Below are 222,971 nucleotides of genomic sequence, written 5' to 3'. Positions count from 1 at the left end.
TATGGTCAGGTTGTTTTATGGAGCGAAAAATATGGTACATCAAAATGCACCAGCGCAAAAAAAAACATTGGGGACTCATAATATTTCTTATTGTTCATTGTAGATCTGAAACCTTAGGCAGGTAGCAGAATATTCTTTCCCTAAAAAAAGGCCTTTTCTGTCTAGCATTGCATGCCCTGCCTCTTACATCACAATGCGAGAGTTCTGGTCTCCATGAGGACAAGCAGAAAACAGAAAGGAGGCTGCAGAGCCCTTTAGGCTCACTTTGGAAACAGGACTTGCTGAGTTGTGGCTGAATTCACAGAGGTCTGGCGCCATAATCTGTAACCGCAGCCATGGAGGAAACTGCTAGTCATAACGTCCACCACCAGGTAAGAGATGACCATTGGTCAGAGCCGAAGGGATAGGGATGGAATTGTTTTATGACCTTTAACATAACACGGAGCTTGGGGAGAAACAGAAATGTAGGAGGGCTTCTTAGAACTGATGATGCAGACAAGTATTGCATGTAAAGGGCCTTCCATTTTTATTTTTATTTTTGATAATAATTTTTATTAGTTTTCAATTACAACCCAATAAAGGCTTCATTATAGCAATACCAATTTACAATACAATTACTAATACCAATCGTTCAAATACTGAATTATATAATTTAGATAAAGTGGGCTAGAATTGATGGTTGATGATTTTCTTTGTTTCTGCGTTCCAAAATCTTATTCGTTTCAATTGCATTACGGTCATCCTAATAATGCCATTATACTACAACTGCAATATTAATAACTTCTGTTCGTGTTGACACATTAGATGATTTATAAAACTACAAGTGAGGTACTCAGACTGTAACCTTGTTCTTCCTATGTGTGGCAATTATTCTGTCTGTGGCGTTTCTCCTGTCCTTGTAAACTATTATGTCTATCTTTCCCCCGGTTGTTGCTGTTATGCCTTGGGTGGAGCTGATATCCCACTGTTGCACCAGAAATTTCTCCCTCACTCTGTCCCATGAAGGGTCTTCATCTGATTCCTGAGGCAAGAAATGGGAAATAAGAAGTCTAAGGCAGCTTTTGGAAGGACTGAGGGCACCTCAAATCTTCCAGATTTGTTTATTTTATTTATTTGTTTGATTTCTATACCACCTGAAATATACTCAGCGTCGAGAGTGGATTTCATGCTCTTTATTCAGCTCATAGTGGTGAGGAGGAATGAAAGTCCCCTCAAAGTATCTGCTTTATATACATTATTTACACAATGGGCCGCACGTGATTGGCTAATTCCGGAATTCTCCTGTAGGCCAATCAGGTTGTGGATTCACTTCCATCTGGAGCTGGATTGGGTGGCTCCTGCAGACCAATCATACAGCTGCATTGTTCTAGGACCAATCAGACTGCTGCATTTTTGATCCTATTGTTCTAGGACCAATCAGACTGCTGCATTTTGGATCCTATTCAACTCAGTACATAACACCACCCTTTGTCATAAGATCTCAGGGCGGTTCACAGAATTCAATACAGGATAAAAGCAAGTAAATAGTTAAAAACAAAACAGCAAAACAATAACTCCCTCCTTCCTACAGACACATTTAAAAGGCTGTAGAATATTAATCGGCCAAAGGCCTGGTCGATGAGGAACGTTTTCGCCTGCATGTTGTGACGCCAGGCTGTTTTGTGCAAAGCAGCTCCTTTTTTGCTCGTGAACCTTGAGTGGCAAGTTGTTGGGGGGTTTCTTTTGCCACCCATAACATAACAAGCTGCTGGCACAGCCCTGCTTGCCTTACAAAAGTTTTTAATGGCTTTTCAGTTGGAACGATTTCCATCCGTGGAAGTAAACGCTGTTTCTAAGCGGTACATTTTACTTTCCCAACCCCTTGCCTGCCTGCTCTGCTCTATCATGAGCTGGGGTTCCCCTGCATCGTAAACACCAGCACTGATTTGGCGCTGGAGGAAATTGCTGATTAAAAGTCCATTTCCAAGGGCCAAGGGTGCACTGCTCAGTCAGTCTAGACTCCTAACTTGCCTCAATTAAAAGTTAATTTCTTCACAATGTTAATAGAAGGCCGTAATCCTGTCCACTTTACAACTTGACGTAAATCTGAACTGATGCCTCTACCTCCTGAAGTCATAGCGAGGTCACAGAGATCATTATGCTGGCAGCCGACATTGGCTAATCTTTTAGGCTTTAGTGGGTAATCAGTGGTTAGAATTAAATTTAACAAGAGAGCCTGATGTTGAGGGGTTTCCCTCCCCCTTAACTTTTGCCACCATTATCCATAGCACAGCCTTTTACATATTTACAGAAATACATTCTGTGGAATGAAACACTTTCCCACAGGAATGAGAGAATGGATGGAAAGAAAGCTACACAAGGGAGAGAAGGAATCCAGCAGGGTTCACAAGCACCTGTTTCCACTGTGTGAAGCCCCATGAGGTTTGGGAAACCAGTGCATGAAACCAGGCTGTTTATTTCTGGGTGGAAGGAGACAAAGGTCCAAGGGTGAAAGGAGCGTAGAAATACCAGGATAAAGGATTCAGCTACATTAGTAAAGAAACAGTGATTTGAATGCGCTATAAACATGAAAACCAGATGGCACCAGAGAGCAGGAAATTTAAAAATGCAGTTTTCCATAGATTTTTTTTTCTTTTGTTAAATAGTAATAATAATAATAATAATAATAATAATAATAATAATAATAATAATAATTTATTATTATTAATTATTATTATTTATACCCCGCCCATCTGGCTGGGCTTCCAACAGTCTGGGCGGCTTCCAACAAAATATTAAAATACAGTAATCCATCAAATATTAAAAGCTTCCCTACAGTAATCTAATTTCTTATTCATTTATAGTGTGGTTCCCCCCCCCCCGCCCCGTGTTTAGATCCACTGAAGACTGCAACACATAGGTTCTTGTAGCCTTAACTCCAGGTTTCAAAACTTTTGCTATTTACGTGCAAAGTGGGACCTGTGAACCCCCAGGCCAAATCCAAAACAGAAAATGTGGATTTTCAGGTGCGGTGCAGATGAGCTTGCAAAAGAGGGGTGGCTAAATTATTAAGAGAATTTAATCAGAGGCTTGTTCCTGCCTCCTAGTGGTGCTAGAAGGAAGTGTAGGTAGTTGATTTATAAGGCGAGAAGTGTCATGAGATGTCTCCTCACTGAGTTCTAGTAACTTGGGACCTCAGCCTGGAATTTCCCTCAGCGGGTGGAAATGGAAACATATATCCTGTTCTGCCACAAGAGTACAAAACACAGATAGGCCTAATTTGTTATTACTTGGTGTGATGGAAGGCACTAAAGTCTTTTCATTTTTCAAACTGCATCTGTTTAGCCACCTTAAAGCTTGTTCATTCTTCGGCTTGCAATTTGAATTCCAGCCTTCTGTTATTCTCATTGCTAAAATTAGGCAGCAGTGGATTTAGTCCAGAATTACAACTGGACTTTTATTTCTCAATCTTGCTGTAGTGTGGACATCTCCCTTGGGGAAGGCTCTACGCTTAAAGAGGTAACAAACTATTTTGTTAGGAACCATAGACAATATGTCTGGCTTCTTACATGAATCAAGAAAGGGGAGATTTTAATTGCAGATGTCTTCCAGATGGTGCTAATTTAAACAAAACATGTGCATGGAACAAAAGGACTTTAAAATTTTTTAGAATGAGTGGTTGGTGGTAGTGAGATTTTATGCACTCCTTCAAACACATCAACCTTGCTCTGTATGTGTTATGCAGCACTAAAAACGTCTCTTTTTCTTACCAAATCGTCGTTATTTATATGCACATTCATTTCTGCAAGGTCTTCAATTCACTGATAACCTTTCCTCGGCTTATTACACATATGAATCTGTACTTCAAATTCTGCTTCCTGGAATGCAAAATGAGGGCCAACAAGCCTGGAGGCAGATGCAGTGGCGTAGCGTGGGGGGTGCAGGGGGGGCCGGCTGCACCGGGCGCAACATCTGGAGGTTAGGGTTAGGGGGCGCAAATCCATGGGTTAGGGGGCGCAAATCCACGGGTTAAGGGGCGCAAATTACTTGCCTTGCCCCGGGTGCTGACAACCCACGCTACGCCACTGGGCAGATGAGCAGCTCAAGGAGTGAAAGGAAAGAGAGCTCTGTGTTTATCGAAGTTGATCAAAAAGCAGCAAGCCAGTTCAAAGTTAATCTAATCAGCATGTTATTGAATTAAAGGCTAAACGGGTATTTCAGGGCTTAGCTAGACATGGCAGTAGCATGACCTGTGTCTTAAAATGTGGGTTGCACCACTGTAAAGCCAGGGAAGGGGGCAATTTAAAATGGAGTGGCCAGCTGCTAGACTCTGGCCTTTCTTCTGGTTGGGTTCAAAAAGAAAGTAGGCTACTGGAAAACGGTAGCATTGTGTAATATTTGGGTTTATTTGCAAATACTGTATACAAACAGAGAATAGATGGATGCAAGCAGTTTCATCATCATCATCATTTATTTATTTATACCCTGCCTATCTGGCTGGGCCTCCTCAGCCACTCAGGGTGGCTCCAAGCAGAATATTAAAAACATGATAAAACATCAAACAATAAAAACTTCCCTAAACAGGGCTGCCTTCAGATGTCTTCTAAAAATCGGATAGTTGTTTATTTCCTTGGTATCTGATGGGAGGGTGTTCCACAGGGTGGCGCCACTACCGAGAAGGCCCTCTGTCTTGAGTTCAATGTGGTTTACTCTCAGTTAGCTGTGAATAGCATTGCAGGGCGGCGCCACTACCAAGAAGGCCCTCTGCCTGGATCCCTGTAACTTCACTTCTCGCAGTGAGGGAACCACCAGAAGACCCTCGGTGCTGGACCTCATTGTCCAGGCTGAGTGATGGGGGTGGAGATGCTCCTTCAGGTATACAGGACTGAGGCCGTTTAGGGCTTTAAAGGTCAGCGCCAACACTTTGAATTGTGCTCGGAAACGTACTGGAAGCCAATGTAGGTTTTTCAGGACTGGTGTTATATGGTCTCAGCAGCCACTCCCAGTCACCAGTCTAGCTGCCATATTCTGGATTAGTTGTAGTTTCCGGGTCACCACTGAAGGTAGCCCTTCGTAGAGTGCATTGCAGTAGTCCAAGCGGGAGATAACCAGAGCATGCACCACTCCGGCGAGACAGGCTGCAGGCAGGTAGGGTCTCAGCCTGTGTACCAGATGGAGCTGGTACACAGCTGCCCTGGACACAGAACTGACCTGCGCCTCCATGGACAGCTGTGCGCATACTTGTAACACCAACAAAATCCATTGCCTCACATCAGATTTCCAGAGAAGCACCCCAAACTGCAAATGTCTTTCACTTTCCAAAGTTCAAACCTTATCCTCTGCAGTTGTAGATGAAACAAGAGAGAGGCTGGTTGGTGCTGAAGGATAAACTTTTAAAAATATATCAGAAATGGCAAAAGGCAAACAGTTGCAGTGATTTTCTGGTGTAACGCAATACTTATATTTTCAGCTAGTGAAGTTGGTGCTGAAGCATTAGTCCTAACAGAAGGGAAATGCTGGCAAAACCACCACCATATCAGGATGGAAAGAGCACAGCTTCTTTCTGTAGGTGGAGTTAATTTTATTATTGTGATTTTTCACTAACAGATTAAACATCTATCCCAAGCCACATACATGTTTATTAAAATTCATCATGCTGATGAATTTTCATGATGATTAAGAAAGAATGCAATTGCAGACTGCTGCAAGATGTGGAGAGAATTCAACATTGAGAAAATTAGAGGCCAAAAGAACAGTAGTGGAGAGATTCTTCCATCCCTATTAGCAGGGCTGCGAAGGACCTTTGTCTGTGAGAGAGGCTTCAAGATCTTCCCTGCCAGTCAGAGAGTACTAGGTTAAATAGATTTGACTGAAAAGAAAGCTTCATGTGCAGTTCTGGAGTTTGAGATCAAAAACAGTTTTATTCCAAAACACTCCAGGGCTCCTGTCTGATCGCTATGAGCGCTGTTATGGGAACTCATAGTACATTCCTTATGCTTTGTGAATTATACAATTCAAAAGTGTAATGAAGAAATATATAATATATATATATATTAAAAATAATGGAGAGAGGGAGTTTTCTAGCAATCCCATAGGGATTCCTAGTTAGGGAAGTTCCATAATTGTACAACAGCCCCATGACTATATTTCAACATACCCTTTGCTTTTCAAACATGGAACTCAGTTGGGTTTTGAGGTATTTCAAAATGTGGTGGGAAGGTTTATAGGAGACAAGAGTGTCACATTTTGAACAGCTCTTAGCTATGTGTTTGTGTTGGCTTAAAATGCAGTGTTACATTTTACAGTGGCAATATCTGCTCAGTTTTATGGTACGTTATAAAGGCAGAGTTAACCACGATAAATCTAGATAAGGCTATAAAATTCAATGTGACTGTAACTTAAAGACATGAAATGGGAGGAAGCATAACATTTGACACATGGTCTCTTCCTAATGCATGTTTGCACTGGGAACTGAGTATGAACAGTCAGAGAATACTCTGCTCATATGCAATGGTGATTCATTCTAGTACCGACGAGCTCCTGTGATGTTGTTGCCAGTCAGACTAGCTTTGGACAGAACATCCCCATCTTGGCTGGGGATGATGCACACCACAGTTCAACTACAGCCTTAGGTGTGCTCTCTAAAAAATGGTTTGCAGGTATAGAAATTGAGAAGCAGGAAAGGGACCCAAACAAGCCATTGTTTACTGCAACCTGCATTGCTGTGTTCCTGGCTAAGATGGATCAGCTGCCTGCACTGTTCCTGGTGGTCCAGCTACCAGGAACAGAGACATCACCACCACCACCACCACCACCACCACCACCACCACCACCATATTTATACCCTGCCCATCTGGCTGGGTTTCCCCAGCCACCCTGCCCGGCTCCCAAAAGAATATTAAAAACACAATAAAACATCAAACATTAAAAACTTCCCTAAACAGGGCTGCCTTCAGAAGTCTTCTAAAAGTCAGATGTTAATTTCTTTGACATCTGGTAGGAGGGCGTTCCACAGGGTGGGCCCCACTACCGAGAAGGCCCTCTGCTTGGTTCCCTGTAACCTCACTTCTTGCAGTGAGGGAACCGCCAGAAGGCCCTTGAAGCTGGACCTCAGTGTCTGGGCTGAACGATGGGGGTGGAGACACTCCTTCAGGTATACTGACAAGACCCCCTCTTGGCCTCACTGATGTTCTCCAAAGGAAAGCCATGCAATACATTTGGCACCTGTTCGTGCAGGAGTTGCTGGAAGGAGGCGTACAAGGTGCTATCCAACTGTCTTCGGGACTCTTGGTTTGTGTGGATTTACTCCTTAGCCTTTCCTTCTCCTGAAGATATTCTTGCAAAGCAGTGGAGGTTTAGGGTCAGAGTTTTCCTTCTCCTTGATGGAAGACCTTCGCAGGTTGGTGAGCCTCATCTGCCTCTCACTTCTCTCTACGGCACATGCAGAAACCACCTTCTTCACCGTTGGACCCACTATTAGTCTCATCCACGCAATCTGTCAGAGCCCGTTTTTGCAGCAAGGGAAGTCCCTAACTCACTACAGGTTTGCTTGAGATCCATCGGCTACATTCACCTGGTTTAACTGGCAGGTTGAATCCATTCCCAGGGTGTGGCTGCTGTCACATGCTGACAGCTTATCTGGGAGCCACAGGTGAGAGCTGAGTGCAGGGTGGGGGACCAAAGGTGGACAAACAACCCCAGAAGGAGCATGACATGTCCCCCACCAGAGGAACTATCTCTCCTCAAAAGATTCCATCAATGGTGTCTCTGAAAAATTGTACACATCACTTGGGAAAACAGGCAAACTAATGCAAAGTTCACCAGTGTCAAAGCGATGATTCTTCATATAAAATCTTATGAAATTAAGTGTTGATTACCAAAAAGAAAGGTGAGAGCCAGTGTGGTGTAGTGGTTAAGAGCAGTGGACTCGTAAACTGGTGAACCGGGTTTGCTTCCCCGCTCCTCCACATGCAGCTGCTGGGTGACCTTGGGCTAGTCACACTTCTCTGAAGTCTCTCAGCTTCACTCACCTCACAGAGTGTTTGTTGTGGGGGAAGAAGGGAAAGGAGATTGTTAGATACTTTGAGACTCCTTTGGATAGTGATAAAGCGGGATATCAAATCCAAACTCCTCCTCCTCCTCCTCCTCCTCCTTCTTCTTCAACATCAACTTCGTCGGATTGGTCATGTTGTGTGGATGCCTGGTTATCGTCTTCCAAAGCACCTACTCTATTCTGAACTTAAAAATGGAAAGCATGATGCTGGCAGTCAACAAAAGAGGTTTAAAGACTCTCTCAAGGCAAATCTAAAAAAAAGTAGTATAAACACCAACAACTGGGAAACACTGGCCTGCGAGCGCTCCAGTTGGAGAACAGTCTTTACCAAAGGTGTCATGGGCTTTGAAGACGCCCGAACTCAGGACAAAAGGGAGAAACGCACCAAGAGGAAGGCACATTTGGCAAACCCTCACCACAATCAACTCCCACCCAGAAACCTATGTCCCCACTGTGGAAGGACGTGTGGATCCAGAATTGGCCTCCACAGTCACTTATGGACTCACTGTTAGAACCGTGTTTATGGAAGACAATCTTACTTGGCTACGAGTAATCACCAAAGAAGAAGATGAAGACTATCTCTCCCCTAACACCCCATACATGTCTACTGAAAAATAAATCTGACTTGTGGGTATAGCAGGGGTGGGGAACACATAGCCCTCCAGATGTTATTGGACTGAGGTTACCATGAGCTCTAGCCAGCATGGCCACTGGTCAGGGATGTCTTTCTCCCTGGGGTACAGGATACCAGCTAGAATCCACTCCATTTCCCCCCCTCCTAAACCTGTTTTGGATGCCTGCTTTCTCAGTAGAGACCAGAGCTTCAGGTTCACCCCTCTTTCCCCAAAAGAGCCAAGAGGACAATCTCAAACCCCAGACGCCCTGCTCCTCTGATTGCAGGCAAGGTGGTGTCAGCTGTGCCTATAGCTGAGGATCAAGGTGCTCTGCAGGGGCTCAACAGCAACGGAAGAGGATAATCCACAGAAGATAATCTACACGCACATTTTAACAGGGCTCAATTTATATGAAGTCATTAGGAAACTACTGAAGCAACCTGATTGCGGGCAACAGCTGTCAGATTTATGTAGACACAGCTGTACGTCTCTGCGAACTGAACGAGCACAAAATTGTTCTTGCAAGATAAACCAGATTATCTTTAAGTGAGGAGAAAGCTGTTAAGCGAATGATATATAAATGGATGGGAATCATTTGGCAGCCGCCAAGATGAACACCTGACATACCCTCTAGGCTGTGGTGTAGCTAATAGCTAAACATGCTTCTGCTATGAACATTGATATCTAGGAGATGTTTCCTACCACCTTCCTCTTGCCCTCGAGTTGAATCAATTAGCATTTGAAGCATGGATTTGTTATTCAGACACTATGTACACACCACACATTTAAAGCATACGCTCCCACAAAGAATTCTGAGAACTGTAGTCTGCCCCTAACAAAGCTACAATTCTTAGCACCCTTAATGTATGGTTACCAGATTTTTTTCAATGAATCTGGGGACACTTTTTTGGGGGGGGAAGCTGAGTAGCAACAGGGAGTCAGTAGTGGGGATGGTGAGCCAAAAGACCCTGGGCCCAAGCACATATGCATATTGTATAAAGCTGCAAAGCCCCTCTTTCACACCCTGTGAAACATAAATATGCAGTTTTTAAAAAACTGGGCAAGGGTGTGCTGCCTGCCCATGACTCCCAAGGCTTTCCTGATCTCCTACCCCTTTCCCCCTTTGTTTTGACAGATCGGGGGAGGCTCGGGAGTCGCGGGCAGGCGGCTGTTGCCCAGTTTTTAAAAAACTCTGAGCATTTATGTTTTGCAGGGTGTGAAAGAAGGGCTTTGCACCTTGCCTGGCAGAGAAACCATGTGCCTTGCACCCCTCCTGGGCAATGGATGCTCGTCCGCGACTCCTGAGCCTCCCCCGATCTGTCAAAACAAAGGGGGAAGGGGGCAGGAGATCTGTCCCGCTGGACGTCCCCAGTTCACCTTTGGCAGTGGCGACGGCAGCAAGCAGCTCCTGAAGCCAGCCAGAGCCAACTGCACTACCAGGTTGGCTCCGGGTGGCTGAGACTGCTACTGCAATGTTTCCCGGGGACAGATTTGCAAATCTGGGGACATTCCAGGGACGGAATTTGTCCGGGGACAGATTCGCAAATCCAAGGACTGTCTCCGGGAACTGGGGACGTCTGGCAACCCTACCTTAATGTCCTGATCCCCTGGCCTACCTAGCAGACAGTGTGCCGAGACAAAGTTCCAAGTCCAGAAGCCAATCCACACAAGCCAAGTCCAAAAATAAGGAAACGCAGTCCAGGGTCAGTCCAGGTAAGCCAAGATAGGAGTTCAGCAGTCAGGGTACGGTCCAGAGTCAGTCTTGAAGCAGAAACCCATGAAGGTCCAAGGAGAATCCCAGGTGAGGTCCCTCAACATGGGCAGTTGGCCAGAGCTCAGCTCTGATGCCTTCTTACACTAGGACTGCCATACATCTGGGTTTTCCCATCTGGGAGTCGGGCTGTCAAAATGGTGTCTGGGCAGATTTTTGCCGAATCAGCAAAATGTCTGGGGAAACCCGGACTTATGGCAACTTGGCCATTATTTTTTTTAAAGAAAAATGCTATAAAAATCCAAAAGAAGCCCAAAGACTTATGTTTTGGGGGGGAGATGTTCAACAACTTTGACCCCCACAAAGGTCAACCAGAGAAAAATGGCAGATGAAGTTAATGGACTATGCTGAAATGGCTAAAATGACTGGAAGAGTCAGAAATCAGGAAGACCAAATTTTAATAAGGAATGGGGAAAATATATAACTTATCTTCAGACCATTGTAAACAGCTAAACTCGTTAGTAGGATTGGAATAGCACTTGCAGTTTAAGGTTGAATTCTGGACATAATGGAAGAGGCAAAGGATTTGGAACATCATAAAAGATGCGGGAGGAAATGATTCATAATAGGACCCACAAAGGGGAGGATGGAAGTCCAGGAGATTCCTTGGAATCTTGTTTTTATGATTTGTGTTTGATTTTTCAACTTGAGGCAAGTTGAAAAACCAAATAAATGGTTAAAAAAAAGGTTAAAAAGGTCAACAACCTTGTCTGGGAATATGGCAACCCTATACTGTGTCTGCTGATTGCAGCATCTGGGCTTGATGTGGCCTGGAACCCTCACCTGCTCTCAGCTTGCCCCAGCTGATGAATCACATGCCTCCTTGCTCACCTGGCCAGCTAGTGATCTAGGCTGCAAGCCCTCTGCTTCCTGGAATGCTCCATCCAATGTTCCCTACATCTTAGGACCTGCCATGTTCATGGACAAGGGAGCCTCTCTGGCGAGGGGTCCCACTCCTCGTCTTCCTGTGCCCTAGCCCCTGTCTCCTCATCATCCTCTGTCACCCCGTGAGTACTATCTCCACCAACCTCTCCTTCCCGCTCCCCAGATTGTTCCTGCATGACCCGCTCTCAGCTGCCCCCCCGCCGGGATCCTCTTCCTCCTCCCTGAAGCCATGACACTTAACAGACGACAGTTTCCAAGATTCTTTTAGGACTCTGTGTGTTTCCCATGCACTTTAAATAATGGTTTGTACACAGCCGTATAATCGTAGGAATGTGTAGCTCAGATTTTGAGAATATACACATTCTCATGTTTTGGACAGTACCGTTTCTTCAAGCACGCCAGATAGCCACAGTTAGCTCATATTGAAAATATTAATCTAAGAGTTGTACATTGTTTCTAATTCCTACCCATTCTTTTCTGAGTAAAAGAAAGATTCCTGGGGCTCACTGCATGGTGTAAGATGGTAACTCTGCCTGCTAGATAAAAGGCACCTACCATATTATTTTTCCCTTTCTTCCCCCATTAATTTTCTTGCTGCCATTAAAAAGTTTACAGCCCCATTCATTTTGGTGGGGTTCTAAAAACATAACAAAAAATGATCTGTGGAGTCATTCGCCAGATCAAGAACTCAAATGCACTATTCTCCTACGTCCCAGGATCCTTAAAAAGGCAAAATGCCAGTTTAAAACGTTCATGCGACTCAGTTTAGACCTGTTTCCCCCCACAACTTAAACCAGCCCAGTAAACACACGTCTTTGTGTAGATGTCAGCCAATATTGTTAAGTCCTGCATGTTTTCGTCTAAAGCTATTGCGTCTAAACACTAAAAGGATCCCTGGCAGGGGGTACATATTAGCAGAGGGTTTTGTTGTTAATTTATGGTTTGAGACAGCTCTTTGTGGAAAGCAACCTACTGGGTTTGCTGCATTTTAAGAAGGCGTCTTATATTTGGTATTAGTGTTAAATTGCCCATTTTCATCTTCGCTGGCACTTCTCAATAGGCAGACATAATTTTTGGCTTCATGATTCCCACATGCAATTCTACTAGGATGGAAATTTTAAAACAGGAGTATTCATTGTCTGTATGGGAATGAAATTCCAAACCTGAGGGATTGTGAGACTCTTCACTCGGATATTTCTTTTGCCTCTTTCCTGCGTTACTCACATTCACAAATGGCAGTACAAGCGAGGTTCAAACATGCTTTTTAGTGCGGATTTAAAGAGTAAAAATGTCAGGCGAACATTCACGAGGCTCTGCTTAAAGGTGTGTAAAGTTATCCCTAAGAGAGAGACCTGCTGATATAGAATCCATAAAAAGACATCCGTAGAATAATTGTGGAATAATACTTTGTTTCTTACAATAAAGGTAAAGGGACCCCTGACCATTAGGTCCAGTCACGGACGACTCTGGGGTTGCGCGCTCATCTTGCTCTGTTGGCCAAGGGAGCCGGCGTTTGTCTGCAGACAGCTTCCGGGTCATGTGGCCAGCATGACTAAACCGCTTCTGGCGAACCAGAGCAGTGCATGGAAACGTCGTTACCTTCCCGCCAGAGTGGTACCTATTTATCTACTTGCACTTGATGTGCTTTCGAACTGCTAGGTGGGCAGGAGCAGGGACCGAGCCACGGGGCGCGGGTGGCGCTGTGACCTTCCGATCAACAAGCCCTGGGCTCTGTGGTTTAGACCACAGCGCCACCCACGCCTCTTATTTCTTACAATAAGCATTTTTAAAATAACAATTTTTAAAAAATTGCCAGGTCCCCAAATTCCAAGACCATGATGATGATGATCCCCTGCTGCATGGTCTTGGCCAAATCTCGTAGTGTTGAGAGGCTCATAAATGCAACCGTTGCTGAAACATTATTTACACAATGGGCTGCACGTGATTGGTTAATTCCGGAATTCTCCTGTAGGCCAATCAGGTTGTGGATTCACTTCTATCTGGAGCTGGATTGGGTGGCTCCTGCGGACCAATCATACTGCTGCATTGTTCTAGGACCAATCAGACTGCTGCATTCTGAATCCTATTGTTATAGGACCAATCAGACTGCTGCAGTTTGGATCCTATTCAACTCAGTACACAACAGTTGCGCTCAAAAGTAGAAGCAGAGCCCGACTCTCTGTAGAAACGGAAAACCTCTGTCGTTACATCCATTATAATATGCCTGCCTTTGTCTGAGCGGGACTCCAGCCCAGCTGTTTTGCAGTGGCTGTAGAAGGAGAAACATAAGAGTGCAGGATAGGACAAGGGCTCAAGAGCAGGGGTACTTTGAGGGTATTTCCAAGGAGGTGATGAAGCGTTAGCTGCCTGAAGGTGAAATAGGAGAGATTCTGGGCAAAAATTAGGAGGTATTTTAATATGACTCGGCAGTGTAAGTATGGGAACTGCACACATTCTACTGTAATATAATTGGTGTGCCTACTGTTCCTGATATTGCCTGTTATTTCAGTGCTTAACATGCCTAACATGCCTAGTTCCCTCCCGCTTTTTCAGTTGCACATCATCAGCTTTCCCCATCAGCGGCGCAATTTGTGTCCAACTGCACACTAAAAAAAAATCCCTGAGAGGTGTGTTCAAGCATTCATAACTGTGTTGTATTCTGGCTGTAATATTCAGACATTACACTATGCCACATCCCATCATCGTCATCATGGCTAATTAACATTTTTAGACCGCTTTCAAGTGTTCAGGGAAGTTTTTAATGTTTAATGCTATACTGTGTTTTTAATATTCGATTGGGAACCGCTCAGAGTGGCTGTGGAGGCCCAGCCAGATGGGTGGGGTATTATTATTATTTTATTTATTTATTTATTTATTTATTTATTTATTTATACCCTGCCCTCCCCAGCCAGAGCCGGGCTCAGGGTGGCTAACACCAGTAAAATTACAGTTAAAACATAATAGGAAAAGAAAAAAGCCAATTTAAAATACAGGTTAAGATCAAAACCATAAGGGGAGGGAAACATAAGGGCCAGACTGAGTCCAAACCAAAGGCCAGGCAGAACAGCTCTGTCTTGCAAGCCCTGCGGAAAGATGTCAAGTCCCGCAGGGCCCTAGTCTCTTGTGACAGAGCGTTCCACCAGGTCGGGGCCAGTACTGAAAAGGCCCTGGCCCTAGTTGAGACCAATCTAACCACCTTGCGACCTGGGAGCTCCAAAATGTTGTCATTTGTGGACCTTAAGGTCCTCTGCGGGGCATACCAGGAGAGGCGGTCCTGTAGGTACGTGGATATAATATATTATTATTATTATTATTATTATTATTATTATTATTATTAATCAAACCACTTCATGCGCATTATCTAGTTGGAATGCTTACAGTAACCCCCATAAGTGAGTCTTATTCAGCATTTTACAGATGGAGGGCTGGGACCTGAGGCGGAAAGAAAGTTTCCAGCTGCTGAGTTCATGGCAAAAGCAAGATTTGAATCAGGGACTTCTTGGTTTGTAGTTCAGTCCCTGAAGCTAAACTAAAAAGTGGGTATTTCTGCCCTGTGTGTTTTACGTTGAAAATGAGAGAATCATAGAATTGTACAGTTGGAAGGTACTGTGAGGGTCACCTAGTCCATCCCCCTGTAATGCAGGAGTATTTTTGCCCAGTATGAGTCTCAAACCCAGTGGCGTAGCGTGGGGGGTGCCAGGGGTGCCGGCCGCACCGGGCGCAACATCTGGGGGGGGGCGCGAGTCCAGAGGGCCCAGCCGCGTCGTGCCCTCGGCCCGCCCCTATTGTCAGAGCGGCCGGCCAGCCTCCGCCTGCTCCTACCTTGCCCACCCGAGGACTGCGGCAGCGCCCGCCCCCGTGGCCACCTACCCCCGCCTCGCCCATTGGCTTGCCTCCCTCGGCCCCGCCTCTCGCCGATGGCCGCGGGGGTGTCCTGCTCGGCGCCGGCGCCTTTTTTCAGGAGGTAGGGAGGCTGGACGGGGAGGTGGGGTCGGAAGCGGGCAGAGAAGGAGGGGAGCTCGTAGCCAAAAGGGCTGCGCCGGCCGGCAAAGGGCCGGGGAAAGTTTGGAGAGGAGAAACACACCGTCATGATTTCCTGGTGGAAGCGGCAGAATTAGGGATGGCGAAGCGTAATTACGCACGAATTTCGCTGGGTGAGAGCTTCGGGGATCGATCGGCGGAAATGGGAATCAATTGGAATATGAGAAAGAGAGAGAGGGACCATCATTCATAGGCATAGATTTGTAGGGTTAGGGGGCGCAAATTACTTGCCTTGCCCCGGGTTAGGGGGCGCAAATTACTTGCCTTGCCCCGGGTGCTGACAACCCACGCTACGCCGCTGCTCAAACCCACAAGCCCGAGATTAAGAGTCTCCTGCTCTACTGACTGAAGGAATTCAGTGATTTAAAATGGTAGATTCCTTTTCATGCATTAGAACATTCTTTGCATTGTTGCAATGCATTAACATGCTGAACAAATAGGCACATTGTTTTGTAAACTATCACCAGATGTGCTTAATAATATCTACTTTTCAATAGGCATTGAGCCTGCATCTACACCGTTCTTGTTAAAGATTGGAAGAGATGCAAATAGACAAGCACTGGGAGAGCATGTATTCTCTATAGGCCTACACATCCCAAAATTCTTTGGAAGAAACTATGGCAGCTTGAGAAAGTAAGGTAGGCAAGCCCTGTGTTCGTGACTGGCCTAGCTCAGGAACGACAAGATGCTAGTTTCGGAAGCAGATTCTGTGTATACGAAGCGGCCTAGGACCCTCGTACCTACGGGACCGCCTCTCCTGGTATGCCTCGTGGAGGACCTTAAGGTCCACAAATAACAACACTTTGGAGGTCCCAAGTCACAAGGTGGTTAGATTGGTCTCAACTAGGGCCAGGGCCTTTTCAGTACTGGCCCCGACTTGGTGGAACGCTCTGTCACAAGAGATTAGGGCCCTGCGGGATTTGACATCTTTCCACAGGACCTGCAAGACAGAGCTGTTCTGCCTGGCCTTTGGTTTGGACTCAGTCTGACCCTTATGTTTCCCTCCCCTTATGGTTTTGATTTATGGGCTACAGTTAAAATGAGGCTGCATTTTAAATTGTATTTTAACCTGTATTTTAATAAATTGGTTGTCACCTCCCCCATTATGTTTTTATTGTAATTTTACTGGTGTTAGCCACCCTGAGCCCAGCTCTGGCCGGGGAGGGTGGGGTATAAATAAAAATTTATAATTATTATTATTAGACATAAATAGAAGCCCAATCCAAAAATCATCTGTTGTACTTAAATCCATTGAAATAAATGGGACAGGTTTTGCGTGGCTTAAATAGGCTCATTAATCTCAACAAGACTTCAGTGCAAACTTTTACTGAATTTAGGTCAGTGTTTGCTCACCCGGTTGGCTTATGAGAACAAAAGAATCAAAATGGAAGCATCCTTTCCGAGGTCAATGAAGAAGACAGCAGCAACAACAACAACATACCAAGGCAGTAAACTTATGCCAGGGATATACCATTCCCTACTCACATAATTGAATATTCCTCCATACAAAATAATTCCCACATAGAAAGGTTCTAGCCTAACTTACTAGGGGCACAATTTTTAATATTTTTATTTCAATGGAAGAGCACTTCACTATGGACTCAGGTATACAGCTGCAAATAAAAGCTGTGTTGTAAAGTGCAATATACAAATGTTGCACTAGATGGCGACAGTGAGCTATGCAAAATTCAATGTATTTTTCAAAATGTTTCCCCAGTGTTTTTTATATGTGTGTAGATTCCACCTATGTGAGTGCTCAATTGTTGACTGAAGTGGTAAAGGTTGTTTGACCCACCAGGTCAGCCATGTTGAGATGGTGTTGTCAGGAATATAGTTCTGTTAAAGCCTTAATCCAGCTGCCTGGTTCTAGATTTAGATCTTCTGGGAGCTCCCCATAACACAAAACAAAATTAATGGGAATATTATACAATATATTGACATTTATTAAAAATTATTGTATGTATGTTTTTATGTATTTATTAAGATTATATACATCCTTTCAAGCTGACTTAAAAGAAACATTAAACTGCATTTTGTAAGAAACCACAGCAAACAATATCAACATATAAAAAGGTGTCAAAAACAGGGCAGACTTTGTGGTTTTTGCCTATATTTCTCTCTCCTCTACAATACTTCCCAGAAGACTGCTGTTGCAAGGAGGGGGATAGTCAAGCTGGAGCAGGTTCTGAGGTGGTCTTTATCTGTATCCATTTCTCTTCTCACAGGATAGTTGGAGGTAAAATGAACATGTAGCAGATATGTTTGCTATATTGATGTCATATCAAAGTTGACTTTTCAGTGGCTTTGAAAGTACTCATGTGAAAATGCTCTATTGTATACCCACGTCACAACTAGGGATGGAATTTCTCGATTTCTCATTTTTCCAGTCTTAAATTCTGCTCTCCACATTTCTGCATCATCTTGAGTTTTTGTAATTATTTTTAAATCCTCATGAAAATTCTCCAGCATTTTTGTGTGAATTTCTCCTAATAAACACATTTTTGAATGCAGTTCTGGCTATGTACACATGGTTGCTAGCAATTTCTCCTAATATAATTCAGTTTTGGATGTTATTTTCACTAATATAATTATTTCGAAGCACATGTGCCCCTAACATATATTTTGGTAAACACTGGTTGAAGGACTACATCACAAAATTCAGATAAGTGCGAATTTCGAAGGCTGGCTATGTTCCATTTGTCTTATTTTTTAAACCAAGTGTGAAAGAATTGGCTTTAAATTCTCCCCACACCTAGTCATGACTTGTCATGTTCTGGTTCAACCCATTTTTCCCAAGCTGTTTTCAAGACACAGCGTGTTGCAACACTCGCCCAGCGTCTCGGAACCTACTGAAAAATATCAGCTAAAGCAAAACAGGCTTTTGCATTACTGAATTGAAATGTAATTCTGTGCCCTTTATCTGTTCCATTAGAAACACATGAATACACATAGGCCAGTAACTGTAAATCTGACTGGGAAGATCTCTTAGAAAATGCAGTTTTTCTTATCACATCTTATTCTTTCTCTTGCCCAGGTTTGCTGCGCACCCGGTATACCTGCTGAACGATGACGACCTGCCATCCTTGCAAGGTACAATTATTGTACCTGACCCAGCCTAACATTTTCAGAATCTAATCTCCTTAGAGCCCAGCAGGCAGTTCCCTTTGTAGGCTGAGCTGTGGCAAGCTGCTGGGCAGCAAAGGTGATTTAAATCACACAATCAAAGGAAAGCATAATCCGCCCCATATGTTGGGGCTGCAATCCATGCAGACAGGAACGTGGGGAGAGAAGCCCTGAATCAGCAGTAGGGAAGACTGAAACCTATCCAAAACAGATTGTCTTAAGAACTGAGGAGAACATCGAAGACTGTGGAGAAAAAGGGGGGGGTGAAGGTGTAGAATTTCGTAGACCAGCAGCCGTACCGTGAGAAAGAGAGACACAATGAGATGGATGCAATCTGGAGCATTTTGCTTTCAATATGTTCTGACAGTTGTAAAGTTTCTCAGAAAGGAAGACAAGAGATTTTGAAGTTGTACCGGGTGCTGGGGGTCCTTTGCTGTGAAAAATGTGACATCCCCTTTTATTCTCTATACAGTTTGCCCCTGCCCCATTAGAACAGATGTTTTAGTTCAATATTTCAGGCTTTTGGTTTGTGTGATCACAGAGAGTGAACTGCAAGTGCCCAAATGTTGTTGTTGTTGTTTAGTCGTTTAGTCATGTCCGACTCTTCGTGACCCCATGGACCAGAGCACGCCAGGCACTCCTGTCTTCCACTGCCTCCTGCAGTTTGGTCAAACTCATGCTGGTAGCTTCGAGAACACTATCCAACCATCTTGTCCTCTGTCGTCCCCTTCTTCTTGTGCCCTCCATCTTTCCCAACATCAGGGTCTTTTCCAGGGAGTCTTCTCTTCTCATGAGGTGGCCAAAGTATTGGAGCCTCAGCTTCAGATTACATATGCTTTAGGTTACAGACTCTGCTAACCCAGAAATAGTGCTTCAGGTTAAGAATTTTGCTTCGGGGTGAGAACAGAATTCATGCTCCGGCGGCGCGGCGGCAGCAGGAGGCCCCATTAGCTAAAGTGGTGCTTCAGGTTAAGAACAGTTTCAGGTTAAGAACACACCTCCGGAATGAATTAAGTACTTAACCCGAGGTACCACTGTACATACATTATCCTATATATAAGACATCATTATCTCTTCCCACTCCACGCACAGATAAAATGTTCTGCTGAATCATTTCACCAAGTTATCAGCATGTTTACTTGAAACTGAAGCAAATCTCATTGAACTCAGTGGGGATTACCTCTGATCTAACATGTATAGATTTGACGGGTGGCATAGACCCCACACCTAACATCATGAAATCAGGTGTAAATAATCACCATAATTTTATTATTCATATGACTGTGTTGCCCCAGCCACTCTGGGTGGCTCCCAACAAAATATTAAAAACATAATTAAATGTAGTTAAACGATTAAAATTAGTTTTTTCCTTTTACTAATTTGGAGACGCGTCTAATAGTTTCTGCGTAAAATGGACACACAATCAACAAAGAACACCAGTTTCCCAGTTGGTAGTATTATATGCTTTATTTTTTCATTTACACTTTCCTCTCTTTTTTTACTATTTGATGCGCACTTGTCATCATTAATAAACCCTCTGTTTCCTGCACAAACAATCTGCAGCATGGTATCTATTTTCCTTCCTGCAAAATTCTGAAATATCTATTTCATTGGTCTATTTAGTACAGTATAGTCTATGCTGATGGACAAACTTCAAGGTCTCAGGCAGAAGTCTCCTTCCCAGGCTGTTGCTTGAGACCCATTTAACTGGAGATGCTGAGAACCAAAATCGGGACAGCCATCAGTCTGTGGCTGTTTGAGCATCCAGCGTGATGAGCGGCTAAAGAAATAACTGATCCTATACAATAGTTGGCATTTCCCAATACTTGAGACAATGGCCACTTGTAGTTAGCTTTACATTTTTTTATTGCTTTCCACATTTATCACATAGAAAGAGAAAAAGAAAAGAAAAAATATTACAAAACACACAACAAGGAGAAAAAAAGAAACACACAAAACAGAATTCTTACTTCAAATCTCTAATTCTCGTTACATTGATAACTGACTTCCTCAAATCCCCTCTAACTGAATTTCATTATAACCCCTGTATAGCAGTCCTCCAAATTCATATTTCTAATAATATTCACTCCTTTCGTTTACTATCCTCATCCCTTTTATTAATATTCAAATCCTTAATATTTACTACCACCTATTCTTATTCTACCCCTAAGCCTATTTGTTACTTCCAAGAATTTTCTAATTATCTTATATCACAATATTTAGCTAAATATTCTTTAAATTTCTTCCAATCCTCTTGTGTCTCCTCTTCCTTCTGGTCCCGGATTCTTCCAGTCAGGTCGGTCAGCTCCCAAAAGTCCAACATCTTCATCTGCCAATCTTCTATTGTTGGTATTTCTTGCGATTTCCAATTTTTGGCTATAGCTTTACATTTTGAAGGGTCATGTTAACGGAACAGCAGTGGAGTTTTTTTTTTAATAAAAAAGTGTGTTAAACTGCCTGATCTTTGCATTTAAAATAACCAGCAACTGAGAGAGCTGTAGTAGAATTGTTCAAGGATGAATGATAACCCAAATTGGTCTCATGGATCTCGCATTGCTCGTGGATAATTCCGTTGTATACATCTCACTCTAGATCTGAAGATTACAAATGTTGTTGGCTCCATTGACCTCCTTTTACCATAAATATTCTATAAACAGTTGTTCCTTTACATTGGAAACGGGAACCATGTCCTGACTCCCATTCTGCCCCAGCAAAGTTCGTTGGAAGCGATGGAGACTGCCGTAATGAAACTAGCACGATAGTGTATTTGTGCTATAGACGGCACATCTGTTATCATTTTAAGACGGATTTTCTGCTTGTCTTCTCAGTTACACCAGGATAGGGGTGGGGAGTAAATGTTGTCCTACTTAAACAAGAACCTATATATAACTCACATGGTGGAACGTTCCATTGCCAAAGTGGTAAATCTTCAAGGTATACTTCATCTAAAGTTACTTTCTCCTTGGTGCCCTCCTTGAGAAGACATCCTAAAAGTAAGTTAATCTGATGTGGAGAATGAACCAAAAGAGTAGCGACAGGGAGTGAGCCACATTTTGCAGAAATGTGTAAAACCTATTCTGGTTCCAGGCTTTTTTGGAAAAGTTTTGTTCTGCTGCAACCAAAGTGATGGAAAGAAGGGTTGGGGATGGGAGATACAGTAGATGATCACGAGGAGCAGTATATTTTGTGGAGAGGGTAGTGAGAACAGCAGGGAGCAAATCGTCGTAGTGGTACCTTGGTTCTCAAACGCTTTGGTACTCAAACAACTTGGGACCCAAACACTGCAAATATGGAAGTAAATGTTCCGGTTTGCAAACTTTTTTCAAAAGCTGAACAGGCTGTGTTTTGAATGTTACGCTTCTGATTTGAGTGCCACACTTCCGTTTTGAGTGCTACACTTCCATTTTGAGTGTTACGCTGAGGTCTGTCTGCTTTTGCTATTTATTTTGCATTTTGTTTTTGCGGCTCTTTTTGTTTCATTTTTGTGACTGTGTGGAACCCAGTTCAGTTACTGGTTGATTGATTGTGTGACTGCAGTACATTGTTTATTGCTTTCTTTATGGATCAATGGTCACGTTAGATAGTAAAATTCATGTTAAATTGCTGTTTTAGGGATTGTTTTTAAAAGTCTGGAATGGATTAATCCATTTTGCATTACTTTCTATGGGAAAGTGCGCCTTGGTTTTGGAACGCTTGGGTTTTGGAACGGACTTCCGGAACAGTTTGAAAACCAAGGTACCACTGTAATTGCATTGGAGGACCATGTGCAGAGAGGTAAGACAAATGTCAAGTATGTTGTCAGGAGTTTCTCCCCTACAGCTTCAAGAGATAGAAATTTGTTCTTCAAAAACACAGAAGGAATATTGATGTGCCCAACATGATTATGATGAAGCTACCAGAAAGCTGGACTCTTCACTCTGCTAAACAGTCCTGGAAATGTAAAGAGACTGAAGGTACATTCTTTCACCATTGGTGGACGTGCCCAAGGATTAAGGCTTTCTGGGAGATGATCTATAATGAAATGAAAAAGGTATTTAAATATACCTTTTTGAAGAAACCAGAGGCTTTTCTCCTGGGCATGGTCGGCCAATCGGTGTTAAAGAAGGATAGAATTTTTTTTATGTATGCTACAGCAGCAGCAAGAATACTTATCGCAAAGTATTGGAAGACACAAGATCTACCCACCCGGGAATAATGGCAGATGAAGGTGATGGACTACATGGAACTGGCGGAAATGACTGGCAGAATCCGAGACCAGGGAGAAGAGTCGGTAGAAGAAGGTTGGAAGAAATTTAAAGACTATTTATAGAAACATTGTAAAATTAAGGAATGTTAGAAGGATGCTGGAATGAAGTTATGTGGTTTTAGCAGTAATGTTACAAAGGAGTATGTAAAAATGGATTGTTAACAGGTGAGAATGTAAAGTTACAATATACTAAGATAAATTATTAACATAAAAACAAAGATGGAAAGGATTTGCTGAATTAACTAATTGAACTAGAACACAAAAAAGGGAGGTGTGAGGAGGTCAAGGAAACAAGCAAATGAAAGATAAGACGTGGAAAAATTGACTTGTTTTTAATTGTTTTATTTTTCTGTATTTTTCTGTATCTTGCATTTTTGTTCTATTTTCTTTTACTTTTGTAATTCTTTGAAATTTTAATAAATATTATTAAAAAATAAAATAAAAAAAATAAACAGTCACGGCCATCAGCATTTGAAAAATCCCAATTTTTAAAAGAGGAATATCAGTTATTTAAATAAATTAATGAAAAGTGTGTGTGTGTACACACACACACACACACACACACACACATTGGAAAAGGGAACTCTGGCAAAAGTTGCATTTTTCTTCTAACAATGAAATCCTGTACAGTGGTACCTCAGTTTACAAACTTAATCTGCTCCGGAAGTCCGTTCTTAAACCAAAGCTGTTCTTAAACTGAGGCGCGCTTTTCCTAATGAGGCCTCCCGCTACCGGTGCCCTTCCACTGTTCGGCTTCTGTTCTTAGACCAAGGTAAAGTTCGCTAACCAGGACACTACTTCCGGTTTTGCGGAGTTCTTATACCAAATAGTTCGTAAACAGGGCTGTTCTTAAACCGAGGTACCACTGTATATAAAATGCCCAAGACTCTGGGTGCTTCCAGTTGTAGGGTGCTCCTTCCAGCTGCAATCCATTGAAATGAATGGGGTTTGGGCAGGAGCACAGAAAATGTTATTTTCCAGAGTGGGTTTCTCAGCTTGTAAATTTGCTGGCTCCTGTTCCAAAGCTGCTTCGTTCGAGTTTGGAGTAGTTGATTTTTTGCCTCACGCACTTCATTTGGGAAAGCTTCAAAGCTTCAGAGTCAGGCACTGATTTATATAGTTGGGTGTATTCTAGAATTATTTGTCAATAGCAGGAAAGACATCCTGCAACCATTTAGCCTCAGGGAGATGTTCTTTTATATCTGCTGATGGCTAATGCGAACATAACAGCATAGAGTTGCATGTGGACTACAATGTTTTGGATATATTGTTGCTCTCTGGTTTTTATTAAGAATTTTCTAACAACTACTTATTTTGGGGCTAATATCTTCTCTGAAAATCAGGAAAGATTACTTTTTGGAAAGAAGACAGTGGTTTGGCAAGGGAAGGTATACCTGATGCCAAAGGCTTGCCGAAATGCAATATTATTGCCAATTAGTGTAGTCTGAGTACCACAACTGTTTGCGTTTTATGAGAAAATGAACCAAGAATGAAACTGATTATGACTGCAAACTCATGCACACTTACTCGTGAGCAAGCACCATTGGTTTGTTTCCCCTAAATTTTAGAACGGGATCCAACATGTGGAAATTTGGGTTACCAAGAGGTTTCAACAAAGTTATTCATACAATGGTTGCCTGCAAACTTCAGGAAGTTATTCTGAAAGAACTGGTTGTATTAGTCAAACCTGAGTACTCTGCTTTCTAAATAATTGGTCTCCATTTTGATTATACCCAGATTTAGTCTTTCACATTATCTGCTGAGCATTTTCCCAAGAGAGTTTTAACCTGGGACCTTCAGCATGAAAAGCATGAGCTGTACCACAATTTCAACCTCAAATTGTATTATTGTCACAGGGGAGGGTTTTCCTCAACTTCTCTTTTCCAGAAGTTCAGAGTTGTTACATTCAATTTTCCTGAGTGAACGCTAAATCCCTCACAGAAAACCACGTTTGTCTGTTAAAGTATTCTATGCAGTAACCCAAAGAGCTACTTCTAACTTGCCTTACTAAGGTTACTAAACAGGGTCCCCAAACATATCAGCTTTACAGGTAGCCATGATAGCTGCTATCATGGCAGCTACACTCCCCTTCCACCTGGATGTGACAAGCCTTCTGTTTTCCTTTCCCCAGTCTAGAATAATGCAATATAGGAAGCGTTTCCCTCACTCTGAGTTGCCTACATTTGCCCTTAAAGACTGGCAAGCCAACAAATCACATCTCATTGGCTTTTTGGAATTGTGATGTCATTCCATTCACAGTGTGATCCCCGATTGGCTGGGATCCCATTGTGATAAGGAAGATACTCCACCAGGCAACAGAAAATAGTATCAAAGCAACTTCCTCCGAGAAGTGACATCCAGCAGGCGAAGAAACATAAAAAGCTCTCTTTCTTCCCCCAGAAGAGGTAGGAGAAATAATAGCTTGGTCCCTCCCACAGCCCACTTTCTATGTTGGGGAACACTTGGTGCAATGCTTCATAGAGAAATAAAAGTACCTGCCCACTGAAATGGGAGCCTCTGGTACTCCAGCACCATCTTCTGGCCATAGAAGAGGCAGCAGATTTTTAAAGAAGGTTTGACCCAGAACCAGGAAGGAAGAGGAGAGGCTGACCTCATCCAGGGCCATCTTTAGCATATGCGGCGCTGAGGTGGAAAAAACTGCCCGGAGCCCCCATTTTCTTTTGTTTTTGGAGGGGGAGGCCAAAGTTGTTGAGCTTTTTTTAGGGGGGCAGCTCAGAGAGTTGTTGAGCACCTATTTGGTGTTTCGCAACTTTCCAACTAGTTGCAGGACCTTAGCCAGACCTAGCAGAAGACCCAGACAGACCCACACAGAATCTATGGAAGCAATTGGTGACTTGGCTGCTGACAGGATAGACGAAGCAGGAACCAGGAACTTGTAGTTAGGTGTTTATTATATACAGTGGACTATTTACAGGAACAGAACACGGATCTTTTGCTAGCTCTGACACAACTCACAACTCCTACACTGACACAGAACAACTGAACTACTGAACTCTGAACACTGAACTAACACATTCCAGTTAATAGGCCATTAAGTATCACTCCCTTGAGAGAGCTTGACCAATCAGGGAGTTGTCTCCATGTCTCTGTTATCACCAGGCAGACTTACTCCTTCAGATTGCCTTCTGGCTGTCTGCCAAACCTTAATTGACTCTGTGTGAGTAGCTGCATATACACAGTTTCCCAACAGGCCACACAATTCTCTCCCATGCCTCTGTGGGTGGAGGGAAGAGAGCAATCCCCACAGAGGCTTGGGAGGGAAGCTATGCGCCTCATGTGAGCAGCATGCATGCGCTGGGCGAGCCTCTTAATGGCCCGCCAATCCCAGTCACGCGGAAGGGCGGAGGCGGCCGGCTGCCTCAGCGCCCACAGCAGAAAAGCCTGCAGCGCTCCAACGGGCTCTGCTCCGCTCGGCAGCAGCTGTTGGCTGGCCTGGGTCTTCAATCCCCAGACTCCAAATCTTGGCCCTGGACTCTCGTCCTGGCACTCCTGAGAGCCCAGTGCCCAGGTGCCCCGCACCCCTGGCGCCTATGGGTAAGACGGCCCTTACTTCATCTCCTCCAATATGAAGATAAAATATACAGGCCTCCATTGATTTCCACGGCCACCACTTTCATGTGCTGCTTCTCGGCATGGAAGGCTTCTAATAACTGGATGCCTGACTAGACAGACCATTAGGCTCAAGTTACATCTTATACCAAGTACTCTCTGTGGTTTTCCCACTGCACTTTTTTTAGAAAGCTTCTTTTTTTAACTACTTTTTTATTCAAATTTAAAACAAAACATATTATCCAAAAACATATCATCCTTATTTCCCCCCATTTTTCCTCCCTCCCCCCACAGAACCCACCCACCCCCACCCCCGACTTCCCTCAGTTCCAGTCTTTGATTTCTCTAAAAATGCTGTTTTCTGCATGCTACACAGTTGTATAGATCCTCAAACTATTTAGCTGATAAATATCAATAAAAAGTTTGTGAATGTTTATTCAAAACCAGCCAAGGAGTCCAGTTTGCTTTGTTGCGTCTTCAAATACTTTGTAAAGGGTTCCCATTCATCTTTAAAGCTTCAATCAGCCTGGGTTAGTTACAAAATGGTTAGAAGAATGGTGGCTAGAGAAAGGCAAAATCCTTTTCCTCCAAGGTGCTTTCAACTCAAAATTACCCTGCCAAAGATGTTTTTTGGCCCACAGGGGAAAGTTAAAGGATCCTCAGATAGTTTATCAAACTCAGCTTGGTGATAAGGTTACGAGCTACAGAACAACCAGGCGCTACAGGATTAAGCAGCCCTTAAAAAAAAATTCAAGGTGTTTCTCTCCCTCTCTCATACTGAGCCTCTTGGGCTTGCCGGTCGGAAGGTCAGCGGTTCGAATCCCCACAATGGGGTGAGCTCCTGTTGCTCTGTCCCAGCTCCTGCCAACCTAGCTGTTCGAAAGAACACCAGTGCAAGTAGATAAATAGGTACCGCTGCAGCGGGAAGGTAAATGGCATTTCTGTGCACTGTGGCTTCCGTCACGGTGTCCCTCAAGTCCTGATGGAGGGCATCTTGTTGGCAACCGTGAGAACAGAGTGCAGAACTCAGTGGGCCTTGGGCCAGATCCAGTACGCTCATCTTATGTTCTTAGTACAATAAAAAGGTTATAAAAGTCCAAGAATAATATATGCAACCAGCAGCTACTAAACCCACCCATTAAAAAGCCTAAGAGAAGTAGAAGGTTTTTCTGGAGAGGAGCTAAGCCAAAAAGACTTTGGGTCTGTTCCCTTAAACCATTATTTATATTGCCCTTTGTAATCCCACTAAACTGGCCCTAGGGTGAACTTGGCTGGTTAGTTTTTGAGCAACTCTTGTCTGCAGCACCGAAATGCTTTGCCTTTCATGAGAATCCCAAAACGTTTCAAGGATTATACTGTATTCAAAATAATACTGCTTTGCTTTATATTTTATTTAATTCTGAATTATAATAACAGTAGCTGTTGGCGGTATGTGGACATCTGTGTTTGAATGTTGACTATCAGTTGCCCTTTTCCAGGTTTCTTTGCAAAAGTAGAGTTCTGATTTCAGTTACAAGGGCATAGTTAGTACCTTGGTGTTTTGAATTTTTTTCTGGCACTGGTGTTTCAGATACAAATGGTAAGCTATTAGTCTGTCAGAGGAACATTCCTTTTAGTCAACCTCAGAGTCAAGAATGAACAGAAAAGTTCAGGTTATTAGCTTTTGCCAAATATGCTTGTACATGTGCTACATGAACTACAGGAACAACATAACTACAATGTTAGCTAAATGATCCAAAGCAAGCAGACTACATTCCTCCTGTTGTAGCTACATTAAATATAAAGTACGGTATGTGTATGATCCAGTGAAGTGGCAATACTTGCAACAGAAAGCTGATGTTCTAGGACTGTTGGGAAATCTCGTACCAGTGGATAGCTCCATTCACCTTAAGTTAGGAAGGGGAGAAACTGTGGCTCTTTCAGATAATGGATTCCTACTCCCACAGCTATCAGCTGACCTCCACGATGGAAATTAACCCATTAACATTTGGGTGGCAATAGGTTCCCCATCTTTGACATAAGCGATGGACTCCAAAACAATTCCTTGCTCTAGTTGAATGTTCATTGATCTGAATCAGAATTAGAAGAATCTTTATTTGCATCAGCCACTAACCATAGCAATAAAATAAAATGTCCTGAAGATAGAGGTAAAAACGTAACTATAGAAAATACATTTGGGGGTTTTACATCAAGAATCAAATAGTAGATCTTATTCTAATTGCCCCCACTAAAAACCTTGCAGTTTTTGCTGTCACCTGATCATCTTGATCTGCTAAAAGATAGGACACAGTAGCAATGGTTGAGCGACCAAGTATGGACCAAGTAGAGGGGTAAGAACCTCACTCCTCGAATCTTTATAAAGAATGCAAGCCAGAAGTACATGAACCACTGACTCAATACTGCCATCTCCACAGGGTCATAACCATTTTTCCTGCGGAAATTTTTGAAATTGACCCTCAAGCACAGCTGAAGGCAGTATATTCAATCCTGCGAAAGTGAAAGTGTGTCTGTATTTTGGAATTGTTAAATTTTGCAAAGAGGGTGCCCAAGTGTCAAATGACTAGGTGGAAAATCATCATACCATGGACAAAATTTCCTTATTGTGGCCAAATTATTCTGTCGCTCGATACTATATAGGCACTGTCTAATTAAATTATTTATTTTACTGAAGCCCAGTGTTAATAACTGTTGTGGTGATTAACCAGAAAAGTAAAGTAATTCTCTGTATTCTCAGCTTCTGTTCAATGCAGAACAGAATGTTTTTTGCTTTTGTATCTCGTCTATCATCCAAGGAGCTTAAGGTGATCTACATGGCTCTCCTCCTTCCCATATTATACTCACAAGGTTGGGATGAGAGATGGTGACTGGCCCAAGGTCACCTAGTGACCTTCATGGCCAAGCGGGGATTTGACCCTTGGCCTCTCCCAGATCACAGTCCAATTCCCTAACCACTCCCCCCCCCCCAAATTTTGTTTATTGCTTATCCAAATTTATAACAAATATAACATACTAAAAAGAAAAAGAAAAACATACAAATAAACACATTTTCCTTCTAGAATCCAATTTAGTTTTCATTGTTAGGTGACTTCCTCGAATCCCCCCTAACTGAATTTCATTGTATCCCCTTGTAACAGTTTTCCAATATCCTCTTTCTAATAAAATTAACTTCTTCAAATTACTATCTTCCTTCCTTTTCATAATATTCTCAAACCATAATGTTATACAATTCATCATACTTTAGTCCTAGGCCAATTTGGTACTTACAAGTAGTTCTGCTTATCTTATATTACAATATCTGGCTAAATAATCTTTAAATTTCTTCCAATCTTCTTGGTGTTCCTCTTCTTTCTGATTGCAGATTCTTCCAGTCAGGTCAGCCAGCTCCAAAAAGTCCAACATCTTCAACTGCCATTCTTCTACTGTTGGTATTTCTTGTTATTTCCAATTTTTAGCCAGTAAGATTCTTGCTGCAGTGGTGGCATACAAAAGCAATCTAACATCCTTTTGGGGCAATTCCAATCCTATTATTCCAAGTAGAAATGTTTCTTAATAAATGTATATTTCAACATTTTTTTCAATTCATTATAAATCTTTTCCCAGAAGTCTTTTACCTTAGGACATGTCCACCACATATGATAAAAGGTACCTTCCTTTTCTTTACACTTCCAACATAAATTATCACTCGCATGATAAATCTTTGCTAATTTTACTGGGGTTAAGTACCATCTATACATCATTTTCATAATGTTTTCCTTTAACACAGTGCAGGCAGTAAACTTAACCCCTTTCTTCCACAACCTTTCCCAATCATCCATCATTATGTTGTTGTTGTTTAGTGATTTAGTCGTGTCCGACTCTTCGTGACCCCATGGACCAGAGCACGCCAGGCACTCCTGTCTTCCACTGCCTCCCGCAGTTTGGTCAGACTCATGCTGGTAGCTTCAGGAACACTGTCCAACCATCTCGTCCTCTGTCGTCCCCTTCTTCTTGTGCCCTCCATCTTTCCCAACATCAGGGTCTTTTCCAGGGAGTCTTCTCTTCTCATGAGATGGCCAAAGTACTGGAGTCTCAGCTTCAGGATCTGTCCTTCCAGTGAGCACTCATGGCTGATTTCCTTAAGAATGGATATGTTTGATCTTCTTGCAGTCCATGGGACTCTCAAGAGTCTCCTCCAGCACCATAATTCAAAAGCATCAATTCTTCGGCGATCAACCTTCTTTATGGTCCAGCTCTCACTTCCATACATCACTACTGGGAAAACCATGGCTTTAACTATACGGACCTTTGTTGGCAAGGTCATGTCTCTGCTTTTTAAGATGCTGTCTAGGTTTGCCATCGCTTTTCTCCCAAGGAGCAGGCATCTTTTAATTTCGTGACTGCTGTCACCAAACTATAATCCATCATTATATTATGTCCAAAATCTCTTGCCCAATCTATCATCACGATTCCCTAACCACTGTACCACACTGGATTCTCACACGGAAAACCCAGGAAAACCCAGCAGCGAAATAGCAGAGCTACTCTGTGTCCTAGAATTCCAATGGCAAGCTGTTCCCACCCACACCAGTCCTGGTTAGACCACTATGAGCTACTGTAGACGGCTCAAGTTAATTCCACCTGAGAGTGGCAATTTTCGTTTTCTAGCCAAGGCCATTCGTGACATACAATACAGAGCAACAGGGGCCCACAACTGGGGTGGAAATGAGGGAGCAGCATCCAAAACCAACAAAGATTGTCGAGATCTGGGACCTGTGTGCTAGGTTGGTCAGTAATGGAAAAGGAAATTAAATTGCTTAACAACACGCTTTGAAAACATCGAGACACCTTGCTTGGTCTCTCTCCTGTTTTGTGCATCTGCAATGAAAGCTTGCAGAATATATACCGAGAAGACCTGAAATCTTTTCCACAATTTGCATGCCTCGTAAGATCAGCTGACGTGAAAAGACTCTGAACAGGGTTCTGTTTTTGCATTGTTTTAAGTCTTACGTAAACCTAGAGGAGGCCCAGAAAGGGCAGACTCTGCTCAGTTTCAGGGCCTGTCCTTCATTTCTCCCACCCTGCTTGGGGTAATGTAGATGAGAAATCCATCTCTAATTAAAAGCAAACAAAAAAAAATTGTAGCTTTCCCCCCACTCACATTCTTTGCATACATTTTAAGCAGAGCTATGTTGTTTTCTTTGAACTCCACCAAACTTTATCCAGAGAGATTCAGCTGAGGAGGAACGCTGAGACGTTAATGAGAAGTAACGTTTAATTTTTCCTCTGTGAAAAGCAAAATGTTGTGCTAAATTTTAACGATTGGAGCGTGAGAAACAAAAAAAGAGCAAAGCCTTGTGTTTTCCTGAGAACACAAAGTCCCTCCCAATAAGTTCAGCTGGCTGCGTTATGATCCACTCTCAAGGTGGTCCCCTTGTTGGGAACACTGGGTGGGGTGTGTTACGTCTGAGTGCATAATTGCTTATTTGTAGCATTGTTTTAGGCCGGGGTGGGAATCCTCCGATCCTGCAGTTCCGGGGGGGAGGAAGCGCATGTTAATAAGAAATACAAGGGAAATACTGTCAGGATATTTGATGGGATGAGTGTCATGAGTCCCAAGGTGACACCAGGCTCAGGACTGAAGTGGTAGGTTGAGATGGAGGAGGAGGATATGGTGATGGGGTACTGAAATTTGGGGGAAGAGGCAGAAGGAAGTGGACTGGATTATTGTAACTCGCTCTACGTGGGGCTGCCCTTGAGACTGACCCAGAAACTCCAGTGGGTGCAGAATGCCACAGCAAGACTCCTTACGGGGTCCTCGCTGCGAGATCACATTCATCCGGTGCTATACCAGCTGCACTGGCTTGGCTCCCGGTGCAGTACAGGATCAGGTTTAAGGTGCTGGTTTTAACCTTTAAAGCCCTATACGGCCTAGGACCCTCGTACCTATGGGACCGCCTCTCCTGGTATGTCCCACAGAGGAACTTACGGTCTTCAAATAAAAACATCTTGATGGTCCCAGGCCACAGAGAGGTTAGGCTGGCCTCAACTAGAGCCTGGGCTTTTTCGGCTGTGGCTCCGATCTGGTGGAATGCCCTGTCACAAGAGACTAGGGCCCTGCGGGACTTGACATCTTTCCGCAGGGCCTGGCCTGCAAGACAGAGCTGTTCCACCAGGCCTTTGTTCAGGGTGCAGCCTGACTCCCTCCTTTGGCAATCTTCACAGAATCTCTAGCCCAATGGTTGCCATCAATTTGATTTTGAATTAATTTTATAATGAATGATTTTAGAATTTTGTACTATTTTATTGTTGTTAGCCGCCCTGAGCCCGGCTTCGGCTGGGGAGGGCGGGATATAAATAAATTATTATTATTATTATTATTATTATTATTATTATTATTATTATTATTATCACCTCCCAGGATGCAGCTGCCCTGGCTGGGTAAGCAGGACTCCCATCTCTGCTCTTCCCTCCTGAATCTGCAGGGGGCATTACTCACAGTTGGTGGAGGAAGAACCAGAATCAGAAAGGGTAAAAACTGTGGTCATCGTCTGAGTGGGGACCATGGCAATGAGACTGTAGAATGCAAGTGGCTGCAGAGACCATATAACACCGGTCCTGAAAGACCTACATTGGCTCCCAGTACGTTTCCGAGCACAATTCAACGTGTTGGTGCTGACCTTTAAAGCCCTAAATGGTCTTGGCCCAGTATACCTAAAGGAGTGTCTCCCCCACCCTTGTTCTGCCCAGACACTGAGGTCCAGCTCCTTCTGGTGGTTCCCTTGCTGCAAAAAGTGAGGTTACAGGGAACCAGGCAGAGAGTCTTCTCAGTAGTGGCGCCCGCCCTGTGGAACGCCCTCCCATCAGATGTCAAGGAAATAAACAACTATCCGACTTTTAGAAGACATGTGAAGGCATCCCTGTTTAGGGAAGTTTTTAATGTTTGACGTTTTATTCTGTTTTTAATCTGTTGGGAGCCACCCAGAGTAGCTGAGGAGGCCTGGCCAGATGGCCGGGGTATAAATAATAAAATGATGATGATGATGATGATGATGATGATGATGATTCATTATTTTTACCCCAGCCACTCTGGGTGGCTTCCAACAGAAGGTTAAAAATACATTGAAACATCAGTCATTATAAACATCCTTGATGTCTTCTAGAAGTCGGATAGTTGTTTCTTTCCTTGACATCTGATGGGCAGGCGTTCCACAGGGCAGGTGCCACTACCGAGAAGGCCCTCTGCCTGGTTCCCTGTAACCTCACTTCTCGCAGTGAGGGAACTGCCAGAAGGCCCTCAGAGCTAGACCTCAGTGTCAAGGTTGAACGAAGGGGGTGGAGACACTTCTTCAGGTATACTGGGCTGAGGCCATTTAGGGCTTTAAAGGTCAGCACCAACACTTTGAATTGTGCTCGGAAACATACTAGGAGCCAATGTAGGTCTTTCAATAATAATAAATTATTATTATTATTATTATTATTATTATTATTATTATTATTATTATTGAGTTTAGCCTTTGACAAGTTCATTCCCATTTATTTGTGCCCTCATAGCTTGTCTCTGTCCATGGTAGTTCATGTGCCCTGTGCCAGAGTAACATCAAGCAATATCCTAAACTGGTGTTTTTATTCAATCTGCTTCTCTGGGACCCTTTCCGCAGTTTTGTGTGGACCTCAAAACACCTATGTGCAGAACCTGCCATTGTTCCAGAAGATTCTCTGGCACGTTCTAGAGCAGGGTTTCCCAAACTAGGGTCTCCAGCTGTTGTTACACTACAATCCCAACAATTCTCCACCTGTTTTTGGATTACAATTATCCCTAGCTAGCAGTCTGCCTGCCTGCCTGCCTGCCTAATCTGTTGTAGCTGTTTTTCTTGCCCTGCCATGATAGACATGATGGCTAGGCTTATTCTGATGCCGTTTTGAATCCCAATCTTGTACTCATCTTTTCACACCCAACATTTATTTTTATTTAAAAAAACTATTTTATTATAAATTTTATGTAAAGATTATACATAAGAATTCCAACCAAAAACAAAACAAAACAAAACAGAAACAGAAAAAAAGGTTCTTTCAGACCTCCCTCCCTCCCTTCCTCCCTGGGTTCCATTTCTAAATTTTATTCCTGCATTTTTTACTGTAATCTATCTATTATATATCCATCAGATCCAAAGTTCATGTTACTTTAGATCCAAAGTTCGTGTTACTTTACAAGTGTCATTGTATTCCTGCCAAAGATTTTAGCTGTTTACAGTGGTCTCTCAGATATGTCAAAAAGTTATTTCAGTCTTTCACAAATACTTGGCCTTCCTGGTTTCTGATCTTTGCCATCAATCTTGCCCTTTTGGCATGTTCCATCAACTTGGTCTGCCACTCTTTCTGGTCGGCACTGTATTTTTCGCTCCATAAGGCGCACCAGACCACACGACACACCTAGTTTTTGGAGGAGGAAAACAAGAAAAAAAAATATTCTGAATCTCAGAAGCCAGAACAGCAAGAGGGATCGCTGCACAGTCAAAGCAGCAATCCCTCTTGCTGTTCTGGCTTCTGGGATAGCTGCACAGCCTGCCTTCGCTCCATAAGACACACACACATTTCCCCTTACTTTTTAGGGGAAAAGTGAGTCTTACAGAGCAAAAAATACGGTACTTTTTCTTCTTTCCATCTCTGGGCTAAGAGCATTTAGCCACTGCTGTGGGGAGCTTACAAAGTGACTGCTATTGTTGTTGACTCATCATTTTGTCATCGAAAAGCTGAAAGGCTTTGTTTGGGTTTTGGCAGCCAAAAACCACGTGACCACATCTGACTCTGAGTAGACATTCAAGGTATGTGGCATCCAGATTTCCACATCATCATTCCCGCACTTGTAGTATAGAATCTATCAGTTCACTGTTTTAGAAGAGAAATCTTCTCCTTTGAGATATGCTGTTAAGTGCACTCCAGTCTCTGAGTGGGGATTACCAAGGACCAGGTCATAGAAAATGTTTTGTTATGGTTATCAGCTTAGTTTAAAGTTATTTCCTGCTTAGATTAAAGTAGCATTCACTGATTTTTGTCAGGAGCAAGCCAGCAGGAAATCACACCGAGTAAGTTGGAGTTAACTCTTTATTAGCCCAAACAGGATCTTCGCAGGAGTATCAGGCCTAATGAGCATAGCTACTCTTCTCTGAAGAAGATCAAACCTCTCCATTCTGAAGGAAATCAGCCATGAGTGCTCACTGGAAGGACAGATCCTGAAGCTGAGGCTCCAATACTTTGGCCACCTCATGAGAAGAGAAGACTTCCTGGAAAAGACCCTGATGTTGGGAAAGATGGAGGGCACAAGGAGAAGGGGACGACAGAGGACGAGATGGTTGGATAGTGTTCTCGAAGTTACCAACATGAGTTTGACCAAACTGCGGGAGGCAGTGGAAGACAGGAGTGCCTGGCGTGCTCTGGTCCATGGGGTCACGAAGAGTCGGACACGACTAAATGACTAAACAACAACAACTCTTCTCCGACAGATCTTGCTCCCATGAAGCAGTTGCTGAGACTGAAAGTCCCCGCCTTCCCACAGCTGCTTAAGTTTTTTCCAAGCAATCTGAGACTGCGCCTGCATGAAGCCAACTTCTCCTCCACCCTCTACATGCCTCTCCTGGTTCTGGGAGACCAAGGTGGAAGGGAGCTCATTGCAGCAGGAGGCGGAGACCCCTGTGCCTCTTCACCTCATCTCTGCCTCTTGGCCTGCCTTCTCTCCTGCTTTAGCTTCTGCCTTTGAGTCTGGACTGCTCTCTGCCACAGACTCCCCCAGCTCACTATACCTTGTTACCTCTTCAGCTTCTGACACCTTCTCCTCCCAGCCTTCTTCCTTTGACCACTCATTTTCATGACTCTACCAATCCTCTGGCTCTGAGCCTTTTTCCCTTGGGGGGGGGGTTTCCCAGCTGGTTCCTCCCACCATTCCTTTGCATCCGAGCAGTCTGTGATACTTCTTTCAACGCTACAAAAGGATGAAATGCCTATGGGTTGTGATATAGAGCCCATCTGCTGTGATGAGTAAAAGAGAGGCTTCTGAGATATGGAGATACAGCTGGGAAGGTGACGAGACTAAGGCACTACTAGAGGAAACCGAATGGAATGCCTGTTAGCAGCTCTGACTTTCTTCAGCATAATTAATTTCATCTGTAATATAAGTAAAGCCTATATTTTTCCATGCCCCTTCCTTTTCACCTCTGCCTCACAATAGGTGGAGCATCCCGTAGTGCAAGGGAGTCTCCTCGATTTCTCAGGAAGAACATATTAGTTGCTCTGCTGAATGTGTACCTTCTCATTTTCCCATGGCGTAGCTCACTTTAGAGCAGAGTGCTTCTTTTGCTCTCCTACTGAGAGAGCCGCATTGAACTTCGCCGCGATGAAAAGATGATTAATGAATCGCTAAAACAGCATGCAACACCCTATTTACTGGGGGGAGGGGAGGGTGGAACCGCACAGGAAAATGTGACATTCAAGAATTGTGGTCAAATGGTGTGTGAAATTGTTAACAAATTGCTTTCATTAAGCTTTCCAAATTGAGCGGTTTCTCCAGGATGTCAGCCCTGCATCCGTACGTGTAGATTCCTGTTAGAAAGGGCTTCTGTGTGTGAGTGGTGTGTGTGTGTGTTTTGGTTGAGTATACAACCACGTACGCTTCCATCCTAAACAGTGTAAGAAGTTGTTACACAACAGATATTACATTTTGTCTATGTCAGTGCCGGGGCATAGCGATATTTGGAAACATTTGAGGAAGCTGGCAAACCTGGTAACATTTGTGAGGGAATTGAGATCAGCAGTGCCAACCTATGCATGTCTTCTCCTCAGAAACAAAATAAAAAAATTCCTTCCAGTAGCACGTTAGAGACCAACTAAGTTTGTTATCGGTATGAGCTTTCGTGTGCATGCACACTTCTTCTCCTCAGAAGTTAGTCCCGTTGGATTCAATGGGAGCTTACTCCCTACTCGCAGGTAGGTGAGAATGAGATCGCAGCCTTGCAGTCTCCTTGGCGATAAATTCTACTGAGACTCTTCCAAGCATATAAGAGTAAGATTGCAGTCTGCGGGAACAACACACCGAGCCAGTGAAAAGGACAACCATGCGTTTTATTCTATCTTCCCCCACTGTGATATCCAGGATACTTTACTTGACTGCCAATTCACATGGTGTGATGTCAAGACATAGGTTAGTTGTCTTGAACGTTATGGGGTGGGGGAAGGAACGAAATTGGTGGCTGCTGTTCTCCACAGCAACCATGCATTTTATGCAATGTGTCGTTTTGACCTTAAACTTCCTGATCCTTATTACTTCCTTTTGGCACTTAGGGCAAGAGGCCGCTTTTCCGCCACTTGAAATCAGCTCAACCTTTCCCCCTGTGCCTTGTATCTTTTCAGATATCATTCTTCCTGCTTCATTTCAGCCTCCTGCTTACGTTTTATTAAATACAACTGGAAAGCCAGCTTTCCATTAGGGAAGCTTAATTGTTGCAAAACAGCAAACTGGTGAACTCCCATCTCTCCCCCACGTAATTTATTAATTCCCCTGTCAATTTAAGTCACAAAAACCCTAGAACGGATTTGCAAAATAAGGGAGGGAGGGGGACATATGCAAGTGATTTTAATGCATATACTGGAGAAAGTTCGTCCGGATGCCAGGAATGAAGCAATGCTGCTATACTGTCCAGAAGCAACAGCCTGATTTTAATTAAGCCAGAAATTAGTCTTCTATTACAGCACTTGTAAACTATGGGAAATTGTTAAACACATACTAATTGGGCTGGCGTTACATCACGCCCCATGTGTAGAATGCCCTTCTGGCGAGTCCCAGAATGAATCACGGGGCATAGAAGATGTCTCAGGCTTGTTGTGGAGGAGAAAACAAAAGGTCGCTTTCCGCTCTGTGCAGATCTGCTGCGCTTACAATGTGCATTGATTGTATCAGCTGCGTTGTCTTGCCAGCTGCTTTCCTCACAGCCCAAAATGATGGCTGTGATCTGCTCCGTCTTGTATACAGAGCAACGGAAAGGTTGATGTGCTATTTTTATACTCCCAGTCGCATACTTGGGAGATTTTAGAATATCTGAGCACATTTCGTCAAACGGGGGCTTTGCAAGTTGGGGGGGGGGAGAGTGGGGAGTGACCATGGGAAAGGAAGCCCAGGTTTGGGGCTAAACCTCAGTTGTGTTTTATTCCCACCCCTCTTTCTTTAAAGGAGAAAATGGCAACTACTAGTTTGCCTGTAGGAGTCAGTTTGACAGAAGCAGCAATTTTCTCCTTTACAGGAGTGCATTAATATGTTGCGGCAACCAATGTTTTGGCACAAATCCTGCCATTAAGAGACTGGGCCCTTTATTGCAACCTGTCACAATCTGGTGAGCTTTTGTTGAATTATGCTGTGATGTTTCCCCATCAGGTATACTCAGTGCTGTTTTTCTAGAAAAAGAGGTGCCAGAACTCACCCTGAACGCCTCACTTGTTCTCTTATCATGGCAATGACTCTCACCAGAGGTGCCGGGACTGAGTTCTGGTGAGTTCTGGCTGAAAAGAAGCCCTGGCTTTACTACTTATCTTTTTTTTTTTAATAAATGTTTATTAGGATTTTACAACACATAAAAATCAAACAAAAACATATCAACACAAAAAATACACACTTAATAAAAAACAAGAAAAAGAATAAGAATCCACTTTTAAATTTCAAGGTTCTATATCCCTCTTTCCTGACCTCCTCACATCTCCCTTTTTTGTGTTCCTCTTTATTCCGTCAAATTCAGCAAATTCTAACCCTCTTTCACATCTCATTTAAAATTGTATACTCCCACTTGTTATATCTCTAATTTCCCCTCTTTTTTAAATCCTTTTTTTTCATACCTCTTTTAAACATTTCCCAAATGCCGTGTTACCTTTACATCCCACATCATTTTATTGGCTTTACTACTTATCAATTTCATTTCTCAAAACTTTATTGCATACCCTCCAACATTTCTCCGACAAAAGTGGGGACATCCTATTGGCATGCATACAAGATTCCAATAAGGTTCAGTCCAATAAAATCACTTGGGGAAAACTGCATCTAACCCTGAAGTTAATGTTCTGTAACGTTCACGAATCTTGCCTATTTAAGAGTTGTGGAGAACTTAACACTTGCCACTATTTCTGACACTTTGGTTTGGCCTAATAAAGATATTGTGAATTTTGGAGGGTTTACAGACAAATGTGACCAACGTTGCTTTTTATGGGTTTTGGATTTTTGTCGTTGTTGTTGTTCAGAAGGAGTGGAGGGAGAAGGAACCCCACCTTGAGTGAGGCTGAAAAAGGAGGAGAATCTGTAACTGATTTGCCTGTTGTGGAATTCTCATAATTTCCCATAATTATTCTTCGGATAGATGTACCGTTTCCAAACAAAGGCTTGTAAAATGCACAGTGTGGACAGAGTTCCTCCCCTTTATGTACGTCAGACATAACCAGCTGTCTGAGAATACGCATCCCTACCTTGTACGTACACCATTCCATGTGTGTGTGCTTGTGTAGGAATTTCCGAGAGGCACAAACTGGCATATGTTGTCTTTTTGTTGCTTTGTGATTTCCCCTCTCACATAGGGTTGCCATATTCCAAAAAGTAAAAACCAGGACACCCCAAACACCCCAAAATTATTCAGCTGTTTTTAAGGAAATCACCAAGATTGCTGAGCTTTTTTAAGGAGAGACCAAAAATTGTTGATCTTTTTTTTTTGAAGAAAACATAAAAACAACCACAACAAAACTGCGATGGCAGCCCAAGAATAGGGGTAACTCTCTCTCTCTCTGTTTCTCTCATGAGTTAGCATGCCCAGGCAGGGCTGGATTTAGCTTTGATGAGGCCCTAAGCTACTGAAGGTACTGGGGCCCTTTATATGTCCAGCTGTCCTTTGTCAACAACAAATTGTCCCTGTTTTTTGTGCTGAATATACGCTAGATGGTAATTTATGGACCTGATAGGTATCTAAAGCCATTTGAACATGTTGCCATGCAACTAGTCCATGCAGAATGTAAGCACCCTATATATAAAGGTAAAGGTACCCCTGACCGTTAGGTCCAGTCGCGGATGACTCTGGGGTTGCGGCGCTCATCTCGCTCCATAGGCCAAGGGAGCCAGCGTTCATCCGCAGACAGTTTCCAGGTCATGTGGCCAGGATGACTAAGCTGCTTCTGGTGAACCAGAACAGTGCGCAGAAACGCCGTTACCTTCCCGCCGGAGCGGTACCTATTTATCTACTTGCACTTTGACGTGCTTTCAAACTGCTAGGTGGGCAGGAGCAGGGACCGAGCAACGGGAGCTCACCCCATCGCAGGGATTCGAACCACCGACCTTCCAATCAGCAAGCCCTAGGCTCAGTGGTTTAGACCACAGCGCCATATATATATATATATATATATATATACACACACACACACACATATATATGTAAATATATATATATATATATATATATATATATATATATATATATATATATTTAGGAAGCTAGCTCAGGTCTAAATAATCAAAACTGCCTGGAGAATGTGCTTACTGTCTGTACACCTGTCACTCATGCTGAGCAAATTTTTAATCAACCTGATTGGGTTGGAGAAAATTTCTCTCCTTTTTTAAAGAATGATTTTACACACAGAGAGGCACGTACACGTACTTAAAAGTTTCTGAAGTACATAACTTTTTCGAAGTGATTCCTGATGGGATCCATGCATAGGTCATTTGGGGAACCCTCCTGCCAAGCTGGGTGAAGATCTCTCCAGAGGTATCTGAATCAGTGCAGTTGGGAACATTTCGGTCCAGGATCTTGATTCAAAATGGCACCTGCCACCCAATCATAGACAAATTAAGCTGGAGTTGAAAAATTCGTTATTTGTTTGCATGTCAAGACCCCGAGCCCTCCCCATTTGTAGAATAATGAAACACGCAGACACCAGTATTTTAGGTTAATGGGATAATTAAGGCCACAACTTTATTGGTTACAGAATGTGAGTTGGCTTAGCCATTGGATTTGAACTGACTATATCTGACTCCTGCCCGCCATGCAAGTAGTCTAGTAAGGGTCAACCACCAGTAGGGGGAGCCCTGTTGATGTACATCAACTGAGAGCTCCCCCAGGGTCCCTGATGGGGTCATGGCATGGCCCTAGCCCATACCCGGGCTTCGGACAAGATCCACACCCCAGGATCCCTTTAACGGAATACCCTTAAAGAGGAGGGGCAGGTGAAGATCACAACCTCCCCTCCCATAAACCAGGTTTTACCAATGCCTAACTGCCAAACCTTACAAAGTTGTGACGATTGCTACGAGGCAGGCGAAAACCACATGGCTGGTGCCCATTTGCCAAGTGGGAAAATTCCTACCTGGCCCCCTCAACAGGTGACCAACCGTGGTCCATAGCAAGGCCAAGATGGTGAATGCATGAAAATAGGGCGGAAAGGCGGGAGAGCCAATGAAAGAGAAGGTAAGGAGAGGGAGCCGGCTGGCCGTGCGGCAGCTTAAATAAGGCAAGCCACACCCCCTAGTCGACCGGATTGGTCGTCCGGGGGTGTGATACTGCCGGGACTCCCTATGACATAGGTGGCATTGCCACGCCCCCCGCTGTACACGGGGAGAGCGCGTGGTCTGTCTGCAACACCGCCCCCCATGGAGGGGGAGCGACTTTATGGGAATACTTTGTAAAATTGGTAAAGGTAAAGGTAAAGGGACGCCTGACCATTAGGTCCAGTCGTGGCCAACTCTGGGGTTGCGGCGCTCATCTCGCTTTATTGGCCGAGGGAGCCGGCGTACAGCTTCCAGGTCATGTGGCCAGCATGACTAAGCCGCTTCTGGCGAACCACAGCAGCGCACGGAAACGCTGTTTACCTTCCCGCCGGAGCGGTACCTATTTATCTACTTGCACTTCATGCTTTCAAACTGCAAGGTTGGCAGGAGCAGGGACCGAGCAACGGGAGCTCACCCCGTCGTGGGGATTCAAACTGCCGACCTTCTGATCGGCAAGTCTTAGGCTCTGTGGTTTAACCCACAGTGCCACCCGCGTCCCTTCTGAAAATTGGTAAATAAATGTAAATACAACTGAAAGGAGAACAAATGCATCAACTAGCAGATTTAATTCAAGTGTAATAATAATATAATAACTTATTATTTCTATCCCGCCCATCTGGCTTGGCATCCCCAGCCACTCTGGGCAGTTTCCAACAAAACACTAAAATACAGTAACCTATTAAACATTAAAAACTTCCCTAAACAGGGCTGCCTTCAGATGTCTTCTAAAAGTCTGGTAGTTGTTGTTCTCTTTGACATCTGGTGGGAGGGCGTTCCACAGGGCGGGTGCCACTACCGAGAAGGCCCTCTGCCTGGTTCCCTGTAACATGGCTTCTCGCAGCAAGGGAACCGCCAGAAGGCCCTCGGTGCTGGACCTCAGTGTCCGGGCAGAACGATGTAGATAATGTAAATAACGGCATGGCTGCATAAAGTATATGTGCCCTTAATGCATAAATGGTTTACTATTCTTTGTGGTGAGTGCCTAGCTGGATGCACTGCAGTCTGGACAATCCAGGTTCTGTAACCTCTGAAAGTCAGCATTTACTATTATACCTAACTCCAGAGACAAAGGTCAATGGAGCAGCTATCAAACACATGCGTTAGAACTTCACTGTTTTCTTTTGGATTCCTTGAGGTATTGCTGTGCCCAAAAGCAATCAACACGCTCATTTGGAATTATGAAATATGAACAGCTATTTGGAAATGTAGTCATCTTGGTAGTGTCCAAAAGAAGAAGTAATCAGAATATTATATTTGGCTTATAGATTGAAAGACGAGGAAAACATAATGGATGGGTAAATCCTCACTGCTGTTCAAATATGAATGAGTGAACATTACACTGACATTACAGTAATTCATCATTCTTTAAGTATTAGAGCAAGATATTGGAAATATTATTAAAAATAACAATCTCATGGACCTTCTACCGTTAAGTGGCAACATACCAAAATACATTCATATCAGGGAATTGTGCAATTGAGACAAGAAGTGATCATGCCATTCTTTCAAGATTTTCAGAATAGACCTTTTAAAGTAATCAATTAAAACTTGAAGGAAGTTATGCCAACTGACAGAATTTGAGGACATCTCTTTAAAATGGTTTGATGAAAATCAAACTTTTTTAAGAACTGGGAAGCTGATCAGCCATTCAACAACTGCTAGGGGAATTTAAAAGATTTTTTCAAAAAATTGAGATAGTGTTGATGGCAATGAGATTTTATTGGTGACTCACTTGGGCCTAAATACATTTTTTAATATTAAAAACCAAGCACACCAGAAGAGTGACATGCATACCTCATAAACTAATTATTCCCATGGAGCTCTTTCTCCTAGCTTACAGTATTTTAATTTTTTATTGGAATCTGAATAGAGTGTATGTGTGTATATTAAACAGGCTGTGTGACCATTTTTTTTTTTTTGGCATGGTAGGTGAGGGGTCATTTAAAGACCTCTTGCAGATTTCCGCAACAGAATCACTGTTTTGGTTAACAATCTTGTTCTAGTTGGTTTACATTATAAATGCATTCACAGAAGTTCATAGTTGGATGGTGAACGATTCTCTTGTAAAATGATGCCTAATTTGCCCCTTGTTCAGTTATACAATTGACTAACAGTAGCAAAGGAGTTTACAGTGGTTCTGAACCCCCCCCCCACTGCCTGAGCCCTTGAGGCAAGGGCTTTCATTAAATAACTCATCACAACTCCATAAATCAACCCGAATCTCATAACTCTTCAGCAACCTTATTTTGTTCTTAGGAGACAATGGAGGAGTGCACCTTTGGCGGTGAAGTCAAACTATTGGAAAGTTGCAGTGCCTGCTGCGGTTGTAGAGACTGATACAGGAGAGAATGTTTTGTTGCAGCTGGGGCAGGTAAAGGCGACCAGTTGTGCTGCTGCAGATGCACCATGGCTTTTCTTCTCTTTGTGCTCCTCCCAGCGGTCATTCCTCCTCTGGTCACTGCTGTGGACACACAGCCTGTCTGTCTGTCTCCAGGCTCTGTGATCATCTGCAAGATATTCCTACATGGCGGGGTTAATGTTGCCAGACTTCATGACATGTTTGCAGACATCTTTGTAATGCAGAAACTGGCCTGGTACCTGCCGCCAGCTTCCTGTAGAGCACATTCTTGGGGATCTCACCATCTTCCATTCTGTGGATGCAACCAAGCCAGAGTAGATGTCGCTGAAACGGAAGTGTGAACATGCTTTTGTTGTCAGCTCTTCTTGGCAGTGTGAAAAAATACAGTGTTCAACTAGGTTTGACTCAAAGTGTTGTTGTTGTCGTTTAGTCGTGTCCAACTCGTGACCCCATGGACCAGAGCACGCCAGGCATTCCTGTCTTCCACTGCCTCCCGCAGTTTGGTCAAACTCATGCTGGTAGCTTCGAGAACACTGTTCAACCATCTCGTCCTCTGTCGTCCCCTTCTCCTTGTGCCCGCCATCTTTCCCAACATCAGGGTCTTTTCCAGGGAGTCTTCTCAAGAGGTGGCCAAAGTATTGGAGCCTCAGCTTCAGAACCTGTCCTTCCAGTGAGCACTCAGGGCTGATTTCCTTAATATTGGATAGGTTTGATCTTCTTACAGTCCATGGGACTCTCAAGAGTCTCCTCCAGCACCATAATTCAAAAGCATCAATTCTTCGGCGATCAGCCTTCTTTATGGTCCAGCTCTCACTTCCATACATCACTACTGGGAAAACCATAGCTTTAACTATACAGACCTTTGTTGGCAAGGTGATGTCTCTGTTTTTTAAGATGCTGTCTAGGTTTGTCATTGCTTTTCTCCCAAGAAGCAGGCGTCTTTTAATTTCGTGGCTGCTGTCACCATCTGCAGTGATTATGGACCCCAAGAAAGTAAAATCTTTCACTGCCTCCATTTCTTCCCCTTCTATTTGCCAGGAGGTGATGGGACCAGTGGCCATGATCTTCATTTTTTTGATGTTGAGCTTCAGACCATATGAACATGCTTTTGTTAGGATATAGTTCCCTGCCACCTTAAAAGGAACAGGCATGACTGTTGTGTGTCACATGCCTGTTTACTTCCAGCACAGGCTTGCTGGGAACTTCTGTTGGTATATTGCTTTTGCTATTGCTGTTTTGCTGGACACGAAGGGAAGCAGACATGTTTTCCTTTGTTCCTGAACTCTGCTAAATAAATGCTGTAAATCATGCTTACACATGTCTCTGCCCGCCACTTCCGTTGTGAAGATTTATTCACTCTGCTGATAAGAGCGTGCTCAAGTCCTCTGAAGACTTCTGAGGCTCAAGTTGCTAATTTGTACTGTACCAGAGTTCGCCCGGCTACCGGCTGGTGGCTGGAGCCAGCCGGGGACCTGCCAAATGCCCCCGTCTCCCTGGCAGTGTCCCAACAGCTAGGAATGTGGGACTGGGAGAACACATCTTTGTTTGAAACTCTGTCCTGACATGTGATAGGCTTGTGGAAGATGTGGAAGCATCGTTCCTGATTGTTGTAAGTTGCCCATAGCTCACTTCCATAAAGCAGCATTCTCAACAAGCAAGCCTGGTGTACCTTCTTCATCTTGGTATTGGATATTAGCATCACGTTATCCTATACCCTTTTGGAGAAAGTTGCCTTGCCAGTACGCTTGTCCAACACGGCGTCAATGGACAAGTCACCAGTTATGGTGGAACCCAGACAGACAAAATCGTCTACCACCTCAACCCTATCTACAACCTAGCTAAGCCATAGTTTGTGGATTCTATCTATCTATCATTTATTTATATATATATACATACATTTCACTAATTTTATACGTTTCACTAATTTTACAACCATTTTGACATTTCAAAACTTGACTTCCTTCCCCCTCTTTCTGTGGTTCCTTAAATTTGTTTTTAATATCTTCTGCATATCCAAGTTAACTTAATTTGCTCATTTACTCATCTTCTTTAAACATATACTCAGGTTATTACAATAATCCTGCCAATGTTTTCATCTGTTTATCTGTAAATATTCAACAAACCATTTCCATTCTTTTATATATATAAAAATTGTTATCTTGATTTCTTACTCTTCCAGTAAGTTTTGCTATTTCTGCATATTCCATAAGTTTTTGTATCCATTCTTCCTTTGCTGGGACTTTGCTTCTTTCCATTTTGGGCCAAGTAACATTCTTGCTGCAATAGTTCGTGGATTCAAGTCAGGTTTCGTTCCCATTCATGCTGTGCTAGAATGCACAATCCCTGGTGGTTGGATACACCAGTTTTTCTCCAGCATGGTGTTGTCAGTTTGGTTCATACAGGCCGTATACAGACTCCTGTTTACTCTGCAGCCAATGCATTTCTGCTGCTGCTGTTTTGGGAATTAGTGTACATAGTTAGTCACGAACCATGCCTATCCTGTTATGAAGTGCTGTATTTTGAGAGTTTTCCCCCAAACCAGCTTCGATCCGAATTCAGGCAAGGAATGACCTCCCTGGCAATGCGTCCACAGCCTCAGTTATAAGGTCCAGGAGGCTCTATAGCACTGAGATTTGCAAAAAGGGGAAAATTCACCGGTTGTGGCTTATCCTGAGTGTGATAGAGAAAGCCCTGCTGAAATTCTCCTCCTTACAGTATGAACCTTGTAGACTGAACCAAGAGTGCTCCCTCCCAATAAAATGCTGTTGGGAAGTATGAACATAGGACTTGGAACCTTCAGTTAACCTTCATAAGAGCACGTTGTGAACAAGTCATCTTATTCCCCCTTTGTGGGGTTGGGAAACTCAAAATTACAGACGTGAACTTTAAAAGGCCTCTCTTTGGGGGAGATCAGCAAACCTGGGTCCTGTAAGATAAGCCAGACATTTATTGTTTCACTGAATTTATTTGATTAAGTGACTGCAGACACAGGTACTAAGCAGGAATTGTGACTTCTGTAGCATCTTCTTTTTATGTTTAAAGAAGTGTCTTGTTGCCAGGGCCTTGGGGAGAGGGACAAGGAGACGATGGAAGCAAAAACGGAACTCAAATATCTAAATTAAAAGCAGAAATTTGTACTGGACCACCAGCTTGGCTATCAAAGCAAATTTTTGTTTAAATTAGTGATTGGGAATTTTGCCCTAAATTGTTATAAACTTGGCTCCTAGGCACCCGCATATTTTTCCTCCAGCTCTCTCCCAAAGAATTTGGCCGTTTAATTTATCAAGGGGCTTATTAATGGAGGTTATTGTGTGCTTGCAATTCCATAGACTGCTCTGAGGATGTTCGGTGCCCCTCTCCCAGGAAAAGATTCAACAAAAGCGGCTAGAAGAAGCTTTAATTAAATGTCTGGTTTCAATGGGATTACTGCCTGATTAATCCAGCCTCTGTCTGCCTGTCAATCATGCCTGTCATTATAATTGTCAACTATATAGCCGCTAACTATGTGAAAACTCAATCTGGCTGTTCTTTATTTAAATGTGTCATTTTGGCTTTATTTATTTATTTTACATGCGTCTCAAAGAAGCATACCTACCAGCTCCCCGAGTTTGCCACTGCAACCTGTTTGCCAGGGAGAAGTAGACTTGATTCAGATCCACATTTCTTCACTGGAATGTGTGCTGCTGACTGACTTTACTCAGCAGTAGACAGTCCCACTAAGTTTTAGCGGGTTTTGCTCCCAAGAAAATGTGCACAAAACCACGGCCTTTCATTAGCCCTTCTTAAAAATTGCAAGTCCTCTGTCACTGTCTGATACTATTCAGCACAGCCAATGACTGGCTATGAAGGATGCTTGGTACAGTTCTTTCTTCACTGTCACGCAGAAAAGTTCCAAACGTTGCTGTTTGCCAGAGCCTGCCTGTGATCCTGTGCCTTACCTTGCCTGGTTTCCTGCCTCGTGTCCTGCCTTGGCCCTGTCGGACTGACTCCTTGCGGAACCCTTGGATTCGGGACCGGGCCTGGACTGCGTTGCTTGGGTTACTCCCGGGCCCAGCACAGGTGTAAAGCACTGAGCCTCTTGGGCTTGCCGATCTGAAGGTCGGCAGTTTGAATCCCCGTGACGGGGTGAGCTCCCGTTACTCGGTCCCTGCTCCTGCCAACCTACCAGTTCAAAAGCACGTCAAAGTGCAAGTAGATAAATAGGTACCGCTCCAAAGGAAGGTAAAAGGCGTTTCCATGCACTACTCTGGTTTTGTCAGAAGCGGATTAGTCATGCTGGCCACATGACCTGGAAAAACTGTGGACAAATGTTGGCTCCCTCGGCCAGTAAAGCGAGATGAGCGCCGTAACCCCAGAGTTGTTTGCGACTGGACTTAACTACCGTTACCTTTTTAAGGTCCCTTTGGCCCCCAAAATAATATATTTGAGCCCCCCCCCAGTTGATGAGCATTGCCATTCAGATAGGATGTATGTGCCTTGTCTTGTGATTGATTATGTGGGGTGGGGCTTACCTGCCCTCCCAAATATTTTATTCAAGCTGGCAGTGAGGCCGAGAGGGGAGTCTTGTTGTCTGAGCAGCCCATGACCTCCATACACACTGCCCAGGCTTGCGCCCCGGAGAGGTCACTTCGCGGTTTGACTTCACCCCCGAGGCGCACTCCATTGTCTGTCGAGACAGACGGCTGCCAACAATTCCAAACTCCATAACAAAAGAAGCCCCCTCCTCCGAAGAGTTTCCTTTCAAGGAGGGAAGGGAGACATGATTGGAAACATCTTTCTGGGCGCAACGCTGTTCCTGATGCAATACCGCTGCGAAAGCCGAAAGGCTGGCCAGGAAAGGGGGGGGGTGCAGCGCGCTGCTGTGTCTTTAAACAGCCACGACCCTGGCTTGGTCTCTCTCAGGCTCGGGCGGTGATTGACACGGAGAGGAGGCGCCTGCTTGTAACAAAAGTCGGCGGCGTCGGAGCGCGCGGGTGCGCGCGTGTTTGGAGAAGCAATCTAGTTAACAAGTGGCCGCGATTCACCGCCAGGGGGAAGAGGAGGAGGAGAGAAAAGACAAGAGCCGAGCCTGGAAAAAAAGAGGCTGGAGCGCTTGCAAAGGGCTCTGCCACTCCCCGGCCAGCTCTGCAGGAAGGAGCGCGTCTCGGTCTCTCTTCTTGCTTTGGGCTTGACAATCTCACCTTCCCTGCGCTCTGATCGACTGGTGGATTACATCTGAAGCTACTGCCCCTTACTTCCTCGGTGTCCCCTCCTCTTTCCTTGGGGAGGCTCAGTTTTTTTAAAAACCCCCTTCTCTCTCTTTTTGGAGGAGTCTAAGTTTGTTGCAATCGTCGCAAAAGGCTGAAGGGCGGCGGAGGGGAGAAACCAACTGGAGAGGAAAGGCTAGAGAAAGTCCCCTGCGCTCCGCCGCGCCTCTTCTCTCCTTTTAAAAACAACCAGCGCCGCATCTTCTCTTTGTCTCCTTCCTCCCCAGCCCAAACATTTATCTGTGGTTCGACATGGTGGGTGTAGCGGGGAGGAGGAGGACGAGGACGAGAGTATGAAGGCGGCAGGATGGGAGCGAACAATGGCAAGCAGTACGGCAGTGATGGTAAGTCCGCTTTGGCCAGGGCGGGCGCAACGGCGCGGCGCGTCCGGAGGTGCCGTGGAGAGGGGGCTGCAGGCGCGCGCGCAGGGCGGGCGGGCACTGCTCTGCCAGCCTCTCCGGAGCGTCCGGAGAATTTGCAGACGTTCCCCGAGCGGCAGGAGTCTGCCCGCCTCTCCCCGCTCCCTCCCCACCGCAGCAAAGTTGCAATCCCTTTTCCGGGAAAATCTGGATGTCAGTTTGGGGAAAAGCTCAAGGCAGGCTTGGTAATTCCTTCCTTGGCTTTCTCTCCCCGCACCCACAACCCAATCCTCCTGCACCTTTACGTAGAAGCTAGTCCCACGGAGTTCAGTTAGTCCCAACTCCTAGGGGCCGAGGTGCTTTGCCCCTCCCCAATAAAATATTTGAGGGGGTTGTCCCCCCAAAGTTGATGGGCATTGCCATTCAAATGATGTGCATGTGCCGCATCATGTGATCGATTATGCGAGGCGGGGCTTACCGGCCCCCCAATATTTTATTCAAGTTGGCACCCCGGTGGACCTGACTTCACTTTATGTGTGCATAGGAGGGACTAGACTTGACTGCGGAGTAGGATGGGAGGGGCACAGCGGATGCGTATCTGGTTTGTTGGGAAAAGCAGGGAGATGCTTATGGCTGTGTGTGAGAAAGTTGTTCGGTATAGGATTCTAGAACTGTAGAGTTGGAAAGGACCCCCTAGGGGTCATCTAGTCCAGTCCCCTGCAACTTAGGAATCTTTTGCCCCACGTATAGGTGGCATGCCAGTTAAAGTATTTATCACGCACAGCTGAGTGATCTGCCTCCTGTAGCAGGATTGTCTTGGTGGGTTGACAAAGGGAGATTGCTAATACAGGACTTTCTGCTGAACGCAGGAAGATCGCACCACCTTAAAAATGCACCCCAAGCCTGCATTCACACTTAAGGTCTCCAACAGCAGTAGTTCACTCTTGCAAGTAGCTTTAGTAGCAGATTATGCCTCTTCGCTTTTGTACTAGATTCATGGAGAGTAAAATGAGTTGGCAGGGTGGACAGCCCAGAAGTGGCACACGTTGTTTGAGTTTACTGCTCTTGGAGAATGTGCCCACACCCAAACTTAGCAGCTCCCCTTTCCCCCTCCCATAATCCTTTCCTAAAATTCTTATTTAGACTAGCACAGTTATTTTAGTGCAACCGAGCCACACTTTGCATATAATTAGTTGTCGGTCCTTCCTGCCATTGTGTCTGTGTGTTTTGAGATATTCTGTCTGTAGGCTGTAACCCTTTCCGGGTCTCCTGTCTGTTTGAAATTCCTCAGTGGCATGCAAGCAGAGATTCCACCTCAGTACTGTAGCTCCTTAGGGAAGTTTGCTTCTGCTGCCTGCTAGATCAGTCAGAAGAGCCTGAAGATGTGGCAGTTCCTTTTACTTTTACAATATCAGGGTTAGCAACAAGGAGGCATTTATTTCTCTGAATGTTGAGGTACGAAAATATACTATTTGAAAAAAAGAACCTCCATAGTACGTGCTCTGGGAATGAAAAACTGTCGTGTTCAAACACTACTGTTGTCTGGTTATTTATCCTATGTGTATTTGCTTGTGAGTGAATTCAGTGGGTTCAGTCAAATGTCTTTCCACATAAGCAGGCAGAAGTGTGCAGCTCATGTTTCGGGCTGCCTCTGAAGGTGACCCGGAAACTACAACTAATCCAGAATGCAGCAGCTAGACTGGTAAATGGGAGTGGCCCCCGAGACCAGATAACACCCGCACATTGGCTCCCAGTACATTTCCAAGCACAATTCAAAGTGTTGGTGCTGACCTTTAAAGCCCTAAATGGCCTTGGCCCAGTGTACCTGAAGGAGCGTCTCCACCCCCATCATTCAGCCCGGACACTGAGGTCCAGCTCTGAGGGCCTTGTGGTGGTTTCCTCACTGTGAGAAGTGAAGCTACAGGGAACCAGGCAGAGGGCCTTCTCAGTAGTGGTGCCTGCCCTGTGGAACGCTCTCTCATCAGATGTCAAGGAAATAAACAACTCTCTGACTTTTAGAAGACATCTGAAGGCATCCCTGTTTAGGGAAGTTTTTAATGTTTGATGTTTTATTCTGTTTTTAATATTCTGTTGGGAGCCTCCCAGAGTGGCTGGGCAAAACCAGCAAGATGGGTGGGGTATGTAAAAAGAAAGAAAGAAAGAAAGAAAGAAAGCAAGCAGCAGCAGCTCTGGGTGGGATGCACCATTGTATGTGTAGGTGTTACAAACATTCACTAGGCCTTGTGAATGTGGGGGCACAGGGATCTCAGAGGTGCAAGAATTTTCTCACCAGTATCCAAGTAGCATCCCTGCATACTGGACTCAATATTTCCTTCTTAAATAGCAGTGGCATTATTCACTTAGAAAACGTATTTAAAGTACACAATTTGTTGTTTAGTCGTTTAGTCGTATCCGACTCTTCGTGACCCCATGGACCAGAGCTCGCCAGGCACTTCTGTCTTCCACTGCCTCCCACAGTTTGGTCAGACTCATGTTTGTAGCTTCGAGAACACTGTCCAACCATCTCGTCCTCTGTCGTCCCCTTCTCCTTGTGCCCTCCATCTTTCCCAACATCGGGGTCTTTTCCAGGGAGTCTTCTCTTCTCATGAGGTGGCCAAAGTACTGGAGCCTCAGCTTCAGGGTCTTTCCTTCCAGTGAGCACTCAGGGCTGATTTCCTTCAAAATGGATAGGTTTGATCTTCTTGCAGTCCGTGGGACTCTCAAGAGTCTCCTCCAGCACCATAATTCAAAAGCATCAATTCTTCGGCGATCGGCCTTCTTTATGGTCCAGCTCTCACTTCCATACATCACTACTGGGAAAACCATAGCTTTAACTATACAGACATTTGTTGGCAAGGTGACGTCTCTGCTTTTTAAGATGCTGTCTAGTTTTGTCATTGCTTTTCTCCCAAGAAGCAGGTGTCTTTTAATTTCGTGACTGCTGTCACCATCTGCAGTGATCATGGAGCCCAAGAAAGTAAAATCTTTCACTGCCTCCATTTCTTCCCCTTCTATTTGCCATGAGGTGATGGGACCAGTGGCCATGATCTTAGTTATCTTGATGAATTACATAATAGTTTTGTATTTAGATGGGGCTTTAGCTTTTCTATCTGCAATTTGAATGTGGCCAGACAGTGTGAATTTGGACCAATCTGCCTTGTGTTTTCTCCTGCTCTGTCACGAACTCTTAATGCTCATTTAATATTGGCAAGAAATTCTTCTGTTTAATATGGAGGAATTCCCAAACAAACTTATTCAGTGCAAAGAAAGCTGTACATATACAAAAATGAGTGAAACTTCAAATACCTTTGACTTGATGGACCTTGAGTCATGGAGGATAATCTGAGGATCTTTTTAGCTTCAAATGCACCAGGACTAATTCAGAGTCTGGGTTGATCCCTGCTGAAAATGTCTTGCTTTCTGCCTCACACTTTGTGAAATAAACATGGGGGGTGCCTTGTGAATTACATTTAACGCAGCAGACACTGTCTATTCTTTTCTATGGGCTTTTGAGCAAGCACCACATATATGTAAATATATTCTTTTATAACCCTTTGTAGTTGATTCTTGATATTTCAGGGATTCCTGCCTTGTGCAGTGTAGTGTGGGGCTGCTTCCTGGCTACATGGCAAGTTTTTCAACCCCAGGGACAAAGCAAGAGAGAGGCAGAGTTTAATGTGCTCCAGCTGTTCTATATAAATGCTACCTCTGCAATTTCGCTTTACTAAAACCCTTTTTCTGAGCTTTGCATTCAGATGTATGGAGCGTAGTCTATCCCTGTTCAGATGCTGTTCTCCGTGGAACTGTTGAGATGGCTTAGTCCTTATTGTGCTTTCGTGTAAGTGATGTTTGGGAAGGTCAGATTAAATGAAACCCACAGAAACGTTTTCAACGTTGATACAAGGAACTTCAGCTACCAAAAAAAAGCCCTTTGTTTTTCAGCATTTCCCTGCTTTTTAATTGTTTGGGTTGCAGTCAACTTAGCTGTACCCACTGAATTTACTGAACATAACTAAGTTAAGTCTGTTGATTTCAGTGGGGCTACTTTGAGTCAATTGAAGCTTTTGAATTATGGTGCTGGGGGAGACTCTTGAGAGTCCCATGGACTGCAAGAAGAACAAACCTAGCCATTCTTTTGGAAATCAGCCCTGAGTGCTCACTAGAAGGACAGATCCTGATGCTGACGTTCTCACCTCATGAGAAGAGAAGACTCCCTGGAAAAGACCCTGATGTTGGGAAAGATGGAGGGCACAAGGAGAAGGGGACGACAGAGGATGAGACGGTTGGACAGTGTTCTCGAAGCTACCAGCATGAGTTTGACCAAACTGCGGGAGGCAGTGGAAGACAGGAATGCCTGGCGTGCTCTGGTCCATGGGGTCACGAGTTGGACACGACTAAACGACAACAACAACACTTTGAGTCAAACCTAGTTGAACACTGTATTTTTTCACACTGCCAAGAAGAGCTGAACACCAATTTTCTTTGCCTTCTCTCAAGGAGAAAGGACATTCTTCACCCTTCCAGTTGGTCTCCCAGTGTGGTCAGGAAGCAAGGAGGGGGACCAGACTTCCTGCCATGTCTTGTCTAGTGGCTGGGAAGCAGAGTTCCTGCAGAATTCTCAGATGGCTCACCTCACTGTTTCAGTTACTTACATTTTTTTACATTCTCATCCGAAGGATTTTGGCTAGGGCTAGACTCTTCATGGTTCCCAAAGGGCTTGCTTTTTGTTTTCTTCTTCTATACTGGGCCAGTTGATTCAGCAATTCAAACCCTTCATAAGAGCCTCTATGCAGGGCCCCTGCTGGCTGCTGCTATGTGTTGGGTGCTACGTGTTGGATGCGGGTGGCGCTGTGGTCTAAACCACTGAGCCTCTTGAGCTTGCCGAACAGAAGGTTGGCAGTTTGAATCCCTGCGACGGGGTGAGCTCCCGTTGCTCTGTCCCAGCTCCTGCCAACCTAGCAATTTGAAAGCATACCAGTACAAGTAGATAAATAGGTACCACGGCGACAGGAAGGTAAACAGCGTTTCCGTGTGCTCTGGCTTCTGGCACCATGTCCCGTTGCCGCAGAAGCAGTTTAGTCCTGCTGGCCACGTGACCCAGAAAGCTGTCTGTGTGGACAAATGCTGGCTCCCTTGGCCTGAAAGCGATATGAGCACCGCAACCCCATAGTCACTTTTGACTGGACTTAACTGTGCAGAGGTCCTTTACGTTTATCTTTTACGTGTTGGGGACCTTTTAGAATAGCATGAAAGTTAGTGTAGGGAGCTGTGGGGTCAGCAGGAGCGAGAGGCAGAATTGATCGAAATGCCCTCCCTCACTATTAAACTGACAGAAGCCTCCACTGGATTACAAAAAAAAAAAGCTTTTCTGTGTATTGAGGAGAACCCATTGGATGCAACCCAGTTTGTTCAGCTCATACCTTTTTGTCCATAGATCCCTTTGGGATCAAACTGGCTCTTTAGCTAACAAGAATATGAAGGTTCCATAGGCGAAGAAGAGAAGAATAACATATATGGGGAGAAGATGTAGTGGAGGAAAACTGAAAACAGGTAACACACATCCTTCATGGAGCATACTCCATAAATCTATAAAGCAACATGTGTCGTTTATACTTCATACGTGCATAGCATATTTAGAAGTGTAACTTGGAGAAGAGATGGCTTGAAGGAACGTTCTGTTTGCCATAGGGTGAACAGGCTCTGTAGGAATACACATCCTTTATTATCTCAATTATTGCATATTTCACTTGGCTGAAGTGGCACAAAAATACCGGCAATATTATTTCAGCATAGAGGAATTAAGCCCACCCGCCTTTAGTTGAATTCTGGAGAAGAGCCATGTGCTTTTATCCTGCCACAGAAACATGTTCCCTTGTCTAGGTCATTCAGAGAGGGTGGAAATGTGGAGAAATGCATGGTTTCCTGGAAAGGAAACTTCAATCCTCCCCAGCATTTAATATTGGGACTATGTTGATGTGTAGTTGAGCACAATAGAAATAAGCTTTGAAAAAGTTATTCTCGGCTTAGTCAAAAGCAGGGATGGAGAACCTTTGTCCTTCCAACTGGTCCACAGCTCTCATCATACAGTGGTACCTCGGATTACAAACGCTTCAGGTTACAGACTCCGCTAACCCGGAAGTAGTACCTTGGGTTAAGCACTTTGCTTCAGGATGAAAACAGAAATTGCGCGGCGGCAGCGGGAGGCCCCATTAGCTAAAGTGGTACCTCACGTTAAGAACAGTTTCAGGTTAAGAATAGACCTCCGGAACAAATTAAGTTCTTAATCCAAGGTACCACTGTACCTGACTGGGGCTGTTGGGAACTGGAGTCTGCAACAGCAGTTAGACAGTGGTCTAATGATTGCCTTCTTCTGAATAATCTCACTGAAAATAGTCTTTGACATTTTGCCAGGTCAGGAAAAGACTATAGGACAGTTGTTCTAAAAAAAAAAAAAGGTGTGTTATCTGGGTCTTGTTTATTTTTGTTTTTCTTAATGGCTAACTTTATTTTATCTTTAAGATTTGTGAAGCCAGTGTGATACAATGAATGAAACTCTTGACTGAAGGGAGACTTGAATTCAAGTTCTGCCTTTGGCAGAGGCCAACTGCGTTCACACAACATAGTGAACTGTAGTTAATGTTTTGTTGTTGTTTAGTTGTGTCCAACTCTTTGTGACCCCCTGGACCAGAGCACGCCCTGGACCAGAGCTGTCTTCCAATGCCTCCCGCAGTTTGGTCAAACTCATGCTGGTAGCTTCGAGAACACTGTCCAACCATCTCGTCCTCTGTCGTCCCCTTCTCCTTGTGCCCTCCATCTTTCCCAACATCAGGGTCTTTTCCAGGGAGTCTTCTCTTCTCAAGAGGTGGCCAAAGTATTGGAGCCTCAGCTTCAGGACCTGTCCTTCCAGTGAGCACTCAGGGCTGATTTCCTTAAGATTGGATAGGTTTGATCTTCTTGCAGTCCATGGGACTCTCAAGAGTCTCCTCCAGCACCATAATTCAAAAGCATCAATTCTTCGGCGATCAGCCTTCTTTATGGTCCAGCTCTCACTTCCATACATCACGACTGGGAAAACCATAGCTTTAACTATACGGACCTTTGTCAGCAAGGTGATGTCTCTGCTTTTAAAGATGCTGTCTAGGTTTGTCATTGCTTTTCTCCCAAGAAGCAGGCGTCTTTTAATTTCGGTGCTGCTGTCACCATCAACCATTAACTGTAGTTACCACTAATGGTTTGTCGCTTCCCTAGTGTGGATGGGAGCCACAAACCACAATCTTTATCTTAGTGTTATGTCCAAACTGGAGATTATAGTATGCTTCACTCAATCTGTGATTGGTAAACCAAGGATAAACCTTAGCTTACAGTCATATTTTGTTTGCCCAAGACAGATCTCTATTTCCAGTTCAGATGCAATGAAACCAGGGACTGTGACTTGTTGCTCCTGAGCACGCTAGAAGATGAGCGAAATGGCAGCAATCTCTGTGTTGATGGGTTTATCAGGCTGTTATTTATTGAGGGGTTTATCAGGCTGTGAGAACTGGTTCTGCATTATAGGAAACTTGATTGCTACTAACATCTCTATTGATTTCAATGGGATTTAAGAATGGCTGACTTTGTATTGAATGAATAAAACTTCATTCTCTAAAGCCATAAGCCAGCACAATATAAATACAGCAAACAAATCAATTTAAGACATTCAACAAGCATATATACAAAAAGAAACGCAATGTTCCTCTCTCCCTTTCTGATATAAATCACTCATTGCCCCTACACAGCAAGCTAAAAAGGTAAAGGGACCCCTGACCATTAGGCCCAGTCGTGACCGACTCTGGGGTTGCGGCGCTCATCTCACTTTATTGGCCGAGGGAGCCGGCGTACAGCTTCCAGGTCATGTGGTCAGCATGACTAAGCCACTTCTGGTGAACCAGAGCAGCGCACGGAAATGCCGTTTACCTTCCCGGTGGAGTGATACCTATTTATCTACTTGCACTTTGATGTGCTTTCAAACTGCTAGGTTGGCAGGAGCAGGGGCTGAGAAACAGGAGCTCACCCCGTCGCAGGATTCGAACCGCCGACCTTCTGATCGGCAAGTCCTAGGCTCTGTGGTTTAACCCACAGCGCCACCTGCATCCTTTTTAGCAAGCTATATAGGTGTTAAAAATAGATTAAAACAAAATAACATCCCATCAGCCTTTTTAGAGTCTGGCTTGTATTTTCTTAGCTGCCAGAGTGAATTTTCCTGCTGATGGATGGATGATGGATACATCTTTGCCTGTATGCAATGTCCATATCTGGTCCAAGAGGGGTGTGTTTGATGTGGACAGAAGACTAGGAGTAAGAAGTTTGTGCCTTGGATGTTCATATAAAGTTCAATATAGTAATGGGAGTTAGCCTTGACCTCATGTATCTCACAGACTCATAGTCTTTGATGGGTTGTAATGTAATCAAAGCTCCCATCCAAGAAAGCGGAGGCTATGTCCTGGATACATAGACGGCTGTGAATGATTTTCTTGAAGGAGCCACAGTAAGGGTTATAAAGTAATTCCCCAACGATTGAAGAATGGAGAATGAAACTGACAGATTATGCAGAGTTGGACAAATTAACTGGGAAGATTAGATATCTTCGAGACCAAAAGTTCATTGAGGACTGGGGAAAATTTGTAGAATATCTGAAAAGTATATGTGATGAGCAAACAATGATAGTGAGGTTTCAAGAAGCACTGTGAAATTTGAGATGTATTGTCAAAAAGAAATAGAAGTGGGAGGGAAGATTAATGGCAATACAAAACATAGGGAATGCGTAACTGAAAATTAAATACGGATGATTGGCAGAGAAGCTGAAGGAAGTCCAAAAAGAGATAATCTGTGAAAACTAGGATATGGAATTATTGTATATTTGTGTTGTAAATTATATATATATATATATATATATATATATATATATATATATATAATAAAGTAATTCTCCAGGCCAAATGCCACGTTATATAATAGATGCCAATAGGAATAAGGCATTTGTGTGATTGAGGAGAAATCCTACCGCTTAGAATAGAGACAGATTCTCTCTCTAAACATCTGCTTAACTACTGGAAGGAAAAGTAGAATAAAACTGCAGTATTAATCCCATAAGTATGTAGGGTAGTTCTAACAGAATTTACCCAAGACTTTTGGGATGACATCTGCAGTACAGTCATACCTTGGATCTCAAACAGCTTAGTTGCTGAACGTTTCAGCTCCCAAACGATCAAAAAGTGAGTGTTCCAGTTTTCGAACGATTTTTGGAAGCCAAATGTCCGGCGTGGCTTCTGCGGCTTCCAATTGGCTGCAGGAGCTTCCTGCAGCCAATCAGAAGCCGCGCTTTGGTTTCCAAATGTTTTGGAAGTTGAACAGACTGTTCGACTTCCAAGACTGTATCTGAAAGCTTTTTTTTGGGGGGGGGGTGTACAGTGGCTGTTGGGGAAAGAAATGGCTGACATGTCTAGTGTATCCTTCCAAACAAGAAAGAAACAGGAAGTCCTTAGCCAGGCTTGAGCTTGAAACAGGAAATTCCTGTCTACTACCATATAAATGTACCCCCGTTATTGTCATCATTCAAGTGATATTTGTTTCTCCGTGGTTTGCAAGATAAGATGTTCACACTGGAAGTTAGCACACTAACAACTTCTTCCCTGCTTTCTGGTCTTTCGAATCAACCTCTTTCTGTCCTGGATAAAGAGTGATATTAAGGACACTTCCTTATCTTATGCTTTGATAGAGCACTGAATATGTTTTTCCTAATTTTGAGTGCAAGTGAGATGCTGTTCCACTAAGGGCTGCTTCTAAGGCTACCAATGTCAACAAGGAGAGCAGGGCAACTTGCAGATTGGCCTCAAGAAAACATCCCAGACTCCTTCTGTGCTCCACCCCAGACTGGCTGTGTCCATGTCCAATATGAGGAATGAAGTGGCAACAAATTAAAAGGAGACTTCCTTAAGGAGCAGGGGTAAAGGCTATATCAGAATTTAGTATCCTATCCCAGATTACAGACTGGGTCCTCTCGCCTTTGGAAGACTGTGTTTCTGTGATATTTGAGCAGGGTCCAAAGTATTTGAGGGATATATTTTGACAACATGAGCACTGGAAACAAAGTGCCTTTTCTGGTGTTAGCGTGGAACGCTTATAATAGAATAGGTGGGCGTATCCTCATTCCTTTTATTTGTAGGCTGCTTTTCCACAAAAATTCATGCTCAAAGCGGTTTGCAACGAGGAAAACAGGAATGCATTTCAAATAAGAACTGCAGAAACAATTGCATAACATAGCAAAACAATTTTGTAACAATGCCATAACAACGTAGCAAAACAGTAGCAAATATAGTAATAATAGCAAATATAGTAACAATGCAACGCTTTCACATTGTCTTGGATGGGTCTGCATGCACAAGGTTCCAATTTCAACTTCTGCTATCTCCAGTTAGGATAGGCACCCCAAACCTTCGGCCTTCCAGATGTTTTGGACTACAATTCGCATCATCCCTGACCACTGGTCCTGTTAGCTGGGGATCATATCTAGGCATATCTAAAAAATGTAGTATAAACACCGACAACTGGGAAACACTGGCCTGCGAGCGCTCCAATTGGAGAACAGCCTTTACCAAAGGTGTCATGGATTTTGAAGATGCTCAAACTCAGGACAAAACGTGCTAAGAGGAAGGCACACTTGGCAAACCCTCTCCATGATCAACTCCCACCTGGAAACCTATGTCCCCACTGTGGAAGGACATGTGGATCCAGAATTGGCCTCCACAGTCACTTATGGACTCACTGTTAAGAACATGTTTATGGAAGACCATCTTACTCGGCTACGAGTGATTGCCAAAGAGGAAAGAAGAATGTGTGTGTTTTCTATTTAGTTGAGCAATTTTTTTTCTCTTCTGGAGCCCATCTTTTCAGCACCATCTTTGAAAGTTGCGCACGCTCCTCTCCTCTTTCCGTTTTTTGAACAGAGGACTTGTAGAAGGCTACATCCAGGTGGTTGGCTTTTAATAGTCCCCTAGCTTAAGTAATGGTTGTTATATGTTAATTGGTTTAAAGGGGACTGCTCTACCCGCAGTGTGTATAAAAAGCTGTGCACTTGAGCTAGGCAGGACTTGTGGGTGGGTGTGATAGAGCAATGAGCTGCTAGAAGTCCCAGTGTGATGCTAAAGTTACTAAGAGTTTTTACTCAGATGGGGAGGAGGAGGCAACAAAAAGTTTTTTATGTAACCGTAAGGGCTAGTAGTTTTCTTAAACCCCTTAAACTATATTCTGAGAGGTATAACCATCCAGCATGCTCAGCATGTCAAATCACAGGTTGTTCAGATGATCATATCTCGGCTGCATGAGCCATGATAGAAATGAGTTTTGTTCCGGTTACAAGAGCCTCTTTTTTCCTCCCTCTGTGATACGTCTGAACAATGTGCAAAAGTCTTCTAGTAACTATAAGTTTCCGTTTTTATCAGAACAAGAAAGCTATGGTTACAAGCATTGACATAACACAGTGGTTTGGTTTGCACATCATGTGAATTTGCTGGGTCCTGGTGAGAGCACACCTTGAGCAACCATCCATCAAACCTTGTGTACAGATTGTGGTTAAGTAGGAAAGGTCTTAACCATGATCCTGGGTTCATATGACATGTTAAGCCAGACTCTGGCTGAGTTGTTGTGCTCTGCTGACCTGAAAAGCCCAGGGAGGAGCAAAGCAGCTGCAGATTCCTCCCTGGGAGCCATGGTTTGGTGCCAAAGTTTAAGACATCCAAATTTCATGCAGGCATGCCAAAAATGGAGAAGAGAAAGGACCACATGCATGACAAAAGGCTTAGTCATATCTCATCACATTAAGCCAAAACAGGTTTTAAAAATTCTGCTGATGTTGGCTGCTTGGACTTACTGGTTTTGTGGGTCTTTAGCTTGTAAGCTATGAATTAAATTCATCATCCCTGCAAGAGTGCTTCCTGGGACTCTAAGCACCATCCCATGTGTATACAGTTTATGTGTGATGCCCTCTTAACATGGAAAGGAGAGGGACACTCCCTCTTCTACTATGAGAAGGATCGTTTCAAGTAATTGATGTAGCCACTTTTATTGCAGCCCTAATACAAGAAATGGGATGCGGGTGGCGCTGTGGGTTAAACCACAGAGCCTAGGACTTGCCGATCAGAAGGTCGGCAGTTCGAATCCCTGCAACAGGGTGAGCTCCCGTTGCTCAGTCCCTGCTCCTGCCAACCTAGCAGCTCGAAAGCACGTCAAAGTGCAAGTAGATAAATAGGTACCACTCCAGTGTGAAGGTAAACGGTGTTTCCGTGTGCTGCTCTAGTTCACCAGGAGCGGCTTAGTCATGCTGGCCACATGACCTGGAAGCTGTACGCCAGCTCCCTCGGCCAATAAAGCAAGATGAGCACCACAACCCCAGAGATGGCCACAACTGGATCTAATGGTCAGGGGTCCCTTTACCTTTACCTTTAATACAAGAAATAGAAGTGAGGGAAGATGGGGTTTTTAACCTGGGAAGGTAGCGCATCTAGGAGATGGAAAACTCTGACCCTAAACCTCTGCTGCCTTGTGGGATATCTTCGGGAGAAGAAAAAGGCTAAGGAGTGGAGTGCTTAAGATGTTTGGATGGCGCCTTGTATGTCTCCTTTTGGCAACTCCTGCAGTCAAGCTGGTGCCAAATGTGTTGCTCTGCTTTCCCTTGGACCACATCAGCGAGGCCAAGAGGGGGGTCTTGTTGTCTGGCCAGCCCAGGACCTCCATACACACTGCCCAGGTCTGCACTAGTGCAGCGGTTTGACTTCACCCTTGGAAGTGGACTCCATTGTCTCTCGAGACAGAAGGATGCCAACAATAATTTAATAAATACAATAATGCAGCAGGATCAATACAACAGCAGTAAGGTATGAATGGCATTCAATAATGAATGAATCAGCACTGTATCTAGATCATTCGTTGTGGGTTTCACCTCCCCCTGTGTGACCCACACACCCTTTAAATCTGCTTTGGAGGGTCGGGGAAAACTCTAAAATGCGGGGTGTGGAGGAAGTCCTGTTGTACAAGTGAACCTCATTCCATGCATGCATACTTAGTGCTGCATTGAATTCTTTATATCTATATCTATAATTTTTATTAAATTTCTGTTTTACATTTTAGAAAATTCACCTAACCAGCCTTAAAATATCAGTGACTTCCCTTCCTCTCTTTCCATGGTTCATTTTGCACAATATAAATCCCTGCATATTTTTTACATAAACTAAACCATTCGGTATTCCATTATTGCATCCACCAAAACTTATTTACACTGTTGGATTTATCTTAATGCTGCTCACGTTTTCAAATATACACAATTCCCCTCCATATATTCAATAAACACTTCCCAATCCTCTTTAAACATGTGGTGTTCTTGTTCTCTTATTCTATATGTTAGATCCACAAGTTGCGGATATCCATCAGTTTAAGTTGCCATTCTTCTTTAGTTGGGACCTTGCTCACTTTCCATTTTTAGGCTAACGAAACAAGAGCTGCAGTTGTGGCATACATAAATAACCTGCGTTGAATTCTACCTGATACCTTCGCAAGTTTGCTCTCAGATGGCTTCCTATTTGTCTCCCAAAAGTCAATATGGGGTCTCCCTGCACCTGACGGACCTTTAGACTAGACTTACCTGCCTTGTAAATTTGTGACTCATGCTCCAGTCTTGGATTTCTTGCAGGTCCAGGAGCTCTGATAATGCACATTGACTTCACAGGTTTTTAAGGATGTTTCTATTCAATTTGAAGCTGCAAACAGGTCTGTGGACATGAAGGGATTTTATGTGCATTTGACTTCTCTGTTGGAGTGAAACAAATCTGGAGGGAGACATCGATGCCATTGAGTTTTGCGGCCTTCGACGTACAGGAAGTTCAATTAAAAGGAAGGAATTGTTTTGAAAGCTACTCTAAAAATTGCAAATGGCTCTGGAATGCAAACCATGATGCAGGCGGTTGAGAAAACAGATTTGGTGGAATCTAAACGGGTACAAATAGACTACAAGCTTTCAGTTCCTGGAAGGCAAGTCTTCTGTAACTCAGTCAGCACTCTAGCAGAAAGAATCCAGATTTGGCAAGTCACAGAAGTCCACCTGGGCCTAAAGGGACCCATGATTCTTTTGGACCTCCATGTGTCTTGATGGTGAAACACTTCATAGCTTAGATTTAAACAGTAGCATGCAAAAGACGGGGGGAGTTAAATCTGGGCATTCGGCCACAGTAAACGGGATGCAAGTTCCTTCATGTTTGAATCTGGGCTACAATAAAATAAATACTGTCACAAATGAGGCATAAAATGAAGCTTGCTGGTTATGTCTCAGTGAAAACTATGTATGCATGCTTTTCAATATAATAAATAAAATACCTTGGTTGTGGGTGAAAGCTTCAGCTATGCTCCTGTGTGGTACGGTGACATATATTTTAGAAATATTGAGCCTGCACTTGACCTGGGAGTTTGCATTCAACCTGTTTACTTTTTAAGTTACAAATGAGTATATTTTTTGTGGGGGTGGGGGGTTTGAAAGCCCACAAAGCACTTTACTGATTTAATAGTGGTGTCCATTCACAGGACACCACCGAGTTTCACAACCAAGGCGTTAGGTGGAAACTAGCAGTTGAATCGCTGTTTTTGTAGGTGCTGTCAGTGTGGGCTGAGCTTTTGCAGGGCTGTAAGCAAAACAAGGCATGTTGTGGCCCCAGGGAGCTTACAATCAGAAATAAATGTATGGTTTCAGTGACCTTCGGCATGGCATTTCAATGTATAACTCCCTAGGCACAAACAGAGGAATAGCGCTGTGACCCAACCACTAAGCTACACTGACCTGTATGCAGTGAAAATATTCTATAGCGCAGAGGCCGGCAGGGAGAGAAGTCACTGCATCTTACACACTCCTACTCTCCCTCTGCGGCACAATAAAACATTTATTTTTATTATTTATTGAATTTATATAAGCTATTTGCACAAAACATAATTACTTTGTGTAATTTCGTGCTAGGAGATAATAGCAGTGGCCTCTAGCTTAGGCACCTTTTAAAAGCGGACTACACAAGTTGGGGGACACTGGTGGTGCTGTGGTCTAAACCACTGAGCCTCTTGGGCTTGCTGCTCAGAAGGTTGGCAGTTTGAATTCCCACGGTGGAGTGAGCTCCTGTTGCTCTGTCCCAGCTCCTGCCAACCTAGCAGTTCGAAAGCACGCCAGTGCAAGAAGATACAGTGGTACCTCAGGTTACAGACGCTTCAGGTTACGGACTCCTCTAACCCAGAAATAGTACAGTGGTACCTTGGGTTAAGTACTTAATTCGTTCCAGAGGTCCGTTCTTAACCTGAAACTGTTCTTAACCTGAAGCACCACTTTAGCTAATGGGGCCTCCTGCTGCCGCCGCGCCGCTGCAGCACAATTTCTGTTCTCATCCTGAAGCAAAGTTCTTAACCTAAAGCACTATTTCTGGGTTAGCAGAGTCTGTAACCTGAAGTGTATGTAACCTGAGACATATGTAACCTGAGGTACCACTGTATCTTCGGTTAAGAACTTTACTTCAGGATGAGAACAGAAATCGTGTGGCGGTGGCGGCAGGAGGCCCCATTAGCTAAAGTGGCACCTCAGGTTGAGAACAGTTTCAGGTTAAGAACGGACCTCCAGAATGAATTAAGTTCTTAACCTGAGGTACCACTGTAAATAGGTACTGCTGTGGTGGGAAGATAAACGGCGTTTCCGTGTGCTCTGGTGGTCCGTTGCACCAGAAGCCGGTTAGCCATGCTGGCCACATGACCTGGAAAGCTGTCTGTGGACAAACGCTGGCTCCCTTAGCCTGAAAGTGAGATGAGTGCCGCAACCCCATAGTCGCCTTTGACTGGACTTAACCGTCCAGGGGTCCTTTACCTTTACATTTTTACCTTAGACAAATGAATGGAGGATGGATCTCTCAATTGCCAGTAGTCATTATAGCTGACTGTTTGGCACTTGTCTTCAACTGGCGGGTCAGGACCTCATAGCATACGGTTTCCCAAACTTGGGTCTCCAACTGTTTTTGTACTACAATTTCCATCATCCATGACCACTGGTCCTGCTAGCTAGGGATGATGGGAGTTGTAGTCCAAAAACAGCTGGAGACCCAAGTTTCAGAAAGCATGCATTGGTGGGTCACAGCCTGATCCAAGGTGGGTCATAACAGGAGCACTGCCAGCATGCAAGTGTACGGGAGAAAATTAAGAAAAGGGTCTTCAGGTGTCCCCTGGGTTTGACAAGGTTGAAGATACATACTGTAGTTTCAGATTCCTGGTTGATGGAAGCATGTATTTTGCCATTATGGGAAAGAGGACTTTGCAGCAGGGTTAATCATTACGTCTAATGCAATAGGGCTCTTTCATTCTTTTATGCTTGTTACTTGTTTTTCTCCCCTACACACACACAAATAGAAACCAGAATTCAAGACATTGCTGTCTGGCAGAGAAGCAACGCTAGAACGGTCTTTCTTGCATACCAGATCTAAGCTCTTATGGCTTCCTAGAGGCTACCCTAACCCATAATAACCACGTTCTCCACCGACCCCCTCCTGCGAGCACAGATCTCGAAGTGTCCAAATTCAGCGATTCATGACAAGCAATAGAAATTCCTATTCCCACAATAAATACAATGCAGCTAGAGCAATGATTTACAATGCTGTCCTAGACATGTTGACCCAGTTCAATGGGGCTTACCCCCAGATAAGTGCTCGTAAGATTGCAGCCTTAATTCATAAATATATTGGGAAAGATAAAGCCCAGTTGGGAGAGGGATCTGGAAATTCTATTCATGCTATGATTTTACAGATTTTCCCGTTGAATTTTTGACAGCCCAGTGACACTTCCTTCCTCTTGACTGCTTTATTGGAGTTCTTCTGCATGAGCATCTTCATGTGTTTTCAATAAATAGCTCTAAATTAAGGCTGAGCTTTGTGAAACCTTTTGCAGCAATAGTTTCTGTCTGCATGGTGTGTCGAGTTCATTTTACCCTGAAATAGCCCATCTAAGTGTTGCATGAGGACTGCGAGGCCATTGCTTATATGGTATAACTGCGATGGTTTTCTCATCTGTATGATTATAGGTAAAAGTGAGGTTTTTGAGCTGGAGAAGGCAGAAAGTGAGGGAAACAAGTGTCCTTTTTTTAATGATCAAAAACAAAACTGCACAGCTTTTGCCAAACAGCAGGATTTATCTGTTTTGCTTTCCTCAAGCAGGGAGTAAAACCCACCAGGTTTCCATTTCAACTTTCCTAAAACTTTGCCTTCTGTTTATTTTATTTATGTACATCTGTAGTCAGCTGCCTTCGGACAGCTCAAGGAAGGTAACAGTATATTAATAGCAGACGGCTCAAGAACAATAACGAAATGCTAACATCCATGTCCGTAAAAGCTTAGACTGGGCGGCTACTCCCCAGTCTCCATTAAAGGGGTTCCTATGTGAAACATAGAGCTGTTTGACAGGCCTTATCCTAAAGTGACATGTTGAATCCCTGTGCAATTTGATTTTTTAAAGGGTTACACCTCACATTCTGTTTTGCCAGCTAGCTGAGGACTCTTGGCTATCAATTTAGCCACAGCCATATGGCTCAGTGAATGTGTGCCAAATAGTTCTGCTACAATACTGCTACAGTCGTACCTCGAAAGTTGAACTGAATCCGTTCCGGAACTCAGTTCAACTTCCAAAATGTTCGGAAACCAAGGCACGGCTTCTGATTGGCTGCAGGAAGCTCCTGCAGCCAATCAGAAGCTGTGGAAGCCGTGTCGGACGTTCAGCTTCCAAAGAATGTTTGCAAACCGAAACACTCACTTCTGGGTTTGCTGTGTTCAGGAGCCAAAATGTTCAACTCGCAAGGCGTTCAGCTTCTGAGGTTCAAATGTTCTGTCATGGGTTTGTGCCTCAGTGGGTTTGTGCCTACACCAGTGTGGTGCAGTGGTTAAGAGTGGTAGTCTTGTAATCTGGTGAACCGGGTTCGCGTCTCCGCTCCTCCACATGTAGCTGCTGGGTGACCTTGGGCTAGTCATACTTCTCTGAAGTCTTTCAGCCCCATTCACCTCACAGAGTGTTTGTTGTGGGGGTGGAACGGAAAGGAGAATGTTAGCTGCTTTGAGACTCCTTCGGGTAGTGATAAAGCGGGATATCAAATCCAAACTCTCCTCCTCCTCCTCCTCCTCCTCCTCCTCCTCCTTCTTCTTCTTCTTCTTCTTCTTCTTCTTCTTCTTCTTCGTCGTCTTCGTCTTCGTCTTCGTCTTCACCACCAGAGAAGCATGTACATTCATTTCTGAGCATGACTGTGTTACTTCAGACATTGTCAATGGAACTTACTTTCAGGTATCGTGGTTCGGAAACTTTTACATCCATTGCTGAAAGAAATCTTTCAGTTTGCCATTTCCCATCAGCACAGATTGGATATGTTCTCTCTGGTTTGACTTGCACTGAGAAATCTTTATTTACAAAACTCGGTTAATGCATACAGATGGAAGCCGAGTTGACTGACAAAGCCAACTCAAGTTGGATTTATGCTGTTACGGTAGGCAAATGGCCAGAACCTCTTGCCTCTCCAATGGAAGGCAATTAATTTATCCAGTCTGCAATATTCACATTGCTAAATGCTAGCATGAAAGAACAGGGAGTTGGATTCTGTTTCCCCTCACAACAAATTCTTCCATTCGTTTCTTTCAGCACCTTTTTCTATAGATGGGCTCTATCTTGATCAAGTTGGCGCTACCATGTTTTGTACACACTTCAGAATGGCAACAAAAATAGGCAGCAGGGCTCTCAAACTTTTTTGAACCGGGGGCACATTTCAAATTTTGAGAGAGTGCTGGGGGCACCTGTCACAAAATGGCTGCTATGCAGCAGCAAAAAAGGTCATCAAACAAAGATTGGAGGAGGTTGATTTGCAACAAAATCTTACTACAGGTGGAGGTACATGTTCCCCAATAAATCAGGGCATTACATTTATGTCCCAGATACCTCGATATCTCTCTACCCTATCGGTTGCATCGCATAGATTCGCATTTGTTAGAGCCAGATTTAATGTGTTCCCCTCAAATGTGCTGAGCAATAGATTTTCTAACGGTAAAACCTCTGTTTTATGCGCATGTGACAACAAATCAATAGAATCCCTTTACCATATCTTAATTGTCCTTTATATATTGTTCCCCGATCAAGGATTCTGAGTTCAATCATTTTGGAAACTGTTGCTAAACCACCTGAATTACATCTAGCCTATCTACTCCAGGATATTGACTCTTATAGAACATTACAGGTTGCCAGATTTCTGAATTCAGTTCTTTCATATAAAAGACTTCATGGAATGCTGCATGACTATTAAAAATCTAGTAAACTCTATCCACCATCTTTATATTCAAGGCCACAATATGGTACATCTAGAGATTGTATGTAACGTGAAGGAGATTATGCGTTGAAATATTTTAGTTGATATTTTAGAATGTAAAACGCTATTTTATTTATTGATTGGTTTTACCGTGTGGGCTTATAGCCGAATAAAGTATTATCTATCTAAAGCTGCTATGCAGTGCATGACATAAAACAAAATGAAGCGTGTCATAACATCACCATCACTCTCATTTCACAGAAATTGCTTAGAAAGTACCTGCATATTTTGCCCCGTAACTTTCTAGGAGGGTTAGAGACATATATATATGTGTGTGTGTGTGTGTGTGTGTGTGTGTGTATGTATATGCTCAGACACTGGGAACCTCCTCAGGGGCACCAATGAAAGCCATTGCTAGGTTGGTGACCTCTGAAACGGTCAAGAATTTTGGAGGACAAAGTTTACTTCTAGACAAAAAAAGGGTGTAATGACTTGGAGATGAGGAATGAGCTGTTGTGTAGGGTCTCTTATGGGGAGTTTTGCTCCAAAATTCAAATCTTCCAAAAGTGTGTAATTACAATCTAGGTCACTCTGCTATGTCTGCAGATTTTTAAAATAAATAAATAAATAAATAAATAAATAAGTTAAACTTCACTGCACCTTAGTGTATCTATCCAGTTACGCTATCTGTGTGCTAAAAAAATGATTTAAGGCTATATATGACCTTATGTTCTTTGTGTGTTGATTCTGCACTATGTCACTTGCCTGGCAGGGTTGTTTAGAAACATTGAGGGTGGCTGCCAAAGAAAAGCCTTTCCTGACAAGGAGATCATGCCCTTTATTAAAAATGTAGCTTTTAATTGTAAAATCACGTGTTTGTGGCTTGCTTTTAATCTAACTTAAGTAGCCTCTCATAAGCATATTATGATTAGCAAGTTGCCCTTTTCTTCCAAAGCTGAGGAAATCCCTCTTCTCATATGTATGATCTTATTTATTTATGCTCCTAATGCCCTGTAGTTCATATTAGTTTCTATGTTATACACAACCAGCTGTCTTTAAGCTTTTGCTTCTACGAACTATCAACGTTCTTAGTGCCTTTTTCTTTTTTAAAAATGTGTTTTGTATTTTTTATGGAGATTTTCTACTTTTTATAATATGTGAATAACAATATTGTATTTAGACCCATGGGATAGCGCTTAAAATGTTTCTGTTCAACTAGACGTTCGGCTGATTAACATTGTTGGCTTTTTGAATGTGTTAGTGGGTTATCATAGAAGGGTAGATTTGGAAGGTCCCTGAAGGATCATCTAGTCCAACCCCCTGCAATGCAGGAATATGCAGCTGTTTCATACCAGGATCGAACCTGCAACCATGGCATTATAAGCACCATGCTCTAACCAACTGAGCTTTCCAAGTTTGCTTTAGTTTTATTATGTGTTTTATTTATTTATTATGTATTTATTATGCAAACGACTCTGGGGTTTCAGCACTCATCTCACTTTATTGGCCGCGGGAGCCGGCGTACAGCTTCTGGGTCATGTGGCCAGCATGACTAAGCCGCTTCTGGCGAACCAGAGTAGCGCACAGAAACGCCGTTTACCTTCCCGCCAGAGCGGTACCTATTTATCTACTTGCATTTTGACGTGCTTTCGAACTGCTAGGTTGGCAGGAGCAGGGACCGAGCAACAGGAGCTGACCCCATCGCAGGGATTCAAACCACCGACCTTCTGATCGCCAAGCCCTAAGCTCAGTGGTTTAGACCACAGTGCCACCTGCGTCCCTCTGCTTTTCCTTAGGTCGCCCCTATTTTCATTGGAGAAATATTGAATGGTATGGAGTTATGCAACACCTCCCCCCCCCAAGTTAAGGAGACAAGTAACCATACAACTGTTAGAAGACGTCTGAAGGCTGCCCTGTATAGGGAAGTATTTTAAAAATATTTAATGTGTTATGATTTTTTTATATATGTTGGAAGCTGCCCAGAGTGGCTAGGGCAGCTCATTCAGATTGATGAGGTATAAAATGATAAAATAGCTATTATTATTATGGAATGTTGTTGTTAAGTCGTTTAGTCGTGTCCGACTCTTCGTGACCCCATGGACCAGAGCACGCCAGGCACTCCTGTCTTCCACTGCCTCCCGCAGTTTGGTCAGACTCATGTTTGTAGTGTCGAGGACACCGTCCAACCATCTTGTCCTCTGTCGTCCCCTTCTCCTTGTTTCCCAACATCAGGGTCTTTCCCAGGGAGTCTTCTCTTCTCATGAGGTGGCCAAAGTATTGGAGTCTCAGCTTCAGTATCTGTCCTTCCAGTGAGCACTCAGGGCTGATTTCCTTCAGAATGGATAGGTTTGATCTTCTTGCAGTCCATGGGACTCTCAAGAGTCTCCTCCAGCACCATAATTCAAAAGCATCAATTCTTCGGTGATCAGCCTTCTTTATGGTCCAGCTCTCACTTCCATACATCACTACTGGGAAAAATATGGCTTTAACTATACGGACCTTTGTTGGCAAGGTCATGTCTCTGCTTTTTAAGATACTGTCTACGTTTGCCATCGCCTTTCTCCCAAGGAGCAGGCGTCTTTTAATTTCGTGACTGCTGTCAGCATCTGCAGTGATCATGGAGCCCAAGAAAGTAAAATCTTTCACTGCCTCCATTTCTTCCCCTTCTATTTGCCAGGAGGTGATGGGACCAGTGGCCATGATCTTCGTTTTTTAATTATGGAATAGGCTGTCCTTATTGTTATTGGAGAAATGTTGGAGGGTATGAAATTTATACAAGTACCTACTGAGAAGATCCATTAAAAGCAGCTTTACTGAAAGAAATTACAGCCGTACCTTGGAAGCTGGATGGAATCCATTCCGGAAATCCATTTGACTTCCAAAATGTTCGAAAACCTAATCATGGCCTCTGATTGGCTGCAGAAGCTGCAGAAGCCCCGTCAGACGTTCAGGTTCCAAAAGAATGTTCACAAACAGAACAATTACTTCTGGGTTTGCGGTGTTCAGGAGTCAAAACGTCTGAGTTCCAGGGCATTCGGGATCCAAGGTACAACTGTATTATGAAAATAACATCTATTGGGGGTGAGGGGCAATTTTTATCCTCACCCACAGGACGCCATATTACCAAAGTTGGCCCCGGTACTTTTATAGTATATGTATAAACCATATCTTAAGAAGTAAAAATTCTGTGCTTTGCTCAATGCCAAATTTAAATTCAGCAAATCCACATATATTTCCTTTGCATATATTTTTTTTCTACTTCTGTTAGTTGTGGGGAGGGTTCCATTAAACCGAAACCATAACCCTGATCATTGGTTGTTTCTGCTTGAAGCACACACTGGCTTCTGAGTTCTTGTATGTAATTTGCCTACACCCTCTAGAGCATATTCCCACAGCTATAAGATGAGGAAACCTCTTTTTTAAAAAAATGCCGTTCAAATATATCACCATTTTGAAATCTGTGGCTTTCTGTGATTGTGAGGAGTTGCCAAATACATAGAGGCTTGAGTGCGGTTAGTGATTTCCCAGATAATAAGAGCTCCACAAATCCAGAACTGGAGAAATTGAAGTCTGCTAATCCTGGGCATGTTCGGAAAGCTGTAGAGAAATCTACCAAGACAGCAGCAGCGGCAAGCCATTTCTTTCCATGTCTTGTTGGATCCGGATCGAAGAAAGCAGTTTATCCAACCCCTCGTGACCTTGGAAAGGAAATCTCTTGCATTATCAGCCAGGCTCTTAAGAGTTCACTCCAGTTGCTTTTGGCTGCATGCATGGCGACCATCACCTCAGGGACTGGAAGGCTGACTTGGAGAAAGGCCCTTGTTTTTCCAAGGCTTTTATAGAGTTGAAAGGCTGCCTGACAGTAGTCTTTTATGCACACGGCATTGGGAGAAAGTTATATTGCATATTCGACAATATTTTCCACTCAGGGTAGGGTGGGGGTGCTAATGGAAGAGGCAGCTTCGTTGACTGATAATTGCATCCCTCCCCCCTGCCCCAAACTGGCAGGAGAGAGCAGCACATAGGCCTAGTTAGCTCTTGGCTGGCCAGTGCTGGAAGCTTGAGCGATCGTAGAGAAACAAGCAGTTATATTCCCTTCAGCCCATAATACTCCCTTGTAATGACATCAGGGCTGAGTGAAGGTTTCCTTGAAGCCATTGCAGCATCTAGAACACCTTGGAATGTCTCCTGAGTCCAAGAAAAGACTCCATCATGGTTTGGGAGCTAAAGGAGAATGATAGAAGTTTATTTTTCCCCATCATATGGCCTTGTGGCAACTCTGAGAAGGCTTGGTGTTGTGTCCCAAGAGCTCTCAGGAAGTGGCAATGCTCTCCTCAGGACCCCAGACTTTATCTAATAGATGAGAACTCATGAGGTGAGGGAGAGCAGGAAGGCAAGGAACGCAGAAAGGATTTCTGCCCTACTTTCCTTCCGTATTCCTGTCAGTAGCTCACGGATTCCCACTATTTCATATTGCACATTCATGGTTGCCACTGGTTCCCAGTGCTTTGAGACTCCTGGAATAATGTTCATGCAATATGGTATGGCTACTAACTGAGCTTAGAAATGGTCGTGTGGCAAGGTGCAAGATTAGCCATCTGAAAAATGGGGTGATTGAATTGCACTGTTGGAGAAGAAGAAGAAGAAGAGTTTGGATTTGATATCCCGCTTTATCACTACCCGAAGGAGTCTCAAAGCGGCTAACATTCTCCTTTCCCTTCCTCCCCCACAACAAACACTCTGTGAGGTGAGTGGGGCTGAGAGACTTCAAAGAAGTGTGACTAGCCCAAGGTCACCCAGCAGCTGCAGGTAGAGGAGTGGAGACGTGAACCCGGTTCCCCAGATTACGAGTCTACCGCTCTTAACCACTACACCACACTGGCTCTCACACTGGAGCAAACAAAAGTAAGCCCTGCTCCCAGAACAAAAATGTCCCTGATTTTCAAACACTGGCAGGATTTGAGCATGGGTGTCCCAAGCCGAGATGTAGTATACTATTAGACTTTTCTGTCTATTAAATCATGGCTAGTGTGGTATTTTTTAAAAACCCTGCCGAATTCCTTTGCTGCTTGTTTATTTCAGTAATGAAAAAAGCAGAGTGTTCTCTGTCAGCCAAGGTATTTTACTGTTGTGGTTTTTATATAAGATAGGGGTGGTCAGGCAATGTTCCAGGGAATCCTCATGTACCTTAGATGCTTATTGGGCATTTGGTGAGAAGATCAGGAATGAAAAACACTTGGAGCCAGATTGCCCCTCTGTTGGTAATTTACATAGTTTTCACTCTCTTACCTTTCCTTAACTCATTCAGCCAGTGGGCCAAAGACTGCTGCTGTGTTCTTGATCCAGCTAGAAAAATTGTGATAGTACAGATCAACAGGCTGAGAGAAGCAGCTGCTTGGGGTGGAAGGAGATCTAGATCAGTCCATTCTCTACCTCGTGCCACTTCATGCCCAAAACAGCAGGTCAGCTTAGTTGTTTAATTAACTATGCATGTGTAGCACGGTCAACCTGTTGGATAGTATATATTTGCTGTATGTCATGGATCATGCTTTATCCCACCCACCCCCCTCAGATTTGTACAGCAAGCAGGCTGGACAATGCCATGCCAAACACACTTCTACCTGGTGTGTGTGGTGCTGTGGTCTAAACCACTGAGCCTCTTGGGCTTGTCGATCAGAAGGTCGGCAGTTCGAATCCCTGCGATGCGTGAGCTCCTGTTGGTCTACCCCAGCCCCTGCCAACCTAGCAGTTTGAAAGCATGCCAGTGCAGGTAGATAAATAGGTACCGCTGCTGCAGGAAGGTAAAAAGTATTTCCATGTGCTCTGGCTTCTGGCATGGTGTACCATTGCAGCAGAAGCAGTTTAGTCATGCTGGCCACATGACCTGGAAAGCTGTCTGTGGACAAACACCGGCTCCCTTGGCCTGAAAGTGAGATGAGCGCCACAACCCCATAGTCGCCTTTGACTGTCAGTCAGTCAGTCAGTTTTATTGCACATAGCCAAAGGCTGCCACAATGTACACAGAAAATATACTGGATTGATACAAAAGACTTAAAACATTTATACTATCAAAACATTACATACTCTAAACAGAGCTATAAAAGTACCCCAATATACAAATCAAGACATTAAACAATAAAATTCATAAGCTAAAATCATTGCATGGCCACTAATATATCAAAAAACAATGTCGATTAATACAGTGTGCAGCTTATACTTGGAGTTTGGTGACAAAGATAGAGCATAGCCTGATGTAGATAGTTAGGGTCAAATAAATTCATCTCCTTTGACTGGACTTAACCATCCAGGGGTGCTATACCTTTTACTTTTTATATCTGTAAGCAATGAAGTTGTGGCCTAATTTGAACCCAGGATGCTCGCCAGAGTCCTTATTTACCTGTCACTTGAGATAAGAGGGCAGCAGGTCAGGTCGCTTGGGCACACAATTTAGGTTCAAACTGATAAGTATTCAGACACCTCAACATGGTTCTAACGTTACCCTTAGAGTTTTGGTGCATGTTGACATTTCAGGCATTCATTTTATCTTTATGCCACTTTTCTACACACAAACACAAAAATCATGCTCCAAGCAGCTTATGACAAAGAAGACAGGAAGGCATTTCAAACAAACACCACAAAAACAATTTCATAATAACAGAGCAAAACAGTATCAGATATAATAGCATGCAAAAAGCCACATTTCAGTACAGGGGTCAGCAACCTTTTTCAGCCGTGGGCCGGTCTGCCGTCCCTCAGACCTTGTGGTGGACCGGACTATATTTTGAAAAAGAAAAAGTACAAATTTCTATGCCCCACAAATAACCCAGAGATGCATTTTTCTTTGTCTTTTATCTTTTCTTTTCTTTCATTCTTAGTTTCATGTTTTAATCTGTAAGATTTGGAATTGTTTCTTGTTTTGGCGTATTGTTATATTTTGTTGTTAATGTTAATAAATATTATTTTAAAAAAATTAAATAAAAGCACACATTCTACTCATGTAAAAAAACCAGGCAGGCCCACAAATAACCCAGAGATGCATTTTAAATAAAAGCACACATTCTACTCATGTAAAAACATGCTGATTCCTGGGCCATCCGCAGGCCGGATTGAGAAGGCGATTGGGTCACATCTGGCCCACGGGCCTTAGGTTGCCTACCCCTGTTTCAGTACTATAAAGGTAACAAGCTTACATAAACAGCATCCAAGAGCAAATATAACAAGGGAGCTTCATAGTTTCACCTTGGCCCTAGAAACATCCCTCCTATTGTGTTACACTTACTTTTTGTGTGTGCCGCATTTGATCTTGACCTCAGCCGTTTAATGTGCTCCTCCATCGGTTCAAAAGAAGCCCATTTGAGAGTCTAAACAAGGGTTTTAACTATCCTGTCCTTGCGCTGTTTTTCTAGTGGGAAAGGACTCCTTGTGTGGTCTTTCCTTCTGCCACAAATGCAAGTCAGTATCTCTCACAATTGCTCTTTGTGTAAACATGGAATCCAACATGCACATGCACATATGCAGAAACCAGTTAAATATTTATGCCTGAGAGATGATCTCATAGATTGTCTCTGTATGGAGGAATCCTTCTTTCTGATTTGATATGTGGACAGCATCACTCCTTTTGCGTTGTTTTAAGAACTGTTTTAAACCTATGATGTAGCTTTTAAAGTACTGTTCCAAAACTCCTTATTGTGTCACTCTGGGGCTTGTTTTGCTAAATTTATCTTGTGGTTTCTAATACAGTGGTACCTCGGGTTAAGAACTTAATTTGTTCTGGAGGTCTGTTCTTAACCTGAAACTGTTCTTAACCTGAAGCACCACCTTTAGCTAATGGGGCCTCCTGCTGCTGCTGTGTCGCCGCTGCACAATTTCTGTTCTCATCCTGAAGCAATGTTCTTAACCTGAGGTAATATTTCTGGGTTAGCAGAGTATATAACCTGAAGTGTATGTAACCCGAGGTACCACTGTATCAGAATATGTTATTAACAGCAGTGTTGCAAATGCATTTTCACAAGTTACGCGTCCCCAAAATGTTTTCCTAACCTGCCTGCCCATACATAGTTGTTTGTGGTATATTGACTGTTGGAAAAGGAGAAAATAGCAGCCCTCGTTCAAGCGACAAAGTTGTAGTCCTATCTAGCCACCTGGGGTTACTTCTCACTTGTTCCAAATGTCTCGGGTAAATGGCTATTTGCAACTTGACTGTGAGATTGTCCGGCTCCACAAGTTGTCTTATTTTGTTCTGGCCAAATTCTGTGTTTGAGAACGTAGAAGGGCTAATTAAATCTTTGTGAGAATTCAGCTCCCCTTCCCTGCTTTCTCTCTGATGATATAGGCACACTCTATGTGCATCAAGATTGCTCTGTTTGATGTAATAACTACTACAGTAATGGATCAACTTGATGGGAGATCACCAGCTCAACCATGTCTGAGGCTTGATAGAAAAGCCCAGAAACTACCTTGGCCCTATACTTGTTTTCATTTATATCTAAATGCATGTTGTGTGTTTTCATCATCATCATAGAATCATAGAACTGTAGATTTGGAAGAGACCACAAGGATCATCGAATCCAACCTATTGCAATGCAGGAATCATTTGCCCAACGTAGGGCTTGATTAAAAGTCATGCTCTACCAACTGAGCAGACTCCAGTACTTTGGCCACCTCATGAGAAGAGAAGACTCCCTGGAAAAGACCCTGATGTTGGGAAAGATGGAGGGCACGAGGAGAAGGGGACAACAGAGGACGAGATGGTTGGATAGTGTTCTCGAAGCTACCAGCATGAGTTTGACCAAACTGCGGGAGGCAGTGGAAGACAAGAGTGCCTGGCGTGGTCTGGTCCATGGGGTCACGAAGAGTTGGACACAACTAAATGACTAAACAACAGCAACAACAACTGAGCTATCTCAGATGGGCCTTTGGGCTGATCCAGCAGTCTCTTCTTAGGTTCTTATCTCTCTTTTTTTAATTTCACAGGATATCTGGAGACGACAAGGGATGCTAGTGGATTTCATCTAACAGCTTTTGTTGTCTCATTTTCTTCTCTTAATGGGTTTTAATATTGGCTTTAGAATACTTATTTAGAATAGCCAATTCCAATGGAATTATTATTATTACTACATTCTTTGAAGTGTTGTTCTCTATCCTTATGCTGGCTATTTGCAGTAATAAACATTGACTGACTTGACTCTGTCGTGTATCACAAAATACTTCTGAATTCTGCTTTAAAATGGCTTGACATGCATTGATTCATTCAGAGCACTTTGGGACTCATGGGACGAGGTGTGTTTGAATGCTTGGGTCAAGGCCGCTGGGGCGATTGTCTGATTTTGTACATTTCCAGAATTCACCCAACCATTTAATTTAGGAACCCCAACCTGGGCTGAAAACTATAACCACATACATAAGGTGTTGCTTGGAAGAAACAACTGTTTTCTAACGCTACTGATTTTCCTTTGTAGGTAAAGGCAGCTCAAGCCTCTCATCCGACGTGAGTTCAAGTACAGATCACACTCCAACCAAAACTCAAAAGAATGCCGCCACCAGTGAAGGTATGCCAATGGTATTCCTTGTCTCTGTTTTACTGTCCAAGTTTTTTTTGGAGGGGAGGTATATTTCCTCCTTTTGATCTTCAGCTAAAAACAAAAGAGCAAAAACCAACAAACAACTGAAAAGCAGCATTAATTTTCAAGCCCATCTTTACTTTCACATATTGTCTCTTAATGTGTGGGGGCTGATGACAGTTGGGGGAAAAACCCATATCTTTAAGAGACATTGCAAAAAGAAGTACTGTATTTTTGGCTCTATAAGACGCACTTTTCCCCTCCTAAAAAGTAAGGGGAAATGTGTGTGCGTCTTATGGAGCGAATGCAGGCTGCACTGCTATCTCTGAAGCTGCGCAGCAATCCCTCTTGCTGTTCTGGCTTCAGGGATAGCCACGCAAAGAAGGGGCTTAAGAGAGAAAGGAACTGAATGGAGAGAAAAAGCACTGAGTTCTACCCTAAAATTATATATCAATGGAAAGATAATTTAATGAAGAATGTAATTGTGGCGTTTGCCTCCTAGGATGGGTCATAAGGAAAGGGTTAAAATGGGTGTGATGTGATTGGCCAGTGAGAATGCAAGGGGGGAGTAAAAGATAGAGTGGGAGGTTTTGGAAGTCAGTTGAGGTTTGGGAGTTGTGAGTTGAGGTTTGGGAGGTGAAGAAGGAAGAGGGAGGATTAGGTGTGTGTTGGTAGAGTTGTATTGTGAGAGAGTGAGAGGAATTGTTAGGTGGAGACAGATAGATAGTTGGGGATAATCAGTTTGAGTTGTTAGGAACTAAGATTAAGAAACTGACAAGAGAAAAATAAACTGAAACCATACGCTTGTTCCTGCATTTAAAAATAAACTTGATTATTTGTTAATGTTAACAACTGTCTGGACTCCGTGTGTCCCCGTGAGAAGCAGGGTGGTGGCAGCGAAGAAAGCAATCACAGTGGTGGCACAGGGTCGATAGACCGTCAAATGTCCGGGGGCCCTGTGTGATCGCCACAGTAATGCAATAACTTTCATGAAGGATTATTATTACAACAGCAGTCATAAAGAAGAAATGTGAAAGACACAGAAAAAAATGAGATATACGGGTGAAATTGCCGTGTTTTGGGTTGCAGTTTGGGCACTCGGTCTCTAAAAGGTTCGCTACCACTGGCATAGTGCATTGTCCTTGCTGGGTCTTCCATTTAATACAACGAGGGCTGGACTTTTATTTTCAAAGGTGGTAATGGAATTACTCTGGAAGTTGATCTGCTACACTTGAATGTCATGTTTTCCTGGTGCTTAGAAGTCTGTGCCAAGCAAGCGATAAAGTACATAAAATGAGGCTTCTGGTTCATTTGAAAGTTTGATGAATCTCACCTGGAGTTAGGAGGAAATGTGTCCTTTTTGGAATGTGGATGTTTTGGTGAAAATGTGTGGTAGATGTAAAGGTCGATATCTATCTTCAAGCACAATTGGAAATATAACCACTTTATGAAGATGCTTTTTACAGGAGCAGTAAGTAAACAAACAAACAAACCCCTGTTTTGCAATATATGAGCCAACAATATCAAAAGCAACACGATGGCCAGAAACAATAATAATGTGAAAAACTTTATGGAATAATTCTAAACATCAAAACTAACAAACTGAAGTCTCTGAAAGTCTCTGAAAGTCCTTAAATGAATCACAGTGCCTTAAATGAATCACGGCGGAGAGTAAGTTGTGAAGCTTTGTATAATCAGCAAATGTCCAATTCTGATGTCCAACTCTGAACTCTGCTGAACAATGTTTCCGGATAACAACTACTGTTTCGTTGAATTCTTCATCAGCCAATTAGTTCAACACCAATCTTTTTTCGAATGGATGTAATGAAAAATACGCTGGAACAGCGCTCATGCAATTATGTAGTCTAACTGGGGTCGAGAGGCAGTGATGTTGGGCAGAATGGACTCACTGGCAGGAATGCCAAACTGGTGCGTTCTTGCCCCCTTGTCTTCACCATTATGCTACGCCATGCAAGCTCTTCTTGCTTATACGGGTATACATAGACGTGCTATGGCCATAGCGATTTAGCTCCAATCCAAAGCTCATGTGCTCTGATGACATGCATGAAGTTCTGGTTGTGAAGCTGTGCCATATTCCAGAGGGATGTTAAGCCTAGTTCCACAGGCCAGTGTTTCCCAAACTTGGGTCTCCAGCTGGACTACAACTCCCATCATCCCTAGCTAGCAAGACCAGTGGACAGGGATGATGGGAATTGAAGTCCAAAAGCAGCTGGAGATCCAAGTTTGGGAAACAGTGCCATAGACTTTCAGCCAGCCTGGCTTCTCATCTTCTACATAGGAAGCCAACTTGATACTGAGTCAGATCTTTTGTTCATCGCAGTTAGAACTGTCTTATCCTGCATGGCCTCCTTACAACTGAAACAGAATTGCCTTCCCTAACAAAGCACAGTTCAGAGCTAGGCCCAATTTTGCTGTGTAGTGTGTTGCTTGAGATTTTATAGTCGAGACTGCTTCATTGCTTTATTTTATTGGTCTTTGTTTTTTGGGCACTGTTGCTGGTATTATTGTATTAAGCTGTTCCTGAGCTGCTTTGAGAGCCTTGGCTTCTGCTTAAGCAATTCAAGACCATATTAGGCTTTGGGGTTTTTTTGTGGCGATCTGGCAATGAAAAATGACTTTACTATTTGGTTGATTAAATTTTCGTAGATAATTCATACCGAGTGATTATAAACTCTATGTTAAAAGTATTATAGCAAGGACCACTCACTGTGTCAAAAGAATGTGTGGCGTTTTCATGCAATTTAGTTGGCTGGGGTTGGTTTACCGTAAGAAACGACCAGAGTCTGGTCTCTCCGGCTGGTGTAAAAGATGTATTTTGTCAATGAGTAATGTAGAGTAAGCTTCGCGCATTAGCCTGTTTTGAGACTTCCGGCCAGTACCCAAGTGGCTTATTTTCTCCAGACTTGTAAAAACAAATTCAAATTCAAACTTGCAAAATAAAAAGATTTCGGGAAGGCGAATTATGGGAACTCTTTGTACTTCGTTTCCTGCCCCAGGAACCCAAAGCGTGCGCCTCTTTTATAAGGCTTTTTATACTAGTATGTTTTGGTTTCATTTGATATTCCTGTTTTGTACCAACCACTTTGGGCTTGCTTTTAAAAATATAATTTGCCTATTAAACATAACACTCAAGAGATATTAAGCTGACTCCACTCCAAACCAATTCCTTTCCTGGAAAAGTCGGGGAAGCGGGGAGCAGGAAAGGTTCAGAAGTAAAAAATATCATTCTCAGCTGACTTAGATGGGAATCCATCCCTGAGGTTGTGTCCAGAATGAGATCAAGAGTGGCCTTTGAGCTTGGGCACTCTCTTCTTCTCATCCTCCACTGTGGAGGAGAGTTACTAAATGGATCCTGGACCCTGCAAGATTTAATACAAAAATCTAATAATCTTTGATCACCCTTGGTTTTCATGTACCTTCCTCTGCTTAAATTTACTTTGCAAGCTTCTTGGGACAAAATCTTGTCTTTAAGCCATGTCGTAAAGATCCATGGATGCTGATGTCACCATAAAACTCATAACCAAAGCAAGTTCTTTGTTGCATTTGGAGGAATTAGGGCACCATTAAGCTCATCTGGATAGGCCCATGGTGCTAGACCAACACCATGACTCTAGTGAACTCTGCAAAAATAGAAACAAAGACACTATCGGAGCAGACGTTGCTTCCTCTCAACCACCACAAAAAACTCTAACAAGAAATACACAGGTGCTCTTTTCTCTTTAATCAATCAGACTTTAAAAATAACTTTGCCTATGTTTCATCTCATCTATCATAACCCCTATTTTTTCCTGTAATATTAACCCAGATTTGCCAAGAGTAATTAAACCTATAATGATTCTGATTATTTATTCAAACTACTTTGCAAAACAACAACAACCCCCTCTTTAATTTTTCTCTCTGGGTGCATAGGCATTCAACTGAAAACACTTAGAAACCTCCCTAAAGTGGGAACCCTGACTCATCAGAGTTCATGATTGTAGAGATGTGTTGTTTGTTTTTTGCTAAGGGTATTCAGTTGTGAACACTCCTAAAAACTCTCTCCTGAACTTTGTATTAATTACACAAAGAAAAGAGAGAGTAACCTAAAATGTTGGAGGTGAGGGTCTGAAATCACAAAACCAAATCTGGATGCCTTTGGGCAGAGACACAACTTACATATTAATAATCATTTTGATGGCTACCTTGAAAGCAGAATTTTTTTACACACCTGCATTTTGCACTCCTTTTCCGTGGCCTCCTCTTCACTTGTCTCCTCATGTTGCTTTTCAGCTTTTCTGGTTGCTGTTCCTCTTTCCATTGCTGTCGTCACTCCAGTGGGCTCTGGATGATGATATTGTGGCTGATTGTTGCATTGTTGACAAAAGCACATGGGTGCTACAACCAAAAGTGGGGACATCTGAGATCAGTGATAGAGAGAGTGAAGAAGACGCTGCCAAGCCCTGCATAGAAATAATGTAAATGTGTCTGCAACAATTGCTGAAGATCACCAAATAAACAGAAGGAAGCAGTTTCAGATACAGTGGTACCTCGGGATGCGAACGGGATCCGTTCCGGAGCCCCGTTCACATCCCGAACAGAATGTAAGACATGACAGCATGTCTGCGTGTGCGCGAGTTGCGTTTTGCCGCTTCCGTGCATGTGCGTGATGTCATTTTGACCGTATGCGCATGCGCAAGCGGTGAAACCCGGAAGCGCTCAACCTGAAGCGTATTTATCCCGAGGTATGACTGTACACAGAAAAATAATGAAACAAAGTAGTTAGCTTCAGCTCAGCTCTATGAATTATGTCCTATAAGTGATGTATGTCAAGTATGACGTTTGGTTTGCCAGAACAGAATTCTTCTAACTCCAAAAGGCTGGGAAGTGATTAGTACAAGAACTATTCATCAGGAATCAATTCACTGCTTAGTCTCCAAAGTCTTACATTGACTCACTGTATCTTTCCTAATTACTGTATACAGTTTAACATTCTGATTAGTCCAAGCACTATCTGCGTTTCTAATTATTCATTTGAAGAGCATATCATGAGAGGGGACGCGGGTGGCGCTGTGGGTTAAACCACAGAGCCTAGGACTTGCCGATCAGAACGTCAGCGGTTCGAATCCCTGCGACGGGGTGAGCTCCCATTGCTCGGTCCCTGCTCCTGCCAACCTAGCAGTTCGAAAGCACATCAAAGTGCAAGTAGATAAATAGGTACCGCTCTGGTGGGAAGGTAAACGGCGTTTCCGTGCGCTGCTCTGGTTCACCAGAAGCGGCTTAGTCATGCTGGCCACATGACCCGGAAGCTGAACGCCGGCTCCCTCGGCCAGTAAAGCGAGATGAGCGCCGCAACCCCAGAGTTGTCCACGACCGGACCTAATGGTCAGGAGTCCCTTTACTTTACTTTAATATCACGAGGCGCCATTCGGACACGGTGCCAAATCATAGCTTGGCATTATGAAGAGGAACAACCACTAGTCTTGGGTTCGTGTGCACTCTCCTTCCCTTGTGTCTGATAACTGATAGTCTTTGCTCCTGGTTTGCAAACCAGGCTTGAGCCAGGACCTACATTAAACCCCACTATGCTTCATGGGGGCTGCTGTGAATTTTGTATATCTCCCCTTCTCTAGCGCAGCATTGCCCAACTTAGTGCAAGCACTGAGCTCACCCGAGGCAACGCAAGTGTACCTTGGACAGCTCCATGCAGGGCTCAGGCTAAATACTGCATGAGAGCAGAGCTCAGATGTTGCTTCAGCAGCAGTTACTCTCAAACAGAGCCTTTTGTAGGCACCGCAGCTGTATCTCTGTAGCTCACTCTGCCTTCATTGAGAGGTGCCTCTTCACTTAAGTGGAACAACCATCTCCAGGCGTCAGAACGAAAGGGGGGCTGCAGTTGCACTGGGGCTTCTGAGATGGAGGCCTCTAAGTTAGGGAAGCCCAGTGTTTTTGGACTATAGTGCCTCTTATCACTGACCCCTGACTGTGCTGCCTGGGGTTGATGGAAATTAGAGTATGGTTACCATATTTTTTTCAATGAATCCGGGGACACTTTTTTTTGGTAGCTGAGTAGCAACAGGGAGTCAGCAGTGGGGATGGTGAGGCAAAAGACCCTGGGCCCAAGCACACATGCATATTGTATAAAGCTGCAAAGCCCTTCTTTCGCACCCTGTGAAACATAAATGCACAGAGTTTTTTAAAAACTGGGCAACGGCGCGCCACCCTCCTGTGACTCCTGAGCCTCCCCCGATCTGTCAAAACAAAGGGGGAAGGGGCAGGAGATCTGTCCCGCCAGACGTCCCCGGTTCACCTTTGGCAGTGGCGGCAGCAGCGAGCAGCTCCTGAAGCCAGCCAGAGCCAACTGCGCTACCAGGCTGGCTCCAGGCTGCTGAGACTGCCACTTCCACATTTCCCAGGGACAGATTTGCAAATCTGGGGACATTCTGGGGACAGAATTTATCTGGGTACAGATGTGCAAATCTGGGGACTATCCCTGGGAACCGGGGATGTCTGGTAACCCTAAATTAGAGTCCCAAATATCTGGAGTGCATCGGATTGGAGAAGACTGCTGTGGGGTACCATGTTAACAGGTGGGTACAAGGACTGATTTTGAAGGTGCACCTTATCATGCAGGAATGAGAGCCTGCCTATAGATTGTGCTCACACGGTTCTTCCCATCTCAGCTGCCTTATCTTGTGCTCGAGATTCTTATATTTTCCAAATGGATTTTCTCTTATTCTGTAAAACATGGTTTTTATGTGATATTATAAACTAGCTCAAGCTCAGTTAGCTTTGCACGAGTGAAGGAGCTTCCCTGTTGGTCATGGTACACAAAACTCCAAACGTAGGTGAGCTTCCTGCGGTTACATGTTCAACTGTAAGCACTGGGATTTCTACATTGGGGTGTAAAGCTGCAGTTTGGAATGTGCCAGTAAGGAGAATTAAAGCTTACTTTAGATGGGAGGAAGGCCAAAAACTCTGAAACATTCAAGGTAAAGAATGCGTCCCATTGGTTAAGAGCTAGAGAGAGAGGATTTTCCTAGTTATTTGTTCCATGGGTTCTCACTCCCATGTGTTCTGCTTTATAGTTTAACTTGGAAATGTTCTAAGATTGCTTTTGGGAGTGATGCATGTTTGCCCTCGGTTTGCATCATAGCCCCATGTAATTACTTTTTAAAAACAAAACAAAAAACAACTACCTTAAAAAAAAACGGACAGCAAAGCTAAATTAAGCATTTAACATAACATGTAGTTTGGCCTCTAGTGCTGTCATTTAATCAATGTGCCTATGTGTGTGTTTTTAAAAATAATTTTTATTAACAAACCAATCAAATCACATTAGTTCCAAATTACAAAGCCAAATTTTAAATTTTGTTGGGGGTACCCATGCTTCGAGCTCAGAAAGGGATCCAATCATCTCTTATTGCTGCTGCTTTGATGTTCACAGTTCTGTCCATATGATGTTTACAGTTCTGTCCATTCCTCTCTTTGTTGTTTTCCTTTACAAGTCAACTCTTCTTCTTATCATTGTATATTTTCCCTTTCTTTATAACCTCTGAAAGTCTCCACAAGCGAGTTGAAACAAACCAATGTGCCTATGTGTTAGAGGAGATTTGCAGACTGAAAACTGCAGCAGACAATGCATTTGCAACTGTATGAATAACATCCAGAAATCAAAAGTGGAATAATGCCAGGTTTGTTGGTAAATTGGTGCCACTCTGAAAGCAAGATCAAAGAAGTCAGAACCTCTAAAACTAGCGAGAATTTTTTTTGTAAGCACCTCTAGTTGAAACCAGGACTGTGTATATTATTATTATTATTATTAATAATAATAATAATAATAATTATTACCCCACCCATCTGACTGGGTTGCCCCAGCCACTCTGGGCAGCTTCCAACACATATAAAAACACAATAGCATTCATTTAAAGCATGTCCCCTATAGAATCTTGAAACTGTAGGTGCTGGTGATTGTAGCTGTGTGAGGAATAAACTACAGTTCCCAAGATTCCTTGTGTGTTGGGGGGGGTATGTGTGCCTTAAACCAAGACTACACCATTTAATCCTCAAGTAAAATGAACATTTTAAGAAAATAGCCCACCCTCTGAAGATGACTGCAGTCTGGGAGAGGAGCATTTTCAGACACACCCTCTGAAATCTACAAAATGCGACTTTGGTCCAGAATATCAAAAGCAGCCACATGTAAACCAGGCTCTGTGTGCTGAGAATAATCTTCAACTTGGTAGATATACACATGACGACGTCCATCCACCTTTCCCTACCCTTCTTTTCTCGGCTTATTTTACCTCTCCTCAAGCAGCTACTTGTCCCAAGTAAACCCACCCTCTAGAGCAGTGTTTTCCCAAACCTGGGTCTCCAGCTGTTTTTGGACTACAATTCCCACCATCCATGACCACTGGTATTTCTACCTAGGGATGATGGGAGTTGTAGTCCAAAAACAGCTGGAGCTCCAAGTGTGGGAAACATTGCTCTAGCAGCTGTCCCTCAACGCTCTTGCCATTCAGAGGAGTGAGCAGCCTTGTGCACACAAAAGATGGACTGAGCTCAAATACAGTTCGTAAGATCTAAGAAGAGCGGCCAGCCAAAGTAGCAGTTTGCAGCTGCCTCCTCTCACAGCGCGATATATGATCGCTCGCTTTGCTGCCTATTGTGTGGTCAACGCTAGCTCTGCTTTGGCTCTCATTTTGAAATCTATTAGTTGTGACATAAGTCTTGAACTTAATACCTGATGGCCCAAAGGATATAGAACGGATCCCAGACCTCTTAAATAGTCTTCATACTTTTAAGCTGTGAAACTGGCTGATAGGAGAACCAGTTCTCTGTGCTGAGCCAGGATGGGCTGTCCAGACTTGCGGTCGCTTTCTGTGGAGATTTCTTTTTGCAAATAATTTTCGGAGGACAAGTGAAGAAGAGCTTGTAATTGGTTTGTGGTGAAGGTAGAGGCCAATGTTCTTTGGCAAAACAAGGCCTGGAATGTGTGGTTTTTGGAGTGTTAAATAGATTATTATTTTTTCTTCACTTTCCATATAACGCCAAAACCTTTTTTATTATTATTAGCTCCGTATCGGAGCTTATGGAGCAAATACCAGCATTTGTGTAAACTCTAGGCTTCTTTCTCTGGAAAATTTACTGGAGCAAGTTAAAACCGCAGAGCCAGTGTGACTCAAACTCTACATTTTATATTTATATTTTTGCACAAAACAAAACTTTGCTTGTAGTTGACTAATCTTGCATATCTTGCACCTCCATCGTTATGCTTGGACACTGAGGTCCAGTGCTGAGGGCCTTCTGGAGGTTCCCTCACTGCGAGAAGCCAAGTTACAGGGAACCAGGCAGAGGGCCTTCTCGGTGGTGGTGCCCGCCCTGTGGAACGCCCTCCCACCAGATGTCAAAGAGAAAAATAACTACCAAACTTTTAGAAGACATCTAAAGGCAGCCCTGTTTAGGGAAGTTTTCAATGTGTGACATTTTAATGTATTTTTAATATTTGTTGGAAGCCGCCCAGAGTGGCTGGAGGAACCCAGCCAGATGGGCAGGGTACAAACAATAAATAATAATAATAATAATAATAATAATAATAATAATAATAATAATTCAGTGGGTGGAGCTTGAATGGAAAAGACCTAGGGAAGCTTTTAATGTTTAATAGGTTATTGTATTTTAGTGTTTTGTTGGAAGCCGCCCAGAGTGGCTGGGGGGACCAGCCAGATGGACGGGGTATAAATAATAAATTGTTGTTGTTGTTGTTATCTTATTTGTCTTGTGAGCCGATTCCCAAGGTGCTTGTTCGGGCAATGTCTGTTACCCTTCTCAGGCCCTGAGAAAAGGAACAGGTCTTTTGTTTGCTCATACTCTCCTTTCTTGTCCCCTATCTCTCACTATGTGACAACACCTGAACTGGGTAGGTCATTTCTCCCCCCAATAAATTACATCATGTGATTGATTATGTGGGGTGGGGCTTACCTGCCCCCCAATATTTTATTCAAGTTGGCACCCCTGGTTCTGAAAGTGGACAGGATTGACTGCCAAGGCCTAAGGCCAATGTCCCCGCTCGGAAGACTTTGGGATCTTCATGGTCTCTGAACTGAGTGCCTGGCACTTGTAACCTCGGACAGTTTTGTCAGATGTTAATCCTCACACATTGTTTTTCTGCATAAGTAAGAGGGAGTCACAAAACAAATGAGGAAGGCCTTTGTGACAGCAGCATAATTCTAAGAACACCCTCCCATCAGATGTCAAGGAGATAAACAACTATCTGACTTTTAGAAGGCATCTGAAGGCAGCTTGTTTGATGTTTTATTGTGTTTTTAATATTCTTTTGGGAGCTGCCCAGAGTGGCTGGGGAAACCCAACCAGATGGGTGGGGTAGAAATAAATTATTATTATTATTATTATTATTATTATTATTATTATTATTATATTTGTTTGTTTGTTTGAACCCTGTGGAGTCCAGTTGACATGTTTCTTCAGAGGCAGATTTAGCAGAGCGCCACTGGTTCAGTTGCACTGGGCGCAGAGCCTGGGAGGTACTGCAACTATGATGTAGAATGGAAGGCGAGAGGTGGGGGGGCTGCATTTTGGTGCTGCACAGGGCGCCACTGACATGTGAAAGCCCAAAGTCCACCACTGTTGTCAGCCATCACATTGTACACCACCAATACAGAACAACAAACCCCTGTGTTGCAAACCTAACACAACAAACAACACAAGCAACATGAAGACCAGTATACTAGATAGCACTGCAATCCTTATTGCATAATATACATAATTTAGTACAACAAAAACAAAATGTGTGCACTTGTAAATTCTCTAATATATTTGAAATCAAATGAACACACGTCTGCCAATCTTTGAAAGTCCGTAGAAGTATAATAAGTCTATAGTTGAAACAAAGTAATAGATGCTATCCTGTGGGCTAAGCGGTAAAACATTTTTTAGGCGTTCATGGTGCCGAAGTAGTAAGTGAATAACAATGTAGGACAGTGATCCTGGATAATCTGACTGTTTCGCTGGAATCTTCTTCAGCACAACTACAAAAGAGTTCAAATATGAAACAATGACCAGTGTACATGAAAAATATATAAACTTCACACATTACAACCCATATGCTACAAGATTGACAGACGTGTGTTCATTTGATTTCAAAAATATTAGAGAATTTACAAGTGTACACATTTTGTTTTTGTTGTACTAAATTATGTATATTATGCAATAAGAATTGCGTGCTATCTAGTATACTGGTCTTCGTGTTGCTTGTGTTGTTCGTTGCATCACATTGTACACAACTGAGGTCAGTTGCTAGCTGCCTTTGGTGAGCAAGAAAATGGCGGCAACGCCACCACCAAAAACCCAATATCAGGAAGGGGATGGGACAAAGTTTGAGAATCTAAGTCCTAGTGGGATATCCAAATTATTAGAAAACCAAAACTGTGCGTGTGTTATGTAGATAAATGGAACTACATGGTATGGGGAAAGTATTCAATAACCTGACACAAGGATAAAGTGGAGGAGATTTCGCAGCACTGAATATCAGTGGTTTGTGTAAAAGGCCTTTTTTTTTGGGAAGCTCTTCTGAAAAAGGCTGTTTGTTCTTAATTCTGTTTACTGCTTAGTCTTCAGAACACGTTGCTGCCGTTCCTTGCAGAAGGGCCGATGCGCCGCAAATAAGTTGGCGAGCATTGCAGTTGCAGCATGCAAGACATTTGTATAGTTTGCTTACAAGATTAGGCACTACTGTGCTTCAGACTGCTCAATGTGCCCATTGTAAAGCACATTGCTCCATGGGCTGGTTCTGCCAAGAACAACATACTTAAACATTTCAATGGAGAGAAAAAGACAAATGAGCTGCAAAGAGGATCCAAATGTTAAAACTGCAAAGGCAATTGAGGCAGCTTGCTCCATCGCCTGCTGCATTAACTTCAGCTACCAGGCAACTTGCTCTTGTGCTTCTGTTGTTAACAGGGGGAACCAATATTCTGACGGTTTCAAGCTTATTGAGTACAGTGGTGCCTCAGGTTAAGAACTCAATTCGTTCTGGAGGTCCGTTCTTAACCTGAAACTGTTCTTAACCTGAGGTACCACTTTAGCTAATGGGGTCTCCTGCTACCGCTGCACGATTTCTATTCTCATCCTGAAACAAAGTTCTTAACCCGAGGTACTATTTCTGGGTTAGCCAGTGTGGTGTAGTGGTTAAGAGCGGTGGATTCGTAATCTGGTGAACTGAGTTCGATTCCCTGCTCCTCCACATGCAGCTGCTGGGTGACCTTGGGCTAGTCACACTTCTCTGAAGTCTCTCAGCTTCACTCACCTCACAGAGTATTTGTTGTGGGGGAGGAAGGGAAAGGAGAATGTTAGCTGCTTTGAGACTCCTTCGGGTAGTGATAAAGTGGGGTATCAAATCCAAACACTTCTTAGCGGAGTCTGTAACCTGAAGCGTCTGTAACCTGAAGCATCTGTAACCTGAGGTACCACTGTAATAAATATCAGGTACCTGAAATGTGTGTCCCATCTTGGTACATGCTGACATGGGTCCGTGCTGACATGGGTCAAACTTTGGGTGGCTGGGTGGTAAGAAGCTAATAATAATAATTTATTAATTATAGCCTGCCCATCTGGCTAGGTTTCCCCAGCCACTCTGGGCGGCTCCCAACAGAATATTAAAAACATCAAACATTAAAATCTTCCCTAAACACGGCTGCCTTCAGATGTTTTCTAAAAGTCAGGTAGTGGTTTATTTCCTTGATGGGAGGGCATTCCACAAGATGGGTGCCACTACTGAGAAGGCCCTCTGCCTGGTTCCCTGTAACCTCACTTCTCACAGTGAGGGAACCGCCAGAAGGCTCTCAGAGCTGGACCTCAGTGTCTGGGCTGAACAATGGGGGTGAAGATGTTCCTTCAGGTATACTGGGCCGAGGCCATTTAAGACTTTAAAGGTCAGCACCAACACTTTGAATTGTGCTCAGAAACGTGCTGGGAGCCAGTGTAGGTCTTTCAGGACCGGTGTTATATGTTCTCAACGGCCACTCCCACTTGCATTCTACAGTCTCATCACCATGGTCCCCACTCAGACCATGACCACAGTTTTTACCCTTTCTGATTCTGGTTCTTCCTCCACCAACTGTGAGTAATGCCCCCCACAGATTCAGGAGGGAGGAGCAGAGATGGAATTCCTGCTTGCCCAGCCAGGGCAGCTGCATCTTGGGAGGTGAAAATACCCACTTCCTTATTATTATTAGGATAAGATACCGCACCTGGGCTTGGAAGTCCAAGATGGGCAACTTGGGTTGCAAGCCTATTACTGCAAGGAAAAGAATGAAGCTGGGTTGGTTTCCCTTGGCCACGTTGAAGTAAAATTATTTCCCTGTATTTCTATGGGGTTTCCTGTCCAGTTGTGGGGAATCTTTGGCCCTCCAGATGTTGCTGTGCTGCTGTGAGCCAGTGTGGTGTAGTGGTTAAGAGTGGTAGACTCGTAATCTGGTGAACCGGGTTCGCTTCCCCACTCCTCCACATGCAGTTGCTGGGTGACCTTGGGCCAGTCACACTTCTCTGAAGTCTCTCAGCCCCACTCACCTCACAGAGTGTTTGTTGTAGGGGAGGAAGGGAAAGGAGAATGTTAGCTGCTTTGAGACTCCTTCAGGTAGTGATAAAGCGGGATATCAAATTCAAACTCTCTCTCTCTCTCCCCCCTCTCCCCCTTCTCCTCTGGCCAGTGACCCTGCTTGCCGGGAGATGTAGTTCAGGAACATCTGGAGGGCCCAAGGTTCCCACACCTGCCCTAAGGAATCAGAGATTAACTAGCAGTATCAGAAAAGAGGGGCATGAGAAGCCAACGGCAGGAGGGAAATGTTTAGGTTGAAAGAAGCAGCTGTCTAAGGAAATGATAGGCGAAGGAAAGGAAAAGGGGGGGTGGGGAAAATGAGGAGAGAAAGGAGATGTGTGTTGCCAGGAGCTTTTAGATGTAAAGGGAGAAGTTCATGCTGACTTGAAAGAACCAGCCAAATCTCTGACTGCAGCCCTCCATTTGTAACTTAAGCTCCAAGATATTTCCAGTTTCCTCATTGTAAATATGCCTGCATGGAGACTGGCAGAGGAGACAGAAAAGCTCCTAGGAAGCTTATCCCAAAATGTAGGCAACATTTTCCTTCCCCTGCCTTTCCCCAAAGTCAATCTGCCTTTTGGTTAGGCTTCATCCATGGAAAACGCAAATTGCAGTAAGCTAGGGTGATGGAGTTCTGTTAAGGGAGGGGAACAAATCTGTCTTAAAAATAAAAACGATGACATCCTGCTTTCTTCCCATAATCTGTAAATGAGGCTCATTCTTCAAGATATTGCAGTATGTCACTTACCTGACAGCTGGAGTTTATCAGCTCTGGGCATGCTAAACTGAGATATGCTGAAGTTAGATGTCTTGCCACTGTTCTAGACCACAGCTTTCTGCCTCCTCCTGAATGTGGGATAAAGCTTTCTCCATGTCCTTCTCGTTTGCTCCTTGAAGCACCGGCCAATTTGGCTGAGCGAGGCAGACGTGAATACATCATATTACAATTCACTTGCTGCCAAGTCCTAGGCGGCTTCAGCGATGTTGTGGAAAAGTCCAAAGCAAAGAAAGAGAGAGGAAGTCACAATTAATTTAATCTTCTCCAAGGCTACACTAAAACATGTCTGCAAGGCTCAGAGACGCACAGCAGAGATGGAAAAGACCTGTTCACTCACCGAAAGCCACAATTATGCCTCATGTTCAAATGCTGGTAAAAAAGAGAGAGAGTAAGCAATAAGCAGTTTAAAATAAACATACAGTCGTACCTTGGTTGTGGAACGCCTTGTTACACGTCTGTTTTGACTCCTGAATGCCACAACCCTGGAAGTGAGTGTTCCAGTTTGTGAACATTTTTTGGAAGCCAGACGTCTGGCGTGGCTTTCGTGGCTTCCGATTGGCTGCAGGAAGCTCCTACAGTCAATCGAAAGCCGTGCCTTGGCTGTCAAACGTTTTCAGAAGTCAAACAGGCTTCTGGAATGGATTCCATTTGACAACCAAGGTGTTAAGTTGTGGGTGAACATATCAGACGACACAGCCATTCTTCAAACAGCTCTTGTTTATTCACAGGCCAGAACTGAACTGAACTGAAGGGTTCAGTCAGCCTGCTTATATAGAGCTCCAGTACAACGTAACTGTAACAATTTTCTAAAACTATCCAATCACTGAATGTCACTTTCGATCCCTTATTTGCCTAACTATCTACAGTATCCCCCTCCTGGCCCAGGGTGAGAACTTCAGTACATAACAGAAGGTACGAGTGTACTTGAATAAACCAGGGAGAGCAATAGGGAAGTATTTAACGTCTGAGGTTTTAATGTATTTTTAATCTTTTGTTGGAAGCCGCCTAGAGTGGCTGGGGAAACCCTGCCAGATGGGCGGGGTATAAATAATATATCATCATCATCATCATCATCATCATCATCATCTGTGGGCCACTTAGTTTTCCTGACAGTGGTCCGGCTCCAGAAATATATTTTGCACCTGAAAAAGATCAGGTTATTAAATGGTTAGGTTCTCTAATAAAATTGGCACTATTTGTAATTACAATTTGAGTATGTATGCTTGGGCAAACCAGGATGACTGTATATTAGATCCCTCTCTTCACGCACCCAGCTCCCGGCATATGACTTTGCTCTTGTTTCATACAAAAATTGATGTCACACTATCACAACTTGTTGATCACAAGTTTGATAGGGTCACCTGGGATATTTGGCAGAGCATAACTACGTTCCTTCCAACCAGCCATTGTTTTGCAATGTAGCTGCTGTCAATGAATTGCTGCTGTCAGTAATCCACCTTGAGTGCATAGCTTTTTGATACAGTTGAGGAGGCCTATGAATGAAGATGTTGGGATGGTGTAATCCAATAGGATCTGAAATATATCGGCCCTGCTGTCTCCTGGTTATAGTGCTGTGCTGTGGGAATATGTTACCAGAAATTGGAAAACCATTCTCGGTTTGATGTAGAGTGTAGAAATAAACAGTCTCTAGGAGAAGTAGTGAGATCTTTAAGGGCAAATAAATCAGATAAGCAAATTGAGAGTTTTTTGGCTCAGCGAAGCGAGTATAAGAACCTTTTAAGAAACAAAGAAAGAGAATTAAGTTAATAAATTTTGGAAACCTCTTGGGCAATCTGTAATTTAATAGAAATGAAAAATGCATTTGGATCTCGTAAGCGCTTGGACCTAGGCAAATGAAACCAGTTATGGAGGGGTCAAATTCTTAACCGAAATTGCTGAAATTGGTCTCACATTTTGAAAACATGCTTAATGGAACTCGTCAAGAAGCCCAAGCAGTGCCTGTTGTGATGTACGAAGTAGTAAATTGGACCTGATGTTCGCATACTGGCCAGCTGAAAATGAAATGGAAGTAAGATGTCTTGCTCCCAGAGGGGACATGTTGCCACCACATATTGTTCAAATTGATCGAGTCACTTGGTTTACTGCAATAATACAATAAACTCTTTTATGATTTTATTGTCTATATTATGCCAATAAAGGCTGAAAGAATTATGTTCTTATATGGGGCTGCAGATTTTCACTAAAAGGCATAATCTCGGGGGGGGGGGGGAGGTTATAGTGGGAAAAATATAGTCCTATACATGAAAAAATACAGTATGCTCCAAATTGACATACCATACTTGTTCAGCTTCGAAAATCACCTTTGGGTGCTTAGAGAACTATGTTTTCTGTCTAACTTTATGCCCACAGACAGCAGTTTTAGGAGTGAACGGCTAACAGTATCAAATTGCACTTTTTCCTACATGACTTTTCTTCTTATTATTATTTTAGAGGTCAGCCTAATACTGTACATTGGCAGATTTCAACTCATGGACTTGTTCCAAGACTTTAGTTAGAGAGCAAATCTAGCACAACCCAGAGGACAGAAATCTTGCCAAAGCAAATCAGAATGGAATGGCACAACTTCAACAGCATTCTGACCTCTTCGGCCCTGGAGCGTTGCCATGTTCAACCCTGTGTCCCTGTGACACTTGGATCATCACGAAGTTTCATCTGTAAAAATACCCTTTTGTCTGATAAGGGGCAACACGTTGAATAAAACAATTACGAGTGTACTGCATTGAACCAAAATGTGTGTGGTTTACATGGAAGCAGCTGAATAATTAGTTGAAAGGATGTGTAATCAGAAGTATCATTGTTAGATGGTGCAGTACAATAATGAGTGATAAGAGAGATCAGTAGTTCAGTTCACCCACAACCAGCTAAGGTCAAGAAAGCTTCAGTGGCCTGGCGAGTTCAGAAGGATGTGCATTCATTTAGCAGTATTTTTGCTACCCACCACAGCCTCCTGCAAGACGTTGCAGTTGAAGAGCCGCTGAGTTTGAGAAGCAGCTTTCAGTGTGTATATGAAGGCTGCTGTTTTTTAAAACAGCAAAGGTTAAAACTATGGATGAGAAGATCAGTAAGTGCCAACAAAATTTTTTATTGATTGATTGAATTTATATATTGCCCTATACCCAGAGGTCTCAGGGTGGTTCACAGAACAAAATCAGAATATAAAACCACAAAACATATAATCAAAAAAAAGCAACAACCCAATAACACCCTCCCAAAAAACCCCACATTTTAAAAAGGCATAGGATGTCAATCAAATCAACAAAAGACCTGGTTAAAAAGGAATGTTTTTGCCTGGCGCCTAAAGGTGTATAATGAAGGCGCCAGGCAAACTTCCCTGGGGAGAGCATTCCACAGACGGGGAGCCACTGCAGAGAAGGCCCTGTTCTCGTGTTGCCACCCTCTGGACCTCTCAAGGAGGGGACACACAAAGGAGAGCCTCAGAAGATGAACTCAGGGTCCGGGTAGGTTCATATGGAAGAGGCGGTTCTTGAGATCTTGCGGTCCTGAGCCGTTTAAGGCTTTATAGGTCAAAATCAGCACTTTGAATTGGGTCTGGAAACTTCCATGAAAGGCTCCTCACTGCTGCTGATACTTCCCTCTAATTTACAGTCCCAGGAAAGGAGTGTTCCTAGACACATTTTCTGCTCATGTAAAAACACCAGGCAGGTCCCACAAATAACCCAGAGATACATTTTAAATAAAAGCACACATTCTACTCATGTGAAAACACGCTGATTCTCAGGCTGTCCACGGGCTGGATTGAGCAGGCAATTAGGCCGCATCTGGCCCCCGGGCCTTAGGTTGCCTACCCCTGCTCCACATGAACTGACCATGCGCCCTATTGCACGTTCCAGAAACTTCTAGAGCACATTGGGAGGGTGGTATTCTGTGTCCAAATAATCAGTGTAGCAAGGGTTCTCAAAGTTTTAAAATGAAAACAAGCCATACTGGTCCAGGAATAGCTGAGCGGATCAACTAGGTCTCTGAGAACAGCCCCTAAACTCATTGGATCTGAAATATACTCAGAGTCGCAAAGTGATTTCATGCTCTTTATTCAGCTCGTAGTGGTGAGGAGGAATGAATGAATGTCCCCTCAAGGTATCTGCTTTATATACATTATTTACACAATGGGCTGCACATGATTGGCTAATTCCGGAATTCTACTGTAAGCCAATCAGGTTGTGGATTCACTTCTATCTGGAGCATGATTGGGTGGTTCCTGCCAACCAATCATACTGCTGCATTGTTCTAGGACCAATCAGGCTGCTGCATTCTGAATCCTATTGTTCTAGGACCAATCAGACTGCTGCCTTTTGGATCCTATTGTTCTAGGACCAATCAGACTGCTGCAGTTTGGATCCTATTCAACTCAGTACATAACAGGATCCTTTAGCATCGCTCTAGAGGCAGCTGTGCAATGGGCTCTTTCAAGGGTGCTGGGTAAGCAAATCTAGGCACACTCTGGCTGCCCTTTCTGATAGGAGACAACCTGTCTTCGTTGAATTGACATATGAAGTATGAGCTATCATTGGCTTTGCATGTTCAGACCTTTAAACCTCCCCCTTTAAATAATTTCAGACAGACTCAAATTTTGGTTTGGTTTTTGGCAGAATTTAGGCCACAACTTCATTGATTACAGCAATTGAGTGGTTGCCTAGGCTCTGGTTCAACTAGCTCCCTGCACCCTTGCAGGCAGCGCTGACCCAGGGCACCAGCATAGGTCAGCCTAGGGTGAACACCTGGATAAGCGGAAAGCCGGGAGCAGGCTACCTCCGCCACCCAAATGCCCCCCTGGACTCAGACACGGGCACAACGCCCTCACAGGGGTTGACCAAACCATCAAGTCCCTGGATTCCTTTAATGGAATACTCTTCACATAGGGATGGCGAGAGTGTTCTCCCATCCCTATCACCTGAACCAGAGCCTGTCCGCAACCTTACAAGTTGTGACGATTTGCTACACGGCAGGCGAAACCCAAATGGCAACAGCCAATCAGCCAAGTGGGGAAAATTCCTGCCGTGCCCCTGTCCCAACGACAGACGACACATGACGGCATAGCAAGGTCAAGTGCACAGCCCTAAATATAGGGAGAGGTGGTGAAGGACTCAGTGGGTGGGTGTTCCAATGCACGCACCGAAAGAGGAAGCTCTGGGTCACGTGCATAGGTATATATAGGTCCCTTGATCCGTTTAGCTTGCGTCCCATTGGCCTGATTAAACCCAGCATCAAGGGACCTACCAACTGGGTGTTGTGGCTGTTCAATCGAACCCACCCACAACACAGGGTTTGGTTGCCAGGTCTCACCACAACACGTGCCCTCTTTAAGGGAGGACCCGATTTTCCATGTAGCCCCTCTAGATAGGAACAGTCTCTTCTGCATTCTGCCCTGCACCTGGCAGATTTCTGACCCAATATAAAGAGGCAGCCATTTGTTTGGTGTGAGTTCCATTTCAGAGTGGTTGAACATTTCCTGCAGAAATGTCAGATGACAAATGGGTGGTTAACCAAATTTCCAGAGGGGGAGCTTTCCTTATGTAGCCCATTGTCCCTCCCCTTGGCAGGCAAAATAGGGAAAGAGGAAAAAAAAATTATTCAAAGTAGGCATTTTTTCTAATTTGTTTTTTTTAAAAAAAATTATTAAGTACAAATCAGAAAACATACATATTTACAACCAAAGAAAATACAAATGAAAAAGAAAATACATATAACCAAGGAAAAAAAATTAGAGAATATTTTGTCTCTTTTCATATTTAGTTATTCATACCTCTATAAAATGCTATTCACAATAAAGCAGTGAAATGAAAGATAAGATATCAGAAAAAAGAAAAAAAGAACCAAGAAAAAATAAAGAAGTAAAAGAAAAAGATCATAGATGAAAATTTTTAAAAGTAGATTTTTTTAAAAAAGCAACAACACTTTATTTAAGGTAGATAAGGACAAGATGAAATTATACAATTGATGGGAAACGGCCATGTATTGTGAGTACTTATCTGCATTTTTTCTAATTTGTATAACACAAAAGTCACAGCAGATTTCTTACTGGAACAGAATTTGGGTTACCTTGGTGGAGAATCTCAATCTTCTCCCCTACCCTGTTTTTAAGTGCAGGAGTACATACAGCCCTGACAAGTATTAAACAAAGGTAGGAGTTTACAAATGTTGCATGGTTCTTAGATTATGAAAACTCAATGTCATGTTCCAGAAATAACGCAACCCCATTTGCTTACACTTTCTGCCGCCTCCTTAGCAAAACTGTTATTTTAGTGCTTGCAAAATGTGTCTGACAGGCACTCTTAACTGCCTGCCTTTTTTATTTATTCTCAACCACTATCGGCAGTTCACATGATGTTTTGTATTTAATTTCCTTCTGTCCCTCTGTCTCTCTTTATTTAATGTAATCAGCCAAAGAATAAAGCAGTTGGAATATATAAAAATGCATTCGAATAAGCAAGTGAAATGTCTGTTTGATGCCTCATGCATTGCAAAATGAGGATAGCCAGACATTCACATGTACAATGTTAAAGTTTCTTTGTGTTTTCAGCCAGGAGTGCCTCACTTTTTAGAACTTTTGTTAACACTGCCTTTGAAGAGAGCCCTTCAGAATATCATACACATTCAGCCAAGCTGCCAAGACCAGAGGCAGCTGTATTGGTCAATGTGAAGCAGGATTCGCTCGCTAAGCAACTGGCAAATGAGATGGGATAAGCTTGCAATTTTGTTTTTGGGGACTCCTCTCAGAATGAGAAGCCCAGTTCTAGTCAAATGCCATTACTCCAGCACTACGATTACTGTCTAAAGGCAATAAGTCTCCTTTTATTAACATCGTCTTTCCCCCAGAAGAAGAGGCAGGCTAGTATTTCTGTGTATGCCATAGGATCAATCTTTTCCTAACCAGTTTTGTGGATTGTAGTTCTGATTCATTATTGACAAACATAGTAGAGAAAGCAGGAAATCTGCTGTATATGATATTTGGGAGAAACAGATGTGTGAACATCATGTGTGAGCTGCTTAAAGGGCTTACAAAACTGTGGCTGCATATGGTATGCTGAATATTATTTATCTCCAGTTTTCAAAGAGACAGGGAGGTGGTTGTATTACCACCTGGCCAGATCCGTCTTTCTAGTTCAACAGCTTCTGCAGGATGCCCATCTCCAATCCAAAAAATACACCAAACCAACTCTACCCCAACAGTATTTCTTGAATTAGCTGCCCTTTTAAAATTCATCAAAACAAACCCTAGCATGCTTTCCATGCAAGAGGTTCCCCAGTTCAATCCCTTACATGTCCAGTTGAACAGATGCCACATAGCAAGGCTGGCAGAGGCATCTGCTAGAGGTGTTGGAGAGCAGTTGCCAGTTCATCGGTGGGAAAGACGAGCCAAGCAGGCATGGGCCAAGCTTGATATGTTCAGCAGTGGCAGATCTCAATGCAGACAAGAATGCTTAAGTGCCATGTATAAAAAGGTAAAGGTAAAGGGACCCCTGACCATTAGGTCCAGTTGCGATCGACTCTGGGGTTGCGGCGCTCATCTCATTTTATTGGCCAAGGGAGCTGGCGTACAGCTTCCGGGTCATGTGGCCAGCATGACTAAGCCACTTCTGGCGAACCAGAGCAATGCACAGAAACGCCGTTTACCTTCCCGCTGGAGTGGTACCTATTTATCTACTTGCACTTTGATGTGCTTTCGAACTGCTAGGTTGGCAGGAGCAGGGACTGAGCAACGGGAGCTCACCCCATCGCGGGGATTCGAAACCGCTGACCTTCTGATCGGCCAGCCCTAGGTTCTGTGATTTAGACCACAGCGCCACCCACGTCCTAGTGCCATGTATACTCAGCACTAAAAGAAAGAGGTATTTCAAGGTAACCCAGATCAGGGCTTTTTTCCAGCTGGAACTCTCTGGAACTCAGTTCCGGCACCTCTTAGTTGGGCACCATTGCCATTATAAGAGAACAAGGGAGGCGTTCACCTCTTTTTCTAGAAAAATAGCACTGACCCATATAATTTTTGCACTCTTTATCTCTCTCCATGATTAGGAGAAGCAGGATAGACCCCAAGACAAGGGACGAAAGCCCACAGCCATTGGAAGATCTTCTGCAGGCACTCCCAATGTGCTTTTCGTCTTTCTCATGCAGCTATTTTTTTAAATGAAAGTTTCCTGGTATAGTATGCTAAATTTTGTATACCCATGCCCACATAAAGAATCCCGGAACTCCCTGTCCAGAGTCAATGTGTCTAAAACAAAGTTAACTTGAAAACTCACTCTGAAAAGTGGGAGATACTCTTTAATAGGTCTTTGCCTTAATGTGTCTGCCACAGGGGAATTTTTCATAAACACTGAAGTCATAAAAGGACAGGAAATATAATGAGTGGAAGGGAATCCAAGATTAATTATGACGCTTGGTAACCAGATGCTTGCAAAAAAGGGGTCCGCTGGGAATTTTGCTGCAGGATACATCAGATGGATTCATTTCACAACAGGAAGGAGAAAAGGTGATACGTTTTGCAAATGGGCAGGACAGCACCCATCTCAGATGACATTGTATTAGGAGAAATGAGCAATGCCTGGAATGCAAAAAGGGAAGAGACAAAAAACCTCAAATTGTAAATTCAGTATATGCAGAAAATCCTTATGACATAACATTTGATTAAGCTATTAAAGTCAGACCAATAACTCCACTCTTCTCATAACTGGCTACAAAGAATGAGCTTTGAGTTGTTCGGAGGTGCAGCCTTCAAGGAAACACTGAATTTTGGGGGTGGCTCTTTCAGTCTGAAAGCATCATCTTCAAGTTTCCAAATTTTAAATCCAAAGTGATTTTGCAGGACCTCTAAAAGACTGCTTTAATTTGTCACTTCATTTAAAGTAGTGTCAATTAATCCTCTGAACTTTCTGGGGGGTTGGCATAGGAGAGATTTTCCACATTCATCTTTTTGGAAAGGTATCATAGGTTTATATTTAATTTTCTGAGCCCTATATTTCCATGTTGTCTACCTCATTTCTGGGAGGGCTTTTTTGTTGCACCAAACAGTCTGGAGTTCTTAAGTACCGCAGCATAAATCTCTGCATTTCCGTAGCCGTTTTTTGGATTTTGGTTATGATACATCTCTGAGAGCAGACTCGGGGGTTTTTTTGTACCTTGAGACTGCTAGTATGGAAAATTGGGTTCTCAAAATCATAGCAGGAAATTATGGTGGAACTTCTGAAAAGCTGCTATTTTAAGTCAAGCACAAGTGTTTTGTGTCCCTGGTCCTCCCATTTTAGCAGCCGTGTTCCCAGTAAACCATGTCAGAAAGTTCCTGTTCACTCTGATACCTTTGGGAACAGGAAAAACAGATCAACTGCAGTCTGCTTTGCTTCTGAACATACTCCAGCAAGTGACTAATGAGCCTAGCAGATGTTTCTACTTCCAAAGGCTTTTTGTTATGGAAGAAATGCTACTAACCAGCTCGTCCTTCTTCCTAGCCCAGGAGGTGCCAGAACAACAGTGAACTGAGTTCTGACAATTCATTAAATACAGAGCAATAGAAGAGCACTGATACTCTGTGTCTTAAAGTTTAAATTGCATTGCACCTGAGTGGCCTATTGCATTTTACTGAAGTGCAGAGATGGTCAGAACCAGTGGGTTATGTTCAGTAAATAGTTGAGTGCTGATGAAGTGATCTATATCCTTGCAAAAGTTCTAGGTACAGAATCCACTATTGCTATTGAAGTTGGCATCCTGCTCTCTGAAATGGAGTGCAGGGTGACCTAGATCTCACTGTTCATGTGCAGAGGTTTGTTGCATCTCATGTAGGTATCGATCCACACAAAATACAGAGGATTTCTGCATGTGCAGCAAGAATTAGCAGAGCATGGGGGCTTTTTGAAACTTGCTGGAAACATTGCCAGATTCCGATAAGGTTTATTTAGTTTAGCAATTTGTATACCACTTAACACGATGGCTTCTAAACGGTGTCCAGTGATGTTACAGAAAATAAAATTAATTTTACGTACCCATAAAATGAGAAAAGCTTGCTCAAAATGGCTGTTGAGGTTGATTTCAACGAATGCTTGAAGTTCAGGCCCACAATACTGAGCTTGTGGATCTGGGTGGATGTGTGAAGTTACTCTCTGTCAACTTTGCCCTGAAGCTGATCTAGGTGCTGAATTTTGGTTTCGGTGGGATTTGCTGGCATACCTATTTAAGAACGACAAAAGGAAGCTACTTTGGCTAAAGTTGTCATTACATCTTAAAAGTTGTGAAGCTGGTGAAAATGTATTAAATTGCAATCTCGGCGTTATTGCCAAATTTTGTTCGTGGCTTTGTTTGTGTAAAGCTGCTGGCTTTGGTTGGTTCATATATAAGGGTCTGGTGACTTCTGTTTCAGTGTACAGTGGTACCTCAGGTTACATACGCTTCAGGTTACAGACTCCACTAACCCAGAAATAGTACCTCGGGTTAAGAACTTTGCTTCGGGATAAGAACAGAAATCGTGTTCCGGCGATGTGGCAGCAGCAGGAGGCCCCATTAGCTAAAGTGGTGCTTCAGGTTAAGAACAGTTTCAGGTTAAGAATGGACCTCTGGAACGAATTTAAGTACTTAACCTGAGGTACCACTGTATCTGAAGAAGTGTGCCTGCACACCAAAGCTTATACAGTACCAGGAACAAACTTAGTTGGTCTCTAAGATGCTATTGCACAATTTTTTAATTTTTTTATATATTTTGACTGCGTCAGACCAACACGGCTACCTACCTGAATCTAGACTTTGCTTGGGTTATTCTAGGTTTACTCGTGTGCCCTTGACATTACTGTCCTGAAGTCAATTCATGAACAAATGTTTGTACTTTTTTCTCCTCTGTTTTGTTTGGAAAGACTGGGATTTATATATTAAGGAGGGTACAGAAGAAGAATGCAGAATTGATACGTACGCAGTGCATCTCTGTACCTTTCCCTTAGCAGTTCTTAGAAGTTTTTTGCTCTCATCAACAGCTAATATGTTCCTTATTAAGAGAGGTACCATCAAACCACTTTCTCAAAAATTCTGCTTTAGTGGGAAATTTCCTACTATAAGGGTCTCCCTAGCCACCAGTAGATGCTTCCATATTGCTGTTTTATGTAGCTTCTTCTTCTTCTTTGGCATTCACTCGTAGCCAAGTAAGATCGTCTTCCATGAATATGGTCTTAACAGTGTGTCTGCAGGTGACTGTGGAGGCCAATTCTGGATCCGCACATCTGTCCACAGTGGGGACAGGTTTCTAGACGGGAGTTGATCACAGTGAGGATTTGCCAAATGTGCCTTCCTCTTAGCTTGTTTCTCCCTTTCGTCCTGAGTTTGAGCGTCTTCAAAGCCCATAACACCTTTGGTAAAGGCTGTTCTCCAATTGGAGCACTCACAGGCCAGCGTTTCCCAGTTGCCGGTGTTTATACTACATTTTTTTATATATTTGCCTTGAGAGCACCTTTAAACCTCTTTTGTTATCCACCGGCATTATGCTTTCCATTCTTAAGTTGTGAATAAAGTAGTTGCTTTGGAAGACGATAATCAGGCATCTGCACAACAAGACCAGTCCAACGAAGTTGATGTTGAAGAATCATCACTTTGACACTGGTAATCTTTGCTTCTTCCAGTACACCGACATTAGTTTGCCTGTCTTCCCAAGTGATATGTCAAATGTTTCAGAGACACTGTAGATGGAATTGCACAATCTCAAGTTGGGGTTCTGCATTCCCTCTGGTGATAATTGCTAATCCAGTTTGACTTTTGGGATCAGTAGAGGTGGCACAAGGCGCTGTATCTAAACAGTGATAGTTAGCACTAAGCCTTTTCAACGAGACACCTCCTTTCTATCTGAATGGAAGTATCCCAAGCCTTTCCTATACAATGCAAAAAGTAGCTGTGCAGTTTCTGACAAAGTACCTGCGTAGCCTCTCCATGAAAGTACAGTGGTACCTGGGGTACCTCAGGTTACATACGCTTCAGGTTACAGACTCCGCTAACCCAGAAATAGTGCTTCAGGTTAAGAACTTTGCTTCAGGATGAGAACAGAAATCGGGCTCTGGCGGTGTGGCAGCGGCAGGAGGCCCCATTAGCTAAAGTGGTGCTTCAGGTTAAGAACAGTTTCAGGTTAAGTACAGACCTCCGGAACGAATTAAGTACTTAACCTGAGGTACCACTGTACTTAATTTGTTCCCGAAGTCCGTTCTTAACCTGAAACTGTTCTTAACCTGAAGCACCACTTTAGCTAATGGAGCCTCCTGCTGCTGCTGCGCCGCCGGAGCCCAATTTTTGTTCTCATCCTGAAGGCAAAGTTCTTAACCTGAGGTATTATTTCTGGCTTAGCGGAGCCTGTAACCTGAGCGTATGTAACCTGAAGCGTATGTAACCCGAGGTACCACTGTACTCAATGAATTCATGTTTGGGAAGTGACATCTAGAATGTTTTTCCTTTGCAGGTAGGGAAAATTGAAGGGTTGTCTCTTAAGGCATATACAGGTAGAAGTGGTCATTGCATCTTACTGATGAATGAGAAACTTTCAGAGCTGAAGTAAGTTCAGGGTTATACAGGAAAGATGTAGAATCAGGATGCCTCTTATTACAGAGGCATATTAACAATGCCTATTCACACAGGCCAGAGTCTCACAAACAGCTGAGGTAAGATAACCCTGTGGCTGGACTGTAAAACTTCAGACTGCAGGTATAGACTCTTATGGTAGACTATTTTGTAGAAAATGTACGTGTGAGGAAGAAGGTTAGACTGCAGTCTTGGTACTTGGTTTTCTAAGTGTAGGAAGGGTATTCCATCACTGTCATAGTCCATCGTAGTCCCACCTGATCTTTGTGAGACCTTAGCCATGAATAGAGGATTTTTAAGATTTTGGGATCCATCATTTAGGTCACACTCCTGCATCCCGGGTAATATCTGAATACTGCCCAGAGCCAAAACTGAGTGAGGCGAATGCACACCCCCCCAGTTCTGTTGGGTATCACAATTAACCCTTTGCTGCTAATGCTGTAGCAGTTTGTCAGGCTTATATAAGGACTACCTTTTATAATGTATGTAAGTGTTTTGGATGCTTTTTGCAGAGAGTTTTTGTGGGTTTTTTGTATTTTGTTTTTGATTGTAGAACAGCATGTATTTGAAATAAAAAAGATATGCTTTTTATCCAAATTCAGTGAATCCATCAAAACTCAAATCCTTTTGAGTTCTGCCTTCTTAAATATCGGATGAGCAAATATCATAAAGGGATTGATAACTACTTGAACTGTTAAGAGTAGAACCCTCCCTATCAACGAGGTTTCAGCTAAAACTAATATATTATTTCTTCTATTGAAGCAGGAAAAAGAAAAGAATTTTTTTTTAAAAAAAAAACCCTCCAAAAATGCTGGATAAGTTTTACAACCATAAATGGTAAAAACAACCCAGCTCCCCTGCCAGAAAGCCGACCGATAGCGTACGGTTTTGATTTACAGAAACAGCCCAGCAAGGGCCCTTGTCGAGAACTTTGTGCCTGTTATAAAAAATGTGATTAGCTATAAAACAAAGAGTGATGTTGGGAGAGAATTGAAGTAACAGCTGATTGTGGATTCCTGCCTTTACCAATGCCGGGAATGAGCACCGAAAAAAGGCCAAGTGAGGGAATTCACTAGGAGTGAATTAAAATATTTTTCTTTCTTTCCACAGAAATAAAATCTGGAATTCAGGGTGGGGAAAGCTACTTCATGCATTTTCTAATGCTTATTCCCTGCCATTCATCAAGAAATCTCTCCAGCTATAGGCATCTGTTGCTTAAAATGCCTTGGAACACATTGCCTTCTTTTTCAGACCATCTGGCACATGTTCTTCTGTTACAAACCCAGAGATGCTGGGTGTGTCTGTCTATGTTGACATGTTCTTTGAGTAAGAAAGGAGCGTTGAGTTTGGATCCTGTTTTCTCTTGGGCTCCTTTCACATATTACGTAGGTTTGCCACCAGGTGTATGCCCAGCTGGGGAGCTGTCGGAGAACATGGCTCCCTGCTAAGTGTACCTGCCTGGTAAATTTATTACCGTATTTTTCGCTCTATAGGACGCGCTGGACCATAGGACGCACCGGACCATAGGAGGGGGAGAACAGGAAAAAACATTTTTTTCTTGTTCTCCCCCTCTAAAACAAGGTGCGTTCAAGATGCATTAACCCAAAGCCTCTGGAGCACAGCAGGAGTTCTCTCTGGGCTCCGGAGGCTTCAGGTTCCTTTCGACCTGCTCTTTGGGGCTGGTGGGGGGCTTTCCCCCACCGCCAGCCCCAAAGAGCAGGTCGGGGAACAGCGCAAAGGCTGCGCGCAGCCTTGCCGCTGCCCCCCAAGATTGTGGGGCTGGCAGCGGGGGGAAGCGCTGCTTTCCCCCACCGCCAGCCTCAAAGATCCCTGAAGCTTTTGGAGCGCAGTGGGACCTTGTGCTGCGCTCCAAAGGCTTTGGGTTCCTTTCGCTGACCCAAAGCCTTTGGAGCGCAGCACGAGTTCCTGCTGCACTCCAAAGGCTTGAGGCTTCGGGGACAGCCTTTGTAGCCTCCGCAGGGCAACGGGGTGAAGGCACCCCGCTGCCCTGCGGAGGGTTTGCGCAGCCATCCCCAAGCTAGAACAGTGAGATGGAGTGCTGCGCAGCGCTCCGTCTCCCTGTTCTGACTTTGGGTTTAGCCGCTCAGCCTGCATTCGCTCTATAGAACGCACACACATTTCCCCTTAATTTTTTGAGGGGGAAAAGTGCATCCTATAGAGCGGAAAATACGGTATTTATTATTTCTTTATTAAATCTGTGTACCACCTTTCATCCGTACATTGTAGGGAGCTTCACAACATTAAAAAGTGTATTTGCCTGGTAAATGTCTGCCACTTTCACAATTTAAAACATTATGTATGCACTTGGGAAATAATAATGATATGTTAGCTTACCCTGATTGTTTAGCCTCCCAAATGGCATCAAGGAGTTTTATTAGCTTGTTGAAAAATGTCCACCAAATGTTAGCTATTCCTCACCAAAATCCCACCCAATCTCTTGATTTGAGTTACCCAAGCAACAGACGGTCACCATCAGCCTGCACGACTACCTTTCGTTAAGTTCCTATTGCAGCAGTGTTCTCCATGCTTCCTTGTTCCGTATAATAATTTAATTTGCTGAAATTGTAAATGCTTGTATGCATGTCTATGTGTTTACATTTGAGTGGTTGGTAACTGAATTCTAGAGAGTTTTCTAGTAGTTCTCATGTGATTTATGTGAAGCAAGAAGTCTGTGTTTGAGAATCCACTGTGAACACTGCTTAGTTGAATAGAGTGTTGGAGTGCTTCTTTGAAAGAATGAGAGCAAAGCTACAGGGGAAGGTAAAAGTGGAAATATTTCATAGGAGCTTCAAGGCATGGCCTAACTGAGATACAGAACCTGAGTGCTGAGCTCTGGAACGAAAGGAAAATACAGTTGTTTATAGGTTGGAAGAAAAGACTGTAAACCCATGCTTGGACAAGCATGTGACTGTAAATATGTTTTAATTCCTCTATAAGATTCTGAAAGTAAAGTTTTTGAATGTTAAAGTCTGGGCCAGGGGTCTGCAACCTGCGGCTCCGGAGCCGCATGTGGCTCTTTTACACCTTTGCTGCGGCTCCGGGGCAGATACTAGCGAGGGGAGAAGGCGCATTGTGCGCCCCGAAACTCCCCACTGTGGCGGGCGCTGTACTGGCTGTGACGTCGCATGGGGGCGGTGCGTGCGTTACTCACGCACTGTTCCGACGTCACCTTCCCGCCCGCTGTCAGATCGGAGGGCAGCGGCGCGCATGCAGGTCTATGACTGCGAGGAGGAAGATCCTGTATATATAGCATTAAGGTAAGAAACAATATATGCAGTGTTATATTTGTTTTAAATGTCGCAATGGTTTTGCGGCTCCCAGTTTTTTTTCCTTCGGAAACGGGTCCAAGTGGCTCTTTTTGTCTTAAAGGTTGCAGACCCCTGGTCTGGGCATTGGTTTAATTTCCTTTAAAAAATAATAATAATTGTTATTAATTTTTTTTTCTCAAAACAAATACTGTATCCAATATCATTGTTAAACATACATTTTCCAATTTCCCCCCTCCTTGTTGACTTCCCTCAATTACCATTTCTGGTTTATTACACCAGATGATACATTCTGCTGTTTATATACAATATTATGTTATCACATTGTTATACCGTATTTTTCGCTCTATAGGACTCCAAAAATGAAGGGGAAATGTGTGTGCGTCCTATGGGGCGAATGCAGGCTTCAGGAAGCTATCCGCAAGTCTTGCAAGCCCGGCGGGAGGTCCCGCGGGCTCGCAAGGCTTGCGGGCAGCAGCCTGCAGCCCAAAAGCTGGGGGATAGCGGGGAGGCGAAGCGCTGCCACCCCGCTATTGCCCGACGTGATCTGGAGGCTAGCGGGGGGGAGAAGCAAGCTTGCTTCTCACCCCCGCCAGCCCCACAACCTCGGGGGATAGCGGGGAGGCAGAGCGCCGCCACCCCGCTATTGCCCGACGTGATCTGGAGGCTAGGGGGGGGAGAAGCAAGCTTGCTTCTCCCCCCCCCCGCTAGCCCCACAACCTCGGGGGATAGCGGGGAGGCAGAGCGCCGCCACCCCGCTATTGCCCGACGTGATCTGGAGGCTGGGGGGGGAGAAGCAAGCTTGCTTCTCCCCCCCCCGCTAGCCCCACAACCTCGGGGGATAGCGGGGAGGCAGAGCGTCGCCACCCCGCTATTGCCCGACGTGATCTGGAGGCTGGGGGGGGAGAAGCAAGCTTGCTTCTCCCCCCCCCCGCTAGCCCCACAACCTCGGGGGATAGCGGGGAGGCAGAGCGCCGCCACCCCGCTATTGCCCGACGTGATCTGGAGGCTGGGGGGGGAGAAGCAAGCTTGCTTCTCCCCCCCCCGCTAGCCCCACAACCTCGGGGGATAGCGGGGAGGCAGAGCGCCGCCACCCCGCTATTGCCCGACGTGATCTGGAGGCTAGCGGGGGGGAGAAGCAAGCTTGCTTCTCCCCCCCGCCAGCCCCACAACCTCGGGGGATAGCGGGGAGGCAGAGCACTGCCACCCCGCTATTCACCGACCTGATCTGGAGGCTGGCGGGGGGGGGAGAAGCAAGCTTGCTTCTCCCCCCCCCCGCCAGCCCCACAAACTCGGGGGACAGCGGGGCAAGCCGCTGCCCCACGGAGGCTAGAAAGGCTGTCCCTGAAGGCAGAAGAGGGAGACGGAGCGCTCCGTCTCCCTCTTCTAGCTTGGGGATGGCTGCGCAAACTTGGGGGGGAAATAAAAATTTTTTCCTTGATTTCCCCCCCAAAAAACTAGGTGCGTCCTATGGGCCGGTGCGTCCTATAGGGCGAAAAATACGGTACTTCTTGTTCTCTGTAAATAGAATTGTAAATGTTTATTTAAATCCTGCCAGCGAGACCATTTCTTTCTGTTGTTTCCGCAAATATATTGTAAAGAGTTCCCATTCTTTTTCAAAGTTACTACAGTGGTACCTCGGGTTAAGTACTTAATTTGTTCCGGAGGTCCGTACTTAACCTGAAACTGTTCTTAACCTGAAGCACCACTTTAGTTAACGGGGCCTCCTGCTGCTGCCGTGCCGCCGCCACGCGATTTCTGTTCTCATCCTCAAGCAAAGTTCTTAACCCGAGGTACTATTTCTGGGTTAGCGGAGTCTGTAACCTGAAGCGTATGTAACCTAAAGCGTATAGAACCCGAGGTACCACTGTATTGTCCTTTTCACACAGTTTGTCCGTTAACTTTGCTAACTCTGCATAGTTCATCCACTTTTCTTGCCATTGTGCTTTTGATGGTCTTCCAATTTTGAGCTATAAAGATTCTTGCCGCTGTTGTAGCATACATGAATAATGTCCTTTTTTCTTTCAACAACTCTTGTCCTAAAATACCTAACAAAAAGGCTTCTGGGTTTTTAAGCATTGGTTTAATTTCCAAAGAAGGATGTCAGTCGTATGTACAGTATGATTTGAGTTTAGCTGTGATTTTGCTACCCTTACGTCAACATTCATAGTGTTCCCCATTTTACCACTAGCTTTCTTTTCCCACTGGTTCCGTTCTCCCTTGCTGCCTGTTATGCTTTCAGCTTTCTTTCAGAACAACGTGATCTCTCTTTTCTAGGGATTAAGGGGGGGAATTTGATTCAGTTCTCATTAAACCTGAATTTATCAAATCCACTCTTTCTGAAACAATGAGAACCAAAACACAGACATCCTCTGAAATTTGCACCTATCCAGCCAACCATTATTTACAAAAACACATCTATTAGGGGGAAGTGAACATATTAGTGAAAATATCATACCCAAATGTGTAATATCAGGAGAAACTGCCTGCTGAAATGTGTATATTAGTCAAAATTGCATGCAAAAATATGTTTATTAGGAGCAAAACACACTAAAATTGTGGAGAATTTTCAATGAGGAGGTTTTTTTGAAAGAAAATTTACAAATTGCTGCAGAAAAGTGAGCCAAATTTAAGCTTTATGTATGAACTAGTTGAGATTCCTGCATTGCAGGGGGCTGGACTAGATGACCCTCGGGATCCCTTCCAACTCTGCAGTTCTATGATTTGAAAAATGAGGAACCGATGCCCTTGTTTGACTCCTCAGTCAAAGCATAGGACTTGCTGATCAGAAGGTCGGCGGTTCGAATCCCCATGATGGGGTGAGCTCCCGTTGCTCGGTCCCAGCTCCTGCCAACCTAGCAGTTTGAAAGCACGTCAAAGTGCAAGTAGATAAATAGGTACTGCTCTGGCGGGAAGGTAAACTGTGTTTCCGTGCGCTGCTCTGGTTCGCCAGAAGCGGTTTAGTCATGCTGGCCACATGACCCGGAAGCTGTAGGCCGGCTCCCTCGCCAATAAAGCTAGATGAGTGCCGCAACCCCAGAGTCGGTCACGACTGGATCTAATGGTCAGGGGTCCCATTACCTTTACCTTACTTCTCTCTAACCATAATGAAATTTTGAGTATATGCAACACAATTTTCTCACGTTCATCACTCCTTATCCTTTCTTATCTTCCTCTCTTCTGTTTAAAGTTTTAAATTGAGGTGGGGAATTCCCCTCATCACATTTCTTTTTAAAATTTTGTTAATTGATGGCACTGTATACATAAATCTGTCATCCACTTCTCATTGTAAGTGCAACCTTTTCCCTTCTAACACCCCTTCCATCTCCTTGGCGTAGCAAACAAAAGAGCTGAGAGAGAGAGAGATGAAGCTCAGCATTATTAAAACCAGAGGGGGTTCCAAATTGGCTTCCTTGGAGGTTTTTTGGGGGGGAGGGAGTGGACAGCTAGCTATCTGTCAGTTCAGCATAGGAAATTGTTCCTCAGGGTGAAAGTGGGTCTGGGATTCCTTCCAACTCTTAAAATTCTATACTTCTGAGTTAGGTGAGTTGACTTTGAATTTTTTTTCTGAGTGATTTGCCTTTTCCAGCATTCACTTCTCTCCCACTAATTGGTACAGCACAGGAGTATGAACATTGTACTCCTACAGTACATACAGTGGTGCCCCGCAAGACGAACGCCTCGCAAGACGAAAAACCCGCTAGACGAAAGGGTTTTTTCAATGCGCTTCGCAAGACGAATTTCCCTATGGGCTTCCTTCGCAAGACGAAAGCCCATAGGGAAATCTCCAGGACAGCGGGGAAGCGCAGCGCGTATTCCCCACTGTCCTTGGACCTCCTCCGAAGGCTGGCGGTGGGGCGGAGAGACCTCCTCCTGCCGCCAGCCTTCAGAAGGCTCCTCCAAAGGCTGGCGGTGGGGCAGAGAGACCTTCTCCCCGCGCCAGCCTTCGGATGGCTGTCCTGAAGACTTGCGGTGGGAGGAGGGTTTTCCTTCCCACCGCCAACATTCAGAATGCTGTTCTGAATGTTGGTGGTGAGGAGGAAAAACCCTCCTCCCACCGCAAGCCCCGGGAACAGAGGAGAAGCGCTGCGCGCCTTCCCCTCTGTGCCCGTACCTGTCCTGAAGGCTTGCGGTGGGGAGAAAAGCCCTTCTCCGCACCGCCAGCCTGGCAAGCGGTCTCCATAGGAACGCATTAATTGATTTTCAATGCATTCCTATGGGAAACCGTGCTTCGCAAGACGAAAAACTCGCAAGAAGAAAAAACTTGCGGAACGAATTAATTTCGTCTTGCGAGGCACCACTGTATATGTATTGCAGGGTTTGTAAATATCTACAGTTTATTACTTATTTGTTTTCTCCCCCATCCAATTCTACATTGCTTTCAATAAACACACTCTCTTTGTTTCCCACTATGTGGAAAAAACCAAAAAGGGCAGAGGATATTTAGATTCTTGGACTTCCACTTAAAAATGTGATTTTGTGGACACTGTGCATTCCTCAGACTCCCCTTCCATTCACACTTGACTAGAGGGTGCATCTACTATGAAACTAGTACCACGTGTCTTTATTATTCCCAAGCGGGAGACGGGTCCTCGAATCACAAAGCCTCTCTTCCTTCCGGAGCGGAGGGATTGTGAGCGGGAGCCGATCCCCGCGTCACGCAGGGGGCGTTCTGCCCCCTGCCCTGACATCATCGCTGGCACGCCACACCTCCCAGTTGGGCACCCAATTGGGTGACACCGCGGGGGCGTGGTCTAGCCACTCAAATGCGGCTGCGCCAGCTCTCCCCGCCATTGTGCTGCTGATTTCCACGAGTCACCCACCCACCACTCCCTTTAGTGCATAGCTGCTTGCTTGACCTTGCTATGGACCCATGGTTGGTCACCCAGGTTGCCCAGGGGGCCTGGTAGGAGTTTTTTTCCAACTGGCAAATTGGCACCGGCCTCTTGGTTTTTTTCGCCTACCTCGTAGCAATCGTCACAACTTTCTTGGTATTTGGCGGTTAGGCATTGGAATGTGTTGTTGGTTTATGGAAGGGCAAGGTGTGGCCATCGCCTACCCCTTCACTTTTGGGTATTCCGTTAAAGGAATCCGGCGGTCAGGATCCTGTCCGATGCCCTGTCATAGCATGACCCTCGGTTACATCAGGGGAGAGCTTATAGTTGTATTTGCATCAACAGGCTCCCCCTATGGGTGATTAACCCCTCGTCAGACTCACCCCCTCTCCGAGTGGGTGGAGTCAAATTTGCTGTTGTCCAATGCCTAAGCCAATACCTTCTCACATGCTGTAATCGATAAAAGTTGTGGCCTTTTCTAGCCCATTAACCTAATACACTGTGTCCACGTGTCTTTATTATTCCCAAGCGGGAGACGCGTCCTTGAATCACAAATGAAGCTTAAACTTCAAGGCCTCTAATCCTGGAGGTACCCCAGAAGTGAAATTAGTCCACAGTGCATAAAAACTTTGCGTCTAGTAGATTATTTTTGTTGTATGTTTTTCAACTATCCCAGTGTTTGAGAGTGAGTAGCGTAGATGTTGTAAACGTAGAGTGTCACAGCAAGTTGGCGATTCTGCTGAAGAGTGCATAAATTCTTTATGCATATCGTCTCTAAAAAATGACATTGCAAGGAAGCTTTCATGTGATGAAACTGTATGTGAATGGGTTGCTAGAAAAACCGGAAAAATAATATTTTGTAAAATGTGCTTGATGTAATAGGAGATAATCCGGTAGAGGAGTTTTAATCAAAATCTGAGGTATAATAGTTGTTATTATTTTTAATTGTGGTGATCAGTCGTGGAATAACCCAACTGAAGAAGATAACGGCGATTATTCAGACCTCGTTGCTGGTTGCAAAGGGGCCCCCATAAAAGTTCAAGTTTCAGGTCCCCCAAAATGTAGGTCCACGATTGCACTTGACTCTTTAAGGAAGGATGTGGGTGGTGCTGTGGTCTGAACCACTGAGCCTCTTGGGCTTGCCGATCAGAAGGTCGGCGGTTCGAATCCCCGCGACGGAGTGAGCTCCCATTGCTCTGTCCTGCCATCCTAGCAGTTTGAAAGCACACCAGTGTAAGTAGATAAATAGGTATCACTGCAGCGGGAAGGTAAACGGTGTTTCCGTGCTCTCTGATTTCCGTCACGGTGTCCCGTTGCTCCAGAAGCAGTTAAGTCATGCTGGCTGCATAACTCGGAAAGCTGTCTGTGGACAAATGCCGGCTCCCTCAGCCTGTAAGCGAGATGAGCACCGCAACCCCAGAATCGCCTTTGACTAGACTTAACTGTCCAGGGGTCCTTTACCTTTTTACCTTACTCTTTAAAGGTATTTTGTCTCGGTGCAGATCTACATATTGTAGTTAACACATGGGCCTTATGCGGGCATAGCATCATAGAACTGTAGAGTTGGAAGGGACTCTGAGGATCATCTAATCAAACCCCCTGCAATGCAGGAATATATATGCTAGGTTGGCAGGAGCTGGGACCGAGCAACGGGAGCTCACCCTGTCGCGGGATTCGAACCACCGACCTTCTGATCGGTAAGCCCTAGGGAAAGCATCATTTCAGAGACTTGAAGGCACCGTGATACAGCCATGGTTGCTGTCCTAGTTTGTAATACTACAAAAGCACAAGAACTTAAAACAAACAAACCAAGTTCTACGAGAACAGACAAAATGTGCTTGACCAAAGACCAAGAGAAAAATCAAAAATTGGTTCTGTCGTACTGCCTTTATGTTTATGGGAAGCTGATGTCTGTACATACATATACAGCTTGAAAGAAGAAAGCATTTCCTAGTTTATAGAAGTCTTCAGTCAACAATCCTGTCAACAATGCTTTCGAAATGAATAACCGTCTCTTGATAGTTCAAGGAGACAAGCATGATGCTTGCTTGCTGAATGCAGATATTTCAATAAGCCCTTTGCAGCTCATTTCCTTGTATTCATTTACATAATGGAAGGCCGGGTCAGTTTTTAGAGGACGGCTCTTTTTTGTGTTCTTCTGCAAGCTGTTTCCTTTGTGCACTGGGCACAACCTGGCAGGAGCGTCTCCTGAGCAAGTCTGTTGAAATGAGAGGGAGTTGAGCAAGATAGTCTATGGGCCAGGGGGCCTAAAAATGGGGTATTCATTGACATCTGGAGTGAATAAATAAGGGAAGCTCTTTTTTTGCCCTCTTCGTAATAATAGTGACACTATTAAAATTTTCATCCTTGTTGGTAATCCAGTGGCGTAGCGTGAGTTGCAGAGCCCGGGGCTGCATGGAAGGGAAACAGACAGAGTATGAATGTGCATTGAGGCAGCCCCAGGTGTTGAAATTTTGCCCCAACCATTTTGCCCCCACGGCAACTGCCCCTGTAAAAGTAAAGGTAAAGGAACCCCTGACCATTAGGTCCAGTCATGGCCGACTCTGGGGTTGCGGCGCTCATCTCGCTTTAATGGCCGAGGGAGCCGGCGTACAGCTTCCGGGTCATGTGGCCAGCATGACTAAGCCGCTTCTGGCGAACCAGAGCAGTGCACGGAAACGCCGTTTACCTTCCCGCCGGAGCGGTACCTATTTATCTACTTGCACTTGGACGTTCTTTCGAACTGCTAGGTTGGCAGGAGGAGGGACTGAACAACGGGAGCTTACCCCATCGTGGGGATTCGAACCGCCGACCTTCTGATCGGCAAGTCCTAGGCTCTGTGGTTTAACCCACAGCACCACCCGCGTCCCAACTGCCCCTGCTATGCCTCTGTGGTACTCTGAAAAGATACAGAACAGACTGCGTATTCAAAATCTATATAATACAAGGGTGGAATTCTTATGTTTTAGATTTCACCTGTAATGAAATTGTTCACGGAACTGTCTGTCTTATGCATAATATACACCCCCCCTTTAGCCTGCTTTCTGGCACTTATCAGGGATTGATCATATCTCTACTGAGGGAACATTCTTGGTGTAAAGCAATGCTACCCCCTGTCTATCACTACAGCTCCTTCCAATTACATGCAGTATTTGGTACCACTTTGAGGGATTAAACTAGATACTATTTTAATAGCCTGCAGCCCTAATATTTAGCCATGGCAGCTGTTAACAATGAGTGGCTTTCGTTGAAAAGATACCGTAGTTGCTGGTGATGGTAAAGTTAGCCAAAACGACAAAACAACTTGACAAATAAAACATATTGTATGTGAAATAAAAATCAGAGAGGTGAGAACCTGATTCTACAGTAGGTTTTTAAAAAATTATGGTGAAAGGTTGCTACCATACCATTATTCCCAAATCTATAAATGCAGCAAAGTGGAGGTATAACATTTTCTCAAACCGTTTAACTAATCATAAACACAATGAGACCTTCTGACTACCAAGAATTCCTAATTAGTTAAAAATTAGAAAGGAAGCAATTTAATTCCCTCCTAATCACAATGTAATCACCTACTTGGAATTAAAAGGAGTACTTTCCATTGTGCCTTTGGGGGACTGAATATAAAAAGGATTAATTAGTGATTGAACTTATACCCTTCAGAGGAACTTTCAAATTCCAACTAGGTCTGTGGAGTCACAGAGACCTTTTTTTACCCAGGCAATAATCCAGTTTGGAAATTAGCATTATCCAAACCAGACTGGGTCAACATGGTTGCCCTCTAGTTATTTATTTATTTAACCACTGGGTTTGGTACAACATAGGACCTGAATTTACACCCTGCACATGCAAACTGTAAAATAAAAACGAGCAGGAATAAATGGATGGTGTTTAAAGTCAGCCTCCTGTGACTGAAGGAAATCAGTCACTCATACAGGATTTTGTGTTCACCTGATCCTGATAGTTGAGTCCAGCTCTGTGCTTTAGAAGTCGATAAAAAACACCTGAGGTATGCCTGGGGTGAGATATTATTTTTCAGGCTTTCATTATTTGAAGCCTTGTAAGTATCTTCGGGGGGGGGGGGGAATCAACTGGAGGTCGTCAACCCCAGTTTGCCCAAATTAAGCTGGTTCTTTCTTATTTCCCTTAGGTGGCTCAAATTTTTATTTTAACAGATACATGGTAGGTAATGTGATACATTTTTCTTGGGCCGATTTCTGCAGGTTAGAGAATGAAAGCTGTTGCTAATCATTTGGATAGGGAAGACGGGCAGAATGCCGGCCTTGTGTCTTACACAGTTGGGTTGGCTGCACTCAGATGGAATCTGATATCTTATGCATATTCTGGTGCCCAGAAAATTTAAACTTTCATTATGAACATAGGCTTTGAATGCTCTGGGGATTTGAATGCTACATCCCAGATAATTTTTCTCTGGTGGAAGAACAGAAAGAAGAATGACCCTCTCTCCATCTCCACACAGAGGGTAGGAAATGGGGGAAAAAATTCCCCCCATGATGTTTAAAAAGCCTTACATACAGTGGTACCTCGGGTTACAAACACCTCAGGTTACAAACACTTCGGGTTACAGACTCCGCTAACCCGGAAATAGTACCTTGGGTTAAGAACTTTACCTCAGGATGAGAACAGAAATCGCAAGGCCCCATTAGCTAAAGTGGTACCTCAGGTTAAGAATGGTTTCAGGTTAAGAACAGACTTCTGGAACGAATTAAGTTCGTAACCAGAGGTACCACTGTACGTACCTCTATGAAACTATCCCCACTAACTAGGCTAAATGGGACAATATTATGACATGTTGTTGACATCCGTCTGTCTTGAGAAAGTGGGGTTTTCTTACAGAGATGGTCAGTTTCGACACGAGTCAAAGTCAGTAGTTTCCCCTAGAGCTGGATCCTGGAAAATATTAGTGTGTGTTACAAACTGTCTAGAATATATTTTGAAACACTAGAAAAACCTGCAAAGTGTGTTAATAGAAACCATAGAAAAATGAGCAAGCCTGTTAATTAGACGTGGAGGTAGAATGTGGGCACACCACATAAATAGGCTTTTTGGTTATAATTCAGCTCTGAGGCTGTGCACATTGTGACACTTTTGCTGCCTTGAAAGAAACCATACTTCTGAGCTGAGCTGAGCTGAGCTCTTTAAATAAAAGAGCAGTTGTACAGGGGGTTTGGACTGGGTGTCCATCAATATGCAGATGATACCCAGCTCTATGTTGCCATATTTTCTCTTCTAATGCAATAGCTCGTGAGATTACAATCGAAAAATCCTTACACTTAGCAGTTGTGCAGTATGTACAAAACTGTGTGCGAGGATCTGTGTACATTCAACAAGTTAAGTTTAAAAGAAGTGCTTTAGTTTTAAAAGTTTAACAAATCCTGGAGCATATGTGAGCCTGTATTTTTTACTCTCTCTTCTTGCATCACAGTAACATTGCTTTCCCCCATCTTGCCCTTCAAAACTGAAACCCTTCAGATGAGATCCACTAGATGTTTTGTATCATAACTGAGTACAATTCACTGGTGGTCTTTTAGTGGTGATCGAAAGGTTGGCTTCAGTGTGTGTGTGTGGCCCTTACTATTTCTGGCATTGTTTGTTCTAACAACAAACTGGACACATAAATCAGCTTCTCCCCCTGCATGCCTTTATTGGTCTGACAACAGTTTGAATTTGGGTTACTGTGTAAACATGTGTAATATATAGTGGTATGTTGTTTTCCCTCCCTGCCCATGTCCTCTGCATATTGGTCACAAGTGGCGTGACAGAACTTCCTCAAATATTGCTGCAATATCTTTGCAGCGATGACCCAGTGCAAGACTGGCAAATGTGACGCTTTTAAATGAATGTGGTCTTGATAGGCACTCTATGTTTATTATGTTTTTAATTATTATTATTATCCTCTCCTTTTAAAAAATAAATAAATCCCGAGGGCAGTTTCACAAACACAAACAAAGTGCAATCTCTTTCTTATACAGTCGTACCTTGGTTTTCGAACGCCTTGCGACTCAAATGTTTTGGCTCCCAAATGCCGCAAACCCGGAAGTGAGTGTTCCGGTTTGCGGACTTTTTTGGAAGCCAAATGTCCAACGTGGCTTACAATCAAGTGCAGGAAGCTCCCGAAGCCAATCGGAAGCCACGCCTTGGTTTTCAAACATTCTCAGAAGACGAATGAACTTTCCGAACGGATTCCGTTTGAGAACCAAGATACGACTGTACAGTGGAACACAGTGTGAGGTCTTAATATCTGGCATAAAACGTGGTGTCGATAAGCTCTGCTTTACTTTTAAAAACAAAGGGTTGCATGCATTGTTAGTCACACTAACATGTAGGCATGTTGAACTTAATTTGCACAGTTAACTTAGTTCCATGAATTTCAAGGGGGTCTGCTCTGAGCAGGACTTAGTTGGATACAACCTTAATCAGAGTTATAACCTGTTGCTTCTTTATTTACTGCACCTGTATCCCACTTTCCCTCTTAGTGCCTTATGTCGTGGGCTTCTTTGTGGTAGTTTACATCAGAGCTTTCTAATCGTTCCAGAATGGGACAGTCTTCGCTTCTGGGATGTGGTGTGGGCTCATGGGCAGAAGACAGCTTCGCCGAATTGCAGTTTGGCATGGAAAAACAACTCATTGGGTGAAGACTTCCCCATGCCCAGGGCTCAGTTCTGGCACCTCTCAGGTGAGTGCCATTGCCATTCTGAGAGGACGAGGGAGGTGTTCATGGTGAGTTCTGGCCTGGGTGCTGTATATCAGGGGTGGCCAACTCCCAAGAGACTGCAATCTACTTACAGAATTAAAAACTGGAAGTGATCTGCCCCCTTTTTTGGAGGGTCAGATCAAAGTTGTTGAGCTTTTTTTAGGGAGAAGGGAGAGAAAGAGGAACAGCCACTCACCAACTGGGTGATCACTGGGGAAACAAGCAGCCTCACTGAGTGAAATCCGTCTTCCATTCTGCAGATCGTGCAACAATGGAGGGCGGGGCCAGATTCTATTTTACCAATGCTAAGAAAAGGGAGAGCTGGACCATAAAGAAGGCTGATCACCAAAGAATTGATGCTTTTGAATTATAGCACTGGAGGAGAGTCCCATGGACTGCAAGAAGATCAAACTTATCCATTCTGAAGGAAATCAGCCCTGAGTGCTCACTGGAAGGACAGATCCTGAAGCTGAGGCTCCAGTACTTTGGCCACCTCATGAGAAGAGAAGACTCCCTGGAAAAGACCCTGATGTTGGGAAAGATGGAGGGCACAAGGAGAAGGGGACGACAGAGGACAAGATGGTTAGATAGTGTTCTTGAAGCTACCAGCATGAGTTTGACCAAACTGCGGGAGGCAGTGGAAGGCAGGAGTGCCTGGCGTGCTCTGGTCCATGGGGTCACGAAGAGTCGGACATGACTAAATGACTAAACAACAACAAGGAAAGGGAGCCAGTGATCGACCGTGATCTACCAAAACTTCCTGGGGATCTACCAGTAGATCGCGATCGACCTGTTGAACATCCCTGCTGTATATAAAAAAATGGATAGGATGCAGTTCTAACCAGAGGGATTGTGTTCTGTGTTGAACTGTGATAGCCACATCTCATGGCCCCATTCCTCATCCCCTACTGCTTCTCACTGTGGTTAGTTCATTCCTCTTTTTTCTTTCTTTCTCCTGAATTTGCAGCATATCTTGTCTAAACATTCTAAATTATACAATAAGCCAGGCATTGGGTTCAGAATCAAGTATATAAACTAAACTAGTTTTACATACCAACAATGCATGTGTCCCTATTTGACTTGCATCTTTTCCTCGCTGTAGAATTGATTTTATAGAGCTGCAGTGGCCCCATAACGAAATAACACAAAAGTGGGGGGTGGGCAGGGGAAGGCCCTTTTCCTAAACATCTTCCCAATTTAGATTTTGACAGCATACAGAGCAAAGAGAGAAGGGAGGAATGAGAGAGGAGCAAACGCAATTGAACAAAAGTGAGCTTACTTAGAGCTGAATTTGATTAGCTAGGATAATGGGCTTTTCCACTGAAGTCCCCCCCTGCCCACAGTGTAGTAAAAACTCTTTTTTTCCTTCCAGAGGGGATATGTTTCCCCACCCGCTTTGGGGCATTTCCAGGTGGCTGTTTATTGTGAGATGCATGCAATAAAAGAAAAGAAAAGGGCAGTAGTCACACAATATGTTAGGCATGAAAACCCCTGCCCATATCCTCCCCATTTAATGTGTATTTACCCTTTCTCTCATATGTGTGTGTGTGTGTACAGTGGTACCTCAGGTTAAGTACTTAATTCGTTCCGGAGGTCCGTTCTTAACCTGAAACTGTCCTTAACCTGAAGCACCACTTTAGCTAATGGGGCTTCCTGCTGCCGCCGTGCCGCCAGAGCACGATTTCTGTTCTCATCCTGAAGCAAAGTTCTTAACCTGAGGTAATATTTCTGGGTTAGCGGAGTCTGTAACCTGAAGCACATGTAGCCTGAAGCATATGTAACCCGAGGTACCACTCTGTGTGTGTGTGTGTGTGTGTGTGTGTGTGTATCTATCTATCTATATATATATCTGAGTGACCCTTTGCAATAATAAGCCCCCATGTAGAATCCCCCTTTGTTTCCCATCCTGTGGAGGTTGGTTCTGTACATTTTATTTATGGGCATGTGGGGGAAGGTAATCTATGTCATTCAACTAAGTTAAATAAACAACACTGATTTAAAAAGGAGTTCTAAGAGTTAGCGTTGCAGTGCAGTTCCTCCCCATGGCTCTTGCATCAGTGAAGAAGGGTTAAACTGAGAAATTTGAAACTTCATATACCAGGGGTCAGCAAACTTTTTCAGCAGGGGGCTGGTCCACTGTCCCTCAGACCTTGTGGGGGGCTGGACTATATTTTGGAAGAAAAAAATTAACAAATTCTTATGCCCCACAAATAACCCAGAGATGCATTTTAAATAAAAGCACACATTCTACTCATGTAAAAACACGCTGATTCCCGGACCGTCCGCGGGCCGGATTGAGAAGGCGATTGGGCCACATCCGGCCCTCGGGGCTTAGTTTGCCTACCCATGTCATATACTCACCTCCCTCCTCTTTGAAAACAGCTTCTTGATAGCTCAGTTGGTTGGAGTGTGGTGCTGATAACACCAAGGTTGCAGGTTCGAGCCCCATTAGGGACAGCTGCATATCCTTGCATTGTAGGGGGTTGGACTAGATGGACTCAAGGTCCCTTCCAACTCTACAATTCTATGATTCTAAAAGCTCCAAGTGTCCCTATTTTCCACTGGTGTCCTTGATTTAGAGAAGCCATCCCAGTTTCTGATTTGATCCCAGAATGTCCCACTAGGTGACGTCCATATTTTCCTTGGAGAAATGTTGGAGGATATGGAACTATCTGACCCCTGAAGGCAATCCTGTAAAGGGATTTAAAAAAAAAAAGTTTGATGTTTTATTATGGTTTTATATATGTTGAAAGCTGCTCAGAGTGGCTGGGGCAACCCAGTAAGGTGTGTTTGGGTATAGGTAAAGGGACCCCTGACCATTAGGTCCAGTCGTGGCCGACTCTGGGGTTGCGGCACTCATCTCGCTTTACTGGCTGAGGGAGCCGGCGTACAGCTTCCCGGTCATGTGTCCAGCATGACTAAGCCGCTTCTGGCGAACCAGAGCAGCGCATGGAAACGCCGTTTACCTTCCCGCCAGAGCGGTACCTATTTATCTACTTGCACTTTGACGTGCTTTCGAACTGCTAGGTTGACAGGAGCAGGGACCAAGCAATGGGAGCTCACCCCGTCACGGGGATTTGAACCGCCAACCTTCTGATCGACAAGTCCTAGGCTCTGTGGTTTAACCCACAGCGCCACCCGCGTGTGTGGGTATAAAAAGTAAAATTATCATTGTGGAATCGGACATCCCTATTTTCATTAGAGAAATGTTGGAGGGTATGTGATTCTATGATGAGAATATGACCGCTGAACTTGTATTAATGTTAGGACTTTCACCCCCAGTGGGTCTTGAATGGACAAGCCAAGGACTGTTAGGCAGGGATATGGACTGCTTGCTACATTCCGGCTCTGATGAGGGAATTGCAAAAAGAGCAGGTTTGGAACAGGTTTACACGAACAGGTTTGGAAGGATCAAAGTGCTGCTCCCTGGCCCCTATATTACCGTATTTTTCGCTCGATAACACGCACCTGACCATAACACGCACATAGTTTTTAGAGGAGGAAAACAAGAAAAAAAAATTCTGAATGAAACAGTGGATGTATCATTTTTGTGCTTCATGCTGCGGCCACAGACATGTGATTTGACGGTGAGTTTGGGGTAGCCCAATGCAAAGATCCCGAGGATCCATGCTTTGTAACCACGTTTTTGCACCATTGCAGCCCCAGGCAACAGTGGGTGCGTGATTTTTTTGGTGCAGGCTGTAGCCATGGACATGCTATGTGATCTGAGGGTGAATTTGGGGTGACCCAATGCAAAGATCCTGAGGATCCATGTGGATCCATGCTTTGTAACCACGTTTTTGCACCATTGCAGCCCCAGGCAACAGTGGGTGCGTGATTTTTTTGGTGCAGGCTGTAGCCATGGACATGCTATGTGATCTGATGGTGAATTTGGGGTGACCCAATGCAAAGATCCTGAGGATCCATGTGGATCCATGCTTTGTAACCACGTTTTTGCACCATTGCAGCCCCAGGCAACAGTGGGTGCGTGATTTTTTTGGTGCAGGCTGTAGCCATGGACATGCTATGTGATCTGATGGTGAATTTGGGGTGACCCAATGCAAAGATCCTGAGGATCCATGTGGATCCGTGCTTTGTAACCATGTTTTTGCAGCATTGCAGCCCTGTTTTTGCATCAGATCATTGCTATGTGATCTGATGGTGAATTTGGGGTGACTCAATGCAAAGATCCTGAGGATCCATGTGGATCCGTGATTGGAACCACGTTTTAAGTAGGGAGGGAAGGAAAAACATAGAAGCGACAAGGAGAGGGGTGTGCAGAGAAGCAGCTGGCTAAGAATGCAGGAGAGGGGTTTTACCGGAGGGAGGAAAGGAAGGCAAAAGTCCCCCCCCCCCACAAGCCAACCAGCTCTCTCTCTCCCCCCCCCCCAACCTGCATGTTGCCTTCGAGTCCCAGACGCACGGAGAGGAATCTGTTTTCCACTCTGCTTGCCTGGAGGGGAGGGGTTTTCTCTGCTCTTTGTTCCGTCTGAGCAAACACAGTAAGGAAACAGAAGCGGGTGGGCAGTAAGACCCTGAGGCAGAATGCAGGAAAGCCGCAGCTTCCTCTTTCCTCCCTTCTCCGGACGATTTGATATTTGCCTGCTTTTTGCCTTCACTCACGCTTCTCAGCTCCAGGGACCACACATTCGCTCTATAACACGCACAGACATTTCCCCTTACTTTTTAGGAGAAAAAATCTGCGTGTAATAGAGGGAAAAATACGGTAATTTTTTTAAGGCCATCTAAATCATGATTTAAATCCCTAGTCAGTAAAGACCTGATTTAAATCTCTCTCTCTCTTTTTTAACAGAAGGACTCATTATTGCTGGTATAATTTTAGTATTTACAATCAGGTGAAGGTTTCGTTTTTGGAATGAAAAATTTTCAGAGTAGTGTTTACAGTTATATCAAAAAATACTGATTTGGTTATACTATTAGAAATACATAGGCAGATAATTATGAAATTATTGTGATGTTTAATAAGTTAACTGTTTATATTCGGACAACGTTTCTGCTGTACTTTATTGGAAGGAGAAAATCATTTCCTGAAATAAATTTAAACAATTTATTTAACTAAAATAATAACATTATAGCATATGTATCCATGTTTGTTAACTGATGTGGTTAAACAATTAAAAAAAAACCAAAAACTTAGACTGAGTTTTAGCACACAGGAAAACCTTAAAGCAAATCCTTGAATAGCCTTTGTACTATAATGTAACTTAAATAGAAAACTATCTTTAGAAAGATTTTTCCTCCAACAGCATTTTATTTTTAAAATCCAATTTAAATTTAAAAAAATCCGATTTAAAACAAAAAAATCTGATTTAAATAAAAAAATCCATTTTTTAAAATAAATGAAATCATTGATTTTTATCCACCCTGATACTGAGCAACTAGGAAGCCTACTCTTGCTGCCTAAAGACCACGACTGCCTTCATATTTCCTCTCTCTTTTTTCCTCACCCCATCCTCAGTTTCAAAGAGGCAGAGTCTGAGAGTCAAGTTTCTCGAGCTGTGAGCAACCGCATTGCGATGGCTCGGTGTGTTCTGTCATCGTTGCTGCTCTAGCTTTTAGCTGGTGGCTCGGAACAAGCTTTCAAATGATGGACAGAGAGGCATTAAAAAGAGGATTTCACGCTGCCCTGTTCCTTTCTTACAAGACAGCATGGGGGCGTGCTTCATAGTCCTGCCCTCCAAGTTACACGATACACCGTCATGCTGGGACAACATCCTCACACAGCGAGGGATTCTCTTCTCTGCGCAGCGGCAAGGAAAACAATTCTACTTTCCTTAATCCATTCTCTGCTGCAGGGGCGTCTTAACCCTTGGAGGCTAGTGGCGCTGGGCGCCAGGGCGCCAAGTTCTGGAGGGCACCAGGGAAGAGGCAGAGGCTGGAAGCGGCGCCTCCCAGCATCAGTTCGCTGCCCTCGCCCGCCTCTGCCATGCCATGCCGAAGCAGCGCCACGCCCAGAACCTCAGTCTGCCATGGCCACAGTGGCACGAAGCGGCCAGAAGGCACTGCATCCAGTCTCCGCCTCTTCCCCGCCGGAGGAGCCACCCTCCAGCCACTGCCCACCTCCCCCAGCCCTTACGATGGCCCTGCTGTGCTGCATATTGAACAACGTTTTTCTGCTTAGCTTTTGCACTGTTCCGTTTGCTGCTTTTGTACACGACAGAAGGTGGCAGTACACCTTGCTCAGGGCCATCAGTGAAAATAGTGGGGGGCTCTGTGGTCTAAACCACTGAGCCTCTTGGGCTTGCCGATCGGAAGGTCGGCGGTTCAAATCCCCACGATGGAATGAGCTCCCGTTGCTCTGCCCCAGCTCCTGCCAACCTAGCAGTTTGAAAGCACACCAGTGCAAGTAGATAAATAGGTACCACCGTGGTGGGAAAGTAAACAGCATTTCTGTGCACTCTGGTTTCCGTTACGGTGTCCCGTTGCGCCAGAAGCGGTTTAGTCATGCTGGCCACATGACTCGGAAAGCTGTCTGTGGACAAATACTGGCTCCCTCAGCCTGAAAGCGAAATGAGCGCCGCAACCCCATAGTCGCCTTTGACTGGACGTAACCTTCCAGGGGTCCTTTACCTTTACCTCCGCTTTCCCTCTGTAAAGCCCACATTGGCTTACCCTGAAGACGGTCTGTGTAAGACTACAGTGTAAAGGCCAAAGTGATGTGTTTGAGCAAGGAAAACCAGACGTGCCACAAAATATAACGCAGATATAAAAGGTATTTGGGGGGGGGGGAGTAAGAGTGTCACAATCAAATCTGGATAAGATAAGGAAATGGACCAGGTTTTACCCGCTTTAACAAAAACAAGGGAGTAATTTTTGAAATATCAGGTCCTGAAACATTGAACTCAGCTGTAAAATAAAAGCATTTCATATGAATTTTATTTGCATTATAACACTGTGACACCAGGTGGCGCTGCGGAGCTCCGTTTTTGCCAACACAATTTCTCATACACAGTTTACAACGCGTTTTCCCGAAACGCTTTTTTGATGTGTCTGGATCCAGCCAATGTCTTCATCCTGCATCTTTTAAAGTGATTGGCTGCTTTTAGAACTGAACACTTAGATATCTGTGTTTATTAACAGGCTCGATTTCACTGCATTAGCATTTAAAGAGCCATCTCTTGTTGATGAAACCATTCATGAAATGCAGCCTCCCTTCCAAAAGCCACATGCAGCTGTGGCAGAAAGTCACTGTTCGGCATTTTTCTTATTTAATTGATATGAACATAACTGTGGGGAGGGTGGAAGCAAAAAGCTGCTCTGTCAGCACATCGGTGAAGGAGGAATTTTGTTAATTTAAATGACTTCTACATTTTTGAGGGGTCGGGGACATCAGCAAAGCTAATGAGGCAATTCTGGCAGAGCTGTGTCCTTGCATTTTCTTTTCACACTGGAAGTTGCCTCCCAGCCATTGGCTGAGTTCCTGAGAAATCATGGAAGAGTCACAAATATATTCCTTCTGAATGGGACACATAATTCTCGGAATTTTGCAGTTCATGTTTGAACCTACCCTTTGGAGCGCTCTGTTGTTGCAAATAGTCTTAAAATACCAGAATTGTAGAGTCACCTAGTCCAACCCCCAGCAGTGCAGGATTCTCAACTAAAGCATCCATGACAGATGGCCATCGAACCTCTGTATAGAAAGACTTAACAGCATTAGTATGGCATAAGGCTTCCTGGGCTTTTGCCCAGTTCATCAGATGCATAAAATGTTATCCTGTGTTACAAGTGCATATGTACATCCAGGGGGGTGGGGTGGATTTTAAAACGGAGAGGTCAAAATAAAATGGCTTAAGTTGCAGAGTGTTCAGGAAGGTCAGAAATGGCAATAGTGAAAAGCCAGTGGGGGACATTTCAGCGTCCAAAGACTCTCTGGGAGGTCAAAGAAAGGATACAACGTGAAACAGCTGAACTACAATACATCAAGAGGTTCAGTTCTGTCACTGAAGTTGGCCTGTCTTTGGGCAAAAGGTTTGGGCACTGCTAGTGATTAGGAACGTGGGTGGCACTGTGGTCTAAACCACCAAACCTAGGGCTTGCTGATCGGAAGGTCAGCGGTTCGAATCCCTGCAACGGGGTGAGCTCCCGTTACTCGGCCCCAGCTCCTTCCAACCTAGCAGTTCGAAAGCACGTCAAAGTGCAAGTAGATAAATAGGTACTACTCCGGCGGGAAGGTAAACGGCGTTTGCGTGTGCTGCTCTGGTTTCACCAGAAGTGGCTTAGTCATACTGGCGACATGACCCGGAAAAACTGTCTACAGACCAACGCCGGCTCTCTCAGCCAGTAAAGCGAGATGAGCACCGCAACCCCAGAGTCGTTCGTGACTGGACTTAACTGTCAGGGCTCCTTTACCTTTACCTTTAGAGAGTAACTCAATGGGGATTTAGTGAAACTCATGGGTTTTTCCATTTTCCTGGTAGAAAACAAAAGTCCTCAAGAGCTGACAGAGTAGAGATGAAATTCATCAGCAGAGCATTTCAAACTTAGGGGGCTGAAACTGGAAAGACCCTGCTGTAAGCTGCAGGCACAGCAGGATCTCACTATACAAATTTCACATGACATCAAACCATAGTTTATAACGAACATGGTGCATGGTGGTGAATAGTCTTTGCCCCACTCTTGCACTGTTCATGCTGTTGGGAAACAAACTGGAATCTGGCTTGTCGTGATTTCCAAACCTGGGTTCATGGTTTGTTTGTCTCCAAACAAAGTATGAACGGTAACCAAGGTTTGGACATCACAACACAGCACACTCCTGACTTGCTTCCTAGCAGTGCAGCATAAGAGGGGAAGCAAGGGAACGAGAACTGTTCAGTAGCATGTACCAGTGTGCTGATCGTGTGAAACCTTTGTTGTTGACTGGCTTAATGTGATGTGTGTCCTGGCCCATTGAAGGGTACCAGGAGTCACAAACTAGAGAAGGTGCCTAAATGTACACGGCTCAACATACCCGACAAGGAGGCAAGCATCCTAGCAAATGTAACTGGCGTATTTGCTTACCGATTTTAGCATTCCTTAAAGATGACATTGACGATACATTATTGTTTCCCCATGCGATGATGTGTACTGTGTTGCACAACTATCTCCGGCACATCTGCATAAACAATGTGTGGAAGGAAGTTGGAGTTTGCATTTGAAGGTGACACAGCCCTGTAGCATCCTGGTTACAGTGTTTGATGCATGATGAAACAGACGTTCGAAAAGCTATACGTTTTATGTTTGCAAAATTTAAATAGGACACGTATCCTTTAAAACTGAACAGTTGGAAGGGGGCATTTGAAAACATCTGAGCTAAAAGGACTGTAGTAGCAGTTTGGCTGCTGAACGAACCTAGGGCAAAATATTTCCTCTCATGGAGGAAAATAAGTTAGGGGTTGGGGAGGTAGTTTGTACATGCAGTCTGTTGGAATTAAGTTTTGACAAATAGTGAGTTAGTTTTATGTAAATAAAAGAGCTGTCCTTATCCCGGTGTTCTCCCTGACCATTGGGCTATGCCGGCTAAGGTTTATGAGAGTTTGAGTCTGAAATATCTGGAGGTCACCAAACAGAGCAAGGCAGATCTAACATAATAATATATAGGGAGGATGTACAGACCACAGTTCAACAGAGGTGGAACATTTAAGAGTTTGAGTACTGTATAGATTGTTTCATTTGTAGAAAGGCCTGACACCTGCCTGAAGTTTTGCAAACAGCCTAGTGTGGTTACTCTTCTTTGTGCATTCAAGTATATTTAATAGCAAGAACATATGAAGCTGACCGAAGCAGAGGCAAGTGACTGCATTTCCTCCAAATGTCCTGATTTCCCAGGGATAGTCCCGGAATTACGAAAGCCATCCCAGCTTCCGATTCAATCTCTGAATATCCCTATTTCCCCTGCCAGTGTTGCCGCCACTGAGCCGGGGAGGAGGATGAGCCGGCACTTGTCCCAAATGACTTGTGGCGGCAGCAGTGGCAGCTGCAAGGGATCACCCCACTGAGCAGCTCATAGCAGCTGCTGGAGGGCAGGAGGAGAGGCTGCTGAGGCCCAGCTCTGCATGATGCACTGGCTCAAGAAGTATGTATGTATGTATGTATGTATGTATGTATGTATGTATGTATTTCCCACCCATCTGGCTGGGTTTCCCCAGCCACTCTGGGCAGCTTCCAACAAAATATTAAAATACAATAGTCCTTCAGATATTAAAAGCTTCCCTAAACAGGGATCCGCATCTGATCTTGCCCCTTTCTAAAATTTGTTTACAGCAGTACCTTGGGATGCGAATGTGATCCGTTCCGGAGCCCCGTTTGCATCCCGAATAGAACGTAAGACGCCACAGCGCGTCTGCGCGTGCACGGGTCGCGTTTTGCCGCTTCCGCACATGCACGTGATGTCATTTTGAGTGTCTGCGTATGCGCGAGCGGCGAAACCTGGAAGTAACATGCTCCGTTACTTCCGGGTTGCCGTGGAGTGCAACCCGAACGCGCTCAACCTGAAGCACATTCAACCCAAGGTATGACTGTATTGGCATGTGTGTTTTCCTTTTGGGAATCTACCAAATACAGTGGTACCTCGGGTTACATACGCTTCAGATTACAGACTCTGCTAACCCAGAAATATCACCTCATGTTAAGAACTTTGCTTCAGGATGAGAACAGAAATCGTGCATCAGCGGCAGCAGGAGGCTCCATTAGCTAAAGTGGTGCTTCAGGTTAAGAACAGTTTCAGGCTAAGAACAGACCTCCAGAACGAATTAAGTACGTAACCAGAGGTACCACTGTAATAAAATTTTAAAAATGGAGATTGAGGGATTTTCTCAGGGTGATGGAGGGCATGTGCACTGTTGGTGAAGTGGTGGCGGCACTCATCCTTCTTCTGACAGTAAATGCTCAGTGGGGTGGGGACAACAAGGGGGGGTCAAGGAGGGTCGGTTGAGGAGGGGAGCGAGAAACATTCCTATTTTCGTATGAGGTATGTTGGAGGGCATGGACTGGTCCAGCTAACCTAGCGTTGCCTACTTCAGGGATAGCCAATGTAGTTGTTGGACTACAATTCCCATCATCCCTGCCCAATGGCTATGCGGACTGGATCTGAAGGGAGTCGTAGTCCAATGTGTGGAAGGCAGCATGTTGGCTACCCCTGGTGTAGTCTTGGCAGGCTGCACCTCTAGGATTTCAGACAGATACCTCTCTCACCCAATTCAGTTCCCTGAGATTCTTTAACTCGGATTCAATTTGGGAACTTCTGTGTGCAGAGCATAAGCAGTGGTACCTTGGTTGTTGAAGGGCTTGGCTCCCGAACAAATCGCCTCCTGAACGCTGCAAGCCCGGAAGTGAGTGTTCTGATTTGCGAACGTTTTTTGGAAGCTGAATGTCCGACGCAGCTTCTGCGGCTTCCGCGGCTTCCGATTGAGTGCAGGAAGCTCCTGCAGCCAATCGGAAGCCGCGTCTTAGTTTTTGAACTGTTCCGGGAGTCGAACGGACTCCTAGAATGGATTAAGTTTGACAACCAAGTTACCACTGTACAGTGGTACCTCGGGTTAAGTACTTAATTTGTTCCGAAGGTCTGTTCTTAACCTGAAACTGTTCTTAACCTGAAGCACCACTTTAGCTTATGGGGCCTCCCGCTGCCGCCACGCCGCCGGAGCACGATTTCTGTTCTCATCCTGAAGCAAAGTTCTTAACCTGAAGCAGTATTTCTGGGTTAGCGGAGTCTGTAACCTGAAGCGTATGTAACCTGAAGCATATGTAACCCGAGGTACCACTGTACTCTGCTATTGACCTTCAGCCCTTATTCCCCTTTCCTTCCCAAAGACTACATGAAGAATCATAGAACTGTAGAGCTGGAAAGCGCCCTGTGGATCATCTGATCCCATCAATGCAGGAATATGCAGCTGTCCATTACGGGGATCTATCCTGCAACCTGGGCGTTATCAGCACCATGCTCTAACCAACTGAGCTATGTTCAATTAATGTATGGCTGTTTCTGAAAACAGCAGACCCACCTTATCATTTTCTTTTTTCTCCCAGTAACATCTCATTATCAGTTACCCACATTGCACTGATAAGAGCCTATGTGCGGGTTTTGTATACAAAGGCTTCAGTTTGCTTCTGTTGTGCAGGTTTCGTTTTTCCTCTTTTCCTGCATTGCTGAGAAAAGGAATCTAATTTTTTTTTCTCTCCAGCTAAGAGCGTTGGAACAGAGACGACATGACAGAATAAGACAGTGTTTTCACTGCTTTACTTTCCCTGATTCACCATACAGGGTTAATCCCTGATGGAAAACAGTTGAGTGATTATAGATGATGAAGCACAAAGAGTAGTTTAACCAGCGGGATTTTGCAGGCATGAGAGAGTAATAAGAGAGTGTGCCGCACACTGCCGTCTATTGACATTCTGTGCCAGAAATAATAATTGTTTCAAATTGCACACTGTGGCTGACAAAACTTTATCTCTTTCCAGAAAGACAACATATATATTAATGTTTTTGAAGTTGGGATGAATGCTTTAATTGAGTCATTTTACTTCCCGGAGGCGAATCTTTTGGAATCCTTTGTGTATGATGTACGTGTGCATATATTAAGAAAAATTGCAGGCTTTATCATTCAATATTTGAATTTGAAAGTTAGTTTTGGCAAGCTTCGCTTCCTATATTAATTCCATAGATGTAAAATAATAATAATAAAAATAATTTGTTTCATATGGTGGCTGCTGGTTCCGTCACCTAACCTCTCGGTACTGCTGTTCCCTCTCATGGCGTCACCTTAGATGAGAAAATCCTAACGCCTTTTTGAGGAGAAGTTAGTGTATATTTCTTCTCTCATTCAAGAAAGTATCTTGATCCCACGCTGATATCACGCTGCCTGGGATTCTAAACAATATGAGGCTTTGAGATTAGATCTCCTGCTTCCCACCACGTTTCAGAAGAAGGAGACAGAACAAGCCACCTTCAGCTAAATCCCACTCCTGTGGACATTTTGGGACCAACATATTGTAAAACTCTAGGCCACATGGTTGCAGCTTGCGAAAGGGAGATTGTTAGCTGCTTTGAGACTCCTTAAGGGGAGTAAACAAAGGTCCGTATAGTTAAAACTATGGTTTTCCCAGTAGTGATGTATGGAAGTGAGAGCTGGACTATAAAGAAAGCTGATCGCCGAAGAATTGATGCTTTTGAATTATGGTGCTGGAGGAGACTCTTGAGAGTCCCATGGACTGCAAGAAGATCAAACCTATCCATTCTGAAGGAAATCAGCCCTGAGTGTTCACTGGAAGGACAGATCCTGAAGCTGAGACTCCAATACTTTGGCCACCTCATGAGAAGAGAAGACTCCCTGGAAAAGACCCTGATGTTGGGAAAGATGGAGGGCACAAGGAGAAGGGGACGACAGAGGACGAGATGGTTGGACAGTGTTCTCGAAGCTACCAGCATGAGTTTGACCAAACTGCGGGAGGCAGTGGAAGACAGAAGTGCCTGGCGTGCTCTCGTCCAAGGGGTCACGAAGAGTTGGACACGACTAAACAACAACAACAACAAGGGGAATAAAAGGCGGGATATCAAGTCCAAACTCTTCTTCCCTGTCAGCAAGACACTGCCAAATGCTGCTGCCTCCCTTGCCCTGCATATCCATCCTGTTTGCATATTTATTCATCCCATCTTCCTCAGAGGAGTACAAGATGCCATACATGGGATATATCCCCTTTTCCCCATATGATGTAGGTTTGCCTGGCAGATAGTCGCTTCCCCCAAGGCTAGCTAGCGAACTTTGGCTGAATGGCGATTTGAACAGATGTCTCCCAGATGGTCTCCTTTTCAATACTGGTTTTCAGACGTGTTTAAAAGCCGCATATGATCAGGCTCCCACATATGGATGCCATTGCCCATGCCCTGATAACCTCCGGGCTGGATTACTGCAATGCACTCTGTGTGGGGCTGCCCTTAACGTCAGTCTGGAAGCTGATGCTGTTCCAAAAGGCAGCAGCTTGACTGCTCATTGGGATGTCAACAACATGTTTCCTTGCTGTTGAAAGAATCGCACTCGCTGCCAACTAGCTGCCTGGCAAAGTTAAAGGTGCTGGTTTTGGCGTATAAGGCCCTAGACAGCCTGGGACCAGGATACTTTAACTATTATCTCACCCCTTATAAACCCAGTCAAGCACTGTGCTCTGAAGGTGAGGGCCTCCTCCATATACCATCTTGCTAGGAAGTCCCGCGGGACGTAGGTCTAAATAACTGAGCCTCTTGGGCTTGCTGATCAGAAGGTTGACAGTTCGAATCCCTGCGATGGGGTGAGCTCCCATTGCTCTGTCCCAACTCCTGCTAACCTAGCAGGTTGAAAGCATGCAAGTGCAAATAGATAAATAGATACTGCAGCGATGGGAAGGTAAATGGTGTTTCCCTGTGCTCTGGTTTCCTTCATGGTGTCCCCTTGTGCCAGAAGCAGTTTAGTCATACTAGCCACATGATCCAGAAAGCTGTCTGTGGACAAACACTGGCTCCCTTGGCCTGAAAGTGAGATGAGCGTCGGACCCCATAGACGTCCCAACCCCTGGAAAGGTAGGTACAGTAAAGGACAACTGGATGCTTAAATCCAGTCAAAGGCAACTATGGGGTTGCAGCACTCATCTTGCTTGCAGACCAAGGGAGCCGGTGTTTGTCCACAGACAGCTTTCTGGGTTATGTGGCCAGCATAACTAAACCACTTCTGGCACAGTAGAACACTGTGACGGAAACCAGAGTGCATGGAAACACTGTTTACCTTCCTGCTGCAGTGGTACCTATTTATCTACTTGTGATGGCATCCTTTCGAACTGCTAGGTTGGCAGGAGCTGGGACAGAGCAACGGGAGCTCACCACATTGTACAGATTCAAACCACCAACCTTCTGATTGTCCCAGGTGGAAAGGTAGGAACCAGGGCCAGCAGTTATCTGCCCAACACTCTTTCTTCATGTGATTTTAAACCACATGAACTGAAGACTGATGACTGAAGCCTGGCTTATATGTTTCCCCCCAGTAAAAAAAAAATATTCTTTGGCTTCAGGTTTGGTGGCAGTAGCAGTTAAAAGTGTTATTAAGTTCTCCTTACCAATATTTTCTTTAGTCTTGTTCCACACAAGCATGGTCAGTGGCAGCATCTGATAAGGGCAGACATTGGCTCATGACTAGAAGCCTGCGAGGGTCCTGTTGAGCCAATAGCACCTGAGAACCCTGATGATGTCACAAGCATCTCCTTCTCAGGTGTGTAGCATAAAGTGAGAGATGTCAGTCATCATCTCTGGACCCTTTGCCCACATGTCCAAGAGGACACCATGCTTTACATTAGGAAAACTAAAGAAAGAAAGAAAAGTACCTCTCTCTTTTTGGCCAGAGGATTATGGAAGCGAGCACAGAATAATTTCAATTTAAGGAACGCTGCACACTCTTTTGCTGTCAGTTTTAAAACCTGTATTTGTATCTCAGGAGAGCTTAGTGTAATCAGCTGGAACAAAGGGACGTTGTATTTTGGCTGGGAATTAAGTGTTCCAAAATGGGAAGAGATTCTAGCCTAGCCAGATGGAAGCTGTACAGGAAATTCACTTGGGATTTACACGATGTGTAAATGTGCTTTGGTCCATAACCGAAGCTGAAATGTGTGCAAATTGAAGATGTAAGTGAACATCAACGAGACATTCTATGGTTCGCAATGCCACTTTGTGTGATTCTTTTGGCTCGCTGGGGTGTGTATCTGGGCGTGTGAATGCAGCTGTGGTTTATCGGAGGAAAGTATGTCAGCCGCAAAAAGATGTAAACCTCACACACAAAATGAAGATGGAACCAAGGAGAGGCCATAAAACTGGTAGCAATGAACAATTTAGTAGCTGCAAGCTTGGAACAGTTTTTAGCTGATAGAGGATTGGGTTACATTTTCCTTTCTCTTTATTTGACACTCCAGCTGCTGAAATGAAACCATCTAACATGCATGCTTTAACTCCCAGGGCCCACCCCTTCCTGCTTCTTACTTATGCCATAAATATGTACATGTGTACGTTTTATGCAGCAGAAATAAAAGCAATGCGTCCCAACTGCGGCTTCTTCCAAGTCAGTTTTCTTTAAATCCTGGAATCTGATGATCTCACTTGGCTTGTGATAACCAAGCTCTTTGTGGCAAACTACACTTCTGTCAACTGCTCATTTTCCCTTGGAAACAAGATCTCATTCTTGTATATTTAGCTCATTATGGTTCGATATAACATTCGTTGAAAGTTTGTATTAATTTTATATGGGAACCTAGACAGATGTGCAATACAAACTTTTTGGTGTCCAAGTATTGAACCAATCTTTCAATACTGACATGCAAATTAGAAATATATATGTCTTCTTCGGTAGCGGCGCCCGCCCTGTGGAACGCCCTCCCATCAGATGTCAAAGCGATAAACATCTACCTGACATTCAGAAGACATCTGAAGGCAGCCCTGTTCAGGGAAGTTTTTAATATGTGACATTTTAGTGTATCTTTCATCTTTGTTGGAAGCCGCCCAGAGTGGCTGGGGAAACCCAGCCAGATGGGCGGGGTACAAATAATAAATTATTATTATTATTATTCTCCCAAGTGAGCTTTCTTACAACTTTATTAAAAACAACAGTTCAGGATTTTAAACTGAGCACTAAATATGCTTCTGTTTAGAGGAGCAAAGGGATAGAGGGAGATCCCATTTGAAGAAAGCCTGAAATATTTAATAGCTTAATCAGGATAAATAAGCAACCCATCCATTTTATTCTTGTGAAAGGGTTGCACTGTTGTAAAAAGATGTGCATTTGAGTGAGTTAGAACATTTTGAGATTTTAAACAAATCTTCATTTGCGGGTAGTGCTGTGGGTTAAACCACAGAGCCTAGGACTTGATGATCAGAAGGTCGGCGGTTCGAATCCCTGTGATGGGGTGAGCTCCCGTTGCTCGGTCCCTGCTCCTGCCAACCTAGCAGTTTGAAAGCATGTCAAAGTGCAAGTAGATAAATAGGTACCACTCCGGCAGGAAGGTAAACAGCGTTTCCGTGCGCTGCTCTGGTTCGCCAGAAGTGGCTTAGTCATGCTGGTCACATGACCCGGAAGCTATACGCAGCTCCCTCGGCCAATAAAGGGAGATGAGCGCCACAACCCCAGAGTCGGCCACGACTGAACCTAATGGTCAGGGCTCCCTTTACCTTTAAATTCATTTATTCTGCTCTATCCCAAAGTCTCATGGCAATATGAAACTGTGCGTTGCTCAAGAGAAATATGTGATATTTATCAGGTATTACGTATTTTAAAAATACAATAATATGCAAAAAATAAAAGTAGCCATGTTGTCCCATAATAAAATATCATAATAGTGCACAAGCATTCGATGCTCCAAAATTCGCCATCAAATTAGTTTAGTGGTTTCCGGGGGGGGGGCGGGTTCTGAGAGGCAAGGGGGTGGCAGAGAGGTGCTGAAGATGCACATGATTATAAGACTTTGAAAAGTCAAATCAAGGTCATCAGTTTTTTTGAATTGATTAAGCTAAATAGTTTTAACTGAATCTTGAATAAATGTGCAAATCATTGTTTTGCAATTAATTTTGAATTTTATTGCGTTGCTGTTGTCCTTAGTGGGTTGTGCAAGCTGCTATTCTGAATAATGCTTTTGATAGGGTGGGGTAGGGGGCCGCTGGGGGTGAGTTTATGGGACCTAGGGAGCAGTGGCCCAAAAGTGTTTAGTTGGCAAACAAAGTGAAGAGGAAAAGGATGAAAAACCTTTCCCAGTTGGAGTCAGTTATTAGATGCATCAACAAGCAATATCGGCATTAGGAAGTCCAGTGTGGTTAGCAAATCTATGCAGAATTGGAATCCTGAGTAGTCATGAGATCTTGTTTTTAAGAAGATATTGTTTCTCGAACTATTTTCCTAGCATGCTAAGTTGAAAATCATTTTTGGGAAAGTACCAAAGCCTGGGGAAACGGCAGCCTTCATTAATATTTGCTGCAGTTTCAATTGTCTGGAAGATTTAGCCTGTGTGGAAAACCTACTGAGCTCCTGTTTCAGAGAGACAGCTGGCCATTTGGCTTGACAACATTCCTCCGTGATGCTAACAAGCCTTCTAACTGTCTACTTAGTGAGTGCTATTGAATGTCCAGACTGATTATGCTGCAGATGAACAAGATCAAATATTCTCAGCTTATTTATCAACACCTTACATGCATTTTGGTTAACTAAAAATAAATATACAGTCCTTTCAGCGCTTCCTTAAAGCATTTTAAGGAATGCTTAGAGATGAGGTGGAGCGGCTGACAGAGTGGTGCAGAGCTAACAACTTGCTCATAAATACAAGGAAGACAAAGGAGCTTGTGGTGGACTTCAGGAGACAGAAGAGCAATATCCAGCCACTTTTGATTGATGGGGTCTGTGTGGAGAGGGTAACAACGTTCAGATTTTTGGGCATTGAATTACAAGAGGATCTGTCCTGGAGTGTCAACACAAGGGGGCTTGTGAAGAAGGCGCAGCAGAGACTGTACTTTTTGAGAATTCTAAGGAAAAACCATCTTCCGCAGAAACTGCTGCTTGCCTTCTATCACTGTGCCATTGAGAGCGTGCTCACTTATGGCTTATGTGTGTGGTACGGAAGCTGTACTACCCAGGACAGGATGGGGTTGTGCAGAGTTGTTAAGGCAGCAGAGAGCATTGTTGGCTGCCCACTCTCCACCTTAGAGCAGATTTATGCCACAAGGTGCCATAGGAAGGCACTGGACATAGTAAAAGATCCATCGCATCCTGGTCTCTGTCTCTTCGAGCTCCTGCCATCGGGACAGAGATACAGGACGATGAAGACAAGAACGAGCCGTCTTAAGAACAGCTTCTTCTCCAGAGCGATCTCGGCCCTGAATGGGAAGCCTGGACTTTGAAAGTCATCTAATCTTCCTTGCTGTACTATACTGTATTGTTTTAATTAGTGTTTTTATGGAGCAGTCAAGTAATTTTGTTGTCCCTGAGAGGGGGCAATGACAATAAAGATATTATTATTATTATTATTATTATTATTATTATTATTATTATTTTGCATAGGTAAGCCTATCCAGACACGTAAATGCTGACGTGCTTTAATCTCCGTTGCTGTTAATTGTGATTGTTTTTAAATGTTTTTAATTGTTTTTAATATCTCTTGTAAACTGCCTAGAAATTTTGCTACAAGCAAACGGTATATATTTTTTGTTAAATAATGAATAAATAAAATATACAGATCTGTGGGATTAAATTGGCCTCGTCACAGGAGTTGAGGGACACAACGAAGAACATGCACAAGCAATCATTTAACTCAGTTGTTTTCAACCAGTGTGCCGTGGCACCCTGGGGTGCCTTGAATGATGGTCAGGGGTGCCGCGGGCAACACTGGCCTCTGTCCCTCTTTCCTTCCCTCCCTCCTCTGATGCCCTCTTGCATTTCTGCCTCCCAAAGGCTTGCACAACTGTTTGTTGCAGCCTTGGCTACAAGCGCCCCAGGTGAATGGTGCCTCTGGGGCTGGCCAGCGGGTGCTTCCCAGGCCCCGGTGGGGCAGTGTAAGGGGGCATCTGTAATTGGGGCTGGAGGGGGCAGTTCAGAGACTAGGGTAGCAGCTGCAGCTGCCCAGAGGACTCCCAAGGAGAGGGGAGAGGAGAGGAGGCTGAGGGAACACTCCACAAGGGAGGGCATTTGAAAAACGGTGAGAGGCTGCCATCTTCTGCAGGCAAGGGGAGACATAACTGGGCTCCTGAGCCCACAGGGGTGCCTCAGAAAAAATGTACAGTGGTACCTCGGGTTAAGTACTTAATTCGTTCCGGAGGTCCGTTCTTAACCTGAAACTGTTCTTAACCTGAAGCATCACTTTAGCTAATGGGGCCTCCTGCTGCTGCCACGCCACCGGAGCCCAATTTCTGTTCTTATCCTGAAGCAAAGTTCTTAACCTGAAGCACTATTTCTGGGTTAGCGGAATGTGTAAGCTGAAGCGTATGTAACCCGAGGTACCACTGTAGTTGGTCAAGGAAGCCGTGGACCCAAAAAGGTTTTCACTCCCCAATTTCAAAAACATTCTGTAGAATTGAGGAGCTTTAAAGTGCGTTGAGTTTTAATATCAGATTTGGGAAAGTGTGGCAAAGGATCGGGATAGTAATTGATCTGTTACATAGGAATGTGTTGGTAATGCCCCTCATTCTATGGGTACATTGAATCATTACATAGGTGAACTTATGGAGCAGGGGAAACTTCCTTTCCACTTTATAAGTGATAGGAAGCAGAGAGAGAGAGAGAGAGAACAGAAAATGGGTAAAGAAAAGATTTCTAAGTCGGGCTAGTTAGGATAAAAAAGCAGATTTGTGCATTTATTTCATTGGTTCTCAAACCTTTTCTCTGGTCTCCAATAACAGTACAGTGGTGCCTCAGATTAAGTACTTAATTCATTCCGGAGGTCCGTTCTTAACCTGAAACTGTTCTTAACCTGAGGTACCACTTTAGCTAATGGGGCCTCCCGCTGCCGCCGCCGCCGTGCGATTTTTGTTCTCATCCTGAAGCAAAGTTCTTAACCCAAGGTACTATTTCTGCCTTAGCGGAGTCTGTAACCTGAAGCGTCTGTAACCTGAAGCGTATGTAACCTGAGGTAGCACTCTAACAATATAATCAGAAAAAACAACTTGTCACTTAGCTCCATTGTGGTAAACTCAACATTTTAGCAAGTAACTTCAGCTTTCCCTCCATTTTCTATTGAGCGCCTCTGCATGGGTCCATAATGAATTGCTGCATTCACCTTAGTTTTAGAAGAGGTCATGGAAAAACATTATATAGGAGATACAGCATGCAGGTCTTCACTGGCTCTGTAAGGGATTTCATTGTAGGAACTGTTCGAGGAAAACGTTTAGAAGCTTTGGAAAGACTTGAGAGGGAGACTGTCTCCTATGAATGCCTATTTTGCTTGTGATTGTCGGCACAGATTAAGTCCTTAATTTTCCCATTTTTTGTGCACGAAGGGGAGATTTAAAAGGTACAAAGACAGGAGACCTGGAAGAATGTAATTTCTGATCATTCCTGGACACTGCTCAGCTTCCACTGATGTCTCTAGTGGGGATCCACCTCACCTCACCCGCATTGTTACTTGTTTGGAGTAGCCCTGATGCAAGTGTTCACTTGGGGAATGGGATGTTATGAGAAGTAACATATTACGTTGATGTTGGAAAGGGCCTGCTTCTTCAATTTCCTTTCTGCTTCTTTGGTGCGCTGCTGAGTAATCTGCAGCCTTAATTTTTTTAGCAGGTAATTTCCTTTTCTCTCTTTGAAAAATCCTTGTTTCTAATAGTCTGCGTTTGCCAAAAATATTACCGCTTCATGTCTAGGAGAGAGATGGAAAAATAACAGGGACACCGCAAGCATCCAGGATGGTGGCAGACGAGTGCTGTTCACATTTGTACAAATGTAGACGCCTGAGGAGAACTGGGGACTGAATTAAGAAAGGAAAACAAGAAATGTACCAAGTCTATGTAGTGGGGTTTTCTTACAGAGATGGTCAGTTTCGACACTAGTCAAAGTCGGTAGTTTCCTCTAGAGACGGATCCTGGAAAATACTAGTGTGCTTTACAAACTGTCTAGAATATATTTTGAAACAATAGAAAAACCAGCAAAGCGTGTTAATAGAAATCATAGAAAAATGAGCAAGCCTGTTGATTAGATGTGAAGGTAGAATGCAGGCACACAATGTAAGTAGGCTTCTTGGATATACCGTATTTTTTGCGCTATAAGACTCACTTTTTCCCTCCTAAAAAGTAAGGGGAAATGTGTGTGCGTCTTATGGAGCGAATGCAGGCTGCGCAGCTATCCCAGAAGCCAGAACAGCAAGAGGGATTGCTGCTTTCACTGCGCAGCGATCCCTCTTGCTGTTCTGGCTTCTGAGATTCAGAATATTTTTTTTCTTGTTTTCCTCCTCCAAAAACTAGGTGCATCTTGTGGTCTGGTGCGTCTTATAGAGCGAAAAATACGGCAATTCAGCTCTGAGCACATTGTGACAGTGGCAAAGGCACTTTTGCTGCCTTGAAAGCAACCATATTGCTGAGCTGAGCTCTTTAAACAAAAGAGCAGTTGTATAGGCTTTCAGTGGGCAAAGCTTGAATGGAGAAGACCTATTCGTTGTGGGCACCTGCCTGTCTCGAGAGACAATGGATGGTGCCTCCATGGGTGAAGTCAGACTGTTGTGTTAGCAGCGCCAAAGTGACCTCCCCGGGGTGTAAGCCTGGGCAGTGCGTGTGGAGGTCCTCAGCTGCCCAGGCCACAAGACACCCCTCTCAGCCTTGCTGATGTGGTTCAAAGGAAAGCAAAGCAACACATTTGGCACCAGTTTGGATGCTGGAGTTGCCAGAAGGAGGCATACAAGCCACCATCCAACCGTGTTAGGGACTCTGCTCCAGATTTGTGTAGGGTTTATTCCTAAGCCTTTTCTTCGCCTGAAGATATTCTGCAACGCAGAGTTTTCCTTCTGCTAGATGGGCTTCCTTCCCTAGTTGACAAGCCCCCTTCTGCCTCTGACATCCTTCAACCGCACGTGCAGAAACTGCCTTCTTGACCTTTGGACCCACTATTGGTCTTGTCTTCTCAATCCACTGGAGCCTGTCTTCCCATGCAGGGGAAGTCCCTAACTCACTGAGGGTTTGAAACTCATCCGCTACACTCACCTGGTTTAGGCAGCCAGTCGAAGCCATTTCCCGGGGTGTGGGAAACGGAGTGTATGGGTCTTAAGGGAGGGGTAGAACCTCTGGTGCCAGACACATCATGCTCATCTGAGGTAGCCTGTTCACCTTTGGTCCCCACCCTGCACCCAGCTCTACCTGTGGCACTTAGAAGATGACAGCATGTGACAGCGATCACAGACCTATCTGTAGGGAGCATCCATTGGCTGGTGTCTATGACATTCAGGACTCAACCTTCCACTCCCTAATCCTTGGAATGGCTGTGCAACTCTTTTAAAAACATAAACAGGGGTGGAGATGAAGTGAGGTGAACAATGAGCATGTTAATGAATGAACATATATGGGGCTATGTGAAGCTTAGGAGGAGGCTAATGGCCGAAGAAGCTTTCAGTCTGCTGATAGGTCCATCTGTTGTGCAGATTGCAAAGGTTTGGAGGGAGAGGCGGACTCAGAATGTGCACGGACATGTTTTGAGTTCCTTTTTAGAATTTTTTTTTTACCTTGGCTGCCAAGCGCAGATGGGAATTAACATGCACATTTGCCCTCAATAACTGTGATCTGATCTTCTCGCGAGATAGCAGGACCACCATCTGAAATCTTCAAGAGGCCCCCCTCTCACTGTAAGTGATCAAGTCATGCCAGAATCATTTTCAAGATAACAGGTGGCAGCAAATGACCCAAGTCAGACACAGGAAAAGGTTTAGACAAATTAAATAAAAAGATACAAATGGCATACTTCCAGGAAATACATTCTCTTTATCCCATCAACTGACTTTTTTTCCCCTTTTTCTTTTTTTGGGTACATTCGTAAAACTCCATCTGTGCTTTGTAGATTTCTATAAATAGAATTTCATAGACTCGGATATCCTGTTCATATATATATATAGAGAGAGAGAGAGAAGGAGAGAGCAAGCGTAGTGATTCTTTCCCAGTTATACAAGAAAATATAATTTGGAAAACATTGTGTTGAGGACACCTGTTCCGCAGCTTTCTCCATGCCTGGTTTGAGGTTAGAGTGTACAACCAAGGCTGCAATCTAGAAGGAGCCCTTTATATGTGTGCATGGAAAGTGTGCACAGCTGAACCTTTTGTAACTGAATCCCCTCCCCCCTATAGGTTTGGAAGCTACAGCAGTGGAAAATAGATAGACAAATATGGTTACACACGTAGAAAGCCTCCTGCAGGCATCCCTTTTCAATGCAGTCAAGGAGGTGTTTCAAAAAATAAGCAAGTACCTTTTCCCTATACTGCATGAACTGGTATCAGCCAGATGGATAATCATAATCATAATAATTTATTTATACCCCCACCCATCTCAGGTTGGCTCCCAACAGAATATTAAAAACATGATAAAGCACCAAACTTTAAAAACTTCCCTAAACAGGGCTGCCTTCAGATGTTTTCTAAAAGTTAGAGAGTTGTTTATTTCCTTGACATCTGATGGGAGGGCATTCCACAAGGTGGGTGCCACTACCAAGAAGGCCCTCTGCCTGGTTCCCTGTAACCTCACTTCTTGCAGTGAGGCAACCGCCAGAAGGCCCTCAGAGCTGGACCTCGGTGTCTGGGCTGAACGATGGGGGTGGAGACGCTCCTTCAGGTATAATGGGGGACCGTGCAGGCTTTAGCGACCTTGCCATAAAGAAAGCACATCTTTCAGCTGATCTAAAGGTACAGAAAACCAGCCTTATTGGTCTCTTATTATCTGGGTTGGGGACTGGGAAGCATGATACTGGACCTGCAAGAACTGGATCCAGCTAGTGGTTCTTTCATTTCTGCCACCCCAGTATCCAGCCAGGTCCTTCTAGGGAGTGTAGAAGCAAAACGTCACTCCCCCAAAGCTAGTATTCATTGGCATGCTCTTACTGAATTTGGAGAGCGCATATGTAGCCTTCACAATTAGTATTCCTTGACAGACTTATCTTCTAATCTTTTATGTAGCCAACTAAAGCAGTGGTCATCACCACATCTTGTGAAAGTGAATTCCGTAAATGAGCTTGACGTAATGTGAGCTCCCACCTGCAGACTGAAGCAATAAAACTAAGGAAGAAACTTACCATGTTAGTGAGAACGTAAGCACTCTAGAATGTGCCTAATAACTTCCTGGCGGCTGCACATTTGTAGTCCAAGACCAGTAATCGTGAACGAGCTCTTCTGGTCAACATACCCAATGCTAGCACTCTTCTGATTGAGAAACATCTTGAGATGAAAATATGTAGCGCTGTTGGGTGAGGTGTGGAATGTGGTCACATGAGAAGGGGCTTTTGCTGTCATGACATGGTGCTTGTGGAATCTATGATGTGTGCTTTGCTCCAACAATGTTATCGTTTTGGCAGCGAGATTTACTTGCTTGCCCAGGCATTTTCCGTGTCTTCATGAATTAATGTGTTGATGGTGGGTTAGGCTGCTCTGTGGTTTTAGCTGCTCTTACTATTTAAGCTGGTTTATACATACAGAACCGGCCCACCCATGAGGCAAGGTAAGGTGACTGCCTCAGTTGGCACAGTCCACTGGGGCAGAAGATCTTTCTTCCTCCCTTGTTCCTGATGCAGATCTTTACTCACCCCTTCTTCCCTGGCTGGGAGGGCAGTGCCATTTTGGGGTTCGCCTCAGGTGCCGAAATGTCTTGGGCCAGCTCTGGTTTCATGTACTTTTATGTAACCTTTATTTTGTTTCATGCTCTGGGATCTACTGAGATGGAGGGAGAGCTGAGAATATTCTTAATAAATAGATTAAATAAATAAGTCTTGTGGTTGCTAGGAACATTGTTTGGGAGCTACTGCTTGTACCCCCCCCCCAAAAAAAAATCTGACTAAGGCACGTGGAAGATTCCCAATGCTATTCCTGCATTCAATGTGGCTTACCATATCAGGTTGTTTGAAAGTACAATGAAACACACACACACACATATAGGTAGTGGTTATACTCTGTATACTACATCAGTAAAAAATGTGTGTAGTCTCCAGATTTGACAGAGCATGTGGAATTTGATATTAGCTTCCTTTTATTAGTTCTCTGGTGTCATAAAAACACATCTTGGCCTCTGTTTTCAGGCTGACAAAAGTTGTTAGGAGGGTGTTGTTTTCTGAATTATCATCATTGTCGGCATCCAATATGATTCCCTTTCTTGTCATTTAAACCCGTGATTTAATTGGGGTGGGGCGCAGCATGTCCTACAGTCAGTGTTTCCATGGCAACACTCAATTAGAAGCCCAAACCAAAGAGGTGGACTGCACAGCTGCCAAAAACACCCTGAGAAAAAGACGACGCCATGTGCAAAAACTGTTGGGCTTGCAAAAGGCAGTCAGGAACATCGCTTGTGGGTGCCCTCTTGCCAACTCTTCTTGCCAGCTCTCCCCCCCCCCCCGCCGAAAACACATCTTGCACCCATTCGGTAAAAGCACCATCTGTAATGCATTCTGAGAGGATAATTGTATCTGGTGCACAACATATGTGATGTTAAAACCAAGCTTTTTTAATCCCCGTGTATTGCTTCACTCATATGTTTTCCATAATGTTATGGCAGCGGTAAAGGAGAAATTAAATTTGGAAGAGGGGAAATCTTGCGTTGTGTCCCACCCCTCTCCCATCTCAAACATTTCAAAAAGTATCCGCGTCTTTCCATGAGTAGTCGAGCTGCAGTTACCTTTTGAGTATTGCTTTTCAAGCAGTTTTAGCTTCTGAGCTCTTTAAAAGATGATACGTAATTTTTCCTCACAGACAGAAAGTGTTGAGGGGTCGTGGTGTTGGGAAGGCAACTGGAAGGAAAGAGCTCTTCTGATAGGGCAAAAACTGTGCTATGCTAATAGAGTAATTTAGGCTGAAGCTCTGTTCAAGCTTACCTGGGAATAAGCCATATTTGACTCAGTGGGGCAGGCTTCTGAGTAAACATGCATAAGATAGCACTGTCAATAACTGCCTTAGTCTTCAGGGCCTCCTCTGTTACTACCTTTGACACAGGTGGCACTGTGGTCTAAACCCCAGAGCCTCTTGGGATTGCCAATTGGAAGGTTGGCAGTTCGAATCCCTGTGACGGAGTGAGTTCGCATTGCCGAACAATGGGAACTCACCCCGTCACAGGGATTTAAACCGCCAACCTTCCGATCGGCAAGCCCAAAGCTCAGTGGTTTATACCACAGCGCCACCCACGTCCCAATAATTTATGGACCTAATAGGTATTTAAAGCCATTTGCACATGCAGAATGTAGGCACCCTATATATAGAAATGAGCAAACCAGTGATATTTTTAGGGAGCAGGCAAGCAGGCAGGGCCCATTACAACAACAATAATAATAATAATAATAATAATAATAATAGTAATAATAATAATAATAATTTATACCCCGCCCATCTGGCTGGGTTTCCCCTGCCACTCTGGGCGGCTTCCAACAAAACACTAAAATACAATAACCTATTAAACATTGTATTAAACTGTGTATCTGTGTGTCTATTAAACTGTGTATCTGAAGAAGTGTGCATGCACACGAAAGCTCATACCAAGAACTAACTTAGTTGGTCTTTAAGGTGCTACTGGAAGGAAAAAAATTTTTTTGTTTTGACTATTAAACATTAAAAGCTTCCCCAAACAGGGCTGCCTGGGAGTTGTTGTTCTCTTTGACATTTGGTGGGAGGGCGTTCCACAGGGTGGGTGCCACTACCGAGAAGGCCCTCTGCCTGGTTCCCTGTAACTTGGCTTCTCGCAGCGAGGGAACCGCCAGAAGGCCCTTGGCACTGGACCTCAGTGTCCGGGCAGAATGATGGAGGTGGAGACGCTCATAGGAGCCCACACAACACAAAGCACTGTTGCTGTATGTAGGTTTTATTGTTTTTTTTATCTTATATTTTGGAAATTTACATCCAGGTTTTTTTTTCCTTTAATTTTTTTTGGGGGGGCCCCAAGAGAGTGGGGCCCTAAGCTATAGCTTGTTTAGTTTATACGTAAATCCGGCATTGGAAACAGTACAGGGCTTTATGGGCCAATGGGCTGGCTTCATATAAGGGCAGTTTCCATACCGTCCAACTCTTTCAAGCCCAAAATCAGGACATGCATTTTCTGGAATGCGCTTCTAGGTGAGTCACATGACCTTTCCCTCACACTTGCCCTGAAAAAAGCACTTTTGGGGGGAGGGGAGAGAGTGCAAGATTTGCAGCACCCTAAATGGCTGCCATGATCTTGCATGAAAAAATGTACCTTGCACTTGGCAGGTATGAATTTCATATGTTCCGTATATGGACTAATTCTACTGAAAAGCACTGTGTGTGAGTTAATATTGAGCCCATGGTATTTTGATCTGAGATGGCATTTTCATGCACGCATGTCATCACTTGGTTTTGCAATCGTATGTGTGAATCAGTAATGCCTTTCTCTGCCATAATTCCCCCGTCCCCCCAGTATGTATCATAACCACACAATCTCTCCTGTACAGTTGCCTGGAAAAACCTTAATCTTATTTATATGGAAATTTTTAAAAAATGAGATTCTCATTTTAATAACAAGAGCGGTCACAGATCTAGGAGGACTAGTCTACATTTCACATTTTTGCTGAAACCATTAGGGAAAGGAAATAGCTAATTCTGTTGATTCAGGGGTAATTCTAGTAGAATGCTGGTGTGTGATCCAAATCCTTTTGGAAGCACAATTCATAGATTCTGGATGAGAAATGGAGTTCACTGTTCAGTGAGTAATATTTGAGGCACACTGGTAAGAAAAGCACGTGGAGCAATGCAAGACGAACATTCCCACTTGGCTGCCTTCGCTGGCAGCACGAATCCAGGGATATTCCAGCATCCATGTTTCAAACTCCTTGCTTGGTAACGTGGGGAGGAACTTGGGGAGTTTAATGTGCGTTGGCTCCTGCTTACATAAACTGCAGTTCCCCAAGGCTCTATATTGTTCAGGCTTGTCTTCCACCGCTATATATTTGGTATGTGCTAACCTATAAAATGTGGCTGTTCTGCGCTCTGTGCTGTTTAGCCGGCTGTGGTGGTGAACATTGCTGATGCTGACTTAGAATGATCAACGCTGGGACAAAAAAACACACACGTTAAATTGCGGCTTGACTGTGGCATGCTTGGCAGTTTTCCCTTAGGAAGCGATCGCAACTGGAGACTGCCTATGGAATGTTAAGAACATTGGAGATGGTGAAAAACTAGTGATTTTCCTAAAGGTGAGACCTCTTGGAAGAACTTGTTGGAACTGATATGTGCTGGGGTACATTTTCTGTAGAAACAGCTGAAAACCGATGTCAAGTTTCAGTTCTGAAAGCATATCGGCTTTGGGGATGATCTTTTCAGCAAGATCTGACTAATACATTTCAGATGGTCTTGTGAGACCTCGAGTGATTGGTTATCTTTTGGTTTTGTATTAATTTTTTTCTTTGGAGACCATCACATGGTTCTTTGCTACCCTGGCAACAAAGCTAAAGTTATAGCTGTGATTGACCAGAGTGTAATTGAAATTAATAAGATTTTGGAACGCAGAGAGAAAGTAAATCATCAAACCATCAATTCTAGCATGCCGGGGGGGGCATCTAAATTATATGATTTGGTATCTGAATGATTGGTATTAGTAATTGTATTATAATTTGGCATTGTTATAATGAGGCTATTATTGGATTATTGTAATTGAAAACTAATGCTAACGAAACAAAAAACTAGAAGTTTGATATCCCTATGATTTGGCTTTTTACATTTCTTTAAAGGGATTCTAGTCATCCAAAGAGCAGTCAGTTAAGCCTGATTGACGTTTTCCTCCAGGATGGTAATCAACTAACTTTCAATCAGAACAAACCCATTGAAATTGCTAACTTAGGTCCATTAATTTAGATGAATCTACTCGGAGTAAAAGTTAGCTGAATACAACCCCTAATTTATAATAGCATAAGATGCTCAGTCAGTTACATGAGAGAGAGAGGTTCAGAAAACCATAATTTATGGATATTTCATATCTGCATGTTCATCACTTACTTAGTTCAGCACCAAGTAGTGAATAACATGTGTGACTGAACTATAACAGGTGATACATGTCAGATACAATACAGATGACAGGTGGGATAAAATCTACACCCACAGCCCTGGAATTCAGTAAATTCTACACACAATGACATGACATCCTGCCCAGGTAAGCAGCAACAACTCAGGTGTTGGATGGACAAAAGTGTCCCATCATAGAGTAAAAAGGTATCCCATATGTTTACTAAATATAAATCTGATTTTTATGAAAACATTTTTCCAGCTAAAACCTTCCTTTTGACCCAGGATAATTTGTTGTCACTATCATACCTATCGTTTTGTATAAATTATACTCATTTAGCTTTTGGGGTTTCTGTGACTCCAACTGCATCCACAAATATTTGCAAACAAGGGTACCCTCATCAGTTGGCAAAACTTATTGGCAACTCACTTCATGAAACTTTAGATGCCCGTTTTGCTCTGCTTCTAGAAATATCGTTGGAAAATATATTGCTGTGGGATTAGCTAAGAAAAACTGATTGGCACATTGGAAAAAAATGTAAGAAATTTCCCCCAAGTTCCTTGGCCACAAATCCAGAAGTGTCAGCAGCAACATTTTTGGTTTTCAAGAAAATTTTACACTTGTAAGTTTTGTGCCAAATAAAGGAGAGAGTGATTCCCCTTTCTTCAGCGTAGCGATCTCAGGCCAGAATTTCAAGGCTGAGATCATTCTTTATTATAATAAAACTAAAGACTGTGCAGACACCTGTGATCAGATGGTCTTCATATACACTTTGAAATGCACGATCAAACAGTGCTCAATTGTTTTGCTTTTTTAAAAAAGCAGATTACAGTGGTACCTCGGGTTACATACGCTTCAGGTTACAGACTCCGCTAACCCAGAAATATTACCTCGGGTTAAGAACTTTGCTTCAGGATGAGAACAGAAATTGTGCTCCGGCGGCTCGGCAGCAGCAGGAAGCCCCATTAGCTAAAGTGGTGCTTCAGGTTAAGAACAGCTTCAGGTTAAGAACGGACCTCATGAACGAATTAAGTACTTAACCCAAGGTACCAATGTATATCATACACTTTGCATGTTTAAATGCCTGTATTGTTCAACGGCTGAACAACTCACTATGGTTTGACTGTCACAAAACGTTGCTCTTTCCAGTAGACCCAGATCTTCAGTAGATCAAACCCTAGGTCCCAACATGGCCTAGGACGTTGAGAGAGGCAGCCTCAGAACTCTTAGGGCCTGCTCCTGCTTACACCAAGTAAAGGAAAAGGTGTCCTCTCTGTGGCAGATGCAATCCTGCATCAACTGTGTATTTCATGTAATCCTGTTGGCTGTCGTATTCATCATGCAGTTATGAGATGTGGTGGTTGTGCATAGGATACACTGAGTAGTGTGTGTTATGGTTGCACGGGCTGTGAGGTTAGTGGTTGTTTTAGGTAATTCACAACTCATAGTTATTGCACTATTATAATTGTGTGAAACGGGACGCGGGTGGCACTGTGGTCTAAACCACTGAGCCTCTTGGGCTTGCCGATCAGAAGGTTGGCGGTTCAAATCCCCGCGATGGGATGAGCTCCCGTTCCTCTGTCCCAGCTCCTGCCAACCTAGCAGTTTGAAAGCATGCCAGTGCAAGTAGATAAATAGGTACCACTGTGGCAGGAAGGTAAACGGCGTTTCCATGTACTCTGGCTTCTGTTACGGTGTCCCATTGCACCAGAAGCGGTTTAGTCATGCTGGCCACTTGACTCAGAAAGCTGTCTGTGGACAAATGCCAGCTCCCTTGGCCTGAAAATGAGATGAGCACCGCAACCCCATAATCGCCTTTGATGGTTAAGTCCATGGGTCCTTGACCATCACCTTTTCAGTTGTGTGGATGTTGTAATTATGCTGTATGCATGCTATTGGCACAAAATGTTTATGAGTTTAACCTGCGGAGTCAGGCTTTTGTACTTTACATTGTTGGAGTATTTTACATATAGTTGACTTAAGTACAACTATATGGTTTTACTGGAAAAGGACAATTCAGAGTGAAGGCTTGTTTTCAAATTTTCAAATGGTGTCATACTTAATTTCCACCAAGTATTTTAGCGGCATGTCTTTCCTGAGGGGCATTTGACCCTGATACCAGATTGATACAGTCAGTTTTTCTAACGGTGTGGGGTTACACATACTTGAACTCTGTGGTCCTCAGTGTACTTTGCTCTGCGTTGAATTGTGCCTAATGCTTTTCAGTGTTGTCAGTCCATTGATTTGTCAAATGTAAGTGTGTGAATCAGCCCTAAGAACAAACCTCTCAAACAATCTACCTTGTTTCTGGGGGAAATCTTCTCTTTAGAAACTTCTCATCTGGTGTCTGTGTTGAAATGAAAACACAAAACAGAGGGCTTTCCCAAAGGATAAATATTTTCTTCCCTCTTCTTCGCTACAAAGCCAAAGGTTTATCACAGGGGAAAAGACCTTATGGTTCTGTCTCCTCCCTCCTTCTCAGAAACATTACTATTGTGTTGAGAACAATGACTACTTTGTTTTAGGTCAAGATCACAGGAGCTGTACTTCAGCATACAATGGTGTGATCATCACACTCACTTGTGTCCCAAAGCTTTTCCCCAAAGTGCTTCTTGCAACCATAGATCCAGTCAGCTGACGCTAGTTGAAAGAGACAAATTCAAGTAGAAACAATGAGCAAAACGGTGACTTGGTAGGCACCATCATACAGACCTTTTATTCTTCCTACAAGTTTGCAAAAAAAGAGAAGCGATGCATGTTTTCTCCTTCCCTTCCTTCCCTTAACCTCTTTTACAATAGACAATGTGAATTGTAAGCTCACTGTGCTCAAATGATTTATTACTTGGAATGAAGACTCGTGGGAGAAATGAAAATACAGACCTGCAAAGCTCTGACAGGTCTAAAAAGAAACATCTGCTGGGCTTTATTTCTTTTTAATATCTTTAAAATAACTCCATGTCACTATACTTTTTAAACAATAAACGAAAGATCCCATGGAATGATTTGCAGAATCTTGTTTTATCAAGACCCAGTTCTGCCCACCCCCCACCCAAAACACTGGCAATATATGTTTGGGATATCTATCCACAAAAGTACGTCTGTGTTCTGTTGCAGTGCTTCGGAATAGCAGCTCCCCATCATTTTTTGTGTATCACATACTCAGCAGCACATCACTCCCCACTCCGAACCATGGTTCTGTCTATTGTGCATCATTCTGATTGTTGTTGTTTAGTCATTTAGTCGTGTCCGACTCTTCGTGACCCCATGGACCAGAGCACGCCAGGCACTTCTGACTTCCACTGCCTCCCGCAGTTTGGTCAAACTCATGCTGGTAGCTTCGAGAACACTATCCAACCATCTCGTCCTCTGTCATCCCCTTCTCCTTGTGCCCTCCATCTTTCCCAGCATCAGGGTCTTTTCCAGTGAGTCTTCTCTTCTCATGAGATGGCCAAAGTATTGGAGGCCCAGCTTCAGGATCTGTCCTTCCAGTGAGCACTCAGGGCTGATTTCCTTAATAATGGATACGTTTGATCTTCTTGCAGTCCATGGGACTCTCAAGAGTCTCCTCCAGCACCATAATTCAAAAGCATCAATTTTTCAGCGATCAGCCTTCTTTATGGTCCAGCTCTCACTTCCATACATCACTACTGGGAAAACCATAGCTTTAACTATACGGACCTTTGTTGGCAAGGTGACGTCTCTGCTTTTTAAGATGCTGTCTAGGTTTGTCATTGCTTTTCTCCCAAGAAGCAGGCGTCTTTTAATTTCTTGGCTGCTGTCACCATCTGCAGTGATCATGGAGCCCAAGAAAGTAAAATCTCTCACTGCCTCTAATTCTTCCCCTTCTATTTGCCAGGAGGTGATGGGACCAGTGGCCATGATCTTCATTTTTTTGATGTTGAGCTTCAAACCATATTTTGCGCTCTCCTCTTTCACCCTCATTAAAAGGTTCTTTAATTCCTCCTCACTTTCTGCCATCAAGGTTGTGTCATCTGCATATCTGAGGTTGTTGATATTTCTTCTGGCAATCTTAATTCTAGCTAGGGATTCATCCAGCCCAGCCTTTCGCATGATGAATTCTGCATATAAGTTAAATAAGCAGGGAGACCATATACAGCCTTGTCGTACTCCTTTCCCAATTTTGAACCAATCAGTTGTTCCATATCCAGTTCTAACTGTAGCTTCTTGCCCCACATACAGATTTCTCAGGAGACAGATGAGGTGATCAGGCACTCCCATTTCTTTAAGAACTTGCCATAGTTTGCTGTGGTTGACACAGTCAAAGGCTTTTGCATAGTCAAAAGCCATAGTAATCATTCTGATTACTCCCCAATATTCCCAGTCTAAAAACCACAGGCCGCATTATTTTACCCTTTCCCTGCTACAGTGTATAATTTCCTATTCAAAACCAGGTAATGCCTTTTATTTTTCATCCCCTGTTCAATTTGCCATCCAGAATATTTTCCCATAGTTTCCTTAATAATAAACATACATTGAGTCACAGTGCTAGGTTTGTTTTCTACGGGTTGCTTGTTCAAGGTATTCGTCGTGAATAACTAGTTTTCATTATAAAAGTACAAAATCATGAGCAAACAGAGCATCTTTGATCTGAATGTGCAACCCACTTCCCCTTATGCTCAGACAATTTCAGATCTGCATTATTATTATTATTATTATTATTATTAACGAAAGGGCCACATCGCAGTGAGTATTGGCCAAGCCTTCTGGGGACACAGCTGACCTTACACACTTGATTAGATTGCCATTGATGGATACCAGATGAGGCATCAATGTCATTGGTTCTTTTTCAGTCTGAACAATATTGGGTAAAAAGCTGGAATTCCAAACAACTCTGATACACTGGTTAGTTGAACTATTGCCAGAAGTAAATGTCTAGAAGTAGTCAATTACAGGCTACAGGGGAAAGTTAACGGGAAGGAGCTGGGAATACACAATCCTGTATTTTATTGCTGATTGTAAACCACCTTGGGAGTACTAATTTGTATTTTAAAAGCGGGGATATAAATCTCACAAACAATTAAACCCTCTGCAGAATAATTGTGGGAGACATTTTCTCCTCCCCAAATGGATCTCTGCCCTTTTCTGGCTCTCTCTTATCAGAGTTTTTGACCAATAGCAGAGGCCGCTTTAGGGTAGCACAAGCAGTGCGATTGCGCCTGGTGCCAAAACAATGTTGTAGCACCGAGCGCAAAAGGTGGGGGACCGAATTTTAGCACTGCACAGGTGCTGCTGAAATATGAGCTCCCATGTCCACCACTGCCAATACCAGTAGGTCTCAGACCACAGCAACTTTCTGTGCTTTTCAATTTGTTGTTTTGTGCTCCCAAAGAAGCGAGACTTGGAGGAAAGGTACTGCCTTTTTCACATGAGCTAAATGTGTGTCTAGTTAAAGCCATGGTTTTCCCAGTGGTGATGTATGGAGGTGAGAGCTGGACCATAAAGAAGGCTGATCGTCGAAGAATTGATGCTCTTGAATTCTGGTGCTGGAGGAGACTCCTGAGAGTCCCATGGACTGCAAGAAGATCAAACCTCTCCATTCTGAAGGAAATCAGCCCTGAGTGCTCACTGGAAGGACAGATCCTGAAGCTGAGGCTCCAATACTTTGGCTACCTCATGAGAAGAGAAGACTTCCTGGAAAAGACCCTGATGTTGGGAAAGATGGAGGGCACAAGGAGAAGGGGACGACAGAGGACGAGATGGTTGGACAGTGTTCTTGATGCTACCAGCATGAGTTTGACCAAACTGTGGGAGGCAGTGGAAGACAGGAGTGCCTGGCGTGCTCTCGTCCATGGGGCCACGAAGAGTCGGACATGACTAAACGACTAAACAACAACAAAATGTGTGTGTCCTGCGTCTGAACAGGCCTTTAAGCTTTCCAGGCCTTCACGGGTCCAGACCCTGCTGTGGTGGTCCTGCCGCTGAGGCCCCCTCCCCACTGCCTCCCTCAACGGCACATTAACTGGAGCTGGGAGCGGTGAGATTGCTCTGGGTGTGTGGCACATTCATCTGGGAAGGATGGCAGGCGTAAGATGGCTGGGAAATAAATCTGGTTCCTCTGGGATTTTTTAGGAGCAGATCTAGGTACTGTCCATTTTTAATGGCTTTAGACTGAAGCCAGCTGGATGTGCAGTGGAACATCTTGAGATGAAACTGTAATAAAGAAGCATGTTTGCATACGCCATGTGAGTGATACCTCTAGCATGCCACTGTCAGCTCTCTGGGAAACTGTGGGCTGTCACCAGCTATCTTACTCATAGATGTACTCAGGGCCGGATTTAAGTTTGATGAGGCCCTAAGCTACTGAAGGTAATGGGGCCCTTTATATAGCAGGCGGGGCCCATTACTTACATCATAGGAGCCTACACAACACAAAACACTGTTGTTGTTTGTAGGTTTTATTTTATTTGTTTTTAAACTTACATTTTGGAAATGTACATCCAGTGTTGTTGTTTTCTTTGAATTTTTTGGGGGGCCCCAAGAGAGTGGGGCCCTAAGCTGTAGCTTATTTAGCTTATATGTAAATCTGGCACCGGATGTACTGAACGTGGGAATGGCTTTCACAGTTAGGTGTAGCTAGGGTTACCAAATTTCAAAAAGTGAAAATCCGGAAACAAAATTAAACGAGCAAATTTGATGAATTTGGGTGCGCAGAAGATATTTTTAAAAAATAATTTAAGGACCTGCATAAAGAGGGGGAAGGAAGTCAAACTTTGAAATGTTAAAATGCTTGTGACATTAATGAAAAGTATAAATAAAAACTTGAAAGGAAAAAAGAAAGAAAACCCAGACACAAAAGTTGTTGAACTTTCTTTGGAGGGCGGGGGACAAAGTTGCTGAACTTTGTTTGCAAAATCTCCAGAAAAAAAATGAAATTTTTACCTATTGAAGTTTTTTCTGATATGGGCTGCCATACACTTGGGTTTTCCTGGACATTTAAGCTGCTATTCGATAATTCCGCCCAGACGCCATTTCTGACAGACGTATCCAGGCTATGTCCGGGAAATTACAGACATATGGAATGTAGTCTGGTGTAGTTGAGCAGTGATGTGGCCTTAGTCTGTATATGCTGAACAGTGTAGCTGTGGTTTGTCCTCATCAACAGCTGGGGAAACCACATATTGCTTTGCTGCAGAGTCTACATTTGTATTTTCCTCTCCGCTCAACACATCAGGCATTCTTGCCACATTCCGTGGCTTAAAGGAACATTCCAACAATGATGGCAGCATGTTAAATTGAGTGTTGTGTCACCCATGAAAGGGGTTAATGATTACTCTGCAATCAGCATGCAAGGAAGGCGTTGAAAAGCCATTCATAATGGGCAGCAGGAAAACCTTTGCTACTCCGCAGAATTAACTTTTTGGAAGTTGCAAAATGAGTGTTTTAAATTGTAAAGCAGAAAATTTAATCAAAGTATATACCAAAAAGGAAGTTGCCTTTCCTAGGGTGTACAGCTGAAGACATTGGCAGCATGAAGATAAATTCAACAGTGTGAATAAGTTTTGATGGATGCAGTAATGGAATAATGAATGCTGTAGTTTTTTGTAAAATATACAAGGATATATGATATGTAAAATGAACCATGGAAAAAGAAGAAGGGGAGTCATTGATATATTAAGGATGTAAAATGAGTATTCTAAATTGTAAATTTAATTAAAATTTAATTACTCCTAGGTAAGAAAATTTAATTAAAATTATATACAAAAGAACAAAGTTGCCTTTACTAGGGTCGGAATATTCCCCAAACTAAAAATCCCCCCCAAAATCTAAGTTTTTGGCCTTTTTATTATTTTAAAATTATTTTTAACCGATAATCCCCACCCCCACCATACGTTTTCACAGGCATTTTGCCAATTTGCTGAAGATCCACCCAAACACAATTTTCCACCCTAATTTCTGGACGTATGGCAGCCCTAACTTTACAGTGCCAGCCTGTTTAGAGATGTAGGCTGCATCCGCATGGCGATTTATTCCATTTTCACAACTTTACCCAGACTGTTCAGTTCAACATTGTATTTGAGCTTTCACACAATGTTAAAAGCCACTTCTGGAACTATAGTTCAAGTATGGCACTCATTTCCATGCTTTGTGCATCCCCAAAAATATCCATTTGCAAATAAGATGGAAATAAGTGCCACTATAGTTCTGGAAGTAGCTTCTGCACCATGCGAAAGCTCAAATAGAATGTGGAACTTCACAGTTAGGGAAACATTGTGGAAATAGATGAAGCTGCCATGCGAATGCAGCCTATAGCCCTGATTAGAGAAAGTGCCATCCTTCTAAAAGTTACTTCCTTGTTGTGTGGTGAAAACCTGAAGAAGAAAAGGCTACTTTTTAAGGAAATACCGCCTTTCCTTCTTCCCTACCTGCCTGCTTGGGTTGGTGGCCTGGAGGCAGGCAGAAGTAGACGCTTCACAAGTAACTCAGCCTGTTAACCTGGCAGTCTTGCCCAAATTGAGGAGCCAGGCCAGAGTCAACAAGTTTAGAGGACCGAGTGGAATCTTATTGTCCTCTCTTGTCCTCTGATACCAGCATCTATCCATTGGCCATGTAATAGCAAGTTGCCATTGTGACCAGCAGTGAAGTGCAAGACCTTGTCATGACAGCTCCCAAAGTCACGCTTTCAGGGGAGTCTATAGCAAGCCCCCAGGGACGCGGGTGGCACTGTGGGTTAAACCACAGAGCCTAGGACTTGCCATCAGAAGGTCGGCGGTTCGAATCCCCGTGACGGGGTGAGCTCCCGTTGCTCAGTCCCTGCTCCTGCCAACCTAGCAGTTCAAAAACACGTCAAGGTGCAAGTAGATAAATAGGTACTGCTCCGGTGGGAAGGTAAACGGCGTTTCTGTGCACTGCTCTGGTTCGCCAGAAGTGGCTTAGTCATGCTGGCCACATGACCCGGAAGCTGTACGCCGGCTCCCTCAGCCAATAAAGCGAGATGAGCGCCGCAACCCCAGAGTCGGTCACGACTGCACCTAATGGTCAGGGGTCCCTTTACCCTTTACCTTTATAGCAAGCCCCCAAGGAGAGTCCAAAAATACAGGCCGCTGTGTTAATTCCTAAGGGTGCATTCAGACATAGGGATTGTTGTGTTGGTTTTCCTGATTATAATGCCAGTGCTCCTATCCAATGCTATTTTTCTAGAAGAAGAAATTCACCGTGAACATCTCCCTTGTTATTGGCGCCCACCTGTGAGGTGCCAGAATTGAGTTCCGGCTGAAAAAAGCCCTGCTGCTATCCCATATTTAAAGGTTCTTTTCACATGGCATTATAGAACCATGGCTTTTGGATTGATGTACCACCAAGTCATGCTGAATTTCAAATGACGGGAAAGAACTGTGTGGCAGAATGCCGCTCCAAATTCCATCATGTAACATTACAGCACAAAACTCCCACAATTTTCTGGGTTAATCGGCTTTTTATGTTGCGTTAAAGCTAGCATAAAATGTGAAAATTAACAGGTGCGGAAATATCAGGAAGATGGAATGAAGCACTTTCTGAATGCAACCTATATTTAAAGTGAATCACCCCCCTAAAGAGCAGTAAACGTAGCATAATATCCAATTTATTAGACTCTGCTGACAGTCACAGAATAGTTTGCTGACAAGTGTATCAGTTAGCACGGTGGACTGGACAGGGGAGGCCTGGGTCCCTATCCATAGTGAGCCATGAGGCATAACTGCAACCTTAGTTTCTTAGAAGTAAGCCCAATTGAATGCAGTGGTACTTACTTCTGACTGTAGAGGTTCTGCTTGTAAAACACACTGTGCTTTAACAAAAGTTCTTCAGCCAGCTGAAACGCAACTTTAGCTTTTAATTAGAAATGTCAACAATCTTGCAGAGAAGTGTTACCACTTAAACTGCTAGTACAAAGTAGGAAGCCCATCAAAGGAAAGAAGTATCTAGTTTCTGCTTGGTTATTTTCCTTGTTCTCTGACTTCCTCCAAGCTGATTTGCCACAAAGAGTAACACTCGAAAGCCTTGTTATCGCTTTATTCACTTGTCAGGGGAAAGAGAGTCTGTCAGTTAGTCCTGCACTGTGGCTGATGATGTCATTGTTCCTGCTTTGCAAAAATCTCTAGGAACTGTGCTTCTCACAATTCCTTCTCCACTGCACCACTAAGAGTGACACAGAGGGTAAAGTGCCTGACTCTTTTTACTAGAATTCCCCATTTGCAATCCTTTGGATTTTCTTTCTGTCTGTCTTGTTTCTGACCTTTCTTTCCCCTTCTCTTTACTAGACCTGATAGATCTGCAACAGAACAAATGAGTGGAAAGGTTTTGGAAATGAAACGGTATTGTTATGAGTAGTGAATCTTAAGGTTTATTTATTTATCTTTCCCTGCAAATTATAAAATCAGCGTGTGTTTATTTATAGTTTGGTGTCAAGTCACAAACCACTTTTAAAACGCAAGAAGTTCCATGACACGGTTTTGTCCCAGGGAGAGCCAAAAACAAGATCTGGGTTGAAGTAAGCACTTTCAGCATGTTGTATGACTGACTGGAAAACTCTTGTATTTTTATTTGGACCACTATTGTTCTCTGTTATTGGCAAGGCTCTTCCCATTTTATTTGGGATGGCAAAATACCAAATGCTGCTACACACACACACACATACACACACACAGGAATGAACTTGCCAAACTTCACACACAAACTTTGGTTGGAAATCTTTCTCCAGCGTATAAGTCCAAGTACAGTTTGGAGAAGAAATAATTTAGCACACGAGTTTTTTCCACCCTGTATCATGCATGCTTTCCTTTATTAAGTGGAGTTCAGCCCCCACCCCGGCTTATGCCTGTAGATAACAAAATACTGGTGTCTGCAGTTGCTCCACACTTAATGAGGTACGGATGGGGTCTTTACATTTTGGGCCAGGTTTTTTTTTTAAAAAAAAGTTTAAATATTTTACCAGTAACTTTGGTTCCCAGAATAAAATGTTTCAAGAGCTATTAATGACACATGAAAGTAAGAATACTGCTAGTTTTTGCAAGCTCCAGATACACTCACTGAGTGATGTGTTGATGATTCTCAGTGCTTCGTAAAGGTAAAGGGACCCCTGACCATTAGGTCCATTCGCGGACGACTCTGGGGTTGCGGCGCTCATCTCGCTTTATTGTCCGAGGGAGCCGGCGTACAGCTTCCGGGTCATTTGGCCAGCATGACTAAGCCGCTTCTGGCGAACCAGAGCAGCGCACGGAAACGCCGTTTACCTTCCTGCCGGAGTGGAACCTATTTATCTACTTGCACTGGTGTGCTTTCGAACTGCTAGGTTGGCAGGAGCAGGGACCGAGCAACGGGAGGTCACCCTGTCGTGGGGATTCGAACCGCCGACCTTCTGATCGGCAAGTCCTAGGCTCTGTGGTTTAACCCACAGCGCCACTCGCGTCCCTCAGTGCTTGATAGAGCTACAGTAAAATCCAGTGACGTAGCGTGGGTTGCCAGTGCCCCAGGGAGGGGTAAGTGTTGTGCCTCCTGGTGGACTGGGCAGCTGGGGCACACATAAAGCCTGCGCAGAGGGTGAATGGAGCCCAGCTCCAACAGGTTCCTTGCCTGCTGCCGCCATCCACATGCCCACTAGACCAACCCACCCGCTGCATTGCCTCAGCTGCCAGGGCTCTGTGCCTTTGCATGGTTCCACTGGGAAGGATGTAATCTTCAACTACCTCGCTCAGAACTTGCTGGGAACTAATGAATGGTCTACCCAACAGAAAGCTCAGTGCCTGCTTTCTTTTTTAAAAGTTTTTATTTATACTTTTCAAATTTAAACATTTCATTAGTTTTGCAATCAATTTAACATTTCAAAATTTGACTCCCTTCCCCCTCTTTCTGCAGTTTCTTAAATTTGTTTTTGATATCTTCTGCATATCCAAATTCATTTAGCTTGTTCATTTAATTATCTACTGTAAATATATACTCCTGTGAAACTGCAGGTTATTACAATAAACCTCCTAAAGTTTTTATCTGTTTACAATGTATCTGTAAATATTCAATAAACCATTTCCATTCTTTTATAAAAAGTTTATTTTGATTTCTTGTTCTTCTGGTAAGTTTCACCATTTCTGTGTATTCCATAAGTTTTTGTATCCATTCTTCCTTTTCTGAGACTTCTTTCCATTTTGCACAAGTAGCATTCTTGCTGCTGTAGTACTGTGCATAAATAGATTTCTATACAAGTTAGGTAGTTCTGTCCCTATAATTCCCAAAAGAAAAGCTTCTGGGTTTTTTAAATAAAAGTTATTTTAAACATCCTTTTCAATTCATGGTATATCATTTCCCAGTAAGCTTTAACCTTACTACAAGACCACCACATATGATAAAAAGAACTTTCTTTCTTGTTACATTTCCAACACTTATTTGATTTAGATTTATACATCTCAATGTTAGATACCAACAATATATCATTTTCATATAATTTTCTCTTAAACCATACCATGCTGTAAATTTTATATCCATATTCAGCTTTCACCTCCTTTGCCTTTTACTGCTACAAAAATATGCAGACTGAACTGCCGCAGATTGCTGTATTGGTGTTGAAGGAAACTGACCGATGCAATTATATCTAATGGATTTGTGTAACTGTGAGGTTGTTTTCTTATTGGTAATGCTTTGTGGTTTTAATGAGAAAATATGAATGAATGAATGAATGCTCTGTAGATCACTAATATTATGCACTTAGTAGGAAGATGAAGGAGGATGAAATTCAGAAAGATTCACTCAGCCTAGAAGTAATCAAATCCAGCCCAAAGCCACGGAATCATGAATTCCAATCACGTGTAGAAAACTGGCAAGCCTTCACTCCCGGGAAAATTGTTCTTCATTAAACTATTATTTATCTACTCCCTTCACATTCTAAGGCAGCTCACACACATACCACCTCCTCGCTTGGCCTTGGCTTCAGCATGACTTTGCTCTGGAATAAACTGCATCCTTGTCTTCATTTTTGTTCATATAAATGTTCATTGTACTGCTCTCTCTTTCCTCCACCTGACAAAATATCCTTCCAAGTTAGCATTGTGTCTGATGTTGGGTTTTTAGGCATATGCATAGCTGTGGATTTGGAAATTTACATTCCTGATTAATGTTTTTAAGAGATTTTAGGAGCCATATATATTAAAAACTTCTACTTGTAACTGATAGCACTCTTCAGCTTGTTCTGAATTCTCTCTCTCTCTCTCTCTCTCTCTCTCTCTCGCTCTGCAGACTCACACTTTTTTATCCTAGATCTCACAAACCCAATATTAGGTACAAATATATATGCAAACGTAGAGAATCAGGTTTGCATGGAGCTTGTGGCTTTGCTTCTCCCTAGTGAAGTCCCATATTTTGGACCGAAAACATGTATCCTGAAACAAACTAATGATTTATTTGCTTTTTTATTTCTATCCTGCATTTCTGTATTAAAATATACTCAGAGTAGCTTATAGCATTTTAAAACTCTTTACAATCACACCCATACATAATCAAAAACAAAACTACCAAAGCACATTTTAAAAATCTAGTTCTTTAAAAAGCCCAGGGGAATAAGTAAGTTTCCAAAGCCTGTTTAAAAGTAGGCAAGGAAGGAGGTAGGCATACTTGTCTACGGGACGTTATTCCACATTGTATGTGTCACAACCTCTCAAATCCACTGGCCATATTTCCATTGACGGTGTGAAAGAGAGAAGAGTCTCAGAAATAGACCTTTGGGCTATTTGTTTGTTGGTTGGTTTGTTAAATTTCTATACCGCCCTTCATCTGAGGATCACAGGGCGGTTTACAATATAAAACACAAAAATACATAACATAGTAATAAACCAAAACAATACTCTACCACACACACAGTTTAAAAGGCCACAGATTATTTAATTACTCAAAGACCTGGGAGAAGAGGAAGGTTTTTGGCTGGTGCCTAAAGATATGGATTGACAGTGCCAGGCAAGTCTCCCTGGAGAGAGCATGCCACAAATGAGGAGCCACCACAGAAAAGGCCCATTCCCGTGTTGCCACTCTCTGGACCTCTTGAGGAGGAGGCACATGAAGAAGGGCCTCAGATGATGATCTCAAGGTCTGGGTAGGTTCATTTGGAGTGGGCGGTCCTTGCGGTTCACTGAAAAAATATGGTATATAGGAAGACACTGGTTCTAGGCCTTTTAGAAAGGGTTAAAGGTCACAACCAAGACCTTGAATTGAGCCCATTTACACACTTCTTGGGAGTGGCCTAGGGAGCCAGTGGTGATGTGGTCTAAACCACTGAGCCTTTTGGGCTTGCCAGTCAGAAGGTCGGTGGTACGAATCCCCATGATGGAGTGAGCTCCCATTGCTCTGTCCCAGCTCCTGCCAACCTAGCAGTTCGAAAGCACGCCAGTGCCAGTAGATAAATAGGTACCACTGCGGCAGGAAGGTAAACGGCGTTTCCGTGCATTCTGGTTTCCGTCATGGTGTTCTGTTGTGCCAGAAGTGGTTAAGTCATGCTGGCCACATGACCCGGAAAGCTGTCTGTGGACAAACGCCGGCTCCCTCGGCCTGAAAGCAAGATGAGCACTGCATCCTCATAGTCACCTTTGACTGGACTTAACCATCCAGGGGTCCTTTACCTTCCGCCTTTTACCATAGCCTTTGAGGTGTGTTAAAAGATTTGGGTGTTCTTGGGCGAGTACAATGAGGATATGAATAGTTAATGGCAATATATGTTGACTCAAGTGGTGTTAGTATTATTTCTCAACAATTCGGCCAGAGAAAACAGCCCCAAAGGCAGTTAGCCAGTTTTTGTTCCATTTCTTCCGAATCTTTCATACTGGCAGTATGAATAGCTATCAGTGCCAAACACAATTAAGCACTTTGAGATGTGATGTATCCTCTGCAAGAAGATTTGCAACTTACGACTCAATTCAGTCCATTGCTAGAGAATGCCCAGCTGCTAACAGTGTAGACGCTTACAACCTAAATGGAATTTTAACCTGTACTTTCGTGGTTTAGGCTTGGTAACTTGGCATTATTGTGGAAATTCAGCAGTTGAATTAGGAATGATAAAAATTGAAATTCCTGGCTGTGTGCATGGTTTTCTACATCTGTCTATTAACATTGAGATATATAGATATATAATGGCTCCATTGGACCACATCCACAAAGGATAACTGCACACATATATAAATTTTAACATAAAAAAGCATACAGATGTGGAAGTCCTCGACACAGGTTGGCTGTTAAATAAGAAAACCTGGTGATCCATAAAAAACATGCAAAGCAGAACAGAAGACTTCATTGCAATCAGGTTGAAGAACCACAGCTTTAATAAGGTGATAGCCGTTATTTGTGCCATGAACATAGTGCTTTGATAAAGAATACTTCTTCTTCTTCCATGGAAACATAATTCCTTGTTAATATATTATATAAATATACTAAGCTCCTTTATCGTCTTAAATCCAGTGAGGTTCTTAGCATAATTACATGAGGCGATTGGGGGGAGTAAAGAAAACAGAGTCCTCAGATAGTTGCTGCCTCGCAGATTCAGAAATAAGAGGCCCATTAACTGTTTTGTGTTATGTGCCACTTCTTAGCGAGGCAGGAGACCTTCACTTTAATCTCTCTTTAATGAGAAGTACAATATAAATGAGAAACCTACTTTGTTCCGTTAGTTAACACCAAGCTTGCTGCTTATTCTAAAGGAACGTCACTTTGTGCAGCCATCTCTTCTGAGCAAGAAACGACTGAAACAAATCTTATTCCATTTATTTTCATTCATTACCTCCCTAAGTTTCCCAGCTCCTTCACTCTTTGCCTTAGCAAATGAGCTCTATCAACTGTGTTGCTTTTCGGTTAAGAATTCCAAACCAAATGAGAAAATACTTGCAATGTGGACGTAAGTTTTTCTTTTATTCGGCTAAGTAATCTCTGGATGCTCATGTATTGTTGTTGTTGTTGTTTAGTCGTGATTAAAGATCATTGAATAATAATTAAACAACTACAATAAATAATTACTAAACTATAATCAAGAAAAATAACAGCAAGTCACAATACATTGTTGTTTAGTCGTTTCGTCGTGTCCGACTCTTCGTGACACCATGGACCAGAGCATATCAGGCACTCCTAGATAGGTTTGATCTTCTTGCAGTCCATGGGACTCTCAAGAGTATCCTCCAGCAACATAATTCAAAAGCATCAATTCTTCGGTGATCAGCCTTCTTTATGGTCCAGCTCTCACTTCCATACATCACTACTGGGAAAACCATAGCTTTAACTATACGGCCCTTTGTTGGCAAGGTGATGTCTCTTCTTTTTAAGATGCTGTCTGCTTTTCTCCCAAGAAGCAGGCGTCTTTTAATTTCGTGGCTGCTGTCACCATCTGCAGTGATCATGGAGCCCAAGAAAGTAAAATCTCTCACTGCCTCCATTTCTTCTCCTTCTATTTGCTAGGACGTCTTTAAAGTGTTTAGGGAAGAGAACATATGGAGCATTCCTCTTGTTAATTCAGCTTCTGTTTGGGGCCTGTCCCTCTTCCTTCAAGGCCATAGCTTTTAAGGTTCATAATTGTAACTTGCACCCATTTCAGAGCTGCTGAGCGTGGGGGCATTGTATATAGTCTTCTTTTCAGAGCATCTTCTGGAAGGCAGTCATAAAAAGTTTCAGATTAGCTACCCAGGGAGCTAATAGGGGAGAAGTAGTGGATGGCATGATGGGATGGATCTGGGTCTCCTTCTAATGTTTTTACGCTGTGTCATCCTGCTAACTGCATTGCTGAGAGGTCAGGTAAGTTCCTTCAGGTCAGGTAAGTACCTGAAGGAGCGTCTCCACCCCCACTGTTCAGCCCGGACACTGAGGTCCAGCTCCGAGGGCCTTCTGGCGGTTCCCTCACTGCAAGAAGTGAGGTTACATGGAACCAGGCAGAGGGCCTTCTCGGTAGTGGTGTCCGCCCTGTGAAACACCCTCCCATCAGACGTCAAGGAAATAAACAACTATCCGACTTTTAGAAGACATCTGAAGGCAACCCTGTTTAGGGAAGCTTTTAATGTTTGATGTTTTGTTCTGTTTTTAATATTTTGTTGGAAGCTGCCCAGACTGGCTGGGGAGACCCAGTCAGATAGGCGGGGTATAAATAATTTATTAGTAGTAGTAGCCCCATGATCACTGCAGATGGTGACAGCAGTCACAAAATTAAAAGACGCCTGCTTCTTGGGAGAAAAGCAATGACCAACCTAGACAGCATCTTAAAAAGCAGAGACATCACCTTGTCGACAAAGGTCTGTATAGTTAAAGCTATGGTTTTCCCAGTAGTGATGTATGGAAGTGGGAGCTAGACCATAAAGAAGGCTGATCGCCGATGAATCGATGCTTTTGAATTATGGTGCTGGAGGAGACTCTTGAGAGTCCCATGGACTGCAAGAAGATCAAACCTATCCATTCTGAAGGAAATCAGCCCTGAGTGCTCACTGGAAGGACAGATCCTGAAGCTGAGGCTCCAATACTTTGGCCACCTCATGAGAAGAGAAGCCTCCCTGGAAAAGACCCTGATGTTGGGAAAGATGGAGGGCACAAGGAGAAGGGGACGAGAGAGGACGAGATGATTGGACAGTGTTCTCGAAGCTACCAGCATGAGTTTGACCAAACTGCAGGAGGCAGTGGAAGACAGGAGTGCCTGGCATGCTCTGGTCCGTGGGGTCACGAAGAGTCAGACACGGCTAAACGACTAAACAACAACAGTATTAGTATAAGTATTAGTATTAGTGTTAGTGTTAGTGTATTACTTCACAGCTCCACACTGTCTGCTGTTGCTGGGAAGGCAGGTAATACTCTTTAAGGGGCAATGACCTCATCAGGAAGCTAGCCTGAATTATATTGTAACACTTCCTGGATCTAGGGGTTCAGGAAGTTAGCCTGGCTTGGTTAGCTTTTAACACTTGCTGGATTCAGGGATTCAAGGAGTTTAGCATCCACAATAAGACTATTATTCCGGAGTAAGGGACCAAGAAGACAAAAACTTCAAGAAAGAATGGGAATTTTTTATAATTTATTTAGGAAACCACTGTAGGCAGATGAAAACATTAGCAGGATTTTAATCCCACTTGTAATGGAACACATATGATGGACAATATGGATAGATATAAATTTTAGATTATGAAACAATATGCAGTTGAAAATGTTGACAATAGGACCCATAGAGGGGATTTTTTTGGGGGGGGGAGTCTCGAGATTCAGAGAAATCTCTTTATATTGATATGTATTTGGTAGTGTTATAAATTTATATTTGTAAAATCAAATAAAAACGATCTCCCACAAAGGCTATTATTGTGGAGTTAATGGGAGTTAGAGTCCAATGATATTGCAGGGGCACCTTGTTCTCCATCCTTGTCCCATTTGCTCAGATAATCCCTAGCGCACCTGGAACTCTGAGAAATGGATTTTAATTTATTTTGGGGTTGTTTTTTTAAATGGTCTTTAAAACTTGGTTTGTAGCTGATGACTGTTTCGTTGCACTCACAGTGATGAAGCCTGTACAAAAGTAAAAACTGTTAAAAATATCAGGGAAAAGTAGAGGACTCAGCTATACAGGTGCAAATAAAACGTTTTAAGAGTGTTTTAAATGCAATCTACAATGTGACACTAGATGGCAATGGTGAGCCTTACGGAAAATTCAATGTGTTTTTAAAAACACTTGTTGGTTTTTTTTTAAAAAAAGCCACGCATTTTCAAAATGGTTTTTATATGTGTGTAAATTCCACCAGAGAGAGAAAAGAACAACGTAGCAGTGAAGTGATGTTTCTTGTTGTTGTTTTCTGGTGTAGCTGTGGTTTTAAGATGTGAATATTTCTTCAGTACCATTCTTTGCATCTTCTTAAATTAGATCTTTATTGGGAAGTAGATAGCCTTGAATATGTGCACAGCGTGGAGGAGGGGTCACTGTGATGCAGTTGCCGTTATGACTTCACAATGGGATTCATTTAAGACTGGCATAAAATGTACTGAAAGTGATTGGAATTGTACTCTTTACTACATTCTATCCAGGAATATGGTAATAATGAAGATGAAGATTATGATAGGTCAATAAAGTTGTGGTTTCCCCCACCCCCTCTTCCAAACACAGATGCTCTCACAGTCAAACACCACCTTCGTTGTGCTCCCAAAGCCAACAATTTTTAATTGTCAGTGCAAGTCTCCCCAGGGTTAGGATGGCAGGGAATCAGATGAAACACATTTTCCCTCACACACATACACTTTCCATCTGATGAGGAAAGTATTTATTGTCATGGTAATCACAGAAAAATCCTAGGAGCCCATACCAGATGCTTTTCTCTGTGCCAGAAATGTTACTGGAGTGAAATGAACAAATAACCAAAAATTGTTAGCAATTGTTGCCTCTTCTCTATTTGCTATCCTGTTCCCTTATCCTGAGGAGATTGAGTTCAATTGCTCAGCTTAGATTTTTGAGTGATTGCTCTGCTTCAAAGTTCTGGTGAAGGGAAAAGCTCCAGTTTTTCGTATGTTTCTGAGGTATAAATCGCCCTTGTTATTGAAATTCATAACTGAACTTTTATTTGCTCCTTTAGTAAGTTCTCAAAAAACAAGACTTGGAGACAGGTCTCCAGGTTTCCTTTAGGCTGCTGCAAAGCTGCTTGAAAAACAAAAGTGTGCTTTTGCTGCTGTGATCAGATCAAAAATTCTTTACATTGGCTTCTTCTAAGGTGTTGGACCGGGTTTTAAGATTTCTCTCTGGAGACACAAAACCTTTATTTGTTCAGGTTCTGACTAAATGGGAGACCACCTACTTAAACACAATGTGCATCTATACTCAGATGTGTGACTATTAGCGTGGATTACACTTTAAAGGCTATTATTGTATTTCACATCTTAGGTTTTTGGCTCACATATCGCCATCGTCCCCTGCTCCCTATATTCTTGATGTTCCTTTGAGTTATTCTTCTGCTCCTTGTCCATAATACAACCTATTTCTTTTTCTGAAGCCAGATAGTTTGCAAGTTTGTGGGTGCAATCCAATGCATGTTTCCCTGGAAATATGTCTCACTGAGTTCAATGAGGCTTGTTGTTGTTTAGACGTTTAGTCGTGTCCAACTCTTTGTGACCCCATGGACCAGAGCACGCCAGGCACTCCTGTCTTCCACTGCCTCCCGCAGTTTGGTCAGACTCATGTTTGTAGCTTCGAGAACACTGTCCAACCATCTCGTCCTCTGTCGTCCCCTTCTCCTTGTGCCCTCCATCATCAATGAGGCATACTCCCTAGTAAGTGCTTTCAAAATTGCAGCCTAAGCCTACTTACCTTTCTCTGAGTGCTTTGCATATTATAAAATTCCACAGTGAGACAGAGCATATAGAAATCAAGACAATGCCATACCCATTGTGTAATTCCACCATTTATTCACTTTTTAATTAAAATGAGGTGTATAAACTCCAGCATGTTGTCTGGATATCATATATGATATTGGTATACTAAATTGCAGCCCAAAGCAACTAACCACAGAATTAAGTTGCGTATAGTGAGGGTTAAAATGGGGTTGGCTTAATTTGGATTGACATTTCAGAACAATATGATTCAAGTAAAATCAATGCAGAGAAAGGGATACCATTACGAACATGGACATACAAGACCAGAGGGGTGCCATCTTTGTGAAATAGAGTCAAAAAGCCCTTTTACACCTCTCTCTCTCTCTCTCTCTCTCTCTCATATCTATATATTTGGAGGAGAGAAGCAGAATAAGTTTGTTTATTCTGTTGTGATTGTTGTACTGGTCATGTTGTGCAGATGCCTGATTATCGTCTTCCAAAGCAACTGCTCTATTCTGAACTTCAAAATGGAAAGCTTAATGCTGGTGGTTAACAAAGAGGTTTAAAGACTCTCTCAAGGCAAATCTAAAAAAATGTAGTATAAACACCGACAACTGGGAAACACTGGCCTGTGGGTGCTCCAGTTGGAGAACAGCCTTTACCAAATGTATCATGGGCTTTGAAGACGCTCAAACTCAGGACAAAAGGGAGAAACGTGCTAAGAGGAAGGCGCATTTGGCAAACCTTCACTGTGATCAACTCCCGTCCAGAAACAAATGTTCCCACTGTGGAAGGACATGTGGATCCAGAATTGGCCTCCACAGTCACTTATGAACTCACTGTTAAGACCATGTTTATGGAAGACAATCATCTTACTCGGCTTCAGGTGATCGCCAACGAAGAAGATTCAGATCCACACTCAAAACGAGATATATGGCATCTACGTATTGTTTATAAATTCTCTCTTCACTTCCACTATACTTAGCTTGACAGTGTTCAACAGTGGATTGCAACCTATAAAAATGATGGACTGGTTGTAAAGCCTCTTTATGGAGACAATATCCCAGTTAATGCTTCTGTATATACTTTTTAAATAGTACAAGCATGGTATAGCCTGCAACTTTGTGACTTTATGTGGACAGTTGCTCTTCGCTTTACCCAAATGATAAGCAGATCCCAGTGGCTTCAAAGAGTACGAGCGATAAAATGAAATAGAATGCACATTTCCACAAACTCTTCAGAGTACCACAGAACTTAAAACACTTAGAAATAAAATAAAATCCCAGGAATCAGCGGTGGGCTTCTTCTCCCTCCTAAACAAGCCACATGGGGAAGCGTTCAAAACATGCTTGTGTTTTCTCAGTTGCTTTCCTCGGCAATGCTGTTAAAGTCTCGTTGTCAAGAATAGGCCTGACCTTTCTGCTCTGGTCAGAAAGGTCATCCGTAAAGGTCAATGCGAACAATTCACTGAATAGTCTACCTCAGAGCTTGCAGCACATAAATGGACTGCTCCTTTCCTGGCATGAAATAGTGTGTGGGCAGCTTCGCTATTCCTCGAAGGACTGTGCCATAAGACGAAAGCTGTGTACCCAAGAAACAATTGTGCTCGTAAGAAAATTGCAAGTTAGGTCGCTTATGTAGCTCTGTTTCAAACAGTGCTGCTTTCAACAGTTGTTATTAGCCAGTATCGTGAGATAAAGACCCTGCAGAGAGCAACAGTACACACAGAAAAGCTCAAGATACACGTTGATCTACCCACACATAGTTGTTATCCTTGAGAAACATAGAAAATAGCAGGATATATTTATCCGAAAGTCTTCAAACTTACACAACCCTTTAAAAATTAGCTGATGAAGGGGAATACATCGAAACAGGGCCCTGTCCTGGTTTGTAATCCATAATTGACTTCTGACTTCCACTCAATGATTGAAACTAAGACCTCCACGACGAATCTGACTATGGACTAACATGAACTCATCTCTACTCATAAACTCTTATCTCCAATTCTGTAACGAATTATTGTGTTATACATATTATTATGAGTTTGAGTTTGTAATCTCTGTTAGAGTTTGTAATCTCTATGTGAGTTTGTAATCCTTGTCAGAATACATACTTTTGAACGGATTAGTTTTTGTTACTATCGACTATTGATTTGCGAGTAGGGACCACTCCCACTATTGAAACGTACATTGGCCTGAGTTCTTGGTGTGCTTATTTCTTGGTATATTTAATAACAGGAATCTCAACTAAAGCATCCATGACAGATGGCCATCCAACCTCTGCTTAAAAGTCTCCAAGGAAGGAGCGTCCACAACCTCTCATGGTTATCTGTTCCACTGCTGAACAGCTTTTACTGTCAGAAAGTTTTTCCGAATGTTTAGTCGGAATCTCCTTTCTTGCAACTTGAAGCCATTGTTTCGAGTCCTACCCTCCAGAGCAGGAGAACAGAAGTTTGCTTGTTTCCATGTGACAGCCCTTGAGATATTTGAAGATGGCTATCATATCTCCTCTCAGTCTCCTCTTTTCCAGGCTAACCATGCCCAGCTCCTTCAACCATTCCTCATAAGGCTTGGTTTCCAGACCCTTGATCATCTTAGTTGCCCTCCTCTGCACACGTTCCAACTTGTCAGCATCTTTCTTCAATTTTCATTTTTGTTTCATTTCACTTTTAATTTGTATACAGCCTTTCTATATTACTATGCACAAGGTGGCTTGAAAGCTGAAGAAATAGACAAAATAGCGTAGATCACATACCTGATAACAACCTGATCCAATACAAAAAAGTCACAATAAAAACATAACTTGAAAATAACTTATATCAGATACAGCAATATTCAACAATCCCTTTGAATATAATAATAAACCATAAAATTAAATATCATTGAATAATAATTAAACAGAATAAATAATTTCTAAACTATAATCAATAAAAATAATGGCAAGTCACAATACATAAAATACCACAAAACATACAGAAACATGTAAAAGGATCAAATTGAGAAACAAGGACACACAACTAATTTCCTTGCTGGAAAGAAGACTGCTCCCTGCTGCAAGGCCTATTTCCCCCTGGCATAGGTGGCGAAGCCCAGACTCACCTTGAACAGCTAAAAAAGGCTCCTGGGAATCCAGAGGGACATTGCTGGAACAACTCTTGTGTTGGGACAACTGGCTAAAATGTTTTAAAATGTTTCAGACTGTTCTAATTTTGGTTCCTCTGTTTCGTTTTTGCCGGGTTGGTGTTGATTAAATACTTAGTTGGGGTTGGTGGTTATTTTAATTTGGGTATAACTAAACTGTTGTTGTTTTCATTATTTTTGTTATTGGTTTCTATTGCTTTATTGGTTCGTTTGCTGTTTGTATAGGATATTTTGTTTTTTAATGTTTAATGTTTTGTTGTGTTTTTATATATGTTGTAAGTTGCCCAGAGTGTCTGGGGAAACCCATCAAGATGGGCGGGATATAATTTAATTTTATTATTATTATTATTATTATTATTATTATTATTATTATTATTACAGTATTATTACTATTATTACTATTATTATTATTATTATTATTATTATTATTATTATTCCTGAACTCCTTAGCTGACTCTGCTGTTTTCTTTTTTGTCAGGGCCATAGGTGCCAGTTCCCTGGGGCCCTGGGGCGCTGGATCCCCAAGCACCCACAAAATTTCCTATGAAGCGGCTGGGCACCCACAAATTCCGGCGCCAGGGCCAGGCACACCTCATGGCACCCATGGCCCTGGGCACTCATGGTCATGGGTCCAAGCTAACACTCCTGGTCAGAGCAGTTTTGGGGTTCCTATGTTTATGCAACTGTGCCCTCCTCATCCTCCTTCCATCCCAACTCAGCTCTCTTAAGACTTCATGCACCAGATGTTTGTGGCTTCCCCACATCTCTCTGCATAATGTCCCAGGACTTGGATAAGAAGCAGAGAATCCCTTTTAATATTTGTCTCTCTCTCTTTGGTTAAAAAATAAAAAGCAAAAGCGTTTCACAGCGGAACATGGAACTATCTGCATGCAGTGGTGTAGCGTGGGTTGTCAGCACCCGGGGCAAGGCAAGTAATTTGCGCCCCCTAACCCGTGGATTTGCGCCCCTTAACCCGTGGATTTGCGCCCCCTAACCCATGGATTTGCCCTAACCCCAGATGTTGCGCCCGGTGCGGCCCGCCCCCCCTGCACCCCCCACGCTACGCCACTGTCTGCATGACAGTCAAAGCTCACCAGTTTGGCGAAGTCCTGAGGGCGACCTGTTTACGCAGGAGCTGTATTTGTGTGTCAGTGCGCTTTCTGGGTCAGAGTGCTTATCTCCCAGGCCAAGTTGCTAAACCAAACATCCTTATCCCCTTCTTTCAGTGAAGCTGCAAACGAAAACCCTTGCAAATGCCTGAGTCAGAAACATATGTTCTCTTATAGTCTCTCCTCATAAAGCTGGCATTCCAGGTCTCATGAAAATTCGATATCTCCACATCGTTTTGTATGTGAAAAGAGATTTCCTTACATGAAACAAACATGGGTTGTGGCCAGCTCTCAATTAAAAATCCAAACAGTGAATTGTTTGCTTTAGGCAAAGAAAAGGGGTTGGGAAACACTAAAAAATATAGGAGACAGACAAATAGGCCTTTCTAAACAAAGACTAATTGCTCTCGTAAATGTAGGGTCCTCGTTATTTAGGTTTAGATACGCTTATGAGAAAAGGGTGGACAACTGAGGGATGGACTTGCATCCCATAAAAGAGCCTGACTCCATGAGAGTCTTGGTTGTTTTGTTGTCGTTTGGATGCCCCGCCAAGTTTACATTCTCTGTGATTTCGGTCTTATGTATTTATAATAGCACAAAGGGAACGGCTCCAGAAACTTCAAGGGGAAGTTGGCGTGGTTGCTAGTGTAGCTAAGGGTATGTACGCATTAGGGGCTTAAAACACAGCAAGGTTTCCCCACACACATTGTGCTTCAAGTCGCATTTGCATGCTGCTGCACACACCAAGCAGAAAGCAGGAATGGCGACACCCAATGCACGTTGCCTGTTCGGCTTCCCTGTGCCCCCAAGCACTGCCGCCACCTCCCCACACTCCTGAGCAGCTAGACTGGTGACTGGGAGTGGCTGCTGAGACCATATAACACCAGTCTTGAAAGACCTTCATTGGCTCCCAGTACATTTCCAAACACAATTCAAAGTGTTGGTGCTGACCTTTAAAGCCCTATATGGCCTCGTCCCAGTATACCTGAAGGAGCGTCTCCGCCCCCATCGTCCAGCCTGGACACTGAGGTCCAGCTCCGAGGGCCTTCTGGCGGTTCCCTCACTGCGAGGAGTGAGGTTACAGGGAACCAGGCAGAGGGCCTTCTCGGTAGTGGCGCCCGCCCTGTGGAACGCCTTCCCATCAGATGTTAAGAAAATAAACAACTATGTGACTTTTAGAAGACATCTGAAGGCAGCCCTGCTTAGGGAAGTTTTTAATGTTTGATGTTTTATCGTGTTTTTAATATTTTGTTGGGAGCTGCTCAGAGTGGCTGGGGAAACCCAGCCAGATGGATGGGGTATAAATAATTTTGTTGTTGTTTAGTCGTTTAGTCATGTCCAACTCTTCGTGACCCCATGGACCAGAGCATACCAAGCACTCCTGTCTTCCACTGCCTCCCGCAGTTTGGTCAAATTCATGTTGGTAGCTTCGAGAACACTATCCAACCATCCCCCCCCCCCAGTAAATAGCCATACGTAAATGTAAACTGAATTACATCTGGGTTCGTTTATACCATTTTCCTTGTGTGTCTGTACAGTTGATATGTTAAAGCAGTGTTTCCCAAACTTGGGTCTCCAGCTGTTTTTGGACTACAACTCCCATCATCCCTAGCTAGCAAGGCCAGGGATGATGGGAATTGTAGTCCTAAAACAGCTGAAGACCCAAGTTTGGAAAACACCGGACTAAAGAACCAACAGCAAGAGGTCACATCATGATCCAAGTCAAATATTGTCCCTTGTCCACCAAGGAGCAGAATTAGTATTCCTAATGAGTGAACCGGAAATATAACAGGCATTTTAGTTTCATATTTCTATGTTGCGATTGCACTTGGAATACCGTGTACAGCTTTGGTTGCTGCATCTCAAAATGGATATTGCAGAGCTGGGAAAAGTGCGGAAGACGGCAACCAAATTGATCAGGAGGTTTCACAACTTTGGTATTGCAATATTACCATATTTGGGGCCGGCCAGGCAGATCCCTGTACAAAAACAGCTGCACACTGCAAGGTTATATTGCTGGTCTTACTAGTGTGTTACTGGTAAGGAACCATCCTCAGGGATCATGAATTCTTAGCAGGACAATGCTTAGCTGTCTGGCAAAAGATAAGCCTTACTTAGATAAACCTTAATTAGCATTTTGTTTTGCTTATGTAATTCCTGCAATAATTACAGCAATTAAGGAAAAAAACTTAGTCTGGTCTTTTTGCAAGATTCGCTTTCACCATGTGTATTTATTTTAAGTCACACACACTGTATGTATAAACATAACTGTTCCCCTTGATATGTCTGTATCCAAGTGACTTTGCGGCAATGACAAACCCTTTGCAGAGTTGCTGCGCTGGCACCGTTGAAGATGCTGATGCAAAACCAAAAATGTCTTGGCAGACTTCGCATATGCAGATTGCTGCTTTTTGTTTGTTAAACAAAGGCAACTGTGGTATTTTTAGTTCTATTCAAAATACGGGAAGCAAAAATCATTCTTGCCAAGTGGCAAGGGACAGAACTGGCGGAGGGAGAAATTAAATCCAGATTTTCACAAAAGAACTCCAAACCTTCCTCACGTTTTGTGCTCTGGTCTGACCTGTCATTCCAATGTGTCATAGATATTAAGTGCAGTGCAGTTCTTGTGTCTTACGGTCACGTGGTTGAACTTTCAGAGTTCGTGTCCCCAGGCACTGGGATGTTCAATACAGCCAGAGGGTGGAGGAATCTTGGTTCTGCTGCTCTCGACTGTGTGAGGGGAAAAGGTGATCCAGGGATCCAGTCACTCAACTTGCCACCACAGCTACTTGGTCAAAGAGTTATGGGTCAGGAAAACCATTGCCTCCACTCTTCAGTTCATCCATTGCTGCAATGGAAGTGAGTGGCCCAATGTCAGGCTTCTTCCCCCATGTCAGTGGATAAGAGATCGAACAAAAGGAACACCTTACCAGTTAGAATCTTTAATAATCACAGCGAGAGAACAAAGAACACATCTTCTAGAAATGGCGGTGCTCCCAATTAAGGGTCACTCCCCCCTCCGTCCCTATTAATCTACATCACTCCTACATTTTGTAATCTGAATTTGTACCCTCTGTGCTTTCTGTTCTAACACTTTCTGAGCTCTATGTGTCTTTGGAGAAGGGGGGGGTGAATGCTGTCCAGAGACTGTGAATGTGTCAACTCTCTCTCTTCCAGTGTTTCTTCTGCTAGTAGTTCCCTATCCAGTATTTCCCAGCTTCTGCCTTCTGAACTGTGCCCTTCTGCAAACCACTGTTCCAAATCTATGCTGTCCTCCTCTTCCTGGGAAGAGTCAGGATCAGGGGGAGGGGTGGCCCCCACCATTCTTCCTAAGTGCAGCCATCCTCAGCAAGGTCCCCGACACCCAAGCAAGATATGTGAAAGAAAACACTCTTCTCAGCTTTTCATGCAAACCTGAAGTAGCTGAGTTGCGAGAGAACGAGACTCTTAATCTCAGGGTTGTGGGTTTGAGCCCTGTGTTGGGTGAACAATTCCTGCATTGCAGGGACCCTTGTGGTCCCTTCCAGCTCTACAATTCTATGATTCTATCTCCAAGTCTATTATTTATCACTTCTGCTTTTCTCTCTTTCATAGCTTTTATGGTCTCTTTCACAGCATTTATTTTTATTCTGTTCATTGCTGGGTTCAACCCACAGGCAACCCAGTCAGGTTTTCCCAGTTCCTCCTCCAGTTTAAAGAGACTGGAAAACAAAACACTGCTTTTTAAGTGAGCAAATAGTACCCAACCATCAGCCACACATTGGTGTCAATATGAACCAACCTGTCTCCACCACCATAAGTGCCGTACGATCTCACAGGTGCCCATTAAGAATCTGGAAGTACAGGCAAGGAGTAAGTCCTGACAACCCTTTTAGATGCAATTGTTCACTGATACTGTACCAACCCAGAGCCTCAGGAGATCCTTAGTAAGTAAATGCATTTGAATGAGACCACATGTTACAAGGCTCAGCTCTCCTCTCCCCATTGAGCTGAATGAATGAAAAGTATTGAGACAGAATTTTGTCGCTGCATCTCAGTTGCTCATCGGTGGGAGGCAAAGAGTGATAGTGGTTTTGCATCAACTGCTGTTTTTTCCTGCTCTTGCTTTTGGGGGGTACTTGTTTTGTGCTTTTGATAATATTATTAAAGGTGTTTTGTAACTGTCGCAAGTCACCATGGGCAGGTGGGTGCAGAAAGCTGGGCTAAAAATTAAAATAATATACAATATGCACACGTGCTGCACTTCTGACCTCAATATTTGACTCCGCAGTGCATGTTTATACACAATCTCTTCTCATTATGGCACTAAATCTTCACATCTGGTACAGAGAACAAGGGCTTACACCGCTGCATAGCTGCACATTCTTCATCAAACAACCACTCCTCCTCCTTATTTCAGGGTCAACAAACAATCCTGAGAATTGGAGGGAAACTATAATTATAATCATCGTGCAAAATAGCTCCGATAATCACACAGGGGAAAATAATGGCCTGCCTTTTCAATGTTGAGTTCCCCATAATATAAATACACACATCCCAGGATTTTAAACAAGTGTTGCAATTAAGTGCCTTGATAAAACAAGCCAGTTATCTTGTTTGGTGGAAAATAATGTTTAAAGCACACAGGGCAATTTTAAATTGCCCTCCCGCTATACTTTACCAATACCACGCTGTCATTAAAGCTGTTGTTCTTTGTATGACTGTATTTTTTTTTATATAAATATTTATTGAGATTTTACAAAAAACAGAGGTTTACAAAAAAATAAAAAAAGAAAGCATATAAAAAGAAAGAAATAAAAAAATACAAAAATACGTAAAAAAGAAAAACAAAAAAATAAAAATACAAAATACAAAAAGCAAATAGGTAAGAAAGAATTTAAAAACAAATCCATTTTTTGATATCTGTAAGCTCATTTGCTTGTTTCCTTGACCTCCTCACACCTCCCCTTTTTGTATTCCCATTTACATAATCAAATCAGCAAATCCTTACCCCCTTTCATTTATCTTAACTCTATATCTTAACATATTATAACTATATATTTTCATCCAATATCAACCCATTTTTGCATATTCTTATTAACTTTGTTGCTAATGCCACTTATTTTCAATCCAGCATCATTTTAACATTCATTAATTTTACAGTGTTTCTGCAGGTAGTCTTTAAATTTCTTCCAATCTTCTTCCACCAACTCTTCTCCCAGGTCTCGGATTCTGCCAGTCATTTCCGCCAATTCCATATAGTCCATCACCTTCATCTGCCACTCTTCCAGGGTGGGTAAATCTTGTGTCTTCCAATACTTTGCAATGAGTATTCTTCCTGCTGTTGTTGCATACATAAAGAAAGTTCTATCCTTCTTTGGCACCAATTGGCTGACTATGCCCAGGAGAAAGGCCTCTGGTTTCTTCAGAAAGGTATATTTAAATACCTTTTTCATTTCATTATAGATTATCTCCCAGAAAGCCTTAATCTTTGGGCACGTCCACCAAAGGTGAAAGAATGTACCTTCATTTTCTTTACATTTCCAACATTTATTATCGGGCAGATGATATATTTTTGCAAGCTTGACTGGTGTCATGTACCACCTGTATATCATTTTCATAATATTCTCTCTTAAGGCATTACATGCCGTAAATTTCATACCGGTGGTCCACAACTGTTTCCAGTCAGCAAACATAATGTTATGTCCAACATCTTGTGCCCATTTAATCATAGCAGATTTAACCGTTTCATCCTGCGTATTCCATTTTAACAGCAAGTTATACATTCTTGAAAGTATCTTAGTTTGGGGATCTAACAATTCTGTTTCCAATTTTGATTTTTCCACTTGGAAGCCAATTTTTTTGTCCAAATTATAGGCCTCTCTTATTTGATAATAATGAAGCCAGTCTCGCACTTTATCTTTTAATTTCTCATAGCTCTGCAATTTCAATTTGTCTCCTTCTTGTTCCAAAATCTCCCAATATTTCGGCCATTTGGCCTCCATATTGAGCTTTTTCTGAGCCTTTGCTTCCATTGGTGACAACCACCTTGGGGTTTTATTTTCAAGTAAATCTTTATATCTTATCCAGACATTAAACAATGCTTTCCTGACAATATGGTTTTTAAATGCTTTATGTGCTTTAACCTTGTCGTACCACAAATATGCATGCCACCCAAAAACATTATTAAAACCTTCTAAGTCCAAAATGTCTGTGTTCTCAAGAAGCAGCCAATCTTTCAACCAGCAGCATGCTGCTGATTCATAGTAAAGTTTAAGGTCTGGCAGGGCAAATCCACCTCTTTCCTTTGTGTCAGTTAATATTTTAAATTTTATTCTGGGCTTTTTGCCCTGCCAGACAAATCTAGAAATGTCTCTCTGCCACTTCTTGAAACAGTCCATCTTGTCCAAAATTTGCAATGATTGAAACAAAAATAACATTTTTGGCAATACATTCATCTTTATAGCTGCAATTCGACCCAACAAGGAAAGCTTCAAATTTGACCATACTTCTAAATCTTTTTTCACTTCTGTCCAACATTTCTCATAGTTATCTTTAAATAAATTTAAGTTCTTAGCAGTCATATTAACCCCCAGATATTTTACTTTCTTAACTAATGTTAATCCTGTCTCCTTCTGAAACCTCTCTTTCTCAATCGGTGTTAAGTTTTTCTCAAGAACTTTAGTTTTTGACTTGTTCAACTTAAATCCTGCCACATGACCAGATTCTTGAATCAGTTCTAATACTCTTTTCGTACTAGATTCTGGCTCCTGTAACGTCAAAACTAGGTCATCTGCAAAAGCTTTCAATTTGTATTGTTTGGCTCCGACCTGAATACCTTTAATCAGACGGTCCCTTCTAATCATATTTAACAAAACCTCCAGGACCGAAATAAAAAGCAATGGGGAAATTGGGCAGCCTTGTCGTGTCCCTTTCTCTATCTTAAATTCCTCTGTCATCACATTATTAACTATTAACTTAGCCTTTTGTTGTGAGTAAATTGCACTTATACCATTTTCAAACCCTTGACCAACCCCCATCCCCTGAAGATTTTTCTTCATAAAATTCCAAGAAATGTTGTCAAAGGCTTTCTCCGCATGTTCTTTGTATGACTGTAAACTAGCAGAGACAGTGATAGGGCATGAATGCTTGGGAAATATTTAAAAAGGTCTGAAGAAGGACTGGTGCTTTATTGGTTCGCTTCACACTATGGTCAGAGTCAGGATGCTCCCGAATCTTCTTCTTTGGCAATTAGTTGTAGCCGAGTAAGGTTCTCTTCCATAAACACAGTTTTAACAGTGAGCCATAAGTGACAGTGGATGCCAGTTCTGGATCCACATGTCCTTCCACAGTGGGGACATAGATTTCTGGGTGGTAGTTGATCGTGGTGAGGGTTTGCTGAATGTGCCTTCCTCTTAGCACGTTTCTCCTTTTCGTCCTGAGTTCAAGCATCTTCAAAGTCCATGACACATTTGGTAAAGGCTGTTCTCCAATTGGAGCACTCTCAGGCCAGTGTTTCCCAGTTGTCGGTGTTTATACTACATTTTTTTTAGATTTGCCTTGAGAGAGTCTTTAAACCTCTTTGTTAACCACCAGCATTAAGCTTTCCATTTGGAAGTTCAGAATAGAGCAGTTGCTTTGGAAGACGATAATCAGGCATCCGCACAACATGGCCTGTCCAACGAAGTTGATGTTGAAGAATCATCGCTTTGACACTGGTGATCTTTGCTTCTTCCAGTAGGCTGGCATTAGTTCTCCTATCTTCCCAAGTGATGTGTAAAAATTTTTGGAGACACCGTTGATTGAATCTTTCGAGGAGTTGGAGATGGCGTTTATAAGTGGTCAAGCATACAGTAATGTTGGTAGTACAATAGCTTTGTAAACAAGCATTTTGGTTTCCCTGTGAATGTCCCGGTCCTCAAACACTCTGCACTTCAGTGGGGAGAAAGCTGCACTTGCAGAGCTCAGGCGATGCTGGATTTCAGCATCAGTGTTGGCCCTTGTGGAAAGATAATATTGAGTAGCTGGAAACCCCAAGAGGCGAGACTACTGTTGTGCCACTGTCAGAACAGAATGCTAGAACAGGTGGACTGCTGGCCTGATCCTACAAGCGTATTCTTATGTTCTTATGGTGAGGAACTCTCCTAGGAGTTGCCGCGCCTGCTCTGCATTGTACCAGCAAACATGTAGACGTCTTGGAGCAGGTGACAGTATTATAACCTGAAAACTGCATTGTTTTATAGTTATGGTGCCCAAAGGGTGTAGTTGTGCATTTGAGAGACTTATGCTGATCCCTGCACTAACACAAGAAACATTGTACGGTGCTGACACGAGAAGCCACCTTGTTATCTGATCTGGGATAGGAAAAGGAGTCTTAGTCATGACAAGGTAAAAGGTCAACCTTTCCTCAAATCTGCAAGTGTCTGACACGACTGAGCGTCTCTGCCAAGAGCTGATTAAGAGGTTTTGGAGGAAGCCTCGCCCAATTGTCAACTTGTAATTTCTCTGCTCGCTTAAAGCAATGCCAGATGCTGGTGGGGGCTGGGGGGTTTGTGGGTAGAGATTGAGCATGACCTTTTATTTGGCCTCTTTATTAAACCTCACAATAATTTCTTCTAATTTTAACATATTAAATCACACATAATTTCATAGTTATGTGTCTAAGTATTTCTAATAGTTATAATAAAATCAATAATTTTTGATATAACTGTAAAAACTACTCTGAAAATTTATTCTTCCAGAAATAAAACCTTCCTCTAGTTGTAAATATTAAGATGAGACCAGCAAGACTGAGTCTTTCGTAAAAATAATTAATTAATTAATAAATCAAGTCTTACTGACTAGTGATTTAAATTGTGATTTAAATTGATTTGATTTAAATCAAATCCACCCTGCTTACAACTGTGTCAAGAATCAATGCCAGTAAGGTTATCTGGAAGCAAGCCTTTTCCTTCAGTTATAAAAAAAGTCCCCTGTTGAATGGCTTTGACTAGTAAGCAACGAGGGACGCGGGTGGCGCTGTGGGTTAAACCACAGAGCCTAGGGCTTGCCGGGTCGGCAGTTCAAATCCCCGCAACGGGGTGAGCTCCCATTGCTCAGTCCCTGCTCTTGCCAACCTAGCAGTTCGAAAGCACGTCAAAGTGCAAGTAGATAAATAGGTACCGCTCTGGCGGGAAGGTAAACGGCGTTTCTGTGCGCTGCTCTGGTTCGCCAGAAGCAGCTTAGTCATGCTGGCCACATGACCTGGAAGCTGTATGCCGGCTCCCTCGGCCAATAAAGCGAGATGAGCACCACAACCCCAGAGTCGGCCACGACTGGACCTAACGGTCAGGGGTCCCTTTATCTTTACCTTTAAGCAACATTTCAGAGCTGAGGGCCACATTTCCTTTGGGAAAAGTGACCAGGGGTCGTGTACCAGTGGATCTAGGTGGGAAAAATGGACAGGATGAACTGAAATGTGGGAGGGTTTCCCTTCTCAGTACACCTTGTAGTGCACCTGACAGTAGTTTCCTGGGAAAGCCCTCTAAATACATGCTTAGGAAAAACAATACACTTCCCTATCGCTGAATTTTCGTACCAATTTCCTTATATCTAAGGATGAAGAGTTGGTAGTACATATCTGTGTTTACGGTACTTTGACGGAAACCAGAGTGCACAGAAAAGCTGTTTACCTTCCCACCACAGTGGTACCTATTTATCTACTTGCACTTGACATGCTTTTGAACTGCTAGGTTGGCAGGAGCTGGGACCAAACAACGGGAGCTCACCCTGTCGCGGGGTTTCGAACCGCCGACCTTCTGATTGACAAATCCTAGGCTCTGTGGTTTAACCCTCAGCGCCACCCGCATCCCACGTTTACAGTATAGAAATCTGTTACTAAAATGCATGTTCTGTTAGTCATTCCTGTGACTCAAACAGCTATGTTCATACTTTGCATTATATCATAGTTTTGACAGAGCATGCAGTCCAGAGGAGGAGTTTGGAATCATCTACTTTTCCTTAAATGCAGCTTCCTGTGTCATCTGAACTGAGAACTATGGTTAATACTAACTATGGTTAATTTCAGAAAGTCAGATTCATAGCCCATGTTTTGCCTTACAAGTTGGTGAAGTTGATGTGTTTAGTTTGAGAAAAATCGTTGTCAATATTTACTAAAGGGTGGAAACCCCTTTGCAACTTTTTACATGAAAAAGAAAATGGACTTGTGATATTTGGGTTTGAGGATGGAAGAAAATATTGGTTTATAGAAAGTGGAATTGTTGGGTGTAATATTGGAGTGGATGTTTTGAATAATTTTCTACATATATAGCTGACCAACAAAGAATTGGAATTTCTTTTTTCTTTGCCTCTTTGTTTTCCTTTGTTTTGTTTTTATTTAGATTAGTTTCTTTTATCTTTGATATAAAAAGATACTGGAAATTTTGACATTAACTTTTGTATATCTTTTTTCAAACTTTATTGGGGGGAAACTGTTGGCTTGTAAGACATTAATCATAGGGGTAACCACAGTTTATGACTCCAGGTGACACAAAAACTATAAGATACTATAAGAGAGAGAGAGGGGGAGGGAGGGAGGGAGAGAGAGAGGGAGGGAGGGAGGGAGAAAGAAAGAAAGAAAGAAAGAAAGAAAGAAAGAAAGAAAGAAAGAGAAAGCACTTACAGACTCCTGGTCCCAACAGAACACAGGAGAGCATACAAGCCCAAGGCTTGCTCTGGTTCGTTCCTGACATAAGTCATGGCCAAATCGGGTCAATATCTGATTTCGATTAGCACCATCAATCAGTTTTTTGGGGCATATTCTATTGCTCAGAATCCAAATCCTTCTGATGGCTTCATGATATTTTAAAACATGTGCTCCTCCAAAACATGGGTCATTCTCATCGCTATGTGTTTTGGTTTCTTTCAGATTCGGACCTGAGCATGCGGACTCTCAGCACGCCCAGCCCAGCGCTAATATGTCCGCCAAATTCACACATTTTGCAGAATGGCCGTGGATCTTCCACATCGTCCTCTTCAATTACCGGGGAGACCATCGCAATGGTTCACTCGCCTCCTCCAACCCGCCTCACCCATCCTCTCATCCGGTCTGCCTCCCGACTTCAGAAGGAACGGGCTAACATCGACCGGCTGCCGGACCATTCGGTGATCCAGATATTCTCCTTCCTGCCTACCAACCAGCTGTGCCGCTGCGCCCGGGTGTGTCGCCGCTGGTATAATCTTGCTTGGGACCCCCATCTCTGGAGGACTATTCGCTTGACGGGCGAGACAATCAACGTGGACAGAGCCCTGAAGGTGCTGACCAGGCGACTTTGCCAGGACACGCCCAACGTCTGTCTCATGTTGGAGACGGTAATTGTTAGTGGCTGCAGGCGGCTCACAGACAGAGGACTCTATACTATTGCTCAATGCTGCCCTGAACTGAGGCAGTTAGAGGTGTCGGGTTGCTACAATATTTCCAACGAAGCGGTCTTCGATGTGGTGTCGCTGTGTCCCAACCTGGAACACTTGGATGTGTCAGGTAATAGAAAATATATCTGTGCTTAAATTTGGGTGGAGAACTTTGCTTAAGTCAGGGATGAGGAGGAGGAGTTTGGATTTGATATCCCGCTTCATCACTACCCGAAGGAGTCTCAAAGTGGCTAACATTCTCCTTTCCCTTCCTCCCCCACAACAAACACTCTGTCAGGTGAGTGGGGCTGAAAGACTTCAAGGAAGTGTGGCTAGCCCAAGGTCACCCAGCAGCTGCATGTGGAGGAGCAGAGACGTGAACCCAGTTCACCAGATTACGAGTCTACCCCTCTTAACCACTACACCACACTGGCTTTTCAACTAAGAGGCGCTGTGTCCAGGGCAGCTGTCTACCAGCTCCACCTGGTACGCAGGCTGAGACCCTACCTGCCTGCGACTGTCTTACCAGAGTGGTGCATGCTCTAGTTGTCTCCCGCTTGGACTACTGCAACGTGCTCTACGTGGGGCTACCTTTGAAGGTGACCCGGAAACTATAATTAATTCAGAATGCGGCAGCTAGACTGGTGACTGGGAGTGGCCACCGAGACCACATAACACCGGTCCTGAAAGACCTACATTGGTTCCCAGTATGTTTCCGAGCACAATTCAAAGTGTTGGTGCTGACCTTTAAAGCCCTAAACGGCCTCGGCCCAGTATATCTTAAGGAGTGTCTCCACCTGCATCATTCAGCGTGGACACTGAGGTCCAGCTCCAAGGGCCTTCTGGCGGTTCCCTCACTGCGAGAAGTGAGGTTACAGGGAACCAGGCAGAGGGCCTTCTCGGTAGTGGTGCCCTCCCTGTGGAACACCCTCCCATCAGATGTTAAGGAAATAAACAACTATCTGACTTTTAGAAGACATCTGAAGGCAGCCCTGTTTAGGGAAGTTTTTAATGCTTGATGTTTTATTGTGCTTTTAATATTCTGTTGGGAGCTGCCCAGAGTGGCTGGGGAAACACAGCCATATGGGCAGGGTATAAATAAATAAAGAATAGGCTTATTGTGGCCCCCAAAGTCTTCCCATCTGGCCCCCAGGGCCTCTCCTCTTCACACACACCCTATCCTCCTCAACCTCCATGCTGGCTCCTAGGAATAGGAAGTTTAACCCAACAGCTTTTGTTATTTTTGCTTGCTGCTTGGCAATGCACATTGCAGGCATAGGTCTCCAGATCAGGACCACTGCATGGGGCAAAGGGCTAAAGCCCTCTTGTTGCAGATGCCAGGGTTCAGACTTGTATCTGCTTAGCGGTACCTGATATTTGCTATGGAATGCCGGTTCTAGCCTCTGTGTATAGGGAAATGAAAAAATGATGGATGAATGGGTTTGCTTGTGTGTGAATGGAATGCTTAAAAGCTAAATCCCAATATTAACTCCTTTGTGTTCTAGTTGATGTATTTTTCTTTTCCATTTTCTGATCTTTAAAAAAACCTTCAAGGCTAATCCTCATCTCTCCAAAGTGACCTTATGCTTAAATTAGTGGGGGCTTGTCTTTCATGTGTCTTTTCAATTAAAGCCATAGTTTGCAGAGGTAGAAATTGCCTCAGGTATACAAAACCAACAAAGACTCCAGTGGCACCTTAAAGACTAGCTATTGTAATACAACTAGGGGTGTGGGATAAATTCAGTTCAGGTTGCATTTAAAGGCAGACCTACCAGACTGCACTTTCCAAAACAATACACGAACCAAAACAAAGTCATCCTTTGAAATTCGCTGTTCCCAAATATTGCGATGCAGTTATTCAGACAAGCAATGTGCACAAAAATGCATGTATTGGTGTAAATGTACATATATTAGTGAAAATAACATACAAAAATGCATTATAATAGGGAAATTGGTTTGCAAAAATGCTTAGATTAGTAAAAAATGCACACAAAAATGTGCAGATCAGGAGAAATATTCATTAAAATGCTGATTTATTTTCATGAGGCCTTTTTCAAAACCCTAACTTCCCTCACTTAAAACTTCCCTAACTTCAAAATATGGAAGGTGAGAGAAGCTGCAATGGTCGCTTTTGCCCATCCAAGTCTTTAGTTTCTACAGGGTTCTCTTCATTGCAGTTGCTACAACAGAATGAGATTGAATTAATTCTCAAATATTCAAAACGTTGTGCTAAACGGTGTGTGCAATACTGCCCTCTGCTGGAGAGGTTGTCTGAGCTAAGGAATGTGCACATGTTTCCGGTTCCTCTTAATGAAACTTGGCAGACCAAGTCTCAGCTGCCTCTCTGAACTCAAATTATTGCCATATTAAAAGGATACGAAGAATACAGTGATGCATATCAGCATCTATAGCCTATTGAACCACACATCAGAAGTACCCATTGAGTGTTACAGACAAATATCAATGGGACTTAAAAGTAGCTGGGGTTTTTTATTTAAAAAAAATATTTATGCTTTTCAGGTTTATACAATTCATTAATTTTACAATCATTTTAACATTTCAAAACTTGACTTCCTTCCCCCTCTTTCTGCAGTTCCTTAAATTTATTTTTAATATCGTCTGCATATCCAAATTAACTTAATTTGCTCTTTTGTTCATCTGCTTTAAATATATACTTTTATAAAACTGCAGGTTATTACAATAATCCTGCCAATGTTTTTATCTGTTTGCAGTTTGTTTGTAAATAGTCCATAAACTATTTCCATTCTTTTATAACAAGTTTATCTTGATTTCTTATTCTTCCAGTAAGTTTCGCCATTCCTGCATATTCCATAAGTTTTTGTATGTTAAAATGGTGGTAAAATTATTCAAATATATGAAACTGAAAATCATAAATAAGATAAAGGAAAGGAAAGTAGCTGCATAAATTCACGACGAATAGCAAAAGAGATACAGTGGTGTGTTTGTGTGTATGGATGATTTAACCACTTTGGCTCACTTCCAGACATATGTGACAGGAAGCAGATAGAATTATCCAGGAGATTTGCACATGAGAGAATGAGATTTGTCACGACCCACATTCCTTTCCACATGTTCTTGAGCAGAGTCATCCATTGCATCACTGAATGATGCAGGTGCACACAATCTATAGCTTTTAGGTGAGCGAGCATTAAGGCAGAAAAAGGGAGCGGATGAGTGAGTTTGGTGTCCATAATCACGTGGAACAGACTGAACATGCAAGGGCAGGAGGTGTGCATCCAGCTCAGCACATATATTGAGTACACCTGCATGTTTCCAAATGTGTGCATGTTGCTAAAGGTGCGTTTTTTCTGGGAATCTATTTGTAACCATGCAGTGAGACCTGTCCTTTGCATGAACCAGGTTCACCTGGTGCCTTCATTATACACATTTAGGTACCAGGCAAAAACTCTCCTCCAACTCCCTTTTAGAATGTTGGGGACATTAATGGGTTGTTTTTGTTTTGATTATGTATACTACAAGAAGTGAGATTACAGGGAACCAGGCAGAGGGCCTTCTTGGTAGTGGCACCTGCCCTGTGGAACGCCCTCCCATCAGATGTCAAGGCAATAAGCAACTATCTTACTTTTAAAAGACATCTGAAGGCAGCCCTGTTTAGGGAAGTTCTTAATGTTTAATACTGTATTGTATTTTTAATATTTGGTTGGGAGCTGCCCAGAGTGGCTGGGGAAACCCAACCAGATGGGTGAGGTATAAATGATAAATTATTATTAAATTATTATATTATTATCCTCTGAACTGCCCTGAGACCTGCAGGAAAAGGCCGTATACAAATTTATTTATAATAGTAGTAATAGCCAGTTATTCTATGAATATTACTGTGACCATTTGACAGCTTGAAAGTTTCCCAAGGCCTTGTTTGAGTCATTCAGGTTCTGTTCAATTAGGTATCCTGGAAATAATATTTTCATGTCAAAACCACACAGAAGTTAGCATTCAGTTTTTTTCCACTTTTAAGAGAGAGATCAGTTTTGGGCAGGTTTCCTATACATGTGAGCTTGACTGCAAACCATTATCTCAAAGGCTGGCCAAAGTTCTTTCAGCTCTCTTGAAACTTTCTCCTTCCATTTCAAATCCTTTACATTTCCTCTGCGGAAAACTGCTATGAGCCTGCAGGTTTTTACATCTTTATTGTTTGGGACAGGAAAAGTGGTTTCAGCCACAGGAAAATGTCATTAAATTTAAACCACAGGCAGAAAGATCTTCTATGACAAGGTGGTGGGTGAATTACCTACCTTTCTTGTAGGTGCTGTGGAGTCCCCAAATAGGTGATATTCATCTGAGAAATCTTCCTGACATCTGCAGGCTACATTGGCCGTGCTCATAGGTCATGCTGTGTCATGGCAGATACAACACACATGATGCAAAGTTGCTTGCAGCTCTCACAGCATGGATTAAATCTTCCTTTTAACCCTCTGCCATTGCATCATAATTCCTTAGGAGAAGCAGCTTGGATCATACAGACCAGAGTGTAGGCAAAAGCCTTTTGGTACTGGCATGAATCAGTTACATCACCTGGGCCCCTCTAAAGACCAGTGTTGATGTTGGCATCTGTCTGTCTCAAGAGACAATGGAGTCATCTTCTTCTTCTTTGGCGATCACTCGTAGCCGAGTAAGATTGTCTTCCATGAACACAGCAGTGAGTCCATAAGTGACTGTGGAGGCCAGTTCTGGATCCACACGTCCTTTCACAGTGAAGATATAGGTTTCAGGGCAGTAGTTGATCATGGTGAGGGTTTGCCAAGTGTGCCTTCCTCTTAGCATGTTTCTCCCTTTCGTCCTGAGTTCAAGCATCTTCAAAATCCATGACACCTTTGGTAAAGGCTGTTCTCCAATTGGAGCGCTCGCAGGCCAGTCTTTCCCAGTTGTCAGTGTTTATACTACATTTGTTTAGACTTGCCTTGAAAGTCTTTAAACCTCTTTTGTTGACCACCAGCATTACGCTTTCCATTTTTAAGTTCGGAATAGAGTAGTTGCTTTGGGAGACGATAATCAGGCATCCGTACAACATGACCAGTCCAACGAAGTTGATGTTGTAGAATCATTGCTTCAACACTGGAGTACACCTCCGGAGGCGAAGTCAAACCACTGTGTTAGCAACACTGAAGTGACCTCCCCAAGGTGCAAGCCTGGGCAGTGTGTCTGGAGGTCCTGGGCTGCCCAGACAACAAGACCCCCTCTTGGCCTTGCTGAAGTGGTTCAAAGGAAAGTAGAGCAATATGTTTGGCCCCAGCTTGGCTGCAGAGTTGATGGAAGGATGGGTACAAGGCGCTATCCAATCTTTGGGACTCCACTCCAGATTTGTGTAGGGTTTACTCCATAGCATTTTCTTCTCCTGAAGATATCTTGCAAGGCAGTGGAGGTTTAGGATCAGAGTTTTGCTTCTCCTATGTGGGCTACCTTCCCATGTTGATGAGCCCCATCTGCTCCTCACTTCCCTCTACAGCAATGACCAATGTGCAAGCATGTGAATCATGTCTTTCCTTCCCTTATGAATATGAACCCAGGTAGTTGGTTTCGTGCAAGCCAGGGGTGGCCACGTTCCATATACTTTGGCAGCAGTTTGCCCAGGACATAAGTGTAGTTGCCATCCAAACTCTCAAGTGGCCAGAGTCCAGAATAAAGTTGGTTACATTGATCAGAGGCCTTTTACAAATACAGAGCGCACACATAGCATTAATTACTGACACAATCAAGATAGGTAAGCTTCCACCAAACTTACATATTACTTGCTTGTTACATACAATTAAAAACAAAACAAAACAAAACAGAGGTATCAAACTGCGGAATACGTCCTATTTTGTGTTACTTGAAGATGCTAACTAATTATATTCCTTGCATGAAACCTCAAATTCCTTTTGTGTGTGTGTGTAATGTTTTACAATTTTCAATACTCATTTAAACAGCCTTAAAATATCAATGACTTCCCTCCTTCTCTTTCCATGGTTCATTTTACATAAACTAAACCATTCAGTATTCCATCATTACATCCATCAAAACTTGTTTACACTGTTGGATTTATCTTAATGCTGCCAGCATTTTCAGCTGTGCACAGTTATTTCCCATATATTCAATAAACGTTTTCCAATCTTCTCTAAATGTATGTTCTTCTTGTTCTCTTATTCTATATGTTATGTCTGCAAGCTGTGCATATTCTGTCAGCTTAAGTTGCCATTCTTCTTTGGTTGGGACCTCACTCGTTTTCCATGTTTGGGCTAACAAAACATGGGCCGCAGTAGTAGCATACATAAATAACCTTTTCTGGCACCTGGGAATTTCCATCTGAATTATCCCCAACAAAAAGGATTCTGGTTTGTTTGTTTTTTAAGTACTTTTAAATAATTTTTTTCCCAATGTATTATGGATTATTTCCCAAAACTCTTTTACAGGTCCTGAAGCTTCCAATTCCTAGCATAGAAGACCCCGCTAAATAAGGTTACTGTATTTTTTGCTCTATAAAACGCACCAGACCACAAGACGCACCTAGTTTTTGGAGGAAAATACATTCTGAATCTCAGAAGCCAGAACAGCAAGAGGGATCGCTGCACAGTGAAAGCAGAAATCCCTCTTGCTGCTCTGGCTTCTGTGATAGCTGTGCAGCCTGCATTCGCTCCATAAGACGCACACACATTTCCCCTTACTTTTTAGGAGGGAAAAAGTGAGTCTTATAGAGCAAAGAATACGGTATTTTATTTTCTTAAAGGAGAAGTAGTCATCGATGCAGAGCCACAAAATAACCACCTTCTCTTTTCCTCCCCGAATTTAGGTTGTTCCAAAGTTACATGCATCAGCCTAACCCGTGAAGCTTCCATCAAGTTGTCTCCTTTACATGGAAAACAGATCTCTATCCGCTACCTAGACATGACGGACTGCTTTGTCCTTGAAGATGAAGGACTGCACACCATTGCCGCCCACTGCACTCAGTTGACACACCTGTACCTGCGGCGCTGCATCCGCATCACCGACGAAGGCCTCCGCTACCTGATGATTTACTGCACGTCCATCAGGGAGCTGAGCGTGAGCGACTGCCGCTTTGTCAGCGATTTCGGCATGCGCGAGATCGCCAAGCTGGAGCTGCGCCTGCGGTACCTCAGCATCGCCCACTGCGCCCGCATCACTGACGTCGGCATCCGCTACATCGCCAAGTACTGCAGCAAGTTGCGATACCTCAACGCACGGGGCTGTGAGGGCATCACGGACCACGGAGTGGAGTACCTTGCCAAAAATTGCACAAAACTCAAGTCACTAGACATTGGGAAATGCCCTCTGGTCTCCGACGCCGGCTTGGAGTTCCTGGCTCTGAACTGCTTCAATCTGAAGAGGCTGAGCCTGAAGTCATGCGAAAGCATCACCGGACAAGGCCTGCAAATTGTGGCGGCCAACTGCTTTGATTTGCAGATGATGAACGTGCAGGATTGCGAGATCTCGGTGGAAGCCTTGCGGTTTGTCAAACGTCACTGCAAGCGCTGCATTATAGAGCACACCAACCCTGCCTTTTTCTGAAGCGACAGGTCTCACTTGTTGAGGAAAGCAAAGTATTAAACATGTCTGTATGTACACTTGCACGGAATGTCTGTATACAGCAACTGTACTTTCTGTGTGCCATAAGCAGAAAACATAGAGGCTTAGCATCACCTACATTTGGTCCCTAAGACACCTTTTAGTGGCCTTGTTCAAATCTTTAAAATGCCAGCATTTAGTATTTTAAAAACGTAATTCTCTAGCCTTTACAGTTACTGAGCTACAAGATAGTTGTGTGTGTGTGTGTGTACAGTTTGGAAAGAGAGTAACAGAAGTCCCAGTTTGGTTTTGGCTTCAAATGCCCAAGTGAGTTGTGACTAAGGCTGCAGCCCTATACACACTTACCTGGGCGTAAATTCCATTGGAAACAATGAGCCTTCCTTTCAAGTAGACATGCATAGGATTGTACTGGAAATCCTACTGAACAAATGGAAGAAGCCATGACAAGTCTCATTGCTTTCAACAAAACTTCACCATGGCTACCTTTTAGCTGAATTAGGGCCATAATATCTAGACTTAGCCCATGTTGTCATTTGAGAGGTTGTCAGGTTTGTCTGTTTTAGTTATAGGGTGTGTGAGTTTTTTTTACATTTTCAGTGCTGGAATTACAGTTGAATGAACAATGGTGTCAAGGCAGAAGTGCAATACACCCCCCAACTCTGGTCATTACGAGTCATTGTAATTATGCAACCAGCAGCAAACTAGCTTTGGCACAGGTGTGTTTTGAATGTGATGTTCAGCACTGAACAAATTGCCTGCTCCCTGCTCTTTGTGTCTGTCATGAGTCCTGTTGAGAACTTTTCTTTGAAGAGTGTCATAAGCCACCTTCCTTTAACTCAGATTACATCAAAGTTTTCTGTCCCCTGGAAGAAGCATCTGTAGCTCTTGCAACGCTCTTTTCTCGTTACCTCCCTGCCATCACAATTTATCTCTAAAACAATTACAGGGAAGCTGTGACTTGCCGGGAGTTTGCCTGGCCTTGCTGGCTGAGGGTTATGGGAATTGGAGACCAACAAAATCTGGAAAGCCACACGTTTCCATCCCCGATCTGAAAGGGCGTGGGTTTTCTCGGACTCAATGCTTTCTGCTAGACTCCAAAGAAACTCTTAAGCATTTCAAAACTACACTATAGTAGATCCTTTATAGTTAGAATTCATAATCACAAACCTGCAATCTGCGCCTGTCTTCTCCTCATGCCCTCAGGATCTGTTAGCCTTGTCTCTTTTCATTTAGCCAATGGGTGGCCAGCCTATGACACAAATGCGACAATCAGAGAACCCATAAAACTTGTCATGGCACAGTCAGTCCTTCTACTCCCATCTGAGTCTTACATTGCTGTCTGCTCTTTGATGCAATACACTAGAAGCGGGTGGCGCTGTGGTCTAAACCACTGAGCCCCTCGGGCTTGCTGATCAGAAGGTCGGCGGTTCGAATCCCAGCTTCTGCCAACCTAGCAGTTCGAAAGCACGCCAGTGCAAGTAGATAAATAGGTACCGCTGCAGCGAGAAGGTAAACGGCATTTCCGTGCGCTCCGGCTTCCGTCACAATGTCCCATCGCGTCAGAAGTGGTTTAGTCATGCTGGCTACACGACCTGGAAAGCTGTCTGTGGACAAATGCCAGCTCCCTCGGCCTGAAAGCGAGATGAGCGCCGCAACCCCATAGTCGCCTTTGACTGGACTTAACCGTCCAGGGGTCCTTTACCTTTTTACCTTTACTAGAAGCAAAGCTACACCCTGGTTCAGCAGGCTGCATATTGTCTAAAATATCATTTGTTGGCATCCATCTGTCTCAGGAGAGGATGGAGGAGTGCGCCTGGGGAGGGGGAGTCAAACCATTGGAGCTGTGGCTGTGTAGACCAATATGGGAGAAACATGTTTCATTGCAGCTGGGGCAGATTAAGGCGTTTGGTTGTGCTGTTGCAGATGCACCATGGTGTTTCTTCTCTCTCTGCTCCTCCCAGCAGCCATTCCTCCTCTGGTCACTGTTACAGATACATGACTTGACTGCCTGTCTCTAGGCAATGCAGTTTTCTGCAAGGGCAGGGTTGATGTCGCCAGCCTTCGTGTCATCTTTGCAGACATCTTTGTAGCGCAGAGTTGGTCTGCCAACAGGCCTGGTACCTGAAGCCAGTTCCCCATAGAAGATGTCCTTGGGGATTCCATTCTGTTGAACTTTATACCATTTTCTGTGGAACAGGCAATGTACAGAAAAGTTGAGGTTGGGCTCTCAGTAGTACAGTGGTACCTCGGGTTACATACACTTCAGGTTACATTTGCTTCAGGTTACAGACTCCACTAACCCAGAAATAGTGCTTCAGGTTAAGAACTTTGTTTCAGGATGAGAACAGAAATCGTGCCGCGGTGGTGCAGCAGCAGGAGGAGGCCCCATTAGCTAAAGTTGTGCTTCAGGTTAAGAACAGTTTCAGGTTAAGAACGGACCTCCGGAATGAATTAAGTACTTAACCCGAGGTACCACTGTAATTCGGGAATGGCTGGCCCAAAACAACACAGTAGGATCCTTGCTAGGTCTACACTTTCAATACACGCATGACACTTTCCATTAATATTGAGCTCACCATGTAGTGCCACAAGAACATGAAATGAGACCAGTGGGAATAAGGTCAATAGTATACATGCCCATCATGTTTTTATTAGTCTGAAAAGATGGTATGAAGCGTTAGCTTTTTGAGGTTTAAAGGCAGTTCCTTCAGAAGGCATGAATAAGAAGTGTTATGACATTTGTGAAAGGCCTTATGACCGAAATTCCTTAACATTCATTCAGCAAAGCCAGTGCTCACCCATCCCAATTTCATCCCCATTTCCTTTTTCCGCTCCTCCTCACTCCTCCTCCTGTTGCCCTCTGTGTAGGACTTGTCTTTCAAATGCTTCCCTTTCTACCCATGCAGGCACTTTCTAGTTTATTCATAAATCTATAAATATCCCCATAGACGGGAAGGGGAAATGGAGGACAGGATAGGCTCTGCTTACAGAGTCAAGTCACGAGCGTCCAGACCAGGGATTTCTGTTCTCACAAATTTCCTTTAAGCGGCTCACGTTTTCCCTCTTTAAACTGGTACAGTTTTCTGAGTGCAGCTATATTCCCCCTGTTTATAATGCAAACAACAGCTATTAAACGTAGGCTATATTTCTGATGCCCCACGAACACCAGGGATGTGTAATAAGTCTGAGTGGAGCTCTTAGGTATACTTAAGGAGGCTTAGCTGATGGATTCTTAATTGAAAATATTTAAGAAAACTACATTTTCCTTGGTTTCTAAAACCCAGAAGCCTTGCTGTATTGCAGGTGCTTTTCCATAACCTGAAGCAAAGTTGAAACCAATTCAATAAACCAGGGAAGACCTCAAATATGAAGGACACCAGAACTTTTGAAAAATATGAACTGCTCTTTCATTGAGACAGAAAAACAGCAAATCCAACATACAAAGTGAGTCTGGACACTTGCAGTTTGGAGAAGAGAAACCCTCTTTTATTACTAAAGGTTTTTAAGGCAATGGCCTTTTTTTGTAATTTTCAGTGGCAAAATCCTCCTCGTAGCATCTGATAGGAGTCACAGGCATCCAATATTTGTTTCTTGCTGGCATTGGTTCCTTGTGCTGTTAAAATTACTTCCACTCGCCTTTTCTATTTCTTTGTCTGGGGCAGAGAGATATTTCCCAGACAGTAAAGCAATTAGCCTGTAAGGTCATAGCCTTGGGGAACAGTGGTTTTCGATGCTGTACACTCTAGTGCAAGAAAACCCACAAAAGTCAGACCAGTTGTTATCATTTCTGCACTGTTACAGACTTAAAAGGCAATGTCCTATGGACACTCAGTTGCAATCTCATGTGGGCATGACAACTCAAGTGGGTGTCTTGTCAAAGGACTGCCAGAGATGCTAAGTCAGTGTGTTTGAAATCATGACTGAAGGACACCAGCTGTTTAGGGAAATCAGAGCACTGTCACCCTCAGAAATCACCACTCAGAGCCTAAAAAGGGGTCAGAGAATTGCTGCCTCTACATAATTGACATAGATTTTGGAGTTTTCTCAAAATCAGTAGTTTTCAGACTGTAGCTTTAGGGAATCCTGAGGAACCTCAATACAACTGCCACCACAGAACGTCAATATGTTGCAGAAGACACTTTGGGTTTCTATTTCAGGGCTTTGGCTAGCTATGTTTGGGCTCACCCATTGCCTGCCATGCTTTGTGTTTAACCTAAAGTCTTCTCCCGTGGCTAAATGTTGCAAGGGTAGGCTCCTGGATGTAAGAGAAACTGCCACCTTCATTCTAGACTACCAAATTCTTCCCAAAACACAGCTACTCAGATTAACAGCAAGACGTTGCCCTTTGAAAGCTTGATAAATTCTCTCTCCTTCCTCCTTTCTTTATGGAAGATCATTTCGCAGATACTTTGTATTTCGGGAAATGCTATTCCAATTTGTGTTTGGCAAAGCATTTTTTTGGTCCTTGGATATGAAAACCAGCCCTGGGTGATTATATCTTCAGGCGGAATCCCCCGTGGTCAGGTGACAACTGGTTTCTGAGTGGCAGTTCAGATGCTGAAAACATCTCTTATAGGGAGATGTGGAAGGAAAACACTCTGTTTTTCCAGTTTTTAAAAAATAGCTGCACTGGAGACAGGTGATGTAATTAATCAGTGGCCTTGGTATGGAGGAAAAACCTGTATGTTAAGGAAGAAAAGAAAACAATTCTTGTAGTAGCACTCCCTATGACCCTGCAAAGTGAAGCTCTTGAAAGTCCCAGTGATTGCAATGATAGTGTTGAAGGATGTGCTTAAATCTCTGCTACTAAAATCAATGGGACAAATGGAATAGCTTGTGGGGTGATTAGTTTTAAGTGAAATGGATTACCTTTGTGAGGCTTCCATATGTACATACATGCATAGACACATGTCCATTCTTTCAGTACAATGCTGCCCTTCCATGGGCAGACTCATAATGTCATGCAGTTTCCTTCTACAAACTGATCATATCTATCCAACCGCATTAAAGGCCAAGTACACCCCAGCCACCGCGTCACTCCCAGGAGAGACACATGGCTTGGGTGCGTTGCAGGCCCCACAGTGAGTGGTGGCCGCCATTTTGTCACCCCCCTCAGTGGTGACACCCAGGGTGGACCACCCCCACCGCCCCCCTTCCTCTGCCCCTGGCTGATGGGATCATCTCAAATCAAGCTATTCTGGGGAACGCTATGATATACCAGCTAACATCCATTTAATTTCTTTCCTCTTTCCAATTAGAAGGTGACTACTAAGTAGGATGTTCTCTTATCTCTTGCCAGCTACTCTCTTCACCACCCTTAGCTCACAGTAAGTCTGTCCTGAAGGGAAAATGGTTAAGAGCTGGGCCTTTTGAACTTATAAGGTCTCTTACGCAAGATTTGAGGGTGTTTTCTTTTTTTTTCTAAAAGAAAGTTGGTATCTTGCTGGCTGCGCTAAACGGAAAAGGATAACACAACTTGGTTCCAAATGGGCTTTAATGTTTAGATTGGCATGTACTCTGTGACTCACTATAAAGCCTTAATTTACTACTACCGAGAAATAAAGCAATATATTGGTATAGCGGCTTGATTTAATCAATGTGTATACAATTGCATGGCAAAACGCATGCATGCACACTTCAGAATTGCAATGCCATGTGAAGTTCTTGCTTGTGCAGAAGAAACGGGGAGATGGGAGGGAACATGTTCCAAGTATCTGTGAATGGGGCTGCTGGGTTCACCAGGCTTACATGGAAACCATACATGACCATACCGGCAGTGTGCAGAAACGAAAGGCAGGGGCACAACAGAACACTGTCAATTTGCAGGACACACCCAATACAGAGGTAAGGTACAGAGCCAAGGTCCTGCCTTCTTGCCCCGATTCTGCCCTGCTTTTCACTTCTCTCAGTAGACCCATCTAATCCCAGGGATCTGGATATTAGAAATATTTCACAAGGTCTCCAGATGTATTATACACTATTGGTCTTACTCTGCTACAAAATGTCACTCAATCCAATGTGCAGAAGGCTGATGGATCCGTCGTTTATCTTGGCTTGATTTCCAGAGGTCCCTGTGGTTTCCCCAAAATGGTTTTATCTTGGGGGAGGGGGGAACACGCAGCACAATTTTTCTGTGTACTTACTAAGGAGTTAATCACATTGGACTTATTTCAGATTACTTTCAGGTAAACATATATGGGGTTGTGCTATAAGATACTGCAGTAATAGAATAGATGTTTAAAAGCAGATCATGTTAATTTCACATATAAAGCTTTCTATCTTTATTGTTTATTTGACTGACGTTTCCCAAAATCCTTGATTTTCTAAACACATTGAGAAATAATTAGCCCTTTTTTTTTGCAAGTAGATTCTTCTTAATGGCAAAGCAGTTTGCATACTACTACAGTTTAGAAACACTACTAGCAATTCCAGCATAACAGGGGTTTTTCTCCCCCAAAACCCCAGAACGTACTGTAAATGTGAATATGTAAAACTGGAAGCAGATTGACAACGACTGCATTGAATGGGATCTTCTGGAGCGATAATTTCTTATAGACTTTGCATATTGATGGAGATACTGCTTCATTTCCTTCCCTCATTTTTTTTAAAAGAATCCTTAAAACTTCATCTCATTCTTATATTTTCTAATTCAACTTTTTCTTCTTCTCTCCACTTGCATCTCCTCCATTTTAAAATTTCCCTTATCCTCCCTTACGGTCTTGTCTACTGCGGACTGTGCCCATAAAGGCAGGAACTGTGGTCGTGTTACCATTTTTATATACAGCGCTTAGCTTTTTATAAATTGTTTTAACTGAAATTATTTGTACCCCGCCATACTTAAAGCCAAGGTAAATTCCATCATTCTTCAGAAACATATAAGCCCACTGCCTCACCCCTCAAAAAAAGTGAATGCAGAAGTATAACTAGATATTATAAGACAGCATGGCAGAAAGAATTTACTGACCACAAGAGCCATTCGAGTTCCAAAGGCTTGTCTAAATAAAGAATATTCTTAAGTATAGTCAAAGCTTGCAATCCTATGCACCTAGAAGTAAGGACCTATAGAATTTACCTCTGAGTAAACATCTGGGATTTTGCTGAAAGACTAAATCTTTCAAGTGCTGGCTTATCCGATTTTCATTGTCATAAACATTATAATATCACTGGTGGTGTTCCCCTACCACACAATCCTGACTCACAGATACACTTCCAGAGGAACAAACTGGGAATTATAACTATATAGCACACGTTAATAAGGCTGCCATTGCTAGTATGGCAGGAATGATAACTGGAGACAGTGATCATTGGCGCGGTTCCTTGAACAGCAGTAATGTCAACAGCGCCATATTGCAAGCCCTAATGCGTTGTCATAGTCTCTTCCATAGTACACAGGCGTCTTTCACGTCAAAACTGGTCGTTCCATGCTTTCTTGAACAAGAGCTCCCTCTAAAGGAATAAAGAAAGTTCTGAAATCCCTTACACCAAGCATCTTACTTGAATTGAGAAGTGGGGTGTTAGGGTTCTTTGTCACAACTATTCCTTAATGGTATTCTAAGAGCCACCAAAATGACAACCAGTAAGGAAGGCGAGTCCAGGCCAGAGTTGGGAGCCAGCTGTTATAGGACTCCAACCCCGATGGGCAGGGTTGATGGAGCAGGAATCCAACATTTGGAGGGTTACAAGGGCCCCTTGAGTCAAGACAATGGCAAAAGGATACCAATGGTTTGAGAGATACCTGGCTTGAGAGCAGTACATGTGAAAAGGATCTAGGAGTCTTGGTTGACCACAAACTTGACATGAGCCAACAGTGTGACGCGGCAGCTAAGAAAGCCAATACAATTCTGGGCTGCATCAATAGGAGTATAGCATCTAGATCAAGGGAAGTAATAGTGCCACTGTATTCTGCTCTGGTCAGACCTCACCTGGAGTACTGTGTCCAGTTCTGGGCACCACAGTTCAAGAAGGACACTGACAAACTGGAATGTGTCCAGAGGAGGGCAACCAAAATGGTCAAAGGCCTGGAAACGATGCCTTATGAGGAACGGCTAAGGGAGCTGGGCATGTTTAGCCTGGAGAAGAGGAGGTTAAGGGGTGATATGATAGCCATGTTCAAATATATAAAAGGATGTCACATAGAGGAGGGAGAAAGGTTGTTTTCTGCTGCTCCAGAGAAGCGGACACGGAGCAATGGATCCAAACTACAAGAAAGAAGATTCCACCTAAACATTAGGAAGAACTTCCTGACAGTAAGAGCTGTTTGACAGTGGAATTTGCTGCCAAGGAGTGTGGTGGAGTCTCCTTCTTTGGAGGTCTTTAAGCAGAGGCTTGACAACCATATGTCAGGAGTGCTCTGATGGTGTTTCCTGCTTGGCAGGGGGCTGGACTCGATGGCCCTTGTGGTCTCTTCCAACTCTATGATTCTATGATTCTACAATGGCAAAAGGATGCTCATTCTTGCTTCCAGGTTTGTGTTCCTGTGTAGAACCTACCCAAGGCCATTGTCACATATCCTTGGCTATAGCGCAAGCCTTCCTTGCCCTCTATTCTTCTTTAATCCTAGATCAACGGCTCAGTTGGTAGCATGTGAGGCTCTTAATCTCAGGGTTGTGGGTTTGAGCCTCAAGTAGGGTGAAAGATTCCTGCATGGTCCCTTCCAACACTTAGGATTCTATGAGCCACTCTTCTTCAACTGCTGCAAGAGTTATGCAGCACAGGGATTATGGTTGGCTGCAGTGTTGGGGGTGTGTGTGTCAGGTCTCAACATTGGTGCAAAGACCTAGCTGTAAAAGTGCATTATCTTCAGAGAAATGGCTCATAAAATCATGGAGCATATACTTTCATTCACAGAAAATCTACTTTACTGGAAAGCTACCATTGGGAATTAGGTTTTTTATTCTGCCAGGGAATAATTCAGGGTAATTTAAGCGTGCAAATTCCTCCATCAACAGAAGCTGTCTGTTTTAAGTGGGGGTTGGGGTGTTCTCCGGTAGTCTGAAAGGTCACTTCTGAGCAGTTTCTCAATGGGAGTGTGAAACTGTGACCCAAGCAATTTAATATTTTTGCATCTCCCAATCAAGGGCAATAATTGTTAGCAGGTTAATTCGCACTGCATTACATGATACTGTACAGTTCCCACTGGTGTAATCAAGGCTGGGAATGAATCAATAACTGGAATTAAAACTGTCCTTGGGGGGAAAGAACTAATGTAGAAAATTCCCCTTTCAGTCGAATCAGTTAATGGTAATGGCATTGGTGTTCTGATTAATTGCTCTTCATTTTACCATCAATCAAAACTGGAATCAGTGCCGCTGGGGCCAACTAGCAGCAAGGCCCAGCCCAAAGAGACGTTTTAACAAGTAGTGTGTGTGTGGTTTGCATTCATACAGGTGTGGGTGTGCATCTGGAAACATATACTTATAGTTGCAATGCTCACCTGACCAAGAGCCATCTAGAATGCATCCTTTTAGATATAGCTGCAGAATGTGCATCCCCATCTGAGGCCACGGCCAATTCTGCACACCTAGAGCCAAATAGGTATGTTTCTCTGGGTATGAGTTTCTAGCTCCCTAGTTACCGTATTTTTTGCTCTACAAGACTCACTTTTTCCCTACTAAAAAGTAAGGGGAAATGTGTGTGCGTCTTATGGAGCGAATGCAGGCTGCGCGGCTATCCCAGAAGCCAGAACAGCAAGAGGGATTGCTGCTTTCACTGCGCAGCGATCCCTCTTGCTGTTCTGGCTTCTGAGATTGAGAATATTTTTTTTCGTGTTTTCCTCCTCCAAAAACTAGGTGTGTCATGTGGTCTGGTGCGTCTTATAGAGCGGAAAATACGGTAATCTCAGCTTCTCTCTCCTTCTCTTGCATATTAAGCAACTTAAATCAATGCTTGACCGTTCAGCACAAAAATACTACAAACCACCACCAGTGCTACACATTAGTAGCTGTTAAAAAGTGATCTGCTTTGGAGTACAAACTGTAATGAAGCAGCCAGCGTGTATTCACTTTTGTGAAGACCAACCCAAAATGAAAGCCTTTTGCCATCAGCGGGCTCAATTGCAAAGCAAAAATGAGCTCATTGTGTTTGGCTATTTTCATCTCCTACTTAGCTCTGCATCTCCCACTCCAAATAAAGGGAACATAAAAAGGACCCCCTACTATAAATCAAATTAATCCTCCCAACATACTTCGCTTCCCTATCAAAAACACAGAAGAACAGAATTTCATAAGTCATAGGCCTGAGCTCAAGGTCAGCCTGAGAATGGTAAGTCTAATCTGAGCTGTATCTGCAGCAATGGATTTTATCCCCTGCTTTGGACTAATCGACTATACAGCCCCAGACCAGTTAATTCCCATCCAGCCTCCAGGTGTATCTTCACACATTACAGAAATAATGGATGCCCTCCTATACATGATGCACTGTTAAAATGATAAGATTCCCAATATTCCCCATAAACTGAGAGCCACCCACCTCTTTTGAAATTTCTTACAAATGTTTCAGGAAGCCAGCAATGACTTTGATTCCTTACTGTGTGTCCATATAGTAAAAGAAAAAGGATACAACCCCTATATATTACATTACATTAAAGATAACACTATATTGTATACCAGTTAATAACTGCTTCCATTAAATTGATAAAGCTGTTGTAGCATTAGTTCATTTCATGAAATTCCAGGGACTCTGGCTTTGTGAGAGTTCTAACAGAATCCTTGTGGTTCAAGAACCTCACAAACTATTATTCCCACACTTCCTTCGGGAAAGCCATAATTGTATTATCCCATTTGTTTTTTAGGGTAGAAGTGACCTGGTTTTCTTTAAAAGTTTCATAGGGTGGCTTTATAAGGGATCTACATGTTACATATATAGTAATATGGTATCTTTAACAGGATTAAAATTCTCAAACATCCATGCATCAAACATAAACTGCCCTTTAATACCACATTCTAGTTTTAACACAATGTAAAGCTTTCTAAAAAGAAATCCTTTAGGAATTATAGAGGAAAGCCTTGATGTTGAAAACAGCTGAGCTTTTTTACACTGTAAAACTGATGCTAACTTCCCAAACTTTTGTTGTTTTTAATTTATAAAATGTTAAATTCCTCTGGAGATTTACTGGGTAAAGCAATAATGCCCTGAGCAGAGAAGATCTGAATGAGAACATGCATCTGAATGAGGGTGTTGCATACCCTCCAACATTTCTCTGATGAAAATAAGGACATCCTATTACTTTCAGGATGTGTATCCCCATCCACAGTCTGATGCAATCAGTTCATAGCTGTCAACCTTCCCTTTTTTTGTGGGAAATTCCCTTATTCCAGTGCCATTTCCTGCTGCTTCCCGCTGCTAACTCGGATTGTTAGATACCCCGTAGACTGTCAATGGGACAGGTGAGGCTGCTGATCCCTTATTTTTGAGGCTGCTGATCCCTTATTTTCAAATCTGAAAGTTGACAGCTATGAATCAGTTCCATATAACTACATGCAGATGGAGCTGGGGTAAAGAAACATTATCTGTGCCATCGTAGTACACAAAACCAGCTTGACTCACAGATAATGCCTTTGGTGTTGTGGTGGATTTCATTGTGATTCACATAAACTTAAAGGTAAAGGTAGAGGGACCCCCTGACCATTAAAGGTAAAGGTAGAGGGACCCGTGGCCGACTCTGGGGTTGCGGCGCTCATCTCGCTTTATTGGCCAAGGGAGCCGGCGTACAGCTTCTGGGTCATGTGGCCAGCATGACTAAGCCCCTTCTGGCGAACCAGAGCAGCGCACAGATACACCGTTTACCTTCCCGCTAGAGTGGTACCTATTTATCTACTTGCACTTTGACGTGCTTTCGAACTGCTAGGTTGGCAGGAGCAGGGACCGAGCAACGGGAGCTCACCCCGTCACGAGAATTCGAACCGCCGACCTTCTGATCGGCAAGTCCTAGGCTCTGGTTTAACCCACAGCGCCACCCGTGTCCCTCACATAAAGTTAGAAGATGCATAAATACCAGCTATTTGCTTTGCTGAGTTCAAGCAAGTCTTAGCCAACCTTACTGTGCATACTAAAGGGCATTAGTGAGCTCTTATAGATCATTTGACTGAGTCAGTGAAACACAACACTGTACCATGAACCGCGACATGCCTCTGCAGAAACAATGATCAGATATAAACGTTCTGATCCCTCTTATCTCCACAATAAAACAAACCCTTCTCTTCCTTTTTTCCACCACTCCTCATCCATTGCTGCCCAATATGCATTATAGTGTTTCACAATTCTCAGATAAAATATTCTGGCAGTAATTGTGCTGATGACACTTCTTGCCCTTACACCTTCAGTGAGGAAGTGCATAAAACAACTAAATAGGAATATATGGAAACTTTTTTTAAAAAAAATTATATCATATCATACCTAATATCAAACTACATTCATTAATAGTTTTTAGTTCATTTAAAGTAATAAATGTAATAAATAAATAAATTTTTATTTATACCCCGCCCTTCCCGGTTCAGAAAACTGGGCGCAGGGCGGCTAAGAACAAATTTAAAACACTTAATTGATGCAACAAAAAAACAGCATAAAATACAATATAAAACGTGAATAACAATAAATTCAGAATTCAAAAATCAATTTAGGGGGAAAATCCATCCAATAAACATTAGATGATCACCAGGGCTAGCTGGCTAAATTAGTCCTATTTGGGCCAGCGAGGAGATCAGGGGAGAATTAGCTGTGGGATCCTAGAGTGGTTAATCTTCATAAAAAGGGGAGGGGGGAAGGAAGGGGAATAAAAGATCAGGCTAAGTTCCAATTTAAAGCCAGGCGGAATAGCTCTGTCTTACAGGACCTGCGGAAGGAAGTTAAATCCTGCAGGGCCCTGATCTCATGGGACAGAGCATTCCACCAGGTCGGAGCCATCACTGAGAAGGCCCTGGCCTTAGTGGAGGATAATCTGACTTCCTTAGAGCCTGGGACCTCTAAACTATGATTATTCATGGACCTTAAGGTCCTCTGCGGGGCATACCAGGAGAGGCGGTCCCGTGACTACGAGGGCCCTAAGCCACAAAGGGCTTTAAAGGTCAAAACCAGCACCTTAAACTGGGAGCCAGTGCAACTGGTAAAGCACTGGGTGAATATGCTTCTATGGCAGAGATCCCGTGAGGAGCCTCACTGCAGCATTCTGCACCCGCTGGAGTTTCTGGGACAGTTTCAAGGGTAGCCCCACGTAGAGTGAATTACAGTAGTCAAGCCTGGAGGTGACCGTTGCATGGATCACTGTAGCCAGATCAGGGCAGGAAAGGTAAGGTAAGGGACCAACTGCTTAATGAGTGGTACCTCGGTTTAAGAACAGTCCTGTTTGCAAACAATTCGGTTTATGAACTCTGCAAAACTGGAGGTAGTGTCCCAGTTTGCGAACTTTACCTCGGTCTAAGAATGGAAGCAGAATGATGGAAGGGCACTGGCAGCGGGAGGCCTCATTAGGGAAAGCACGCCTTGGTTTAAGAATGGTTTCAGTTTAAGAATGAACTTCTGGAACGGATTAAGTTCATAAACCGAGGTACCACTGTAAACTGTTCTGCTCAAATTAACGCTTACTGACTGTAATTAGTTAGAAATGTTAAAATTTATTAATTCACAGTTGTTATGCACTCTTTAAAACACAGTTTTGGTAAATGCAGGCTGAATTCATCCAAGCCTAATTTGAAATTTCTCCCCATACTCCCCCACTTCAAGCCCCAGGTAATATTTGGCCCTTTAAACTTGCTTAGGTGGGAAGACAGCTAATACACCCAAGCTCATTCCTGTCTGAAGTGAGAAGGCAAATTCTGAAGCCTCCCTCCTGAACAAACCCCAATAAATTTAAAGCTCCATGACAAGAGTTGCCTAACGTTAGCAATATCATTAAACCAGTTTAAAGTTGCAATCCTGTCTGTATTTACTTGGCAATAACAGAGAAATTCCAATTATAGGAAGCCAATGTAACATACTGCTGCATAACTTCTGCTACAATGTCTGTTTCAAACTCTGTTTAGGAGCTTCTGGGATGGGCTACTGCAGGCTAAGCCTGCAGGTAAGTGTGGGCCCAAGTTTTAGAGATTTGGGCTCTAGGCACATTACCAAGCAAGCAGAATTTAGGTGTCTCTCCTTGCCTTGCCCCTTTGGGGACTTGTGTCTGCTGAGCCAGGGTCAGGGACTTACACTGATGTAGCTCCAGCTCAGCTCAGATAAAGAACTGCTGTGACAGTCTCCACAAGGTGGGCAAACACCTGCAAGCTGGCCAATTTGCAGGAGAAAATTCCTCCCCGAATATGGTGACGGATTAACCTTAGCAAGGTCCTTATGCCAACTTGCTTACTCCCCCACTGAGTGGGCCTCTAAGAACCGGTGGGGGGGCTGTTAGCTCTTGATGAAGATATGAAAACCTGTTAGTTGAGGATGAAGGCTACCAGAGGGCTTAATACAGAGCTTTCCAAAATTTTCATGTTGGTGACACACTTTCTGGACATGCATCATTTCACGACACAGTAATTCAGTTTTACAGTGGTACCTTGGTTCTCAAATGCCTTGGTACTCAAACAACTTGGAACCCAAACACTGCAAACCTGGTAAGTGTTCCGGTTTGCAAACTTTTTTCGGAAGCCGAACATGCTCTGTTTTGATTGTTACGCTTCCGATTTGAGTGTTACGCTTCCGTTTTGAGTGCCGCACTTCCATTTTAAGTGTTACGCTGAAGTCTGTCTGTTTTTGCTATTTATTTTGCGTTTTTGTCATTGTGGCTTGTTTTGTTTTTGTGTGTGTGGAACCCAGTTCAGCTACTGATTGATTGCTTGTGTGACTGCAGTACATTGTTTATTGCTTTCATTTTATGGATCAGTGGTCTCATTAGATAGTAAAATTCATGTTAAATTGCTGTTTTAAGGGGTTGTTTTCAAAAGTCTGGAACGGATTAATCCATTTTGCGTTACTTTCTATGGGAAAGTGCACCTTGGTTTTGGAACAGACTTCCAGAATGGATTAAGTTTGAGAATCAAGGTACCACTGTACCAGCAAACTGGAGGAGTGGAGGAAGTGTTTACGCAACACACCTACACACTGCAGCTGACACTAATGTGTCACAACACACAGTTTGGAAAGCTCTGGCTTAATAAGTGGGCCTCATCCCTTGAGAATGTTCTCTGTGCTGTTCTTGAATGGATATTTCAAATGAAGGCGCTTCACAGAGACTACTAAGATGCTACAGTATTTTTCAGCCAAAGAAAATTAATTTGGGATTTTGAAGGCAAAGTAACTAGAATTGCAGGGAAGCCTGTAAATCAGCTTTTGGAATCAGTTACACAGCAATCATTTCCTGCTTTGTAGGAAAGACATCCCAAAGCAAACACACTCTTTGGACTGGCAAATTAGCCAGCCAAACATAGTCATCTGTCAGTTTTTCCGTGCAAGCAAAACAAAATAAAATATCTGGAGGGAGCAATCCTGTGTGCACAAAGCTGGCATAAAAACAAGCCAGTGTGAATTAATCCGGTGTAAAGTTACACCAGACCAAACCCCATTCAGGAGTGGGGTTGGGCAGCTGCTCCTCCAAAACCTGGCAGAGGGAAAGCAAGCCTTTAAAATAGTGTTCTACAACAGGTTGCCAGGTCATGCGACCAAGCTGAGTCTGCTTAAAATGCAGTCTAAGTCCCTCCTCTTTGGACCTGCCCCTGCCACACCCAAGGAACCCTACTTTTGGGGAGACTTACACCACCCTCGGAGGGACGCGGGTGGCACTGTGGGTTAAACCACAGAGCCTAGAACTTGCCGATCAGAAGGTCAGCGGTTTGAATCCCCGCGACGGGGTGAGCTCCTGTTGTTCGGTCCCTGCTCCTGCGAACCTAGCAGTTCGAAAGCACGCCAGTGCAAGTAGATAAATAGGTACCGCTCCAGTGGGAAGGTAAACGGCGTTTCCGTGCGCTGCTCTGGTTCGCCAGAAGCTGGCCACATGACCCAGAAGCTGTACGCCGGCTCCCTCGGCCAATAAAGCAAGATGAGCGCCGCACCCCAGAGTCGGTCACGACTGGACCTAATGGTCAGGGGTCCCTTTACCTTTACTTACACCACCCTCACCTCAGCCAGCTGAGCAACTTATACCAGCATCTCTCCAGCTAAGTCAGGGTTAGAGACTTACCAGATTCCTGGCTCAGTCAGAGTTAAACCAGAGATCTGCTGCATCCTAAGCTGCTCGTCCTGCCAGATCTTTCCATAGTATTGCTTTCTTAATGCAGTTCAAGAGCATGTATGTTTACTTAAAAGTATCACTATAGTCAACAGGACTTTTCACAAGTGTGCATAGGTTGCATAGGATTGCACAGTCTTAGTCACCTCAAAAAAGAAAAACTGAGCAATTGCGTTGTCAAGCCTCAAGCTTTGGATAAATGAGCACACTTGTCACTGAATTCATGTCATCCAGGGATTTCAAAAGGATAGGAATAATGAAGAATAAGTAAAGTTAATGGCAGTTCAGTCTGAAAGAGGCTGAAATCTGAAGAAAAATGAGGGCTGCAGGCTGGCAACAATTATTTATAGTAGCTCTCCAATGTGTCATTCAGCCACATTTTCAATCACCTTTGCAATTCAGAAGGAAAGAACAAAAAGGAATGACTGTGATTTTGAATAATTTTAACAGGTTTACTAGATTGTTGTGTTGTTGTTTTTTTTAAAAAAGAATCTATACTGAATTCCAACTCTATCCAGCACATTAAATTAAACAACCTGGCATAAATTCTCAACTGCCTAGAGTGCCTATCCTAATTAAACCCAATATTTCTTCTTTGTTACTTTGCTTAATCTGTTGGTCTGTGCTGTTGTGGACAATGAGAGAAACAAACAGGGTACGAAAGCAGAATTCTTCCATGGTGCAAATTGGCGAGCTCTCTTACTCAAATGAAACTATCTGGAGCAAACAGCCTTTTGATAAAAAAAGATTGTAGGCCCCATGCAATAGTAACTGGTCATTACACGAAATAAAGTTTTTTTAAGGTTCAATAATTTGCATCAGTTATGTTTAATGAATATCACATTGACAGTGGATCTTAGTGCCACGTGACTTGCTAATTCATGATCTAAAAACCTCATATTCAAGACCTGTAGTATGCTTTTTGATGTCCTTAAAAACTAATACAGTACCATGTACTGGTTCACCAAATTTCCCACCTAATTGCCCAACTATATAGGCCTTCTAGGTCTAAGCCATGTGAAGAAGGTTGTAAAAGCTCGTTTTAAAAATGCATTCAAGCCTGGGTACCATACATACTGAAACTATTAATTTCAAACGGGACTTAAGCTCTGCTAACTCTCCAAAGGATAAGACAACATAACCTTTTTTTTGGTTCCTATATCCTCATTGTGGTGAGCAAAAAATGATGAGAGGCCTGGTTTGCACAAAACATTTTTTTCAGCTCTTTTCTTCTTCCAGTCTCACAAGATAAAGTTGTCTAGGTACCATAGAACAAGATGCAAGAGCTTTGTATTGGTGCTCTTTGTGATCAAAGGAAAAATAGTATTTTTTTTCCCTGATGGCAAGTCTTTCTGGGACCTTATTTTCTAGTGGAAAGAGAAGTTTGACTCTAAATCTTAAATTTTAAATGTATTGAATACATAAAAAAGATACAAAGAAGAAGAGAAGTCAAATACAATGAGGAAATACTTCTTTCAATAACTGAATTTAATTCTCGTGAAACTGAGAAACAAATCACTCCAGCTAAATCAGAAGTCCGGAACACAATTCTGGAAATCTACCCTGCAATGGAGTGTATAAGCGAATGCTGATTTTCTTTCATTAATTTGGCAAAAATAGTCCATAGTACATATATTGTTAAATATTGATAACAGTATTCTTATTACCTAGATGACATGAAATAAGGCTTCCGAATTAATTCAGAGATTTTCAGCATTCTCATTCTTACAAAACTGTTTGTCTTTTACCCATCAGTTTTGAGCACAGATCTTCCATGAACTTTAAACTTTATTTCATTTTGGATAAATCCAGAATACAAGCCCCCACTTCCCTTTACTCTCCCAGCACTATACATTTCCCCCAGACAAAAATCAAAGACATACCTTTACCCAACTGGAAGTAACACATTGGATGAATTTGATTGGTATACTAAACGCAAGCCATCCAATTAATCTTGTTTACATGTCCTGAAAATTATAGATGGCTTAGAACTTTGAAAATACACTTAAAACTATCAAAAATAGCTGTAGTTTAAAATATTTGTCTCCACATTATTAAAGCTATTGTTAAATTATATTTTTATAAATGCCGAGTACAAATAGATAAAAAGTGATAAATCATGGTATAAAAAGAAAGAGACCCTTTTCAGGAAAATGTATTTGCAATTCAACTGATCATATAAAAGCATAAATTAAAAAAAGTTTATATATTTTTATGTGCTATGGTTTCACCATTCATTGTAACTACATTCCAGAATACTGCAAGAGAGGTCAGGGCACATTGTTCTTGTGCATGTAGCACAGTGACCATAACTTTTACACTGAAGTCACTCTCATAACCACCTCTCCAGAGCTGTTGTCATCTGATGAATCCTCCTGAGGTCGCATTCGACTGAAGAGATGTAACAGAACATAGCCACACTGAAATCTTGGTGAGGTTAACTGTGTTGGATGAACTAAACTTCTGTTTCTAAATGCATTTAGTGGTAACCACAAAGTCCTAGATGTTGTGGATTCTCCTCGGTTGCTCTCTTCTATGTCTGTAGCTTTATCATAATTTAATACATCCCAGTGCAGATTGACAGCCCGCCAACGCTTAAATACTCTGCAAACTGAGGCCCCTTCATGCACAATAAGTCCTGAAAGTAAAAGAGACAAATTATTCATGCCCTCAGTTCTTCGTATTGAGCACATTTATTTGTTAAATAAGTGGCATTAGAATTTAATTAGTACCCTGAGCCAAAGCACAGGTAAACCCAAGTAGCTGAATTACAGGTGGCCAGGACCCATTGATATATGTTGTAATAAACTGATATGCATCCAGGCATTTTTTTTGGTTCTGAGCAAGAGAAAATGATGGTTTTTAAACTTATACTACCATAAATGTTTCATTTGTTTGCTGATTCAGTATAAGCTGGTGACACAGCACATACATTACACTGGGCAACAATTTTTTACTTTTTGAATGTTATCTAGATTTCTACAACTGATTTAGGGTATTTTTGCACTGCTGAATCAGGAAATGGCATCCGTTTCTCTCCATCAGGTCAGGTTTTTGTGCTATGTTGATTTGAAAAAAATCAGATCTTGTGACAAAATTGATTACATTTTTGTGGCATTATCAGCTGATTTTTGTCAACACATATCATCCTAAATATGTTTTTAAGAGAAAAAAATGTTTTTCCAACAACATATATTGATTACCTGATAGAAACATCGATTACTGTAAACTGAATGGTGGACATTGATAAAGGTAAGTACACGTAAATTGCATGTTGCTTCACCATTTTTCAAACTTCAGGGCTTGAACTTCCATTTCTTGGAACTCCTGGAATGCTCAGCGGCAGGGAGGTCTCTCTTCAGAGTCCAACAGTAGTCAGCCATCATGACTGCGTCCCAGCGACCCTGATACCTGGTCTCCATCTCTTTCATGTCCTGATGGAATCTCTCCCCCTGCTCGTCACTCATTGAACCCAGGTTGTGATTCGAGGACCCGATCCCCGCTTGGGGAATAAAGACACGTGGACACAGAATGTAAGGTTAATGGGTAAGGTAAAGGCCACAACTTTATTGATTACAGCATGTGAGAAGGTATTGGCTTAGGCATTGGACCACAGAACATTAGACTCCACCCACTTGTAGAGGGGTGAGTCTGAGGAGGGGTTAACCACCAGTAGGGGAAGCCTGTTGATGCTAATCCAACTATAGGCTCTCTTCCTGATGTCACCGAGGGTCGTGCCATGGCCCCCCGCCACACGGGCATCGGACAGGATCCACGACCGCCGGATTCCTTTAGCGGAATACCCAAAATTGTCGGGGAAGGCGATGGCCACACCTTGCCACCCAAAACACCAACAACACATTCCAATGCCTAACCACCAAATACCACGAAAGTTGTGACGGTTGCTACGAGGTAGGCGAAAAAAACCAAGAGGCCGGGCCAATTTAGCCAATTGGAAAAAACTCCTACCAGCCCCCCTGGTTAAACAGGGCGACCAACCAGAGGTCCATAGCAAAGTCTCAGGAACAGCTAATCTAAAGGGAGTGGAGGGTGGGTGACTCGAAGAAAATGTGTGTGCAATGGTGGGGATCGCTGGCGTGGCTGCGTTTGAGCAGCAAGCCACTCCCCCGTCGAGCTTCCCTATTGGGTGCCCAACTGGGGAGGGGCGTGGCGCCAGCCCTGGAGTTGAAGCAGGGGGCGGAGCGCCCCCTGCATGACGCGGGAATCATCTCCCGATCACAACCCCTCCCCTCCTGGGAGGAGGAAAGGCTTTCTCAGGAAACTGGTCCATATGTGAAACTAGGTAGTGCATCTCAACGCTCACGTTGCAGCCCAGGTTTCTGAAAGCAGTCAGCATGTTGTTGACAAGTTCTGTGTAGTTTCTGGCCTTATTGTTGCCAAGAAAGTTCTTCACTACCAGAACAAATGCCTTCCATGCTTCCAGTTCCACTTCGTTCATTGAGTTTCCGAACTCTGGATCTCTGATGAGCTGACGGATCTGAGGACCGTCAAAGATGCCAGCTTTCAACTTCTCCATGGTCAGTCCTGGAAAAGCCTGGCACAAGTAAGTGAAGCAGTCACCATCCTTGTCCAGAGCCTTGGTGAACTGCTTGATTAAGCCGAGCTTGATGTGCAGCGGTGGGAATAGCATTTTACCCCCACCAACTTCTTCTAAAATGCTCCACACAAGCGTACATGTGAACAAAAACGTAAAAAAGACATGTTGCCATAGCTCAAAAACTTGACCTGACTGAGCAAAACCAATGTGATTTTTGGATTCAGCGCATCTGATTCGTCCTAAATCAGCTGAAAAAATGCAGACAACAAATTTGTTGTTGACCAGTGTTATAAACCTAATCAATTACATTATAAATCTGATCAATTATATAATTATATAATTTATTAAAGGCCAGCCTTTAAAGAAAGAAAGCTAAATATAAACAACTGTGACTTTTTGTCTTAATAATAATAATAATAATAATTTTTATTTATACCCCGCCCTCCCCAGACAAGGCCGGGCTCAGGGTGGCTAACAAGCAATAATAAAAACAAGTTGAATGAATACAACTTTAAATAGATTAAAATACAACATTAAAATATTGAAACATTAAAATATTAAAATGCAGCCTCATCACAGGAGGAGAAAGGAAAAAGAAAAAAGAAAGAGAGGGAGGGAATCAAATTGGCTCCAAGCCAAAGGCCTGTTGGATTATACCATCTGGTATATGTAGTCCAGCAATGTGTGTACATGCATGTATTGTGTGTGTACATATACAATAAATTAATGCAGTGCGAGACTCAGACACTGCAACAGCAAAGTATGCTAACCCTGCAGGTGCTAATATAAAACCTGTAGCTACAACTGAGCCATAATTAAGCACTTTTAACCACTTCTAACATTATTATTAATTTGTTATTTGCATCCCATCTTTCTGTTCATCAAGTTCCCCCAAGATGGCTAGCAACAATAACAAAGCGGAACAAATTAAAACAATTACACACACACAAACACACACAAAATAAGAAGTGAATTAAAAAATGCAACAGGGACATCAGCAGACAACAAAATCAAGGACATGTTCAAGTTTCATTGAGGCCAAACACCTTCAAAAAAACCCCAATGTTTTCACTGTGCATCAAAAACGAAACAAAGAGAGAACTAAATGAGTTTCTTATGGGACAGTATAAGCCTGGATACCACCACTGAAAACACTCTAGTGACCACCTGCCGCACCTCAGACAGTGGGGGTAGGGATACAAAACAGAGCCTTAAATGATTATTTGGGTAAGCAGGTGGGTTCAAACAGCAGGAGACTTCAAGGTTATAATATTCAGAATAAAAACAGTACTTTGAATTGGGCTTGAAAACAAACTGAAAATCAGTGGAGATGATGTAATAAATACTGGACCGATATGCTCCTTGTGTCATGTCCCAATCCCTTTTATATGCCAGGCTTTGTGTACAAATAACTGCTGTTGGGCAATTTTAAAATCTTTGCTTTATTTATTGTTGATTTACACTTGAGAACTTTGCTGATGTATGATTTCTACTTCCTGAAGAAACAGACATACATTTATATATGTAAGAAAAAAAGCATATTCCAAATTATTTCTTATCAACTTTAACAAAATGAATGAATCATTTCATTTTTTGACCTTACCTATGCACACCAGATCCATAAAACCATACATTCCATAGCAGATTTGAAAAAGGACATCTTTTCTTTGCCATACTGCATAAGGACTGAAGGCTGACCACAGAAGCCAAGTTACACTTGCTACTAAGAACAGTGATCCCAACATTACAGCAATCATCTGCACTTTCTCAACCAGAGTTACAGTAATGCTTTGCCACTAGAAGGAAGAAGACATAACAAGGTATAAAATGTTTACAAAAACATTGAAGGTCTGTTATGACAACCCATGAAAATGTTCATAGAGCCTTTTTACATGTATCCTGCATTATACCTGTGCAATAGGCTCCTCCATGCCTCTCATTAAATCTGCTTAAACTTTAAGAAGTTTAAATAAGAGCTTGGAGTGTCACACAGAAATGCCATGCTGCTTAGAAATGACAGTTAAATACTTGGTGCAAATATAGAACCATGTGAACACTATAATTAATATTTATAAAAAATATTTATATATCACTATTCATAAAAATATCAGTGCCATTTACAAGAATTATACAATAAAAAACCACATAAAAATGTTGAAATCAGAAATCACCTAACAGTTATGAGAAAATATATTCCTAATTTCCTGCATAAACTTTATATGTACTTAACAGTGTAATTCTATACACTGAAGAAGAAGAATGATTGAAAAACTTCCACTGTTTTCAATGAGACTTAATCCTAGGAAAGTAGGTATACGATTGAAAATTATCTCTACCATGGAAATCAGAAAAACTTTAAAAGTATTTGACTTAAGCTAAGTCAATAGATGGACATGACTATACTTGAAAAATGCCTCCAGGGAAATCCTGCTACATAAAACAATGTTGTTTGTGCAAGAGAGAGGGAAAGAAAAACCAACATATGCTCATGTGGAAAATAATTTTAGCCTTCCAAAATGCTCCTTTTAAAAATGTAGAACCCAACATTATTTTTCATGAAGGAAAAGAACAATGCTCAGCCAAAATAATTGTTTAAGCTTGTCAGCTTCGGCTATTTAGTAAAACCTCTGGAAAAAAAAACAGTGAGAGAAGCTATCAAATTACAGGCATTTTGGTTATAGCTATTTCCTCACATTTATCAAAGAAAGACAGAACCACATTCATCACTACAATGGTTACATCTCAAGTTCATAACCATATGAACATTTCATATGTTGCTTCAATGAAATTTTAAAAGATTGGTTTTTTTAATGTATAAAAAGTATGTGCTAGAATAATACATAAAAGAATTGTTCTATTCTTACTAGTGTACTGGTATTAGTATATAACCATGCAGTTGTGGGAGACCTTAAATGTAGAAAATAATGGCAGCAGTGTTAGCCCATAAGAGAAATCCTGAAATCATATTATGACAATGCCTTTATTACAATACAATAAAAACAAAACCACAAAATGGTGTGCAAACTTTTAGGTTCTCCCAAGCTCTTCAGCATCTAACCTGATGATTAATATTGGAAAACATGAACGCTTGCACACTATTTTTTGTCATTTTCAGTTTTTCTGGTTACAGAAAAATTTCCCTGGAAATAAAATTGGTTTCAATTACCACAAGCTCTACCTCCCCTTTTCCCCAGTAGGCAACAGTCACCATTGCTCTCTACTTCAGTTAGAGATTATACCAGGGCCAGCCGCAGACATTTTGGCACCTGAGGCAAACCACAAAATGTTCCCCTCCCCACCAGGGAAGAAGGGGTGAGTGAAGATGTACATCAGGAACAAGGGGAGAACAAAGATCTACATTGGGAGCAAGGGCAAGAGGAGACCAGCAGCATCTCCTATTTGTCAAGGGGCAGCTGTAGAGCTGGCACGGGGGGTGGGGTAGCTGCTGAGGAGGATGCAGATCCAACACAGCTATCACTGCCACTGTGGCAACAGCAGCAGCAGGCAATGTATTCCTTGGAGGCTGGATCTGTTGCCCCGTGGATCCTCCCTCCCAATGTGGCCACCTCACCTTGCCACATGGATGGGCCAGTCCTGGATTATGCCCTATGTAAGCAATTGAGATAATGGAAAGAGGAATTGTTGGCAGCCAATAAGCATGGATCAACCCTGTTTGTCTAACAGAATATACACCAAAACAGATTTTTTTCCTCCAAGTTATTAGCACTTTGGACCAGGATGCATAACCATGTGGGCTAGGAAACCAGGGTAGGAGTGGCGAGAAGTAGAAGAAAGAAGGATGGCAGCAGATGAAATAAGCCCTGTGACCTTGGCATAGTGAGGTGTCAGCAACTCACGGTAGGAGATGCTTGCATTGTCTCTGGGAGACAATATGACTTGAATGTTCATGTGATCTTAACGGAATTGTGCCTAGAGATTCTTTGCCAAATAAGAGAATTACTACTGACATTAAATATTTCTATGTGTCAAGACAAAGAGAAGCATGACTTGTCAGAGGAATGCTGTTGGGTGAGAGCATCCCCCCTCCCAAATTGAATGAGACATAATACAGTCTAATCCTCTTAGGTGGTCTGGAAATCTAGTAATACAACATGTGAGGGGTGCCATGAGAGCCAACATGCTATCTCTGCCCCCTATCGTATTGCTCTCTATGAGTTGAAGGGTCCCTGTTCCTACTCATGTATGCTCTTTGTGGGATATAGGACCCTGCTTCAGACAGCTGCCCTTCAACTCTGAGGCAGAACTAGCACATTCATCTCCTCATCCCCTTCCCCATCCAGCCAATGGGTTATAGTCCCAGATTTCCAGAATCCCTAAAGAAGGCTTTATATCAATTCACAAGGGTGGGGAGTAGTGGGGAAAGTGTGTGATAAAAGTTTGTAATTTAATCTGTATGGGGAAATATGTATGTTTTGATAGTGGTGCTGAAAAAGTAAGTGCTTTGATAACTTCCTACAGCAGAGAGGTAGAATGAACAGGAATAAATGTCTTGCACATTTTACACATTGTAGCTGCCAAGCTCTTTATGTATTTGGGAGCAACAGAGTGAAGACAAAAACTGTTTCAATACTAAATGATAAAATATTACAAAGCCTATTGGGAAGAGTGAATTATTGTGCCCTATTCTACCCAGGTGAGTGAAACTCCATTCATCACTGAAGAGAGGTAGGAAACATTCTCTTCTGGACAGCCTTCTGGGAGCCATATGCCAGTGGCAGGTGGAGCCAGAAACAAAAGTGGACATGGTAACAGGCAGAGCCATTAATATGAATGTAGCTTCTGTAGACTAGTTTCTACAGAGGGTGCAAAGCAAAGCTGGGGGTGGTATGGCCTGGGAGAGGGTGGGTGTGACTAGGGAGTGGGGCTGTGGAGATTGTCCTGAGTGCCAGATAGATAGGCCTGAAAAGCTTAATTCACCCCACAGCCTAAGCTTCTCCATCCCTGGTCTTAGAGATGTAACTAAATAAAGGAAGTGGCAGGTTTTCTGCCAGATTTAACCTATAGGGTTAATCAGAATTTCCAAATTTAAGAAAGCTAGGGATTTTAGAAATAGGGCTAAAAATGCATTTTTTAAAATTCTAGCCCAACTATTCTTTTTTTTAATGTATTTTTATTAAAGATTTTCTTGGTTTACAAAAATATGTGTAATCTCTCTCTCTCTCTTTTCTCCAAGTAACATTTTTTACAGATCAGTTTCATTTGTTGAGACATTATGAAGAAGAGGGGGAAAGGGGGGCGGGGGAAGATGGGTGGGGGTGGGTGGCGATGTTTCTATTATACTTAAGATATGTGTGGTTTTGTGTCAGGGCCGCTTGAGCAGGTTCTCTGCTATTCACTTGTGTTCCTGTGGTGGTGAGAGAGGTTGGGGTTGGCCTAGGGTGTGGTTGTCTGGTTGTTTGTTTGTTTGTGATTGGCTGTAGTGATCTTTGTTTTCATGTGTGAGTGGGGTGGGTGGGTGTTTTCGATCAAGTTAGCCATACTGATTTGTATGCTGTTGGTGGTTTCTTGTCGTTGTCTTGTTGGGCTGTGTATGTGATAAAGGGGAGCCATACCAGGGTGAAGGCATTTTCTTCCATTTGTCCCCGTGTCAGTTTCAGTTTATTGGTTAGTTTTTCTAATAAGGCTGTTTCCCATACTATTTGGTACCATTGGTCCATGCTTACACCTGACAGGTCTCTCCAGTGCCTGGTTATGGTGTTTCTGGTTGCTGAAAGTAGGTGGGTTCTTTGTGGTGTAAATGGGCATTATTGTCTTGGAAGATGTTTAGTAGGGCCAATTCTGGGGTGATTTCTAATACTTGCTTAATTATTTTACATATTTCTCGTATGGCTGTTGTCCAAAATAGTTGGATTTTGGGGCACTCCCACCAAATGTGGAGGTATGTGCCTATGGAGGTGCACCCTCTCCAGTATTTTGGTGAGGTTCATGGGCGTATTAGCGCTAGTTTTCTTGGTGTTAGGTACCACCTGTAGGTGAGTTTCAGAGTGAGTTCTTTTCTTCTCGTTGATATGGATTTAAAGCGGGGTTTAGACCACATTCTGATCCATTGAGTGGGATTAATCTCATAGTCTATGTCATCCTCCCATTGTTTTTTGATTGCGTCTAGGGAGTTTGTGGGATTTTGGAGTAGTATTTTGTATATTGCAGATACCATTCCTTTACCGTGTCCCTTTGTTGTTAGGAGGAAGTTTTAGAAGGTTGTCAGGGGCCTAGTTGCTGCTGATTTTACTGCTGGATTGTTTAAGAGGGCATGTAATTGGTGTTGTGCTAACCAGGGCATTTGGGTGTCTTCTAGTTTATCTTGTATTTCTTGTGTTGGCAAAGGTTTGTTATTTTTTAAAAAGTCTATTAGGTGATAGAAGCCTTTGGTTTGCCAGGTTTTTATCTGGAGGTTTTGTGCTGCATAGTGGAATAATGGGTGGTACACCAGGGGAATTAGTGGGGATGGGGTTGGGGATAGTTTGCCTAGTCCAACTCTATTCTAATTGCAAAATTTGTTATCTACATTGGGTGGGAACTCCATCAATGGAAGCCCTGTGCAAGGACTTCTGCTTGTACATCAGCGCTCCCCCCCCTTCCTGTGTGCCCCCCACCAGAGGCGCCCTGGATGACCAAAATTTGTTGTGCACACCCCTCCCAGCCCTTGAGCTGTGCTGGGCTTTGAAGAGGCGTAAGGGCTCCAACAGTATAGTGGATTAATACACTGGGTTTGCAAAATCCCAGTGCAAATGGCAGCTTCAGTGGAGGAATTTTCATCAGAATCACAGCATGAGAGAAATGCGCAAAGGCACATTTAACATCATGTATACAAAAATATTGCACACTGATATCAACCCCGGTACCTTGGACAATGTAAAGGAGCATAAATCTGGCAAAATCGGCCCTTAATTTCTCAGGATAATCTTCACTCTATCATTTCAACTTGCACGTTACTGATTTAGAGATTTGGCACTTATCAAAGCACTGCCAGGCAGAATTTAATTTCTGGAGCAATCCTATGTTGTCAAGCGAATTTAAGCAGAACCTAAACAGCTCTTAAGGTATGACGAAGTTAAGAACTTTAATGCCTAAGCTTGATGTTGCCATATTTTTCCTCACTGATGAACTGAATGGGAAATATTTACTGTGTCTTATGATAAGGACATGCAGACTCAGTGAATGGAGAGCAGTTAATAAAATGATGAATAAACCAAAGTATAAAAAATTGTTACTGTATTCATACATTCTGTATGATTATTGGAATTTTGAAATGTTACCTGACAAGGGTTTTTCATTTTAATTGCTATAACATGGTATCTGTAACAGCAGAGTTCACAAGTCCAGGACCCTCTTTCACTAATCCATTTCAACAGGCAAAGTTGATGTGTATACCGAACTGACCCATCACATCGACAGGGATTTAACAATTCACCCTAGGAAAAATAACAAATAGGGTTAAATGTCATAATAAATATAATATTAAGCTTCCAAATCCTTGAACAGTGTCTCTTAAAATCAGTTTGCTGGCATTTAAAAAAAAATTTATATTAGCTGGAATAACCTCCCCTGGCCCCAACCACCAGTTTAGTTCGGAAATATTATTCAATATTCTCCCATCCCAGGGTCACAAAAAAGAAAGGAAAAACATATAGACAAGTTAACTCTTTGAGCAAAGAGCAATACTATTTGTATTGTATTTGCAAAAATGTTCATTTGCAATTTTTGAAATTTTTGAGCATTAATGGTGAATGTGGCATCTAATAATATGTCCTGCAGCTTAACAAGAGTCTCAAATCTAAACGTCCATCTTAAAATAATGCAAATTTTGAGATTTTTTTATATGCCTAGAACACTTAAGCATATGTAGGTAACATCTGAGTACAGATTTCAACATTCACTGAGTAAGTCTTTAGTGATTCATCAGCCTCTTTCCTTGGCTCCCGGAGGTCCATGCCTCCCTTCTTGTATAAAATTAAACCTTTCCCTAACGCCTTTCCAAGAATCCTAAAGCTTCTTTCCCACTGCTTCACAAAACTTAAAATTCAAAATTCCAAAGAGTACAACTAATTACACCACTATACAAAAAGTGTAGAATATGCAAAGAAACCATTACTAGACCTATCTAATTTACATAGTCACATATTCTGTACCGCTGCAATGCAGAATTTCAGAGCATCACATTAGACTATGTTGGAGTTTTGTCATCCGCTTACAAAGAAACATGTGTCACATTGTTCATGCCTCTTTAATACACAAATTCAGATAAACAATCACCCACAACAGATCACTATCACCAGCACACATCCTGTTGAAGTAGCTCTTTACTGTAGTCTGGAGAAGGGAAGTCTCTTGATGTTCACTGCAGAAACCTTGGAAAAATTCCGTTGCTATCTGCAATCAGTTTTCACTGCATAGAAACTTTGGGCCTATTAATTTAAACAGCACAGTGAACCACAAAGTGAGCCGTAAGTATCAAACACAGGAAATTGTCACCTGATGAGACAGCTCTAAGGCTGTAATGACAGATTTAAGAATTACCACTAATTTGGTAGAATAGGCAAGGGAACCAAGTGGGGGAATACGGAGCTCTTT

The 222,971-nt window shown here is 43.3% G+C and overlaps 2 protein-coding genes across 5 annotated transcripts in view; one reads left to right on the top strand and one right to left on the bottom strand.

Moving 5' to 3' along the window:
• Positions 1–335: 335 nt before the first annotated feature.
• Positions 336–199,200, top strand: FBXL7 (F-box and leucine rich repeat protein 7). 4 transcript variants are annotated; one of them, XM_083624713.1, is made up of 5 exons: positions 336–371; positions 18,378–18,433; positions 78,615–78,704; positions 185,582–186,193; positions 192,869–199,200. In XM_083624713.1, the coding sequence occupies exons 4-5, from the start codon at positions 185,596–185,598 to the stop codon at positions 193,603–193,605; spliced, it is 1,335 nt and encodes a 444-aa protein (XP_083480839.1). In that variant the 5' UTR covers positions 336–371; positions 18,378–18,433; positions 78,615–78,704; positions 185,582–185,595; the 3' UTR covers positions 193,606–199,200. The 4 variants fall into 4 exon arrangements, 2 of the variants coding, with proteins under 2 accessions (XP_083480839.1, XP_083480838.1); XR_014550956.1 differs by lacking the exons at positions 336–371; positions 18,378–18,433 and adding an exon at positions 49,036–49,766 and having other exon boundaries at positions 192,869–195,229; positions 195,547–199,200; XR_014550957.1 differs by lacking the exons at positions 336–371; positions 18,378–18,433 and adding an exon at positions 49,036–49,766 and having other exon boundaries at positions 192,869–197,489; positions 197,701–199,200.
• Positions 199,201–212,008: 12,808 nt separating this feature from the next.
• MARCHF11 (membrane associated ring-CH-type finger 11) overlaps positions 212,009–222,971 on the bottom strand; it is a 14,584-nt gene continuing 3,621 nt past the window's right edge. The window contains exons 2-4 of the mRNA XM_083624791.1: positions 221,657–221,812; positions 215,983–216,175; positions 212,009–212,459 (exon numbers count right to left, since the gene is read on the bottom strand). Of these exons, the coding sequence (XP_083480917.1) occupies positions 212,137–212,459; positions 215,983–216,175; positions 221,657–221,812 (672 nt within the window). The 3' untranslated portion in view covers positions 212,009–212,136. The remainder of the gene's footprint in view (positions 212,460–215,982; positions 216,176–221,656; positions 221,813–222,971) is intronic.

Source organism: Podarcis filfolensis (genome assembly GCF_964270895.1).
Source record: "Podarcis filfolensis genome assembly, chromosome: 7".
Classification (NCBI taxonomy): Eukaryota; Metazoa; Chordata; class Lepidosauria; order Squamata; family Lacertidae; genus Podarcis; species Podarcis filfolensis.
Note: the sequence above shows the minus strand (reverse complement) of the source record. Positions and strands in the feature narration are given on the sequence as shown.

Excerpts from the sequence above, each read along its gene's own strand:
- FBXL7 (XM_083624712.1), top strand. The coding sequence starts at position 49,730 with ATGGGAGCGAACAATGGCAAGCAGTACGGCAGTGATG. Across the intron at positions 49,767-78,614 it reads CAAGCAGTACGGCAGTGATG|GTAAAGGCAGCTCAAGCCTC; the intron begins GTAAGTCCGCTT and ends TTTCCTTTGTAG. Across the intron at positions 186,194-192,868 it reads GGAACACTTGGATGTGTCAG|GTTGTTCCAAAGTTACATGC; the intron begins GTAATAGAAAAT and ends CCCCGAATTTAG.